The sequence below is a fragment of the Aythya marila genome, assembly GCF_965140915.1.
Source record: "Aythya marila genome assembly, chromosome: 4".
Taxonomy (NCBI): Eukaryota; Metazoa; Chordata; class Aves; order Anseriformes; family Anatidae; genus Aythya; species Aythya marila.
Genome location: NC_139045.1, coordinates 34597499 through 34856519, shown reverse-complemented (window position 1 = coordinate 34856519; position 259021 = coordinate 34597499). Strand labels below are relative to the sequence as shown.

The 259021-nt window shown below is 41.5% G+C and overlaps 4 protein-coding genes and 1 long non-coding RNA gene across 11 annotated transcripts; 3 read left to right on the top strand and 2 right to left on the bottom strand.

Annotated features, from left to right (window-relative positions):
- Positions 1-32537: 32537 nt before the first annotated feature.
- On the top strand, positions 32538-37407 carry LSM6 (LSM6 homolog, U6 small nuclear RNA and mRNA degradation associated). 2 transcript variants are annotated; one of them, XM_082760077.1, is made up of 4 exons: positions 32538-32632; positions 32797-32908; positions 35482-35595; positions 37238-37407. In XM_082760077.1, the coding sequence occupies exons 2-4, from the start codon at positions 32815-32817 to the stop codon at positions 37270-37272; spliced, it is 243 nt and encodes an 80-aa protein (XP_082616203.1). In that variant the 5' UTR covers positions 32538-32632; positions 32797-32814; the 3' UTR covers positions 37273-37407. The 2 variants fall into 2 exon arrangements, with proteins under 2 accessions (XP_082616203.1, XP_082616204.1); XM_082760078.1 differs by having other exon boundaries at positions 32631-32674.
- A 6354-nt stretch (positions 37408-43761) lies between these two features.
- Positions 43762-59305, bottom strand: LOC309877315. The gene is made up of 3 exons (XR_014317345.1): positions 59214-59305; positions 56832-56938; positions 43762-43934 (listed from the first exon to the last, which is right to left on the bottom strand). It is a non-coding gene; the product is annotated as an uncharacterized lncRNA (long non-coding RNA).
- On the top strand, positions 46245-55438 carry REELD1 (reeler domain containing 1; the record flags this gene model as incomplete). Its single annotated transcript, XM_082758609.1, has 7 exons — positions 46245-46464; positions 47577-47799; positions 49689-49858; positions 49972-50037; positions 50671-50860; positions 52520-52583; positions 54673-55438. The coding sequence occupies 7 exons, from the start codon at positions 46245-46247 to the stop codon at positions 55261-55263; spliced, it is 1524 nt and encodes a 507-aa protein (XP_082614735.1). The 3' UTR covers positions 55264-55438.
- A 7336-nt stretch (positions 59306-66641) lies between the features above and the next one.
- On the bottom strand, positions 66642-209568 carry SLC10A7 (solute carrier family 10 member 7). Of its 6 annotated transcripts, none has more exons than XM_082758875.1 (12): positions 209316-209568; positions 206094-206176; positions 200878-201014; positions 196187-196262; positions 160688-160726; positions 115272-115307; positions 101784-101867; positions 91953-92118; positions 88957-89008; positions 87361-87434; positions 72202-72347; positions 66642-69830 (listed from the first exon to the last, which is right to left on the bottom strand). In XM_082758875.1, exons 1-12 carry the CDS (start codon positions 209413-209415, stop codon positions 69786-69788), a joined length of 1038 nt encoding a protein of 345 aa, XP_082615001.1. In that variant the 5' UTR covers positions 209416-209568; the 3' UTR covers positions 66642-69785. The 6 variants fall into 6 exon arrangements, 5 of the variants coding, with proteins under 5 accessions (XP_082615001.1, XP_082615002.1, XP_082615004.1 ...); XR_014317373.1 differs by lacking the exon at positions 66642-69830 and adding an exon at positions 83291-83511 and having other exon boundaries at positions 72301-72347; XM_082758876.1 differs by lacking the exon at positions 101784-101867.
- A 23060-nt stretch (positions 209569-232628) lies between these two features.
- Positions 232629-234376, top strand: POU4F2 (POU class 4 homeobox 2; the record flags this gene model as incomplete). The annotated part of the gene is made up of 2 exons (XM_082760294.1): positions 232629-232916; positions 233435-234376. 2 exons carry the CDS (start codon positions 232629-232631, stop codon positions 234374-234376), a joined length of 1230 nt encoding a protein of 409 aa, XP_082616420.1.
- Between the last annotated feature and the right edge of the window lie 24645 nt (positions 234377-259021).

Genomic DNA, 259021 nt, shown 5'->3' with positions numbered 1-259021 from the left:
TTATTGTAAGTAATGATCTGCTTAACAATGTAATGTTTGGTATCAGAAACAGTTCTATTATTCATTATTTCAGTACAGTAGCAGCTAGGAACCAAAAAGAAGGGTAAGCCCACCGTTTTAGGTGCTGGAGAAACAAAAACAAAACAAAACAAAAAAACCTACTTCCTGACCTATTAGATCATCTAGGATTTTGTTTTATTTTGTGATCTGGTTTCACAGATGATGACAACCCAGTGGCTTGACAAGTCTTAGCCAAACAGATACACCACAGGAGGAGATTTTATGTAATATCTGTAGTCCTTCCCCTGCTTTCCTAAACAGATGAACACCTGCTTAAAAACGTAACCCCCAAAGTGAGCTAGGCATTTGCAATTTCTCAGCTCCATAAACAAAATATTACTACAGAGTGATCATTGATATTATAATCTGGTCAGTCTCCACTTAGATTTGCTCTTACTTTTCTTATTAGAGAAAGAATCTTTAGAAATAAGTAACTTCCTAGATTACATCTTTTCTGTAATGGTCTTTAACCTGTGGTTTGCACAACTCAGGAAGAACCTAAGGAATCTGTAAAAGGGAATTAAAAGAAGCAAACTTACTTTAAGTAGGTTAAATTTCCCATACACCTGCACTGGAAATCGAAAAGGACTAAAATGCACTGATTTGTGAGATATAGCTTTACATACTTTTATCCACCGTGAATATTCCCCTTAGCAGTTTCTTCCACGTATTACTTGTCTTCTGTACAACACTCTATATTCTTCTTCCAGTTGGAAACTGAGTCTTCGCTTTAAAGTTTTCTTTAACACATAAAAGAATTATGCAGAAAGTTTCTGTAGAACCTGTCACAACTCTTCCTCTTGAATGCTAGGATGGCCAGGAATGCCTCCAATAAAAGACCATTAAAATATAAGAAACTCTCTGGCATAAAACCAATAGTCCCTCCAGTCTGGTATCGTGTCACTGATGGCAGAAGTGGGGGAGTTGTTCTGGCAACTGTTCCTATTTTCTCAGCAACTGAAGCTCTTCGGGAAGCAGTGGGCACCACCACTGGATGCTTTCCTCAGTGCTCCCCTCCAGTTCTTTATCTATGTATATGTGACACTGTGACCCTCAAATCCTATATCTTTTTTTTTTTTTTTTTTTTTTTAAACTTATACCATGAGCTGTTTTTGAAGCCTCAAACAGTTGTGGGTTTGTTTGTTTTCTCCTTTATTTTTTTTTTCTCTCAACTGTCTTTCTCCCTGCGAAGTTTCATGGGGGTTTGGCTAATGCCTGAACCAAAATGGAAAAGCCAGAGGAAATACCAACAACAAAAACAATAACAAAAGCTATTCTTTTTACCTTTCTTAATTTTTTGTTTGAAACTGACCTGTCATGTTTGATGGACTTTCATGTTCTCATTTGAGCAACCAAAAACTACAGACCAAAAACTACATTCAAAGGAAGGTTGGAAATTGATTGGAAGAAATGTGCCTGGGTGTGAAAAGCAAGTGAGTGAATGGCATGGGAAAACTTGGAAAAGGAGACCCAGTAGACAATCTTAGGATGAGAAACTTCAGGAGTTAAGTTTAACCAAAAAGAGTAGAAAAGGAGGCCAAGAACAGAAAAGCAGCAAGACTGGGACAGGGACAGCTTAAGAAAGTTGAGACAAGCAGAGGCTCAAGCCTGTTAAAGATGGGCAGGAGTACCTGCGTGCGCATTGGCATGCTGCTGATCATGGCCCTGAGCTGAACTTAAGTTTCCAGTGGTTTTCTGATTAATTTCAGCTTGCCTTTGCTGCATCCCACTGCAAAAAATAATAATCATATAGCTGAAGATTAGCGTAAGGTGTATATACCCAAAGACTGAGTTAATACTGTGTGTTGCAGCATCGGTACTGGCGCTTCCTAAATCCTGAAGGCTCAATTCCAGAACCTAATTGAACATGCTTTTAATATAGCTTTCCGCATGTTGCAGAAGTAGAGACTGAAGATGGGCTAAGGTTGTACTGAAGTGAGAGAGGCCAAGGAAAGGAACAGCTCTGGTATGGTTGCTGTCGAGCAATCTGCCATTTGAATAACTGCGCTGCACCTGCCCTTCACTCTTCCATTTTGGAGGGGAAGTAAAAATGTTAAGGAACTTAAAACAGCCTTTACATATTTCTCCAGTGGGTGTTTGCCAAAGTTGCAGCATGATTAGGGAACTTCAAGAAGGAGAGTGCAGGACCCTGTAATTACCCAAATGCTTTTTTTTAAAATATACACATATATTATTTTTTTTCCCCTACCTGTCCTAAGGCAACTGCTCACTTTCATTTACTTGTCTTTAATCGTGTGTTTAATATTTTTTAATAAAACTGCATTAGAGATATAAATTACCACCTTTTTTTTTTCTACCTTTGGCATGAAAAGTGAATATCTGTGTGGATATGACATCTTTACGAGATCTTAAGTAATCTGTTGGAGGGTTTTCTTTCCTCTTTTCTATTTTTTGTATCAGAAGTGAAGTGAATTGAAGTGAGAAACCTCCAGAGGTTAGTTACATAATTCTGAGGATTCACATACATGCATATCCTACACTTTGCAAGTTCTGTTATAAATACATTGCAAAGTTAATTCTAAAATATGTAATGTTTCAGCGAATTACACATTTTTTAAATATGTATAAATTTAAGGCAATACACATTAAAATGAGATGCCTCCTTGGTGAAGACTTGAAGGAAATAAAATAGCATCAATGGTCCCTTGACCTTTTTTCTTATTTAAAGATTAAATAGGAACTATATTGCTCTTCTGGAAGCCTCTCAACTTCTTTCCCAGTGGCACAAGAGGTCAGTACAATCACCAAGACCCTGACATCCTTTCCTCTGTAATGAAAAAAAAATCCTTAATAATATGTATAGTTAATAAAATCTAATTGCATAATTCAACTGTAATTTCAGTCATGGTTCTTGCCAGTATGTCAAAGATGTCTTTCATAATATATGCTTCATTCACATAAGCACCCCCGAATCTATTCAGTTTCTTCATGAGTAAGAGTATACATTTTTAAATATTCAGTAATTGTAGGTTCTTGTCTAAATCCAGCCAAATTTGGCACACAGTAATAAAGTGAAAGGTCATCTCTCAGTTGCTGCTTCTCTGAAGGTGACATTTCTTTGGTCAAGTTTCCTGACACTGTGTAATTCCTTCTGTTTATTTTACTGCTCCAGTACCTCATTAGCCATTGCAGAAATGGGTTTTCTTTGATTGTGGTTTGCACAGAGGACAGAACATATCGATATGCACTTACAGAGTGTTAAAATGCAGGCTATGTAAAAGCAAATGTTTAGGGACAATCTGTAAATGTAACTTAATGAACCAACAAACCATAACAGCTTCAAAGCATTGGAAGTATAAGAACAGAACCAATAGTGTGACACAGAACCATCTGTAAGTTACTTTCATTCTTCTGCAAGGAACACAGTTGGTTTTATTCCTTTGTACAAGAGGTACCAACCTCACCTCAACCATACCTAAGAGCCACTTGCACACTCCCTTGACAACCTCCTCTTGTTCTACACAAATAAAACGAGGCCAAAATCAAACTGTACCTGCCAGCTCTTGTGAAAACTGCCTGAATCTCCTGTGGATTCAGAAGGAGGAAAAGCAGGTAATTAGATTATGCTGGCTAGGGACAACTCAGCTATCATCTGAAAAAGCCCATGGCATGACTGCTGCTCTCCTCCTGCCTCACAAGCAGCCTCTTGGTCAAGGTTGTCAACTTGAGTTGAAAGACAGAAGGTCACTTTTTGCTACCACAGAGTTTTCTCCCTGACATCCAACCTTCTACCTGTTTCTTTTTTTTTTTTTTTCCTGGCATAACCCTCAGACAGAGCTACTCTTAATATCATGCATCCATTTCACCTAAATCTACAGTTTAGACTGGACATATCCTGTTTTTCTTCACTAGTGAGACTGAGTCCTCTTTTCCTTACAGTTTCCCTTTTTAGTTATTTTTAAAATTTTTATATCTGCCTTCTACTTTTTTTTTTTTTTTCTTTTTTTTCCTAGCCTGACCATGCAAGCGTCTCTTCAAAGGCCTCATTTTTCAACCTTTAGGTATTTTTGTTGCTGTCAGCTGAACTCTTTCCAGCACACTGAGGTAATTTTAAAACCTAGTGCCCACAACTGAACTAAGCCTTGCAAACGAGGCTTGCACTGGACTGTGTCAAATAGAATAATTGCCTCTCTTATTTCAGTATATAACTCATTATCAAATTTTGTACGATACTGGGCTGTTTTATTTAACAAGACAGTCTTTTGTTTTTAATTCATGGTTAGCCTATGGCATGTGTGTGCGGCCTATAAGACCCATAGTTCGCCTTTGCTTGAGAAAAAAAAAATTGAAGAGGTAGCAGTAATACTTTCCTGTGAAAAGTAATGAATCTTAAGGCGTTGGAAACGCGGGCCAGGATCACAATCTGCTTCAGCAGGGCCAAGAAATGAAGCTTGTCAGGGAACAGGCCGTTCGGGCAGGAAGCAGGCCAGAGCTGAAAGCTCATGGCAGGAGGAGAGGAGAGGAGTGAGCAGGCCTGAAGCAAGGCCTGGCAGCGCTGAGGTGGTCTGAAAGCCCCTTCGGCTTCGGGAGCAGCTGACAGGATCCCTGGATGAGAAGCCATGAGGTGGATTAATTCGAAGTCCCCAGTTCCAAGCCAACCTCATGCTCGACTTCTGCCAGGCGAAGTGGGCACGGGGCCGACCAGTGCCTGGCGGCCACCACATAGGCAGCCACCTGCAGGAAAAGCCCTCGTTTTAACACGGGTGGCTCTCCAGTTATAAAAAATACTCTTCTTTGCATTTAGCATACGTTTTCATTTAGTTTTATCCTACGCTTTTGGCCTCAATTACTGTTTGACATGTCTGAGAAAGAAACAAAACAATTGTATCTTTGGTTGTGTTCCTAAATTATTCCCTTCTCTTTCTACTTTCCTCAGCTGTTGCCCCCCTCTGAAGCTTCCCACATGTCTAACACTTCACCTCTACATTAATTTCACCTCCTAACAGCATGCAATGTCACAGACACAGTCTTCAGTGAAAACCACTGAAAAGGAAAGCAAAGTGGATGCAGCAGAAAATAAACAAATAAATAAATAAACACACTTTCCTGTAAAGCTTCTGTAAGACTAAAACTTTCCTTTACATTTCAAAATTGCGCAGGAGGTAGAATTGAAGAAAAACTGTCACCTTTACATACTCATCCAGTGGGGCAAAAAGACAAAAAAAACAGCAAACACCAAACCAACCCACACCACAATAAATGAAACACAGACCAATGAGTTTAAAAAAAATTAATAAAAATCTACTGTTTTCCTCAGAGAGAAACTCAAACCCCAAAGTTTTAAACCAGAAACTAATAACCTGACACTTTTTCTACTTTCAAGTCATATTAAAAAGAAAACAAGAAGTTTCCCTCATGCTCACCTTTTCCTTTCCAACAATGGGAAGACAAAAAAAAAAAATATCTGAACAAATGAAAAAGAAACAGAAGGTCAACAGCGGCTGGCAAATTAAAATAATAAAATAAGAGGGTACAAAATCATAGTATTTCTTGAGAGATTCATATTGACTTTCTGGGAAAGGATGGAAGTAGAAAATAATAAAGAAAAATTTGGCAGGAAAAGTGAACTATCAGGAGTCTTGTTATTTCACAAAATAGCTTCCATTGAAATGGAACTACTAAAGAAGGACTGGAGATTTGTCTTATCCTAGTCTGATTCTTACTTCCCAGGTCAAAGCTGAAGACTACTGTGCACCATTGCCTTTAAAAGCAAAGTGGGGCCTCTAAAATACAGTGTAATTAGGGGGCTCAGCTCTACCTATCTTGACTACCACAAAATGTCTGTCCTTTCAGACATACATCCCTGGGAAGTTCAAATGAGGCATGCCACCAAAGAGGCTCTTCTGTTGCCTTGTGTGGTTTCTAATAAGCAAAGGTTAATTGTTATCCTTTGTATTTCCCAAGGGACACTAAGGGAATGCAGAGTTCAGATGTCTGTAAACACAGAAGTGTTTGGAAAACCTGTGGCAAAGGTGGTCATTTAGCTCGCCTTACTCTTTGTGTCCTGTAGGTCTCAGCACTGTCCTTTTGACAACATTCCCTGAAGTATTCATAAAATTATTTCACAGGATGATGGAGTGTCACAAAGGCTAATTGACTTGTGTTGCTGCAATGATCCATGATTGTACACATACAGACAGCATTGTTACCAGTTAAGTGTACACATGCATCTGGAAGTGGAGGCAGGGATTTGAATTCATAACCTTTAGCTACCCAAATTCAGCTCTTTATCCAGAGAGTTAAAAGAGCAGCTGTAGTCACAGAAAAAAATACTGCTATTCATGGGCACGTTTACCCTATTGAAGAAAAAAGCAGCAGGGCATTTTCACTTTGGCCAGAGATATATTCCCAGGCAAACCTGCTTCTGGAAAAAATGCCACAGTTCCTTCATGGCTTTCTGGATATCTGTGCAGATACTGGAGCTGTTTTACTGAACAGCACCCACTGGAGTCAGACTTAGCTGTCTCAGTACTTTTGTTTTGGTGCCTCAGTTCCTGGTCTTCTCGGACATGCTGGTATTTTTCCCCATCCCTCGTCTGACTTGCCTACTACCCAGAAATATGTTTACAAGTATATTAAAACTATTTAAATTTAAGCATGAGGTGCACTAATCCAAGCGCCTTTAACAACAATTAATTAAAAAAGACAACATGTTCACAACTGTTGTAATGTATCAGGCCCTACTAACAATTAATTTCTAAGCTTTCTAGCTATGCTCCACTCTAAGGAGATCCTGTAGGATTTAAACCTGAATTTAGAAGGATTTTCAATGCTTATACTTTTTAATTTTGTAATGAGGGACATGAACAATATGTTTGCAAAAGCTTTCTGAAGTGTTGTATTAACCACATTCCCTGTTGAGGCAAGACAGCCTTACCTGCCACACCACCTGAATAAGAAAACCTGTAGCTAACAGAAGCAACGCTGGTTACCTTCAGTAATTTTTCCAGCAACCAGAAGAGCTATTTCCACAGGGCAAAAAATATACAAGAAGTATTTTGAGCATCCTTTAAAAGACTATTCAAAGCGTTTACTCTGCTTTTGGCACATCTATTCTATGGTTTTAGGGAAACTGGAACTGCCACAAAAACACCTTACAGGACTAAATGACCGGTGTGCAAGGAGCCAGATCCCTATCCAAGGAACAAACAAGAGGCAAGCTGTTTATCCACTCACTCACTTCAACTCATTTTCACCTCTGTGCACAGCCTAAGATCCACACTTGAAAACAAGGTGTCCCCATTTGTCTGCATGGAGGCACAGAGATGCCTGCTTGAAGTGATCTGAATGACCTCCATTGTGGTGACACCACACAAGGTAAAAGAAAATCCTATAGCCAGTTCAAGAGAGGTGGTGCCATTTCTTTCATACTTTCCTCAATATGGTAGTTAGAGATTTAATGGGAAAGAAAAGGATTTAATGTCTCTCTCTGGTGGGGAATACTGCATAGCCAAACCAGAGCACAGGTTATGACACTGTAACATGACACAGATGTCAGAAATGAAACATTGATCCATGTCTTACTAACACTGCTGATACAGTTCCAATAGTGCAAGACTGTAGTGCTGAATGGGAGAAAGATAAAGGCAGCAATCAGCAAAACACATACCCATCCCAAATAATCAGATATTTTCAATTTACAAAATGGATTGTATACTGATTTTTATATTTTGCAAGCATAGAACAGCTACCTCTTTTAAAAGCAGTCAAGGAATTTCTTCAGAATGCTACTCTTACTTTTCAATAAAAATGCCACAGTATGAAGACACATATCTTAGTTTTGCTTTCTGGTCATATAAGTGAAGAATAACAATGATAAAATTAAGTTGCACTTACAGCTTTTATTGTCTTCCATTTCCAAATAGCCCAAGGTATTTTACACACCAAAAGGGTCAGTGAGACCAGGAACTCAGCAGCTGTCAATGTGAAACTGCACAAAGCGATGCTAAGCTGATCACGACAGGAAGCTAGAATGCCATAGCCAAATGGTACCGAAGCTTATGAAGATAGAAATTAATTAGCTAAAAAGGCCTAGGAACGGGTAGGACTGCTACTCTTACAAAGAACCTGATCTGCCACCTCTATCAGCACAATCCACTTGACAGCTAAGACACCAGATATTTGTTAAGTCCTTCTATTCTCTGTTGAGTGTCTATATATTGTGATGATTTACCATTCAAATACAACCCTTTTTCAGCTTAAAGAAGTCCAGGTTAGTCACAGGACCTAGGTGGTACCAGCTCACAGAACTATTGCTTTCATTCCTTTTTCTTCCAAAAAAAAAAAGGCAGAAGGTTCTACTTGCACCTAGCACTGACTGCTGTGTTCAGTACTGGATGGGTTATTTTGCTGAGGTACTTTGTGAATGCAATACCTATCCCCCTTGCACAGCGTTCTTGATGTTCACAAGCAATAGCACTAATGCATTGGATAGCCCTACACTGAGAAGTGTAGCTAAATACCAGGAAAAAATGTGACAAAAGAAGTTAGAAATGGGGAGAACTAATGGTGGAGAAGAAATTGCAAAAAGAAAAAAAAATCAATTTTAATAATAGTTTGACAATTACAATTAAATAATCCAAAGCTCAGGCCGGGCATTTTTGTTACACACTGCATGAATGATGTTTGTACTTTGGAACCTTTAAAATATTTAAGCAGAGAAGAAATGAAATGAACTGCAACCAGTTAAGGTCATCCATTTAGGATAAAATTGATGAAATATTAAAATGAAAGAAATAAATTTTCAAACAGAGATACTGAGGCTTCACAGAGATGTATTATTCAAAGCAGAGGAACATGCGTGACCTCTAGGCCATTACATAATGGGGAAAGGATACAAAAGTTCAAACGAGCAGCAACTGTAGGCGGCAAAGGCAAAGAGGGAAGATGGATTAACAATTCCTGCTGCCAGGACTTCACTTCCAGGGTACTGTGGCTGGACCCCAGTATTTAAGCATTACATTCTCAGAGCCAGCTATTGGACTCAGCTATTACGTTGGGCTTAAAAACCCTACAGAAATCATGTATTTTTAACCACAAGACTGATTTTGTGTCTAGCTGAGTTTGTTTGTGCTCAGAGGCTGGCATTAACAGCAGAGGTGGTCCCAGGCTGCTGAGTTTCAGTGCATGGGCTTCTTCTGAACTGTGACTTTGCCCTCATGTACCTTTTCTAGAAGGGCCTGAAGTCAGGATGCCACAGGCTGGCCAAGGTACAACACATCAGACTTCTTTCCATGGTCAGCTTTGCTGGCTGACAGCCAACCTTCTCCTCATTCATCTCTGCCCTATCAGGGCTTGAAGATACCCAGTTTATACTTCGGGCATCTTCAGAGGAAATGGTCTTAAACTCTGGCCATAAATTCTTTTTTAAAAATTGCTAAAGCCAGAGCCAGTATTTATTATATAGGGTTTATTATAAAATGGGGTTCTGCAAAGTTCTCGACTGTTTTGTATCTGAGGTACTTGGATAAATCTCTCCCAAATGAAGACATAGCTTCCTGAAACAAGAAGTGTCTTTAAATCCCAGTGAAGTCTGTGGGAGAGTACAGATTTTGTTCGTTTGAAAAATTAATTTCCAACTTGCAGAGGGCTCTTGCCTCCAAGCTCAGTGTTCCAGTGCAACTCCACTGCTCTCCTGTTGGCAAAGGCTATTCAAAATTCATACAGCCAGTAATGCTCTGCCTAAAATAAGGTTCTGAACTGTGCGTCAGGGGCCAGACATCAAAAAGTTAGGTGACACGATGCCAAAGCTTTTTCTTGGATGTAGATTAGCCTCCCTAGAGGATCTATACAGAAGCATCTAAAATATTAGGAAAATAAGTGTCCCTGACAGCCATTCATGATCTGAAGTTCTCTAATGTATTTGATCGTCTTCCCATTTTTACTCAGCCGCAATTACTCCATGTGGAAAATAAATCTTTGCATTTGCAGAGCAAGCATTTATTTCTAAATCTCTAAGCTCCTTCCAAAATAAAGTATAAACATTATTAGCTTGATTTTATAGCTGTTCTAAGTGGAAAGATAGGGACAGTTTTAAAATTAGGTAGTATCAAGGATGTAGGCATAAACTGTGATACTACTTCTCTGTTTGCAGTCTTCTCTACTGACTCGTGGCAAGATGTCTACTTACCTTGCTGGAATTTGGGGATAATGGGGTGGGTCTGCCCTTTTGGGAATGGTATGAACACAGACCTCGTAAGGCCTACTGCAGAGATTTTCAGTGGAAGAACTAAGACATTGGTTCTGGGCCTGGCCCTGTACCTCAGAAGCATTTTGGAAGAGAATGGCCATCAATTAGATCCCAGAGGTCTTTCAATTTTCAAAGTTTTTTTTTTAAGACAATTTTTTTTGGGAAAAGGGATCAACAGTTTTTTTTTTAAGACAATTTTTTTTTGGGAAAAGGGATCAACAGAGCTCAAAACGTCAATAACAAAAGCTGCCTTTTTGCCACTGATTAGCTTGCAGAAATTAAGAGATACCTAGTTGCAATTAATAAATTATTACCCTTGCACTTTATGGATGCCTTAGTTTTTGAGTTATAATGCATAATTTTCAGGAATACAAGGAAATAGGAAGTGCTTAGGGAAAAAAAAAAAGTACAATAGCAATCTTAGGCTCATAATCTTAAAAAGTATTTCCTTTAATAATGTGAATGTTTCCAATCACATTTTAATTGTCAATATATTTTTCCCCAGAAGCTGAAAATATAGCAATATTTTCCTTATAATTTTCCTTATAATTATCAAAGGGGATCATATGAAAAGCATAAAAGAACTGTTCTCTGTAATGAACTAAAAAGAAAGACTGAATTTCTACTCTGATGGATGAGAAAACTGTTGTTCTAGTTCCAAAATAATATTTTCCCCTTTGAGTCAAAATGAACTTTTTGTTGACATAACTAGACACCACATCGATCAAAGGTCCATGCCACCAACTACCTTTCCTCCAGCAGAAGCCAATAGCAAATGCCTAAGGAAGTGAATAAAAAGGGGCAAATGTACAGTGACACATCCTCACTTTAGTCCTGCAGCTTCTAGTGATCTATGATGCCGGGATTTTCTTGAAGCAGAGTTAGCACCTGCATATTTGAAAGTCCCCAGTAGGTTTCCCTTCATTAAGTCATTTAATTACATTTTCAATACATGTATATATAAATTGTGAGATTCACAAAATCTGTAGCCATGAGTACCACACTGGCCAATCTATCTTCCTCAAAAATCTAGCAAAAGTGATATATGTGGCATGGCTAAAGAAGAAGTAAGCTACTTTTTTTCAAATAATGGAGAAAAAAAAAAAAAAAAAAAAGGAAAAAAAAAACAAACAGAATCAGACCACTTGAAAAACTTGCATTGAAATTTTGCTGAAACAATCTGCTATGCCTTCAATGCAGACAAATTTTGTAGCCAACATCATTTTAAAAACTGAGATAAGTATACGTGTTGGGGGAAGGGATAATAGAGCTTTCTATTAATGGAAAGCAGTCTGGCTGCAGTCTGAACTGTGGTGTCTTCCCTCCCCATAATCATGGCATTAATTACTTCATAGGTCAAATTATGTTTCTGTTTGAAAGAGTTTGGCCGTCTACGTGAATCAGGGCATGCATATTTAGATCTACTGTATCCTCTAGCACGAGCTTTTATTCTTGTTTGATGCATATGGGCTAGTAATTTAGTTTTTCAGTGAAGACTGCTCTCTTTTCTCTCTCCTGCACAATGGCAGTCTGGTTCCATAATATATAGAAGAAGCACACATTAATTGAATCTGAGGGCAAGTACACTTCCTTCTTCAACCATATGGACAGGATTTTTCTTTAAAATAAAACGGCCAAAAAGGGACTGGAACAATGCCCAAAGGGGAGAATAAAGACAGACATTTAAAGGTGAGCTCACTAGATTTATAATAGCAGGGGACACTATCATCCTTTCCAGCCAGCTACCCAGTTAGCAGTAATGCTTATATCACAGGAAAGGCCCAGGAGATTCTTCTTTAGAAAATAATGGATATAGCTATTAATATACTGGGGAAGCTGCAGACATCCACTTCAGATATTGATAATAAATTACATTGTTCAGATACAAGATTACATAATCCAGACAGAAAAACATTTTTTGTGTATCAGTGTTATTTAGAAGAGTTGCTCTGAAAAGTTACAAGAAATTAGAGGGCTTCTCTCCCAAAAAGAATAGCCAAGAGCTTTGAACAAAAATAATGCTAATTAAGTATAAGAGCCTGAAGGAGATCAAAACTAAGGGCTCACAGGGAAGGTGTTGCTTCTTCTGTTAATCCAATCCCACAATCTGCAAAAACAGATTGTGAAATTATTTTGACCGTATCAGAAGACATAAGCAAATCAGAAAGAGGTAGCGAAAACATCATCACGTTGCAACACATAGCAAAGCTTCTTCATCAGTGAAAGACCTTTCACTGTAGGCATTAGTGTCAACTTCAAGAGGGCCAGTAGTGGCCCAGCAGTTTACACACTAGAAGACAAGTGTTTCAAGACAAGCAGTCTTGGTCTCAGAAACTTTTGGAGCTTTAGCTTACTCTCATGTGCAAATAGATGCAAGCATTTTGTTGTCCAAAACTTAAAATAGAAAGCAAAATGGAGAAACGGGAAATAAGCTTGAAAATCCCAAGACTGCTAACCCTAAATGCATTAAAAAAATACCATGAGCTTTTCTTAAGAATAACTGTACTTCAGAGCCCCGTGATACTGCAGTCATCTGGTTTGTCTGCTGGTGTTGAGACAAATGTCTTTAATATTATCAGATTTTCTCAATCACAAAGGTTAGACATTTATTTGTTTGTATAATGACAACAGATATCCTCATATTACACAGCTGATCTGAGAGTTATAGAAGCCCTTAAAAATCATGGCCATGCGATAAGGTTGTGGGTTGATATGAGTGAACTCCAGAGACTTTTCTGAACCCCCTATAAGCTCCTGTCTTCTTCTCATTTCTGGCTGAGCACATAGCACAAGAATTCCCACTGATGCCTGCAGAAGTTAAGTTATCTCTTTACCTGTGGTGTTTGGTTCTTTGCAGGATCAGGCCATAAGCAAGACTTACAAATTAATAAAATCAAAGTGATTTTTTTTTTTTAACTGTACCTTTTAAACCATATAAGAGTCTTTAACACCACCTTCTAAAAAAAAAAAGTCTGACTCTAAGAGGATAAGCATAATACAACAACTTTGAAAAATTCCCTTACTCTCTGGCACACAGATTCAAGTCTCAGAGTCACTGAACCCTTCACCTTTCTCAGATAGATAAGATGACTACTGCAATATTTAATACAAGATAAGCGACACAAGCATTTGACTGGATTTGGCCTCTTGGACAGCTTACAAATCCAAGAGCTTGTATAACCTGAACCTCTGCAAGGAAATGGCTATTTCTGCATTCTCCCATAGCTCCAAGAACTGGGGACTTCAGAACCATCAAAAAACATAAAACTGCTAGTCAACGATACTGCTGAAGGCACTTCCTTAGCTCTGTCCTCTAGTGCCAATGGCCAAGGCTCCCATCCACCCAGGTACAGACACCAGGCTGAGCTCCAGGTGTCTGTCTGCAAAGCCCCTGGCCAGAAGGAGCCACACATCAGAGATAAAGCTGTATGTACGTAACACCAGTGCCTCCACAAGGACAGACCAAGGTGCACCTGCCCAGCCTCTCGTCTCCCACAGCAGCCTAAGGCAGATGTCTATAGGAGAGCCGTAACAGAGCTGAGCGGTGCTCGCAGAGGGTGAATCAGACTTTCCCTGAGCCCGGGGTGGTTTCTGCGTGGTTAGTAACATCGTACTCACTGCTCCGAGTTCATGTAAACCTCGGTCATCCACCACATATGCGCCACGTAGCACCACAAAGCTTGTCTGCCTATTACATGATGAATTGCTGCTACTTTGGGGACCTGCCACGTTATGTTCCTTACACACGTGCCTGGAAATAACGAACCATCAGCCCTTACTTGCTGTCTTCAGGCCAGTCCTGATCTTACAACACAACCCTTCCCTGCCATCCCGTTCCCAGACCCAAATGCCTTACTGTACCCGGCTGGTGATCGCTCCTCAGGCCCTTGGGTGCCTCCTCTGGAAGGAGTCACCAGATGGCACTCGGGTCACTGGCACACACGGTGACTGACCGGCCTTGGGCACCTTGTCCCCTCACACACCTGGTACCAACCGGCCCCAACCAGTACCGACCGGCCTCAACCGGTACCAATCAGAACAAACCCGCGCCAGCTGCCCAGCTGCTGCAGGGCGTCAAGGGGCGCCACAAGATGTCCGCCCTGCTCCGCCACCCTCAGCGGCAGGTCGCGAAGCCGGCGCGTGTGTGAGGTACTGCTAAGGGCAGCGGGGAACGCAGCAGGGTATCGGGCTTGTGTGAAGAAATCGTTCTGAATTCCTCACTTGCATGACATCAGTTTCACCCATGACACTTCCTTTTCTAATGATCCCTAATGTGTAATTTACCCTCTCGTTTTTCATCTGCGGCTCAGCGTTGAGCTGATATTTTCACCAACGATGCATTGCTACTCCAAGATCCTGTTCTTAAGTGACAACAGACAGCTCAGAAAGAATAATTTTGCTGGTGAAGTCTAGACAGGTACCCTGGTGTTCCACGTACAGTGCTCCATTTGCTTGCAACATGGTGGTGCAGCAAATACCTTTCCCTAATGTCCAGATACAAAAGCACAAGTTTTTTTTCTTCATTTAGAAAACACAACCAGAGAGGAAACCCAGCCTGCCAAGAACATCACATGACTGTGCTCTCCAAACATTGTCCCGGTAGTATTTCAGGTAAACACGCAGTCTGAGTCACCAGAGAAGCATGGCAGGAGGAGACACGAAGCCGCAGACAGCCAGCAGGCCAGCCACAGGCCTAGCCACACTCAACCCAATTTCCACTTCTCCCTTAACTGGGTCCTTAGATTTTCATACAGCTTCTGTACAAGAGTTTCTCTTCAGTTTTAGAACACGGCAACCTCATCTTCACATGTGACCAAGCTTTTCATAGTGGCTGTAAAAGAAAGCAAGGTCTCATGCAAGGCACTTATGACTTGTCTGCCAGGCTATGGTACTTCTGATACACCAGCAGATTCTGACATTCAGATACTGTATCATCCAAACCTGCTCAGAAAAAAAAGTCATCAATTGGTAAAGATACAAATGTCTTACCTACACTTAAGGTAGTGCTAAATTTATACTGACATGAGTGGAAAAGTCCCAAGTGCAGACAATATTTTCTATAGGCAATAGAAAATAACGCACCAAGTTTCAAATAACTTGTGCAAAGCATTCCTATTTCTGAAGCAATAATTCCTTACAAACATTCCTATTTCAGAATACAAGAATACATACAGTAAGTCCTCACAAGAGTATTTCCATTTACTCATTTGTACTTCAGGGTGCACTTCAAATGCCTCTGGAAGTCCAGGACAAGGATTCTTGGTTTAATCTGTATTTCCTCAAAGTAGCAATGGAATTTACAAATGGCCTGTAAATTGAGGCAGTCTTGGGGATTTTTTCCCTTCTTCTGATGTGGCATCAGCATAAACAAAAATTCAAACTGCACAGCTGTAACTAACATGCTCATCTTAACCAAGCTTTAAACAACAAAGATCTGTGTCTTGTTTACATGATTTACTAAAGCTTCTGGAGAAGTCAGGACCACTTCAAACCACTTTGGCTAAGAAGTAAGGAAAAAAGTCATTACTAAAAAAAATGCAGGAAAAAATATTAGATGTAAATTAATACAGAATTTTGATGTATTCTTGACACTATATTTATTTGATAAAGAGAAAAAAAATAATTAGAAAATCTTGTATTCCCGCTATTGTTGCATTTGTCCGTACAATGCAATTAATTCCTGCTCTAGTAAGGTCCTACCACAGATACTACCGTCTGTACTAGGAAGTAACAGGAAGATATACACAGCTGTTTGTGACTGAGGCTATCTAATCAAGGACATATTTTTGGTACTGAAAACAAATACAGCAATATTTTAAGAATAGAAACTGTAGTACACTATAAATCATGCTTGGTTGTGAACTGGAATAAACTTCTGTTCAGGCATTTTTTTTCCTATATGGTTGTCAATGGAGGTTATTGTTCCCAGTTCTGACTGCAGCTGCATGAACTCTTCCACGTCTTATGGCAAGCTGACTCAAACGTTTTGTCCAAACCACTTCACACTACACAATTTACACAATTGAGCATTTACAAGATCTGTGATCAAACTAATTTATTGCTTTTGTTATATTAGTTTTGCTGCTGATCGGCGCAGACCCAAATCTGAAAAAACTTAAATTAAACCATGCAAATAGTCACAATTACTTCAGTCGGTCTACTGGCATATGTAAACACAAGTGCTTTAAGGTTCAGGAACCTGGCAAGCCTTCACCAGCTCTTTGCCTATGCATCCTGCAGGTATATATTGGCTACAAAATGGTCCTGCAGGGTAGGAGATGAAATTCACAGGCTGGACAACTGCTTGCAAGATAGATAAATATAATCAACTTGCCAGAGGTATTCCTCGTGTCATATTGCCGTACACAGAACGGTTTGACAACCCATGCCTTCAAAAACAACAATTAAAGATGGCTAAGATCAGTTTCCTCAATCTGACAGTATCAGGTGTATTATTTTCCTGACAGAGGCAATGAGTTGACCTACATTCTGATGCAAAGGTTATTTATGTGTAAATGCTACGTATTGCTAAAGTTACAGGAAGCTTTTAAAATTAAAATTAATGTTGCATAGTGATGGTTCCAAATGTGCATGTAATGAACAGGTTGCCCATAAGAGCTGCTGACGCTGATAGCAGTGACATTAAACTGCTGCTGTAGTGCAGGCTGACAAGGGGACAAGTACGCTGTAGCTACCAGCAAGTTACCTGCTCTCTTCTTGTAGCTTATGCACCAACTGGGTGTTACTGCTGAACATGTAAGTGCTGTGCTCTTTATATAAATCCATGAAAGAATACATGCATGTACATACTGCACACACGCATATATATGCACATACCTTCGTACATTAAACAAAAATTCTCTGGATGAGAATTCCTTGGCCTTCTAGAATTTGCAGCCCCCTCACTGACCTCTCCCAAAATGCACAGCTGAGTTCAGCTCTTGCCTTTATCAATTTTACCCAAGCAGAGCTTTCCTTTCAGTCTTGCTTGGGCTATTTTTTGAGCTGAGTATTTTCTTACTATGTTCAGCTAAAACAAAATTTCTTTGGAGAAAGGGAATGATGGCTATTTTAATATGATTGCAAGATGTGAGGAAATTAGTGCTCATTTCATTTCACAGTGCCTCGTAGTAGCTAAATATCTTGATGTAGACGTGCTACATTTTAATGTAGACATTAAGTAGACATGGTCTCTGCGCTAAGGCTGTAAAATGGAGATGGGAAAGATGACTTTAAGGAGATATCAAAAGTTCAGAGTGACATTTAGGTAAGCAGCTTCTGTGAATGTTGAATGTGTTTTTTTTTTTTAACCTTTGGAAATTATTGTTTTCATAAAATATGTGATCTTTTTTCCCACGTATTTACAACTCTTAATTATCATGTAAATATTTCTACCTGTGGCTTACTTATTGACAAATGAATATATTTAGTCCCAATACATTTAGTAATATGCTCTGAAGACAAAGGCAATGAGGGCACGGCAAAAACGTATGGGCAAACAGCCTTGGGCAGGATGAATGCTATCCTGGACAACAGAGTTAAAGTGGAGCCAGCTCAAGTAGTCGGGGGCACAAGAGAGACACCCTTGTGTAACTTAGCCCAGGTTTTCACCCTGAATGAACAGGGTTCAAACCTAATGGAAATCAGCGAACAGAAGCTTCAAAATGCTGATGCTAATCCAAATAAAAAAGACACCAACCCCAAAACAACAACAAATACAAAGCAAAAGCTGAAGTCAGTTCTCTAGCACAAACTGAATTTAAACCAGATTAATATATTAATAATATATTAGCACAGTAGCACATGTATATAATTTTATACATTAATAAACATAGATATATTGGGGTTGCATACTCAAAATGATTTTACTGATAGCAATGTGTGATCAAAAAAGTTTGGAGACTTCTCCTGCAAGGATCCAGGATCCATCCCTAAACGACCAAAGTGGGACCCCCATAATTTGAAAAATCTTCTATGAAAAAAAAAAAAAGAAAATGGTACATGTCTCTTGGAACTTCATGCAAACATCATTGAAATAAATGGTAACCTGATCCAAAAACTTCAAGTGGGCCTGGATCAGGACCCTGCAATTTAAGGCAGAAGAGCCAAGAGAAGGCATGAGGCATTCCTGAATCCTGTCCATACAGCCCTGCTGACTCTGCACTCCATAAAGAAATATTATGTAACTAAGGAAGGAAAAAGTGGTTGTATGTAATTCTACATAAGAGAGCAGTTTTATGGTGATCCCACAGGTAGATAATATAATCAAGTGTTAATATGGGGCAAGATAAACACTTGCTGGTTTCCACTAAAGGATACAGTTAGCAAAACCTAAGTTTAGCTGTCAGCTTTTCTAGTGTAACACAGCACAATCCTAAAAAGCAAAGCACTTGACATTGCTATTGTAAAATACCTCAATACAAAACACACAAGTTTTAACAAACAGCTGCATTCCCTCATCCTAAAAATGGATTCCACCTTATTCCTTAGCCACCTTATTCCTTAGCCAGTGAGATGTCCCCTCAGGAGCACAGCATTGCTGCTAACAAGAGGCATTTTGTGGTATGAGACAACAACCCTTTTCTGTCATAGATTTCTTTTATTATTGATGGGTATGCTTGGGTGGCATTGATCAGCACCAGTTCCTCACTGACCACAGTGCCTCGGCTGTAGCAGGAGGCGTGCTGATACCCGATGCCAGTCACGCTGTCCCTCCAGCAGTTCAAAGGCACGATCTTTCCTTGGATCTGAATGATTAAGAAGGGCGCCTGAAATATAGCTATCGCTGCCACTGCTCTCCGGAAGCGTTCCAATGTGATGCAACACTTTTATGCACCAGAAACAATTCCACCACTATAAAAAAAGGTAAGCTCATTTATTCCAACACCCAAAATCAATCATCGGCTAGCTGGAATAGATCATGTCTGAAAAGCCATTGCTTATCCTGCTCAGTTCCAATAGCAACCCTACTGTAGGTCTGTCTCTAACTGCACCAGTGAATGGGAGGGTCAAAGAAGAAAGCTTGGAGCATCAGCATCTATTTTCCTGCTGTTGGACCTCCCTCCACTTATTGAAACTTCTTTCAAGATGTCTCAGCTGGCTTTTTGAGATCCTTGCGGAGTTATTGCAGCCCTTCCCAAACGAAATTTTGCATTGTGCCAGATGCGAAAAGATGCCTGATGCTTCCAGAACATCTTTAATTGAATAAAACACATGATTATTAATAATATTTAATTATAGAGGATATCACTAAATTATATTAGCTCTGGAAGAATGCACTGATATAAAACCAGGGCTACCTTTTAGCACTGACACACGACTACTTCACTTTTGTTAATATGATCAATAGGACATTGAGGGATGTGTCTGCACTGGGCTGTTCTCTGGCACACTTGTGCTACGGTGGCTGCTGCTGTAATTCCCGTCCATACACAAGGGAGGGACTCAAATTACTTCAGGGGGTGCAGAGGGGCTTGTTCATTAGTCTGGCCTCGCAAAATCTTGCTCTACTGCAGACATATAACTGGCTACACCTATTGTAATGTAATTCAAAGGCTGCATAAATCAATGTTACAACAAGTATCACCCTTTAGATACCCACAAACGGTCTTAGCCCTTCGGAAAAGGCTTTTCCTGCAGCCTCAGGTCACCACGCCTGGTTAGCCCTCTGGTACAGCAGGCAGCCAGGACAGCTGGGTGGCTGCAAGGGCTCCCCAGCACTGCCAAGCTCTTGTAACCTTGGCTGCTGCTCAACAGCCGTGCTGGCCTCCACGCTGCTGGCAGAGGAGGCAATGCTCATGTACCTGCACCTCTCTGCTGCCTGGCCTCAAAGACTGCTGCTGTCCTCAGCACAGAGGCCTTGCCCCTGCCTCCACGCACTGCACCGTGACAGTGTATTTCCTTAGGGTAAGTTCCCACATGCCCTTTTTAGAAAAGGGGATAGCTGAGTCACAGCATGTTTAGGTGGCTTACCCAAGATCACGCAGCAGCAGCAAAGTGGTAATTCTTATGCAACTGCTGAGGAAAGCAGCATATTTCACTGAATCACACTGCTTCCCAACCATTAATAATGGTTCTTGGATCCAGCACGTTCAGATCTATGAGCTATTCTGTCCCTGACTGATGGCTAACGAAATCAACTGCTTTTATCCTCAAAAACCTGAAGAGAAATAGGGTATACTTCAAGCTTATTTTACGAGCGAGCCCACTGTGGAGCAGAAAGCAAGGTGGTGGGTCCCAGGAAACTTTTCATCGTCAGCTTAAATAGGTAATTTTCTGGAGGCACACACGTAATATTTAAAAATAGAAATTCTAAAGGAGCACAGACTGGCAAAAGCACACCACGAAGAAAAGCAGGAGGTCAACCTCGTACAGCTCCATTTGCAACCACCGGCCCCCACAATCCCCAAAAGCCTTTGAGCTTGCACATGATGTGGGGTAAGACTGCAGGGGCTTTTGAAAGCAGTCTGTCAGCAGGCAGGAGGACCCCAAAGCCCAGCATGCTCGGCATCCAGGTTGAGCTATTGCTTCTCCATCACCAGCACCCCATGCTGCAGTTCACTAAGGTGAACAAGGGGAAGGGAACAAAGCCTACTGTTGGTTATAAGGTTTTTATCTTAACATGCTTTTTTTTATTATTATGTTATAGTCTGGAGCATGTCAACAGGAGATAAAGAGGAGAGATGGCTGTGGAATTAAATTATCCGGAGTGCTGAGCAAGCCTATTTCAGTCCACTGTGGTTTAAATTTGCCACCTGACATGATAAGGTAGAAAAGGTTATGTTACTCTTCAGCTCAAAATGCACCTGTCTAGGAAGCCCTAACATCCCTCATTAAAAGGGGTAGTGCGTGACCTAGCACGGAGGTTAATACTAATATGTTCCCCTGGAGCCACGACTGTGGTCCCTCATTACCATTATCCTCTGGATGTTGTTCTAAATGCTGGCACCCTAATTGATAAACAGAATCAGCCGGTTTCAGACCTCAGGGACAAGTGGCTAGAATTTGAGATAGCTATTCTTTGACACGGGAAAGGAGAGCTTTTCTATTAAGTGTCTACAGAACTTTAGCCAATTTTCCCACGATGCCGGTAGTTCACAGACAGAGCTCCAGCTCTTGAAGGAAAGAGGTTATCTTTTCCCATTGTGAGCTGCTATTTCCAAGGAGCATCTGATGCGAGTCTGAAGTAACCATGCAATCTGAATTTGAAAGGGCCATTAACCAGGAAAAATTAACAGAATACACAGAAATGACTGAGCTCAGATGATCAGTTTTCCAGCTATGACCTTTAATTCTCCATAAAGAGGTGTTCTAAAAAGTCAAATATTCTCCCCAATCTGGTTATTTAAACAGAATGGTGAGTGATGCTGCATGTGTGGAAGGAATCCAAAACAGTTTGGGTGGAAGAGAAAAATATGCATATAATCAGCCTTATTTGAAGAAGAAAACTCAGTATTTAAGCACATTACACTATTCTGTGATTCTTATACTGTGAGACTAGTGTAAATATGCAAGAACACTAAACATACATATAAATAGAGATAAACTGTGAATGAAATCTATTGTTCTCAAAAATCTATCAGAATACTCAAATACATATACTCAACAAATATATATGTATATATATATGTAATTTTAGGGAGAGAATAAGCATTTAGGGAGAGAATAAGCATAGGGAGAGAATGTAAGCATTCAAGCGTGGTTGTAAAGAACTTGTAAGCCATATTAAATGACTTACAGGAGACTCAAACATCAAAAATGCAACTCAAATACAAGCTGTATGTTAGAGATGCATAGAGTTCAAACTTGTTATCTCATTTCAAACTGCCTTGACTAGGTACAGGGATGCTCACTGACCGCTTTCAATACAAGGTTTGCTCCCTGACGCTAAACATTTGCCTGAATCATGGCCAGAATGAACAGATGAGTTGAACTTCATGCCCCAAATAGCAATGAACCAGTACTTAAATTCATAGGCAAATAAAATTCATCCTTACAGGAAGTGTTCTTCCCCTACACTACCTAAATTTTATTAAATGCACAGAGATTTGTTACCCATGTGAGGGTACAGTACTCATTCTCTGAAAGCCATCATGTGCCTGCTGAGGAGGAAAAGGACATAACCTTCTGAGCTTTCTGAAAGAGGACACTAATGTCAACCAAGTTGGCAGACATAGGCTTAAGTCCAAAGCTTTTGAAAGCAGGAGTTTATGAGTCCCTAGTCCAACATGCATTTATTTAAACATTGCATTGGCATAGCACCTAATGATCCAAGTCATGGGCCATCACCCTCTTGCACTTGGCAATGTATAAGCACGCACAGAACAAAAGCACATTCCCCAGATAGTTTACAATTCAATTACAAACAGAGATCCAATCGAGGGATGCAGCGTGGAAAGCACAAGCGATGAGATTGGTTGATGTAATGCAGTTGCTTGAAAAATGCTGATGTGATGTAGTTCTCCTTCCATATTTCTACCTTCCAAGTGTCATTAAAAATAGCCAGAATCTCTTATTTTTTTTGCCTTACAGCACTTTCCCAGGTGACTCTATGCCACAGGGATGCCACACAATTACAAATGGGAAAACTACCAAGGATGAGAGGGGAAATGAGTCAGGAAGATGTGAGACGTAGTCTAGAAATATTTACAAAGCCTTACAAAAAAAAGGGGCTGTTGGAAATGACCCTTCTTGGGCAATAGGATTTTTTGTGGGGACAAACAGCAAGTGTGACGTAACAACTGGCAAGCTTTCCATATGAAACCAATTTTCAAAGAGCTTATGAATGTCTCTCTACTGAATTTCTTCCTCGATTTTTGTTTAAACTATCCCAAGTCCTACATATGGAGACAGAACAAGCTTAATCGGGGCAAATATAAGCCTTTTATCAATTCAATTATCCGTTTAAGGACTCACTCATTGAACTTATCCATAAAATGTTAGAGTTGCAGTGCTGCTCCTGTCTATCAGCTTGCGTCCCTGTATTCTTTGTACCCTTAGGGACGTTTTATCTTTTGAGAAATGTGACAGCCTGCCTTCTGAGACTGGCCTTGGCAGAGTCCATAGCCAATATATTGACAGATAGAAGATAGCATGGAAAAGTGAAGCAGTTCACAGCTTACTTGGGTGTGTCAAGCTGCTTTTGTCACCAGCCAAAGGATCTTTCATCTTTTAAAGCTATAATGGGATCTTTCAAATCATTAACTTTTAATTGCTTCTGTTAATTGCATCTGACCCTTCTTCAGTCCCCGGCGATCTGTGGATCCACAGCAGGATCACATCATACCCCCTTTCCCAATATTTTTACTTTTTGGAAAATAGAATTAATGTATCTCCAAACACACTCTTTGGAGTGTTTCTTCATGGTCAGAAGAGCAGGCTCAAAATCAGGAAAGTAATTTACTGATACGCACACTATTTCTGGTGTTTTCTGCTGAAATGTAAGGTGATTATTTCTAAATGCAAGCTCAATCCTGCAGTTTCTCTTCCCTACATTTTGAAGAGGGATGAAGACAGACAGCTGTTTCAAAGTAAATTAAAAAAAAAAGTCACGGCACCTCTAAGAATATACATGTTTGTAAAAATTACAGTCAGAATGATACAGGATTAGCTGTGGAATATTACAGGGATCTTCATGATCCCTGTCAGCCACCACTTCAGATTTTGCATGCCACAGATAGGCAGCTATGTTGATTTCAGTGCTTCCTTTTGGCAATACTACTATAGAGACTGGCCAACACTGTTTTCCTCCCTGTTTTGCCTCACCTGAATATTACTGTTTCAGTGCTCCATCATCCCAGCTACATGAGGGTTCGGGTTCCTGCTGAGAAGTGTTTTCTTTTAAAATTACAATTTCTGCAAAGGTAATGGAAAACAAATGAGTTACTTTTTGCGTTGCCAACATTCTTTTTACACTGTAGTATGCTTTTCAAGATCAAACTGTCAAAGTACCAAATGACACAACATTCAAAGTTGATTTTTTTGAATTTTAGTTTAAAGGAACAGCCTCTCTTGAGGATACGTATGCCCATATACTTTAATTTCCTGTCGTTAGCTGACATCACCAGTCAAATGCTAGCACAAGATACTCATTGGGGCTTGAGATTTCTTGCCATTTTACAGCCTTTTCAGCAGATACTCTTGTATACAAGGTTTAAGAACAGTGCAGCTTTGGACTTGCAGGATAAAATCTCCCAGGTAAGGGCTAGAAGCGTATTTAAGAGGGGACTTATGAAAAGGACGTTTAAAATCAGCCTTTAAAATCACTGGCAAATATTTCCTAGACAAAATATTAAATTTGCTGGCTTAATGTAGAACTGAAAGCCTAGGTTTTGGTACCGGGGTGCTGTCCTTTCTCAGTGAAATAATCGTGTGCCCATCTAATGGCACGCTATATGGCTGTCAATATCACTTTCAAGTTATTAGGTCCAATCAATGTTGAATAAAAGGAAAAAAAGGTGGTCAACAGGCAATCTAGCTTTCAGTTTAACACTCCCTTGAGGATTTTCATTATCCTTTCCTTTTCTGCTCTCAAGGTTAGCTCTAGCTAGCCTATTTCTAGCTTCAGCTTCCTGGAGATAATGCACATCCACAATAGCCTTGCTCCTCCAACGTCAGTGTGCCCTTCCACCTGAGTAAGCAGAGTCCCTTCTCTCTTCTATTATTTGTGACCTTTTCCTGGGTTAAAAGGTCGCTCCTGAAGCAGGCGGGTTTCACTCCTTATGGTGATTGCAGCGCGGAAAGCAGGCTTCTACCTTGTTAGAAGTGACATCACTGTACATTAAAGACATCATATCTCCTTTCACATTAAAATGCCTGTCAGTTCTGCTGCTCACAGGCTGTAAATCTGCCACAGTATCCTGGGCTTGGGAGTTTTCATTATGAAAATATGAAGATAAGCACTCTGCTCCACTGTCAGAGGGAAAGTAGTCTGGTAGTAATGAGGTTACTTGAAAAATAAATATACAATTTCTGAAACACAGATTATTTAATGTGGAACAATTTTAAAAAGGAATCTTTTCTATTTCAATTCCTTTAAAAAGTCAAGCTTAAAACCCGGTGTGAGAACAGGGTGAATATACAGTCCTGTAGAATTTATTAATACATAGACTGTGCACTTACTCATGCAGTAAATCATTAGATTTTCCCTTTGACTTTGGCCCTCTAGCCTTGAGTGAAATGACATACCAGACTCTAACCTGTTTTTCATCTTTATATCATACAACTACTGAAAGACTTGTATGTTCTGCAGGAAAGTGACAACGTTCAGTTGTTATATATACGACTTTAGAAAACGCATAGCAGAGAAATACCTCACAAGCAGCAAAGAAAAATATAAATAATTACCGATCAGTGCCAATTGCCAATTACTAAATTACTCTCAAGGCAAGATTAGCATATTAATACCGCACTATTAGGTAACAATTTTCATCCATCAATCTGAAAACACTAGGTATTTAATTCATGTTTTGCAGAAGGGAAACTGAGTCACAGAGCGGTGAAATGACCCGCCTTAATGTTTGAGAGCAGCTCAGCATCTAAAGCGAGAGCAGATCCCACAGACTAGCCTAACTCGGTGTGCTTATTTCAAGCTGGAAGTTTGTTGGTACCTCCCCAAATTGTTCACACAGAGCCTGTGATGATGATGATGATTATTAGTTAATGGATAAAATTATCACAGATGTTTCCTTATTATAAAAAAAACCTTCCTCCATCTTCTTAGAGAGTACCAATTCACTGCTATTGCCCATTTCCTTCTTCCTTAAATATTTGGAATTCCCTTCAATTGAGAAAACTTCAGCGTGGGAGCATAGCATATGTATTTTCAATCTCATCTTCCAGATCACATACTCGATTGTTGATACTCTGTTTGGGGAGCTGAAATGAATGGCTCAAGAGTTATTTATGGATGATGAAACTTTTCACCTCCAAGGCATTGATTTTAATGTCTGAACCCTACATACAGAGACAGAAATAAATATATTTAGACTGTGCTGTGTGCATTACGTGAAATCAATTGGTAGTGTCAGTTCCAAGTAGGCAGGAGTTCAGGTGAAAAACATGAAAAAATAGATAGATGATGATTTGCATGAGGAAGGTGAATGTGTGGCATAGGAAGAATTCAGTAGCCGAGGAGATGACATGCTCGGGCTGTGGTCTGAAGAGACCAGACCAGAGCATCCCACACACGTGGAGGAAACCAGAGCATATGTCAGCTCAGCAGAGCTGGAAGTGAAACGAAGCAAGAAACCTAAGAAAGGCAGTGCATGGTAAAAACATGGCTTGCTTCTTCACTTCCCAGTTTCTCCTGACTGCAGAGGAGATTTTCTTCCTCTTCTTTCTAGAATGAAGTCCTCTGTTCATGTAGACCAGAGCAAAGTAACGAGAGCTGCAGCTCCTTGATGAACCAAGTCATAAGGATTTATAACCTGTTTGAGAGCAATATTGCCAACACTTTCCTGGCCACAAAAGCCCACAAGGACTACTGAGCAGGCTTTTGAATCATCTCTCTTCTCCTCAGAAGAACCCTTCAAACCTTTTCAGCTGCACGGTCACAGGTCACGTCTATGCTGAGTGGTTTCTCAGCGTTCACCATCGTTTCCAACATCCACACAGGCCCGTGGCAGCAGTAAGGGTGCAATTTTTAATGACAGGTCTGGATAGCTGCGGACACTTCACGTTACTGCCGTCTACGTTTTCTAAGTAGTGTAGGGTGAGTGGCAAAACACGGGTGTTGTCTTTGCCCTAAAGCCCCCACAGTTCCTAGGGCTAATAGAGCTGCACTGATAGCACAGCTTTCCGTGAAAACTGAAAGCCAAAAAATGACCCACGAGCCAGCGTGTCGAGTTCCCTGCATCATCCCCCTCTCCTAGAGGTAATCATCAAAACTGTTATCGCAGATCCGAAGGACTTAGGTGACAGTGTTCAATACCGTTTTTATATAATTTTCCCAGCAATATCTTTTCCTCATCGAAATAGTCAAGAGTAAAATATATAGGAATATTTTCTTGCATGTGCACGAACACCAGGGAATCAGGTCTGAACACAGTGTTCGAGGTTAACGGCAGACCCTGGGGACTGGGTCACAGGCAGTTGCACCACATTGACAGCTCTATATTTACAGCTAGCATCCTTATTTTCACTAGGATATGCACAAAAGGATAATAAAGTTAAAAAGACAGGAGTTGCATAATGTACTCAGTGCAAAATTAGCTTTTGACTTAATATGAAAATTTATGCCTTTGTTTTATTCCGAACAAAACTGTTTATCTTGCATACAGAGTTTCTAGTCCACCCACCTGATTTTACCTTTTTTTATATATCTATATAAAGCTACAAAATCATCCTATACAATTTTGCTTCCTTATCCTCAGGAATAGCGATTTGGTAGTCAATGGTCAGGAGTTAAGGGTACTGGAAAATATCAGCCCACAAATGCCCTAGGATTGACCCAACATTGACATTAAATCACATTTTATTTCTAAAGAAATTGTGCTCTCCAGTTCTGCATCTAATAAAGGTACAGAAAGAACAGAGTGATTACACCGTAGTCTCCATTATTTTAAATACTTAATTGTTTAGTTTCCTGGATTAACAGCGGACTATGTAATTATTTTTAAAGTTACTGAAACTAGGAATACTTGATTTTTTCTATAAATATCTTTCCTATTTTTCCTCCACTTCAGAAATAACATACACTAATAAAAATAGCTTCTTCCATCTAATCAAGTTTCTGTTAATTAAGTGAATGTGGGAACTGAGCCACCGAGGATGCAAGTGATTCACCCAAGGTCACCCTGGAAGCCTCTGGCAGAGGCACGTGGGAACCCAGGCAGTCTGACCAACACAACACCATCAGTTTTTTGCCTCTTTCCAGTATCCTCACGAGAGTAACACGTACCAGCCCTGAACACTGACTCTGCAGCCTCCACTCCTGGCTTCCAGTCTGGCTAATATCCAGAAAGGCACTCCTCACACTGACAAACTGAATCACTGCATGCTTATTTTTGTTAACACTTGAGCAATATTTTTATTTGCAGTTCAGTAACGTCTAAGGAGCTTCTTCATACTGTACAAACATCAGAAACAAAAGGCTTACAACCCCAGAGCTTAAAGCCTTGATCTTTTGTTTGCATCATCATTTTCCAGTATTTTTTCTTGATATGTTCCAGGGCAAATGCTTCAAATTTCTCAGTTATCTATACTTTTATATATTTTATATATATATATATATATATATATATATATACATACACACACACACACACACATATATTTAGTACTGTGGTCTGCATCAGTAAAACTCAGTTTGCTACTATTACAACTGTTCCTTAAACTGTCCTAGCTGTCCCATCTAGTGAAGTAGCACTGCTGGGCTCAGGCTTAATGTTTTACATTTTCTGGAAGACTCCAATGTGTTGATGGAAAACAAACAAACAAAACAAAAACCCCAAAACACAAGTCACAAGTTATTTTAGGCTCAATCCACAAAAAAAAAAAAAAAAGGCTCTATGGCTCTTTCCAAGGAGAGATCAACACATTTTTTTCCCCATATATGAAATACCTGTGAAGGCTCACAGGTAAATGGAAAAAATGCATTGAGAGGCCAGAAGAAGTCAGGGGGTGGCAGCTCCCATCTGTTCCCCAAAAGAGAATTATTCTTCCCACAAGTCTACTCCTGTCCTAGAGCATCAGCTGAATCCTTAGGTGGAAAGGGTCAGAGGGACAGAAAGGCGGCTGAACGGTTCCCAATCCTCCTTTTTGAAACAAGGTGTGGGCTGTTTTCACCACACGATGAGTTAGAGCAGCCCTGTGTTTACTCCATATCCTCAGGTGGCCATCAGAAGCACTGCTGGGGAGCTGGGAACTAACCTTGCAGATGCTTTACACCAGCGGGTCAGTTAAAAGGAACCATTTGAGCTCACTCTGGGCTTAACCTTGACACCAGGATTTTAACCTGAAGTACGGAATTAGCATCAAACTGGCTATGGAAAAATTTACATTGAAATATCATCTGGCATTGATATTCCGTACTGAAGAAAATAAAGAACTTGTGTTTCTTTGATGTAAGTATTTTAGAAAGTTTAAACATAAAAGGCTGGGTCCAATTTGATTGTAATTTGGATATAATCTAGCTAAGTGTTTCAAAAAATTAAAAAAAAAAAAAATTGAGTCTTTACTTAATGTAACAGAAAGCACAGTTTTCACGTGATCTATTAAACTATACTTGAACCAAACAGAAAGCTGCAGACAAAAACATGTTACAAAAGGTAATCATGTCACTTAATCCATATCGGATGACATGAACATCCCAGGTTGGGGAACGCAAAGCAAGAACCTGAAGACAACAGAATTTTTTTATGCTCTTTGTCTGAAATCTGTGGCACAGAACCTATATATATGTATATATTTTATTAAGGTCCAATTTAAAAATGCATTAACTTTTTAATTGAGAACATGGCTGGGAATCAGCAGTTCTGATGATCTTAGCACAGCATTGGATATAATGTTGGATAACTAAGCCTTCATTTAAGGGAAAAAACCTTTAATCTTTCACTGCATAGGAGCAGATAGAGTGTCATTCAAATGCCAAAAGGCTTGAATTCTCCCATCAAAATGCATGCAAAGAGAATTTCAAACCTCTTAAGGCTCACAGGAAAGCTTATCCCTTGGGTGAACCAAGGAGAGCACTGCCAGGAACTCTGAGGGAGTTACATGAACTCTGAAAGCTTCTAGAGACCTTCCCTTTCTTTTCTACAGACCTGAAAGTCCTGGAGGAAGAGAGAAAGCCTTGGGCTGGGTTCTCACGTTGTTATCCTCGGCTCCCTGAAGACCTGCCACTTGGATTGAAAAAGCCTTTTTGCCGTGACACTGAGCAGCACGAGGCACCAATGTGCTCAGTTCTTCCTCAGGGATCCTCTGGGATTGCTTCGGAGAAAACACCTGCGGCGATTCCTTGATGCAAACAGCGTGGCACGGATCTGAACCTGAGCCCCCTCAAGACTGTTGGATCAGGCCAGTGGGCCTGGAAAAAGAAGTTTCCCTGGATTTGGTTCTCAGCCCCATATTTCCTTGCATATTTTTCTTTTTTATCTAAGTAGGTTCCAAAGTTGATTCTTAAAGTCTTGCGGTATGCCATGACTTTGGCCCGAATAGGTTTGTCCTCTGTGACAGAACTGTCAGGTGAGGATTGTTTCATACATCTTTTTTCATCCACTGATTGTAGCCAGGGATTATTTAGGCTGAATTCAAAGCCTTCCCACAGATATTCTTTTGTCATCTGGATTGTTGTTCTCCTGCATTTAACTTATGTAAATGGTGTTCCTTTCAGAAGAGCTAGAAGAATTGGATGACCCTTTTTAACACGTTCTGTGTTACACGGCCATCTCGCTCTACGGAAATGCTTTTATTTCAACTGGCTGGAAAGAAAAATCTCCCTAACTTTGAAGTGTTTTTTATTGCATTGAAAAGAGAGAACGAGAGACTGTCAAATCCCATTTCATTTTTTAAAGCTAACTGTAAAGTTTTAATTAGGTCCTCTGAACAAAGATTCCGAGATGCTTCATGTTTAAGAGTTAGCGATAGTATACGAGCTGCCGACTTCCATCATTAAGTTCAGTTGACAAAGGCCAATGCAACTTTTTCTTTGTAACTTTGTAACCATTTATGTTTGAGGTGAAGATGTTAATATGGAAATTTTGTGAGCTGGGAATGAGTACGAACTATCATTGTAATTTATGACCTTTCATCTAAGGCCAAATGTAAAGGCAATCACAACTGTTCTATATCTCAAGGCCAGCACATAGCAGATGTATGAAATTTGGAAGTGTTAGACATAAACTTTTATTACCAAATTATAAATAATTTCTACCACTTACAATGTTCACCTTTCAAGTTCATCTTGATTAAAACACAAGGGCAGCATCTCGCTGACTTCAATGAGTTGCACAGCTGGAAAAACTCTCTCAGTGCACTACGAAAGGATAAAGCAACACAGTATTTAGAAGAATCTACTCATAGCAACGCACACAAAGTTTTGCATTTAAATCCTTTTTCATCTAGATGACCGAAACAACAACAAAAAAAGAGAATCATTAAACAATGAGGTCTGAATTTTATTTTCATTCCTGAAGCTTTGAATTCTGTAAGCAATCTGCTGGATGTGGATTACTTAAAACCTTTGAAGACCACCTTCCTGAGGTCATTTGGATTTCATCACTCAGGAAATAAAGCATTCTTTAGGTTGTGCATTAACAGATGTAGATTCAGGAAGATTATGTAATCACAAGATAGGAATTTTCTTTCCAGGTCAAATCCCACCACACCAAAGTGCTCGTTAATGTATGTCTTATTGCATGAAGGTTAATTTACCCCTAAGAACAGCATGTGAGATTGTTTAGAGACCTATGGCAATGCTGGAAACATTAACAGAGATTTGGACTCATGACTTGGCCTCAAAGCATGGGAGCGGGGAGGATATGAAACCGTTGGCCATTTCGATTCGGGTGTCTCAGAATAGACACATCTGTAAACGCAGTAATGGTATTAAGAAGGGAATTAGGAGGATTTGGGTGGCATCAAACACCCCAAAAACAAACCTGGCACCCACCTGACACGGTGCCGCCTGCTCCCCGAGGTGCCCGTGCGTGAGGCCGCGACGGGCCTGGTGCTGAGGGGCGCCCACCAGCACGGCCATGGTGGGCCTGGCTGCCTGACCGTGGCTGGTCTGCAGCCCCAGGATGAAGGCCTCCTGGCCCGAGGTTTGGAGTTTTGGGCTGTTTTTCTTTTATTTTGGGCTGTGTTTGGGGGAGACATGGCTGAAATTGTGTTTAAAAAGAGAAGGCAACTCAGGAAGGGCGAACGCTTGGCCGTGCTCTGAAGAAAAAATTTTTCCCTGTTCTGAAGAGCACGTTTTCTGGAGCAAGTTTTCCCTCTATTACAAGAATTAAAAAGTTTTTTTAATCAATACTGGAAGAATAAAGAAAAAAAAGTCAGTCCAGATGCTTTCACAGAGGGTCAACTCCACCAGGAGTTTGGGTCACGCTACCAAACTCCTAAAAACCAAGGCGTTTTGTTTGCTTGTTTTTTTTTTTTTTTTTTTTTTTGTTTTTAATTTATTATTATTATTATTATTTTATCATTAACAAGTATTATTATTTGTAATCTTGTTGAAGAACAGAACTTGGCACAGTTCCTAGCCGTGGGGACCAGCCCCCGCGGGTTCCTGTCAGGGCGGGCCGGCTGCCGCCGTTGCCCGGGCGGCGCTGCGCGCGCGCGCTGCGCTTTGTCCCTACCGGCGCGCCGTAGCGGGGCCGCCCGCATTGGCCGCGAGCGGGCCGGGGCGCGCGCAGGAGGCGGCGGCGGGTGAGCAGCGGCGCCCAACGGTCCCGGGCTAACGGCCGCGGGGTAACGGCCGCCGTGACAGGGCCGGGCGGGAGGGCGGCCGGGCGGTAGGGAGGGAGGCTCCGCGGGGGGGTGCCGGGCCGCCCCCACAGGGGCTCAGCCGCTGCCCGCGCCTCTCCCCGCAGCCACGCTCGGAGCCCAGGATGAGCCTGCGGAAGCAAACCCCCAGCGACTTCCTGAAGCAGATCATCGGCCGGCCCGTGGTGGTGAAGCTGAACTCCGGCGTGGATTACCGAGGTGAGCGCGCGGCCCCCGCCCCGCAGCAAGCCCCGGTCAGCGCTGCTCGGAGAGATGCACGGCGAGACCCGGCCGCAGGGCGGGGACAGCAAGGGGAGGGAGGGAGGAGGGTAACGGCGGGTTTACTGATCAGAAATACCCATCTAAGTCATTACAACCCCTAGCCGCAGCGGTTGACTGCAGTCTCAAGACGAGCCTGAGTTTCTAAATCAAGTTTTTTAGAGGTGGGCTTGAATGACAGCTCCTGAAATGGTCAGGCCCTCATTGCGCTGACAGCACGCCTTTTGGAAGCCACCCCTTTCCTGTGCCTTCATGTTCCCCAACTCCTGGCACAGAGCTTGGTCCAGAAAAGCTTCAAACAGTAACCTGTGCTATCAGCAACTACATGGGGATGAAATAGGACGAGTTGTGTGCTTGGTTAAACAGCTCCTAAACTCCTGTTGGATCAAGACACACAGGGATACAGAAGAAAGCTCAGTGTGTTTTTTGCACCTCTGTGCCCAGTGTTTTTTAAACGCAGTCCAGCAGTTTTATTCCAGAACTCCTTGGCTTATCTGCAGACCTTCATGCACTCTATGTAGGATTATAGGGTGTTTTTTAAGCAGTAAATTAAACTTCTGTTAAGTTTAATTTACTGCTTAAAAACACCCTATAATCCTGGGATTATATAAGGGGAGTATGTTAAGTTCATACTCCCCTTAGGCTAAGACTATCAGCCTGCCAATTTTTTTTCCCCCAATAGCATCCAAACGTAACTAAAACTATCACGATCTCCTATCGAACACAAGCTAGGCACTTTATTCTAGAATGAATTAAACGTTACCATTGTGCCAGAGATACCTGTTACAGGTAGGTTCAATTCAGTGGGCAAAGCTTAGTGCTTCTGAGACAAGACTGGTTTGTCCTGTGACAGGAGCCTTTGCATTCTGACAGCTTCAAATTCTTGCTCACTGACAGGGCAAGCAGTGCCTTATTATCCCTTCCTGTTCCTCTTCAGTGTCTCTCAGCTGATGAAATTTGCAATCTGTCATTTCTGTAAATTCATTCTTGCAGGATTATGTAGTGGCAGCTCATTCAAGTTAATTAAAGCAAGTCATCACTTGCCTAAGAGTACGTGCAAGGTGTTTTTTGATACACTTCCTATGTTCCATAAGAACATTGGTACCTTTTACTCATTAAGATACATTTGTAACCTGCCCCCTTAGCTAGGCCTGGAACTCTGCTAGTTTAATGTGCCTATAGTCAGGCCTACAAGGAGCTAAAAAACACTGAGCAGTCAGGTTTTCCCCTTTGTGTGGAAACAGAGAAGAAAAACACATACAGGAAAATAACAATCCTCAAACCATTACAAGTTGGCAGAAAAACCTAAATTCCTAATTATTTAATGGAATATATTACAGTAACACTTCTGGAAAATGAAAACATGCCCCAGAGGAAGATTCTCAGTCTGGAGTTTTCTTTCTCTCCTCAATACAGCAATGTACCGTAATTCCTGAGTTTTAATACTAGGTAAATAAATGAGGTTCTTCTCAATTTTAGTAGTGGCAGTAGTTTTAGTGGTAGGGTCTGTGCTGCAATGAAGTTGGAAAAATGCACAGGCAAGACTGAGGTTAGAACAGCTTGTTAGAAGTTGTTTCATGTACACACAAAATCAGAGTGCATTTTCTGAGCAATTCTTCTGTTAATCCCCACGTTCAGTTTGTTACAGAAATGGTCTGTTCATTAGCTAAGTTTAATTTAGCTCTGGCTGTAGTGGTGAGTGCAGATCCCGAGGAGTGCTTATGAATAAAAATGCCATCGTACTGCCAGCACAGTGCAAGTACTGTGTCAACAAGGTGCAGCCTGAACGGGGGCTATGAGAAGTCAGAATACCAAAAACTTCTAAAGGCAGTGCATGTTATGCATATTTTGCAAATGCATATTTTCCTGATCAAGAGACCATCTAGTATAACAGGTATTTTTTTTAAGCTGTGCATTAATTAAGCAGTGTAATTTCATTTTTGTGGGAAGATATCAGTGTCATTTGGAAACTCCTTGCCTGTTGAAAGTGATTTAGAACTTTGCTCACACAAAAACAGACTGGCAGCCCATGTTATTCTGGGTCTGTAAGCATAAAAATCAATCTGAAAAATGTATACGGTGTCCTGTATTAAAAGGGTTATTTATCAGATACATCCTTGACAAGCTTTAATTAAACTGAACTTAATAGTCTTGTTCTTAGGCTACCCCGTTACACCTAATGTCACAAGTTCTTCTTGGGCATAAAACAAGCAAGAAGGGACAACTAAACTTTCAAGTGGAGGTTGTTGGTCTTCTGGAAGTTGTGCCTCAGTGACTCCTGCCCCCCATCCTTATATCAACTGATAAAGTTGCTGCTGGAGGACCTGGGGTTCCTTACTCACAGCTTCATTCTTTTAAGAATACTCTGATCCACTGACTCACCTGCAAGCTTGGGCTTTTAGTTTGTTGTAAAGAGTTTTGTTTTCTTCCCTGTACTGTTCGAATGCAATGCATTTTTATTTCTTTAAAAGTAAGTTTAAGCTGATTCACTGTTAAACTGTCACTACCTTCAGGTGTCCTGGCTTGCCTGGATGGGTATATGAACATAGCTCTGGAACAGACAGAAGAATACGTAAATGGACAATTAAAGAACAAGTATGGGGACGCCTTTATCCGAGGAAATAATGGTAACTCCTCCTCCCTGTGTTATTGCTCAGTAAAATAATGGTATTCTACTTCTGCATCTGAGATGTGACTGAGGTGTTAGTAGGTTCCCTTTAAGAATGTTCCTTTCATACTTCCTTGGAAAACTTAATGTTTACTTTTTATAGGGCACTTTTTCAGGGTCTGTGCTTTTCCTCATTCCCATGGCCCTTTTTGCCTCTGAACTCAGAGTTCTTTAGGAGAAGCGTGCTCTTTTCTATTCATTCACAGACCTCAAGTTCCTGTCACTTGACAGAATTACTTTTGCACCCGCTGCCTGCCAAGGTGACCTCTCCACAGGAAGTTCAGTGTTTTGCTAGGTAAACTGCCGGACACATGGATGATACGGACAGCACATGGGTACATGGAGACACAGAGAGCTCTGTGTCCCTGAGGTGTGAATGCCCCAGCCTGAACACACCTGGATGAGTGGTGTTCATTAGTACTGCAGGCTATTTTTATAGTAGAGGTTCTGTGATCAGTCAAGAAAAATCACTTGCCCTTCACTATTGAACCTTGAACTGTCCCAGTGCAGTACATGAATTTTAGTGTGCTGCAAGGACAGTTAGCATCCTTCCCCCTGCAAGAAACTTGCTTCTAATCATGGGCTGATGGTATCCCAGGCTCCTGGAATGATGCTGTGGTATCAGACAGTTAGGCTGTAGCAGCAGGACATGCCAGGGAGAAGAATATCTAAAAACAGAAAAGGTTCAAAAGCCAGATGTGAAGAGACGACTTGTAGAAAAGGTAAGTTAAGCAGCGTTTGCCTAAGTTACTAGAAAAGAAAGCACAAGCCAGGAAGGGGAATAGAAAGAAACAAGAACTGAATCTCGCATTACATAAATAGTCAAGGAGACTGTGGCACCAGCGTGAAAGATTCTGTTCTGTTTTGGGAGGAGAAACAATCCTTGAGCAAGGCCAAGTGCTTTTTTGCAAGGAATTTAGCTTATTATGATAGGAAGTACTGTGGCACTGCAGCTGGACAATCAATTATGGAAATAAGAATTTATAATAGAAGTTAGTAACAATTGGATAAGAGGGAGGAAAATGAAGTACAGGCTGGGCAGAGAGCTTAAGATATCCCAGGTTTAGGAGCATGATACAATTTCATGTTGTGGACATTCAAAATACAGTTTGCATAGTCCCACTCTCAGGTAAGAAACATTCCTAAGAAGTGCCTGGGAAACATTGCGTCAGACGGTGCTCTGGTGTCACCAGCCAAGTAGGCGAGAGATGCCTGCTGTCGCATGGGTAATTAGCTTTGCCAGAAGTGCCTGGGATTTCGGCTCTTGTTGAAAGACCGTAACACTCGTGTCTAACACCCTTAATTCTGCTGCGTAAAGATTTTATCATGCTCTCCTCAGTAATGCTGCAGGGTAGCTGGGTTTATTCTCATCTGCTGGAGTGTATGGTTTGGTTCTGGATATAATACTGAGCCAAGTTAGTACATAATGTATAAATTTAATAACATTTCTTGAAACTTGAATGTTTCAGACTTCGTTCATGCTGAAGGGGATTCATTACACTTAGTTTACAAGCCATGGAACTAAGATGTTTTAAATAAACAGTCTTCTGCACGGCATTTACTGGAGCCCTCTTATGTGTGCCATTTTCTCGTTTTCACAGTATTGTACATAAGCACACAGAAGAGAAGGATGTGAAGATGCCAGAAGGAGGCTAATTTGTACTTGTGAACCTTTCCAAAGGGATGAGAAGTATTTGATTTGCAGTTAATAACTCACAAGTGTTTAAATATTTTTTTTTAAATAAATGTAAATGAATCTAAGCTTCCTCAATGTTTTTGTTTCAAAATACTGCTTTGTTCCACAATACAGAAATAAGTAAAAATGAAGCATGTAACAGTACCACAAGACTAATTCAAAGCAACAGCTCATTTGGTTACACTAGCAGTCACAGAAATACTGATTGGAGGTAAGCAGGCGTAGAATCACAGCCATGCAGCCATGGCAAAATGATCATTTAACTGATGTTGGGAAGGAAAAAGAATCAGGTGACAGCGACCTGTCTTTTTTGGAAAAGATTCAGCTTTAAATGCCAAACTGTAGCAAGAGTCACTGGGTAAAAAGTTCAGCTGCTGACTGTTAAATTACCCAAAACATCTTGAATTGTGGATTGGAATCAAGGGATGCAACAGTGACAGTTGAACAATTAGGGGTGGGGAAAGAATTGAGTCAAATGGAAGAAAAACCCTAAGGGGGAGCACTGCACCCGCTGTGGAAGTCAGTCACCAGTGAAAAGCTCTCAGCTGGTAACCCAGCACAGCTAGCAGCCACTTCACCTCCCACTCCGTACTTCCCTCCCTCCCCGACTGCAGTAACCTTTGTTTTGGTTTTGCATCTCTTTCCAAACACAAAGGACTTCTTCAATAAAAAGCATTTTAAGCTATTATTTAAAGCTATTCCTCAAAACAGACAAGAAATCTAAAAGCTTTTGCTATCATATCACGCGTATCCTGTTCAGATAGCTTGCTCTTTTTCCTCACAACTTAGCACCATCCATACATTGTTTTCTTTATGTGCTAGCCAGAAATGTGAAAAAAATACATTGAGCTCATAGCATGGGGTATGCATAAGAGAAAGAGAAATATCTGTGCAGGCAATGAAGTCGGAACTGGTTTGTTTACATTCTGCAGCAACCCTCCCAGTTAATCAAAGACAAGCAAGTAAATCCAGCTCAGTTTTAGATGGATACTTGCATCGATTTATAAAACCTCTCTTCTCCTTTTACTTGCAGTCAGACAAGAAATAAATATGAAGGTTCAGGTGTTTCTTAGTCTGAGCATTACTGCACTTAACATCCAAATTTTTCAAAAACACTTTCTTGTTCCTCAGGACAAGGTTATAATTTAGGGTACTGTGCCTCATGGTGAGGTTATTTAGCCTTTTTTTTTTTTTTTTAATGAGTTTTCTGAAGCCCTCCTTTATTCTTTGAGTAGCTTACAGTGTCTCCAAGAATAAGAAAATACTTCTAGCTGTGGATGGACTAACACAAGACAATTGTGTTAGTGTAACATTGCCCCATTCTTTTCAAGTACCAGTAGCTCTAATGCGAGTAACATTTCAATTATCCAAGGCAGAAAATGTAGGTTGCTTTTCTAAAAAAGTCAGGGAATAATTCCAAATTATTTTGCAATTAATAGTTAACCTTTCTACATTAAAGACTTCAGAAGCCACTACAGAACACACAGAGACGCTACTTTATGAAATGCTTCAATAATTTATCTTTCTTTGACAAGGGCTTGAAAATGGTCCAGGATGTGAGTACAAATCACCAACGTGCTCTTCTGTAAGTGACTTCTAAAAAAGAAGAAGATGTGCTCCAAGTGGAGCACGCAGTTGCTCATTTGTTTTGTTATTTTTATACAGCTGGCAGGTTACTGTGCTCTTTCAGTCCCTGAGACTTTTTTTTTTACCTGCTCTACCTACCCAGCTGTAGCAACACATGTTGTATAGACTTTACATTATTCTCAAGTGCTTGCACCTCTAACTTGATCACTGCAGTTCTGTTCCTAAATGGCTGATTACAGAACAAATTTAAATTGTGATTGGCTACTTCAAAAGGCAGTGCATGGTCTAATCACAAATTAAACTCCAACTTTGGAAAATACTGTTTAAATACTGAGATTTTAATGTGGTTTAGATAATGAAGTCACAACTTGCTACATGAGATTGATAAAATTTGTGTTAAAAAAGAGCTGTTGCAATCCACATTCAAGTTTAAAAATAATTAAATGTTTAATTCCCACAATCACTGACCTTCATGTACATTTTTCAAGGTTTTCCTCTTAATTCAAGCTTCAGCCCCTATGTTGAATCAAGCGAACATTTAAGCCTTACTTCAATTATTCGTTCCAATGTTTGTTTTGAGCTGGATACAACGTTCATCGTGCTTTTATCTTACTTCTCTTTATTTTGCCTATCTTTTAGATTTTGTTTTGACTTATAGTGTTGTATGTGACAACATACCAGCTACAAGTAAATCAGACGCTGGGCAGTCAGCTCTCAGAGTAGCACATGGAATGCTATCCAAAATTTAAGGCAAGCTTTCTCATGATACATGTATATAAACGCCGTAGAATGATGCACTTCACAAACTCTTGGTGCTTAGAAATCACTCAGCCACGTTTATACGATCCTTACTCCACTGGGAGAAGATCCACCAACAACACGATGCATTTTGCATACTCTTACAACTAGAAGCGTATCTTCCTGCAGACAGGATCAGGCAGTAACACTTACATCCTTCATTTTACCTAACTTACTATGTCCTGAAGCTCTTTCCCTAGCAGCTAGGTGTCAAACTTAACCTGGAGCGACTTACACGTGCTTAGCCATAACAGCAGTCACTTCACTTAAAAGAATGCCTCCAAAATCAAATAATCAAGAACTAACCAACAAATTAATTGAGTTTCAAAGGACAGAGCTGTGTTTCCCTACCTTAGTAACTTCACACTGGATCACTTCATGAAACCAAGGCCACCCAAGCGCTTCCCCAGCCCCGCCCCCTCCCATGCTCTCAGGCAGACCCTGGGAAGAGCAGTAACTGCAGAACCAATCATGAAACCAAGTGGAAAAGCCCAACTACACCACAGCACCTTCAACAAAACCCTGCTCAGGAGCAGCAAGGCAGCAAGAGGAAGCATGCCTGGAGAAGGAGCTGGGTACTTACCAGCAGCAAGGAGCAGGCCAAGGTGCGAGGTGCAGTTCCCACTAGGGCCCCAGTGCCCTGCAGTGCCCTCTCTGCAGGGAGCAGGGGGAGCTGGGAGAGGTTTGCTTTAAAGGTGCACGCGCTGCTGACCACTCACTTTTCCGATCGCCACCTGGCTCCTTGCTGAAAGGAAATGTAATGTAAAAGCGCTCCGAATGGTATTGCTGTGAGCTCTGCACAGCTTTCTCACAACATTATGGGGACAAAACAGCCGCCCAGAATGCTTTTGGGCACCACTTGCCCATGAAGCCCTGAGGTTCATGCCCGGCTCCAAAACGGGTTACGCCACAGCGCTGCAGGTTTTGGCCGCATTGTTCATGGTAGCCAAAAGAATGTGTGGAAGTGTTTGCGAAGTGACGCCTTAGAGCATTTGACTGATGGAACCAGAGGGATGCCTGAGCTTTAATATGCCAACCCATGCCTGTGGCCGGCCCCAGCTCATTGTCATTTTTGAAAGCAAACAAACTGCAGAGCCAGTGGTTTAATGTCTGAGGTTCCTGTGCCAGAGAAAACGCACGGGCACGAGCTTTCCCTGGCCGGTGCTGATCCTGCCCATGAGGCTGCTTCGCACGCAGGGGCCAGTGCTGCAGTCAGGTTACCCTGAGCAGGTGTAGCAAGCCTCCTGGCTGTGGGATCGCCAGCGCCAAGCAGCACAACAGGAGCCCGCGGGCAGCTCCCCCTGCCTGTGCCACCTGCCTGGCCTTGCCCTTATCGAGCAGGGCAGCCAGGCGTTCTCATGAGAACAGCCTTCAAGAAGAGAGTTGTTTTCACAGGAAATCACATAACAGTTCAAATGGCCGAAAGGGAGAGCGTCTCTCCTCAGACAGGGTCAGATCTGCTCTGCACAGCATGACATGGGAAAAAAAATCCATCCAGGCTGTCTGATGCTACCTGAATGTGGGGTGCCCAGCACCTGAAGGGACGTGCAGTTTACTCACTATCTGTATTCCTCCTGTTCTGCCTTACTAAAGCAGTTTTCTTAGTAAGCTCTTTGTTGCCAGGCCTCTCTTACTGAAATCCAGCAAGAGCCCTGCACCATCCCTCCCCGCTAATCCCCACCCGCACCCCCACGCAGGCTCCAGCAGTTACCAAATAAAATAAAGTGGCAGGGGGTGGTTAAGCAGAATTTGTAAGAGAATGAGGCTCAGGAGGCCACAATGTATTTTGCATGTGTGTGTGTGTGTGAGTTCATTCTCACCGGTAACATTTGAATGCACTGCCGAACCAGAGAGTCTGACAGAGGAATAGCAAAACCAGACGATGGAATAGAAGCAGGAGGCCCTGCTGGCACTTCTGACCTTCCTCCTAACTAGACATAGAGAAGCATCCTGCTTTCCCTGATCTCCCCAAACACAGAGCCACAGACATGCACGGGTCAACCCTGAGATGGCAGTTTGCAGGCATTATTCTTCATTCTCCTTGTGGGACTTCTCACAATTTTTACCAACCTCCTTCCGCATTTAAATGTTGGCCACTGCTCCCAGTTTAAAGATGACACGAAGTACTTAAATAAGACAGTACTTGCAGCTTTGTGGGTTTAGTGATCAGTTCCTTGTGTGCCCAACTCAACTAGCTGTTGCCACCTTCTGTCTCGCTAATTGATCAATCTGCTCCTACTTCTCTAATCTCCCAAAACCGTTCAGAGGACTGAAGTGGCTGCTGGCTGAGTGGGAAGGACTGCTAAAACTTGTTATAACCCTGATTATCTTGCAGTATCAGAGCATTTCTCAACCTGTTAATGAAGCAACCAGCTTGCTCCAGTGTCAGCTCAGGGTTGCTTGCGTCCATGCCCGCATTACAGAGTGACCTTCGTGGTACTTCTCCACATCCGCTGCTCCATGCCTGCTGTCGCTGTTGCACTCTGCTGCTGTGGAGGTGTACAAGCAACCTGCAAGAAGGAGAATGTTTCTGCATCAAAGAGCCTGGACTGTTGCTGGGTTTACAATCTTTCTGTGCACTACGTTGCTGAAATTTCAAATTACACGGTCTACAGACTATTTTAATTATCAAGCTATTATGGAGCATGTACAATTTTCCCTAATTCTATTTTGAAGCCTCAACTGAGTATTTTTCTCTTCTAAGAATCTGTAACACAAATGTTGCTGAGAAATCAATGAAGAGGATGTAAGTTGTCTCACATCCCTTCTCTGTGCCAGCTTCCTACTAAGAAAGAAATTTATGACAGGAAAAAGCCAAAACTCTTGCTAGTGACAGCAGTGCCACATGATCTTTCCTAGTCTGTGTCTGGGCCCCATCACAAGAAGGACATACAGAGCCTGGCTGAGCAAAAATGACTCCAGTAGGTCACAGCTCTGGCCAGAAAAGGCTGAGGCAATGCTGTCCTGTTGGGTGATGCAACCAAAGGCTACGGGGAGGACTATATTTCTTAAGGAAACATATGCCTGTCACTTGGCATTAGAGCCTGCAGCTGGGGGCTGCTGGTAGGTGCTCATGTCATGGTAATGACTGTGACGGGATTTTTCCATCTCTATCAGGAGGTGGTGGTGACGTCTGGTTTGACTGCGGCTTTGAAGCCACTGAGTTCTCTGCTCGAGAGCAGACAGCAGGGCTGAACTCTGCGCCAGGCTGTATTTCAAACCAGCCCAGCACTTACAGCTGTGCCCGGGCTGTGCAGATCTCTCTGACCTGGCGCTGAGCAGAGCGGGTGTACCTGCACACAACACACTGCGTGCAGCCCAGCCCTAGCTCCAAAGTGTGCAGGGACAGCTCTGTGCTGTGTTACATCCTGTGCTGGTGCAGCTGGGTTGGTGCTGGTCTCATCAGTTTGAGGCTCTGCTGCTTTCCCCCATACCTTTGCACAGAGCTACAATGAACCCTCGGTGCCACTTGCTTCAGGACCTGCACACTCCCTGTGCTGCTGAAAGCCTCTTGAGGCCTGGAGCTCACTGGAGATGGCACAATGAAAATGTGTGCTCGAGGCAAGCAGCAGCTGCAGAAGGCCGTGTGGTGCTGTAACTCCACACGGTGACTTGGAGACACACTTACCTGCAGCGGTGGTGTTTGGTGGATTCAGTTGTTTTCCCTACACATGGGCAGAGGTCTGGAGCTGCTTCCTTATTACACTGGAATTACAAGAAAGGGATTGTTTAACTTGGGAGTAAGTTAGTAAGGAATAGCCAGAAGAGCCTGCCTTATTTCAAGAAAGCATTAGGCACTAACATAGCATTACTTAAATGCATGTTTTTTTTTTTTGTTTTTTTTTTTTTTTGTTTTTTTTTAATATATAAAGTATGGGCAATTACAAACAGAAATAGAAGCAATAAAAAAACCTATCCCTCCCCCCAACTACTACAGCTAAGACTTTCTGCTTTCACTGACAAAAAGAAGGAAAACTGTAAGCCTTACATCATATCCTGAAAATCTATAAAGGCTATAAAGCCTTTTTCACGTACAGATCTCAGATGAGAGGCCAGTACCACCAGTTCTGCACTTTCAAACCAGTCAAGCAGATGAAAGCTGGGCTCTCAGTGGTCACGTCTCCCCAGCACCGTACAGCAGCTTCACACTAAGGCACGTATCCACCACCTCCACTCAGCAGGGCAGGCTGTCGTGGTGTCTGCCGTGGCTGAAGCACCTGCAAGAACACATTTGTCAGCGGAGGAGGACTGCAGGTACCAAACCCTCTTCCATCACCCCTCCGTCAGTAAGCGCTACAGCCGTGTGCGTTGCCCTGCCGCAAGGCCAGGCCCCGGCCCTGTGGCATGGCGGGCACCTGATGCTGCCTCCTGAAGAGAAGATGGCCGCTGAGGTGGTCGGTGCCTTCATCCCTGTCTGCCTGAGGCCGCAACACTATGGCACTATGCTCAGCCCCTTCTAATGGGGGCTCTGGGGCGACGAGGATTGGGATTGAGATTTCCAAACAGGGCTGCCAGAACTGTCAGGGGGCTCCAGCAGCAGCTGCACCAGCCTGGTGATGGTGGCCACGAGTCCAGGCCAACACAGCAGCCTGAAGAGACCAGGAACAACCCAAAATTGAGCTGGGAAGTGAAGGGCCAGGACCAGCACCATGGCTGGGCGCTGGCACAGCTCAGGCAGGGCCCAGGGGTGACCAAGGACCAGGTCAAGGCAATGAGGGGACACTGGTACGGCCAAAGCCACTTTGCTGTCACCCACCGTGCCGCCTCCTGAAGTACAGCAAAGCCGATCACAGGCAGGGTGACGACAGGCAACAGCGATGCTTTTATGGCCGTGTCGATTTCGTACTGGCACGCAGACAGGCTGTTTATGCAAATCTGCGCACAGCACAGCCACAACAAAGCCCACTTTCAAGCTTTTTGGCTTGAGCAGGGTAATCCCTGGTCTCACCAGGGACCTGAGGACGAGGGGAGCGTACTTGGAGGAGCTGGCACCCTGCCCCACCCAGAGGGCTCCCAGGGTGTCCCACACACACCCCATGGCTTGCTGCTGCCCCCCTGCCCCCCTGCTATTTGCCTTTGTTTTCGCTGCAGAAGCTTGGAGATTTTTATTTTTTTTTAAAAAGGGGGGGGGTGGGAATGGGATACGAAGGGGAAAACTAATGTGATTAAGGCTGGATTTGGGCACTGCCGGCGCGTTCCCGTAAGCAGCGGGTGTCAGCAGTAACAGCTGCTGCACTCCCCATTAGAGGAGAAGGCGAAGAACTTCCCTGACGGGATGCGTCGCCAGCAGCCTGAGGGACGCGGCGGCAGCGAGCGGGGAGGTGCGTGTGTCCTGAGGTAAGTGCGCGGAGACGGCGTGGGTCTGGACCTGCACCCAAACCCAGACCCCAAACCAGGTGGCCAGGGCCCTGGAGGTGACGTCCCCGCTGCCTGCGAGCGTGTGGTGAAGGGTGCAGGAAGCAATGGGGGTGAGATGGGAAGGGGGAAAACGCAGCCTGGGAACCTCCCGAGGAGCAGAGCTGCTGCTCAGAGGTACTTGCATGAGCTGCTGAGAGAAATCTCACCCAGCAAGGGAGATTTACATGTATCTGGAGGGGAAGGTTTGCTATAAGAGCACAACAGCATCCTGCCTCTAGCACAGGGGCTGGGGTGTTTGGCAACAGCTCCCGTGAATCCCAGAATATCTTCTGGAACATATCTGATGGGAACGTGATGATGCTCGGCCGTAGGTTAAACTGCATCCATCTGCGCCCAGCTCCAGGCGGGGCACAAGCTGTTTCATGTGATGTTTTTTTAGAGTCAGCTGGTGAGTTTCAGAAGTGATGTAAATGGAGGTGCAGGATGGAACTTCTCAGTCTCTGATTCCTTTTGATGCATTTGCATCTGTTTGTTGATTGAGTGTAGTGAAATCTAAGCCAGGAAAAGCTGCGTGTTGAAAGGATGTTAGAAAGAGCTACATTAAAAGCAGGGCTACCTGCTTTATGCCACCTTACCACTCACAGTAAGTGTGGTGCTCTCACTCCTCATCTTCACTTTCAAAAGTGCAGTCTGAAAAATGGGAATAAAATACTCAGTCTGATCTGGAAATATGCTCTGTGCCTGCCACCGAATCTGAGTGACACTAAAAGCAAGGCATGCAAAATATTGAACTTCTAGAGTTCAGAAGAGGTAGACGGTGCTGAGCTGACTCCCGAGCATATCCTCACAGAGCCTTCTCCTCCCGCTAAATGTGACCCACAGTTCTGGAGCAAATCTCTCCCAGCTACTCGCTCCACAGACGCTTCACAAGAGATGCATCCTCTGGTGGGATCTCTCCCCTCCCAGCCCCAACAATTTACTTCAAAATGTGAAATTCTGTGGATCCCCAGAGAGGCTCCGTATGCTGCAGAGATCATTTATTCCTCTTCATTTAAAGGCTGTGGGAACGGCTGCTCAGCTAATTCAGAGGCAACGGACGTGTGTACAGACTGCAGCTGCCAGAGGGCCCTGCTCTGAGGTGAACCTGCCTGCTGTCCCCCCGATGCGGCATGGAGGACGGGAGGAAAGCCCACCTGGTGATTGCTGGCTGGCTGTGCACAACCCTCTGCCTGGCTTCCTACACGGCCGCCTTCTCGCATGGTGCCAGTCTTTCCGCCTGTGCTGACATGATGCCCAAGCACCTGAGAGCTCAGCTGCACAGCCCCAGGAACAACTACGTTACCATCCACACCAACGTGTCCTTCTACTTCCCGGGAGGCAAGGTTCCAGGTGAGAAACCACTGCTGATTTTATGTCTTAGCCAGACCTTTCCAGTCATGGGCAGAAAACATAAAGCGGTTATTAATTCTAGCTGGTGGCAGTTCACAGACTTTCAAATTATATCCATTTGTGACTCAAAACCCTGTGTACTGAGCTTTCTGCTCTGTGCTCCTGACTCAGAGGAGCAATTATTTAAGAAACTTCCATGCGTCTAAAAAACACACGCTAAGTAATCACAAGTGATGACATTAATCTTTGTGAGGGATGGGAAGAGAACTTCCACGTGGCACTGCTCCAGGTGCGCTGTGCTGGATGTCTCATCACTGAGAACCGAATGTATTTACAGAGAGATTCTGGTTGCAGCACTTTGCCTAAAGCTTCCTCAGGTGGCACCTGGCTCCAGATTTTCACTGTTTTGCAGACCAGGTGGTTGCCAGAGCGAGCTGGTAGGTTCAGGTGCTTCGGGTGGGATTTGTCTCAGCTGTGTTTCATCCACACAGGAACCCATCACACAGGCACGTGAGAGGCACCTCCAGAGGGCAAAACACCTTCTCTGCCTCTCATGCCTGCATGGGGACAGGAGGAACCATCCCCGGCAAGGGATGGGCTCTCTTCAGGCCATGAAGGGGGCAAGGGGACTGCCTTGACTCTCAGGGATGGTTGGGCAACGTGACCCACCCCGAGCACTGCTGCACCCAAGGAGGAGGCAGACAGAGCTGTGAGGTTGTGTCCTGCAGCCTGGCCACCTGCCTGTTCATTCCTGTCCAAAATAACACTCCTCTGAGGGCTGCAAACAACCTTCTGCACAGGCACAAAACCCAAACCTCACTCCTTAAAAATGGCTGCACGCTGCCTAGCGCAGCATGGTTAGCGTTATAATCAAGGGGGAAAAAGACTGAAGCAAATTGTCCGTGCAAGGTCACACGGCAAAGTTAAGGGTAAAGTCTGGCCCCCTGTAGCTAGCAAATCCAACATAGATTGTAAGGACAAATATTGTAGGATGCTGGTTTCTTTTTGATGGCTTTCTTTTGATTTCACAGTGTCAATGGAAATTCCATTTTAAAAGATCAATTTGAGCACTGGAACACAGCTCCCGTTGTGTCCCATGTCTTGTCTTGCAGTGACGGTGAGGAGCAGCCGGGATTTCATGGGCTTTTTGCTTCAAGCCCGCAAAGTGTCTAACGACGAAGTTGCTGGCACGTTTGTCTTCATTCCTCCTGGTTCCAAGCTGCTGACGTGTTTTGAAGATGGTGATACTGTCACCCACTCGGACAAGTCCCTGAAGAGAAACCTGTCCTTTGTATGGAAGGCACCAGACCAACCCATTGGAGACATCAAATTTTTGTAAGAACATGCTGGCTCCTAACCACAACCAGTGTCTGCGCAGTTTCAGGCTTTCTCATCTTTCAGTTTTCAAAGACTTGGCTGTATTTTTCCATCGCACTTGTCCAGCATGGTGGTTTAAAGTCTTTTGAACCCCATATAGCTAAATACTTATTGAGTGATGCAACAGTGCCCCAGCTGGTGTATAAATCTCCATTTGTATCTGCTGGGTAGTGCTGCTTTTTATTTACATGGCCACTATCTTCTCAGAATAAATGCCGTGGGAGATGACAGCCTAAGCACTAAGGAAATAGGAATATTAAGGCATAAGGAGGGAACTGTGATCACTCTGTCTGCCTTTCTAAGTAACACAGCCCATAGGACTTCCCTGCCTACAGGACAATGTCGTATATCATTGCTGTGTTGATGTTTTTTTTAACTTAGTGTGTTTTTTTTGTTTGTTTGTTTGTATGTTTGCTTTTTTAATGTTAAATGTAAACAGAATTATTCCCAGAAGGATTAGTTAGGGAGCAAAGCTTGGGGTCAAAAAACAGGGTCAAAATTTGGCATTGCTGTTCTGCACTGAAGTCCAAGTATTTTGGTTCTGATCTGGAATGAAGTTAAAATTTTTCTAACTGGCTGTCTTAGAGGGAGAACAGTGATTTTTCATTTTGGAATAACTTGTTACGTTTTGACTTCACAAAATTGCTCAGAAGCTGCAGGGCCAGCTTGCTGGCTGCTCCCCGAAACACAAGCTTCCTGGTGAGTGCCACAGCTTGAGCATCTTATCGTGATTCAACACAAATTCATTGAAACAAAAATATTTTTGCTCAGCATTTCCATTTTGCCCGCTGCTTCAGAAAATACTATTAAAAACATGGAAGGAAAAAAAAAAAAAAGCAGATTAAAAATAACCCAAATGCAGCAGTGCCTATCGCTAGCCACCCTCTGCAATTCTCCCTGCACCCTCTGTCTGTTGCCCCCCCAAGCTGACCACCCGCAGCCCCTCCCCACCAAGGCCAGGCTGTGCCCCCACACGCATGCCATGTCTCCAGCAGAAACCTCCTCCCCTGCTCTCGCCCCATCTCCTGTGTCTGCTCTCACTTCTGCTCTCAGATCCCCCTCAAAATTATTTATAAATCAGTAAAATTTGGGCAGATTTAAGGCAGACAGCAAGAGGCACATCCCGCAAGGGTGACCCCAGCCACACCGTAAATCTGTGTTTCGAAACTTGTGTCACGGCATCCGAGAAAACTCCTCGCTGCACTTCGAAACCTCTCAGAGGAATCAGTCAGCCTAGGAGGAGCAGGGCTGCCTCCCCCTCATCTAATTTGCAGAAGCAGCTGAGCAATCTGGGTTGAAATTCCCCAAAAAGATCCAGCTTGAATAAGGCTCTGGGGACGACTGGCTACGGGCTGGCCAAGCGCAGCTTTGGCACCTGACAAAAAGCAGAGCGAGAGGCAGGCGCAAATATTGAAGGGCTGAGAAGAGAGAGCGCCTGTGGCTTTCTCTACCTATTCTGCTGTTTGTACAAGTTACACTGACTTGTTTTAATTAGTAAATACCTCTGTTGTTTCCCTGCCTACGGAAGATTATATGTAGAGCTATTCAAACTTCTCCAAATGTGCTCCTACAGACACAGCTAATATAATGGCTTTTTTTTTTTTCTCTTCCCTTTCTGTTCCCACACATTTTTTGACTGATCTTAATTATGAGTGATCCTTCAACCAGTATCTTTCACTTGGGACGTGCTATCTTTTATTTGTAATATAAGATGTGCGATGGGCTAATCCTTTAAAATATTTGTGCGCTGCCTTTGGATTAAAGCACTCCTTGTGATTAGCTAAGCGTTCTGATCTTTTATTAATGGGACAGAGTGAGTAAATTCCTTCCTCATTATCTTTTAACAGCATCTCTGTAGTCCAGTCATACTTTGTTTACTGGGCAAGGATTGAGTCTGCTGTCGTGGCTCAACAAGGGCTGAACACCACGTCTGCTGGCACCAAGAAGGCCGGCCCCCTGACGTCTGCATCCTTGCAGGAACGCGCTGACCCACGTGTAGCTGGCACAGCAAGCAAAGGTACGTGGTTTGCTGCTGACAGCTTCAAGCAGAGTATTTTTATAGCTTATTTCTTGCAAGCGTTGAAGACAAGTGAGATAAACAAGCTACAGAGGGCCATTTAACTTTTTTAGCTGCCAGCGAGATCAGCGATGGCCATGAAGAAGTTCCTGAAGTGAGGGCACAAGTCGGCATCCAAGGTAACAGAGACGGTCCCACGAAAGGTAGCAACAAGACAGAGAGAGCTGCCAGCTCCTATGATTTAAGAGCTAAAATGCTACTGAAAATGCTAAACATACTTTGCCTAAAATCCCATCTCAAAGACAAGCAAGTGCAGTTAGCAATACTGCCTAAATAACATCTCTAAATGTGACTACTACCCTTCAGGCATGTAGTTATTTGTATTTATGCAGCCTCTGATCGGTAAAATACTCAAAGAATTTACGTATACTACAATGAGATGTGTTTCTCAGCCTTTTTGGCATGGCATCAAGACTGAGTTGTAATTATTTTACTTGAATGCCTTTTAGGCAGTGGGCTTTGTTGCTTTACTCTCCATCTGGGTTCCTACTTAAATTAAGAGACTTAAAATAAAAGTAACTGCTATGATCCTTACTAGTAAATGCTAGCACCAGGTGGGATTTGAAACAAACAAAGCAAAGAAAGTCGATTTCTGCTCCTCGTCTGCTTTGTGCTCTGTCTCCATGTCTTGCAAGGCTCCAGCTCTCCTGCTGCTGCCCCCAGCTCTCCCCAGCACAGCAGCCCAGCTCCTGCCAGCCCTGCCGGCCTCAGCCCGACACCAGCAGCGGGGCCAGGTTCTGGTGCACACCCAGATACATCGCCCGCTGCCAAGCCAACGCAGTCCCAGCCTTTGCTGGATGCACGCAGCGGGAGCAGAGGGAGCAGCAACTCCAGCGGCCCAGGGCTGGAGCCATCGCTCACCTTCCAGGAGCCGGGCATGGCCAGTGCCCTACAAAGCTTCCTCTTCCAGGACTACACCTCCAGCCAGAGCCCCTCTGACGGGTACTGCACGGACACCCCATAACCAGGCAGTGCGAGCAGCCGCTTCCCCAGCAGTCCTGGGGAAGGAAATCAATGCTGGTTTCACTGTGGGCGGATGAGGGGCCATGGAGCAAGGTGTCTGTGGCTGTGGAGGGGATGTGAGAAGGTGTTTGCTTGCTGAGCTTTCCAAAAATAATCTTTTGGAGATGGCACACGCCAGGCAGTAGCAGCGAGGTAACAGAGCAGTCAGGGAACAGCCCTTCTGCTGATTAGCCAGGCAGAGCTGCCTAGCCAGGTGACTGAAAAATGTGATAAAAGCTATTGATCACAATTGATTGCTGAAATATTCTTCTAAAAGTGTGCAAATGTTCAAAGAAATGGTGAACTTAGCAGAGCTATTTCTCCACCTGCAGGGAAAAGGAAGAAAGGATTTCAGGCAATTATGAAATTTTGCCTTGAGGGTGTCTACTCAGGTGTCTTAAAGGGCTTGGGCCACGTGACCTTTCATGCAAAGTTTTATACAGGGGGTGTAAATGAGTAAATGATGAGGCTAGGACTAAACGATCAGACATTATTAAAAATATAGAATCATAGAACCATAGAATATCCTGAGTTGGAAGGGACCCTTAAGGATCATCAAGTCCAACTCTTGACACCGCACAGGTCTACCCAAAAGTTCAGACCATGTGCCTAAGTGCACAGTCCAATCTCTTCTTAAATTCAGACAGGCTCGGTGCAGTGACCACTTCCCTGGGGAGCCTGTTCCAGTGTGCGACCACCCTCTCTGTGAAGAACCCCCTCCTGACGTCCAGCCTAAATTTCCCCTGCCTCAGCTTAACCCCGTTCCCGCGGGTCCTGTCACTAGTGTTAATGGAGAAAAGGTCTCCTGCCTCTCGACACCCCCTTACGAGGAAGTTGTAGACTGTGATGAGGTCTCCCCTCAGCCTCCTCTTCTCCAGGCTGAACAGGCCCAGTGACCTCAGCCGTTCCTCGTACGTCTTCCCCTCCAGGCCTTTCACCATCTTCGTAGCCCTCCTCTGGACACTCTCCAACAGTTTCATGTCCTTTTTATACTGTGGTGCCCAGAACTGCACACAGTACTCGAGGTGAGGCCGCACCAGCGCAGAGTAGAGCGGGACAATCACCTCCCTTGACCTACTAGCGATGCCGTGCTTGATGCACCCCAGGACACGGTTGGCCCTCCTGGCTGCCAGGGCACACTGCTGGCTCATATTCAATTTGCTGTCTACCACGACCCCCAGATCCCTCTCTTCTAGGCTGCTCTCCAGCGTCTCATCGCCCAGTCTGTACATGCAGCCAGGGTTTCCCCGTCCCAGGTGCAGGACCCGGCACTTGCTCTTATTGAACTTCACGCGGTTGGTGATCGCCCAGCTCTCCAACCTGTCCAGATCCCTCTGTAAGGCCTTTACGCCCTCATTTGAGTCCACAACTCCTCCAAGTTTGGTGTCATCAGCAAACTTGCTCAAAATACCCTCTATTTTGACAGGGTCTAAATATGACCCTGTATGGTGGGTGTTGGCTGTGTGCATCACGAGGTTGCTCCAACAAGTGGCACTCCTTACAAATTGTGCATACTGTAGGCCCCGGGGGTTCTTCTAACGTGATCTGAAGCAAGAGATACTGGGTATTAACTGTGTCTTTCCTGTTTCAATACTTTAGAGCACAAAGCACTGCCAGCACCACCAGACCGTACCCATGTTTGATGTGTAAAGAAGACAGGCAGGTAAGCACTGGGCATGGGGAGGATGCCTTCTGCCATGGCAGAAATTGTTGGAAGCTGGTGAAAGGTCTAAGAGAAGATGAGGATAAAACCTCTCTGCTCCTTCACAGGACCACGCAGGCTGCATAGGACTCCAGAGTGACTAAAACTACTTAGAGATTATTAAGTTTTATTTGTTAACCTTAACTTGGAAAGGTTTTTTATTTTATTTTATTTTTTTTTGTTTCGTTTTGAGCCTGATGGCTGGATTTCTGAGTCCTTCTGCAAAACCAATGTGAGATAACTTTTCCATATGTAACCATGACTCCAGGCTGCTGGATGTTACGGGGCTGGAAATGTGCATTTTATTCCGGTGGAAGGCTGAGATATTCCTTTCCAGAGGTGCCCGTTACATTCACTGGAGGTCAAAGATTTCATCCATTCTGGTAAAAGCTGAGGGTGCTTTCAGAGGGTGGTTCCGCAGCACTCTGCACACAACAAACCTATATTCTCCTCAGCCAAGTGAGTAGAGACACACATCTGGCAGTGCTATGGAGAGAAGTGAAGAAATGGCAGAAGATGGTAACCAATGGACAGGAAATTACTGTGCAATGTAAGACCGGACCAGCATAATGAAATAAAAATACTGAAAGGAGAGAAGCAGTACAAAGAGAAAGAAGAAAAATGGTGAGACAGGGCAAGGACATGCAAGGAAATTCCATTTCCTACAGCAAAGTCCCAAGTCCTGTGCTATATCCCTACCTCAGCTTCCATTATGAGGTCTCGCAAACCATACACACATGATATAACTTTGCCAGCCAGCTACCCTACAGCTTGCAGTTCAACCACTCAAATTCTTTTATTTACTACCTGTGCTTTACTAGCGCCTTCCTTTCTTCAGAAATTGTCTCTTCCACAAAGGATGCTCTGACGCCACCCCCGCCCCCCGTTGGTTCACAGCTTGCCAGGGTTCCTACCTCAGCTTTGTGCTCCTGTCACACGGCCTTCCCAGCAAGCTTTAGAAATCACTAGTGATGGGAGAGGGTGAGATTTTTCTCCGGTGTAATTAATGGATGTGTGAAAAAGCCTGCCAGGCTGGACAGGCTGGAGAGTAGCCAGCTACTAAGGGCCAGATCCAAATCTCAGTGGAGCCAAAGAAAAGACTCCAGCACATTTCACAGGTTTTGGATTGGGCCTCAGGTGCGCAGTGGGAACGGAAAAATTCTGTGGGGGCCTCCTAAATTGCGAGATCATTTCACAGTTAGTCTTGGATGATATTTGCAGCAAAGCCTGGACTGCAGAGCTGGCATGGGGTGGCTGTCATTTTGTGACTGATGAAATAAGGTGCCTGGCACCAAGCAGAGCCCCTAGAAACGCACCGGAGCAAGGAGCACTATAACACATGGTTAACCAGTGCTGAAGGGCAGCAGATTTCAAACTGGCTGTGCAGACTGAGAAACCAGGACAGGCCTTGGGGAGAGTTCACAGCTTTTATGGGCTGCCCCCAAAATGCTGATGCCAAGGGCCATCTCAAGCCTTCTCAAGGCCCCTCAGCTCCATGGCCTGATCCACAATCTCAGAAGGGCAATGCTGAATTACAGTGGGCCCACTGTGACCCCCAGCACAAAGCTTGGCTGGGAAGATCACATCTGTCCTTTGAACATGACCGTGGCATCACTGAAGGCAGGAATTTATTAAGTGATTTTTCTGTGGTAACAATGCCCGTGAAAAATACCACTACATCAACAATGGGACCTGCAGACCTTTACTTATGCAAAGCAGTGACCTTCCTCTCTGCCCGTGCCCTTCATCTCTGCCCATTCAACACGCTTACCTTGCCCCTGCAGGATCAGCTGCCCGTGCCTCACCTCCCGTGACTACATGTATTTGATACAGAAGGAGCAGTTCTGAATCTAGCTTGTTTGCTAAACACTACTACTGAGTAGTGTAGGGGATGAAACAAGAGTTTTTCCAAGGCCAGGGGATGCTTGAATCAGAAACAGAGTCAGAATCAGAATCAGAAACTACCACTGGAGTTGGTAGTGGATGAGAATCTAATTGTCCTCCTTTCTGTTCCCTCATTGGATATTTTGTCATGTTTTTGCTTTCAAAGGCAAGCACTGAGAACGGGGCCACCTTGAAAACCTCCCTGCAGGCAACAGCTTCGTGGTCTGCCCTACAGATGGGCCATCACCTGGGTGAAGCCACTGTGATGACAGCCTGGCTTGGCGAGGCAGACACTACCAGCAATTTGTCACTGGCTTCGAGGCAGATGGCAGAAAGCAAGCCACCACTGCCGCTGGAGGAGGCAGGCTCCGTGGGCGAGGAGGAGGAGGTCAGAGAGGAGGTGGGTGGGAATACGCTGCCGTGGGTGACCAGACCAGCTCCTGAATCTGCCGTTCCTGGGAAGGGAGAAGGCTCTCGCAGAGGGACCCGTCTCATAGCAGCACAGCTTGGCATCCTCCTGGTCTGCACAGCTGTCCTGGGCCTGGCTCTGGCAGCTGGCTTGCGCTGCCTCTACACCCAGTACTGCCACAAGCGGACGGAGGTGTCCTTCAGCGAGCCAGGCAGCGACGTCGTCACCGTCAGGGAGAACGGGGAGATGCTGCATTTCCGCAAGGTCCGGGAGAACAGCTTCGTGCTGGTCCAGGCTGAGTACAACTGGGTCAGCCCCTCCAGCAGCGGGAAAAGGAGAATAATCTAAATGTTTGCAGCACTCAGGGCAGAGCCACGTCCGTGAGCCAGCTGCCCGTAGAGGTGAAAATGGCCCAGGTGTGCAGAACACAGACTCTAGGAAGCAGTAGTGTTGTTTGTGTACATGCACACGTAGAGGTAAACAGAAGTGACGCAGCCAGTTCACACAGAGGTGTTAGTCAAAAATATCTAAGCTCCTGCTAAGAAAACAAACGTAGATAGACTGTTCTGTGTTACACTTACCACAATTAATATTGTATATCTACTCATTAACTGTCACTGCAGCCATTACACTTCCCCTGTTGCCTTAAGGGTGTAGCCAAGAATAGAAATTCTTCCTCTGCACTGTACTGTTGTCTCCTGTTTAATCTCAGCAAAGGTTTCAAGTGTTATATTTTCTCCTCCTTTCTAGGAACTAGAAACCCCTGATTTAGACAGCCATTCTCATTTAGAAGCTTACAGGTTTAGGTCTGTGCACTTGGTATGTCTCAGATGACAAAATATTTGCCACTAGATTTAAAGTTTCAATTTAAAAATAAAAAGCAATAACTCACTAGTGGAGAACATTGATCCAAAAGATGCTGAATTGATCTAAGGGAAGGAAACACAGGGTAGCCGACACCAGCTTTTGGGGGAGAAACATGCTGCCTCATCAGGTGCAAATGGAAGAAAACCTTTTCTATCCATTTGCACCTGATGAAGAAGCTTGTTTAAGTCTGAGAGCCATCATTTACTTTGTCTTTTATTTTGAGCCAGTTCAGTAACACTCTGTGCAGAAACACACACTGAGAAGTACCCTTTCCAGGTCACTTTGGAGGTCTCCAGCAAATGGTAAGTTATCTGCATCCTTCTCCGAGTTGGCAAACTTCCCTCCGACCGTGTGATTTTCTGCAGGAGGGCACTAAAACAGCCCTTGGAAAACATGAAGACCCTTGACAGGTTCCAAGAATTAAAGGTGATGAAGGCAAGGGCAAAGGTTTGTTTTACTGAAGCCTTAAAAGAGCAAAAAGTGTAATCCTGACAATAATCCTCCTGAGATGTAAACTTAAGAGCCGTTCAGAGAGCAGTGATCCCCTCTTCTGGTGTCCTTTGCTATGGCGCAGGGGCTAGGTGGTCCCCTGAGCTGTGTAATCCAGAACAGACTTAAACCTTGGTGCTGTGATTTATGTTACAGCCTGCAACACTCTCGCCCCACCAAGCTAAGCAGATACTGATGGGATCCTGATGGCTTTCACTTCCTTCCCCAGGATGGGGACACCAGACAACTCTGTCAGCAGGGCACTGTGGCCGTCTCCAGCTAGCTGGCCATCTTCATGCTTGATAATCAGTCAGTGCTCTGCTCTCAGTTACTCCCTTGCACTGCCACTGACTTCAGTGGAAACGTATGATCTCCTGTTCAGACCCCTCGGGGTAATGTAGCACATCTTTGGCTAACAGAGACTTCCATCTTGAGGAAGGGCTCATTTCTGACCATACTGCTGCACTGTGATTAGCGACATGAAGCCTTATAGCCCCTATGTGGCCAAACTTCTGTCAAGTAACAATAAAGTAAATGAGTAAGAAAATAAGTGTACTCACAAATGCAGCTTGCAGAGATGACCTGGGCAGTCTTAACCACCGCACTTTGATGAGAAGGGTGGCTGCACCGGGGCACTTCTACTGCAGAGTAGCCAAGGTTAGCCAAGCTGTAATTGAAAGTACATTTGTTTCAGGACTCCAAAGGGTGTTAGGTGAATGCTTTTATGTTCAGTAAGTCCAGTTTAAGCACTAGCTACTAGGAACTTTATAGTTTTTTAAGCACAAGTCTAGACACACACAATGAAGTTTGCCTGCTATGTCATGCTTTAGAAAGAAATCATGTTTCTCTATCCCGGTGTTGCTGAACTGTCTAGTGATTGAAGCAGACTGCATTTAATTCATTGTTAATGCAGCCAAAAAATTCCTAATTAACTGAGAAAATAGGCCAACAAACTCTTAAATATTTAAAGAACTATCACATATTATTTTAAGAAGTTTCTCATGAAGGCATAGTTGTTTATAAATAAATTACAAATACCTATGTCCTCTTCCTATTTCTCTCTAGGTTTAATGTTATCAGACTGGCACAGCTTGAAAACTGTACCCTTCTCCCCAGCACCTTCCCTATAATCCAGCACTGCTTCCTACCAGACTGATTGCAGGAAATGAAGGCCTCAGTCTGAAAGAGGGAGATGTTTGATTAGGATAGAAGCACTGAAGTGCTCCTCTTGCCTTCTGCCAAACTCTACCTTCTGTTAAATTTATGCAGCTCTAGTATTATTAGTAGTAAAAACAGTAATGGTGAGCTCTGAGGGACACATCTCCTTTGAATTAGTAATGAGTTCTGCTGCTTTGTGGACTTGGCTGAGACTGAAAGTGCTTGTGTTTTTTTCTTGACTTCTGAATGACGTTTCGCTTATTGTAGTTGCCGTGGCAAGAGGGATAGAGGTTTTATCTCTTCTTAATGCTGCTAAAAACATGAGCAATAACTTATTAAAAGGCCAATCATTCAAATGCCCCACATTCTTAAGCGACTCACCTTTTAGTGAAATTAACCTATGCTCATATTTGTAGCAAGTTTAAGTGAAAAAAAAAAAGTCAGAGGTAGGGAGAGAAAGACACAAACCGTTCTAATACTTATTAGAGTGAGAAGTGAAAGAATTTCCCTCTCCGGGTGTACGACTGTGTTGGTCACAAATGCAGTCAGTCTGTTGGCTTTATTTCAACAGTGGGGAGTCTCAGTTCCTCCACTGCAGGTCAGCCTGAAGTAGTCTGTGGCCCACGTGAGGCCGCCATCCCTCAGGCAAGTGACAGTGCTTTGTCTGAATTGCTGACAGAAGGTGGCAGAGGAGCTTCCATTCAGCTCTAATTCACACCCATCCTAAGCCTGTCTCCCCACCAATCAAACAGGCATCAAACACAGTTCACAGTTTTAGCAGTGAAAACTCTTATGGCTGAAATACTTTCTTGTTGTTATGATGCATAAGCTATCCTAATTAAAAAAAAAAAAAAAAAGGTTTAGAGAAATAACTACTGGACATGCCCAGTTATCACTCCCTTACTTGCATACTCATTTTCCCATCTTGTGTCACTGTAATTCCCACTTTCTCCCTGCTTCATTAAAAAAAAAAAGAAAAAGAAAAAAGAAAAAAAAGCAAGCACTGTCCCCAAATCATCAATCCTGTGTACTGAACACGTAACACCATCACTTACTGATTCTTATTGCTTTTTCATGGTATCAGCACCAGTTTGGATCAAGCCCTTCCGTGACTCTGTTCCCCTCTGCCCGGGAGATGATGTTGTCTCACACTATGCTGCATCTGCTCTATTAAAAGATTCCTGACCCAAGTGCAGTTAGCAGGGGATGGCAGCCCTCCAATACATTAGTGGCATTAAACGTAGTGCAGAGAGGTTACATTAAGCAGAGCGTTTGGCCCAAAGCTTGGTTAAGTCATCACAGACATTTCCTGCACTGGTTGAATTGTCACTCGTGAGAAAAAAGCCAAACATGCACTACTTTTGCAGCCCCAGAATGGGTGATGAGACTCACGCGAAGCCTTCCTTGTTGAGGTAAATGGGAGTTCTTCCACCAACCCTTTTTGAAGCCCGGTTCACGTCCCTGCCCCAAGTGTGAAACCTAATGCCCACCCCCGTGGGCCCAGCTGCAGCAGTCCTCAGGGATGTGCAAGCTCAGGCGAACCTCTCCGCAGAGCAGAGCTGGGAGAGGCCCTAGGTGTTATGGAGATCTGGCAGGATGGCTTGGCCAGCTCTTTTGGCAATAGTTTCTGCAACTACTGGAGACCATATAAACCAAGGGAGGCAAAGCAGCTAGGCCAGGAACCCAGAGACTAAAACATTCAGCACGTCTCCACAACACACTGAGCACGGGTTGAGGTCACACTAGCTGCTTGCTGAGGGGTGAGGTTTTGACTTCTCTCTCACCTCTGTGGGGTCACCTGTGCTTCAGCCAGCTCCTTGGTCTGTAGACGTATGCATTGTTTATTTGCTCAGATTACCTAACAATGAGAAATGCCTGTAAAAAGAGGGGACGCTTTAATGATTTCTTGCAGCATTCAACTGCAAAAAGACATTTGCTTACCAGCCAAAAAAACCCTGACAAAGTAGTGATTTGACCTACCCAGCTGGTGAACAGCCCCGTCATTCCTCCTGATAAGCCAGACTCTCTCCACTGCCTCTGCCATAGTCTCAATAGTCTGAAAGTCAACAAGCCTGAGCAGCTCTGCAGTGCTCCCTTCCTATCTTTTCCCTCCCCGTTCCCTGCCATTTCCTCCCAGGTACCACATCAGGCGCAGTAGGGCAGAGAAGTGCCTTCCCACCCAGCTCTCCTGCAGGATCTGGGGAGTCACAACCACCTTGGACCACGAGCTTATCTGGAACCTCTCCCCAGCCTCCCTCCCACCACTGAATCATTTCCCCCTTTCACGTCTCATTGCAGAAGTGCTCTTTTCTCATTAGTGTATGCGTGACTCTCTCAGTAAACCATTTTGTTATATGATGTATGAAGGATCATGTCTCAAACCACATTTTACTGTATATTTAAGTGCATGTTTTGCTGATTTACTGCTGTTCTAGAGAACATCTCCTTTTCTTAGCAGGGCAGGTCCGTAAAGGATGTATCAGCTCTGACTAATGATTATTAGTACATCCCAAGGTTATGTACTACAATCAAATAATGTGCAGAAGGGAAGAGAGGCTCCAGCTTACTAGGCTAAGGACAAAGATCACAGATAGTCTCTTTGAATCTTCAGATTGCAATATCCATTACAGATTGCCACCTTCTAATGTCAAAGCATAATTTGTTGTTCAGAAAATGTGTCCCTATTTCAAAGGCAAGTCAAAGATCAGACTTGCTGTATATCACTGCACGCTGATGTACATTAGGAAGTGGTGTCCAGGTACCAAGGACATTATGCTGTTGGTATAGAGGGAAACACAGAAGATATGACTTGCTGATCTTTATTATGCAAACACGTGGCTCAAAGTGGAAAAATATTTAACCCAGTCAAGTAAAATGTCACCAGTAATTCCCAAAGCTTAATGTAGCACAAACACTACATGTCAGACAAGTTAACTCCGATCTTCTATGCTGTTAATAGACATGGCAGGCAGACCAACCCTTTGTGCTGAAATTTGCCGGGAAGGGTTAAAGATACAACAACAAATAAGAGAAACTCTCCTGTGGGGAAAGCATAGCTTGTTCCTTTCATACACCCGGACAATGAAGTGGGCAGTATGGCACGCAGAAACTCTGGCATAACTCGCTAGCTCTTGGCCAAGCAAGCACCGAGTGTTTGGTTTCCAGCCTTACTGTAGATGCGACTGGCACTTGGACTACTGCAAGGTGTATGTGTACAGTGCACAAGAGAAGGCAAATATACTCACACACTGGTTTCTAGACTTTAAAAAAGGGTTTTATGAAAGCTTCTCACGCATATTGTTTCAAAAAAGAAAGAAATTAAAATAAGACTGTGATTGCCACCTTATGTATATTTCCTATTTATTTCTACAAGAGGTAAAAGTGACCTAGAAAAATGCTGGTGCAGGCTTTCATGCTCACTCCTGTGACAGTCTGCGCACCCCGCTAATGAGAACATTTTCCACTTCCAGCATCTAGCGCAGCGGGGCTCTGATCTGGGCTGTAACTCCTCACGCTACTGCAGTAAAAATAACAGAGTACCTGCTTGACTCTTGCTTCACTCGGACGTTTGATCTGTGTAAGCTCTTCTGCCGTTTGAAGCAAGCCAGTTACCGGGTGCACACACACAGGATTAGGGATGAACCTCAAAAAACACAGTCCCGCATGCCCTGAGCGACCTGTGAGGAGAGAAGCAGCGCGCTGGTGAAGGTGTGACGGTGAGGACGGGCCATAGCGAGGCGCTTGTTCCCGCCAGGGGGCAGCCTTGTCCCGCCGATGGCGGCGGCTCCCCCGGCCCGGCCCCGCCGCCCGCTGCCCCCGCCGCCGCCATCTTCTGGCCGCCGGCACCGAGCCCCTGGCGCCTCCCCGGGGCTCAGCGCTGCTAAAGCGGGCACAGGATGAATTTGAGGGCACAAATTCATTCCTAGAGACCGAGAGCCCAGGCTGAGCCCCCCGCCTCCGTCATGTCCTGACCCGCCGACACAAGAATAAGGCCCCCGACAACCCTCAGCCCAAGCCCGTCTCTTCGCTTCAGGTCGAAGTATGGGCTTGACTCTTGATTTTTTATAGCACCACTATCATTATTTTTAAGCTATAATATGCGCGAGAGATGAATAGCACACTTAGTGGATTTATTTGGCACGGCCTGTTAATTCTTTCTGAGCAAATTAATAATAATTCTCATCTGTCAGCGTGAATTTAATGCAGGCTAAAAAGTCATGGGAAGTTTTCTTCAGATGGAAGTCCATTCAAAACAGAACAAAAAAGATGACTGAGAAAAAAAGCTTAATAAAGACTTTTTTAAACGAAAACCACTCAAGGCTTGACTGTTAATCAAAAGAACATTACTTACCTTACTCAGCATCGCTGGAACCAGAAGCTGCCAAAAGGTTTTAAAAAGGCACCCTTTTGTCTTTCTTTACAGTCATAATTTATAAAAGAGTTCAGCTGAATTATTGGCTATAAATACTCTTTTCTCTCTGCTAATATATTGTGCTTCTGGGATTTTGTTCAGAGCAAACATTTTGTTACTAAGACAATAAACCCCTAAATTTGGGCTTCTGAAAAAATTTCAAATGCGTTCCCAAACAGCAGCTATGCAAACAACACTGCGATACCATCTTAACGAACTAAATTGTGAATATTTGCACTGATATTGAAAAATGCATTGAAATTTCTCGCAAAATTTAATTTTTAAATACAGAAAGCTGCTGCTTGCAGTACACTGGGGCATATTTATTTATAAGTCCAAGCTAAAAATTCAAATGGGATGAATTACCAGAGAGTTTGCTGCCAAAAATAATAGCTAGACAAGCACAACTTACTATAGACATGCAAAATTTTAAATTACAGAACATACAGGGTAGTGGTTTAATACACATACTGTTACACTGGGAGAGTGTTTTTTCTACATGCAATATGCACCTTACTTTAAAAAAAAAAAAAAAGTTACCTAAAAATCTGCCCAGGAATGGTACCAGTAAGATTTGAATGTTGCTGTTTTTAGAACAATGCCCTGTTAGATACTTTAAATGAGATTATTTGGGCACGTTTATATATGACTGTATAACAACACACAGCTCTTTATGCCCTTCGTAAGTGGAGAGGCTATGTGTTAGCGCCGTGCATCACAAATACACGCTGCCCGATCTGAACCATGATCAGGTCAAGACTCCACAGCCTGCAGCACTCATGTTCCGCTGACTCACAAACACCTCATGTATCACAGCTCCGCGATGGTTTTACATTGGGAAGGGCCAGAAGGAGAGGAGTTTGTAAACACAGGGTGGCACAAATACGAGCGTGCTGGGGAAGTACTGCTCCCACGTTGCTGTTAATGGGGCTGTGGGATTTGACTCCGGCTTGGAGAAAGAGCCGTGCTCGATGCTTGTAGGCAGCTGAGCTGAAAAGACACAGACTTCCCACGTTAACACTCCATGAGCTGCATCAGAGTTACTGTATTAGCTGGCTGAAATTGTCATACTCTTATTTTTAGTACACTATTATGCCTCTGGGATATATTTTATTTATCGAGGAATTGGACCTAAACAGAGATGTTATACCATTTTCCTAAAGGGCACTTCAGACAACTCTGCGAGTACTTGAAAGGCTGTACACGTGTTCTGGAGAAGGGCAGAGTGAATGCATCAGCCAATACTGTACATGCATCTGAGTACTGAGCCACTATTTGGAAATCACAGTTTATTTTTCAGACAATCTGAAACAGAAATATATAAAATATTTCACTGGAAATAAAAGGTTCTTTGTAATTGTTATAAATATTGAGTTCCTCCTGAAATTATTATAATTTAAAGCAACACCATGAAACAGAGCAGGCAACAGTTTGCTGAAGATCTTGGCAAAACATATCACACCAGAATTGATACATACATTTTACATGCTGCCATCAGCACCAACGCTGGGTGGAGGCTTTGGCTCTGGGGCATCAATGCAGACTCGAATCCCGCTCCGCAGTGCTACGTTGCATCGGACAGCTAAGAACGCAGAGGAGGGTTAGACTCTGCTCTTGGAAAAGCGTTATCTTGACTCTGGATTTTTTTCCTAGAGAATTCTTTGATCCCCGACTGAGATGCAGTTTTTCCAGAATCCCTTAGCTTTAGCAGCTATATATACAGCCTAGATTACCACCAAGGCTAAAGGAAACCATCAGCAAAGGTAGGACTGCCTGATGGAGCAGCAGTGACCGTGATAGATCCGACAGCCAGCTGCAGGCCCACATGCGTGGTGGCACCATGGCACAGGGGAGCAGCAAGTCCTGATGAAGAACATAGGAATAGGAATTTGTGTGTCTAAAGTTCTTCAGTGTCAGGTTGAAGATAGGGGAAAAAAAGACATTTTACTGCAGATGTCATCAAGCACTGCTGGTGAGAAACAGAACTACATGGGGAAGGCCCCAGGAAATGAGAGACAATTTTGGAACACCGGGTATGGGCTGTGCAGCAGACAAAGGACGCTGATTGGGAAGGACTGCAGTCACAATGCGAAGGAACGGACAGAGCAGAGACCTGTAAAAGCTTTTGTCAATAGAATTTCATACCCAATTATTGTCACGGGACTCTCAAATTTTATTTTCCACAATTCCTCTGGCAAAAGGCCAGTTCTCACATGACCTCCATAATTTTTTAAATCGTATCAATGAAATCATCTTTCCTTCAAGGCAGCCCATTTTCTTCCTGTTAAGAGTTGATTTCCTTAAGAATTTGGAAGCATTTCATAAGAAAACTGACCATAAATAGTAATTTTTCCTCTTACAGAGATGAACATCTGCATACTGACATCTGTAAGCCTTTGATTTCATTACAATTATACTCACTGGAGACCACCCATGGCTGATGCTGTCCAGAGAGGGTTTTTTCTTCTTCACTGGGTGAAAAATGGTTTTGCCAGGTGGCACCTCTGAACACAGGTAAAGAGCAGACAATATGCACCAGCACAGGATGCCTTGGAGACAGACGGCCTCTTCTGTGTGCTGCGGCTGCTAAGTACTGGCTGCCTCTCTGAGCAGGGATAACGAGTTCCTAATCTCTTGCTTGCTTCCAGTCTGGGCTAGCAACACAGAGCCAGAGCTGATTTGGACCTGCCAGATATGTTAACAGTTAAATAGGTTATTTTAATAGCCATGTTGTTCTCCTTGATTATATTGCTTTTCAGTAAGAGTTTGCACTGACTTTTTTTTTTCTTTCTTTTTTTTTTTTTTTCTCTTAGGTGGGCTGAGCCCAGCTTCAGGAGAAATACTGAAATCTAGGAACAGTACTTTACTTAGGAAATGCTGATGTTGGGATCAACTCAGTGGGGCTCTTTTCTGCACAATGATGACAAAGACCTTCAGTCTACCTGCCCTCCATGCCCAAAACAGCAGTCAGCAGGGTAGGTGGCAGGGAACAGAGTGTGATTCAAGAGCAGTTACTGCTCATTTCGTTGTCAGTCTTATAGGTCACTGGCTGGCAGAAATCTCTACAGAAATGCATCTAAAAATATTTTGAAAACTTGGCCTCCACTGATGAGAAAATTAAGTGGTGACTCATGCTCCCATCAGCTCCAGACTTGATTACTGCAATTTGATGGACTGAGAAGCCGATATTCCACTGAGACTGCAATTTGCTTAGGGGAGCAGCTGAGAGGCCTCATTGGCACCAATTGCTTCCAACACATCTCTCTTGTCCTTTTAATCACTAGCAAATTTAATTTCACTTCTCACTGAAGATCTCACTCTCCACCTTTCTGGCAAAAGAACAATTTAGAGGCTGATTTTGTGACCTCTGCTACAGCTCTACATGCCAGCATGAAGCAGACCTGCCTGTAGCAATGCGTCGCACCTCTATTTCCTGGTGTTTCCTTTTCTACTCCTGCAAATCTACACCCACTGGATAGTACGTGTCCCTACTACTCATGATTACTTACCATCAGGTAGGGTGTTCTCTGCTGAATGAGAATTGTAGAGTAACTGTACATAAAAATTTCAAAAAAATGAATTCAAAATGCCTCCTCAAAAGAGCTCACAGTCTAACGATTGCAAGTGATACGTGGTTCACAAAAGAAAACTGCAAAGAGGAGACAATCTCCCTCTTCAGACATTGTGCCAGTCAGATGCCGTACCTTTGGTCTGGGAGACTGGGGCTACCCGTGGAAATAGGGACAAAAGAGATTAGGTTTGTTACATGCTGGAAAGAGCAGGCCATCAAATATAAAATATAAAATACTCTTTATTTAACTCTCTTCATAGGCTACATTATCACAGAGCATTGTTAGGCAGGGCTTTTCAAACAGCTTCCCTTGGGAGCCTACTCCACAGCTTAACAGCCTTTTCATTGGAGATGTGCAAGTGAAACCAAGGACAGAATTTAGTCTCTTGTCTATTTAACGTGTTTGCAAAGGTCTCTGTGTGCTCTGGCACTTTATAATAATAGTAATATAAACACATTTGGATTATAACAGAATGGTGAAACCGTGATTTAGCCTCTTACTGTGTTGTAATTCCCAAATGCATCAACATCTATTTAAGTGCAAAATAGTCCACAGTTTACAAATACAATGCTGTGATCATCTGCTCTAAAGGTATAAGAATACGATTCAATACAAAAGACGATTCGGTGTCTGAAATTTCATTTTTAATGTCAGAATAACAGCAAAAAAAAAAAAAAGAGTCTCTTTCTCCATATGCAAACTGGCAAAAAATATATACCAGGGACTTGGTCCTTTCTAGTATTTCTACATATGTAACTGCTCATATTTTATGCACGTATGCACTTACACATAAATAAAAGTGCTTGCAGACAGACAATATTTCATCTTTCCTTCTAACCTCCTGCTGTCGAGATATTTTCACAGAAAACCATACACAAATAAAAGTTCCTCTTTCTCTGACTGCTAGTATAACTGAGGGGACTACTTCTGTAAAACCAAACTGCTAGATTACTCTCCTTTTGGTCCATGAACAAGCACAACTGCCCAGCTTCTGCTGAGACTGTGGCTCTTCTGTCATATAACCTATTCACACGAGCTAAAGGATATATAAGAAGAATTACAACCAGAAAATAAAGATCTTGCTTTTAAATATGTAAAAAATGATTTATCTTGGACCTATTACTGGGGTCATCATAAGCTTCTCAATTTACTGCACAAAAGGGAAAATTAAATGTTTGAATAACTCAACACAAGGTGCCAAGATTCCCTGTGAACTCTGAAGTGCTGTTTTATTGTCTTTTTTTTTTTTTTTTTTTTTTAGCTCTGATAATGTTAAACAGGATTACAGATATGTAAATTTAAGTATTAATGATCAAGAAAATCTGTATGTTTTATAAACAAAGTCCTCATTTGTCACCAGTTTTGCCTGGTTATGTTCTATACCAGATCTCTCTGTTAAATTTAAAGCTAAAAAAAAAAACAAAAAACAAAAAACCACGTTTCTAACTCTCTACTGAACAATTGTTGGAACTCAATGAATTAACTTCCATTTGATTATAATTTACAGTATTCTGAGAACTTTCTTTCCCCAAGTTTAGTTCATAAAATATTTCAGTACAGATCACAGATTTTTTTAAAGGACAAGCAAACAATTTAAAAGCTTACTCACAAAAACAAACAAACAAAAAACAAAACAAAAGGTAATAGAGGTAAAATGTTGACCTCAATAAGTAATTGTATCTTGTTTTCCTCTTTGCAAAATTAAATTCAAAATCATTCTGTTTATTAAGGACATACCAGCATAGCAAGTCAGAAAACAAACATCTTAATAGTCTTTAAACATAACAGAATTGATATGCATTAATAAAGTTTCATTAAGTATGGATTTAATACATGTATTTCAGTTTTGCTTCATATTCCCTTTAGATCAACACCTCCAACATTCATACACAACATTTACGTTGCCCCAAGCAAAAATGACTTTGTAAAGGCTTTAACAGAACTCCACCTTAAAACAGTCTGAAATATTCTTAAATGCAGAAAGTATGTAACAAAGAAAGGATGTTTTCAGTGGAATCTAAGCAAGTTGTTGGATGTACTGAAAGTATGAGATTCAGTACACAGAGGTAGCTCAGTAAGGGTAGCTGCAGTGTTCTGACTATTTAGTGCCAACACAACCACACTAAATTACTGTATGCTTGAACTTGTCCTGTATATTAAAAAAAAAAAAAAAAGTCACTCTTCCTGGGACTGTTGCTTTGCCATTCAAAACCAATGGAAAGAGACATTAATTTCAGTGGGATTAAGTCCTTACAACATTCTGGATGTTCAGGTTTATAGCAAACAAAAAGGAGCTGTCCTGAGTCTGGACTCTGCTGCAAGGAGAGTTTTTAAGCACAGACAAAGGAGTTTTTAAGAAAGGGCCCAGGAACATGCATGTTACTCTCTCCCTCTCTCGTTACCTCCCAGGTTAGCCGGTTGGTGGATCTGACTGCCATCTAGGGACATACTAATCCAAACTGTGAGCTCACTGCCTGCTGTCCTTTGCATTACTGGCTAGTGAGAAGAGAGCACAGCCCTAGAGGACACTGGGGGTGTCTCTCAGCCCTCCCACATACTCAGTGTACAGAGTTTGATTCCTCTCCAGGGAATGGCAAGAATTCAGCTTATTACCACATCACGTACCTTTGTTATGTGGTTGTTTTATCAGTGACGACAATTTTGAATAAGGTGACAGTGTTGGCTCCTGATAGTTTCTCATACAGATGGCAACAGAGCAGTCTTGCACTGACAGACCATCAGGTAAAGCACTGATGATTGGTACCAGACTGCTTTCCTGTTATTCACGGGAATACCAGACTAGAAAAAACACACTAGGTAAACCAAAGATGATTTGTTTTTCAGTAAGGCAAAAGGATATGAATTTCACATGCCTATTCTCATTAAAAAAAAAAAAAAAAAAAAAGACCTTTAGCTTGCATAAATGCCTATAGCCCTACCAGAGCTATAATAATTTACATCTGCTAAAGATCGGCTCAGTCGCATTTGCTGCAATGTTACCTGTGACACACATGATGTTTCTGCACTTACATTGATCTGTGTTTGACCAATTTCTTTCATTCCTTTTAATGTTTTAACCCACAATTGCCAGCACAGCTTTTGCAGATAGGAACCCTCAGAGTCTAGTGTAGAGTTCTCTTCTGAAATCTCAGTCTCTCAGGCAAAATGCAGTGCTGGCTAGGTGCTTAAAACATATGCCTGTGTTCCCATCTCTTCAACTCTCCCATTAGAAATAGTATTTTGTATATGTTTTATATAGTTTCACTAAAAAAGGTAACATTTGATTTTCTAAAAAGTTGTGACTGATTGTCAAATTAGCTAAGATAGTGTTCCTGTTACTGTAAGGATCTTTTTAATTGGCAACAGAAAATAATTGTCAACTCTTATCCTCACAAACTATTATTCATTACCAATGCAGCAATACAGAAAACATAGCTTGGCTTACTACAATAAAGACTTTGCTTCAATATTAACATCCTAAATTCTGTCACTGTAGATCTCTGTGCATTGCACCAGGGGAAGAAAAACAAAAACAACAACAACAAAAATAAAAAAAAGAAAAAAAGAAAGAAAAAAACAAAAATGTGTTCTTCAGGGGTAAATTATAAAAGATCTCCTAGCTGCAAACACAAATATTTCACTCATAACCCAAGCACCAGACCATTTCTTTGAAGAAGCTTATGAGGCATTTAAGATATACAATGGCACAATATCATACAATGGAATTGAAAGAATTTTCTTGAGATACCATTAACTTTGAAGGAATGTCTAGACAACTGTGTCAACAAATGCAAATAATTCATGCTTCTCAGCTTCTATCCAATAGATGGCCCCATGCTGAGTATACACAAACTCAGAAGAAAAAGGCATGTCACAGTCATATGACTAGGGAGTGTAACAGAATCACACAGGAATTCAAGTCAATCTTGAAAAAAAACCTTCAAGAAAGCTCTTCTCCAGGGTAAGCCAGCAGTGGGATAGGCTTCTGGTCATTTTGGCTAGTTTAAAACAGAAACTTACAGCTGGTGCACCCTGGCATCAAAGCAGGGGTAATGGAAGGAACAGCTGCTAGTCATGACCTCTTCATTTCACTCTGTTAGAAAAATAAAAACTAAAGGACTCCAAAATACTGTACAACTTCTTGCAGTAACCAACAAAGTGGCTTCTGGAAACAATGCTTTTGCCAAAAATGCATCTGTAAGGCACTTAACAGGTATCGTTTTAATATATATATATATATATATATAATATATGTATATATAAAAATAAAATATGCACTGAAGCAACATTCACAAATACCCAGTTGTCTCAATTGTCTGTGTGTACAGTATAGTACATATATACATTCACTGTGACACAGGCCATCTCCATCATTATACCTTCACAGGTACTTTGGGCTGCCTGGTTAACTTCAGTGCCTGTGAACAGGGAAAGAAAAAAAAACATCACTTTTTTTATATTAAAAGAAGATCAACAGTACATGACAAGCTTTTTATTGAGGGTTGACAAAATGCTCCATGTACTTCTGGGATGGTAAGTTATCAGCATGCAGCTAATAGGCCACTCTATTTTGATGTTCTTTTTATCTCTGATAGCCCATCACAACCTCCTCATATACAGACAGACATAACAGAGGAACCTTAAGGAATACGGCTACATTGGCAGTGAAGGAAGCTGGGGTGGGTCTCAGATGTCTTTTAGAAAGCAACTGTTGGGACCCCAGTCAAGAAACCACCTGTGGCATGGATACAAGAGCTTCTGAGCTACTCAGGGTAAAGACTGTGATGAGAACTTCTGCAAACACTTTTTTGGTCCTTGGCCTCTTTCCATGTGGTTCAAAGCCTGCTCACAGCATAGTCACTGTAACAGTGGTGGATGTCATGCACCTTGGGTGTTTACACCTTCCTTTCTGAGGGTATGTAAGAGTAAGCCAAGTCCAGAACTGATCTTATGCCAGGTGACTGATGCCTGAGGATCTTGTTTAAAATGTCTGTAGCTTTAGTCTGCTCTTACCAAACGTTTTTACAAGGAGAGGAGAAACCCCATGGAGAAACGTTGAAGCAATGGCAGGGTCAGCCAATTATGGTAGCTGAACTACTCAGTATGTGACAGAGGTTCAGCTCAAATAATAAGTGGTCGTGTTTCCAGTTTGGCAGGAAGCACCCTCTCTAACCTAGGAGGCAAGCGTGACAGGCTGAAATGGGGTTAGGCTTTCAGCTGCAAATTTATACAGATGTGTGCACTGTGCAGGATGCCTTCTTTTGGTGTGCTGTTCAACAAAAAATACTTGGTGTTACTTGTGGCCTGAGAGGGAAATTCATCAAATTTGGAACCTTTGCTTTCCGTGTCCTTTTGAGGGAAGTGCCCTGACAGACGCATTTGCTTGATGGGTAAGACACTTGTTTCTGGAGGATTGTTGGCTAAACAAGCAATTTTCAGTCTGAGAGATAAGTCTGATGGGTCTTCTTGTTGTAGATATTAACCTTTAATAGTGTACATTTCAAGCTTGTATGCACTGCTGAAAAAACACTCTAGCACAAATGTAAACCCTTTAAAAAATCTAAACCTTTAAAAATAAATAGGCTATATTCCCCTCAGAAACACCAGCTTTCAGAAACTCCAGCATTTAACTATTGTTGAATCTAGCCATTTGAGATTAGTCTTTTGGATATTATTCAGCGAGAGACTTTGGAGAGAGACATCATCCCACATTTTGTTTGGGGAAACAATATTTTAACTTTGTAGTTTGGCAGATTCTGTTGCCATATTTACGAACTAGAAATACCGTACTGCAGATGAACCTCTAAATATTTAAATTCAATTTCATACAACCAGATCACATGTACTATCATAATTAAGTAAGAATGTCACTGCAGTTGAGTACTGTGACTGGATAACCGTCTCCCCCTGCAAGAGAGATGCCAAAACGAAACCAAGGTGTTTATAGAAAATAAACATCAAGGGTGATGATGACATGTTTATTTTCAAAGCGGGAGACCATTATCCAGTCACAATATTCACTTCTATTATACTTATTGCAACTGTACCAACCCCAACCTCATTGATTTTTCTTATGAGAGTAATTAAAATAACATTTGTGAATAATACAGAAGACCAACTGATAAATCTGCTGCAACAGAACAACAATCCCCTGAAGTGGCTCTATGGTAGCATTACAGTCTGATTAACACAGAAGGTTTATTTGAAGCTTAATGAATAAGAAACTAGTGCTGGTGAACTGTAAATCTCTCCAGTACTGGGCTGACTTTTCTGATGCCCTGTTTAAAGGCTGTGCTAACTTGCAGCAACTGACAGCAGCCCTTGAAAGCCAGTACCACCCCTGAGGACCAGGGAGGTCTGGATGAACTCCAGCCACACTCCTGGTCTTGGCAGCAGGGAGCAGCTAGACAATGAAGCCAGCATTGCAGGGATTGTTCTGCCACTGGTAGCGTCAACTTTGGGCTATCATTCTTCAGGAACAGCATGCAATTTTCTTTAAACAACCAGTCTCCTGATTATGTCTGTAATTATTTAATTTTGATAATTAAGTAGTTATCATTACATGAAACTGATGGAATCTCAAAATTAAATATGATTCACAATTGTCCATTTTTGGATGCTAAGATAAGTATAGCTTAACAAGACCTGATTTCTGGACTCAGTTCTGGAAAACTGGGACCTTTCCCACTTTTCATAACTCAGGTAACCAAAATGGAGCCACATACAGTGAGTAATTTAAGGATTAGAATTCAAGTTAGCAAGGTGATTTTACTGAAGTGAAGCTCTTACCTTTTGCCTAGAAACCATCCAAGATTTTATCGTTGGTACCAAAAGACTGCCAAGAAGAATCTGAGCAGGATGATAGATGAGTAAGGGGACAGAAATTAAGGACAGGTGCTCATATCCCGCAAATACTATCTTCAGCATTGGAATCCCTGCAGGCAGAAAAGCAGGAGACAGATTCTCAATTCAGATTTCGAGTCAAGGACAAAAGCAAAGCATTTTGCAAAACAACCCAACCATCCAATACCCTCCAAGAAAACAGAACATGAAGGCACAGAGGTTGTATATATATTAAAAAAAAAAAAAAAAAAAAAAAAAAACTACCAAAAAAATCCTGTAAGAAAATGAACAGCAACAACAAAAAAAAATACATTGCAGAGAAAGCTCTATGCCAGAAAGGAAGCAGTAGGGGAATGCCATAAAGATCTTTTCTAATTTTGCTGATAGCTGCAAACTCCTGCTGAAGATATGCTATAAAATACATCAGTGCTACAACATGATTGCTCAGTTGCCAAGCATAGGTCTGTACTGTTTATTTATAACCTTATCTTGCTATGCTGTTTCATATTTTCATGATTGTCCGCCATCCAAGCAGCCCAACTCCTGCTTGTAACCTTTTCTTCAGTCCATTCACCTCTGGAGGAGGGTTGCGTTTTCCTGGCATACTCCCTGCCAGTTAAGTACCCAAATAACATCCCTAGACTGATTCATATAGTTAAGTTGGAGAGTCAAGTATTGTGCAGGTGAGTGTTCACGTGTTAGAGAGTAAAACTCTCTGCTCTACCTGTATGTTTCAGAAGAGTGACAGCTTGAGAGAAAAAAGGTTTAGTGAGCAATATGAAGAGGCCATATGCAGAATTGGAGAGCAGCTGGAGTAGAGAAGTTGCTAGGTGTTGGAAGAGGTAAATTTTAAGAGAGAGACATAGGCCATTTTTCTGAAGAGCTTGAATTTATGCTCAACAGTGCTACTTCTATTAGACATCTCCATGCGTAATCTTCCCACTTGATGAAGTGATATGTAAGGTTACGTTTGATTTAGTTCTTGCAGTAATGAAACTGATTAAGCTGACACTGAACACTTAATTGTTCAAAATAGTCTGTTTAAATCTTGCAGCTTTGTTACCTGCTCCACAAAGCATGGGCAATCCTCACAACCATCTCTTGTCTTGTTTGACCAGTTGCAGACAAGAGTCGCTGCTAGTCCTCAGGACCCCCCTGAGAACATACCTTACTTTTTCTCTGGTTTACATGTCAGTCTAGGAATCTTCCACCAGCATCAACCTTGCAGCGAACGAAACTAGACAAGAGTTTTCACAGAGTTTATCTGCGTCTTCTTTCTTGGCAGTGACAATAAACTGAGCACTGTGGCACATGACCTTCATTCCCCCATTAGTAGATGATTTAGATCAACCAAATTTGCCATTAAAAAACCAACCAACCAAACAAACAAACAAAACAAACAAACAAACAAAAACTTATCTATGTCTTGAATAAATTTCTGTTCTCAACAACCTTTCCCTTAATAAAGTGTCTCCCTTCCTTTGGGAGGAAAGCATATCTTATTTGCTGGATATTTATGCTGCCAGTACCTCTTTATTGCTCACACATAGCTAAACTTGCCAAAATCTTCACAGTTGCCACAGCACAATTTCTTTTAATTATTTTAATTAGCTTAATCACATTAAACCACTAACAACCTCATCCCCATATCAGTTGCCTGTTCTTATGTGGCTATTTCCAGCAAAAGACTAAATCAAAAAAATAAAGGCTTGCATACTTAATTCAATATTAATAAATAATTACCCTTAAAACAGTATCAGGGACATATCACCAACACAATAGGACTGCTTATTATTAACACTGATTTCTAGGGCTTAGGAATATACAGTATTTTGATAGGAATTAAATGGGAATTTGCATTCTATTATGGAGTATAATTTACTTCAAATACCCATCATATTGTTTTTGTAAACAGATAATGATTTTATTGTCTGTTTCCAGTCTCAACTTCACCCTAACATGTCTTTTCCTGTTTTCTAACCACAGAAAAATAAACTAGAGTCCCAACCTATGAACACGTTATATTTATGTTCATAAGACAGGACCTGGCATTTGTCATCCATAGATTTAAAAACACTTCAGTATGCTGAACAGGACTCCAACAAAGAATCTGGGAACTCTAAGATGACCAGCCTAAGATCACACAGAAAACTAATGGTGGAGACATGAACAGAATGGATCCAAAGCGACTGAGGCATTCTTTAAGTTACTGTACATTTTCTGAACTGAAAGAAAATAGGAGAAATTCTAGACTAAAAGGTAAATTCTCTAGAGGAAAGCTATTTCAGTAAACTAGGAAAAGAAAATTAAAGTTGTCAAATATAAATACAAAATACTATAATTAGTGTGACAATGTAATTAGATTGCAGGGTGGAAAGAGGTTCTTAATTCACAGCTTGTTTAAATACATGTCACAACAATAGGTTCTTGTAAGCCACTAATGTGCAATTAAAGTTCCTGCTATTTACTAGGAAAAACTAACTGGTGAAAAGAAGAAGTAATATTTTTTGCAGGTAAGCAGTAGTTTAAAGAAAAGCAAATTCTCTGTTCCCTTTTTATGTACGTTCTGGTTTTTGCAATTTCAACTTTGCCAGCATGCAACTCTCTCCAAAACTATTTCATGACAGAGATCCATAGACTACAGTCACAAATGCTTATGTCAGTCATAGTACCACAGAGCTAAACAAAACAGCATGGGATTTTATTTTTTTTTAAATATTATCTAAACTTTTTTTATTCCAACATATAGCAACTGCAAGCATCAGGATGATTGATGATGTTTTTCATGAGCATAAAGCTCACACCAATTCCTTTTTAGGAAAAATTTTTTTTCCTCTCTTAAAAATATTAGTAACTGGGTGTTTGTTTTTTTCTTGCTTGTTTTTAAATAAACCATTTGAAAACAACAACAACACAACCGGAAAAGAATGAAAACCAAATCCCAGCTGATGATTGGGGTGCTGCTGTTTGCTGTACCTTAGAATGCATTTTCAAGATGAGACTATGAACTATCATTGTAAGAAGCTATTGTAAGAAGAGTTTAAATCTTTTGGATAGATGGCAAGGAATAAAGTTGCTAAGCAAAATGGAGCTTGCTGTCTTTATTTTGGGCTGTCCATTCTTCTTTTCCTCATTTTTATAACATATTGTCCTCAGTATTAATGGAGTATGATAGCTATATCTTTAGTCTAAGGTAAGTAAAATTTTGCACGGGATCAAATCACTTGTTGTAGAAAACAAGCCACTGGCATAGCTATAATTCTTGTTTCCTCAAAGTACACAGCAGACGCTCCCTTCCCCCGTGGCCTTCCAGTAACACTAGGGCATTTACTTACAGAATGGAGCATTCACATGTGTAAGGAATGACACCTGTAAGGATCTGTCATTCTGTTTTCACAGAGCCATTAAATCATGCTTATCTGCATTTCAGGGAAGTTGGACTGACTTTCTTGGGTCTTCATCCTGACTGACACTGACGGAGGAATGCTGGAATTAACAAAGGTTGTATACAGGCTGGTGAGTTTTAAGACTGCCGTCATGGTCTGAAGTCTCACATCACAGACACCAATCCATGCTGCTCCAGTTTATGAAGTTACAGGCTTCCAGCATCTTGGTTCAACTCCTCTGCCAAAGACCCTCACTCACTATGTCTGACGAGAGGACAGAGAGCAGAAATGGGGTAAAGGCCCACTGCAACTAAGACAGGGAAGTAATTCCTGTGACATGGGAGTACTGTTCACTTTTCTCTTTGTCTCCATCCTCATCCAGCCTCTTCCCATCACGCAACAACTTCGCACACCTGAGGAACTGAAGCAAGGAGGAGTGAGAAGACTGCTCATACGGTCTGGGACAGGAAAGTCCTGGTTGCTTTCCATTGCTCTAGAGTATCCCAATCTGGTCTCAAGGCTGTAGTTTATCAGCCCTGGTCTAAGGCCACTGTTCCTGTAGTAGTCTACAAAACGGAAAGCTATTTATCCTTCCTCCAGCTCTGCACCCAGTATAACCTCCCACATGCTCCCCTTTCCTTTTTGCTACTTTCATATTTTGTAGTCACCTTCATGAAAGGCCCATGAAAATATTATGCTGCGCTTCTCTACATTTAGTTAACTGTAAAATAATTATAATAAAAATCCTAAAAGATTTGAAGGTATTTTTAAGAGAATTTAAATATAGGACTCTTTTCATCTAGCTATCATGGCAGTAATATAAATGAAGCAAATTAATTTTAATGCTCCAAGGTACTGATTCTGTGTCACTGTCACTGACAGGATCCAACCAGACTTTATGAGATGGCATTTGACTTTATGGAAGTGAGCACTATGCACGCATTTACAATTTTACAGGGACTTTAAGCTGTCATGCTGAAAAATGTTTATAAAACATTAATCAAAAAATGCCTCTTTAATACAATGCATTGTCTGAAAGATGTTAGAAGGCACATATTGTAAATGGATTCTTTTTCTGACTAAAGTAATTTCTACCAAAAGCCTTTCCCCACTGCTATACAAGTACACAGCGCGGAGAGATAAAGAGCACTTTCTCAGCACATTACTACCTGATCCAAACACTTGGGAAATCACTAATGTACAGCATGCCATATTTCCGTGTCACACATGACACATTTGTCTAAAATTACCCAACAGAGTTTGACATTGCAGCATATTCCATAGCAGAGCTTTCAACTGACATCTGCCAAGTAAGAACTTCAAGTAAGAGCTTTCTTCTTCTAACAAGCAAGTAAGAGTTTTCTTTTATCCTATACCCATGATGGAAGTGATAAAACAATAAGTACTGGAAATCAGTTGTTTTTTTTTCTATTTTAATATGTTTATTTTATGCTCACTGGATGTGTAAGCTCCCCTCAAAGCAGTGTTTCATCATTTGCTGTTTTCTACCACATTGCGATGGATTCAGAGAACTTAATAGAACATTTTTATTACCACTGAAACATAGGCCATTATCTCTCACACCCAAAGCAGAATTATTGCTAGATGCTCTACTTACATACTTCACTGTATAGGTTTTTCCCCTTAAATGTCTTTATAACAAACAATTTATCCTAAAACTTTATAGCTTAAATTACTGAAACATATTCCAAATCACAAAATGCTCCTGCATTTCTTCTCCGGAAAAGAGATTTAGGTACAAAACAAAGAGGTCATCACTAAGGCTATGAAATCACAAGGAATCAGAGCGTCAAACAACTGTTAGAGAGAGGCAGTGGAAATACTCAGAAGAAAATCCTTAACCTGTGCATTTTTCAGTTCTCTTTTCTCCTCATCTATACATTTCAGAATTCGCAACTGCCATAATCTTTAACTGCAATATACAAAATGAAGCAGGTGTATGAATGGTGGCTTCTCTGACACTCTCTGTGCTATGCTGTCTTTCTGAAGAATCCTCTCAGGAGTTGATGTGAAGGGAACATCAGTAGGCCAAAAAGCTTTTTTTTTTTTTTTTTTTTAACTGAGAAGCCTGCAAAGGGAGGCATATATTGCATTAAACCCCTCCTAAACTGCCAAAACAGGAGATTTCTGAGTTTCTCTCTGCAAAGACAGTGCCAAATGAGCACCTGAAATTTTACTGCTGAATTTCAGAATAGCATCACATGCAGTCCAGTGACTGCATGGTAGGAAAGGGTGGTGAGATCTGGAAAAATCCAGTACACAGGATGAGAGAAAGGTTGCTCATGCAGATAGCTGCCAGAATGGCAACATACTGCTAATCTCCAGTTCTCAAACTTTCTTAAAGATTTCCTTGCTTTTCTTCCAGGTAAATCAGATTGCAATGGTTAGTTTTGAGGAGGCAGAAGTTCATATACTGGGCCTCTCCTCAGTGAAGGCAACCCAGGGATAGAAGTTACTGCCCTTGTTAAGACTCTGCTATGACATACTGATATCATGATGCTTTTGACAAAATAACCAGATAAGGATTCTTTACCCTCACCTAAATATGCACTGAACTCAAGTTAAATGCTTTTCCCTCAGGACCAGTTTCTTTCAGTCTTGGGAACAGCTGAATGATATCTGACTACCAGTAACTTTACAAATATGTGCTCTCTGCTGAGTGCTTTCAGCTGAAGAAAGCATCTTCCAATGTAATATGAAATCATATTAAACTATTGCACGACACTAGGTGACTTACCTCTCTCAGAGGACTAGAAATATTGGAAAGATTGGAAAGGCTCTGTACTGAATTAGACTGATGTGATCACACGGTGTGGTCCATGCAATTACCCTACGAGTGCAAGAATTTCACTGAGACCCACACTATGTTGTAAGAGACTTAGCTGGTCTAATACTCAAATAAAGAAGGAGAAGAAAAGGAAATAAGGAATATATATATATATATATATATTTTGTCATAACTAAGAAAAACCAAAACCCTAGTATGGTTTGTATGCTTTTAGTAATTCCTGTTCTTCAGGTAACTGGCTCACTATACTCATCATAAATCAGCAATTTTAAGTGAAACCTAAGTAGTTACTAGAAAATGACACATTGTGATACTATCAAAATTTTAAGTAAATAAATGTAGAAGATGGAAGAGGAAGAAAGTACAGTTTGCCTATTTCTGGGTTTTCAATGCATGTGTTCAGATTGGAAGTGATGTTTAGTGAACAACACAGGCGATCTTACCAGCTGCTAGCAATGAAACATTTAACATCAACAACTGAAGACTAGTGCCTCAGACTCTAGAACACCTCCTCCACCTGCCTGACAACATGGTAGTAATAATTAGTTAAGAGGGAATACACGAATGAATTGAACCATCATGAGTCATATTTTACAGGCGACTTATCCTTAATTTGGGACCACAGTGCAGGCACAGCAGTGGTGTAAGCTGACCATAACACTTCACTGCTTTTTATTGCTTAAAGATCAATTCACTCTTCACACACATATTATATTCAAGGCATAGGGTAAAATCTTCCTTGTAATTCACTATTAATATCTAAGCTATGAAGTTTAAACAAATAGAATTTAAACACTTCCTTCCCTTCTCTACAATTCCTGTATTCAATACTTTTTGAAGGTTTAATATGTTAGATCCACTATTGAAAGGAATTCTGGACAACCAGATTGACAAATTTCCTAAAAACATAAGCTGAGATTTGATTAATTTGATTATTTCCTTGAACGTTACTGCCCCTTCCACACACAGCTGAGGCTAACATCTCTCTCAGCATTAGAGTCTTGATTATGTGGATTTATTTACATATATATATTTTTACAAGTATAATTTTATTTTATAGTCACACCTGTTATTTTTGTAAACACAAGAAGGAAAGGATTATATCCCAAACTGTTTCATATCTTCTAATTTTATTATTATTTTTTTTTAAGTCTTTTTCTCCTGAAGCTTTGACACAAAGGAAAACATGATACCACAAATTCATTATAAATGATAAAACAAAAAAAGATTCTTTTCACAAAGAAAAAAAAATGTTAGGAATGCTAGCATATTTTTCCTTCAATCATCTCTTTACCTAATTTCTGAGTCCAAGAAAAAGAGCTATGAGGCCAGAAAAGCTTAAATGTTGCAGTCATTTGGGAAGGCATTTTGAGAAAACAGCATACTACCCAGAAATACTAAGGGATACTATTTCCCATCCTAAAATTCCATGAACTGTAGGATTTCTAATTTTTGTTGCTGTTGTTGTTGTTTTTTTTTTTTTGTTTTGTTTTGTTTTGTTTTTACATCTTTGCACCCACTCTTTCAGAAGTGTCTGGAGTCAGCAGCTCAGACTGGCTGCCAGAAGGTGCACTGAGAGCAGCAAATGTAGATGCAACTCTCTCAGGGAGACTCAACATCATCTTCAATACTCAGGTTTAGCATGGGTGACACTTGTAGCCTCTGCCAGATTGAAGTAAAAAAAATTCTTGAGTCATGTCCAAACGTGGATCTTCCCGAGGGTAACCTGTCAGCTGTCTGCTGAGTATAATGTAGTTTCTTAAAGCAGATAAATTAACTTTAACTGTTTTTGGTGGGGAGGGAGGGTTGGGAGGGCTCTTGTGTCATTATCATTTTACAGATGGATATGTGTTTATTTTTTTTATTTTTTTTTTATTATAAAGAGGTACGAGCTTGCTGTCATTAAAAACCTGCAATCTGGTTTTTAGTGTCTGATCCAATTATGTGTACATCTGGGAAGACACACAACCAAATAAATAATTGGAGAGGTGCAACTCTGAAATGACAATTGTTATTCATCGATCTCTTTCTGTAAGTCGAGATTGAGAGATGTAAACTTCAAGTGAATGAGATCTCCTGGGTGAGATTCTTCAGTTCAAACACAGTAAACAACTGTTGTCCTCTGATGCACATTTTAGTACTGCTGGAGGCAAACTTTCTAAATATTAATAAAAAACCTACTACTGGCAGAGTATACAGATGAAAAGGAAGCCCTGGGAGCTGGTGCAGAATTTCTAGCCACATTCAAAGTCTAATCAAAGAAACATACGTTTCAGGTCAGAAAGGAAAAGAGATTCCCTAATTTCCTCCAGTATTTCCCTTCTGGAATCACAGAGAGGTCAAAATTGAGTAAATTGCAATATATTAGACATGCTATATTGCCAGTCTTGTGATAAAAAAACGGAGAATCAGGCACTCTGCGTCTGAGAGCCACTAGAACTCATTGGACTAAAACACTTCCCACTTTCGTGTTGGCCTGCTAGGGCATGTCCTTCCTGAAAGCACAGCCCCTTGGGATGCCCTGGTATGAAGCAGACGAGCACTGGGTACTTTCCCAGCCACATATGTCAGTAGCAAGGGGGAAATAAAAGACATGTTCTGATATCCCAGTGACCGCACCCTACTCAAAACTGTTAGTTTGACTTCTCATGGAGAATCTCCTTAAAGCAAGTGGTGGGATTAGTATTAGAGAAATGTTTGCACATGCAAAATGGCACGTCACCTCGCATGGATTAGGCAGTCTGTGCAAGCAGGAAACATATATACTATTCCCAATTATATAAATCTTTGCCTTGAAGATTATATTTCGTTTTGCTAGTATTCTGATCTGGCAGCCATACTGGAAATAACAGAACTCCCCAGGCTTCCTTTAGGGGTCTGCTAAGAAAAAAGACATACTGATTACATGATAATGACCTCTTTGATAATATCATTTGGTAAGAACTAAACATTGCTTCTACAAAACTAATGAGCTAGGAAAGACAATCCAGCTGCCCTCAAGTTAGGTTACAAAGAAAGATGTGGACAGGAGAGAAGTCTAGTGGATTTGGGTGCTTCTGCTCATCCCGCTCTCATCTCATGTAATACAAAATCCTCAGTTCTTATTTTCCAGAGACAAAGAGGTGGTGAACTACAGAGAAGAGGAAAAAGCCCAACCAATGACTTGCTGCTTCTTCCAAGCAACTGCCGCGTGAAAACTGAAGAGATGAGAAAAACTTCAGTTTGAACCAAAGAATCACGCTAAGAAAACTAGTGAAAAGTAGCCACTAAATCCCCTGGGATCTCAGAAGCAGGCATGGGATCAAGAGGGCCCTTCTGTTCCTAACCCTCTGGAAAAAGTGAGGGATGCGCAGCCCAGACGTGGTATCTACATGACACACACTCTTTCTACCACATTTCTCCCATTGGCTTCCCTTCTTCTCTGAAGGTCAGCACCCTACCAATTCCAGTCAGAGTAGCAGCGAGATCATTTTCACTTACATCACTCTAACAGCTGGGTAGGAAATGAGATTAAAAGTCTGGAACAGGTAAGAGTATCTGCAAATTCAAGCACTAATAACATGGGGAAGTATAACAGGATACCAGCAGTAATGCCTCTCGTTCAACATTCACAGGAAAATTTGGAAGTAGAAAAGACTATCACAAATCTTACTCTTGAAAACTTTTAGAGCGCAATTAACCGGGATTATTTTTTACATCTTTATGGAATTATTCACACATTCACAGATAACCACAGTTAGTCCCTTGGTGAATAACCACCTTAGAGGACAATTCTCTGCCAGGAGCAGAGAAAAACAACCACAGAGTTTGGCTTGAATATTCACTTAGGGCAATGCATCTGATTTTGCAACCTTACTTTCTATCACAGAATTATTAAGTGAGGCCTCCTTTTTAAAATCAAAGTGACCTACCTTTTATCTTAACACAAGTTAGGACACTTTGGCATTTTTCTGTCTAAAGAAAAAGGTGATTATCACCACAAAATAAGAGTCTGCTTTTGATTAGAGCAGCATTTCGCAGACTTTGGGTACAGGAACAACCAGATGAAGCTAATATTAAACAGCAGTGGCTTAGGTTGTGCAAATATAATTACTTACCTCTGAAAAACTTGCAAAGAGATCTGTAGAAAACATGAGCAAACTCTAGATAGCTGTGAGCAGATTAGCGCTATATGTGAGCACGATGCACTCTGTCACATTGTGCAGCTGGGGAACTTGAGGGAAGGCATGGGCTGATTAATCCATAGCCTAGATGATCTGCTCACACACAATTGAGCTGTCTGTGAATCCACTTGTGCATTACACAGTGCTTTTAAAAATTGTTCAAGGACAGACTATCAATTCTGCACTCACAGAGTAAGCAGCTGAGTATTTAAAAAAAAAAATGAATGAAATTAAAACAATACAAAGGGCTTTGTCTTTTATTTTGAAAATTATTCTTTCCTGGAAGTACTTTGTACCCTAGAAACTTTGATTACATTACCTTAAGAATTCCGTAATGAAAGAACAGCAACATTGTTAAATACAAATGAGGAAAAATGTACTATGCATCACAAAATACCCTGATTTCATTATAGGTGTTTGTTGTTGTTTTTTGTTTTTTTTTAAACTAATCTGCTGTTCATCATACCTACATTACAGACATTTGCACTTGTGAGAGCCAAATAAGTATCACTACTCCATTTTCTATTCATAAAATACATTTACTGAGTAAATTAAAAATATCACAAAGTAAATTAAAAATATTTTTTTGACTATCCTAAATTTTCATTTTAGAGTTGTAACTTCTGGCTAGTAATTCACACTGACAACTCTGCCAAAGATAAAATAATATTCCGTACTTGGCTGCAACTTTCGTGTAAGTCCAAGCAACAACTCTGCAGTATTGTTTAGATGAGCCACACTGATAGCTTTGCACTTCCTTGAGGCCTCTTCTCTTCTTACTGAATGAACTCCAGGGAATGGCATCATGTCGGGCTTTCCAGATGGATTATGTGAAGCCATAGCTCAATGTCATTTTCAATAGCAAGGCTCATAATTAAAGGTCAAATAGTCACTTCATCTGCAATCAATCAATAGAAGAAGTACTAATACTAAGTACTAATCAATCAATGGCAAATGCACTAATAAAAGCCATGCATCAAATGTCCGCATATGTGTGTGCTCACATGCACTATGCATATATGTGAGTAGGCGGAAGGAGAGAAAGAGAACAAAGTGTGGGTGAATATGCCAGAGGGCATTGTGAATGCTATATTTATCTTCACTACTTGTAAGTTTATATCCCGTTTCACTCATTACGTGAAATCCAAATAACATTATTTTTTCTGCATGTGTGATGTACTGTATTCAAAAACTGCCAAAGCATCCACCTCTATTCAGAAATACCGGCTTGTGCTCCTAACTAAGAAACACAAAGGCACCTACCCTGTGTAATTTGTCCTTACACAAACATGCCCTGCACTCTGATCTGTGAGACAAAAAGTGTGTCAACTGTTCTGTCTACAAAATAAAACCCAGCATATGGGAACAGCACTCATCTCCGTGCAAAGCAAGCACTTATTCATGGATTCAACACTGGAAGTGGCAGTTGGCCTCATGAGCATGCACTGCATGGGAATTAGTTGGTTTCATAATATGGTGTGGGAGAAAGTGACTTATAAAAGTCTTCTCATGCCTCTCCTATTACCACTTCTAAAGCTTTAAAGCTGTCAGCTCTTCTCCCACTTTTGTCGGTGCCATCGTAAATTCCCCAGGGAAGGGACCAGACGTACCTATCTGGAGCTTTACCTGCCAAGCTGAGAGAAATCAATTTCAAAGTGAAAGAACAAGTGTTGGGGGGTCATTTATATACTACCACTGGAATCTTGAAGACAAACAAAGCACAGCTCCACAATGGATATGAAACCAGACCCTGAGCTGTGTTTGTGCTTTCAGGCACTGAAACGACTGTGAGAGAGAAAAACTCTCTCTGCTACAAGAGAACAGAAGGTTTCTTGTTGAGTGGTTTATCGTAAACACCTCTGGACATGGAGAAATGTGACAGAACAACAAAAGAATAGGAGGTAAAATACATGTGTCTGTTCTTGTTTCTGCTAAGATCAGGGTGGACAAGACTACTAGAAATAGATTTAACTGTCATTCAGAAATGGCTGATCCTTAAGAACTAATCGTATCTACTCTGCTTTCAACTTCAGTGAAGAAATAAATGCTAGTTGCTCTGGTTAACAATTCCTGTTTACATCATCAGCTACAGGGGCATATCTCGTCTCACAATGGCTTTACAAAACCCGATCCTCTTTATTTACACAGAAATGTGTACTTACACAGCTCTGTCTTATCTAGACCTGGTACTAATACCAAACAGAGCAGAATATGCCTTTAATGAGACACAGGCTCTTCAAAGATGAAGGTAAAGCAATCTGTCCTGAAGCTCACAAATGAAACTATCTGTAGCCAAGAAACAGTCCTGTAATACTGTGTTCCACCATGAGTCTGTTTCATTTCAATTTGCACACTTATTCATATGAGACATCTGTATGAGATAAAAGTATATATGGCTGAGGAGAAGTTGTAGGAGTCCTTGAAGTCAAGGTAGTTGAAATAATTTTTTTTGTTGTTGCTGTGATAGGGCAAAGACAGCAGCAAAATATAAAGTATATCTGACTCCTCAGGCTGTGCTAATCAGAGCAGTAACCTGGAATTGGGAAAACGCAAGTCAAAAAGACAAGCAAACTACAAACCTGGAAATAATCTCTTTTAGATAAGAAAATAAAATACCAAAAGTAGAGTGTATTAGCAGATGAAATGTGCACTGACTGAGCTGTTCACATAGCATACGAGTCAAGATGGTCTACATGAGGATGCTTGGCAGAGCAAGTCAAAGATATGAAGAGTCCCTAATGGTTTTTCTGGGTGAAGGTGAGCAAGGCCCTTCAGGACTTAAATATTTTTAAAAAGGCTTTGTGGTTATTTTCTCAGTGCCATCACATGCTGCAGAAGTATTCACAGAGTGTATATAGAACTATTTTCACTGGGGAGGAAAGAAGCAAATTACACATTTGTGCTGTCAGATACAACCAACTTCTCTTCTGTAATATCATGGTTGTGTCCTAAGTTCCTATACATCTCCATATAGCAGCAAGTACAGTAGTGTGTTATGATTTAGGTGTGGAGTTGCTTTCTATAAATGCAAACATAACTGTCCTCCTGAATGCAAGCACATTTACTAGTTGAAGCTTCAGTTTCACTGAACAATCGGCTGGAAAGAACCTCAAATGTCATTTAATCTATCTACTGCTCCAAGGCAGGGTCAACTCCAGTTTATCTAATTCCTGACTGAAGCTTGTCTACAATGATAAGATATTTCACTACACTGATAGGCAACATATTCCACGGCTGAAGTGTTTTTTTTACAGTGAGGCTTCCCTGACTGCTTGAATCTTATTCATTGTAACAAAGCTCTTCCCTTTTCAAAGTCCACTGTAAAAGAGTCACTTCTCCTACTTTGCATCAACATTTTATGCATTTGAAGATCATTACTGTATTTCAGCTGTTGTCTCAACCCAGTTGTTTGAACCTTTCTCATGGGCCATATTTATGAGACTTAGGATCATTTATGGCACTCTCCTCTGCTCTCCTTCCAATTGGTCCACATCATTTTTGAACTGCGGAACCCAGAACACCATGCAATAGTGTCAAAAGTCAGGATGCTCTTAACCCATGCAACTTTTGCTACTTTTCCACAAACCACAGGACCTTGTGTGAAAGGAAATTAATTTGGTTTGATTTGATACGCATTTGACAAATCTCATTTCCCCATTTCCTCCTACACTGTTAAAATTATTTACTTGTTTCAGTAGTTTCCTATGAAATTAAGTTAAACTCACTGTCTATAATTCCTTGGCCCCTTCTCAATGGAAAAGAGGCATTATGTTTGCCTTTCCCTTGTATTCCTGGAACTCTTTCACCTCCCACAGCCTGCCAAGGGTGCTTCCAACCATTCTGCAGCACAGGCCTGGTTGAAGCAAAGAACCCTGGGATGAATTTTACCTTATCAAACTGACTTGAAAACATCTCACCTCTCTATCTTTGAACTAGTTCTTCCCCTGCTTCAGGCCGAGCTTTTAACTCCCTTATTGACACTAGCTGTGTTTAGGTCTTGAAAAGGCATACATCTAGTTGCATATGCTCTATCAAATGTTTTCATATTTCGAAAAACAGCACAAAAATATTCAAGTCATTTCACTGACTGAACATAATGAATGAAGCAGTATCAAGTGAGGCTAAGCAGGACTCAGAGACAGTATTTTGTGACTTTAGAACATCTTATCACTAAAAGATTTTAAATGACAAATATCTCAATAATATTTTGATAAATTAATTCTAGTAGTTAAAACACTGCCCCCCAAAATGTGCAGACTTAAACACAGACATTTCGCTCATGTTAAGTAAAAGACTGTATTATCTGTTTGTGATTACTGAATACACTACATGCTTTGTTTTCACTTCTGCATCCTAGTTTTGAGGTTTAAGGAATTTATTGTGAGACTGCGAAGATATACCTTAGAATATTTTTAGTAACAAAGCAGAAATTTTATCAATATCGGAATAGGCAACAGAACAACAATATAAGAACAGAAAGAAAAATCCAGCTTTCCATAAGGTCTTAATGATATTCCTGAAATCTGAGCTGAGAAGATTACGTTGCGTGTCCTGTAATAACCATTTATTTTATGTATGTAAAAATATTATCCTATGATTAATATCATACTGGTAGCATTACTTGCCACACTGAAATTAAAAACATTTAAGCAGAAAAGCCAGCAAACAACTACTTTTATTTCCTTTTCAACAAAACAGGCTATGAGTGTTACTGTTATTTTGCTCAAAAGCTTATCTTCTGACTTACCAAGGGTGAGGGATTTGTGTGTGGAACAGAAAATGATAGCCACTGTGTCTGCTGGTGTGAAACCAGAGTCATTCCTAGAAAAGAAAGAGTTTTAATAACCTCTAATAGCAAAAACCTTCTTAAAACATCATCAATCAAATATATTACTTTGAGGATCCATATGCAAGTTCACATCACTTTGATCAGTTCTAGTGACAGAAATAATTCTACCCACAAATGAACAGTAGTGTTTGATTTATTTTTTTTAAGCAGAATTGTTTCTCAGTTGTTGCAAGCTATATACTGAATATGCTCCTGTGTGAAAGAGAGGAATACAGTATGTAGGACAAATTTTATTCCAGCCAAGGCTATTTTTGCAAACATGCTATATCACAGCAGTGGCTGGCTTGCCTCTGTGAAGAAAAACAAACAAACAAACAAAAAAACCCCTATGATTTTCTTTCCTGGTATGTAACGGTTACAAGATGCTCAATTTAGACAGCAAACTGAGTCTACACTATAAACATTGCTTAGAACATGTCATTATCTTCTACTTCAGAGAAAAACTTCATCTAAAGGTTTACACATTGGAAGAAATGCCAGAAAAGGTGGAAAAATGACATGCAGAGGTCGATGACTGGTTAATGGATCACTCTTTGGTCCAAATTTGGAATGATTTTCTGAGATCCTAAATATTTATCATACTGTCTGAACTGGTTACTACTTACAGCACTTTAGATTTTACAGTTGGGGCGGATCTTTCCTCCAGATCAAGTATAGCCATTCAAAAGTTATATAAAATTGCCTTCCAAGGTCACAGTATGACCTTGTCACAGAGAAATTTCCTTGTGGCACTAAAAAAAGCATAAGTAGCTGTAAGACATGGCACCTTTCTTTATGATTCCCCCTTACAGATATTGTATAATTTATATAAAGCATATGTCTGGAGTCTGCTGTATTGTGACACTTCACGTTCAGCAGAGTGCTGCTGAGGAAAATACTCCAGGAAGCACAAATCAGAGGACAGTGCTGGATATTCTAACTAGCTCAAGTGATGCACTAAGCCTTCAGCTAACACCAGTCTCATAGTACTATTTTTTGAGAAGTGAACATACAACTGTTCTTCTTAGTTGATATTTAAAAAGAAAAAGAATACCTATACCAACGTTAGTTTGGGACAACTGTCTTTTAAGAGTCACCATATAAATGTAACAGATTTGACATATACAGAGAAGAGTGGATTGCCAGCCCAGCAAATGTATCTTGAGATGTAAAAAGTCAAACTGAGTTCTCTCTCTCATATGTCATCAGCATGTCTGCAGGGCAAATTATACCTTCAGTGACATCTGTGCAAATCCATTTTTTTTCAGTGGATGAGGTATAGCAGTGATTGATTGAGATTTAACAACTCTGTAATTAACACACAAGAAAGGACAGAATTCAGGTCCTGCTCTCTTAGTCTATGAAATGCTAACAGAAAACGCAGTAAGGACAATATGAAATATCAAAATGAGGTCACCCCTATTCAGGAACCTGTGCTTTCACATTTTTGTATCACACAAAACCAAAACATCACACAAAAATATTCAAGCACTCTGTTATAGGACACTCATTTACCTTGTAGAGAAGAGGAAGGTCAAAAACATGAAGCTCATCTGAACAGAAAATACTGAAAGAGAAACAAGGTAAAATTGGACTTACATCACAGAAGTGAAGGTCATTTAAATCTCTGCGAGTGCAGTGTATGCGCCTCTTGCACTCACACAACAGATCAGAAGGTAGGCTGGACCGAGTCAATTGAGAGAAATCCAGTGACAGACAGACAGCCTTTAAAGGCTGGTGGTTAGGACAATCATGTCTGCAAGAACAGTATGTATCATCACATCCCAGACAGAGCTGGTATTCTGGCTACACAAGTTCTTGGCTACACAATGAATTACAGAGAATTCACTGTTGCATGCTGCACATCTGTTTTCACTAGTTTTGCTTATGGGATCAACAACATAAAACCTCTTGGATGTGCTCTGGTTGCCAAGTGTTTAAATGCAGCCCCTTTCTATTTAACAGAAGAAAGTACAATGTGTAAGCGTGATTGCAATAAATATTCTCATGCAGTGGGTATATTACTCTCCTGATGAATGATCACTATTAACAGGAGATAATCATACACATTTAATTCCCTCGGAGACAAAGGCTAATTCCTGAACTGGGCAGCATACATCAGACAAAGCAGCTGTTCGTTCAAGCTCAGTCAACTTTGTAAGTGTGGATGGGTTTTGTGCATCCTGAGGGGAGATCTCCTCTCTGCCAGCTCACGTGATGCCCGCAGGGGTTCTGGGACACGCAGAGCCCTCACTCGATCTGCAGAGATGCGGGGAATGAGCTCAGGGAGCAGAGGCGGCTTCCCAGCTGTGCTGCGAGTAGCTGCTGGGGCTGCAGAGACCAGCTCCGTGCTGGAGGGCAGGAACTCCCCGCAGAGCTGGAGGAGAAGCCCTATGACCTGTACGGCCCTTTTCGGGGGGAGCGTGCTGGGGGGAAGGCTTTTTACTTTCAGCAGAATCTGGGGATGAGTCCTCTTCCTTCTCCTTGCAAAACTTGTGAATGCAATAAGGCTAATGTGTCCCTGAGGGTAGTGCAAGCCAAGACAATGCATTTGATTTTGACCCCAGTTTATAACTGGGCAACATGGCAGGGATATTAGCTATTACCAGTGACATTTTCCATTCTCTTACATAACGTTTCCTAGGATGTATAAATGTCACCTCAGCATGCACTTAATACTTCCTTCGTGAACTACGGAAGCAATCCATTGTTCCCAAATTACAATATTTCTGCAGCTAAGTCCATTAATTTAATATGCACAGAAAAAAAAATCCCTTAATACGTATACCTCTGTAAAGCAATATGCATGTGTTACTACCAATTATCCCTCGTGCATATTTTGCTGTGGCTAGCATATTAACATAAAAATTCCACGACAACATTCATCAGCAGAATAATAAATGCAGTTTCATCTCAAAATCTTTGTGCTAATTTCACATCCTGGTAATAACATAACACACGCATCCAGCCAACACATCCAATGTAGGTTCAAAAACTTTTTTCTAGAATATAGCATCCATACTTACCTCCACAACTTCCTTATCGTTCAGTTTTATAAATGTTTTAGCAAAAACAAATGCCTAATATGTTCCTAGCAGTTTCAAGGCTTACATTAATATTTGTACTAAGAAACTCCAATTATGCACACGGGAAATAAAAACGTATATATAATCATTTTAATGCACTGCACTACAAGTGGTGCACCTAATTACACATGGCACAAATGCAGAGCTGTCTCTGCAAAATGAAAGTAAAAGAAAGGCAATGAAAGCAACCACTCTACAGTTGTTCAAGGAAAAACATGCCTTTTTATCTCAAAGGCAACTTTTTTTCAATGTAGTGGTCATCACAGCAACAAAACTACTTTATTCTGTTTCTCTGCACTTCATGTCAGAGTTGGAGATTTCCATGTCCCTCTTTTTCTTTGACAACCCTACACTGATTTAAGCATATGTGGTCATTCTCAGGTGCCTGTGCAAACAAGTATTTCCTCCGTTTTGCAAAAGCTTGTTAGAATGGCTTCTTTCTTTGCTTTCAGAATAAAGCAGTTATGCAGTACCAGTTATAATTCCATGTAATATTTTACACACACATAGTGTTTCATGATAAAAAAAAAGCCACAACTAGAACATGTAATACGAATAAAAAGTGACCCACGAAGTGCAGGGGCAAATTTCCCACTGACTTCAGTGAAGGTTGGATTTATATAATATAAATGATTCTTATTAGGTAGAAACATGTGCACGTACACATACTTCAGGAAAGTGATGCACTGATTTTAGAAAACATAAGATATGATTTATACTGCAGTTACCTCTGCTTCAAGCAAACAAATCTCTGCAGTCTGAAGCAAGACAGGAAATACCTACAGGGAGAGAAGACAGTGCCTGTATACCACTGCCCTTCCCTGGGAGGTAGTGATCTGCAAGTGTATTTTTAACTGATGGCAAAGATACCAGCAGTCTATTCTCATGTGTGCATTATTTAAGGCTGAATGAATAGAGTGCTTCTAAAACAAACTCTGCACCAAATGTGTTCATCCACAGAAATGTATCAACACCTTCGAACTCCCAACTAGTTTCTAGGTTTGTAACATGGTCAGGAACTATTTAAAAGTTTTGACAATGCTTTTGAATAACAGCTTAAACCCAGATATTTCCTTTCTGCTTGGAATGTATCATTTGTGCAAATATGGCTGTTTAAAAAACAAGAAGACAAATCAGAACAGTCAGAAACACTTGGAAAGTAATGCCATGCCCCTTTACAAGGCAAGGTCCACTGAGTAGTCTCAGGAACCCCTACGTAGCAGGGTTCACCTTTCTCAAAATGCTTACTCAGTCTCCTAAAAGCATCCAGCCCCTAAGAAGTCTGGTAATCTATTTTGCTAGACACGTTAAAAGTACAAGCTCTAGCCCCATTTCAGCATTACTCCAGCCCCATCCTTTGCAATACCTATAGCTCATTGCGCCCATGAATCACTGATAAATGAGAAGTTTTACGACTGAACTTACTTATGAACACTATGACGATCAAGCTAAATTTGTCAAGGTCGATATTTGGATTGGCAAAAGTATCACAGAATGTGGTGTAGATGATCATCAGGAGCACACAGCTGCTGATAGCGCCAAATGGAGGCTTCTTCCTTTCAAGCCAGTCCCTGATGTATCTTCGGACAATCTGAAACACAGAAATCAACAGGTTGCCTCTTTTCAAAGATGCAGGGAGCCAAGTTGGGCATCACAAAGTGAATCTGACAGCGGAAAGACACAAAGAGAAGAGAGTAATTTGGATGACGGCCACAGTGGATTTCAAAGCTTCCCTGCCACACAACTCTTCTTCTGGGGAATTTAACATTTGTAGTGCAACTTCCACTGGGCGTCCATAATGAGAGTATATTTTCAAGTACATTCAAATCCATCCTTAATCATGCCAAATGTTCTTTGCTAGCTGTCACCGAGACATGCCCATTAAGCCTCCCCAAAGTTTATCTCCTCTGCTGATACTAATGGATGTATGTAATTATCACAGTCCCCTTTGCATCAACAGACAATTCCAAGTGCAACTTTGGGAATCTTAAAAATCTGACATCTTCAGGAATTTCATGACGGTAGATAATCGAAAGTGATCCATGGAACATTTTAATATTTAAATAGCTAGCGATGCACCAGAAGTTTTTAATTAAATTATAACTCAAGCTTGAAAAGCAAAAGTGCATGTGTTGTGGGAGTTTAAATAATTCAAACTCTGAATATCTAGAGTTTTTGTAAATCCAAAGACAAATGCCATTTGCACGCTTTCAGAATACAAGAATTAACACATGAAAACAAGCAAAACTACTCTACTTAGCCTAACTTTTGCAATTTCAGGAAATTGAATCTGAAGTTGTTTTTCAAGATTTTTTTTTTAGAAACAACTATAAATTTTAAAGGAAATTCAACTTTCAAATTATGCCAAACACAACAGGACTACGCATCAGCAGATACAATACATCTATTTCAGCCCTGCCTGGGGAGTCGCTTTCATTTTTTCTCTTCACTTTATATGGTTTGAAAAAACTTTTTAAAGCTTTTCTCATATAGCTGTGACTTCTGTTAATTTTTCAGCGATCCCATTATCTTGCCTAATTTCTCCTGAGACTTCCCGATACTCTCTGTTACCATACTCTTTCAGAAATAATAGCACAAGATCCTGAAACAACTCTACCAAGAAGGCTCTAAAGGTGTCTCATTACCTTCCCATAGCGGTACCATTAATAAGCAACACCCCTATCAGTTTAATAATACAGAGCGTTTTAGAGGTATTCAAGATTAATATCAAAACATCGTCACCAAAGCTACCACAGGACCTTTTCACACACTAACCGCCAAAGCCACAGGATTGACCTCAGAGCCGTCAGCTTTCCTCACTGCCTTCCCAGCTTGTTTGCAAATCTCTCAGCAGAGAAGTCCTGTAAGCAGCTATCCCGGTAACCACGGAAAATAGGCTTGGTAAGCCACATGGCAGGGCACCCACTAAAAACTTTGTGTGTGAGATTCACAAAAAGCTAAGCAGGCTGAAGCCCAGTGCTCACCTCACAGTACGTGTAAGCTTCCTGCTGATGAAGAGTAAGAGATTTACAGGAAAACACACAAAAAGCTCAGCACCTCAGTGAAAACACAACTTTAAAATTTCACACTTGCCAGATGTTAGAGAACACAACTCAGTGATACAGCCAAACTTCTGAAAGAGCACTGAGAGGAGTCCAGCAGGCAGCTCCCTACAGGCCAGCAGGTAGGGATACACCGCCACGCTGATGGAGGGGAGCCGGGACAGCTGCGTGCAGAAATTCAGTGTGCAGCGTGACAGAGATCAACCAGGAAGACCAGATGAGCCTATTCTGGACTTTGCAAGCAATAAGCACAGATTTTCACCTCTAAAGTGAGTGTTTTCTAAGGAAGCTAAAAATAATTCCTATTATAACTTAAATTAAGGTCAATTTGGGGAAAAAGACAAGCTAGGTGAGACCACACATTCATGGTCCTTTCACCGTGCTCATTAATGAGATGCTGAAAAACGAAAAGTTATGGTTAATTATGCCTCAGGTATAATTAACTGGAGGTATTTATTATGAGACCTATAACCTTGTGTCTGTACAAGGTATAAATGTAATGTGCGTGACAATATGAACTTCATGCACGTATTTAACGCAGACAGATGTATAAGAGAAAGGAAAAACATTTTAAAGCTGCAAGTTGTACTTCCTCAAAATCTTCAATCAGCTGACACCTTCTTTAGATAGCCACCTTCACTGAGTCTGCAACTATTGTGAATGAGCAAGCATAACTACCACTATGGGTTTCTTATTGCACTTTATATAAAACTACAACAACAACAACAAAAAAGACGTAATCAGATTCTGAAGAACTGAACTGTGGCTTTAGAAAATCATCAGATCAACCCAGTGTCATGCTACACATAGATTGTAAAAACACCGTTAAGTCCATCCTCTCTAACACTGTATCCAATACCTTTTGATTCTCTCACAGGTTCAAAAAAAATCTAGAATTTCAGAGGTGGATTCAGCCTATGATCATTGATTCTACGTAACCCAAATTCTTATATAATTTAAGAGGAGAAAAAAATAACCCTACAGGTATTTGTAAGAGCTCAACTAGATTTTTTAACAGGGAAGCTCATGTCAGCTGATTCATTTTGACTGAAAAACAATCTATTTGTTACTTATTCATGCCCTGCAGAGTTGTTTGAGGACAAGGATACTTTGAAAGCCTTTTAATTCTTAACCCTATAACTTTCCAGTGTTAAAATATAGGAGCTTAAACAAAACAAAACAAGCTTATTATTTCACTACACATCTTGGCAAATCCCAAAAATACAACACAGACAACACACACTAGTACAGAGTCAGCCAGGGAACCTGGCAGCTCTGTGGCGACAGCACACACTGACAACAAGTCTAATAGAGGTTGAAAAGCCACGAACAACACAGGTTGAAATGATTAAATAAAGAACCTGCTAGGTAAAGTTGGAGCCTGGACAGAAATGTTAAGCTTCATTTGTCTGCAAACAGAGAGAGCTACCACAATGATTTTTGCATGTTATGAGCTGTACTAAATACGCCAGACTCGAGCACTATGCTGGGGTGCTGCTTCTTAGTTGAAATGATAGATCCCACAATTTTGAAGTAAACACCACTACAAGGGGGGACAAGAAAAGGACAAGCACCAGAGACAGGCACTTGAGAAAATGTCTGAAGTGATATTCCTGTGAACAGATGAACTCACAGCCTGGAGCAGAAATGTGAAGGACTGACATCCAAAACAGATGCATCAGACTGGCACACTGATGAAAAAGAGCAAAAAGGACAGTACTCTTTAGATGCAATAAATCCATGGATCCTAGTGAAAGGGAATTCCTCACATAAGAAATGCAATTAAAAAAAAATGCATTGTTATGGGACGGGAGAAAGGGCAGAGATGTTGGAAAAATAATCACAGTGAAATATAAAAGCATGAAAGTTAGGTAGTAACTAAACAAAAATGTGTCCATCAGGCAACCACCTCCTGCTGCCTTGGTCCTGGTAACCTCCAAAGGTTCTTGAAAAGGCATTGGCTCAAATTCACTTTGAAGCACAATTCCAGGCTCAAAATTTCCTCTTGCACTGAATTTATTTTCCAGCAACAACGGAATGTAATAATACATGAATTAACAGTCATATGTCCATTTCAAATTAGCTCTTCTACCAGAGTGGTTACATCTAGAGTATTTTTCCTCTAGACTGCTCGGTATCCTGCCATACCTTCTTGTTCAACTACTCTTCCCAAGCAAATGGGCTAACTGCTCATCTGCTTAATTCATTTAAGGTGCCCTGTACAAACACGATCTGCTCTTCCAGGAAAGCAGGTAAATAAGATTCATCCATTAAAAAAATCTTACATGAAAATAGTAGGAGATACATTATAGAAAAACAATTCACTTATCTTATTATACCTTCACAAGCCACACTATATACCTAGAGAAATCCATCAGTAAAATACAGTTAGACTGTTTCCACCTGCCTGCTCACAGGCTGGACAGGCAAGATTTTTTTAAAAATGTAATAAGCAATGTAATTCATTAATGTTCATTATTAATTGAACTAAACAGAGCAAGGAGCTTTTTTCCCCCACCAACAAATATGCAATGGAGCCATCTCTGACATATGTAATAGAGTACATCTTTTAAAACCTACCTAGATCTTTAACTTTTTTTTTTTTTTTTTTTTTTTTTTTTGTAAACTCCTGAAATGACGAACTAGGGGAAATGGTTATGAAGCCACTTTTTCTGTTCCTACAAGAGTATATCTTGGTATTTGTATCATTATGCAAAGTAGTTTTTTTCTGAATTTATCTATTCTTGGGGTTTAATTTAGCCTTTAAGAGAATTTACAACATTTTTACTGCACTTTTGCTCCTCTTGATTTTTAGCTGTTGGTATGGACTTCAAAATACCTGGACAAAACACCTGGGCTTTAACAATTCAACAAAGAAATGCAAGCCACTTCTTCCTTGTGTTGAAATGCACAAGGAAACAAGCTGAACCAATGCTGGATTTATCACTATCCCTAAATGCCGCAGTTACCTTATTTACTTTGTATTTTGAGGTAAGATTACTAACTCACTCCTAACTATTACTTATAGCAACAGAACTTTGCAAAGCAACATTTTCTTTTGAAAAGCTATAAGCTTGGCTCAAAGGATACCTGTAAGAGTTCTATGACTTCTCAGCAACCCTTCTTACATAGTGACGGCGAACTAAGAAAAAAGTCTGCACGGAATACTGGGAACTACTGCAGTAAAGCTGGAAAACATGAAAGGGGGGAATATACTGAAAAATTAATAAAGAAAGTGAACAAAGAAGGCAGAGATTGTGAAAACCACTAGGAAGCATTAGATACTGGGATAGAAGGGAGATTATATGGGTTGTGAGAAGTAATATAGGTAAGTTGCAACTTCTCAGATTTATGTTATGTCATAGCCCTCCATGCCTCCAAGGTCCGTATTGCAGTTCAAATGCACAGACCCTTTTTCCAGAGCAGAGCCCATATCGGTGCAGCCAGACCCTGCCAGGACCATCTGTCTGGAGCAGTACCTGTGTCCAGGTGCGCATTCTCACCTACTCCTGTATGTTTTCATACAGGCCCAAGCTTTGTACCAGCTCACCCACCATTCTGTAGCTTCTAGGACATCAACAGATGTCAGATCTGCCCTTATTTTAGAGCATGCAATCTAATTTAGTTTTTCTTTTCTGAAGCTAGGAAAGAGAATCACAAAATTATTTTTGCAATCTGGAAAGTAAATATTTACATTATTTGTTTTCTTTCCTCAGCTTACCAAATTCCTCTAAAAGCTACTTCATTCCATTTTTCCCATCAATTTACTGCCAAGAGGTAACTCCTGACACGTATACACCTTCAAACCAAGCTTTATAAAGCCCATATGAGGCCATTTTGAAAATTAACTTTCACATTTTGGAGCAATTTACAACTGTTGCTTTAAAACATTAAGAACAGATGCAACATGGCAAGAAATGTGAAGTGAGTCTGTAACAGCAGTGCGTTACTTTCTTCATATTTCTGTAGGGATTAGGTTCTGTTCCCTCTTTGAGTCAAGTGTCAGTAGGGAATGCACTGTGGTACAAACGTTTATCTGCCACCTCAGTTTTCTGCAACAAGCTTCCAGAAGCACTCGTTTCCCAGGACGGCATTCTTCCTCCTCCTCTCCTCCCTGCAACTCCCCAGAGTCTGAAGAAAAAGCAGGGTTGTTTCTGTATAAGTTACAAGAACAAAAGCATTTGACACTGCTCCCTTTTTATGACAGTTTCTTTGAGTATTGTTTCCCCTCTCCACAATATACAAACATTATGTTTGGTGAATGGTTCCTCCTGCTCACTAGTAACTGCTACATGACCTTCCCTTTTGATTTCTTATTCTTTAAAAATAAATCCATTGCTAAGTCTTTTAGCTTCAATTTCACTGACAACTTGTATTGCAACGTAGAACTCTTTTTAAATTGCATTTATAAACACACCTCCAAAACGCTGAGAGGGTTCCTCTGGAACATTCTGGGCAATGACGCAGAAGGCACTTAAAATCCTTTACTTGTAGAACATCAAGATTTTTAGTGTGACTACGTTCAGCTAGGATTTCTGTTCAACTGACTTCATTTTATAGATTTGGGAAGAAGAACTACTAGAATCATAACATTAATTTTAGCTTTAGTTAAGGCCTGTTTAATATGAAGTGCCCACTTTACGCTGGCAGACAAATTACCAATGGGGCAACTAGAGAATGCATGAATGATAATGTACAGACAAGCTTTTTATTATTTATTCATAGAAAACAGTGGGTTTTGGTGTGCTGCTTTGAAAAATGTTCAAACTAGTAGAATATAATGAAAGCACAGTGAAAATTCTATTTCATTAACATTTAATCATAAATCGCTCTTTAATATAAAACATAAAATAAGTCTGTCATAAGCACTTAGGTGTAGAGAATGGAGAAAGTCTGCAAAACGGGGAAAGGAAATATTGCAGTGGCTTTCGCTGTTCCTGTTATCTGCCACTTCAGAAGACAAAAGTAAGCACAGAAACAACAGTCTTCAGCCAAATTCTCAGAGCTGGTCAGGAAGAAACCGTTTTGACATTTTATGAAACCACACATTTTGCTGCCTAAAAGTATTACCAACACCTAAAACCAAGGAAACAATTATTTTTCTGCAAAATGACAGCTCAGGACAGCAGCAATCTTCATCAGACTTTACAGAACTCTGCTGCCCAGAAAAAAAAAATCAGAACTTTAAGATACCAGAAGAAATTCAAAAATCTTATCCACGACGATCTATTAAGCATGTTTGTTGTGTAACAAGTATTCTCAAATTCCCCTTAGAGGTGTTCAAGAGTGGTGCACAGTAAGTTCTTACACACTACAGATGTTTAAGGATTATAGCACATTAGGTCTTTATAAAATACTATCGATTGTATCTTTCTTTGAGATCTCTTCTCAGCGGGATCTTATTTTTAACTCTGTAAAAACAAATGCAATATTGTGCTATCCATATCAACTTGCATAATATCATATTGCCTACTACCAAAACACATTTATAGACGCAGCAGATGCAGGCCACTGCAGACACCCCAAACATCTCTGACCAAGAACAGAGTAACCCTCCTCATTGAAGACAATGCCTCAGCAACCTGTGAGCCTTGGTGGCTTCCAGATAACACAGTGTCTTCCTTCTTTATCAGTTCTCTCTTTAACTATCAAATGGCAGTCACCACCTGAGCAGAGGCTGTACCTGCAGCCCTTTACACATTTAATTGTCAGCGGCTAGAAAAGCATGTTTGACTTCTGTCAACAGCAGTCTTGCCACATGCTAAAAAATTGTTAGAGACAGCAGAAAGCAAGCATCGATTACACTATTGTGACTTCTTTCTACCAGCCATCATTAAAAAAAATCTGACAAGTCAGCCAAGCAACCAAAACTCTAGATATGCTTTGCCATAAAGCAAATACCACCACAAAACAAATGTAAAAGCATCTCCTCATCTGCTTTGCTCATATCCTTGGGGGCTGCTCAAACAGGCAGCTTTGCAGCCTGCTCAGGAAATGAGCATTTAGGCAATACAGGTTTTCCCAGAGGCGAGATTTTTTAAAGGAAAATAACCCCCTTAGAAAATGCTCCCTTTAGCAGCCTCCTCTGTTTTACACTGATGTGGAGAGAGCTTAAAGCCTCTGTTGATCACAGCTGAGTTCGGAAAGGTGATGAGCAGTAACCCTCCTCCAAGCAGGCAGCTTCCAAGCTCAGTTTTTCCCAATCAAGCTCTTTGCTACTAGGGAACCTTAACGGGCATCCTCGTGCTGACTGTGCTGCTGAACAGCGTGGCTCTGCGTGGTAAGGAATTGAGGGCATGAAATGATAAATTAGAAGTAATTGCTGAAACTGTCATTCATGAATTGTGGGCCATTATCTCTTAATGCATCTGGAATCCCAGAGTGAGCAGCCTGTGATTCACAAAGCTTTGCTACGTTGCTACACCACGCGTTGTGCAACAGTCCAGGAGTGAGTGAGCAGTGGTCCACACATGAAATGCACAGCCTCCCACTTAATTCAAAGCAGATCCGTGCCACCTCTGGATCAAGAGTAATCTGACATATCCCCGCACCTCCTGATGTTAGTGCTTTACTTGCTTATTGTTTTTCCCTGAGTTACTGCACGTTACTTTTGGATATCTGCCTTCAAAAATGGCTTCTATTCCCATCTGGGCAGGTTGGTTTACCTTCGTACAGTTCTACATGATCAAGACAATCAATGCAAACTATCCTTGGCATTTCTGATCTGCAGCTACCCTTAGCATTTCCTCTCTTCCATATCCTCTAAATAGATATAATCAAGCAGAGTAACTTTCAAAACAAAGTCTTTATGTTTAGAGGAAAGTGAGCTATTTCTGTTCATCATTTATTTCCAGATGCTGCTTCGAACAATTGTAAAGGAGAATCATACTTCTGTTTCTTACTGAAATGTATTCAAAAAAAAGTATTCAAAATGCAACTGAGTTACATAAGCTCAAAAGATTCTCTATTTTCTTTCCTTTTAGTCTTTTTCAAAGCTCCTAAATCACATCTGTTCCCGGTTAAGTCTCATCACGTTTATGATTTTATATTTAAGATCATTCAGAGTATTTGTTTTGTATGCTTACTGCTCAGTTCTCCACTACAGATTCCAATGTTATTTACCTATATATTTTAACCATGCTTTGCATTTCAAAGCCTGGTTTGGGCTTACAAAATTAAGAAAGTTCCTGCTGACCCCAGACCAAAACTCTGGATTCCAGAGACAGCAACAGTACTCCTCTGGAACTACTGGCATATTCCTCTGATGTTCTCTCAATGCATTCTGAATGCCTGGGAACAATAAATACCGACAAGTATTAAAGATTTAGGCTCCAGGTGTTTTGGTATGCAAAACCAAAAAATATATAGTGGACACTTCTTATGATTTTTGGTCTTAATATAGCAACTTTCCACCATGAAGTGAAAGAAAAGACATAATATTAATATTTCTGAAAAAACATATACCACAGACAAGTGTTAGAGAAAACCTTATATTGTAATTAGTATATTTGCACTTGGTGAAATGTTTCAACCATACACCATGAAAAATAAGGCCTTGTGTTTCAATATGAATAATGCGTAAAAAATGAAATACTGAACAGCTGCTCATTCCATGAATACCCTCCATCCAGTGTTACAAATGATGGAGGAGTCATGTAGGAAAAAATAGTTTGCAATTGTACAATTACCACCCTTATCATAAAGGATATGCTAAATGGCTCAAGCAGCCTTGATTTTACTATTTCTTAACTTCTGGCTGTTTAGCTCTTATATATATATATTTAAGGTAGAGAATTTTTGATTCCTGTAATTAATAGCAGATACTACACAGGGAGAACTTCCCTCATCATCCAGGCAAAGGGCATGTGACAAAAGGACTATATAGTATTCTCAAAGCTCATTTGTATGGAGCTGGAATTTCTCACAGTCTGGGCTGCCATTTTTCCCGCTTTATGTTCACAAACTCCCTTCTCTATATGCAGTAGTGTATGTTTGTGGTAGTGAGGGACAGATGCTCAATCTCCACAAAGATCAATGTGGCTCCAGGGAGTACTGTAGCATCTTTTCTCTGATATTAGACTTCACTATCCTGAGGCTGTTTCCTATGTGGAGCACACAGTGTTGCCAGTCTGTCTTTAAGATCGCTTTCTTTATCTTATTTTTTTAAATAAGGATGTATATTCAAAAGACATACCTGTCCAATAATAAGGGGGACTACAACAGTCATAAACAGCTGCGAGAATATAGATGTAAAAGGCACAGAGGAGGATGATCCAAGCTACAAAATAAAAACATACCGTTAATATTCAACTTTTTCTTAGTATCTACAAGTACATAGATATTGCATGCTAACATGCCTTTATTTTATGCATAAAAACTTGGAAGTATGTGCACACGTTTAATTGTTAAGTCCCAATAAAGCATTTGGTATTCCACAATACAAAAGCAAAACAATCCCTGGTTGATTATTTTATAACCTCAAATGATAGTTCCATCAAATACTCATTTACTTGAATCCCTACTACACACATATGCAAAGTAAAGCATATAAGCATTTGTAGGATGATACTCTAAAAAAGACAGGGAGCGAACGTCTTCCTAACTAAGCAGTTAATTCAACTAACCGTACCATCTATACAAATATCAAGCAAGCAAAAAAAAAAAAAAAAAGTGTCATTATTTTCAGAATAAAAATAATAGAAAAGTTAATAGTGAAGATATTCAGTTTTTATTTCAATGACATTAAAATAAGAGAGATCTACTGAAGGCATATTACTATTCTCTCATTATGACAACTAGACAGTGACAGGCTTTGTTTTCAGACAGGTGATCTCTTAATTACTATTTTAAAGCTAGAACTGTGTGTGTTATATTTTTTAAGACGCAAGAAGGAAAGATGAACCAAACAACGTTAGTGGGATTTTTTTGCAACTTAGTTCAGGAAAATTTGGGAAAATACTATTTTTTAACATTCTGACTGGAATTATTCTATGCTAGATCATTGAAAAGTTTCATGTAATTTCATTTAATACATCTTTAACAGCAATAGAACATACATTAAGAAACATATACTAAGACAACTGAAACAGCACTGTCAGAGCTTCCTCAGACAACCTTGGTTCAGGAGGAGGGTAAATGATATTAAACTGAGGATTTCACAGATCCACATTATTCTGCATTTTGCACATCACCTTAACAATCCTCAAAATGAAAACAGAATTCAGAATCATTCCTAAATTATGTTGATTTCCTACAACATTCTCACACAGACATCAGTCTCATAAATTACGTTCTGACAGCACATTACACTTCTGACATGTGTCTTCCTTTCAAAGCCACCTGCAGGCATGATAGACAAGGTGATCACACAGTCTAGTCACTTCCTATAACTCTGCCTCGAAAAAATCAACATATGCCCATAAAAATGGGTTTGGCATAAAAACATTCTTCAGAAATTCAAAGACCAGGACAAAAAAAAACCAGAAGTTTCCCATGGTGAAGCACTTCATTTTATTCAGAAATGTAAAACTATAACCTGTATCTAAAGAAAGTCATCTGAGGAGTAAAGGGCAGTTAGATCACTGTTGCAGACTTTGTATGTACTGCCTGGGAGAACAGTGTACACACCAGTCGGGCTGTGTATGCATGCAAGCTGGACTCTTGGTGTACATGGGTGGCAACTGAATTGGGAAAAAATACAGCATTGAATTCCCTTTCAGCACCCTAGGAAATCATGCGACTTTGAGTGGGACCAGACAAAGTCTGTTCTCCTGTAAACATACTCCACCACTTTCTTTGATAAGACCTGTTCTGAATGTACTCTAGGTAGAGAGCCCTAGGCAGAACACCCAGGGTAGGACTGTTTCTTATGTGTTACTTTGACTGGCAGCACCAGGTGAGATTCAGCCTGGCCATTTAACAAACTAGAGCTCATCTGTTTCGTGCACAGCCCCACCATCCCCAGCTGAGGGATGAGGGTGCAGCAGATGGCTGGAGAGGAGCTGAAGATAATGTCACTGCTGAGGCTTTCAGTCTGCGAGCAGGGTGGCAAGTGAGAGCACCGAGATTACAAAGCCTAAATTCCCATGGTGGCAAGAGGGAGAAGTGCTTCCAGGGGAAGACTCGGATTACCCACACAAGTACCTGAAGTTAGACAGTACTGGTATCTCATTCGCAAGGGACATGGGGCTTGTCTGCATGATTCCTTGCAGAAAGCAGAGCATCAAAATGCCATCACAGCACTCATGTTTGAATTATTGTAAGGAGCTTTTGAAATTTTAAAAGGTTCATAGTTTTTCAAACTGTATTTGGACGCTTTTTTTCCTTCTGTATGCTGAGGAGTTAAAAGCATTACTTACTGTGTATTCAAAGAAGCTTTTTCAAGTGAAAGTGAAGATTTTTAAACTTTAAAATCTGCCTGAGTCACAGAGGAGAGAATCTAACCAAGCAGTCCACATTCCTTCATGGCTTCACGAAACTGTGACACTTTGACAGTGGCTCTTGTGCATTTTTATAAAAGCATTGATTGGAATTCTCTGTTTTAAAGTTTTATGCTTAGTGGCTGTTTAATCAGTTTCTAAGTCAAGAATGAAAAGCTGTTTAACAATGTAACACACTGCTGAAAAAGGCAACCGTTCAAACATCAATTGTCTTGCCAGATTTTTTAAATATTACTTCTAAAACAGCATCTTCAAGTTATCATGGATTTGTAGCACTGGGTATATATACAGATAGACATATTTTTACACAATTAGAAACTGAATTATACGTACTGTGGTTGGATGCTAAAGGAAACCACTCATATCACAGATTGATTTCCTTAAGATAAATTCTCTTGGCAAAAAAAGTCAAGTTTTGTTGCTTCTAACATGACTCCTCCCTCTTCTGGATGCTCCTACGATCACACTATTTTTGATCCCATTTCAGTTGTGTAGTTGAGAATTCCATTTTTCTGGAACAGAGTGGAGCTGGTTTCTTTCTGGGGTCCCAAAACTCTGCTACACAACAGACAGGCAAAGAGCAGCATGTTTGCTCAGCTCCATGTCCCCTTCCTGCACTGCTCTGGTGTTAGACTTCCCTGTCCCATCTACGGCACTGACATTATTTATTCCTCAGGCAGATTTCTGAATTCTGCTTCCCTTCTGTATATTGTGATAATAACTTCAGTGGGCTGTTTGTTTTTTGGTAAGAACATGAGACAACAAGCCTATAAAAACTCCTGCATCATCTTAATCTTAAATCTACTCCCAGAGAAAGACACAGGAGATAGATAAAAGCTGAAGAAAAAAATAAGGCAGGAACTTTTCAATCACCTAGAAGAAAAAGAATTTTTAACTCAGCCTCTGGACATCCAGAGGCTAACCATGAGGAATCGCACATGCACAGGGAGCTGCAGATAACGGATGCAGAACTTGACCAAGAACTGCCTCGGTGTTTGTAGTATGAGAACTCATCAGGCTCACAAATGTAAGTGTCCCATGGGATCTCAGGTACTGCCTGTGTTCCAGACTTACTTTGAACTTGGCTCTGCTGGTCCCATCCATTATAAGGATGAGCAGTGACCATTTAGGAACAGAGGAAACAAAGTTCAATGTAATGTTGATCAAACCTTTTTACACATTTACAAATTCAAATATTCTGTCTGAATGAATAATTATGACTTTACTCGGGTTTTAGTGGGATCAAGCTGAGGTCTGTACTGCATTTGCTGTCAAGAAACAAACAAAACACAAAACAAACAAAAACAAACAAACAAACAAACAAAAACCCTAGATCTTCCACTTTGCACTGAAATTAGCACTGTGTTAAAATATCTGTTTCTATTTGGCTGCCCTCCTTGTTATAACAACATCCATGACTAAATAGAAAACTTTCATCACAGGGAATAAACAAGCCCTGTTAAGAATGGCTGTAGGAACATCAACAGATTCAAGCTGATGATTTACAGCTGTATAGAGAAAATCTGCTTGCAATCTCGAATGGAAATAAGACATACCATTTTATCCAGTGATCAAAATTTTTCATGCCAGCATACTGTCATGCCAGCCCTTGTCTATGCTTATTTTAAAGAGAAGTTTAATATTGTAAAGTGATTGTCATGTTCTAATCTGGATAGCAGCATTTCAGTTAAAAGTCTATTAATGAGACTGACCTGTTTGAATAAAACTGTTTGAATATTATAAATAAATAAATAATTTAATTAATTAATTAATTAATTAATTCTGAGTATTCCTTCCTGTGGGAAGGAACAGGCACTTTTTACTTAACTATTCTGAGTGATTTCAGAAGGACAGCTCACATGAGCAGGGACTGGGCCTTCTGCAAGTATTTGCTGGATCTGGCTGTAATAAGAGAAAATTCCAGGGACACCTTTCCAAGCAACTCAGACAATTCTGTCCCCATGCAGTACTTCAAACCTCACCTGCAGCATTCTTGCTAATTCAGTCTCAGACTTTTCTTCTCAGCAGACTTTTCAGAAAATCAGATTATTTAGTAGGCTTATTTATGAGTTCATGGTAAAAACCTTGGCTTATCCTTAACTGATAGGATGTACTCAATTGGTTGTGGTAAAAACAAAACCAAACAAAAGCCTTGCTTGCTTAACACTGAGACAATTCCACTTCCAGGCCTGACTGCCTGCACAAGCCAGATGCCCCCTCCACTCACATCTTTCTGGCAGACTGGGCAGGTCTCACAGCGGGTGTTCCCATGTCTACAACTGCCACTGATTCAGAAGAAACCGACCTCCCACCAGTCATACCAAATCATAATCCAGTGTCACATGTGTTGCACACATTGAGTCCACTTCAGAGGCAGCTGTCCTCTGGGACCTTACTCCTCCAGTGCTCTCCTCTAATTAACATGTTTCCTCAGATTGTGTCTTTGTACTCTAAAACACTGTCAGCCAACTTCAGCCTCACCATTTGTTAAGAACAGACAAGGAAGTAAGGTAGGGGTGAAAACAGGACTGAACTGTCAGGGAGGATCACTGGCTGCTCTCTTATGTGAGATGTTAAATTTAAGCTTTTCCTTTCCACCTTTGGGACAGAGCACTTCGAGACCTATCTTTCTAATTTTTTTCTTCAATGCTGTCTTGTCACTGCTTCTGGTTACTTTCATCCAGTCCAGATTCAGCTGCCTCAGAGGCCTGCTTGGACCACCCTGCCCTTTACGCCCTGCTGTGAATGACACCCCTGTTACAGAAAAGAAGTGGAAAGTGATGTGCTTTTAGAAAAGATGTGGATGGGGTCCTCTTCAGTAATGAAGGACAGTGAACAAGAGCGACCAGCTAAACTAAACCCTCCCTTGCTTTGACTCCTGCCAGAACCCTTATCTTGACCCAGTCATTGCAGTATGCTGTGTTACAGCAGAAAAGTATACACATCACCCTAAGTGACCCAGGTACTTGGTCAGTTACTGCAGTGATCTTCCCACTCTGAGAAGTAGAAAGCAGCTGTGCTGCTGCATGGGGATGGTGCTGACAGGCACCTACAACTTCTACATTGCCTGGCTACAGGTTTCAGGCAGGAAATGGAGCTTGGATGTCTGACAACAAGCAAAAGAAGTTCCTTTGATCTCTTCAAGCATGCAAAAAATACGCTGGTAGGAAAGTATAAATCAGCCTTCTGACAAAAATTGAAAAACTAAAGACTGACCCTCCTTCCCTGTTCTGCAATGTAGATTTCTATGAAAAATGTCTGAAGATGTTTCAGTAAGAACATAGCAAGCCAAACTATTTACATTAACCAACTACCAAAGGGGAAGGAAAAAAAAAAAAAAAAAAAAAAAAAGCAGTAAGTCTTCATTTTATCTTCTTGGGAATACAAGCTTGTCTGGCCTTAGGTCTTTAATTTATTCTGATCATGGGAATTGCAGAAGGAGGTTGAAAGGGATGAAGTAGTCATTCCTGCCTAACATTTCACAACAGTCTACACTGCGCTGGCAGGTCACTAGGATGTTCCTCCTGCTCCACTGCTTACCCTTCACAAGCAGTGTTTAGATAGCTCTGTGAGGCAGAGGCGCTGTGGAAGGGATGCCAGCTCCCAGAGACTGATCAAGTCATTGGTACTGAAACTGTCTGCCTCTAACAGGTGCTGACAGCAGGAGAAGGAAGGAAAGGGGAGGAACGTCACTGAGAATGGAGCTTCTATACCATGAGAAGAAACAAGGTTTGGTATTCAAAAGCAAATAAGCTTCAATTTCCTAGCACTGGCAGAATTGGAGGTACCAAAAAGAATATAAATAAATTTTAAAATAAAGCTTTAAAGTCTGCCTATCCAAACCAACAAGTTGACTCTTCCCTCAGAGAAAGGGACTAAAGGTACGACACGGATCATGTCCAGTGCTTTGGCAACCCTGTATTTTAACAAACAGATCTTTTATTGCTATTCTTAAAAATTAAATGCAGAATTAGTTCTCTAGTTCTGCTAAGGAAAAGGATGTTCTGGTCTCATGGTATACATGTATTTCCATACCTCTATACACTTCTGTGGCCATGGGAATTCATTTGGTACAAACATAAAAAACCCTGTCTGCATATATCCTCCAGTTCTGTTTCCAAAAAAAAGTCAGTTTCATAGTCAGATGTGTAGTAAAAGAAAAGCTGACAAACTGACAACTTTTAAAATACTTTTTTTTTTTTCTTTGTAGGGCAAGGAGACTTTGCAGTATTTCTTGTTGAAGTGATCAGATTCCTAAGCCCATGCTGGGTTCCTCTATGACACATTAAATACCAAGACAACCCAAACATACTTGTCAATTTTAAAGCCTTTTATAGAGCTGTAAACATAACCACAGGTATTCTGAAACTATACCAGAGTCACAATTCTGCTTCACCACAGAACAGTGATCTTCAGGGCTCCTGTAATGAAAAGAGACCAAACGTACAACCCAAAGGCACCTAAGCGGGAGTTTGATGGTTAGTACCCTCAGAGAGCTGCGACTTTGGGACTAGCATCCAAAATTTCTGCTATGAACATGGGGTGACTAACTGGAAACAAATAGATTAGTAAATCACAGGATAATTAAGAACCTTGAATATTATGCATCCATGAAAAAGACAGCAGCGATGTAACAGAATTATTCAAAATTGCTTGTACAAGGCCTGGATAAGCCCTTGTGAAGAATTCTCTGCTACTGTGCACAATCCTTTTTACCTGAATGGAAGAAAGAATTACAACTAGAGCAGGTGCAGAAAACCTGAGAATGAGGGTTCTGTTTTATGAGCAAAGATTAGAAAAGCATGGTTCGTTCAGCCTAGCTGAATGAAGTCTGGGAAAGGGGATAAGATGTGCACTATGTCTGAGCCAGGAAGCTAAATCTCACAGAAATGGTGTTCAGGTGCATGTAACACTGGCAACAAGGACAAATGCACCAAAGACCTGTCACAGATACTTAACAAGGGGAAATCAGAAAGTATCTACAAGATAGAAAGTTATCTACAAGACAGCAAGTTTCTAGCATTGCAAGGATGGAGGGGAAAGCAAAAATGTTAACTTTTAAAATGAAATATGTTCCATTTTGAGATAAATTGCACAGCACGAAATAGCGGAGGACTGGCTGTTCTGGGACTGGTTCTTCCCAGTGTCCTGCTTCTGTGCATCCTGTCAAGAAGTACGTTCAGCGTCTGCTGCGTAGAAGCAGGATGTGTGCATAAAAGACTCCCCTAGCACTGTATAGATGTAAAATTCCAAGAGCAAAAACAAAGTAGATAAGTGTTTTCCACAGAAATATTACATATATTAGAGCTTTCTGCCTACACAAATATACGATAATTTGTACATGCATCAGGAAGAGAAGGACCCCCTATTATTCCCTGGCTGTTATTTGTATGCAATTTTATATAATAAAGCCATAAAACCTGCATTTGAAAATGTACTAAAATGCTATGCAAATATTTCACAATAGTCATTTCAAACTTCTTGTTAATTGTAATGGGTTTGGATCAGATCTGAGTATTTTGTCTTCTCAGTGATTAAAGAGAAAGTAAATGGTGAGGTAAATAACCAGGTAGAAATGATGATGCACTTTAAATCTTTCACATGAACGAGCTGATCTCTTAACAGCTAATGCACTGTGGTGCTTCTTCCCTTGCCCCCCCCTTCTCCTGTAATCAGTCTTTTGTCACATACTAGTGAAATCCATTATCAACTTCCTTATCAACTTCCAAGGCTTTCCAGCTCCTACAGTATTTGCATATTTAACGATTCATCTGACTAGTATCAACTTTCATTTACCAGATGTGTGGGAGGAAAAACAAGACATGGTGTGTAGAAATCCATTACTTTTTTTTGTTTATTTTAAGTAACGAGAGCTCCTTTTAATAAAAAGATTTATCTGGAATACATTAGCATGGGATTGGAGAAGACTTGGTGAAAAATTGAGAATTATTAACTTTTAAAACAATGTTTTAATTTAGGGATTTTGAATGTAGGGGGAAAATTTTTAAACTTCAATATTTCAATCAACACCTAGTTTCATTCATGTCTTTCTTCACCAGTCACCTTCCTTCTGTTTCCTCTGCAATACTTGCACAGAATTTCCTTCACTGACTACACCCAAATTTTTGTCACTTATGACATCACCACGACAATGCCACCATGAAAACATCTACTCTAAACACCAAAACTTTTAGAAGTTACCAGAAAAGAAAACATCGCTGAATAAATCAAGGAAAGGAGCAAGCTGATAAAGCCTTAGGAAGACTCCATTGTGACACAAACATCACTGTAACCCCCCTTGGTAAATAGCAAACATGGGAGCAGTGTGTGACACTTACAGGAAGGTTTTGCCAAGTGTATTCTTAAAAATACACAAGGATTTTGTTTCCACTTTTTAACATTCCGTGTTGACTGGTTTGCAGGCACACTTCTGAAGACTGTACATACAAATCTAAAACACTTTAACATTTGCTTTGATAGCTTTCAATAATGATGCGTAGCTTCATGCAATTTGACTTTTTCTTTGACAGCTAACTGACCGTGCTTCCAACAACTGCAGAGACCATTTCTGTCAAGGCACTGAACCTCAACAGTAATCAAGAACATGGCAGAGCTGTGATGCTGTGCCATAAGAACTGCAGCTTCACATTTGGCCACAACAAGTGTGCAGATGACTGATTTCTTGTATTTTGATAACAAATGCAATCACCAAAATCATAAGCCTCTGTGCCTTGGTATGACTGTGAGTCCATGTGCTCAACCAAATTTCAGGACAGAGAGGGAACCCTATTCCAGTGCAGCTGGAAAGCACAGAGCCATGCTCAGAAGAGAAAGGTCACTGCTTCCTCTTGCAGTGTAGCACAGTATCTACGCTCACTCTGATTCCAGGGCAAATCCAAGGGACGTGGACCTTGCTGAAGCATCGGGCTGCCCTCCATCCTGGGCAATACAAAAGCATATAAAAGCTCTAAATGAAAATAAAATTCCATTCATACTTACATGTACTTCTGCTTTTCAGTCACAGACATGCATGTGTGATACTATAGAACTGCTGCAGAGCACAGTACTCCTGAAGTTCTGTTTTTCGAATGAGACGTTATAAAAAGGCACTGACAACTTGAGGCTATCAGAGATCACAGCACTTATCTCTGCAGCGTGACAATACCTTTTGTTTAACTGTCTTTTAGCAATGTCAATATGCCCAAATGCAGCATACTTATGAATTCAAATCATAAATACTTGCAGGTGGATAGGAGTTAGCCTCTGCCTCAGCCACACATCAGTATGGACTGGAGCTTCTTTTATGTATATTTATGGAGAGTTTATGTGAAGTCAGTAGAACTAGGTTAAGAAATACAAGGTTCAGTAGTCAAAGCTGGAGTGTCAGATTTGGGTCAGTTCCTCTTACCTCCGCTCCCTCTGCTAGCTCACTGGATACTTGGTCACCTCCCTGAGTAACCACCTTGCTCAGCTCTCAAAATTTGCTCAGAAAAGGTGCTAGGACAGGCAGTTATTTAAACCACTGAAATGTAAAGGTTCTTTACAAAAACTTTCTTTTGAAAGATTACAAATAAAGGGGAAATGTTATTACAAAAATAAAGGGAAGTAATAGTACTGTTTCATGCCCAAGTGACTAAATTCCTCAGGAATTACTTAACTATATCAATAAATAATGATTACAAATAGGTTATTTCCAAAAGCAAAATTTCTTCTGTGCTACAATTTCTAGCATTTTTTTCTCTACAATATACTTTTGAGCAAACAAATCAAAACTTATTTCTCTGCCTTAAAAATCTTCACGATCAATTGGTTTCAGCTACGTACCTGACCTGACAAGAAGAAGACAGACAGCATCCTTCTCTGAATGCTTTGGTATACACACTCCTAATCACCATTAATGAAACATTGCAGAATGTTGCAAAGAAATGTGAACAGCATAAACCTATGTTAACTTGAAACTGATGTATCTTACAGTACTTTGTTTCAATGCTTCTCCTCACCATATATATGAACCCTAATCAATTATATATAGTTTATGGGACATTGCCCATTTATAACACCATTGCTGGGAATATATCATATTAACTGTTAATAATAAGAGTTAACATGAAGATGATGATATTGCAGATTAATGCATCTGGAAGCCAAGATTCAATAGCTTCTTATTAGGTAAAACGTTAATCAGAGGTATCCATGCTGAAGGCTGCTATTCTTTAAAGTCTAGCTAAGCGTTCTCACAAGGATACAGGCTGGTAATTACATGCACAATATTTAAGGTTTCATTAAATCAAAAACCTCTTAGAAACCTTTTTTTTGAGTAAGCTTTATAACCAAAAGTTTCATAACAGAAATACAGTTTTCAGAAATGTAACTGACAATCTTACATTTAACACCATTCATTTAAGATGACAAATTATTTGCATTAAATGCATTATTTATTATAAGCTTCAACATGTCTTTATCAATGTTGTTTAGACAACTTACATTTACATTACCAGGCAATTAGGAACTGGAAAGGCAGCACAGAACACTATATTCTCCAGTGCACATGGGACAAAATTTAAACCATAAGCACTACCACAGGTTAAGCTATATAACAACAACAAGCTAATGGACAACAATCTATTTTATTTCTGGCAGCACTAAGGATATTTTATGTGCTATATACAAGGAACCTTACAAATAGGATCACTAATTGAATATAGCATTCAGACTATATACTAGCATGACTCCGTGGAAGAACTAATGCCAGTGAGCACCAAATTCATGAATCAAAATTCACCGGAGGCATTGAGTTCACAGCTCCCTGAATGCTATTCAGAAGCCCAGCTCAGTTACTGTTGAGGTAAATGGTATCTTCAAACTTGAAATCCCACCCTGTATTAATTAAGCTCTAAAACTAAGTTGGCATGACTAAATTAATGAGTGATACAGAAAGCTAAACAGAAAATTACTAGTCATAGTTTCTCATTCCACTGTAATTATGCAGTACGATATGAAATGATAAAGCAACAGGTTTAAAGCAAGCCAACAGAAGCATGTGAGCTATGTCCTTGCTGCCACTGCATGTTGAGGAAGTCAGATGTAGCAAGGAAATTCAATGAAAAATTAGAGAGGTTCACAAGAAAAAAAGTGTTCAACAGTCCAAACCATACATTGCCAGGGTACAGGAAGACTACAGAAGAGCACATACATTTAGTTTGCTGTCCCAAATACCTGCCACTGGATAAACTGAACCTTCAGAGAGGGCCACATCTTGGCAAGATGTGTGGCTAGTCTGATCCGAATGACTGTTCTTCGTGTGTCAAGACCTCAACAAAGATATCAAGGAGCTTTAAATATTTACGTAACTCCAAGAGGAGTCCTCAAGTTTGGGGCTGTGTGACAAAGACTGCAGCTTTGGCAACTCCCCCCACCCCCAGACTAGTTTGTTTACTACTCTGATGAAAAAGTAATACGTGTTTATCTTCCTCAAAATGAACAGCTCGAAGTCATGTTACAAACAGCAGAACAATTAATGCACATTTTACACACTTCTTATACAAGCATCTCTAGGGCTTGTACGAAGAACAGAAGCTTATGCTATGCCTTCTGGTTCTTGCACACAAAAAGTTTTACCATCTCTACTGAGAAGTAATGGTGAAAATTGCAGTTTAGGGGACAGAATATTTTGTTTTCTGTCCATAAAGTCACTGAAAGAAAGATCCTTATCTTGCTTGAAAGGTATGCAGATCATTCTTTAACATTTCAAGTTCTACAAAAAACAGTCCTTTCTTAGGTTTGGCTGTATAGAGCACCATAACTCAGTGAGACATAGCAGGGGGAAAGTTGCCAGAGAGATAAAGTAAAAAGAGATGAAGTTTCAGTCGCTTAGAAACAAAGGCACAGGTCTCCAGATGAGTGCTTGCCTGGAAGATACATGTTCCATATGGGAGGTAAGAAGAGAGGAAAACAGTGAGACAGATCATCTGGAATCAATTTATTTGGTGAAAGAACAACAAAACATCCATTTTTCTTAGAATAATTGTCTTTCTCAACCTGCAGTAAGTCCATGGTCCCAAGAATATGAGGAAAGCTCTGCTGGTGTGTATTGATATAGATGATGTAGTCAAAGCAGGTCTTGTGTAAACAGAGCTGTGTCATATAAATTACAATCTGCTACAGTAAAATAAAAATACTCTAAAATAAAAATCTTCCCACACAGCTTTACTGAAACAGTAGCTGATGTTACAACTACTCTCACAGTACTATTTGTCCCAGTTTAGCAGTATACACTGCTATATGTGTATATAGTACATCTGCTGCTTGAACATCCCTACTACAAACAACCTGCTGCTTACAAATTGCTTCAGACTAACTCCACACTTGCTTCCCTTTCCAGGGTGCTGGCTTACACATCATATGATTAGTAACATAAATAAGTAAGACAAGTTACGCCTCTCCTGAAATCCTTGAAGTGCTTCAGCCTCCTTCCTTCCTCTTCATGAAGCCACAATCCCCAGTAACTTGCACCATACTTTGCCTGCAAATCCTTCACAAGCATCATGACTTGCTGACGCAGGACTTGCTGACGAGCCATCACCTGTCTGTTAACGTCCCTTCATTGTATATTCACTAATATCTACTAACATCCTGAAGATAAAACTAGGTCTTTGCCCTTCTACCCCAGACTGTGAGGATCCTGACTGAGCATAACAACTGAGAAAGTCCCGAACTAACAGGAATGAAGCAGCATCACCTTAGTGATAAACAGGGGCTCCAGTCATTTGTCTTTCTGCTTCCGACATCACTGACCATTACCACAGAAATACCCATGAGCTTAGTTGCCCAAGAGTGCAGCTTTGTTGATCTCAGCAGCACTCTCTCCAACTGGCCTGTCACCCATTCCAGACCATATAATCTTGTCCAACTCCTGCATGTGAGAGCTCTTCAAGAGATCACCTAACTGGGTGATCACCTTATGTGGCAAGCCTTTGCATTTGACCCAGCCCAGCAGCATAGGGTTTTGTGGTGCTGCAACAGCAACAGGTTTTGGTCTTCTTACAATAAAGTGCACTTACTGTTTGCTTTCATTGTGACACACTTTTATGTCCCTTCTGGAAGGCAGTTTATTTCAAATATCAACCAGAAAAATCTCCTGTTACTTAAGCATGGCTATACCACCCAAATCTCTGTCTTAAATATGCTGTTTAATAGATGCAGAATTACTCAGTAAAAAGACATCTTAAGATCAAAATACTTACAAAAAGCAGAAGCAGAAGTGGAGTTACAACAATGCCCTGGAAGAAATAAAAGAAATTGTCCATTAGTCAGGGAAGCAGAATACTCTTTTCTTCATTTTACCACGATGCATGGAAATACACAAACGCCATTCAACATCATGGAAATTAAGTGAAAAAAAGTTCAACTTCACTCTTCAGTGTACATTCCTTAGCACTTGTACGTCGATCATTTTATAAACTATACTCAGTACAAAGTTTTGTGTTTTGTTTTTTTTTTTTACCTCTAGCTTTTCCCATTTTGGGCCTAAGCCTTTCTAATCTGAAAGACGGAAATACAGATCAATTATTTTAAAAAACATATTAAAGCTCTCCCCTCACTGTGCTGTATCTTAACTCCACTAGGCTGCCCCTCCTTAGGGGGAGACTTGTGATTGAGTCCCGTGCTACCCAATCCCAAGTCTTCTTCTGAGCAAAAGCCACATCAACTGTGATGAATTAGGTGTCGTGACTGTGTAATGTAAACTGATACTCCCCAAGGAAATGAGCTGAGATCTCAAAACTCATTTCACTTGATTAGACTTCGTGTCTCACTGGTAGAAGGCAAGTCTTTCATCTAATTTAATCACACAGGACCACCTCAGCTTTCCACATCCCCCAGGCAGACGCAAGCAAAAGGATTTTTTGTCTTCACTGACAAGGAACAGGTTTAAAGCTGATGATTGGACAAAACAGAGGGTTTTAAGTTTCATGAGAGCAAATCTTTAAATGAATTGTTTGGGTTGGGAGTTAACATGACATGCATCAGTTTCATGGCTGCAAAGAGCAATTCCCCATCATCCTTCCATCTGACTTCAATATTTTATTGTTGCTCAACAAAATTATTTTATCATTTAATGTATGCTAATTCACAGAGCTTGCTCAGAATTTCTCTAAGACAAGACTGTTCTTCATCCAAACATTTCTCAAGAATAATTCCTTTGGCTATTCACAAACTTCATGGTATAAAGGATGACAGTACAAAATTTGCTTATGTTCATCTTAAAGGATGCTTATTTTCTATTTGGTTTTGTCTCCACACAAAAAAAAAAAACAATTAAACAAAAAGGCAGCTTTTCATTTAGCCTACAGAAACACACCTTTACTTAAATATTTTGGAAGCCAATATAAAGAAAAACCTTATATGACTAGTTTTGTATTTACTTTCTGGGTCCACAAGTCCCTAATCCAGACACTAGTGCCCACTATGCACACAGAGTTCCTCTTGTGCTCTTAAAACAAAATGCAACAAGTAAATGCCACAAGAAGGGTAGAGGAGACAACAGATAAGCTGTGCAACTTGAAGACTGCAGAATTTTGAAACATATTTTGAAATTAATAATATATGCTGTATCTGACTGCCCCACAGCCTAGCTATCCATAATCATTTATCTTTTTGCAAATGTCACAGCTGAGATGGATCATAAAAGACTAGAAATAGAAGAAGCAGTAAGAATTGCTTTAGGGAGTCGCTCACTGTTTACAGGGGAGCCTAGACCAAAATGCAGATACAGTTATAAAGAAATATAGGTGTTCAAATACGTCAGCTGTAAAGGATGAAACAAAAGCTGAGAAAGGGAGGAGGCACTAAGAGCTGAACTTGTGAACAGCAGCATCTACGGTGCTTGGAACACAGAGCTGACAGTAAGATCTGTATAAAGCAGATGCAGCAGTCACTCCATCAGAATGGGCAAACTCTGGAAAAACTACTAAGAATACCTGAGCCTCTTCTTCCCTTTTCCCCACTGACAATGACATTGCACAGCTCAAACAGTAGCAAGTGGCTGAGTACTGCCTAAGCACCCTGCAGTTTTGGGATAGCAGGAAACAATTGCAATAGGCTTTCAACTTCAGATTTTTCTGGGCATGAGCAACGTGGAACATGAATGGCGCAGGAGGCAATGCACCTACATCATCTCCTCTTTTGTTTTTACCTTTGCTTATGATGCATCTCCACTAAACCTGAAGGATCTCAGTGATTCAGCACCATTAGCCATTTCTTGCGTGCTTCGTGCCTCAGTGAATCCCACAGCACTTTTATACATTACAGAAAAATGCAAAAACAGAAACAGAAGAAAACAACCCTCTGCTTTATCTTGATGATGGATAAAGACAGCATCCTTCCTCTTTAGGATGGGATCTCCGACTTGTTATATATTTGCTATGGAAGCTTTGAGATACTAATGCAATGGGCAGCAACAGCTGCTAGTTCAAAGCACATTATTTCATAAAAGAAAACATTACCTCCGTGACAGTAACACTTCTTCCTAATTCTGTAAGTGGAGGGGAAGAGAATCCCTGCTTACATCATAAATAGAATCCTGACTGTGCTTGTTGAAAATCTAGTGTTCAAAAGGTCAATTCTAGCAATTCTTTAGAAAGTTTTGCAATTAAACCTGGAGGTCTTGATAATCAGAAGGAAGTTTCCCGTTGTCTCACCACAGAAAGGATTCACAAGGTTGAATTTGCCCATTTGCAACACACAGGCAATTCCCTGGGAAGCTAAACAATTACCCGACAGTACAGACAAGTTCATATTAAAAAATAGATACTGTTGCAGAATCAGATTAATTTGATGTTAATGTTTTATTTTGATAGGGAATTCTCGCTGGAAAAAACAAGGACTACATTAATACCAAGGATTTTTTTCAGTCTGTTGTGCTGTGCTGACTGTGATTGTTTACGGGGGCAAACAAGGCAAGATTTGTTAGGGGAGAGAATCTGCCATCAGGCTGCCTGATAGAGATGGAAAAGAACAGCCAAACCCTGTGTACATAAAGCCCATTTATGCGCTATATGAACACACTGTTGTGCTTTTATTTGCAAAAACCCTTTTCTTTAGGTTTCTATCCCAGGCTTGAAGGATTCACATGACTAAAGCATAGCTAACAAAAGGTATTATTACTTTTCCCTGCACACACCACCTCACTTCAACACATTACCTTTTCGTTAGAAATGTGCTCCTCAACACGCTCATAAGCACTACGTGACGCATCTCAATTCATACCCACCAAAGAATAACATACAGAGCACATTCAGTCTAAAACCAACTGACAGAAGTTACAGACAATGACTTCGGTTCCTAAGGTAAAAACAAAATGTAGTTCACTCGGGAGAAAAGGAGGAAGAGAATGGTTACTCTACGCTGTCCGGCTCATGCACTAGCAGGCTGTTAACCAGGCATGTTCTGCCCTCTGTGATGTGGCTACCTTCAAAGTAAAGACAGAAAAAGAAAAAGAAAAAAGAAAAAAAAAGAGACTATTTTTTTTTTAAGTCAATTGGAAACAAACACCATCAAAGAGGAAAAGTATCTAACTTTGACTGCTCTTCTCCCTGCCTGGCTTTCGAGGCAAGTGCTGTCAAACACCCAGTGTATGGAGATAAACAGATTGGAGATTAGCACTTCCAGCAGAAGCCGAGCAGCTGCCCTTGAGAATGCAAGGTCATCACACAGTTTTAGCATCTCCAAAGTTCGGGTGGAGTGTTAAGTTTTCTGACTGCTGCCCACAATGGAGTCAAAGTTGTAAAGTGACTGCCGTTTGCCATCAGCAGAAAAACTTTCAAGAAATCCATTTACACCTCTGATGTGAAAGACTGACTGAATATATTTCAATGATTTTAATGGAAAAGGAAGAAAACAAAATCTCAGCCTGACCTGAGACACTGATACAAAATAGGAGTCTGAACAGTCAAATTGGATACCTGCAAATACACTTCTTTTTACGGTATCAAGAAACACATCTTCACGTTAAACTATCTTAACAGAGTTTAAAGACGTGTGTGCGCATGCATATGCACATGCCCTGTAGCAGGAAGGAGGATACCTGGAGATGCATTTAATTGCTATTTGCCCTGTACAGATAAAATATGTTCAGAAGGTTTTTAGAGGTTTCATTCAGTACAGCACTGCTGTAGAGCAGATATTAGAAGGTGTTTTATTCTCCAAGATAATACATAGAATCAATACATGTAATTGGCTGCCAAATTGGACAGCAAAAGGAAGTAACATAATGGATTTGAATCTATAATGGCAAATCATTAAGAAAGAAATTATGCAAATAGTAAGAGCAAGGTGGGCACAGATCCAAAGGGACACATGGTAGAAGACAAGTAAGGATTATTGTAATGAGGCATGAAATACATGTGAACTTTCCTTCGTTTCCTTTACCCACAAATTTCCCATGCAATTTTTCTTCATTCTCACAGGTCATCAGTATGACACACATATGGCAATTACTAAGTGGGAAAAAAAAGTTTAACCAAAGCAGCCTCTGGTTTGTTAGAAGTAGGATTAGAAGGCAAAAAATATATATAATATCTAATACACGTATATTTTATATATATATATATATATATATATATATATATATATATTTGTAATCAAGGCACAGAAGAAATGCATAATTTCTGAAATCAATTACCTACTCATGTGCTTAAAGGTAATTTAGTGCAGGGCACAAAAGGAGCAAAAGCATAAGCCTCCTTAAGTTATAAACTGAATAAAGGTTACTAACAAGTTAACTGGATGGCTTTTCCATTACTACTGATAGGGTAATATGTGAGAAAACTGGCTATGAACTCTGGAGAAGGTATTCAGAAAACAATCTCCACGTGTGTACAACAGTACTGCATGTTCGCTGTCCCCCTCAAGAGTCAGCGCCACTTTTTGGAAAAGAAAGTGCAAGTCCCTCCCCACCTTACCTCCCAACAAAAACCAATCTAGGCAGTTTTTCTGCTTGCAGTGTGAGATGGACTTTACCTCAAAACACATATTATTTCTATTTCTTTTTATGTCATTTGTTTGCTTGCTTTTGTGCTTGGAAATGTTTGGTGGTGGTGGTTTTTTTTTTTTTTTTTTTTTTTTTTTTTTTTTTGTGTGTGTGTGTGTGCCACCCACTACATTTCTATTTTTATTTTTGACAAATTTGCAGACCACTTCATAATGTTTTTCATTTTAAATAGTAGCCTTGCCTCTAGTAAAGTACTTCTAGGTCGGAATTAGACATGTTTGTGAGCAATACAGGTAAACTAGTACCAAATTTCTGACAATACACAGAAGTTCTCAAAGTCTGGTACCATCACAACAGGAAAACAAGCAGGCGATCCCAAAGGCCCAAAAGCTTATAGAAGATGATAAAGAGATCGTAAAGACCACAACAGCACTTAGAGTCAACTCCATTTATTCAAGAGAAGGACAGCAAGAATTCCCCTACCTTCAACCCTCACAGCTCTACAATTCCACATGGTGACATGGCGCCTGCATAACATATTGCTTACTGGATAGGACATTACATTACACACCCTCTTCAATAGGCTGATTTAAAATACAGTCCCATGCTGACCTGTTCTGTAGTAATCTTTATTTTAGACATTACAAGATCGACTCTTACTTCTGAAACAGGGTTTTCACATACCTGGGTAACCAGCCAAAAGTCCCAGGAAAGAGTAGCCTTCCCCCTTCTTTCACCCACTCCCAATTCTCTGGAATGATGCATAGCCTCACGACACACACCACAGAACAAGTTTAAAACCTCCATGCTAAATATACTTCTTTGGTTTCAAACCAGAAAAGTAAAAAAACTAAAAGTTACATTGGGAAGGCCTGTGCAAGGCCTTATGAAAGCATCATTCTGTGTTTTATGGAGTCCTAACAGAAAAGGGTTGCATAGGCAACTGTAAATTTTGCACATCTTGATGTTTCGAGTATTAAACCTTTTTAATACGATTCCAAGTCTGTAACCGAAATACTTTGGAAAAAAATTCAGTGCATTAGTACATGGACTAACTGACTGCAGGTGCTTTCAAGACATCCCTTTTCTGGATTCTTTGAGCAGTTTTTAGTATTTGTATAAGCATGGCTATAAAGACGATGCTATTCATTTGTTCCTATTTAAAGGCAACACTGGAATTGACAAGTTTTTGTTGAATTAGATGCTGAACTAGATCTCAATTTCCACACTGATGCATACATTCTCCTCACCCCCAAACAAAGCTAACTGTCCCCATGAATGACGTGTTGGTTTTCACCTCTTCCAATTTCAGAGATAGCGTTAGAACTAGACTTTCCGTTGTGCTTGTGATTTCAGTCACTGCCTCACAATGCATCTTCGGTGTTCCTGTGTTGTTCCCCCATGGACATCACAGAAGCTCATGATTCCAAAATAACCACTTGTCTTTTGTTCTCCGATTTTATTATTTTCGAAATTATTAAAGTTGCAGAACACGGGCTTTTAAAAGTCTCCTATCTCACATCCCTTCCATGTCAGCTACTCCAAAGATGTTATTTGCCCTGAGAAGTCTTCTACAATTGTAGGTCTTCAAAGCGAAATAGTTAATTTAGCTCATTACTATACTGTTTTATATCAAATGACTGATTTGAATGCTGAGAAGAACAAAGGCTTTATAAATTGATACTTTTTAGAATGCTAGATGCACCCATTCTCCCCACAATATACAATACGAAAATGCAAAAGGACATTGAGAAGAACATAAAGTTAAACTCACACGTTTTGTTAAATTCACAGTCTACAGCATGAAGTCAATGAACTACAGTACCAAATTGAAAAGACAGCTTTGCATAACCCTAATTCAACTATAATTATAAATAAGTACAACAATAGCTGCAACTCATCGAATTAGGCCAATATTGGATTTTAATAACAAAACTGTAAAATTAGAAGTCCTGTGTCAAATGGCTTTTCCTTTATTGAAGGAGACAAAATAAACCTGATTTCACATCAACTATGAGATTATGCAGAGTACTTTATGAATTGTTCCAGATGTTGCACCACCTTTGTTATGTTGTGACAACCCAGTGTTCTCTACTACAGGAAGGGAAATTTGAAGAAGAAAAAAAAAAGAAAAAGATTAGATTAAAAAGCATGTTCGCATCAGATACTCGTAGAAACCAAATGAATTTTCACTATTTATTAGGAATTACTAAATACGAATGTTCCCTTTACACACACTTTACACAAGTATGAAATCAACACAGAATCAAAATGAATTAAAGAAGCCAGAATTCAGTACTTCCAATGCAACAGAACCTGGAAAGAAATACAGTGGTCTGAAATACTGGCATAACATTACTACCTCTGTTGTAAATTGAGTGCAAAGAAAAAAAATCAGAAGGAGAAATTATTTTTTCCAGTAGTTTTGAGGGGTCAGGCTCCAGTACAGGGTAGAGAGTTAAGTGAAGAGTATGAGTCTTTCAGAAAGGTAAAACTCCATATAAATATAGTTTGCCTGGCTTCCCAGCAGAGGGCATCTTCAACACATCAGAAATTTTCTTTTTACACAGCAGTAAAGTCAGTAAGGACCCTGAGTTTTCAAGTAACTACAAAAACTTCTTTGGGTTTTGAAAGTGAAGAAGAGCACTTGAAATGATGCACAAAATACAAAAAAAAAAAAAAAAAAAAAAAAAGTCTGATTCAGAGTCGTAAATAAGTGCTTCCATCAAGCATCCTGAAACCTGATAGCTTACATTAGCATGAGTGAAACTCAGTGACAGAGGAGTTGTCTGGCAGCATGTGGAACAGCTCCCGGGATGGGCAGGGAAATGCTGCTGGCTGAGGAAACTGCTGCTGGCTGCACTTCCCTTCAGCTGCAGCAACCTTTTGCTACTTTGTGTGACCAAAGGGATCATGGAGAGCCTTCGCACACCTGTCTGGGACAGGAGCGAGCCACGTTCCCTGCTCAAACCTGCAGCACCCTCCTGCAACTTTTTATTAGCTCTCTTTTGCACAATGCAAGAAGTTGGGTGTCTTGTTAACATCTTCAGTGCATGCAATGATACTGCCAAGCCAGTAGCTCCAGTTCTTTTCCATTTCCTCTTCTGTCACTCTGGCTGACCATCATTCCTGGCCCCAATGCTTTCTTCCTCTCCTTCACGTCCCATCCCGAGAATCTTTTACACTTCCTCACACGCGCAATACTTTTTCCAAATACCAGCTCATTAAACCACTGTCTGTTCCTATTCAGGATTATTTCTTGTGCAGTGTCAACAAAGAACAAGATCACTAATTCTGTATGTCAGCACAGGAACTCAATTTATACATTGCCATTAGGTGGGTCTTCCCTAGAGGAGGCATAAAAGGAAGAAATGGATTTCTCAACCATCCCCACCTGTGCATTTCTCAGATTGATCCCCTTCCCTTTGCAAAAATCATTTAGACACAATCCTGTAACTTCTTGCAGGCAGAAAGGTTCCCACAGCACCTAGCAAGGCCTCAGTGGGACTGAGGGGGAAAGCAGAGCAGCTCAGGGGATTAGGGTGCCTGCAGGTGTAAGCATGGCCCTTTCTCGATAACAGCTGCATACATGATAAGGATATAAGAAAGAGTTACATGCTTTGGAGCTTATGTCAAGCGCAGCATGTATGGTAGTGCAGTGCTAAGAATGCACTACAATTTCTCCTTGTTTTGAATGTAGGAAACAGAAATGCAGTAACATACACACTTTAGGAAAAAAAAAAAGTTATTTTTCCATTTAATTTTCAAGTATGTTTTCTTGAAAAAGAAAATTACAAGTGAACCTACCTACATTAATCAGCAAACCCTAATTTTAATTAATAGGAAGACGTTAGGTAGCAAAAGATGCCAGCCTCAGCACCCCTGCCATCACACCACCATTTGGTAGCAGGAAAGGATGGCACACTAGATGGTGCTGTGGGACCTTCCAGGGAAAAGAACTTCCTTCTAAAAGAGAAGTTGTAGTATTAAATTAGCCATATAGTTGATTCCATGTTTTGAAACACATTAAAGAGTATTGAGTCACAACTAAGAGAAACCAGAACCACAGAAATTAAACCAATGCACTAAACAAACATCATGTGTTGCCTGATCCTGCTTTTTGGAATAGTTAAGTGCCCCTCTTCCATGGCAATGGTTTCTTACCTCTTCTTCCCCAAACAAGAGAAAGCAGGTTTTCTTATGCTTTACACCAGCCTCCTTTTTTATTTCCAAAGGCTTATTCAACATGGAAAACAGAATTAGAAAAGTGATGTCCAAGGTCAGAGATCAGATACAGAAAAAGGTCCCTACCAGCCTTTTCTGATCTTTTTTATGAGCTGGACCTAATTCTGTCTAGAACTCAGTATTTTATTCTGTGAGGGTGTGTGTCTGTATGTGTATATATATAATTATATGTAATGTTTTAACACAGTAAGCTTTGAATTGACTAAACTTTAAATTAACTTTTCCTGCTGCGATTATCAGTTGTGTGAAAAAAAAAACAACACACACAGAAGCATAAGGAAAAATTACAGAAACCTGAAAGAAGAGCTATAACAAATACAGAAATAAGCAGTTATCAAAATTGATTGTATTTATTTCTTTGATAGCCTTCCTTGTAACTGAAAACTATTTAAATACAACAGTGTCTGCATGAACACACCATCCATATTTGAACCAAAGAACACTTCGTATGTTCAACACACATACTTTGTTTAAATAAACTCCTATCTCCCAATTTTTCTTAAAGCCAAGAACCTCAAACAGTACAAGAAGAAAGCCTTGTACAACTCTTCTATGACATACGGAAGAAAAACTTCATATAATGGGCAGGAATGTTGTCCCAGTAAAATCCTGTAAGCATTAATTCATTTAACAGTAGCAATAAAACACTTAATTGGGCTTGAAAAGGTCTTTTGGTGACTTACTATTCAGAAATACCACTTCAAAACCTATGAAGTGCTGGCATAATTACTCTCACTCACCCAAACCGTGGGTTTGGGCTGTGGTACCTGTGAAATAAGATACTGCCCATCCCTCAAATCAGACCAACAGCACTGTTAGTCTGTAAGTATCCATACAGACAAATTAGACAGCTTACATGTGTTTTGTCAGCAAAATTCCTCATCAGCAATGGTACTACCTACACTCTGTAAGGTGAGAAATACTCTCCAAATTCCCTTACGATAAATGATGCTCAGGATCCCTCAGGATTGCTGCTAAGACTGCTAGAAAGTTAAACTAATAGTAATTAGTTTGTGAGCGAGCTCACTCATATATTCTCTTTCTCTTCCTTAGTCTAAGTGCCCCAAATTGTTTTATTAAAATGTATGACAAAGCTCATTCGATCTGTTTCCCTTTCTTATTCCCGGATATGATTTCTGTTCAGAATTGAGCATTTCCAAAGCGTTAAGCCAAACCCAACCAAAATACACGCACACGTGTGTGTGCGTGCGCACGCGTACACACAACCCCCCAGACCCAGCCCCCAATATGGTAATCTATATTGCTTGTGTTCTCTGCTGCCTGCCTGGCCCCAAGTCATCAATAATGAATAGAAATGTACAGCTACAGCAGTAGCCTGTGTCATGGGCTTGTCAGGGATTTTTGAAAAGGAACAAAAACACAGGTTTGCCATTTCATTGTATCTTCTATGGCAAACACAAGACAGAGGAAACAAAGGGGTATTTTAAAAAGGGAAATATGATTAACCCTTTTTGTACTAATTGGTGGTTTCTCCTACCATACAGAATAAAAAATTATTTGCTTGTAATGCAACCAGTATTCTCTTAGGTCTGGGAATTCAACAATAATGTTGATTTTGAGCACAGGGAGGGGAGGTTGCTCCTATTTTAAGATAATGAATACATACCGAAGAGGAGTCAAATAGCATGGTTTACATAGAGGGAGGGAAAAAAACAGTTTAGTCTTCCAGGAAACCCAGCAAGTTCAGCCTCAAATAAAATTGTTTTTGAAGAAGAAACTTAATGCACGCAAACACATACCCACACAGCGTTATTAAAGATATGCAGATCCCAATAAATTAGTTAGACAATGTTAGAAAGGATGCGGTCATTTAATCTATCATTTCCTTTTAGTGTTCCCAAATACATTTCTACAGACATTGTGACTGTAGTCTTGCAGTAGTGATTATCTTGCATTTTCCAAACAGACCACACCAGCTGGTACACTACCAATCCACCCCCTGGGGAGGGTGGGTGGCAGATTACAAAATGTCCACAGGACATGCAAAAACTAAACTGATTGAAAACCCAATTGTAACCCTAAATCTTTCTTGCTTTCTGCCTCTGCATAAATTCCAGAGTAACTCGTGCACTGTGTTTTGATAACATCAACTTCTGTAGGAACTTCGGTAGTAGGTGGGTAAATATTCTCCACTTTGGAAGATGGGACTGAAGATGCAGCCTTCTTTTCAAAAAGCCTGGAACTAAATAATTCGTGTAAGAAATTAAATGATATAAGCATTTGCTTTCAAACGGGAATCAAAAGCAAGATGTCTCAACTCAAATTATGCTGCCACACCACCTTTTCCAGAAGCAAATAGTAAATGGTTTAAAAACAACTGAAGAAAATCTTCAGCAATCAGTAATACGATTTGAACAGCCTACTCTGTGTGTGCAGACCTAATGTTACCTTGTGATAACTGTTTTTACTGCTTAGAATGGATTATTACAGTATTCAGCTGAATTGTGCATAAATTGCTGAACATTCACTGGTTGAATATGTTAGCAATGACTGAATAAGGAAAAAGGAACATAAAGCACCTTTTTGTGGCAGACATTAAAATAACTGCCTCAAAAATCACAAATCACTACAGCACACAAAGGTTAAGAGTACCAAACTGCAGAACAGTGATTCCGTTTAGATTAACTAGGTGCAGGCAAAGATCTTTTAGTTACAAAAAAAAAAAAAATTCTCACTTTATTCTGCTTAAAGAGTTACTAAACTATTTTATAGCAGAGAAGTCGTTTCACAGTTCTGACTCCAAACATGCTTTAGCACGACTGCAGTGATTATTATCCATTTTGCCGATTCTATACAAGCAGTAAAAACTGCTTCTTTTCTCCTGGTGACAAGTTTTTGTGCTCTTGCAAGAGCTCAACCATCTCTCTAGCCTATTGTCCAAACACAGGGCTGAGAGCATGAAACTTTGGTATTGCCTTTTTTTTGCATTGTTTTGGATATCCCCACAGCATGGACATCTGCTTAATACACGTCTTAAAATGCCCAACATGCACATTTGGAACAAGAAAATGTAGCTTTTGTTCATCTGGAGTAGGGTGGGCCAAAGCCCACGCTCTTGTTATCAACAATGCCATATGGGTCTCAGAATATCTTGTAATTTTATTTTAGTTTAACCATCTACTTCAAAGATGTGCATTTTTTTAAAATGTTATTCCTTAGGTACGGATGAGGATCTCATTCATGACACACAAAAAAACCCACCATTTTTTCAATTACTTGCCATCTCTAAAGTCACAGATGACCCAATCGCATGAGGTCTTGCTTACAGCAGCCTGCCACTTAGCTGAGCACCCTAAATCGCTCATCTCACCGCCTTAAAAAAATGACAACCACTTTGAAGCATGCACGCAAATGGTGGAATCTACAGCTCTCTCTCATCAAAAGAGAGCTGTCTACACTGATTTTGTGCAAGCAGGTCCAACAAAAAACCACCTCCACAAGTCACGGGGTGCTCACCATTGCCATCTTCCTTGCAAGCAGAGAGAGGAGTGCTGCCTAGGAAGGCTCTTGGGTTACACTGCTCAAACTTGCCGTTAGAAGGAGCCTGCTTTTCCACCCTCTGATACAAACACCAGTTTTGGCTTAAATCATCTGCTCTGAAATGTGGATCCTTGATTTTGTAACATAACAGAGTATTTCTTGAGGGGGAAAATTGTTTCTGAAAACAAAACAGTCCTAGTCTAGCAGAGACTGCCTCGGCAGGAAAGGGTAATTCACATGAGCGGAACCAAACAGAGAGAAAATACTTCCTTTACGGCCCCCACAAGACAGCCTTTTTTGATTTGCACTCCCAAGGGCTCAAATGGCAAGACAGTATTAACTTGGAAGGTGTTTCCTACTTTAGAAGAGATAAAACAAGGAAATGTTTTACAAAATGGAAAGATGTTGTCCAAGATCTCTACCTTCCCCTTCTCAAGTTATCATCATACTTTTTAGCTCTGTTCTCCCTCCCCAAACTTTGCCCCAGCTCTTTACACAGCACCACCATCAGGCTGGAAGTTCACCGTACAGGATTAGATCACTGTGTACTTAAACCTCAAAAGGCCCCAGTCCTCCATATCCAGGATAATTCTCATTCTGCATGGAGAATACTTCCCTTTTAAAAGTGAAGTCCCTTATAATCGATCAGTTAAATGACAGGCATTCACAGAACCTCATTAGCCGGACAACACATATCCCTAATGCTCTTAATTTTTACGGAGGACTTCTAGGACTCTCTAATCAACAAGAGACTTGTTTGTGTCTACTGTCATCATTAACTTCTTCCATGAACTGCCTCACCTGGCAAACAGTACTGCTCTCCATAGAAGACAGGGAAGGAGTAAATCAGCCGCTATCTCCACCCTGAATGTGTGAGTTACTGAGAGAATTGCAAGATTTAAGCCATCCCAAGATTAATAAGTGACTTGATTTTCAAAGTAGTTCTCAGGTTCCTCAATTTATCTAACAGAAATTCAGGTACACAAGCTCATGTTAGTGTTATACACCATTGAGATCTACCAGCTGAAACTATTTCAAAAGAAAAAATAATGAAAAATAAAACACCATCATCCAGCTCAGTATCAGTTGTTAATAACTATTGCTTATCCATTATAAAGCAGCTTTAGTTCCCACCAGATGAAGGGTTAAACAACAGCCTCATCCTGGTGTTAAATACAAATCTTGGTACAGTATTTACATTGTCTACAGTATTCTGCAGACAATGCCTTACAAGTGAGAAATACAACAGCTCCTGTCTGAGTACACAACGTATATTTCAGAGAAGGGATCCTGACCCCCTGATTTAGTCACCATCAGTTTATTATCAGCCTTTTTTTGTTATAAATGTAATTTCAGCGTGAAAAAGACTCGATTTCCGATTTTTTTCCTGAAGTTTTGCTGCATGCTCACACAGGCGGCAGAGTCAAAAAGGAAACTGCATTGGCTATTTACAATTGCACATAACTGTTACATCTCTAAAGCAGTTACACCTGTACAGCAATGCAAATGCGTGTTCAAGGCAGGCTTGTAACATGACAGTGGCTAAATCAAGGCCCTGCTATTAGAAGGGCACAAGGCCATTGTCACCCTCATTTCCACACCTGACACAAGAGACCAGCCTCTCTCATATCAAGAGCAGAAACAACCACCCTGTAGGTTAAGGTAACATAACGTGGACTGGTTGTTCCCAGTATTGGTGCTGTAAATGAGCTGCCAGCTCTCAAATGTCTTTGGAAATTTTTAAGCACCCTGCTTTCCTGAGAAGGTGCATTAACCAAAGAGCTTCGGGATCTGTGAACAAGCAAGCACTCCCAGGGAGCTGCCTGCCAGATGCCTGCTAGAGCATTCCACAAAAAACATATATATATATATCAAAAATAACCTGGCAATTTTATAGCACATCTTATATAAGAGAGTTTTTAAAATGTAAATATTATTTTAAAATTAGCATTTCTGTTTTGCCTACAATCAAAAGCATCTAACATCACAAATCATGACAAGTAGGTGGCCTAACAACCTAGACAGACAGACAGAGGAAGTTCAGTCAGTCAGTAATAAAAAGCTTTGGCTGTCTGGCTTCAGGGAGAAGAAAATTGCTTGGATGATCACTTCAGTACTCTACTAGGTGATGCACTATTTTATTCTTTCTGATAGCTGCAGTTTAAAAGAGCTCAAAACAGGAAAATGTACATGTAAAGGCTGAGCAAAGATGTGGACTGAAGCTTTATTTTGTTTGGTTTCAAACTCACACTTTTCATAGAGCCATGGGAGCCAGAGACAGAAAAAAGGAAACTGTCCCTGAGCGCCTGACAGTAGCAGAAATGAAAACAGCTGCTTAAGTTATGAGCTACTTGTAGAGCAAGCGGGTTTAAGAGCAAAGGGCTCTGCTGTGTGGGGCAGCCTTTGCAACTATGGCAGGTGTCACTGCAGCGCACTTGCCAACAAAGCAAAACAAAACATGTTTATTAATTGCAACGCATGGCTGCAATTAAACTTATCATAATTCACTATAATATGTGAAAATGCAGTTTCATTCTAGTCACATGTAACTGGGTGGCAATTTTACATTGCTGCTTATTATGGATCCAAGCCTAAAGGTGTCAAACATTTACATCTAGTCCTGGATAAAGAAGGCATTCTGCACCTTGCAGAAAAAAAAATGTTGTTGGCTGTTTTGTTTTGTTTTGTTTTTCCCCCATTTTAAAAATGAAGCGGTATCAAGGCTGACACTTCATTCTCCATCCCTTCTCATTCTAGTTATATCTAGGCAGTTAGACTGCTAAACTCTTATGCTATTGATAAGTTTTAAATCCTTCAGTCTCTGTGACTGGCTTTTCTCTTCCCAGGCTCTCCCCTTTTTGCTCCTCTCTGTCCTTTCCCTCCTCCAAATCTTTTCCTAAATGACTAACAAAGTACAGTCTTCCAGAGTGTTTACTTCCAAGTGTACCTCACACCGGAGCCTATATCCAGCAGGACGCTGAAGCTCTCCCCATTTTTTCCCATAGATATGTTTGGAAGAACCCTCACTTAGTGATGAGATCAAGAAATGCCTTTTAACTTCATTACTAGTATCAATGTCGAAAAATCTCCAAATGTCAGCTTGTCTTCAGTCTCTGACAACTACCATCTCCTCGCTCAGACTCCGTGCTCTGATGACAATTGGCAAATAAATCTGATTTGGTCATTTATCCAGCAAGCACAGAGCATCAAGACGAACATTTCCAGACTTGACAAGTAATTGCTGTATTAAATACCGCACATGTACATTTCTCAGAAGTTGATGGCCCATCTGTAGAATACTTATTACTAGCAGCAATAACCATTCTGGCTAAGTGACTATTCTCTTCCAAGGGTAATAGCATCTGCTTACATAAAGGGATATTTTTGGCACATTCTCAAGGTCTTCTTTCTTCTGCCCTGCTGTCAGAACTCTCATCAGGTATGCATGGCACCTCCAGCACTCCTGCATACGCCAGGTAATTAGCCTTTCCACTAATCAGAGAACATCTTGCATAGCTGCAAACGTACAGTACGCTGCTTGTTCCTTAACCCTCAGGTTTCCTTCGCTCATTTCTTAAAGGATCGACTGAATGCTGGCTACCTTGAACTACTCATTCAATGCACACCGTTTAGAGCTTTCCGCATAAAATCATTTCTGAGCATTTTGCTGGGAGCTGAATTTAAAGACATGAATTATCAATGTTTCAGCTAAAATATAGCCCTGATCTTTCCTTTTTCTTCTAATAGTTATGAAAACAAAACCTCGCAAAGTGTTTCCTTGTGACCACCTTCGCATGCCTCTCTGCTTGAAAAATTGATTACCTTAGATAAAAACTAAGTGACGCCAATGGTTTATTAAGACAAGAAACTCACGTTTAAAGGGAAAAAGGCTGCAGTAAGTGTCTATGCTCTGACAAATGGCAAAAAACACAGCTGATTTAACAAATGAGTGCTCAATCAATGATGCACTGAGGCACATGACAAAGGGAAGTCAAAATCCATTACATTCAAGAACCTCCTTTAAATTCCACTTCAGTGCACTGACCCTGTTGCTCAATGCTAAAGACTTTACAAGGTTTTCGGAAACATTTAGAAGAGCTTTTGTTTTGGCATTCACTCAGCTGCACCTCACAATTAACACTGCCAGACTCCTTTCTAATCAATTATTCATTGCGATTACTAGCATATCTTTTGAGCATCTTAACTTCACATCAGAAGTGTGCGAGGGATGACACATGCATGTGTACTTTACAGAATAAAAGGCAGACTCTAAGCAGGTTTTAACGCTAAATGAGAACAAGGCTAAAAGAAACGAAATCAACACTTTTAGTCAAAGTTGAGCTTCAGGCGAGCTGCAGGCAGTGCACAGCATGAGAGAATTTGGCTCCAGAAAGTGCCCATGTGTTGACAGCTGAATAAGAGTTTGAAGGCTTAATGGTAAGATATGTTCCGTCACTGATAATGTTACACATTACTTACTCACTTAACTACTCGTCTTCTGCAGCCCTGACAGCTAATGACGCAAAATCCATTTGATAGTTTTACTATTAGCTATACAAACATGTTTATTGTGGTTACCATGCCTAATATTTCTACCAGCCAAACAAAAAGGAGGAAATAATTTGCAAGACACAACTACAATCCACAACAGTACTGAGAAATTAAGAATGTGGCACGATCTGAAAAGCTGTTCAAAATAAAGAAAAAATGTGAAATAATTTGAGTGTATTTTCACAAGTCTATTGGTATGTGTGCAGGATAAATTATTACCAATTTATGTTATGGTAGAACCTACTCTACTAAACACCGTGTGCTGGCAGGGGAAGGCTCTTTGCACCATTTAGCATTAAGGCATATAACTTAAACTTATAGGTTAGCAACCTGGGCTTTGCATTTAAGCTCCATCAGAAATCTAACTCAGGCACTGAAGTTAGATGGTATAAATGTGTCTCCTCAAGCACGCAGACAATCCCTGTTATGAAGTTTTCAGTCCTAGTTTGCATCCACCTGTTTTACCTGGGTCATAACCAGCCAGCTAGGACACTCGCTAGCAGTTAGGAGCACCTAGCTAGTGCAGCGTGCCATACAGAAGCACAGCTAGGTACAGGTGGCTAGGGTTTGTGTGTGTTCAGCTGCACTGCTGGTAGCATTATGCGATGTACGTGCACACATACATCTCCAGACAAATACAGCCTAATTGCCCAGCATTTGTGCATTTCCTAAGCATCACAGCATGAGCAAAGTATAAAGAAAAAAACAGAAGAGAAAGAATAAAATTACCAAAATTAATGAAAAAGAGCCACAGTCATTTAAGTCACTACAGTGCTACCAGAGCAGAACTGTGGTGCCCACTCTAAGCTTGTACTCTATAAAATCCCATTGCCTCCAAGTGCAAGCAAGTCTGTAGCTGCCTAGTAACACATCAGCAGAATGGCAGAGGTGCCCCATATCCCTCTGTTCTGCATACCCACAGCTGCTGCCCATCTGGGATGAGAAGAGCACCTCTACATTTACTTTCCACACACAGTGACAAGCAATTGTCTGACCAGAGCATCTATCAAAGGATGAATATTGTGTTCTGGTACCTGCTTTTACATTACAGAACCAAGAAATAAAATTTATTGGCAGCTGGAGTGAAAGCCTGGAAACAGCAGCCACAGATCCCAGCACTTAAAGTGCAGTGATACTTGTTGCAGCCACACCTCACTCCTTAGGTTTTCAAGGACCAAGCGGCTTAGATGAATAAGTACTGCTACTTAGTTCGTTAAAGGACAGAGGGAGCATACAGAAAGCTACTGATGTATATTTAAAATGATAACTGCCTTCCAGAACTAATATTCATTATCACACTAGCTGTAAATATTCACATAAAGTTTTAGTCTCAGTGTATCAAGAAGTATGCTTGAAATCTCGACAGCAAAAGAACTTACTGCCATCAGACCTGTATAACTGTTCCCAAGCCAACAATGAAGAAATTTAAATCATCCTTGGAAGAATCAGCACTTAACAGAATTATTTAACTGTTCAGTTCATTTCTGACCGTACTTCTGAAATAGGGGTAAACAATTAAAAGACAAATCCAGCCCTGGAATTATCACTCAGGGCTCCCACTGAAGAAACCATTTGTATAGAGCTATGGGCAAAGCAAACGAATATGCACACTTTGCTGTCGTGATGTTCCAGCTTTCCATCACCATAAATCCACCGATTCCAATGGATTTAGAATAAGGAAGAATTAATTTACATTAATTACAGTATTGCAATTAATATACAGTATTACAAAAGAATACATGGTATCTTAGAGGATATATGGTTGCTTAGAGGAAAAAGAAAACAAGACAAAAAAATCCTTACAAAAGCATTACCAATATTCTGTTTAGCATCAGAGGCCTGAACGCAAACTCAGGCCCTGCAATGTAAAGAGAAACTGTGAGCCCTTTTGGATTGTTTATTTCTGCTATAACACACAGGTCTGTTTCCATTATCAGTTTTACAAATTTTCATTGTCAAGTTGAACATCATCTGTAAAGCAGATCAAATGGTACCAACTAACCACACACCCACTCTGTTTATAACTTCGCATAGCCCTGTCCTCAGGGTGTATATGAACAATGTTTAAAAGAAAGCAATATGCCCAGCTGATCAGACCGGCAGCTGATCAGTATTTAATCACCAAATCCAATAAGGAAACAAATGAGGCAGAGCATGGGGGTGGAAAACAAAGGTAGATGGGAAATGTTAAATGAGCCACCGATTTATGGAAGATAAAAACACTCTCGGAAACAATTTACAAAACAATTTTCTTTTTACACATTTAATAAACATTCTGTCAGAGTAAACGAAATCTCAGAAGGTGGAAGTTTAAAAAAAATCAATTAAAATGAAGTCACGGGGAATGGTGGGGAATTGTTTCTGGCAGTTATTTGATATAGTATGGTTAATATTTCTAGTCAGGCAAATTAACAGTTCTGCTACTGTAGACTTGTGCTCACAATGCATGCCCTCTAAGGGTTTGTTCTTAAAGTTAAAGAAATATATGCATAAATATTTTTATATAGCTACATTTTAGATGTACAGTAGCAGTCATTTACTCTGCTAACTTTCATACTAAGCAATTCTAACACTGTTAAAAAAATGAAGAAAATGCATCCAAAAGAGTAACAAAATACACAAGTCATTCCATGGGTCCCATTTCACTCGAACCTTGAAAGCTCTTAGATAAAAACTTTTTTCTCTATCCATCTGTATCAATAGATAATCTTTTCTTAAATACTATTCTACTGTATAATTTGTATTGTGTCACGCTCATATTGATTGAAGAAAATTCAAGCAAGGCAGTGTCAGTTTCTATTTCTATAGGGAAACCACTGAGCTGAACAGCCAGGCACGTAAGGTCAAATCAGGATTCAACTTGCTGTGTTGCTACCTTAAAATTATAAAGCACAAAGGAAGAAAACAATGATAGGCTTTGCAGATGTGATATAAATACCAATAATTCAACTTTTTTCTTTTCATTATCTAATTTCTGTATCTCAGATAATAACTTTAATTAACGATTTTATTTTCCATACCCTTTTTATGTATTAAATTTAAATTTGCAAGCAGAAGATGTATTTTCTTTGTATACTTCAAACTTTTATTCCTCTTCTATGCTGTCAAATGTGGCCACAGAAATAAGTTCATGTTTGTTTAGTTTACCAGTTTATCTCCACATCCTGCTTAGAAGCTTCCTTGGCTTCAGTGGCTCATGGTTTCATCAGAGATTTACTTCATGTGCAGGAAGGAAGAGGACAAGCAGCAAATCTTTATCACTTTACAAACACATTTCACTTTACATAGATGGCAAAAGTATGGATAAGCAAATTGAACCCACCTCTCTTTGTTCAGAGGAGCACACAGGGAGTAAGTGCTTCACTTGCATAGCTCACCTTTATTTATGCCTGACCTATAGAAACTGAACAACTCGTTCGGGGCTGTCATGGCCCTCCACCTGCAGCTGCTGGAGCGTGGGATACAGAGTGCCTCTAGCCTGTGTGGACACCTGAGCCAGAGCCAAAAAATGGGACTTCAGACCTGCCCAGTGTGCAGAAAATAAGTATTACCCTGTGGTGTACTCTGGGCCCTCACAGCTGCAGCTCTACTGTGATATTCCGAAATCCTCTCAGCCCAGCTCTTAGCTGCACTGCATACATACCCATTCCCTATTCTTCTAGATCAGAATGCTGCAATAGTATCATAGAGCAGGGGCTGCGCGTGTTTCCTGAGCCTGTCACTGCCTACCAGTGACACTTTTCCCTTAACCTGCAAAAACTTTCAGAATTATATACAAATTCATTAGTTCATAACTCAGTCAACCAAAACTGCTGTATCACAAGTAGCAGCAGAAGAGTTCACTCACACACATGCAGGCTTTCAAGCTCTAACACAACATCATGAGAATTGAGCTGACAATACAATCATACAACAAAGGAAACATATCGATAAAAAGACTTGCACCTGAACTAAAGATTGTGCAAACTACAGAAAGTTTATGTTAGCATGAGGTATTTTTCATAAAAGCCATCCTCATTTTGCCCTCAAAAGATATTTATGCAAGTCCTGTGTAATGCATACATGCACTAAATAGTGAGCATACATTGAAAAGATAAGCAATAATTTTTAATAAGCACTATAGTTATTTATTTTTTCAGTGACTGCTTGATGAAAGAAAACTATTGTCTCAGCTTATTTATATTGTCCACGAAAGACTAAATGAGCATGAAACAGAGGCATCTCTCATATCAACAACAGAAGCATGTCAGAAGCAACGCAACTGAGAGAGGACCTGCCTACTGACATAACACCAAGTTTGAGCCGGTTAACTTTTTTCAAATAGAACAAAATAAATTAGTAGAGCACAATGCACGCTTGCTCACCTTTCATACCATATTAACAGGTGGCAGTTCTTTGATGCTTGTTGTGAAGTGAAATTCAAAGAGCATGGTTAGTTACTTTTTGTCACGTTTGTGTTTCCCTCTTCTACCAATAACTACATTAAAAAAAATGAAAACCCCACACATTTTTAACCTTATGAGATAAACTTGTCATACAATGCACGCAGCATTTCTGTAAGCTCATCTTACTCAGTTGGGCACCTCTGTTTTTTAAATAACAAATATCCTAACTTTTTAACAAAAGCTATCCCACTTTGACATCATGGAGATGAGGCCAGTAATTACCTTTTGGTAAGATGAGTCACTCCAAGTATTTCTCTTACAAAGTTGCCAAGTTGATAAAACACTTAAAGGAGAAGAACAGTAATCAACGAAAGAGTGAAAACAATAAAGAAAGTATAAAACTAGGTAAAACATGTATGCTATGCAGTCACTAACTTACACTTCGCTGGAATAGCAAGCAGTCAAAAGGCTGTGAGCAAAGATCCTCTGCCTGTCAAAAGGACTGCTGTTTGAAATGTACCCAGCCAGTTAGGTGATTTGACAACAGCAGCATGGCAACAGAACAAATGGATGGGAAAGCAGAGTTCAGTTACCTTGACTCCCATAGATGGCTACAACAGGAGATCAAAATGACTGTCCACCACAGTCATTAAAGACATTGGTTTTAAACCAGCACCTTACCTTTCTAGAAATGCACGCCTGTGACTTCGTTATCTTTCTTTCCCACCTCCAAGGAACTCCTGCCTCATTCCCTGCCTTGTTCTTCCAAAGACATCATTCAAAGTTTGTTGTCCCCATGGCCAAGTTCAACTTTGTTCCATCAGTAGTTTTGGGAAGTACCACTTATGAGTATTCACAAACTGACTGAAAGGTGCGTCCTTGCACCACTGCAAACCTAAGTTAATCCGAGTTATCTGTGCTGTAAGAAATATGACAGATACATTCCAGAAGCTCACAGGCATCTGTCTATGAAAGAAACTATCACCACAGGGCCAGTACTCAACCTGATTAACTTGGGCCAATATCACATCATAAAATCCTCAACACTTGTCACCAACCATCCAGAAGACTCATTTTTAAAAGGCCTCAGGAGCCAATTCTAGTTCCCTGAAACAGTGTAATGCACCAAAATGCTGCTGCAGTTGCCAATGCAGTAGCCATCAGGCCCTGCACCTTTCACTGTCATTACTGTCACCCACATCACACACATCTGCCAAGAGCACCTTCTGTGGCTGCTATGAGGTAATAAGGATTTAGACACATTTATGTCTACACTTTTTTTTCAGCAAAGCAAGAGAGCAATGATTAAAAATGCAAAACATCACCTGGAGATTAACCCAATTCTTTGTGATTTGTTATTAACAGTGAAGAAATTCCCAGTGAGTTTGCACAAAAATGGCAAACGGTGTCACATTGCCCATGTTCCAGTATGTGCCCACTTGATTTGCCAGTTTGATAAACTTCATTCTCTTTCCCACAAATACTGCCAAGTCTGATAGCCATTTTGTGTTTTGCTTGTTTTTAAATAAAAAAAAAAAAGAACCAAACTTGCTTTTATTATTATTTTTAAAGTTAGCTCATCTAAACCAAAATGGAAAAAAAAAGGGGGACCTATGATGGCTGGGTTTTTTGTTTGTTTGTTTTGTTTTTCTGCAATACAGTTCCAACAATCCATAAATAAACTTATTTCCATCAAAAATATCTATATATAGTTTCCACCCAGACTCACAATACAACCTAGCAGCCATGGAATCTCTCTCCATTGTTCTACTACCTACACATTAGGTGAACTTCAGAAATTAAGGAGATAATTAAATTATAAAGTGTAATTAATCTAAGTAAGTCGCTGAAGAATAATGGATCCAACAGAAAGCTCCCTTATAATCTGCAGATAGAACTATGAAAGAACATAGTGAGTACAAAAAATAGGCTGTAAGGTCAAAGAGGCACAAAAACACTTTTTTCACTGAAGTTACCTTCTGAGTAGCTCAGCAAAGACTCTAGAAATAAATACCTTATCAGTACACAAGCCTTGGTGAGGGTATCTGCAGCTACAGCCTTCAAGACTGCTTGGTCAGTCTGAATATTATTTGAGAAATGTCGTCTCTGTTGGCAATTAGATGCTTTCTGCTGATCCACTGCCTCGGTATCGCGCATCTGCTTCTTATACAGACAGCTACAACACCATAAGGGAGGACACTGTTCTCTTTCTGACTGAACACTTCCAGGCTGCAGAGGAAACAAAGCCTACCCATTCAGCATTTTCTAATGAATCAAGATGTACCGCTGGTGGCTGAGGGATGTAAAATGTCCAACAGCTAGGAGAATAGCCCCAAGCTCTTGCCAAATTATGCACTTCAGTGTTATAGATCTGCTAGCAAAATGTATCAGATTTTCCTCCAACATGATACTTATTCCTTTGGACAAAGAGAACAGATAAAAATAAGTTGTTCAACAAAATCTGTTACCCAACGGAATAAGGTATTCAACAGGGAAAGGTTTTCAGGCACAACAGAATACTGGAGAATCTCAGATGACCAGGAGAAGCTCACAGTAAATGCAAATGTATTCACTGACATAAGAAACATTGGAAGACTTAGAGAAATAAATTGCATTAATATAAACATAAAATCTTGTTCTATTAGAGAACCTTCCTGAAAAGTTAACCATCCAGGTAATGTGTATATACAAGGCAAAAAATACAAACTTGTATCATTTTCAAAAAATTTCCTGTGGATCAGGCATGATGAAAAAGTTCCTTATTTTACTGAAACAGTACGATCACCCATGTGCAACAACATACACAAAACACAGCTCTCTGTATGCTTTGTTTATCCCCCATCTTGGTATAACCTCAATCTCAAAATGAAGAAGAGTAGTAACTTGATAAAAAACAACAGGGAAAAAAAACAACACCCAGAACACAAATTACAGTACCAGTTGGTTCTCCTCCAGTCTACTTGGATTTACTTGGATTAAGGGAAAATTTTGCAGATGCATGTTTGTGCATTTGAGTTACCAACAGCAGTGTAATGCCATCCAAAAGCAGGATTTCACTTATCACATACTTGCAATTTGAAGGGAAAACCTGTAAAGAGTCCTCTAGTAGCCATCTGTCCTTCTTCTGCCAATACAGTGCAGACAATTATAGCAGGACTGCTTTCAACCTCTTGAACAAAGTACATTAAAAAGGTTTGATCAAATCCTCTTTATGCAATATATGTCACATTCAGTGAATACAAATTGATGACCCTGCCCTTTGCCCTGGCAAACTGTCTTTGTCTTCCACTATGAAATGGCTTATTTGAACACAGTATTTTTTTTTTTTTAAATGTTGCCTTAATTGCACATGGATAGAACACAGACAGGTAAATGTTAATTAAAAAAATGAATAGGGTTCTTTAAATGTTCCTGTCCACAATTTTAACACACTCTCTCTCTCACATCACAAATATTATCTTTATAATCAAGTGCCAGAAAGGAACGTTATACAAGTAGGTTAAAAAGAAATGACATAGCCTCAAATTATTTAATAGTCCAGTGAAAACATAAACGCTCCTTTTTTTTTTTTTTTTTTTACTCAAAGCACAAATAGATTATCTTTAAAAGGAATACAATAAACTCTTAAAAAAGTAAGAACTGTTTTTAATAATTTACAATTCACTAGGCTGCTGTGACTGAAACAGACTGAGCAGCATCGCTGCTTTTTGTTCAGCTCACTATGCAAATGGTTGCCAAACAGCCAGAGTTGCTTCTTTCACAGATTCTTCTACACAGTCAGTTAATCATTTTCCTATTTCATCTGTATCCAACCTCCACATACTAACAGAGAAGAAATAAAAGCATAAAAAGGAAGATATAAGTGCTTACCTACAAATTAACAAGGGACTTGGAGCACTGAGTTATTTGCATTATTTGTTTCACAGTAGTGTTAAATGGTTAGATGACCCGATGTGCAAAGAACTGTATGTATTCTATTTATCAGGCAGTCTCTTCCCTCAGAAGTATATAACCTGTCTTATGAAACACACGTTAAAAAATCCCAGAGGACAAAAAAGAAAGCCAAGAGACAGATAGATATATGAGGGGGTTTGTTTCTTTGTTTTGGTCTTTTCTTTTTTACTGGATTTCTAACAGAAATCCCTGAAGAGTCAAAGAAGTTACCAGTAACGGCAAGAAGTGAACAAGTGTGCCTATCTGTTCGCCTGCTCCAGAATGGGATGGATTCAGCAGATATTTATATAGGAAATTCAAGAACAAGGTATTGAGATCTAGCACAAGATAAGACTTCTCAAAGTGCGCACCCAGAGCATCCAAAGCATTTCAAACATGAAGCAAAGACCATGGATTAGGAAGAAGTGTTAAACACCTGTTATTTTTGTGCTGACTGCCATTGCTTGAGCACTAAAAAGCGAAGAGCTGGCATTTAATAAAGGCCTGGTTACTAGCAGGAGAAACAAAGAACACAGCGTTGACATGCATCTCACAGTTCATATTGACAATGACTAATACGAAAGACTGTTTATTCATCTTTCTGGGGGAATTAGAGGATCTGACCATAAATAAATGAAGACTGAAGATTCCCCCACTTTGCTTTACCAAGCAGCAGATAGGATCGGTAAGAGGTCCCCCACTAACAAATCGTGTGAGATGGGCATGACACCCATATCACAGATACTAAAAAATGCAACTGGAAGATTTAAAATAACTAAAAAGAGTAGTTTTAATAATATGAGCAGTGTTGTTTGCATTTATATACCCATTTTGTAATATTTTATATCTCAACTCTTAACATTACCATTTGAAAAATAAGTGGTTTAATGTAGCACTATCTTAAAAATATTTGCAGATGTTCCATTCAAGCAAAAAGGGGTTGAAAGCAGTATCGTTTCTCCAGCTGAGAACACATTCATCCTAGTTGGGGAAAGAAAGAATGCTCTGTACATGATTTGTCACGTGGTCAGGAAGGGAATCCTGCAGAGCCATGAAAATGACATTATCAGAAAGGCTGTGTAAGGATATGTGAACGAGCATATAGCACTTCCACTTTTCTAACCATGCTCAGACCTCAAGACCGGAATAAAATATGAAGCTGGCCTGGTTCTTTCCTCACTATGGCTCCGAGCTCTTCAACACTCGATAAGAGAAGCTTCAAAATTCACTAAAAAACAAACAAACAGAATCAACTACTGCTTCAAACCTTTCTGTTTTCTAGCAAAACATTAATTAAAGAAACCCTGCACCTCTGCACCAGAACAGCTTTTTCCATTGATTTTCACCAGGGCAGAAATTCTACCTTTTAAGTTTACACAACGCAGAGCTTCACTTTAGTCTCTAGTAGCAAAGCTGACTTAAATTGTAATCCTTAGCCTCTCTTCTTTTGGCCACAGTTAACCAGCTCCTGTTCTTCAGGCACACTCTGGAGACCATTTCTAAAAAGGATCACAGACATGATCCAAGTGGGGAAGATAAAAACCAAGGTTTTGTTTTTAAAGACAGTTCATTTCACTGTACTGGTTTAAAACATGGCCCAAGAAAGCAATGTATTGTCACCTCTTTTGCAGTGTGAGGAGGGTAAAGCAGGGTTGTCACCTCTTAAATGGGTTTTGTCACCACAGAAGTCAGTGAGGAATTGCACCTCAGATTCAAAAAATATATGTATGTATCATATATACTTATATATACCTACATCCCATTTTACCAGATCACACTTCTTTTTTGAAAGGGCTTAACCGAGTTGGTTCCAAAATATCCTGACACGTGCTGGATAGGAACATTTGACATTGTGAGCACCTGCAGCCCCTGCCTCCATCTACTAAAAGAAACCTTAGAAACAGGGTAACTTGAAATGAACCTATAAATACATTTAGGAAAAGCTAAGGAAAAGTTATCCCTTATTTGAAGTATGTAGTATAATCCCACATGACTGCAGCATCTGAAGCACCTTTGCTTGCTCTGCTGCTTTGATAAAGCAAGCAAGCAAGAAGCTTAGTGTGCATCAAAGTTGCCAGGCATCAGCAATGAACTGTGAACAGCTGGGATGTCATCACTGAAATATATAAAATTCCCTAATGCCCATCTTGAATCACTTTGGAACCCATTTTCCTGCTCCCATTTTTTTTTTCCAAACAATATTAGTTCTCAAGTCACAGCATTTCTTTTAAAAGGTCACTTTTAGATGTTCTGATACCTTTTGTAGTTCTATCCACCTAGACAACCTATCAAAAATAATGCATTTCTAATGATCCCAAAATCACGTTGAAGTGACTCTGGTGTGACTTACTGCAGAAACCCTACCCAAAGCATCCCACAACATACCCCTCAGCCAGCCATTTCAGTTACATCACTGTTCAGGGCTTTACAAAATGAAACCTGTACCAGTGAAGTCTTCTGACCCCACAGAAAGATCTCACTGTGGCAGCTACCATGCTGACCACCAGTCTCTGACCTAGCAGTCTACAATTACGCTGAGAAGCTTGAGAAAAAGAATATAACTGCAAGCTTGTTTCCTGAAAAGGCTACCATATATCTTTGCTATACTGAAGTAACTTTTAATCACTCTAGGATTACAGTGAAAGGCTTGACAGCTCCCTAGAGAGGACACAAGACTTCCAGAAGTTATTTCTAGTAGGTGCGTTTACTAACTTTATTTGTGACTTATCTGGAGATGCTTCGCTCTGTAATCCCCTGCCTCATTTTCACAGCTAACTTTGCCCATTCAGACACATTTTCAGTCCTCCCTGAAAGGAAAAGACACCCAGAACAAGTAACGCAAGAGTATAAACATCTAAAATAAATTTTCTTCCAAATACATTCTCATACACAGCAACTCTCCCAGTGGTTCTGCAGTCCTCATTGATATACATTTTTTTCTATTGTAATTATTATTTTGCCTGTGCATTAGGCATGAGCATTAAGAAACCTTCAGCTCATACCCCACAGTGCCAGCACAACCACAGTCCTCACTGTGCTACAGAGAGGCCTGACACCGAGCGGATGGTGTGGCAACTGTGAGAACTGGGCACACCACTACAGAAGGTGCAGCCAGCATTACAACAGCATTATTTGCCACTAGTTGTAGCGTGGCCTTTGAATTACAGAGAGGTGGAGGGGTTGGGGAGAAAAGGCTGGAAATTAAGATATGGGCTGGGACCTGAAACCACCACCTAATTTGCAGCACACGGAGAGACTTGGGGACCAGCCAGCTTTGACAGGGCAGCTTCTTTAAGCAAGAGAAGTCAAAAACACTGCCAAAAAATATGCCCACTGAGCCAAGGGGGCAGGAAAAGCTGCTGGGCATAGATCCAGGACTCCCACCAGCAGTGACAGAAAAACAAGGGGACTGAAGTCTGTGGTCTTCCACAGGCTGAAAGCCTTTAGTTATGAGAACAGAATTATGAAATAAATGTGAAGTACACAAATATATTTGTAAAATGCTAAGATCAAACTACAGCCCTTTGGTTTTGTAGGGCACTGAGATAAAGCAGCACATAAAGTTATTCCCATGGTCTGTTTACCCAAGCGTTGTCTTCAGCTGTAAATGTGTTCCAGAAGATCTCTTCCATCCAGCCTTTCACTTCTGCTCCCACAGCCTGGAATTCCATTTTCTCGCTTGTCCGATTTATCATGGCACAGTCAGAATGTAAACCAGAACAAAACACAAGAAACCACAACAAGCACAGAAGAGGCTATTTCAATAGCCAGACCAGGTGTGTCCTCCAGCCTAGCCCCACAGCTAGTTGCATTAGAACAGAAGACAGCCCGGCAAGCTGCGAGGGATGTGTGGAACAAATGGCCCCATGGCGTGCTAAGGCGCAGGGGAAATTCACATGTTCTCTTCTTTTGCTTCCCTGGATTTACAAGATGCTACAACTCCAATACCACTACAAAACTGTCAGCAGCAGGAACCAAAGCAATGAAAGGTTCCCCCCGGCCCCCTCTTGCCCCACCCCCAAAGAGTAAGTGAAAGTGAAGAAAAAAATCTTCTAAAGTGTCTCTTCCTCACAAGTGTTAAACTGATCCCTCAATTATTGATAGCTCACTTTCTCAAGTGACCGCGAAACTGGAAGCCGTCCAAATCTGTATTTATATTTAAAGATAACAACAGTCAATGAGAAGTATACTTACAGCCTTATTAAAAAAAAAAAAAAAAAAAAAGAGTGAGCAGGACTTATGTGAAGCATCTTCACAATCTGGGACAGGGAGTGCACTTGCTGTTTTCCACTATAATTAATCTAATTGAAAATTAGAAAGAGATTAAACCTACTCCTATTTAAAACTGGCAGCCTCACATTAAATTGTCATTTATACCAGTACGTTAAGAGCAAAATGAAGCTTTTGTAAATATTTTTGGTTAACATGGCAGTGACATACTCAGTGTGAAGTTGAGCTTTATCTTGTTATATGAAACAAATGTAACTTGTATAACATCGCTCTAAATATTATATTGCTATGAAAAAGAACATGGGAATGTGCAGATTAGAATTCAGAAATAAAAAACAGTGAAAAAATGATGCCTCCAGAAGTTAAATTAACCGAACAATAATTCTCTGTGGCTATACTTTAACAGTTTCACCAGTCAGCCTATCAGCTGTGAATGCTGGGGGGAGAAAGAAGAGATATTGCATAAAGTGAAAATAAAAGTCTTCTCTTGTGAAAGTCAATACATCATCTTAAGCTAGAAAAAATGGTCCCTAAACATCCGTAACTACAATCAGTAATTGTCATTAAAAGCTCTCATTATATAGAGTAAGCGTAATTAGAGCATCTCGCCCGCACAGGGTACAGCACACAGAGGATGCTAGAAGGATTCATAAATTAGTGCCAAATCAGTCTCATTCCCATCTACCATGTAATCTGCTGTAAAAGAGAAAAATTGTATTTACACGCATTAAGGCAAAGCCCACTGGCCTCTACAAAATTAGCCTAAACACGAAATGCAGTTATTTGAGGGACTCCCTATTTCATTATGTGTCTTAGAAATAAAGGGATAAAGTTTGCCATCAATAACACTGAACATATCTGCTGAACCCCGCAGATTCCAGGGCATTAATAATTTAAACTCTTATGGGAATTTTGTCATGGTGGAGATAGGACTTGTCTGCAAACGGAGCTCAGGGGATGTTCAATATGATCTATTCTTGTATACACACACAATTGCTACATTTATCATGATGCAGAGGAAAAGAATGGCTCTTTCTTAAGGACTTCAGAAATGTGTTTTTTTCTGTAATTTACACAATAAAACCTCTGAGTATTTCTAACAACAACAAAAAAAAATCAGCTTCTAAAAAGATACTGTCATAAGAATTACACTGAAAAGGTTTTTTCTCTCCCCATCTCTATCACTCAAGCATGTACACCGGTGTTCAATGCATTATAAAGCAGGATGAAAAGTCAGCAATCCAGCCAGCTGACGGTAGTGCTGTCTATGTAAGATGTTACTGTAAGCACAGATGGCGTATGGGATTATGGCCTAAACAAATACAACTGCATGTTTGACTCATATATTTATACTTTTAAATGCAAATCTCATAGCTCTGTATGTAAACCAGCCAGTTGTGTGCACAAGTACTAGACCTCGGTGAAAAATCTCCTTTTGCACTTGCCAATAGGAAGCACAGAAAGCAGATATCCTCTTGAGATCCTTGTGCTGTTTGTGTAACACAGACTGAATTCAGGCTTTTGTGCAGTAGCTAATCCAGGGCAGCTCCAGGTATGGACACATTCATGCTGGAACAGGAGTTCCTGTGTTCTAATTTACCAGAACCATTTTTCATACTTCTGTTCTAGGATAGAAGTACGCTCAGAGTTCAAAACAATTAGGTAAGAAAAACCTTCCTTTTTACAAGCAAGCCCTAATTCTTACAAGAGGTTTTGCAGGAAAACAAACAAACAACAACAACAACAACAACAACAAAAAATTCTGTCCACACACTTCTAATACACTCACAAATACCCTCAACTGTGCCAGACATACCCAATTCAATCTGTATTGCAGCTCCTGCATGGCACAAGGACTGATACTCTTATTGCAAAGCTGGGGCACTAGATATGCTAATGAAGTACTTAAAAATGCAGGAAGTACGTCACAATATTTCACTTGCTAAATCTCCATTAAAAAAAAAAAAAAAAAAAAAAGCATTTCAATCAATGAATTTTTAAGTGATAAGAAAAAGAACCTTAACAGCACAAGGCATGCCTCAGCATCTTAGTCCTTCTGCTGGCTAGGTTTTCACCATGATTTTAAAATAATCCCTGTAAAACCTGAAGAATAGTGTCCGAAGGCTTTACAAGATTACTGCCTGATTATCTATAAAAACCGAACTCCCTATGAATTCAGTTCAAGAACTTGATCATATAATTTCATAGAGCAATTATTTTTCTATTGGGATATTCGTAAGAGAATCAGTCTGGAAAATCTAATTCCAAAGTTTATCACCATAGCAGCTTCTACTTGAAGTCAGCACCCTGAAGAGCTATGTTCCTGTCTCAGATTAAGCGTGCCGTGTTAGTGTTGGCTCTCCACTGATCACTTGACCGAGGCCTCTGCGTTTCTGACGACAAGGAGGAGCCACAGGAGGGAGAACAACAGACAGGCAGAGGATGCGTGGCAGTCACGCTGAGGGAAGGCTGGGACGGCTGCGGTGTGTGTGCCCCTTCCTGGAACAGGAGCTGCCAGATAGGGGATGCCTCAGGGTAACCCCACGGCCTGACCCAGACCTTGCTGCTCGTCCTTCTGCGCCGAAGCCACCGCAATCCAAGCACTCCCCAGAGACCTGCCAACCCTGCTCCTCCAATATATCATTGTAGCTTAGACCTACCGTGCTCCAGGTCCCTCCTGTCCCCAAACCCTTTTCTGTCACAAACCTCTTTTAAACTGCTTGGACACATTGGTGCTCAACTGAACTCTGATGGCTGATGGATCTGCCTCTTGCTCACTCTCCAAAGAGGAAGAAACTCCTCCTTCCTCTGACAGGACTATTAGAAATCTATGCACCAGGTGTATACACCCTAACATTTACCTGTGAAACCTATGGGCAAAGACAGTGACTTCATCTTTATCACCCTAATTTAAGGTGCTTGAACTGCATTTGTAAAATGTTAAGGCAGTAGCGGGTTTATCCCCTATCAATGATGGCCTTTTCTGCCCCTAAAAGAAAGCATGGCAATTGTTTGGAAGAGGCTGTAGAGGGGTTTAAGGGCCTTTATAACAATTGCAACAGCTAACACTGAGCTTGAGATGTTCTCAATACAAGCTCAGCTGCCACGGGAGCTGGGCTGTTGTCTGAATTGCCAGAACAATTTTAATTCTGACAGTTAAAAGAGATCAGATTGAAAAAAAAATAAAATAAAAAAGAACCAACAAATGCTTTGCAAGCATTTATGATGCAATAATTATGTCACAGCTTGTGGTGGTAGGACTCTGATGATCTATTTTTCCAAATGGCTTTGGAGTGATGTATCCCATTTTGACAGACCTTTGTGAATGAGGGCAGCATCAGCCCCCCATTAACTGTTTGCTTTAGGGTAAGCAAATTGAGAAAGTAATGATGGAATTGTGTTTTAGTTTTCTGACTTGAATACATAAACCAATTGGTTATATTTTGGAACTGGAAGACAAAACAACTAGGACCTAAGGCACACAGGACAGTTTTGCTGGCAAGCCCACACTGCAATTAGGAAGGGACCAAAAAAAGAAAAAAAAAAAAAAAGCAGTAAAACCATACTTGCATTTTAATTGACTGAGTAAACTATGCAATACAGCCATACTCTAAGTATTAAGCTTCATCTACACGTTATTATTTTGCAAGCTACTTGTGTTACAGTGATGCTCTTAGCAATAGTAACAAATGCATTTTACACAGAATTTCTTTGTTGGGGACACCACAGTCTATAAAACGAATTATCAATACACTTTTATCTCTGCTTTAATTGGCCTGCAAACTAAGAATGAAAGATGGACGGAAGCTGGTCCTCAGACTTACTGACCAGAAAAATCTTACTGAAGCACTACATACGAATTAACACCAGAATAAAGTAAGCATCATTACTTTCATGACTACTTCATTATAGTGCATTATCTGGATTATGAAAGCACCCAGTTGTCTTTCTGGGGACTTCACAGGACTTGATATAATTTCGCCCTCACTATAGGGAACCCAATTCTGCAGCACAGCAAAAGATACAATGACTGCCTCTGAAGGAACAAAAGCGTGCATCTCTACACACCAGTTCACAGAAACTGTAGAGAAAACAGAGTTTAGTCCAGGTGCCTGTGGTTAGACTGAACAGGTAGTGAGAATGACTGAACATCTGGGACATATTCATTGCTCTTACGGAAAAAGCAGATAAATACAAGACATCTATAAACATTTATAGCCTTTTCAAACTTCAAATGATTGGTTTGCCAGCTGGATGCTGTCTACCTAGAAGGAAGCATTAGACAGACACTTGGATGCATTCCACCCTTTACAACCAAGTTTTCTCAGCCATAGGCAGGATATTTACAGACTTACAGAGCAGCTCTTCCAGTCCGAGCAGAACTGCTGCCAAAGCAACTATCACACCCTGCGAGCTGATGGACAAAACAATATTGTCTTAAAAAAAGCAGGAACTACCTACTAACAAAAATACTGCAAAAGTTGTCCATTTCTTGTAGTCATTCAAAGTGATGGAGACCTGCTCTATGCCCCTGTTATCGTCTCTCTCGATGGTCAGACGCTCCCCAGGCTGTTGCTGAGCTCCTACCTCTCTCTTCTCCTGTGATGGTCACAGGTGAGCAGAAAATGGACTGTCCCTTATGCTAAGCAAGGGCCTCAGCCCTGTACCTCTTTCGGAGTTCAAATCTCTCAATCCACTTCCAATTCTACTTACTGAGAATTAGATCTCCTACAGATTGATTACTAGCTCCAGGCACCTGATAAGTCATGACAAAATTAAATTCACAGGCTAGTACAGTTTATTAGCAGGTCACTGAGTTACTAGAAGAAAAAACCCTCACCCCTCTCCCAGTGCCATCCTACCACAACCCTAACAAGCTTTACACCAATAAGGCACCTGTATGGTGAGCAATACCATCCACACAAAGCCTGGGAGGTGCAGTAAAGAACGACCTGTAAATGAGCACCTTACACCACTTTCACAGAAGTGTTCTAAAGAATCAAGTGAAATTAAATTACCCAGTGTCTGCAGATTTGTACAGCAACACTACTAACGTTGTCTTCCCCTTCACTCACACAAATTGTCCTAACCCACAAATGTGTGCTTGCATTGTATGTTCCTGTAAAACACCTAATTGGCAAATAAACTAACATTGCAAATATACCTAGCTCCATTACATAACCCCTTTCCATGGGGAAGCTTATACAGCAAAGCAAATTCTGTTAGCTGCTCAACATGTACCTTTAAAGGAATTACAAGGGAAAAAAATCTTAAATGCACAAGGACCTTCTCCCTAACTGCTGCACTGTTTCACACAATAAGATTAATAATTTAACTATCTGCAACTTCATATGTGCAGGGCACTGCAAGCAGACCAGTGGCATTTTCACTTCAAATTTATATAGCCTTTAGTCAGTACACTTCATCTGCATTTCTAACACCTGCTTCAGTTGGCTGTGAAGTGCAATGTTATCTTTAAAATCTTCTTTCATCTTTGTACTGTCCATCTAACAAAAAATTATATGATGGGGGATAATTATTTGACTTTAAAAAGGATATGAAACTTTTCAGGTTTTTTGATCATTTCTTGAAAGACATGCTCATATATTTGACGTTCTATTTTATTAAAAGGTAGGATTAAAAAAAGGAAAACTGGCTTTCACATTATTCATGTTATCTAATCCTACGTAATATATTTCTCTTTTGAATAGTTAACGTTCACTTTCTAGACAGCACTAAAAATGTGGGATATTAACCACATCACAATTAAGCAGTGAGGCATGACCAGGTGTGCATTTTCAGGGCATTAGCACACGCCTTAAATGCCCGGGGAAGAAGAAGTTAGAGTGACTTTTCCACTCAGGTAGGCATCAACACCAGCACCTGTGGCACGTCACAGTGCAAAGTGATACATGAAGAGGATACAGAGGGGGTGAAATGACATGCAGCATTCATCTAGTGGGTTTATGTTGGGCGTAAAAGCTGTTCCCAGTCAAACACAGATGCATGGTCTCAGTCAAGATAAATACAAGCAGAAAACAGGTATTCAGTGGAAGAGTTCATTGCTGAGCTTTCAAGACATTGGTTGGGAAACGAAAGATAGTACACAGCACAGTTCATAAAAACAGAAACAAGATCCCATCTTCATATATTAACATACAAAAATTCCTATTTGACATGGGGTGGTCACCGCATTTGGATACAAGTGAAAAGAAACTATTGTTTTTATGGGAAGTAAAAAATGGCAAATTTTCACATGCTTAACACTGTCAGAGCTCACACACTTCTTTCAGTGCAAGCCTGTTTTATATGACTTACTCAAGTTTCAGACGATCAAGTCAGATGATCATCTAGCCTGTCCTTTCCCTTTGACCAAGATGGTACCTTCAGAAAATTTTATAGAAAAGGAATTTTGTGGAACAATCTTTTTAACAAATGAACAACTTACCATTACAGGAAAGTAAACAGAGGGTGGGTGGGTGGAGAATTAGAATAAAGTCTGAAGATGCTATGAGGTGGAAAGGAGCCAAATTTGCTCACGTCTCATCCCAGAAAGGTGATAAACTCTATGAGCAGACCTAAGTCTCAAGGGAGGTGAAGGAGCAATCTCCAGGACAGTACGTACCCTCCCCCTGCTTTTTTTTTTTTTTTTTTTTTTTTTTTTTTAAGTCAAAATGAAAAAATAATTCTACTGACAGAACATTGTTAAAAGAAGCCAGGTAATGACAGACCTTCAATAAAAATATTTCTCCCCCTCTTTCACAATAACTGTCATTCCCAAATCTGTACCATTAAGGATGAAAGCTGTAGGTTGCTTTGAATGTTTGAAAGAGCTTAAGTATAAATAATAATGAAAGAGGCCTCTCCACAACATGAGAACAGCCATTCAAAAAAATTCATGAACAACTGCTGTCTCATACTAAAGGGTCACAATGGTTTCCCCAAACTGCTTTTTTTAAAAGGTCGGTAATAAATAATAAACAAACACAAATTTCCAAAGGATGTTACAGCTTTATGATAACCATGCCTCCCTTGCTTAAAATTTTGTGAAAGCTTTTGACTTAGCCTCCAGCACTTCCAGAGGATGTCATGAAACAGGCATACTGCTTTCTAGGATTCAGCTGTTGCCAGCTGCTGAATACACATTTGGTGGATACAGAAGGAGAAAGAGCTCCATGCTCCATTACTGATTACTGCATCCATGTAGATGATTCTACAAAATAACACTATTTTAGAACAAAAACAGATGCAAGAAATAAGTCCTCCATGCAGTGTTATCAGTTCATGCTGGTGAAGTAGCAAAAGACAGGCATTTAAATACTCCTGTTCCAAATTAAGGGGGGATTCCTCTCTACCCATCCCTGCTGCCCCAATGCAGACACTCTTCTTGTGCAAGAGGCTAACAGCTGCAGGACAAAGGAAGGATCATTGCTCCTTTTCAATCAGAAGCCAAAATTTCTGGGGAGCACATTAACAGTAGAAACCAAAAAAAATTTCATTTCCTTTTGATGAATTTTTTAAAAAGGAGGAGGGAAATTATATATTTTGTGCATTTCCAAATCTTTCTGCAGGGAACATTTACCCTTCAATCAGGCCAAATGACTACATGCTTGTAGACAACCACAGCCCTGGAGGAATGAAGTTTTGCTTCTTCTAGTACTAAACGATGCTACATAAAGAGCCAAATAAAAAGCAAATTGTCCTTCAGACAGTCTCCTTTCTCAATTTCTCCTTCATGCACCAGCCTAAGGTAAAGAACCAATAAATTCAAACATCTGTTTCCCAGAGGTACAACCAATTACTTGCAAGAAGTTTAAATCTTATTTTGCAAATAAACTGTTTAAATTTTTGTGTAAATTTTCACCTTTTTAAACAAAGCATACAAATAGTTCTCCAAATATTTCTTGGAAACTTCACGGGGCAGCTTATCAATGAAATATATATATTTTTTAAACTAGCTTTGAATAGGTAATATGAATGACATCATCCCATGATAAAAACTTCAGTGACCTAAATAACATTGAACATCTTGATCTTAAATTTGTAACAGAACTACTGATATTTCTTCCTGCTCGTTTTATTTTCTTTCTCTTGGAGTAGAAAGACAGGAAATCCTAAAAAAAAAACAAAAGCCAAGAATGATCACAAACTAGTATCAGGACCTTTTCAACGTGATGACCGGCACAAAACTCCACCCCAGTGCAATCATTTTATCAAATCCTGGGCACTAAGGAAAAGCAAGCGGAACCAGAAAAAAAAAATCCCGACACATTCTTTTGACAAAAATGGTGCATTTTTACTCTGAAGAGGATAATGATGAATTCTACAAATTATGACAAAAGTAATCTTAGACAACAAACTGATTTTATGCTAGAACTGTGTATAGGCACAGACGTGATTTCCATACTAATCCAACAAATCGCCTGATTATATAACAATATTAAACACATACGTCTCCTCCTCCAGATGTTCCCCAAATGATAGTTACCAAAGATGCATATTCTCATGACTGTTATTCATTAGCATTCATTTAAAATGGAATCAAGCTTTTTATGTTTCCAGTATTCAATTTCCATTAACAAGAGAGAAAATTGCACCATAGTCAGTCCGAGGGCACTTTCATCTCTAGTTTCAATGCACTATGTGATCAGAAGAAATATGCCAGATCATAAAATTTAAGGTACTTTGAATGCTCGGTTTTAGCTCCTGAAACTTCACACCCTTTACTTTGCAATTCATAAATGACAACTGGACTGGAAGAATAAAGCAGCCTGAACTCTCCTGTTATCTTTCTGATTTACAACTAGCAGCCTGAGGTCTGCCTCTGAAATTTCTCCAGCAACTTCCACTTTTACTGCTTGTTTTACTAACTCAGGAAATGTTACTACACAAATATCCTCAGCTACTTCTTTCCCTGAGAGCCTGTTTATCTATAAAACTGGCAAAGATTTTTATTTTTTTTATTTTTTTTGTGGGGGGGAAGGGGAAATAACATGACAGGGAATCAACATGCTGTCTCAAAACCAGTCACTAAGTTCCACGCCAAGGTAGAGCACTAGATGGTGATAATGACCAAAAAAGTAGGTGCAAGAAAAAAATCCTGCCCACTGTTATTTATCGTGAAAAGGGAGAAAAAATGGAATGCACAAATCTGTTTATCTTTCAAAAGATGGTGGTTAATTACTTTTGGGCTGCAAAGAGAATGCAAAGAGAGATATTTAATTCTTGCTACCTTTAAATAACCCTTTTTTGGAAGAACTGGATGCTTGAGTCCCTTAAGACGAACAGAGATGAATTAATTAAATGTTCAGTACCAAAAGCTAATGGGAAAACTATGAAAGCGCTAAGACTAGCTACAGCCCACGCCATTTATAAACAGTTGATGGCTAATAGATTCATTTTTTCTTACTATGTAGATTTCAATGCATTTTCCTTTTAGCCATTGAAAAAAATAACAGGGACTAATCATTGGTCTTCTAGAAGATACTTTTTTTTTTTTTTTTTTTGAAGGCTTAATAGTACATTTTCTTTCCTCCTGGTTACTGTTACCTGCCCCTCCTCTCCAGGACTTTTCAAAGATAACCAAAGGCAGGGCTGTTGTTTTTGAACTGGTTCTCAGATAGTCTGTGCCAGCCAGCTGTGTAAATCCCTACTGACTTCATTGGTCTTTTCAAATAGACTGTCAAACACACCACACATCACCTAGACATTAATACTCAGATTTCCAGTTATTCCTCTACATTTCTCTCAGTCCCTTGGCAGTAGGATCTAATTTGCTTCTTCTTAACTTTCTGACCACCATATCTTTATATTTACTTTTTTATTTTAAAGGAGATCAGCACTGCTCATAGAAGATTTTTATTTATTTTTTTTGCTAAACAGTTTTGTGTCTGTTTCTGACGCCCATTCTGTCAGCCCTGCTTTTGGAGAGCGAGAGCGAGAGAGAGAGAGAGCGAGCGTATACTGGGACCAGTGCACTTGGCTAGCCATCCCTCACAATAGTCATGTGCATCCAGGGCCCTTAAGCCCACACTAACCAGTTAACAGGTCTCTATCACAGCAAGATTTGTTACTCTGCCTTGCTTGTATCAGAAGTAGTATATGCTAACTCAAGCTTAAGGATTAAACTAAACACGCTGTACACTGAAAAAACAAGTACACAATAAGAGTCAAGACCTACATGTTTTAAAATACTACTTGGTAGGCCTGGAAAGAGCTGATGATGTCCAAATTTACAGAGAGATTTCAGATCAAGCTAGCAGAAATCCAAATGAGGATGCTAAATAACAAGAGAAAGTTACAGTAAGACAACATAAGTGGCTCCCAAGACAATTTAAATTCCATGGAATCCAAACTCTCCCTGCCTGGTACAGAATACCTGGCCCAACAACTCACTGCTGCTGAGATCTGCCATCTCCTTCCACTCATGCAAAAACCCATCCTTCAAGGCTGAGGTGGCTTCCCAAGTGGCTGATTAACAGGGAGAACTTGCTTGGGATTTTTGAGAATTCAGACCAGCAGCTCCACTGCACCATTTCACAGAGGAAGAGGAGACAACTAGGAGACAACTTCCGAAAGGGCGGTGGCACAACATAACGCAGCTCCACTTCGCAATTAAACTCAACTGAACCTAGAATTCAGCACCTGTTGTGAACAGAGCTCCTTGGCAAGGTTTTCTTGTAAACAGCTAGCACACTAAGAAGGGAATCCCAGAAGACTGCTCTGCCTCCTTCTCATACTGCAAAGACACAAGTAAAAGGGAACAAAGGGTATACATTTACCTGATTTTAGAAAAATATTTACAATGTTCATGACAGAAATCATTAAGCCAGGTAAGATTATTTATCCCAGAAGTAACTAAGATGAAAAAATATTAAAAAACAAAACCAAAACTAAACCATTCAATGTCCATTAACGTAAAATAAAGTAAATAAATTCAGCCAATTGGTTATTTCCATATGGGTGGATTTCTTTAAATAGTAATGAAATCATTGCTAAAAAATCCATTGTTATTAAAATAAAAAAAGTTGGCTCAGCCTACCAAAATTAGATTTGTAACTTGCTGGTCATTCCCATAATTAAATCTGTGTCACAAATTTGCAAGAAAAATGGACACTATGACTAATGCATTTACTTGCTGCACTAGTGCTGTCAGGCTGTGTAAATCATTATGCCTGCTAAAACAGAGTAGATAAGAATTCCATACATTTTCATTAACCGACTAGGCTTTGTGTATGTGTGAGAAGCTAACTTCCATACTCCCTTCCAGATTTAGCTCTCATTTGGAAAACAATGTAAATAAAAACACTAACTTTGGTTCAATTAGCCAAATGACTGCTCCAAAAATGAAATATTTGAGTTTTTTGAACAATATGACCATTTTGAACCAGCTCTGTCTACTTCGAAAGATGTCAGATAAAAAAAGAAAGCCATACGTGCATACACATTTAATTTGGACAAAGGAGATTAATGAAATGAAGCACACCTGGAATGGGTTCCTTTCTTCAGGCTGACTTTTATGTATACTGGACAATGAACTTACGGTACTGCCGAGGTTTCAATACAGAAAGCAAAGCTAATTCACAACAGCATCATAAGAAGTCTCAACCAACATTCACTCATTCTTTCATTTTTGGGTGCCCTTAGCTCTATTTTTTCCACGAGTGAAGCCACATCAGAGCCCTCTGAATCCCCTCTTCTCTACTTGATTTCCTGGCACCACAGACCTTCAGATTTTGGTTACAGTTCTTTGTTTAAGATGAAGTTGATGGTTGGTCTTTTCATACACAATGTTCATAATCCCAAGGTGCCAAAGAATGAGAACATTCACTCAAATCACAAGCTGGATATTGTTATGAGTTTCTAACCCACTATCTCAAGTAGAAAGTAGATAAATGAGACACAGAAAGACGTAAAACAATAGATTTTCTAGTCTAGCACTGCAGAACATTTCATGAAGACATCGTCTTCAAGGTTTTCAGCCCTCTCCTTCTCCCATGCAGATGGCATATATCCCATTGAATTGAGTTTAGCTCTCAAACTGAGCATGCAGCTCCACTTCAGTGCAAGAACAGCCTCTGTGACAGGCTGTGCCTTGCTGAACTTAAAGCTAAAGAAGCTGAGACATCCTGGTAAACAAAGCGGAACGATCACTGGCACAACATGTTTTGCAACATTGCTCTGTGCTTTGGACTTTAACCAGCATTATTTTTCTGTGGCAGCACAAGTTCTAGAAGCAGAATATACATGCTTAGAATTGTGGTAACACATACAGTAGTAAGAATTTCAGCAAACTCATACTGAATATCCCAGTCCATCTTTAGGTGTAAATGTATCCTCGCTTGGAAGTGGAAGCAGCTACCTCAGTGCTTTTCAACTCAGCAGACCCTGCCATGCTTTTGCATGCTTTACAGAAGCACCCTTACTGATAACAAACCACCCAGTATTAGTAAAACGCTATCAGATTTTATTAAAACCCCATTAAGAGGAAAAACTGAAATCACTTATTAAGTTCCACAATTATTATAAACCAAACTGCTTAAGTGAGAGAAGGAGATAATGATATTAACTACCCAACTCAAAGCAATCCTCTGTGGTATGATTTTAAATATTCTCTTGGCTGAAATTTATGTAAATTGAATTCATCTATCGTTAGTTATTACCAGTCTAGCTATATAAAAACACTTTTCTGTAACAATTAGTTCTTTAAAATCCTGTGTTTTAATTAGACCTGGGACATTATTAAATTAAGTGTAAATATGTACAATCTCCTTCCATGCATTCTTTTGCCAGCATATTTACAGGAATATAGGTTTCAGAGGAGTTTAAGAGGAATTACTTTGCAGTTGTTTGGTAGTTTATTTTAAATCTCCTTACCAGTGAAAACACCTCTGAGTACTTAATCTAAGAATATTGAGCCCATCAAGACATATTTGGTGGCAGAACAGTTTGCACATCACAACGTGTTCTTTTACATCCAAATGAGCTCATCTCAGTACCACTAACATTAAGCTGAGACTTTTCCTGCAGACATTTTGTTCCACGCTTTATTTTCATTTAACTTGTTTAACTTCTCAGGGACCATTTACCAGGAAAAAAAAAAAAAAAAGAAGAAGAAGAAGAAGAAAGCATAGCACATCTTTCTGCCCTTTTCAATCAGTTTGCTTTACACTATCACACACAGGCCCTGGCCCCACTGGGCACAGCCTAAGAACAGACAGCAACGTACTGTCCTCCTGGCTTTGTCAGGGCTACATGCAAGTGCAGCAACCTGCTCATGTGATTCAGCTTGCAAGATTGGGAAAGGAAGGAAAAATGCAACCTTGTCAATAGTCAGATCCTCTCAAACTAGCTCTAGGACATGTATATGGCTATGGTCACAAAAATACTTTAATGCATATAAGCCTATGCACAGACAACATATCAGACACTAATAAGAAAAGTGCAAATACAATTTACATTCATTACGAAGCAAAAATATATGAAGTAGGATCTCCACCTATAGCCAGCTGAGCCTCTAAGCTAGACAGTGATACAAACTGATGGATTTCCAAAAATACTGCCTGAAACTTCTACCATTTTCTCAGTAATACGCCACTTATTTTCATATTTTACAGAAGTGCTTTGACTTCAAATGAGCTGATATATGTTTGATGCTCCTCAGGTTGTTTATGAAAAGCTTACAGAAGAAGTAATTGATCAGATCTAGTGAACATTCAGGACCACTCAGTTAAAGGCCATGTAGACTACAGCACTGTAAAAATTGTACGCAACTCTGGCAACTTGCTACAGTCCCTGTCCTACTACCTATCGCTCCTGCATTTTCAGTCACATTTCATCCTATCATTATCATAAATGGAGAAGTTTGTCACAGGAAAGCTTTAAGTAAATATATCTGTGATTTGTTTTCTGTCCTATATACGTATCATCCTACATAATCATGCTTTCAAATTAGGATACCATAGTAACTGTCTAAATGTTTGTATATATTTCTGACTTAATAGTGGCCACTTTCTTTAATTTTATTTTAAAAATCAGTAAATGGAGAAAAATAGCTGGTACTATGGCTTAATTTATTTAAATAAGGTCCACAACAATGCTACTCCAAGATTTTAAAAAACTATTTATCCAAAGCCAGTAAAATATAAAATATATGCACATTTTGAAATATATGTGTTATATATCAAGAAATACATGGATCTCTCCAGTGATCAATTCACAGAACAAAGATGAAAATCAGGAATATTGCATGAATCCACAAACTACCCCAGCTTCTTTAACTGACATTTCTTCAAAGAGTTACAAACAGGTAATAGAAATTAAAATATGTATATGTTGCTTTACTAGGATCCATCATTGCAGTCAGATGCTCTGGGGCCTAAATTCTTATTTGAAGTCAAAAGCCATTCTCCTAATGACAGCTGAACTGAAGCCTTTGGGTATTCCAGGAAACCTCCTGAACTGAAAGCTAGGGACAGCAGAGAAACCGGAGCTCGTGCCAAGCAACAAGACAAAATGCCAGGCACACACAAAGACTTGAAAGTCACATTAAAACTGGGATTCTGCAATCGGAGGCAGAAAGCACTTTCTTCCAGAGGACACAATAGGAGACAAAAAGGAACAAGTATTTGGGGACTGATACTTCGAAAACGTGAATGGCCATCCATGCCCACAGAACGGATTTCTATCCTCCTAATTTTAAACTATTCCCTAAAAACAAACAAACAAACAAACAAAAAAAAAAAAACAAAAAAACAAAAAAACCAACAACAACCAAACAAAAAAAAACTAACCACACAGCAGTACAGTGCACAACTTCACAATGCCAGGCACCTTACTCTCTTGGTGGTATATCTTTACACACCTAAACTTCCCAACTCCAGCTCTTCCTAATAAAAATACACATGAAGTGAGTTGTTTTGCACCTGCAGTTTTCGTTTTAATTTCCTAATCTGAACTGTGTTGTCATTCATTTATTTTATATGTCATCATTCTCTTTCTAGAGACACAAAATTGGAATCACAAATGCACACTTTTAAATGTGCACAGATTTTAGTAAATATGAGCAAATTCAATTATTAGCTGCTCAAGTAAATCAGTCACAGTAGCTTGCCTACATATAAAATAATTAGTATTTAATCCTTAATGTCTCCCTAACAATAAAATAAATCTATTCTTCTTTTCTTCATAAATATACCTATTTAGTGCTCTTAACAGCATGCCATCTGAATCTTGGCAGACCATCAGGCCCACAAATACTGTTTTAGCTTTTCACAGAAACAGCTGTATTTCCAGCGGGATTGATTGCTTTCCCATATCTAGCTATTTTAGTGTGCTCCTCAGAGACACGGAGTGGCTTCACTGACAGTGAAATATGCTAAACAAATGACATGTCACTGAGTAAATTAGCATCTACTCTCTGATCAGCTGGGTCATGTTTTCTTTTCAAAATCCACGGCCTCCTGATAGAAAATAATGAGTATTTGATGGGCCTTATTAGAAAAATCAATATATTGATGCCCATGTCTGAAACATCTGCATAATAATAGATTCTGTTAACCCATTAAAGAGAAAATTAAGATGTGTTTACACGTTATTAATTTACCATGATTAGAGGCAATTTATTCAGCACTTTTCTCAAGAGTTTAACAAAAAGAAACTGTAATATCTGTATTTAATGACACGGTGAAATAAATTGAAAGACAATTCAGATTTCTGCCACAGGAATAGCACAATTCCGTCAGCACGAAGGTGAAAAACACAAACACACCAATGGCATTGTTTTAAATAAGATTATTAAAGCGCTTATAAATACGGCATTACTCACCAAAAAACTTCCAAAAGCAGAATTAAATATAGCAGCTGCCTGAAGAGAGAAAAAGTAAATATCACCAATGGTAAAATAACTACAGCACAAGAATAAAACGTTATTCCCCCACCCAACAAGCTATTAGATTCTCCAAATGAACACATACACAGAGACCATTAGGCAGTTAGCCACTGCTTAAAATATTGCCAGTGGCCTGTAACTTATGAAGACTGATAGGTTCTGGTCTATGCATTCATAAATAATGTGCTGAAACAGACAAAAGCAGGAGAAGAAAATCCTTGCCGGTAAACTTATGAGGAATATCCACAAAAACTAGGAATATCACACAGAAGTTTAATCTCACTGATTTTGTTCTAATTTGCTCAGAATATTTTTGCACATTGACCTATTAAAAAAAAATAAATATATATGCATATATAAAATCTGATTTAACAAAAACACTACATTTTTGCAGACTTTCAACAATTTTTAAAATGGAATATTAATTTGGTAAACAAGCTAATTGATCATCACAATAAAGTATCATAATAAAGTATTTACAGAAGTTTCTGTAGTTTGAACAACAAATTCCAAACAGGAATAACAAAAACAAAACACAAACAAACAAAAACAACCACCACAAACATCCCACATTTCTAAGGCCAAAAAGTCTAATCATTACTTTTTACTCCACGGTCTTATTAAAAAGGAAAATAAACAATTTTGATAATGACTTTTGAAACCTTTGTGCTTACCTAAATATCCAGGAAATGTAAGGTAGTAGTATTAGTTCTTAACATTAACTCAATAAATTCCAGGAAGTTAAAACTTGAGTCTTGAAAAGCTTCCCCCAATTACCAAGAAAGAACAGAAACTCTTGTATGGCCGCCAGTCTGATGATGAAAAGCCACACAGCAAAGGTAAGAGGCAAGGGAGGAGGGAGACCTACCATTTACATGAAGATTTAGAGGAGAGTCAAATTAATCACCCTGGACACTTTCAGTCACAGATTAATAACAAGTGGATGCTATTGAGTTTAGCAAGTTTGAATAAAGTCCAAATTCAGGGTAGGAGCTGTAGCTGAACCTGCCTTCTGCTCCATAAGAGTATGCAATGAAAATGAATGGGTAATGAGATCCTTGGCTCTAGAGAGCTTAGCTTTCTTATTCAAGTTCATAATTAATTCAAAGCTTTGATAATTTCATTAGATTCCTCCTCTGCTGGCCCTATCAATAAAAGATGGCACTGGACTGCAGCTCCTCAGTGGCCCAAATACAAAAACAAATGCAGACTGGGAAACCTTCGCTGACTTGCTTACTAACAGGGACAATGGCATATGGCACTCCGTGTTGCGGAGGGAGCATCTCAATAGATACAGCTAAATAAAACATTATAGTTGACAGTTGTAAACTACAGTAACATATTTTAACACCTCTTCCTCATCAGCATTCCTTTTTTGAACATAAAAAAGAGGCACAAGTCCAAACAGCTTCTCTTGCCAGAGATCACAGCTGAAAGCAAGACTGAGTATTACTTAAAATGGTTCTTCAACAAGTGTGAATTAAACCAGGATTTTCACCTTGTATTTGAAGCTGTACAACTGATACTTTTATGTGATACTTACTTTTTATGTGGCAAAAGAGAGACACATTTCACCCACGCACACAACCCCACTGCACACGATCGTCTCCAGTTCAGGAGATGTCCTTGCGGGTACCTTTCGTTAATGTATCCCTCTTGCAGTTCCTACTATTGCTACGTTAAAAAAACAACCAAGGTTTACGGGGTCTCTTTGGTACTTGTTGGCCCCATGCCATGCTTTTACACGGACTGATTGCATTTGATCACTTTGAGCAGACAAAGATGCAGAAAGCTGCCTTTTGTAACATCCTGCTTCCGACTCCACGAAGGAGAATCAAGACTTTTGTTTTTAAACACACTCCAGGACCTCTTCTCTGCTGTATAAAACTTTGTAAATCAGCTGTTAGATCTGAAAGATACAAGCATCTGGGCTCCACTCCTGCAGCAGAAGGCTGGGAGGAAACACAAGGGTCCCCACCTCCCCACACAGACTTTGTGTGCAGAGCAACAGCCACGTTTCCACCTACTGCAAAGAATTGTACTCCTCGTCTCCTTCAAGAAAATTGGTCAAGTCCTTTCTATGGACAGGGATCAAAAAAAGTAGCCATTCCCTCCCTAACACGTTCAATTTACCTCCAGGTCTCAAAAGCACCCAGCCCTATCAGAAGCTAGCTCTGCTAAAGCGCATCTCCTGACACAAAAGAACCAACTCTGGCAGCCCCGAACCTTTTCTCCGGGCACTTCTACAATGCACAAAGAACAGAGCAGTAGCTGGCAAGAACCGATGCACTCAGCAAGACCCCGTGCATCTATCGTTAGCCACACTACTGGCCACTCCCGATCTGACAGTCATTTACAGACATGATTATTTTTTTTAAGCTTACCTTATGCTGGAATTCTACTGCCAGGAAAAATTCTGTACCCAGAAAGGTACCAAAGAGACAGCAGATGGTTCTGGTGGTATATATTTTGACCACAAACCAACTTCTTCACTTCCTCCCTTCCCGACTCACCAGAAGAATTTCTGCTTTATTCTTCTCAAGCATTTAACAAGTACTAAGGACACGTTATGCTTGAGGTATTTAGCCAGTCACATGCAAAAGTCATAATTCATGACTGGTCCAGGGGTACATTTGTTTGGAGTTTTTAACACCCTTTCTCCAAAGCATCAGGAATTGTCCATAGCAGAGGATTAAACACTCACTACAGTCAAAAGGAGGAAAAAAAAATCAGGAAGACTACAAATTATGCTATAAATTCACTCAGATGATTCACCTCAGGGAGTGAGGACTTACACATGCCAGCTACCATATTTGCAGTTTTCTTTATAAACCTTTTTTCCTGCAAAATAAACTTAGAAGTAATTTTTCTCACACCCACAAAAACGAGGTTTGTATTTGTGATTCTGGTTTAGTGTTAAGCAAACTGATAGTAAACTGAATCAACTGCTCCGGTTTGTAATTAAACATACCTAGTAGCATGACCCTGTAGAATTTAAACACTTTTGTGCTTCCAAGCTCCTTCCATCAAGAGGGATAGTATTGCCTACATACCTCACAGGGCATTGTCAAAATTAATTCATTGCTTAAAAAGCACTCTGAGATCCTCAGAGACACAGTACCAACAAACATTAGTGCTGACACACGATACAGATAGTCTCTTCATTTTCTGTTTGAAACATTTATTAGTCATTATTACTGTACAACTTTTTTTAGTGTTTGCTCCTTTTGTGCTATTACAGATATCAAACTATCTGCAGTCAACTTAATTGAAGCAGCACAACATGAAAACATTTAGATGTCCTTATAATACTCCAAGTTCAGATTTGCAGGTGTTTGCAAACCATACATTGCACTTACCATTAATGGGAGGGAAGAGTTCTCTCTAAAATAATGGTAAGATCCTTTCAAGAGGTAAATGCATTGCCATGTATCGAAGCGCAAGGTTAGGCTGCGTTCTAAAGCAGCAGTGGCAATAACCAGACCACTTACTCAAACTTACATCAACTCGCAGACAACAAAGACTGAAAGTCACTGTCAGTACTCTTAACAGGACTAGTACTGAAGAGTATGGACATCTCCACTTGAGTTTGAAATAGTAAGCCTTAGTGCCGCTAAACAACAAATTCACTTAATATTAAAGAGGTACAATTTCAGTCAACTCATTATGGCACTAAGCTTGAGGGAATTCTTTTGCTGCTCTGAACTACCAGGGAGGATCGGCTGGCCAGGAACACTTTCAAGTGAGAAGGAACTAGCCCACCTCTGAAGGAAACCTACTTGGCAGTATGTGGATGAAACTTTCTTCTTCCCATACCTGAGAATAGTGCAAACCTTCACCCCTTCATCTCCCACCTTATGCTGGAACATATATACAGAAAACACTGCTAAGATCTGTAACAGTGATAGCAACAAGATCCAAGACAGTCTTCACAGCTACAGAAGTTATTAAAAAAAAAAAAAAACAACATCAACAGACAAAAGAAAAAAGCAAAGCCATAGCCAAGGGGCTGAGCAGTCCCCCAGAGGTGGGTGTCCAAGCACCACGGCAAGTACATGCAGCATTCAAGCACATGTGATTCAGTGGCAAATCAAACAAGCATGCCAAGGTTTTGATAGAATTAAATATTGAATACATCCTAAACTCTGCTCCATTTTCTTTTCTTTTGGTATCAAACTACCCTGGAATACTTAGACTCACTATCTTTCCCTAATAATGCAGCAGAACTACACTAAAGGAGAGGAAAAGATATATTGGCAACATTTGGAATGCCTGGGTCCAAAAAAAAAAAAGGCATTTTATCATTTTTGTCAAGATTCAAATGAAATGGTTGTGCACAACTCAACTATAACTACAGTTTCTTTTTACTGCAGTGTCACAGGAAAACAATGCTGCCCGTAGCTTTACATGTGGGCCATATAAAAAAAAAAAAAGGCTTTTTCACCTTTATATATATATTTTAAAAACAAAAATAACTCATTTAAACATTCGAATCTTGAGTGTCATTTGGCAGCCTTTAGGGAAGTAACCTTCCCAGCTGTGCTGCTCTGAAGCTTACACAGCAACTGTATCCCCCAGGCACCCCAGAGAGGATGCAGAGCACGTGCCATGCACCAGGACCTGCGTGGCCATGAGCCATCCCCTCTTCATGGAAAGGGCCAAGGCTGCAGATACAAAGTAAGGAAACTAAAACGCCTCAAAGCATCTCAGTAGGAAGCAGTCTGGCCATTGTACAAAGCTGCTCTGTGTAGGCCTGCAATTACCTCCAGCTAAAACCTTATTTTCAGACATAGACTAGTGGTAAATACAGTTCAAGTACTAAACATAAGGCTAAATATCCATGTTAACATGCATGGCACAATGCAGAAGAGCAAAAAACCTAGAAGCGTAGAAAAGATTTGGAAAAGGAAAGATAAGAACTCCACCAGTTCTATTGCAGGATTACACAGAGAGCATGATGTAGTACAACAGATTATAGTGTCCATGTTACTAATGCAAAATTTAATAGATCCATGCCTCCTATTTGTCAGAGAAGAAAAAAAAAAAAAAGCTGAAGAAAGTAATGGAAATGGCTTGACCAAACAGGACAGAAAAGGAAATTTTATCTACCCAAAGAGATCAGTGTAGTTCGAGAAGGTGGAGGAAGAAGGCAGGACGTCAGAAGTAGCTTGAATGAGTCGGCAGAGTCCCTTTAAACAACTCCTTCCATCTCCTATTTAAAAATAAAATCTCATGTGAGTGTTACTGCAGCTCATGTCTTAACTGCTGTTTCCATTAATAAGATGTTACAGCTCTGTAGAAAGCTATTTGCCACAGCACTGTTACTGCAAACAGAATATAAATATACCTAATAAGGTTTAATCTGTGTTGCTGTTCATAACTATTCATCTGAGCTCAGACGGGAAAAAATATATATATATTCAAGTTCCTGGTTTTGAGCACTAAATTGAATCAGGTGTCCTCTTCTCTTAAGAAAATTAAGTTGCTTTTGTGCAAGAGTGTTTTAATGAGAACAGAGCTTGCCGACATTGATAAATGGGAATGACACCAGAGAGAGCATGTAAGCAGGACAATATGTGCATGTTACAGTCTTACAGGCTATTTTTCACTGACTATCCTGAATGACTTCGCTGTTTCTTAAGGGGCCTATTAATCTCAAATTTAGTTATTACACAACGTTTATTTGAACATATATTCTGTGGATGATGACAGTTAATAAAGGAAATCTTTTACAAGCTGTATTTTTACATATTGTTCCAACTGCAGCTCCCAGTCATTCTACTGTATTGATGGAATAACCTAGTTATGATGCAGCTTTAAAAAAGGCACATATATTCAGATTCTTTTCTAAGCATGTGGGGACTCTTAAATAACTGTTAAAATGCATATAAAATCCTGCTACAGCAAGGCAAAAATAAAAGAGCTAGTGTTAACTGCTCAGCAAAATCTCTGGCTGCACAGTTGCCCACTCAAAGGCAAGGCTCATGCCTTTTTAACCCTCCAGCATAACCTTTGAGAAACAAATAGAGCCTGGATTTGACCCTGGAGGTGTATATACACTCCACATTGAATTCAGCAGAAGCCATAGTATGCATCTTACACATGAGTTCGGCCCTAGGTGTTTACATACATGATAGGCAGTGGTATTTCATGGAGGAAAAAAAAAAAAAAAAAAAAAGAAAGAAAAAACCCAAAGACAGTGATGATAACTAAATTTTTCATCCACACAAATCTTATAAAAATATGAACCAACGTTTGAAAAGCATCCTAAAAGTACTGAATTACTTGCATTATTTTTTGGTGGTGGAGTGGAACTGCACACCCTTACCCTCTTACCCTTAATAATAATCTTACCCTCTTAAAAAAAACAAAACAAAACACAATCCTCCCACCCCCAAAACAACCAACCAAATAATAAAAATACAAAAAAAGCCCACCAAGATATGGAGGGTATTATATCTTTATCCGCTGCCATGTTCCCTGTGGTCCAACACATCTGTTCCCTGTGAAAAAGTTACCAGCTCATCCCCAACCTGCCTTTACCGCTGTGCTGACAATATGAAAACATTTCTGTATTTCAGTAACTTTCAGTAAGCATCAGTTTTAAGGAAACAATGCTGAAAGGGCTCTAGAAAATGAAAACAGAATAACCAACCCGATGTTTGCAATTTAGCAGGGGAATATCATCCAGAGAATGACGCCTCCAGAACACGTCATTGAGCCAAGGCTACGAGGCTGTGCACACAACAGATCTGCTCCGTGCTGGCAGAGGTTGCCATCACCTGAATAGGAGTTTGTGCTGCTTCAGCCAGGCTCAGTGCTCTGCCACAAGCAGCACACAGAAACGAGCTGGGGACTCTGCTGGCAGCAAATTATTGCCTGCTGCCTACTCGCAGCCAAGTTCTCTCTGTTGAAAACCAGCCTTTCACTCACCCATTTTTGTAGTTCCTCATAACCAGCACAGCCTGTTGGTAATAATATTTACAAATACAAAACCATCCATCAAAAGGTGTCAGAAAGCAGGTCTTTTAGACTCACTTGTGCAGTGTATTTGCTGCTCCACTGAAGGATTTCTCTGTTCACCGATAGTTTCAGCGATACTGAGAGAACCAAAGAAAACTGTCCTGCTCTTTGCTTACATCAACAAATGGTAACCTATTCTGTGAGCAACATGCACAACTCAAGGGAGTTCTGAAGGGTCAGCCTGCTATTTATTGTACTGAGGCTATAGGAGATGAAGACTAAAACCCAGGATAGTACTTACATTAAAGACAGAATAAAACCAGTGTGTTAACATTTATTAACAATTCAAACAGCAAACATTGAGCATTCAGACTTGCAGAACGTGTGTGTCAGTCTGCAAATTTCCATTGATACTTATCATCTATAGAGTAGTGACAGGAAATCCATGCTGAGCAAGGGTTGGAAACCAAGCACAATGAACGTGAAAGCCTTTAGAATCAGCACAAGAAAGGACACATGAACAAAGCCAGGAGGGCAGAACCTCTGTCATGAGAACATCCATCTCTTAAATGACAGGACCAAGATACGGTCTCCTCAGGTACAGACAAAATGCTTCATGAGACATGAAGTGCACACCACCTGCCCAGCACATGCTACCTGCAGTACAATGCTGAGCTGCTTTGTCCTGCAGTTTTGTTGCTTTATCCTCGATACCACAGACCCATCCGTATCAGATGCTTGCGTGGCTGCATAGCATGCAAAACCAGGATGCTATCTACATGACTTACCAGGAAAAAAGGCTTATCCAGGCTCTATCCAGAATCACAAACGTAGCCAACTCAGCCCTTTGACAACCTCATGTCTATGCCTTTGTGAGGTTAAGGAGAATGGAGGTTTCTTCTTTCTAGCAACTGTGACCCATTTCCTTTTGACAACTAGAAGGGCTGTCAGCAGAGATGGCCACCACAGCTCTCACTTCATCCTTGTGTCAGAGTCCTTTAGGACTCTGCCACACTCCAGAGGACACAGCCACACTCCAAGTCCTTCAGTACCCTAAAGCTGTAGCTTAACTTTGTAAGTCTGCTGCCCTCTCACCAGCTGCAGCACAAACCACAAAACCATACTATACTTATAAGACAGAGTGCCTTCCAGCAGCAGGCCCTACACCACGCACCCCACTGGGGAAGCAACCTGAACATCTACAGTGGATTTTTGAATACTGACATGAGTAAATAGAGGCAGGGTGTTTTTTTTCTCCTGTACTTTTAGAACTTTAAGTGCAAATACTAGATTTACTGTCCAGTGCCAGTGTAAACATTCAAACAAGAAGTGACTTAAAGCTGACAGCCTCATAACAACACACGCTTTCTCACACTGAATACACACATGCCTAACTATCTGCAAACTCCTTCTTCTAGCATCTGACTTCCTCCTCCACAAACTTCACGAAGGCCTGCTGTGACAGTCATATAGCCAAACCTGCTGTATGAAGTTTTGCCCAAATGGAAAGCCCATTTCCATAGTTCTCCTAGACATCAGGACACAAAATGTAACTTCTCCCTCCTACCCAAGTACTGTGAAGTACAAGCATTAGCAGCCATACATTTGACATCCAAATGTGAACCAGGCTGTGCTACACAATTAGAGGGTAAACAGGAAAGAACATAAGCAGTCACTGACACTTTGGTATGAAAGCTACACAAACTTTTTTCACATCTTGTATTTGTTAGTGACTTGAGGCTTACTACCTTAGCAGTGAAGACACTAGCTCTTGTACCAGCAAAAATGGACTGCTGAACAATGATTTAATAAAGGAGGCTCAGCTAAACAACTGTATATGAGTGACTCTGCCAACTTGATCCTCTCTTCTGGTCAAACATTTCATAACTGTAAGTGACTTTCTCTAAAAAAAAATAAAAAACATACTGTAGAAGGTATCCTCAAAAGGATACAGAGCAATAACAACCTCCCAAACATACTTTTATTTAAGTTCACATTTTCTGAGATCTTAAGCTGTGATAAAAACACTTAAAGGTCTTGTCCCCTGATTCTCCTGGAGACACATCATCCATAACATGATTAGAGGTCTAGTTAAACAATGCGTCCCACAACTCCAAAGAGTATTACTTCCCTGCTGAAGTGAAATGAAAGCACAAGGCCACTTTTTAAAAGGTGCCCTTTGCATTAACTGTAAGGCTGTGCCTGCACCAGCATCTTTCTATAAATATCCCACTGTCATATTGCTTTCTGGGCAGTTAGTAGCAGAACCAGACATTTCAACTGCAACACCATCCAAACCAGCCCAGAAAAACATTGTTATTAAAGTCCTCGTCACTACCGCCACTGGGAACAGCTTCACCATTACTCGTGCAATGCCAGGAGCCAGGAAATAAAGCATTAATCTAAAGGAGGTGCACTGTGTAACGTGGCCCACTGCACAGATCCATCTCTGGAGCTTATATCAGAATGTGTCACAGGTCCCAGTTACAAGATGCAGAGATTTTCATCTCATCAACAAATGTCTGCTCCTATCATGAAGAAATACAGCTACTTTATTTATTTAACCATAGCACAACATTTGGCTTTCCTGCAAACCAGTATTGTATGGTACAGGAAATTCCCCTCTCATGAGGCCAGTCAAAGCTCTGCATGCTACAGCATTGTGGCAGAAATGCAAAGCGATAGGAAAGAAAAGTAGTATACTATAAGGAAGAGACTAGCAATGTAGTCACTACCTGCATGTAAAAGAAACCTTTTTTACGTGTGCAACATTGTTTTCAGATACCCCTGTAATTTAAATTCACAATTCACGTAAGTTTAACTAGAAATAGTTATACACGTACACACACAGATGGGAAAAAAGAGGTGAAAAGTGCGTAACTGCACATCTTTAAGAGTTACTTATCTCAGAAATTTGTCCCAGAAGTTCAGCAGTGTATCAGTACTAACTGAAGCTCCAAATTCGCTTTCAGAGAAAAAAGCCAACTATAATATCAGTATTTACCACCACCATCCTTTGGAAGCACACCCAAACCACCTTTCGATTCTGATCAGTGAGATGGCCCCATTTTCCATGGGACCTGCTGTATCCTCTAACCCAAAGGACCAGGGGGGCAGCTGGCCTTCACTGAAGTTCAAGGATAAGCACTCAAGTCTCAGTCAGGTCTAGGTCATGGACCTGATCTCACAACTACCCGGCCAGCAGTAGCAGTACATCATGAACTACAAAAACACTAAATCTGTTCTTTGAACTTTTCATTCCTACATATATAATGTACGCTTTTTTTTTTTTATATATAACTTGTATACATATAAGTAAAAGATATGTAGTGACTCAGCTAAATTAAAGACATTTTTATAATTTCCTTGAAGTAATTTACTTTATTCTCTAATGGGACAGAATACTTTAAAAATGCTGCTTCTCTGAAGAAAAGCTGAAAACATCTGAGGGTTTCATGTACAGAATTCCATTCACATTCTGCAGAGAGCAGAGGCTCACCAAGAGCTGTGCCGGGTGCTAGTCTAAGAAATGCACAAGCTTGTTTTACTGCAAGAGGTCACAAACCTGCCAAGTGCATTAAACATGCTCTTAGTGGCTGCATTCACTGAGCTTCTACACTCTCCATTTACACCCAGAGCTGGCTGAAAACTGGAATATCCACCATCAGGGAGATTCCAGTATTCGAACATTTGCTTTAATCCCAAATTCTCTTCCCTAGAATCACAACTTCCCATACAGTATTTGAAGAAAAAAAAACAAACACCAAAACAACCATTTTATCTTGGTATTTTGCTGCTTCCTCCTGAATTGCTCAGGTACCCGGTAGAGGATGGCCTCTGCCCCTATTAGTCTCTGCACAAAGCTTTTCAGCTGCTCCACATCTCCCAGGGTGCAGCACTGTTACCAAATTCTTATGAGGCACTGAGAAGGTAAAGCCAGGCAGATCACTGATCAAGAGAAATGAAAGCATGAAGCACCTAAATTACAGTGAAAAACATGGAAGACGTCACCCTTGTTTGCAAAACTGCAAGATTGACCCAGGTTAATTTGACCTGAAACAAAATATTTACACACAGATTTTCCTGAGAGAAAGAGGAAACACTTCTAAACAGTCTCAATTGCACATACACAAGAGAAGGGAAAAAAAAAAGTAAGTCCCTAACTATTTCCTACTAAAACATGGTTTGTAGCCCAACTTCTGTATTTCTAAAGCAGTTACTAAATAATGAATTGCATGTACAATGTAAAAGAAAAACAAAAACACAATTATTGAAAAAAACTCTAAGTGGAAAACACTTACTCTATAATGTGTCTTTTTTACAGTTATAGTGTGTCTTTTTTCAAGTACTTTGTGCTTAAAACTATATTCTCACCTTACTGAGAAACCGTAGAGATGAGGCCAATACATTTTGAATTGCCCACAAGGAACTCCAAGGAGAATTCAATAAAAGAAATAATCAATAACTTTGTGTTCAGTGCAAAGGCTCCAGGAGGAGGCACAGGCACTGCTACTGTCTATTTTGTGACAGTTGCTCATCACAGGCACTGAATGAGGCAAAAGGCGTGGAAACAAAATTGTGTTCTGTCACACCATTTAAGCCCAAAACATAACATTAGCTACCCAGTCAGACCAAGTAAGTTTGCAGAAGCAACCCAGATTCAGAATGTTTTCCACCTTAGAGCACTTCAGTAATGTAAGATGCTCTATGATACATAAATGGACAGCGTTGTGCAGACAGTACAGCCAGGTCAGAAGTGGAAGAGCTGCTCACTGTTCTGTACTGCTGGAGGTCCTGGTTCCAAGACAGGCGTGCAACCTCACCAGCAATGCAAAGTGCCACCACATGCGAACACAAAACTGAGGAACAAAATTAGGATGCACAAACAAGTGTAAGCAGCAGAAAAAGTCACCTTGTACTCTACAAGCAATTCAAAATTACATCTTACACAAACACAAAAGACCAACTAAAGATAAGCACTTAACAACTTGGTATCTGGCTGATAATTGCTTTTCATAAATACAGCTCTCACTTTAAAAAGTTTCGTTTAGGTTACTGTTTCTTTGAGTTGTCTGTGATCAGCACATTTTGGGTGAAACAGACAAAAACGGATGTTAGAAATCATGTCTGGCTAGTATTTTGAGTCATGTTTTGCCACTAATAAAAGCCTGATAAAAGGTACAGAAAGCCTCTGCATACCAGTGATACCATCAAAGGGGAAAGCAAAAAGCTGTTTACAAAACATTTTTTTCTCTGCTACATACATTCATTCTAAACCTGAGCTGCTGCTTAGTCAAGTCTATTATAGAAAATGTCAGAAAAACATCACAATATAGTCACCAGCCAGTCGATTTAAAGTTCAATTTGCTCTAACACCACAACAAATACATTTCTATAATCTGTGTATCTCCTCCTCCTGTGGAAGTATCAACAAAATTCAGAGCGATATACTTCTCTATAATATATAAAAGAATCATATCAGTGCTATAAGCCATAGTGTAGCTATATAGTAGCAGAGCATGAAACAGTAATCAAAGTCCTGAAAAATACACCATTGTCAGCATTGTACACTGGTACCAGTGTGTTATAGCACCTCGGCTTAACATAAATCAACCTAAGTGCCTGCTTTGGTAAGCACTTCGCACTCAGTGTACATCAGCACTGGGGCACAGAGAAACAAATCAGAAAATGGGACTTGTAAATAACAATTCGATTAGTGGATTTATACTACCGGTTTCCTAATAAACTCTGTACCCACACCTAGAGAGAGCCCTACCGCAGCCTCCCTCCCGCCGTCTGCACAGGTCTGCTTTTCGCTGCCGAGCCCTTTGCCCTTCCAATTGCTGGGTGTGTAACTGCGCTGTCAGAGCCAAGCCACCCCTCGCAGTAGTGGGCAATGGGGCTGTGGGGTCACTCTATGGGCCCAGCCCTCAGGGGGCTCTAGCCAGGCCCCCACAGGTGCCTCTGCCCGGGCCTGAGCATCAGAGTGAGGAAACAGGTGGTGGGTGTGGGGCTGCCGCTGGATGGTGGGGCACAGCCATGGCTGCGTGCCCTGAGCCCTCTGAGGGCTTGGAAGCTCACCCGTGTCCCTGATGCTGCCAAGCCCCTTGGATACAGGGAAGGTGTAAATCCATTGTGCCGTGTGTTTCAGTGCTGTCCTGCCCCATGCCGTTGTACTTATGGCATGTGTGCTGCTTAGACGGAGCATGAGCTCGGGTACCTACTTTGCTGATTAGTTTTTCTTAATTTTTTCTTCATTTCTTCTTAATTAGAAGAAAAATAAACACATGCACCAGTAAAAGATACTACTTAGTTCACCTTCTAAGAGATGATCTCAAAGAATACAAGGAAAAAAGACTTAGGCTCTAATACAACTTCTAATTTTTGTTTAAAAATACACATGCCCTAATTCCCCATAACGACGGAAGACACAACAGAAATGTAATACAGTCTTATTAAAATCATGTTTTGCAGACTGTGCAGAGCCAGATTTACGTGATCACTTGTGATGCAGAATTTCCCTAACCTCATTAATTTTCATTTATCTAGCCCTCTCAAAGAAGGAGGTAATCAGAAGCAAATTTGTATTTTATTTTAATTGCCTCATTGTTATATTATCAGTGCAAAGAAGTCTAATAGATAGTAATTCATGTCACAATACTCTGTCAAAGAAAGACCATATGAAATGATGCTAACAATGTAATTTAAATATTTTAGAAAGCAGACACTATGGAAGTTCTGCCTGCTACTACTCCTCTACTCCACAACAGTAATAAAAACTACATGTCGCCAAAAAAACACACGTTGCTTTACAAGCAGCTCATTTCCAAAGCACAGCCGTCCACGCCTGTCAGCAGCCACAGCACCTTGTTAGCAGCAGCACCGCTCTGAACTGGGTAGAGGAGTGCTCAAAACCAGCCCCCTGCATTGAATTCATTCTCGGTCACAAGGGTCACGGACAAAACACCAGGATAAGCCAGGGGGCTGCATTTATTATCATACAGTCAAGGGTTTTTTTCTTACACAGCCACCAGCTTGTACACCTACTGTGATTTAGACTTTTAGGGTCTGCAATTTAAACCCTCTCCTTTGCCTCACAAACCAACTGCTATCACATTGGTGATGTAAGAGTGAACATCATCCAAGTCAATTGGAACACCCACTACAGGCTTTCTCCTTCAACATCACTAGATATACATGACTTTGGTTAGCTGTAAACCAGGAAAAGGAACGGGTGTATTTTTAATTACAAGAGATTAGAAGAAAAATGCCTTCCTAACAATCAGTTTTCTTAAGACCTGTTCTAATTAACTTCCTCCTTTCTCCAAGCTACTGGTCAAAACCTCCACAAACCAAAGTAAAGGTAAGTTGCACAAGACATGCTGGAAAATCAGAAATTCACCAGCAGGAGTTGTCTAGCAAGATTCTAAGCATGATCAAGTCCTCGAGTACCTTCTGCTGTTTGTGGTAAACATTTTGTGCTTACAGATGCATTGCCACCAACCACAACAGAAAGCTGTAGCGTTATTTACATTCCTCATTTTTCACTTGCTGTGAATGGAACATGTAAATGGAAATACATTTGTGAATGGAAATGCAGATTTTCCATTGATTTCATGGCCTGTACAGATCAGGCTTGTGTCTCAATGAAGTTGGTAGGAGATTTTTGTAGCTGGTTTTACACAGCCAAGGCCAGATGTTGCAATAGCTGAGATATAATAAAAGGAAACTGCGACCTAAGCTTCTAATAGAGGATGTACTCAGGCTATGATGGGGTATTTACAACAGTTAATACTCCTGAAATTACTGAATATAAAAGTTGCCGCATGGAGGAAAATGTATATATGTTGTCTAAAACATAATTCTTAAGTCAACACCCCTATAAAGACCGTATTTCCTTCCAGAAACAAACTATTGGATCCACACTGATGATGTATTTTAGTTTCCTTCACAATTTACACTTGTGTTCACTCACAGTTTTCTTCTTTCCATTTGCAAGACTCCCTCACCACGTTCTCGGTACACTCCCTGCTCTTCAATAACACTGTTCTATGGTTTTATTCTTACATACCCAAGAGGATGACATTAATGCAACAGACAGATGTTTTCTTCTGTATATAACTCTGCCAGCAGAACAAATACCACTCCCTAGCCCCCAGCTGCTCATCAACTGTTCTCACAGATTTGTAGGGGGCAGACTTTCATTCCTGTGCTTTTCCTTTCCAAAAGTTATTTCAAATTCATAAAGACTCTTCTGTAATGGAAGTGCTCAGAAGCAAGCAGTATTCATAATACAGTGTAACACCTTAAATATACATGCATTTAGTCAGCTTATATAAGGCATTTACACCTATCCCTCAGTCTACTCAAGCATCTTAATTGCTCTGAAGCCTGTTGTTTTTTTTCCTCAAGTCCAGCTTTGGACTTGAAAAAACAAAGAGGGAGATGGCAGTGCTTCTAATTCTCTCCTTTCCCTCGCATCTCTGAGAAGCACAATACCTGTTCTCTATCCTACCAAGATTTTAATGAGGTTCAAAATATTAATAAGATGATCAACTACACCTGCTGACAGCCATAGGGCTTGAAAGGCTAAATATACCTGCATCACTAGAAAACGTTGCCCTGCCATTTCTTGAGGCACTAGATTTTTATTTAGTTGGTTATTTTTAAACACTGCTTTGGGTGTAGAGCAATACTGATAATGTATGCAACTGAGCAGGAGGGGGGAGTCAAAAAAGCAGCAGTTGTGGCCATGCTGGAAGAGAGACAGGCAATACCTGTCCCAAAGGTAAAAATGTAAAAACTCAATGCACTTTCATTTAAGTCAGCTTTTTGGGGGTGGGGGAGGTTCTTGCTTGAGTAGCATGTTTTGAAAACAAACTGTTAAGACTGAAACAAGTAGTAAATTCAGTCTTTTAAATCACTCCAGGGATCATCTTCCCACTGATGACTCAAAAGTCTCTGTTAAACATATGTAACATGGGTAATCAATTGCAAACACATATTTAGTATGACTAGAAATTCACACCCTCCCACTCAAACACATACACAGTATTTACCACACATGAACATTACACTATGAAACAGTGAAATTGTAGCAGTCATAACACAGACAATAGGTCATGTCTGATAACTACAGTTTATTATTCTTAAGCTGTGAAAAATTGTTCCAACTCTACAATTCTACAATGACAGGCAATGTTTTCACTTAGCAAAACAGCCATTCCACTCATAACCTTGATATTTTCATTTGGAGAATAAAAAAAAAACACAGAAGGCTGCAACCGGATTTTTTTTTTCTCTCCCTCCAGGAGCCACCCACCCTAAAAGCATTACAAGAAATCAAAGACAACACTTACAATCTTAGTTGTTATTTTAGACTACATAACAGAAACGTGTTGAGCACTAAGAAATATTAATTAGCATTTCATTAGAAATATTGATATGGCAAAAAGCGGTGATGTGCAGACACCCTGCCTCTGGGAGTAGATTTGAATTCATCTTAGATTAGGAGGCAGTGCTCTAAACCCACTACCCTGACAAGTTAACTATCCTAGCTGACACAATCCTGGATAGGAATAACACCAGCACTGAGAATGGCACAGTAAACAAGAAGTCATGCTAACTTCTGCTGTTTACAAATGACAATTAGGGTCTGAAAGAGTTACACAAATTCGCTACTTTGACAGTATTGCAATTTATTTATTTATTGTGTCTTTAAATTAACAGCTACATATGTAACAGTACCAAAAAGAGCAAATAGCTATTACAGGCAAGACTGCACTGGCAAGAAAATTTAACCAACAAAAGGGTTAATTAGGGATACAAATTTTCTCAGACTGTTAATAATGGGAACAACACATAGTATGTGCCCATAAGTAATTCTCAGGTATCTTTGATCTTCGGCCCCAAGCGATTGCTGTTGCCTACCATACCCTGGCCTCTGGGACTCTCTCAGAACCAGACATCTGGCTACTTTGTTGTTTTAGACTAATCTCTTCCCAGGAGAGCTCAAGAAATGACACCAGGCAAGGAGGGTCCTGGCAAGGGAAAAAACATTACAGTATCAGCAGATTTTTGAGTGGACTAGAGTATCAAAATTGTCTTCGAATTTCTATAGGGATCCTGTGGCTTCTCTGCTCTCCAGCTCGGCTTTCACGCAGAACGCACATGATCCCGTTTTAAGGAGCTGCTAATCTCTTTGGGGAAGCTAATGAACGATAATCCAGGAGAGAATGTGTGGCAGGGCAAACAGACGTAGAAAAAAGCAAGGAATAGGTGGATTTTAAAAAGATTTTATTGAAAGGTCAACACACTGCATGATGAAATAACGTTTTCAAAGCCCTACAAAAATAACTCCAACATCCAAACACTCTTTTTGACTAATTCACTGTCACCGATTTTAACTGCCAGCAATGTTATCATTGAAGTATGACCCTCTGACAAGTGCAGCAGTATCAGCCTAGTGCCTGACTGGCTGCTCTGGACTTAGAAAAAGCACACTTCACAATGCACAGGGGTAAAACGGGCTGCTAACATGAAGCAAGGAAGGTTTAATGTTAAGGCTAGAAGCTTCCACTATTTCTACCACCTGAGGCTAGCTGGGTTTTGCCACAAACTCTAGTCTGTTAGATTCCCATCCTCCCCAAACCAGAGGTGTCATCAGATGTGACACTCTGGGCAGCTGGACAAGAATGGCTGTAGGCTTCGAGCTGAGCAGGCAGCCCTGAAGGAGAAGACCCTTCTCCTACACCGAAGGCTCTCTGTCCTGGGTGATCCCAGGCAAGAGAAGGAAACAAGACCTGGAAGAACTAAAAATCTTACACACCTTTCTCTGAGGGCAGTAAGCATGCCTGTAACACGAACATCATCCCAGATACATACTTCCGAGCGGCATCCTTTATAAAACCTAGGGGTGGCACATAGCAGCAGTAATAAGAGATCACTTCTTGACTCAAAACCACAACCCCACCTTTTTTGAACTTCCCTTGACAAAGGCAAATTAAAAAGGACACTAATGAAACGCAGATTCTAATCCTCTCCCAAGATATCATACAGGCCTGTATGATCTAACTTTGCCTCATTTCAAGGTACTTGCAAAGCATTCAAAACAGAGCTTTGCCGAAAATTCTGAATACTCTGCCACATTGCATCAGCCCCCAAAGTAAACAAATCCTTGCCAAAACCTTACGCAATTGTTACAGACAGAAGCAGTCTGAAATTATGTGCTAAACTTTCTAAGGGCCAGGCTGTTACAGAGTCCCCTACTTTTATCTTCGTATTTCTCACAACAGATACTCCGCTTCTTTCCATCTACAGCATTCCTCTGTGGGAAAAGCGTTGCTAAAAAGTTGCTTCAATGTATTTTAGCAGTTTCTTAATGCACTCTAGTATTTGGATCAAGAAGAAAAGAACTTGTGCTTCTAGTTACAATATGAGGACAGATTAAAAAAAAATAGTAATAAATAAAACCTTCTGCGCAGCTGAGTTATTCAAAAAGATACTTTTTCTTTCTTTTCTCTGAATATGACTGGAGTCATATTCATATGCTCCCAGTTCTCCAAATTGTCCCTGCTTCCTCGCACCAAGCAGGTACATTGTTCAAATGAACATGGATTAGTCCAAACCAATTTTACAATACCAGCAGCACCAGGACAACACAAACTGTTTTGTATGCTGTCTATAAAAATATTTGCTCAACAGATGTTTCTCTTAAAAGCTTTGCTATGTCAGCCTGTTACAGTTTAGTTGATGCCTTCTACGACTGCTGTAGCTTGCAAGTAGCTATGCAGCTTAATACAACAGAAAGAAGTCAGAAAAACTCATAAAATAATCCACACTACCACACTAAAAACTTACCCTGTATTTACCAGTACCTCATCTATTGCAGAACAATCCAAACTACAGTGTAATTAGAAAAGCATTTGAGGTAAACCAGGTCAAACGTACATGCTTAAAAAACAGCATGACTACATCAGTGAAGATTGCACCAATATAAGTAAGAAAAAAAAATGAAATAAGTACAATGTGGACTTTTAATTTGGGTATTTTCTGCTTTGTAAATAATTATAAACCTGCTATTTTCACTTGCCAGAGAACCCTTAATGGTGAGTCCTTCATACTTACCTTCCCTACTCCTCTTAAAACAACACCAAACAATATTCCACACACAAATATATAAGATCACTTCACAAAATATACAGAAGATAAATGCTTAGTCAATAAAGCAAGCAAGCCCCTTACTAATCCTATATATTAAAGGCAGAAAAATACAGAGGATATAGATATAGATTCTAAAATTATCTGAAAGTAAGCACATTTTTATAGGACCATCTTAGATACTACAGCTACAACTCCACATACAGTTAACAGACATATTTTCAAAGCTGTATGCCATCACCATAACTCCAACAGCAAATAAACCAATGTTTCAGCAAGTAAATACTCCTAGGTTTACTCTGAGTAGTAATTAAGGTGCTACAGGTATCCAGACAGTGGAAACTAAAGCTGTCTTCCACTATCTATTAGCAAATCACAGCTATTCAGTGAGGTTTTCTAACAATAAATAAAAACCCTCACAGCCGTTCTCCAAAAACTCAGCAGCTGGAAGAAGTGAGCACAGCAGCATGACAGGAATGCCAATATATCCATACAAAGGCAAATCAAATATGAAAGCAAACTCCAGAGAAAAAAAAACAAAGGTCTTCAAACAAAATTCACATTAACACGTCTCCTAATTTGGAAATGGAATGGAATACCTTCCATGCATCTGACATAACAGTGGAACAGAGAGAGGAAAAGCCATTTTGGACATCAGGAATGTCTTGAACAACATCTGGAACTTTTCCAAGAACCTGGTCAGTCTACACAAAAGCAGTTCATGAACAATGTTTTTAATGACAAGCATTGATCTCACTCGAGATCCATTAAGCCTGCCAAAGTATGAATGTCTATCTAGGGTTCCTGATTTCAACATGTACATGAAATGCTGTGGGTACAACTGTTACATCCTCTCTTTATTTCCTAATCTAAGACATTTAACAGTATTACTCTACAGTTCACGGCTGACTGCATGTACGTTATGCAGTTCTTCATTTGGATAGTTTCTGTATGTATGAGCAAGCCTTGGAGAAAACATCCATAAACAACTCTAATAAAATTCACCCAGGTTTTGGAGGCTGCCTTTACCTCTCCAGTGAAGGTTGGAGGGAAGAGGCTTCTGAATGGAGGTGGAAGAACTCCACATTTCTTCCACTCAAAGCTGTTTCTTATCTTGTAATTAAACAGCTCATCAGCTAATAAAATGTCTACATATGCCTCTAATACCTGCATAAGGGGATGGCAGAGGGTAAGCTTGGTGATATTTCCTGACAAAGAGACTTCCTGCAGAAAGATAAATATGGTTACTTGACCATAAAATCGACCTAATGAAATACACTTAACCCAGAAATAAAGCTCCACCTTCAGAAGCATACATGGCATGAAGAATACCGATACTTGTCTTTAATTTTCTACTTTAAATTTACAGGCAAAGTTTAATTTCTTTGAAACAAAGACATTTGCAAACTAGCAGTAACACAATGAGAATACAGTGGGCAAAAATGCAAAAACACACTTATTTATATATCTACCTAGTGTTTTACATCAACTGCACACTTTTGCTTAATGAGACGAGTTAAGACCAAATACTACTGCTGGAATCCACCTACTGTGAATCATACAGACCCCAGTTTTCATTTGTGAGTCTTACTCTGACTTACTCAGCCCATTGCTTTGATTTCAACAGACACATAACTGATTTACGCTCAGATGAAAGAGAAGAATCAGGCACAAGTTTCCAGGTAGCCTCAACAGCAGCACAGGTGTTCTGTTGCTGGTAGCAGCTGGCATGTGCTAATTGGCAGGAAAACAAAATTCAACTATTTCAAGTTTTGTAAAAACATCTAAGAAGAGAGATGGCTCAAAATAAAGTCTCAGCATATTACAATATGCTCCACAGGCAGAAATAACCTGACAAAATTAAATTTCCCATTGCCTTGCACTGCACAATTCAGGAGCTTGAAGTTTGAAAGACAGGAAATCTCCTTAAAATTTGCTTGTATGGCAAATCTGCATTAGGTGCGAAAAAATTATTACAGAGTATGAAAAGACTCTCTTGCCCCCTGCCACTTGCAAAACAAAACAACACAAGAGCTGATAAAGAAACTATGAATATTGTGTACTGAAAATGTTGCTAAATTAGCCATCCACCTCACCAGATACTTTATGATAAACTAGCATAGCAAGCAATTTGCTCGAGTAAAATACTCTTGAAAGTTAGAAGCACTGACTGCTACTAGGACTGAGCAGTCTGGGCAGCTGGGAAATAGCCTACTGCAGATTTCAGCGTGGCTGTGTATTAGTAAGGAAAGACAAGCAACATGCTGGAACTGGCTAGCTATTTGAAAGGGGAGAAAAATTAAAATCAGGGTGATCATTTAAAGATGTGACAAAATGCTTACAGGGGTGCAGTGACTAATATGCAAAAATACTGGGGCAAGGGGAGACTGACAGGGTGGTAAACATAACATCATTGATAAGATGACAAGAAAGAAATTTTGCATGGTTTAAAGAAAAAATGTGAATACATCTGAATCCTGTTTACAACTCAGGGTTCAGACTCACAAAATACTTGGGCTATAAAGCATCCTAACATTCTATAATTCATATTTCAGTAAAACAAGATAAACAGAACTAAGGCAGAGGCTATTATTTTGAATGTACCTTTGTCTAAAAAGAGAAAAATGTTACTGTCCTGGTTTCAGTTAGCACAGAATTAATTTTCTTCCTAGTAGCTGGTGGAATGCTGTGTTTTGGCTTAGAATGAGAAGAGTGCTGATAACACCCCGATGCTTTAATTGTTGCAGAGCAGTGCTTATACTAAGCCAAGGACATCTCAGCCTTTGCTCTGTCCTGCCAACGGGCAGGCTGGGGGGTGCAGTAAGAGCTGGGAGGGGACAGACCCAGGACAGGTGACCCAAACTAGCCAAAGGGGTATTCCATACCATCTGACGTCATGCTAAACAATATATAGGGGTGGCTAGCCGGGGGGAGGGGGCCGGACTGCTCGGGGTTAGGCTGGGCATCGGTCAGCGGGTGGTGAGCAATTGCATTGTGCATCACTTGTTTGTACATACTATTATTACTTTCGTATTATCACCATTGTATCATCATTATTATTATTATTATTATTATTATTTTCCTGTCTTATTAAACTGTCTTTATCTCAACTCACGGGCTTCACTTTCCATTTCTCTCCCCCGTCCCAGAGAGGGAGGGGGGAGGGTGAGCGAACGGCTGCGTGGTGTTTAGCTGCCAGCCGGGTTAAACCACGACAGTTACTCACAAACAGATTTAACGTCAATGTAATACAAAGGAAACTGAAAAGTAAAGTGCTGAGGAATCAACTAAAACAACGAAATGTGAGCACAATTTCGTTGTTTTAGGTAAGTATTTTGTTGTTATCTGCTGATGAAGATGACTACTGTGAGTTTTATCTGCTGGGAGTATCAGAAAGGTTTGAAAAAGCACAAGTAGCAATACAGACATTTGTTATTCAATCGGTCATGACAGCAGACCCCTTACAGAGCAGAGATGTCTTTGTGGCTTTATTTCATTTTCAGAAGGGATTTGCAGACAGCATTTTACAACACTGCATATTTTCTGGGTATGCCATACTTACAAATAACGTCTATTGTTCTGACTTTCTCAGATCATAAACTGCAGAGAATCAAGCCATGCAGAAGTTATCGACATGGGTGGTATGAATGGCAAAAATGTGCTAGCATTGATAGGTCACAGAAGTTTGTGTCTATGCTTAGAAATAGAAATACCTCACAACTATACAAAAGAGGCTGCACTGCTGGCCGTAGAGAAAATGTATAAGAGAGGCCATTGCCTAAATTATTAAAATACACACCTTAGAGAACATAACCCATATAGAAAGTCTCACTTGACACAGACAGTCTGTACCATTTGGATAATGAAAGTATAGCAAGTACTTTTAAGATAACACGTGATATCAACATTACAGAAAAATACGTTAGAGGATATGTTTTTGAAAATGGCATGTGATCACGCAATTTAAAAACAGAATCATAAAATATATCCATAGACATAAAAATTCCATTCCAATCTAACTTTAATGTTGTCATTTCTTGAATTCTGGGTAACCTGTCAATCCAGCTCATGCTTCTTCTTCTCACAGGACTTTTAAGAAATCGTGTATATTGAATATATGAAAAGTTTCCCTATAAGCACATTCATTTTGAAACAAAGTACTTTAAGTAAAATGAAACCTAATAGGCATTCCCTGTTAAAGCTTTCTCTAGTTCTAGGTATAAACTAATTCTCTAGAAATAAGGTTTTGTTTTCATATTTTCAAATAAATTAAAATATCACTTGCTAAAAATACATCTCCTTGTCATTTATAGCTGTAACTCAGGGAACAAATAATCCTTTTAACAAATTCGTCTTCTTAAAGTAGATTAAAGGATTTACGAAAACAGAACACAAACCTGAAATTTTATCTAGATGGGAAATGGCATAGAAATGGGACTAAACAGAAACTTCTGAATAAAATCACTACAGATGAAACCTTCTTGTAAATTCAGTAACCTCCGTGACAAAGTACAAATACAAAGGGTTTCATTTTTGAGTATGGTTGCTTAATATTCTACTTATAAAAGCAGCACAACCCTGGCAAATTTCAACCCTTCTGCAAGCAAACAAATTGAGCACTGTAAACTCTGTGAACAAGTGAGTGCTGTTATTGGCAGGGATATTTGCCAAACCATTCCCAAGACACAGTAACAGAGTTCAGACTCTGCACTACTGAGCAGATTTCTATTGCTCATTGCTATCACCAAAATGCATGCATGCACACATGTGAAGCCTAGAAACAATGTAAAAGTCTGCTGAATAAACTGACAAATGAATATCTATTTCTGCTGACAGGATGATGGTCTGGGTCACTGAAGACGTTGGTTCTACTCATGCTTTTCTGCCCTGTTTGTTTCACGGCAATATTTGTCTCTTTTTATGTGGACTATCAACAGATCAGGACAGGGATACCGTTATTACTGTATGCAAGTGTGCTTTGATTAATTCCATTGGGATCGGAACATTGTTCAGATTTACCACATTATATTTCTATTGAAGGAAAGAACTATGTTTATGAACTGTTATATATATGTTATATTGTTATTAACTAAGGAAGGTATTTGCCTTTATCTTGTAACAGAGACCAGGCTAGCTGAAAAGCTAGGAAATTTTCCAAAAGTCTTTGCAACATTATTTTAAAAAGTGTGTTGTTTTTTGTTGTTGTTGTTGTTTGTTTCATTTAAAAAGGTTGAAATAAAGCCACAAAGGATGGCAAATAATTACAATAATTCCCATCTTCAGTATTGGGATTAGAGGTTGTAAACTCCCCGTTGATGATGTGAAAACCTCAGTGAACGTTTCATGCCCTGGTATTATGTCTGAGAAAGAACTTTTCAGACTCCATTATGTCCGCCATGAACTTGATCTTTCACCTCTAGTGAAAATCCTCTTATAACTAGAATTCTAAAGTTAATGATGAGAGATTTCATTTGCTTTCCAAGCACAGATAAAACCTTTTTGAAATACACTCTCACTGCCGTGACCTTGGTCTATGACTTAAGAGTTCACCACATGTAATAATTTACTTCACCCCATGGGACTCATTGAGATTTCCTTTTAAAAGGTTTTGGATATGCAGTTAGAGCTGAAACACTCTCACAGTATGCATCAAAGCATACATCCTGTATACGCTACAGATGTTTTGCAACAATATCAACAAACTAAATGAACTTAGATCATTATAAAATATAAAAACAAAAAGGTCTAGCTAAGCAAAGCCATCCACATACTAGAAACTGAATGTTTGGGGAATTGTGCTGCAATAATGCACAATATCTGCTAGAACAGGGAGTTTCAAAATTTCATAGGAGTAGTAATATATGTAAATTGGCAAATTAATTCAGGAAATATACCGTTGCTCTGAACTTACCAACTCAAACACAGTAATATTCAGCTCAAGCACATGCTTTTTAGTTTATGAGCCACATAATTATCAGAATTGCTGCATTACAGCAGCAGTCTTTGGCTGCTGACTTTTCTTCGATAAAGCGTGCTATTTTCTTTATTTGCTCATGTATTTCTTATTATACATCCTTTTATTACTAAAAATACATGCATGAAATCAGAACTACTGTATACATCTCAATATAAGGCAAGTTTTTGCTCTCATGTATCTCTGAGAAAATTCCTTCAGAAATGTTATTTACCTTCAATTCCAGCCCTGGCCTGCAGCCCTAGTTAACAAGCAGTGTAAAGTGCACTTCCCCGAGCAGTAACATGCTGCCAGGCGTGAGCACAGCTCTGGCCGGCTCCCACGTAGCACCCTCCCTGCAGTGCCTTGCCGAGTGGCTGGCTGCCACCGGCTCCCTGGGGACACGTACATGGGCCTGAGACAGAGCAGCATGTGGAGGCAAACACCACGGGCCTTGAGAGGCTGGCCTGAGGGCAGCAAGGGGCACTGAGGGCACCAGAGAAGCAAATGGTTTGGAAATCCAGCTCATAGGGAGTGTGTGTGGGGGGATAAGACAAGGTACTGAATGCGTTGGCAAAGATTCTATTTAATGGTAAAACTTCCTCATCACACACAAATCATCGGGGGGTGTTGTGCTTTCAGGGCACCCCATAGTAAGCTGGACTCACTGATGATCCTTTGCTATTCCCTTGCCTCTCAAAATTTCTTATCTTCTACCATCTTCTGTACTCACACGGGTAGCCCCTATGAGGAGTTCAAGTCCCTACTACAGCTACTCTGAATGTTGTGGTTCCCCCCCCCCCATCCCTGTTAACCTAGAGGTATCAGCAGAACCGGTACATTTTAGACAGAAAAGGCAATACACACAAGGGAACACAGCAAAAACCCTTGCTGAACAGGAGAGTGCCTGGCTATGGGGACCTTAAAACTGAAAAACAGTTCCCAGGAGGCATGTGGCTTTTCTTCAACATCTCCAAAAACAGTTTAACAGCAGCTTGCTATTTTCAGAGTCATAGTAGGGCCAATATTTTCCAGAAATTGGAGCCTGAAGTAACTCTTTTGAATCAGAGAAAAATTGCTGCTCTACTGCTCTCCACAGTTTTGCCAAATGTTCTAACAAATAAAAACAGTCTAACAGAAAAATACAGACTGGAAACGCTTAAAACACCCTATCTTCTCATAAGAGTTCTGCAAGAGAAATAAATTTGGGCTAGTTTATTTTTATATAAATAAATGTAAAAAATTGTTTTCTTCACATAAATGAGGTTTTACAGTATTTAAGACAGTTTTACTTAAAATGTATTGAATATAATCATTTGACAATTAAAAAAAAAAAAACAAACTTCAGTGTGCCTTCATAATCATAAAGATAGGAAAGAATAAATTGATAAAATCAATTTAATTTATTTGAAAAAGAAGTGAATTTAAAGATAATAGTCATTTTAACTGAAAATCCTTCTTACTGCTGTACAGGAGTGATTTGTACAAGTCAGGAATTAACTTGGATATACAAAAAAGGAGCTGAAGAAAACAAACACCGAATTTGCAAACGCGATCACTTTCTTTCCTATATATTACTGTTAGCCACTATGCGAATGTATTCACACCAGCTAAAAATGTGCTTGAGTAGATACAAAAACCTTCCCAAGTGAAATACTCTTAAGTTTTGATTTTAACAAGCAAATGACAGATTCAAGGAAGGAGAAGCAATGTAATATTATCTTGTTGCAAGTCACTGTTCAGAACTTGCAAATTTCAAGAACCATGATTCTATCCTTGACTAAATCCACTACAGATATTCCTTAAGGGCAGTTTGTTATCTCAATAGACAAGTCTGATTTCAGTTTATCTGCAATGAGCTGCAAACAGTCTTACATAAAAGATATTTCTGAAATTTCAAAATGTTAGCAATGTTCTATATATTGTCACTTCAAATGATCTTTTTTAGAAAGAAATGCTGAATTAATAAGGTATTTGACAAGTAATGTCATTGCATATTAGCCTTTGCTAATCTTATAAACACATTCCTTCAGTTAGTCACAAAGCTTAGGCCACCAACCACCATGCTAAGCCATTTGCAGCAGCATCCCTTCATGCAAGAGAGTCCAGGCCCACATGGACAGGCAGGCACATTAACACAAGTCAGAGGAACTGACTTGTTCATTAAGGAAAATAAAACACTTAAACGAAAACAAAGCTGTAAAGTTTGTCTTCTCCTGAATCAGTAATTTAACACCAATCCTAACACACACAACAACTAAGCACTTCACTTACTGTTAAATGAAATATTAAATTAGCGTGTGCTTTGCAAGCCACCAAGTGAGGGACAGCAGAACCAGAACAAAGCATGTTCCAGGGATTCATGGCCAGCAAACCGCCCTGCTTTGCCAAAAGGTGACCATTGAAAATGACCCCTGTACTGTGAATGTTGTCATCCTGCGGGCATTCAATGGAATTATGACTCCACAAGACACTCCATTGCAAACAAATCTCCTGTAGTTTTTTTGAAGTTGTCACCTTTAGAGTAAGTATTGCCAGTCTCCACCACTCTGCTAAAGGTGGTCTTTTGTTTTAAAGGCTGTGGAAGGGAGAGTAACATAGCTCAGCAGTAAAGATCTGCAATTTCTTTCAAATAGCTATAAAGATTAAAAACCAAGCTGACTTTTAGCAGGGCAGTAGACCCCACTCTCCATAAATACTTTAGTAAGAACATTACTGACTTGTTCAAACAGTGCCTATCGTCTTACATTTGGTTTGTGACCTCAGTGGAACACATTTTTTTTCAAACACGCATAGGGATAGAAACAGGGCACTCACAGTATCTTGGTGAATAGAATAGTTCAGTTGGAAGGGGCCTTAATCATCATCTAGTCCATCTGCCTGATCTCTTTAGAGCTAAGGTGAGGAAGAGGGAAGAACAGAGATCTATTGGTTTTAAACCCAGTAGTACAGAGGCATAAAATACAATCCCAGAAATGCATAATAATGTGAAAAAATTCCAGGCTTCCAGGAGTGTAGGAGAAGGGCTTTTTCCACTGATCACCTTGTGAGCCACATGAAAAGACCCTGCGTTAGAAGTACTGGCAGCCAGGAATAAAATTGATTATTTTTTCGCAAGTCTATCACAAGGCTAATTCATCCACTGATACCTTACTGTAGCAAAAGAGCTCCTTGTTAAATGTGTCAGCAAAATATGAAACTGTGTACAAACAGATGCAAAGAATTTGAAGGTGACGTGTTCAGGTTTGGGGATCTCAGAAGTCCCACTATTAGGCTGAATTTGCTTCCACTGAATTAAGAGCAGTGCTGAATACCTTTGAAAATCCCGTCTGCTCTGAACTGTTGTAATAGTGGACCTGTATTAGAAAGATTCATGATAAATGAAAGCAGAGCAATGGGTGAGGGAAAAAAAGAAAATAAAATCCACAATCGTTTTAAGGTTACAGAAGACTTGAGATGATGAGGAATTCCAGAGATGTCTAATGGAGCTGTGTGACTGGGACGCATTATAGTGATGAAATTCATATTGTAAGTAATAATTTGGGCTACTCCTATGCATCGATGGATATAAAATGCACTCACTATTCAGGGAAGAAAAAACCCTAAGTGTCAATAAATAGTTCAATAAAAACCATCTGCTCAAAGCACAGTAATGATAAAAGAAAACTCTTAGGATACATAAAAAATTAGACTGTAATACTAGAATATAGTGGGTGAATTTAATAGCACAACAGTTCCCATGTAGATACAAGGCTTATGCTTACAGTTATTTCTTTATATTGCTACATGTGAAGTACAGACATTTTCCCTAAATTTGTCCTTTGACACCTACAGACATTTCCCAAAGACTTTACTGTAGCATCGGCAGAATTAGTTACATTCTCATCTAGAAGTACTTAGTCTACATGGGTAGACAAAATTTATTACTTAGGAAATAATAATAAAAAATTTTCATCATAGAATTTCCCTTTACAGTATTAAATTTTAAAAGATTAAGTCACTTCATTCTATTGTTTTTAAACAAAACCTAAAAATTATCTGCTACTCTTTTAAGTGCTATTTAGAAATCAAATTTTAGATAACGTTATTGCAAGTTTTGACTTATATTTAGAGAAGAAAAAACTATATTGTCAAAGACAACTAAAGACCAGGACACGTACAGTTCATTTGAAAATCTTAAAACAATTTTGTTTCATAATGTTCATGTGTTACCTCCCAAGGATAAACATTCTTGGTATGCTGGTGCACCGTATGACTCACAAACCATTAGAGTTTGTTCTTTTTTTTAATTCATTTCAGTTGTTTTTTTTTAAAGGTTAATGTACATATATACACAGTTCAAAGAACTTTGGATATTTTTAGAGAAATCAATCTTTTCTGGGACTTTGAAGCACTGTTAGGGGTTCACCTTTGTGTTTTTACTTAAAAAGAAAACAAAACAAAAAAACAATACTCATAAACAGAGGAATTTTCCAGTGTTTATTTCTCAGTAAGAACTTAAATGTTCTTTATTTTAAAATAGTTAAACTTCTTGCATGTTTTTATTTTTGCCAACAAATAGTTGGCAATTATAACAAAATGTTACTATTCTCCCCCAGTTCTTTTCCAGAAAGGCTGGCTGTGGTTCTTTAAAATTTATAGTAAGTTCTATTGTCTATATTTGCTTCATAAAAACAAATATAAAAATCACTCTTAGAACTTCCTTCTTACTTCATATCTCACTTTGGAAATATGTTTAGAACTTTCTTCATTATATTCTGTTGTACATTTCAAAATTTTGCCATACATATGTGACACTTAGTTTTACGAAAGCCGTAACATTTGGAAAGATGTTTACATAACATTTGGAAAGATGCTACCCATATGGAATGTGAAAAAAATTAAAACACCACTTTAAAAGATTTTGTATAAGCTACAGTTTAACCAAGCAAAAAAAAAAAAAAAAGTCAATAGCTTTGTTGTGTAGGAGATAACAAAATAGCCAAAGTATTCTTCAATAAAATAAACTGTCTGCCACGATTTATCTGTACAATTGCATCACAGCTCTTGCCTGTTATGTTATACTTTTCAAAAATATGCCATTAAGTTGCCATAAAAGTTATCACAATTTTTTTTCTCCTCCCAATCTGATAATAGACTTACAGATTTAATTTTCAACCTCTCTTTTCTTCATTACTTTGATTCTTAAAGAGAGCATGACATTAGCTGTCTGAATACTTTGTAGTAATATCTGGCATTTCTACAGCATTTCTGTCTGAGGATCTGCAAGCTCCGAGTAGGTTTGTCTTTACAGCACCTTGAAATGCTGACATTTATTTGTCACTCATGCAGAAATGGATAGTTAGAAGTAGACTTTTAAAGAAATGGGTTTTATAATTTCATTAAAAACTTTTTTTTTTTTTTTTATTTTAATTTTTTTAAAAGATGCTAAGCAGCTTTTGGTACCATCAAATACTTATGTCATTAAAATTCTGACTCTTCATGGCTTAACAGGAGCTAAAAACACAAGTGAGGCCTAATTTTTTTCATTCCAATTTTTTTTAACTAGCAAAGAGTGTCCACTTCACAAATCATGAGATTTCATAAACATTACTGATGGTAGAAATACTTAAGTAAATGAGAAAAGGTCACAAAATTAAAAATTAGATTTTGATTGTTCATGGTGATACCTCCTTATTTTTGCCAGTGTACAAAAATTCACAGAATGGTTTGGGTTGGAAGGGACCTTAAAGCCCACCCAGTTCCAATCCCCTGCCATGGGCAGGGACACCTCTCACCAGACCAGGTTGCCCAAAGCCCCATCCAGCCTGGCCTTGAGCACCTCCAGGGATGGGGCATCCACAGCTTCTCTGGGCAGCCTGCGCCAGGGCCTCACCACCCTCAGAATAAAGAATTTCATCCTAATACCTAACCTAAACCTACCCTCTTTTAGTTTAAAGCTATTACTCCTTGTCCTATTACCACACTACCTGACAAAGAGTCCCTCCTCCCCAGCACTCCTGTAGGCCCCCTTTAGGTACTGGAAGGCCACTACGAGATCTCCCCAGAGCCTTCTCTTCCCCAGGCTGAACACCCCCAGCTCTCCCAGCCTTTTCTCATAGGAGAGATGCTCCAACCTTGTGTCCCTCCTCTGGACCCACTCTAACAGGTCTATGTCCTTCTTATGCTGGGGGACCCACAGCTGAATGCAGTGCTCCAGGTGGGATCTCATGAGAAAGAGAACGTTTTTTTTGTTGTTCAAATAAGCTTGATATGCACAAAATTCTGTACCTGACATAGGTTTTATTGATGAAATAAGTCTATTTGCAACAAAAGCTAGGAATGGGCCATTTAAGAAAGCTGTTTGCAAAGTTAACGGAAATAGCCACATATAGGAAGAGATCACATGAGAAATGATGGAAAATTCGGAGCTAGAGGGAGAAATTGATACAAGAAACTAGAATGTAAAGAGTTCAAAGAACAATCCACACATCCAGAGATCAGGGAGGTGAGCTGAAGAAACCCAAGAGTAGGTCACTGAGTCAACAGGTAGCCCTACTGGACTCAAATTGGATTTCCACTCATCACAGCAAGAACACTTACTTCCACCCCATGAGAAGAAAGAGTAGCCATTAACAACCTTCCTCTCCTCCAAAAGCCAAGATTTTCAGTAAGCACAGAAGGCTTCCCCCTACCACTTACATTGCTCATTTGCCAACACCTCTCAAGACAGAATAGCAGCTCTCAACTCATCTGGACCACATAGGTAGATATTTGCAGAGACATTTTGATCTCCACTGTCTCTTCTTCCAGCTCCCACAGCTAAATTCCTTGTAATGCTCTATGTCAGGTATTTCCAAGATGTGGCACCTGCATCACTGGTGGTATGCAAGTTATTCTGAGGCACTGGAGACACTGTCTTGAACGGCTGAACACCTCTGCTGCTGCCACTGCTGCTATCACTGGTGATATGTAAGGAAATGAGATTTGAAAAGCCTGTCTTTAGTCACTTTTAACAACCAGTACTGAGTGTGAACTAGGCATTCCAGTATTTTCTTTGCAGCCACAATCTCCTGTTCTTCCACTTTAATGCCAACATTGAATTTCTCCTCCACTGACAGCAGAAAAAAAAGAGAACACACCTATAAACCTTGCTCCTGTTTTTCAGCCTATTTATCTGTTCTCTTTCCATTTCTCCCTTACACAGCTACAGAGATCTTTTTCCTCCTATAGTTCCTACGACCTGTGAAGGAAGCTCTTTCCAGTCCCCCAAGCCACCCCATCACTCACATATCAGAGCTAGCTGAAGATGTTCATTTCCATGCTCAAACACTAAAATGCTTGGAAGCCTCTATCACAGCATGCTTCTCCCCACCTTAATGCCACAGCTACAGCAAGCAAAGGTGCCAATACTGGTGAATTGTATAGTTGCTAATAAACACTGACAGTTAAATAAAAGATTTTTAGTTTACCTGGTTTTACCCAAAACCCCAGAACACTAACTTTTGAAACGGTAAACCGTTTAATGAGAATTCTTACTATAAGCTTTGCTGATCACATATTCCTTAGCCAGCAAAGGCAGAACATTTTATTTGCTGCCCTCTGGCATGTATCAACTAAAAAACCTATCCTTGTAAGATTAACAAAACTCTCAATTTTAGCATCTCACACCCAAATTTTCTAATTGGTATACAACAAAATCCAGTTGATAAGAAGCAGCTTCTAATGATGTAGACTCTTTCTAAGCACTTGACCAGATATTTAATCACCTTTTCCCAGAATGATGTGTTTTAAATAAGGCTTTTCAGCACCGATCTTCAAACAATCCACAAAGAAGTCACCAGTACCCATTACTGCTAACCCCAGAGACACAATACCCCACTCACTTTCACCGAAAAGGTTAATGACAGAGCTGAAAACAAAAACCATGTCTCAGCCCCACCTGAAAACTTGTCCCACCACACCACAGTGCCTAATATATCCACAGGAATTACCTAAGTCCAAACTGATATTCAACAGTCCCTACTACTTAAATAAAGAAAACCTAAAACCCTCTGTACACAGTCAGCCACCATAACCACCATATGATGTCTCTCAAGAAATCCAGAGGTCTCCACAGCACTTATTCAGGGTGTGCCTGCACTCTATAGCGGCAGGACACTTCTGAGACTAATTAGCTCTTGTAGTGCTTCCTCACTATATTGCTTCTGAGCAAGCTCATTTATCTTCATATTACATTATGCAGTGTAGATACACCCTCAGACAAATCAATTTCTCCAGGTAAGGGAAGCACACCTGATGAAGCAAAGGCAATTTAAGGGACATTGTTATGAACAACTGCTCTCACAGTACAATTGCTTATATTTCTAGTCAACTGCCACATTTAAATTCTTCTTCATGCATGAGAATTGGTTTAAATTAAAATGGGGAAAAAAAGCATTCCTCTGCTCATGTCATAAAGAGAAAGGTATCAGCAAAAGCTTAGGTGAAATGTGGCAAGGACAGATAAGAGGCTCTTCTCCCCTAGCACAAAGGATATGATTTGCTGCTCTTCAGAAGAAAAACTAATAATATGAATGACAGAGAAGCATTGTATTTCAAAAATCTGCTTGCACTGGAAACTTGCTCAATTTTAGCAATAAATTTGCCACACACTTTGCCTACAGCAAACACATTTAAAGGATGTTTCTCTTTAGCATACTTTCATAGAATATCCGAAGTTGGAAGGGACCCACAAGAATCAGAGTCCAACTCATGTCCTACCTTCCTAGAACCTGACTGAGAACTCACAGGTCCCAAGACCTAATTCTTGACTCACTTTGCCTCTGCTGTCAACAGTTACCTGTAAAAATCACTAACAAGGTACACATTTTTACGTTCCTCCAACACCAGTTCAGTGCAAAAGAATTAGAGGTTCAAGCTTACTTTGTCCATGACGTATACAATTACGACCTGAGCTTCACATGACAGAATGTCTGTTTTTCAGCTGGTATAAAAAACTGACACATACACTGCACCAAAAGAATATTACCATATAAAAGTAAACTCTAATCATCAAGAAATGAAAGCATCTCTCTCACTCCCGCACACAGATGCTTTATGATACTGTCTTCCACTAACCAATCACACCTTTTTTTTTTTTTTTTTTCCAGAGGATCTTTTCCTTGTTCTAAGGACAGGACAGACACTGCTAACAGAATGATCACTCATTCAGTAGCTCATTTCATCCTCACTGTTCACTATGTGGCATCTCGTTATAATTTACAGAACCTAGATCTAGAATCACAACTAGAAAACTTATTTCTCTTTTGCTCACTATTATGTACCTGAACGATTTCTTTACACTAATTAATCCACTTCACAGCACCTCCATCAGACAATTTTAAGATCCTTGTTCTCAGGTAGCAAAGTGAGACAGTGATGTGCATCAGGATTGCCCATAATTAGAGATGCTTGACTTGAGATGCTTTGGGTCTCTCTTCAGAGGATAGAGCAATTAAACAGCACTTTGTCAGTACAAAGTACAACTTCAATCTATTTCAGTGCTATCATGTGTTTTCAAAGCTGACACTAATCGGTCCCAGGAGTCTGAACTCAGAAAATGAGAAGTACACAACTAATGGCCATATTTTAAAAATGCAATTCACCCAACCTCATGCAGAAGCTCTATCACTGAATTAAGAATTGGCTCTAAGAGTCCAGAACAGCACCACAACAATCCTAGCTTTGAAACCAACCTCTTCTAGTGTTTTTCTCCCTTCCTCACCCAGCATGTTTCATCCAGCTTCTGCAGATACAAGGAAGCAGATCTAAAGGAAAGGACCTTATTAATTATCACGCTTGCTTTCATTTCCTAAACAGCGGATACCTGATATTCCTAAAAATTGCATTTTATAGAGAAAGAAACAGTCTGAAATGACACTAGCACTTGTCACTTCAAGACAGAAACATAATATGACCAAACTGAGTTTCCACAGACAACCTCGATTCCAGCATTTCCTTTCTGTTGAGAACTTTGTATTACATCACTGACAAAGAACCCCGAGCTCCCAGAAATTTCATTTCATGCAGTCTCAAAAAATGCTATAGGATTCAAATTCATTTTTGTGTCTCCGTCATCTCACTTGCTACATTTGCAGCTTCTAGCTTGGGGAACTCCTGCTACCAGGTCCCTTAATAATAGACACTCTTCAGACAAGCACTGCGAGGACATTTCTTCCCCCAGAAAGCTAGTGGTCTACAAGATAACCAGTACACAGCATACAAACATTATACAGTTAGGAATTACAAAGCAATTACAAGCAGAAAGATGCTTATACCATTTTTTTCCACACTTATGTTAAAAAAAAAAAAAATTAATTCCAGAACAAATGAAAACTCACCTCATTTCCACCAACAGCTTTGGTTAAAATTACTGCAGAAGACACAGGAGGTGGCATGCAGCCTACGGTCTGCAAGCTGAAAACAACAAAAAGAAACATTATGTTCCTCACAGGTGGAAATACTATGCAAGATAAAAATCTTAAAATACCACATAACTGAGCAAACACAATCATTTTATCCCCTGTGCAACACAATCAGTTTGCGTTGCAGTTACAGCCCTGTACCAGCTGGCATGATTTCTATGCTTTCTCTCACCAACACCACACTGAGGAGTCTTATCACCATTTACTAAAAAATGCTTCATCTCTCTGTGACTTAATTTCCCTATACACATCACTATATTTACCATTCACAAATATATATACATATACACATATATCTCAAAGATAGCTGCATCATATGTCCTAACGTAGTTAAGTTTGTAGTGTGCTGAGAGACAGGTATCAATTTGGAAAAAAAAAAGAATAAAAGGATGCAGATGTTTATGTTTAAAAAAAAAAAAAAAAAAAAAGCTTAGTGATAAAAACATTGACTGCTAAGAAGTGTAAGGACAAGAAGAGCCATGCCTACTATTTTAGGTTTCCACTACTTTATTTTTCATCAGCCATTACTACAAAAATATATATATCACAATTAAGCTTTTTTATTTTCTGAAAGAGGCCATCAAATGTTACATTTTTATATATGCTTTCACTTCATGGTAAAATCATTGACTTCCACTAATAGAAATGTCAATAACTTTATCCAAGATTTTAGAAGTCTAAAATATACCATCTGTCATTTCTTCCACTGTTTGTGCTGCAAAATTACCAACGTATATAGTAAATGTCGTTGCAAAGTGAGAAATTCGTGAGCTTTCTTTTGTTTTAAATACAGTCCACAAAAAAGTGGTTATTACAAAACTGATTTGTTTTATACATGTACTGAGAAAAAAACAAGAACATACCACAAAAGGTTACGATTAACTTAAGTAAAATAATCCTTCTGGGGGAGGAGGGAAGTACCACCTGTGCTGAGTTAGAAGGAACAGGAAGGCAGGAAATTAAATGATCTGTGAATTCCCCAAAACATGGAATCCACTTATGTTTTTAAAGCATTGGAGTTTGAGACAGTATTCTAGTTCAGAACACAATACTAGTGGTGACCTACTTTGTACTTGTAACTATGTTAGTCCATCCCCAGGAAATGCAGTGTCAAAAATCTGTAGCAAACAGAAGTACTAAATCCAAACAACAGGAAGCATATCACAGTGCAATTGATATACTGCAAAAATACAACCAGCTTAAGTAGAAGAAAAGGGTAAATGACAACAAAAGTATTCAGTCAGCTACAGACACTGTGGAAAAGGAAAAAGGCAACCAATGTAAGCATTATATAAATTCAATCTCACAAACTGCCAAGCACCAACCACCTTGGAAGTACATAGGACCTCCAGCTTACAGCGAAGTCTATAGAAGCAGGGAGTTGTCAGCGCTTGGCAGGATGAACTCACATTTAAAAAAAAAAAAAAAAAAAAAGAAACACAGGAAAAAGAAATGGTCTGGAAAGTTTAGTGTGTCCCTCCAAATACATACAAAAATATACAGCAGATGAACAAATGGTGACTCTGATATTCATCCCCTATATCAGCTGCAATACTATCATCCCTCTTCCTGTGTGGTCTCTTGGCAGTCAGCTCCTTGAACTTCTCACCTGCACTAATAAGGGTGGATTAAAGTTCAAGGTTATCCAGAAAGGTATGAAATGTGTGCAAGTGTATTCACGTCAGTTGGAAGGGATTTTCCACACTGTAAGAGGAGAAAGGTTTAATAACACAACCTTCTCAAATTTGTAATAATGTATTTGGAATTAAAAAATAAAAAGCATTATCAAACTACGGGACAAAATATCCGTTATAGGGAAATAGCAATCTAAAAAAATCCTGGTCCACTAAAAGGAAATACTTTTAATCATGTGTATCTAAACATTCATGTAAATAGCCTGAGCACCTTCTTTCTTACTTTATATTAGCTATATGCAACACTAGCAATATACAAACTAGTTCTTCTAACAGATTATTACAGACAAACAAAAAATTGAAATATTTCTCTCATTCAGGCAGTGTTATAAGCACTAATATCAGGGGTCTAAACCCTTAATGAAGTGCAATAAATAATACCTGTTCTACTGATATACTGCAGACAGCTGAGTACTAAGCTCCAAATTCACTTATTTCAGATATTAACTACCAGAGCTGTATCTTGTACTAGGCTTTGCATCTCATGCCTTACCAACGGTGCTGGAAATGCTATATGCTAGGAGTAGAAGAGGTGAGCCTGTGCAAACACTAATAAGCTGCATCATGTTCTTTTTCAAAGAGATCCTGTCATTGCAAAATCTAGTCAGTTAACAAAAAAACGAACTTCAAAGATGCTTGGTAATGTCAGTTCCTCCTCTATTTTATATATTTCAAAATAACTGCAAAACAAACCTCCTAATATCACCCCAGACACAGAGAAAAACAAAACAAAACTGTAGAAACAGAGATGAAAAACCGGTAACATCTGAATTTGCCTCTCAAATAGCACAGCAAAACAGACTGTTAGGAAGGATGAGAGAATCTACCACTCATTCTGAAGCAATGCAGGGAATTACCTGTGGGCTTGACTGTGCCCTTTAAGCATAACCTTGTCTAGAGAGTAGAGCAGAACTACAGTCCCCAGGTGTGCCACCCTGCCAATAAAGGAGGGTGTTGCTGAACACCCTCGGGAGCATATGCCTGTTTTCCCAGGCCTTTGTGAGGGTGATCAGCCAGCTCCCACTAAAACAGTGATAAACATACATGATGAGGAAGTAACTTTGCCAAACCCCATTTTTGTTTGGGTATTTCAGTATTTTTAGAGAATAAGAACTGCAGCTGTGGGGCATTAGGATGAATTCTGGATATACAGAGCAGGCAAGGTACAGGCAGTTCCTCACTTCCACTCTTCACTCCACTTTCATGTACTCATATGTATATGTGTGAGTACCTGCTTTAAAATGAGTTATCCTAGAATTTTAGCTAATTAGAACAGAGCTCAATAGCTTATCCACCACACAGCACATAAGGTACAGTTGCAGTGGATGCGTTCAATGCTACAAAATGGCAAGTGGTCTAAGCAGTGTCCCAAAAAGCAGTATTTATCAAGAAAGCTGTTTTTCAAAATAACCTTTCATTAAACTTCTCAATCTGACCATTCTTTAGAAGAAATCTCAACACAACAGATTTACTGTACTATAAGATAAGATGTGGCCAAAGCACAAATAGTACTCAAGGACCAGGTGCTTGCAAGGGAGCTTGAAACAAGTGTACTAGCTCGCTGCTAACACAAAACATGGTAACGTGAAAAATTAGGCTAGTTTATACTTCATGTGTAGCCAAGAGTCTTCTTCTTCCTTAATATAGCCATATTATTATATTACTTCATATTTAACGATACATATATATTGTAATTTTACATGGAGCTTCATTTGTGCATATAAAAGCTAACTTCCCTTAAATACTAAGCACAAAGGCAGCTTAAAAGGCATCAGGAAAGATGGGATGAGAACTGCTACAAAGAAGAAAAAGCACAAAACCTTCTCGTATTTTGCACTTCAGAAACCGGGGCTGCCACTATGGAAAATCCTTTCTCTATTCTAGCTGAGGAAAAACTTTGCAATGATTTAACCTTTACTATCAAACCCAAATTAATATTTTCTGCAACCTTGTCATTACCTTGATTTACTAAGCAAAACAGTAACTTTAAAGGAGTGTTTTTTTGTTTGTTTGTTTGTTTGTTTTTCTCTCTCTCACAGATTTTACCTTCTCAGTATCATTTGTACCACTTCAGGCTTGGTGTGAAGCCTGGAGAAGCCTCTCCAAAACAGAAGTCTCTTTTAGGCTCAGGCCTTGTAAAAATGTAAACATGAGGAGCTTTATCATTAAACTTTTAAAGACAGGGAACTCTCCCCAAGCACTAGGAAACAAGAGGGATTTTTGAAGTAGTTTTCTAAAATAATTGATTTTGTATTCACGCATTCCAGTGTAGCTGCATGGTCCTAGGTATTTACCTTTGATTCTCAAAAAACATTTTATTCTTTGGATTTTTCATAACATCTTGCACCACTGAACCATCAATACAACTTTGGAAGCACACACTCGCAGACTACACCACAGATTTAAATCATGTTTTCATGGTAGCATAGCTCCTGCTCATCTCAAATTTATTCCATCTTTTTTTCTTTCCCCCATTATTTAGCTAGGAGCAAATACTGAGCCCCAATCCATACACACCAAGAGATGCTCAGTACAGACTGTTTAGAAACAAAACAGAATACCAGTATGTGGCATGTTTAGTATTTATTCACAGACTTATAGTTTCCTTCAGAATGTTTTCTTCTTCCCCTCAGTCCTCCTTGAGACCCAGCAGAGCACTTGAGGTGCTTTTCAAAGAAGGTAACCTGTTGCAAGCTCTCTCCATATGAAACTAATTGACTAGATTCTCTAGAAATGACACCAGGTTCCTGAAAAGGTAATTCTGTGCATACTGTTTTCAACAACAAAGCACTGTAGCACAACAGCAAACAGCAAATTCTGCTCATAATCTCTCTTCAAACACCTACTGCAGGACAAGCAGCCCTTTAAGAAGACAGCTACAAATATTGTTCACTCCATTATGCTTACACATACCCTTTTAAAAGCCATTCATTTATAGGTGTGATTGATAATAGCTGAAGGAAGAGCCATATTGCTGTTGGGAAGAACGCAAGTGTAAAAATCTGGACAAAAAGGTGTAGTTTCACGTGCATCAAAGCACTTGTCAGCTCCTGCAAAAGAAAAAGAAGAGAGGAAGTTGCAATCATAACAGCTGAAGTAAGACCATATTCGTGCTTTTAAAACTAGGATTATCTTTATAATAGAATGACAGCGCATGTCAAAAAGGCACCTTTAGGGATCATCTGATCTCCTCTTTAATAACAAGTACAGCCAGACAACATAAAAGCTCTCTCTGCTCCTGGGTGTTTTTCCAAAAGAATTGTCCACCACTTCAATAATACCACAGCTCTTCTAACAACAGCTTTTCGGCAGGCAGCCTCAGCACTGTGCTTCAAAACCTGTGTTAACCGTGCTGACAGCCTGTTTACTTTATTGACTGCTGGTATCAAGAGGAAGGGAAACTTGTAGTTCTGGGTGATTTCAAGCTTCCCTAGTCTGAAGAGAACCACAGAGAATGTGATTCTCCTTTATACCAGGAAGGAAAAAGGGATCCTGACATTACAATTAAAATCTAACAATTATAAAAAGCAAAAAATCCAGTGGCAGATTTTGATTGTTCATTTTACCAACTGATAGGAAATTCATACAAAAATATTAGGCTCATGAAGAAGAACTAAGAAAGAATACCAAGGCTATGAAAACTTATCAACAGTTAAGCCACAAAATGCAGAGAAAAAAGGTGCAAAACACCTTAGAAACAGATTAGAAGACTGAGGAAATAAATAAAATGTTGCTGTTACACAGTGTCTTTCCTCAAAAGCAGTAAGAACTCTCCAGAGAGGAGATCAAGTATCCTTACACAACATGCTCTTCAGTTAGCTGTGTCTCTCTCTGTTTCTGTTTTCCAGGCACTACAAGAATCTTCTGCAGAGTTTTCAAGTATCAGAGAAAAGCCTTGTACATTTCAGCTCCCATATATCAAGAAAAAAAGGTCCTTCTCTTGTTTCTCAAAATAACTTGCACCCTCCAGTAAACAATGCAACATAAAAAGAACTGGTGACATTTTTATTCAAAATCTGCTAGGATTCTCCATGTATCTTAGGTCTGATACCACAAATGTACTAAATGTACACATATATATATATCGTAGAGTAATACAGCAGCAGATCTTCACATGCTACCTCCCAGCTACAAGACAGCTGAACTGTTATTCAGCAGTTTTATTTTTAAAACAATCAAATGTTGCATTTTTGATCCTCCAAACGCACATTGATGTAAGCACACATCTGGAAGTATTAGCAATTCAGCACAATGTCCTCCTTTATTTCTTGGAATAAAATTATCTTCCAAATTTGAGTTTGGGAAACAAAAAAAAAAAACTTCCACGAAAATCTACACATCTCTTCGTACCCCATTCTCACAAAGTTACATACAGCATGGACTTGAAATGTACATCTTGAACCAGTTTTAACAAGAAAGAACCACTCCTCTTGGTTCTTAGTTAACTGAATGAAACAACTACTTCATTTTCTAAATAAAGAAGGCTTTTGCACATACCACTATAACTCTGCATGAAAAAATAGGCCTTCTTCATACATGAGCTGTCATAGTACTGGCTGAGTTACAGAAAGCTTCATTGTAGCACTATTTCATCCTTTCTCAAACAGAAAGCAAAAATAAAGTGTCTAGTAGTAGAAACACTGTATGGGGGAAGAAAAGATACTTTGAAATACCTACATAAAAATGTATCACTTACATTTAAAAATGCAATTGAGAAAAAAAAAAAAACTAATCAGGTGACTTATTTCAGCAAAGCTGCTTTATTTTTCCTTTCCTGCCATGTCACCTCCGGCCCCAGATCTCCTAGTGGACCAAGCTCTGATGGCAATCCCAGTCTAGGCAATGTCACACACACAGAGGTGCAGACACTGGAGCCCACAGCATTGTACAAGATACTCTTTCTTTCAGTATTGCACCGTTGTTGCCTGCTTTCCCTTTTAATCTACTGTTTTTACAACAATTGGAAAATGCCTTGAAAACAGATGTTTTCAAGAAGCGCGCTACTTCCAAAAGCAAAATCCAAGCCAAAACTTTGGGAAAGGCTGGTAACAGGTTCCAGTGAGCAAGGAAGGCAATTACAACACAGCCAACCTAGCACATGAAGGAATGCTGTACTAGCAGAACAGGTATTTGCAGACCTAAATTACCAGTCCTTAGAATGTCTCTGGTGATCATGTTTTAAAAAGGTATTCCTTAGATTGTATCAGCATAGAACAAACACTGGAAAAAAAAAAAAAAACAGCCTTCATCCTCTTAAACAATCTACAAGGACTTATCCCAAAATGCCTCCATCACCGTGGCACTCAAAAAAGGAAAAATCTCAGAAATGGCTTTGAGAGCTGCCAGTTACAACTCAGGTTCTGCACACCAGGTAGAACAGGTTACCTCGTCTTTCCCACTAATTTAGACCCTTTAGAGAGTGTCTCCATGCTTCCCCTCTGGTCAATGCCTGGTGCCACCTAGTCACACTAAAATGGTTATAGGTGAGGTTTTCTGGGCAAAAACTTAAACAAAGCAAACGCTGTTTTCAGTGGCCTTCCAAATTCCTCATTGAAATGGATAACTCAAGTATGCAATTTATTTCTGGGGCCCTACAAGGAAAAAGCAAACTATCCAGGCACTGGAAGAGCTTTATGGTAAGGTGCAATCAAAGATTCTTGTCATTCCTGGATACAGCCTATTTCTGCAAAGGAAAGAGGACCTTAAAGAGGATCTCTTTAGATTTGAAACTGTAACAAGGCTGTGTGCAGACAGACTCCCCCTGAATGCTGGCAATTATTCTGTGTACTGCTTTCTGAAGGCACGGTAAGGAATTTATTTACACATGCACTTTCACAGCAGATAAAAACATAAGTGTAACCTAAAAAAGAGCATCAGCTAGTACTCATTTTTATCAGATTTATCAGGAGGCCTCAGCTAAAGCTTACACAACTTTTTATCGTTTCATAAAGCATAGCAAACTCTAGTTCACTCCAATCAAAGTACTGTCCATGGTAGAACACACAGAGGGTGAAGAACTAATCAAGACAAAAGCAGAAACATTCCATTGCAAAGATGGATTAACTGATTAATAGCAACTTTAGGTTGTGCCATAAAAAAATTAAAACATGCCCCCAAAGTATTTTAATAATATAATGACCTGGCCTCCTAACATTTGAAAATTGATTTCAACACCCATTTTAGAAAGTAATAGCACAAGGTACAATGAGTGAAATGTTTTTCTTCCTCTTTATCTTCTACCCCTGTGGCAGAAATTCAAAAAAGGCTTAGCTTCTTGATGGAATACAGATCTGGACATGCAGCACCACCCCTAACCGGTACTTCCAAAACAAATGGAGATATGCTACCTAGACAGAAACACCAGCTTCTGTAAAGGCTTCACTGATACCTCTGTATCTTAGAACTGCAGAATGAAAGAAAGCTATCAAAGTTCAAAGTGGGTCACCATGTATCACCAAGGGATGTGTCAGTTGTATCACCTTAACTGGAGAAAGTTAGAGGTGCAGTAGCATTCAGAATCTAACTAAGACTTTGACTGTGCTACTGATTCCTCCCTCCCTCACAGCTGCTTTCCAAATATAATACTTCAAGGATTCAAGCTACTGAAAGAGAAATAAGTTTTACGTGTTTTTCTCTGCATACAAAGATTCTTAACCCTGAAAGCAGAAAACACCACTGAAGTTTTGTGGTTTTGGGTCCTCCTCTCTGTGGGAGAAAGTGCCTCTCTACAGCCTGTTTACATTAGGATGTATTTCTGTTCCAGGCAAATAGATGATATGGTTCTTTCTGCTTCCATATAAGACCACAAAGCTCAAAAAAAGCTGCTACAGAATTGACTACAGTTATTTGCTTCACTTCTACTGCATCTAGGCAGAACTATCCAGGCACCAGTGCCAGCAGTGCCCACAGACACAGGGAGAGGGCTGCCATCAATTCACACACTGCCACCATTATTAATATTATCATTGTGACCATGATACAGGTACAGAAACGTTTGTTTAACATACGCTATTCATCCAGATCCCACTTTGCCCAGAAGCTCATGCAATGCTGGACAGTATCATGCTGCTTCCTTTAGTATCATGCAACATATGGACAGCATCACCCATGAGCACAGCCAACAGAGTAAAAGGAACCAAGAAACCAGAACAGCAGTGACATGCACTGTTTCCCTTCAGCTCTGGTTACTCCTCCTTTTTTTGGCACACAGCCATCATTTCCCTTTCTCCCTCCCTACTTGACAAACTAGGAGGTTTTCCCCTCATCTCTTTTTATTCACAGATTGCTCCTCTTTGAAAAATAAGCAACATCAAATTTGGAACAAGTCTCAGTGTCTGTGACATGCAGCAGCGCACAGGCACCTCAAGTCTACCTGCCCACAAACAAATGCCATAGGAAAGGATCACCAAGACCTCATACAAGTATATACTGGTCTCACATCTGCAGAGGAGAACCTCAGTGTTGACACAGGCTGTTGTCCTATTCCTATACAATGTGGTAACTTCCAGCCATTGATCTTGGCGTCGTGACTAGCCTCTCCAGTCTTACTTAGAGAACCAGCAGATGAGATGAAGGAGAGGAGCACAGAGAACTCACCTCTTCTCTTCATGTCCTACAGAGGCATGGAGACTCCCCAGAGCCCCTCTCTGACCAGGTCCCTGCAGAGCTCTACCCTAGGATTCACAGTTTTCTGCCTGGTAGCTAAACAGGGCAGTGGGGAAATGCAGGTGCGCAATGGTAGTAGGAGCCAGGTACCAGTGTGCTCCCGGGTCTCACCCTGATATGTGTTGGGATGCACCCCAGGTGTAGATCCAGTCTTTTGCACTCAACATTGTGCTCAACACTTAGTCAAAGCCCTACAGAATCAAGCAAAGTCTCTATGGATGGGTGAAATTCATTCACACTCTCCTTCTCAACACACTCACTAGCTTGATTCTTGATTTCAAGAATCTCTTGAAATCAAGGAGGGGTTATTATATAAATGTCTCATTTTGATCTTCTCTTGTCGGCCGTTCTCTGAGCATCAACAACAGCACAGTAATTAACTATTTCATTTATGTTCAAACCTGATCAAAAGCAACAAAACTTTTAAAGCAAAACAAGGATGAAGCAATGAGAAATTACAGTACCTCAGTTTTTAATGAGAGTCCACTGTTAAAGAATATAGCTGAAACAGCAATGTAAGTTATGGTAATTTCTGGTTTCAAGGGTCCTAAAAAATACAGAGAACAGAGTGAACTGTAGTCAAAGAGACAATTATATGCATATATTACATCAAAGTGAGAATCTGTAGACAAATATCTGCAGAAAACCAAATCATTCAAGTCTCCTTAATAAAAAGAGTGGGGTTTTAACCATTACGTTACAGAAAGTATGCTGCTCATTTCTAAATGAAAACAAATCAGTGAGTGACCAGTGAGGTATGGCGTCAGAAAGATTGGGCTCCCATGATTACAGGCCACCAATGGGTAAATTCTGCAAGAGTGAAAAAGGGGGAGTTTTCAGAGCTTGGCTCTGTCATCAGAGTACCCCCACAGCAACAAAAATTGAAACCACACACTGAAATGGAAGTGTGAGCTGCTCCCTCCATGAGGGTACCTACATCAATCCCATATCTACCTCTGATATCCCCCCTACAACACAATGCCTGTCTGGCTGCCTGCAGAAAGGAAACCTAGTTGTTCCTTGCAACGAGCTCCTTGAAGCAATGCAGTTCTGTGTTATTCCCCCACAACAGGGCTGTGGCGATAACACATTTCAGATACTGCTGCAGTGAGAGCAGCCAGGGCAGATGCCTGTACCTCCACGGGTTCCACAATATTAAAAGCTTATATTGGTATATATAGTCATATATTTATTTTAATCTCCTGAAAAAAAAAGAAGTAATTTTTGTACTCCTATAAAAGTGATGAATTATCTTAATACCCTTTGACTTTGAAAGACACAAAATGCAAGAAGTATACATGCATATTTTTACAGGCATTCAACCAGGTATTTCAACAAAAAGAAAATATTAACAGCCTACTTAGGGTCAAACTAATATCCTAACTCTGCAAGCGACAATAAATTGTCATGAGCAAAACTGCAGCAGCAAACAGGCAAGCCTTTACTCCACAGACCAGAAGAGAAGATCCTTTCTGCTCTCTCGAATGAATGACACATTGATGTGAGCAACATCAATGATCCTTAAATTAGAGGGATTTGATCGTACACTGAGTCTACTCAGGCTTGCACCTCAAGTTGTTTAAACCAAAAATCCTACTCTGAAATAACTTTGTTGATGACGCACTAGAAATGTGTGTGTTAAGTACAAAAAAAAAAAAAAAAAAAAAAAAAAAAAAAAAAAAGGCAAAACAAACTGCCTATATGAAGCACAACGTAAAAATAAGCCAGGAAATGCAAAAGTTAAAGTTGCAGCAAAGCATGTGGCTAGTTGCAAAATCAATTGCAAAAAAAAAAAAAAAGTTAACTGAAAAGCCAGAAAAAAAAAAACACATTAAAATCCTATATATTTTTCTGTATAACTGTTTATAAGTTCTACATATACAGACAACTATGTAACTTTTCTAGTCTTGTAGAAGATTAGAGCATGTACATATGGGCACACAGGCAGTTGGTTAGGTGGTCTGGCTAAAATAAAGGTTCTTCTAGGACACAATTTTTCTGTCACAGGTTTTTCACTGGACTGCCTGAACCCTGTCACACGGGAGAAAACTCTACCACTAGAGCACTCGCACGTTCATGCAGCCCAGGGAATTTCAATCAGGACAGATCCCCTTCATCTCATGTGCCAAAGACTGATCAGGAAAGCTCTTTTCATGAAAAACCAAAATAGGCACATTCACTGGCTAGGGAAACATGCCAAAAAGGGCTTGGTTTGCGCCCTGAAGGTGAGCCCAGCACAAATCTTTATTTGTGGCACAGCATTCCACTGGTATGGATGCTGGGCCCTCTGTGTCATTCAGCAGGGCTCTGCAGATTGCAGTGCATGGTTTTGTCCCCTGGAGGATGACAAACTTGGAGCTTTTTTCATATGCTGACTTTTTCCACCCCACCGCCTTTCACACACACATACCCTTTTTTTTTTCCTCCTCTGGTTTTAAAATGAGCACTGAGGTTCCATGATTTCAGAAAAGAGATACTGTTATTGGGAACATGTCTGACAATTTCTATCAATGTTTACAAGCTTTTTCAAGCTAGCTGTCCCAGGAACAACACCACGTTTATATACCACATGTGCTATCTCTTTACAGTAGAATTATTAAATTGAAGTCCTCCACAATAACATGCAGGAAATAAATTGTGGAAAAATAATCTCATATTCTAATTTACAGGGTCTCCCACATCGCTGCTAACAATCAGTGTGACAATCAAACAGACAGGGACAAACCACTTAATACTATAAATTCAAATTTGTCTTTAAGATCTGCTAAAGACACAGCGTGGATCCTGCAAGAAGCTCCACGTGAGCCCTATTCACCTATGCAAAACAGCACACGGATGTTAGGAAGGATCCTTGCAGAGCAGGAATTTGCCTGCCCTGAACTCCGTGAAGTACCGGAGCCTTAGCTCCCACAGCAAGTGTTTAGAGCCATTTTTAAAACTTTTTTTTTTTTTCCAGAACCTGAAGAAAAAAAAAAAAAAAAGAAGAAGAAAAAAAAAAAAAGTTAGCTCCTCAGTGAGGAGCTGTCTATCCTCAAACTTCAGCTGTAAAGAAAAAAAAAATAATCTCCACGTATAAAAGCACAGCTAGATTCTTCCTCCAGTCCTGTAACGTAGAGTTGCTAAACAAATTCTGCTGAAGTGTTCTGCCTTCCTTTTCTTAAGTCTTTGGAAAGCAATCGGAAAAAAAAAAAAAAAAAAAAAAAAAAAAAAGTATAAAATGTAACCTGTCTTTGAAGACTGTGAGCATCTGGAACTGAAGTTACAACGTAAACTAAGCGGCTGATACTGCCGCTGCGTGTACCTAAACACACGCTGTTTATCTTAAAGTAACGCTGGCAGTTTCCTCAGCTCCGGCTGCAACAAGCACAAAAGGCTTCGTTTCACCACAGACGACAAGCCTTCCTTCTGGCTCCCTCACCGCGGGCACTCCGCACCGTTTCGCACCGAAGCGCCTTCCGCGAGGGGGTAAAAGGGGGCGGAAAACCCATCCTCAGAGCACGAGCGTGTGAGCCCAAGCTGAAACCCCCCCGGCTCGGAGGCAGCCGAGGTTTCCATGAGCTCCGCGCTGCGGGAGGCAGGCCCGGCACACGCCGAGTTCCTCAAGTTCCCCCTCAGCCCCCGCGAGCCCGGCCGGGGCAACGGCCGCCGCGCGCCGGTTAACGGCCGCCGGTAACGGCCGCACTCACCCCCTTTGACGCCGACGGCGGGCTCCAGCCTGGCCGCGGCGATGACGAGCACTATGCCCGCGATGAACCAGTCCTTCCGCAGCCGCTCCAGCAGCCCCATGGCGCCGCTGCCGCCGCCGCCCGGCTGGGCAGGGCAAGGCAGGGCAGAGCCGAGCCGTGCCGGGCAGGGCCGGGCCGTGCCGTGCCGTGCCGGGCGGGGCGGGACGCAGGCTGCCTGCCCGCCCGCCCGCCGCCGCCACGAGCGGCCGGATCGGCTGACGGCGAGAAGTCGCTCCCACCGCCGCCATGCCTACCGCGCGGCTCCTAATACCGCCGCGCCGCCACGCAGAAGGCGGCGGCCGACACCGGCAGCGGCCGCCGCGGGGTGCGGCAGGCAGCGCCCGCAGGGGCTCGGAGCGCCGGGAGCGGAGCCGCCCGTGAGGCGCGGGGCCGGGCGGCGGCGGGCGGGAGCGGGCGGGTGCGCGCCGCTTCGGCACATTACGACGGGCGCGTGACGCCCGGCGCCTGACGCGCGGGAGGGCGGGCGGTTGCGGCCGTTGGGCGCCGTGTGGCAGCGGCGTCCCGTCAGGAGCCCAACGCCCCCTCAGCACCCCCAGGCGCCTCAGCCCTGCCTGGGGCTGCGCTCCGTCGCCTGGCTTCCGAAGTTGGGAAATTCCTCTCGCAGCACTCAGCGTGTTCGACGCTGGAATAAACCCACCTCCATTAAATCACGCTGTCGTGTAATTCCAGTGCTCGACCCACGCGTTCGATTTTCCCATTCCTCTCTTGTCCCAGCTTTCCTGACGGATTCACGAGCCTGCTCTCTGCCTGGCCGTGACCCCCTCGCTCTAAATCACCATAACAAGGAAATGATAAAGTATAAAACATTCAATCACCACAGCTGCTCGCATGGCCACAGGCAGCTTGTTCCAGGGCATTTTAAACACGCAACACTTCTGCTGTGCAATTTCTACACATTCAGGTAACTTCATACTTCAGTGTCTACAGCTGTGTTCAGGTTTCAAGGACTAGCCACACCACATGCTTTCTGCTACTAAGGACATAAGCATCGATAGCTCAGCTGTGATCTCAGCTGCTTCAGGAAGCACATACTGCTGTATGTCCCACGAGATTCACTTCTATTAACACGTATACATCATGGCTGCTTTTTATTTATTTATTTTTGAGCATGGAGGGAACATGCCTTCTTCCTCTCACAAGGGGACCCCAAACAGGCACTTTAAAACCATCAAATACTTCACTGCTTTGCTCCAGTTCACTGGAGCACACCTTAGCCCTCGCTCCCTGCTCAGGTACGAGTAACCAACTGCAAAACATTCCTGTACTTGCTTGTGCAGCTGCCACAGATCAGCTCGCAGAGGGCCTCACTCTGCACCAGCACAGCTAAAAGGTGCAAACACCTTTAGGGCAATTCAGAAAAGCATTGTTAATGGGGAAATGCAGAACACTGAATAATCTATTGAGGCCAAGAAGTTATGCCCCCAGAAGTTAGAAGCAGCTTCATTTTATACCAAGTAGAGTTGCTGCAACACCGCTTGCTGCAGAAGCTGTAGATTGATGCAAAGAAGGAGTGGGCATAGAAGGTGTTTGGTCTGGCAATGAAACTCCCTTCTGCAGCAAAGACAGCATCTCCCTGCATTTGCATCGCAGTTTTTATACAGTGCTAACCCTGCCTCTCACTCTTCACAGACAAATACTAACTGCTAATTTCTACCACTGCCCACTTGATTCAAGCTTCATTTGGGGACAAAACTGAGGATTGACACTTGTAGCTGTAGCTACTCAGAACCATGATATGACTACAGCAAGGAGTATGGCTGCTGAGAACTCTGGAAAATCATTGTTACCTCAGGATTCCCATCCCTGTTAAAGATATTCTTATACACTCCAATAAAATAATAGTATTCCTTTGTTCCAGATCTGAAAAAGTGAATTAATCTGTGAGGCATTCAAGTATCTTAGTGATGGGGGACCACTGTACATAGAAGTTTGTCTCTGAGTAGGGCTTCAATGATGTGCAGTAAATACATGCATGGAACACCAAAGTGGATATCAAAGAGCTGCACAGGGAGTTGGGGAAGGCTTCAGCCTAGAGTTCATTAGTTCAGCGCCAGCCAACCTAGCCAAGGTGTCAAATGACAGAGATCCTCTGGCAATAAGCTGGGATATCACTTAACCCAGGACTGTCATCCTGCACACAGAATCCAAGAGGAACAAGTTACATTTGTAGGAACACCTTAACATGCTTCACATCAAAAGCATTTATCAGCTTTTGAATGCTTGCCCCAAAACATTTCTATGCACAGGGCTACCACTGTATCTCAGATCTTTAGAGTCAGAGCACAGATCTCTGCCATCTGAGCTGCCAGCAGGAACCAGTGGTAGCTGTAAGCAGCGTGGGGCACTAGTGTGTGGGAGGTAGAGCACACACATCTCCTGAGAGTTGCAGATATTTGCTCACAGCAGATCCAACTGGAGAAAGTTCAAAACTTCAGGTTCTCTCCCCAGGCTCTGGAAGATTCTCATCTTCTTTCCCAAAGGGTTACTCCTTGTGCATCATCCCAGCCCACCTCTCCTCCTCTAATCTTCAGTGAGATAGCATATCCTTCTCTAGATTTAGAACAGTTAAGAGAAAAAGAATGCTACTGGTTTTCCAGCAGTCAGAAATCATAGAAAAATGTTAACTTTGTCTATACTTGCTAAAGAAAAAAAATGATTTAACACAGCTCCATTGCTTTCAGTGAATGCTTTGTCTGGAAGTTTTTCCAAGAGATCTGAACCTTGTAATAATCAACTTTTGCTCACTGAACTACAGAACACAGGCATTCACATAGCTGTCATTTTCTATAATCTTTAAGATCCTATGCAGATATTCCAAGCTGCATATCAAAAGACTTGTACAAAGGTATTTTAGATGTTTTTGTTTAGAAACTGTTCTTCATATATCATAAGAATATATAGATCTTAGATGAACGTGTTACTGCTTTTATAAGAGAGCTCCATAAGCCCTGCCCTACCCCACCAATGTGGAACAGGAAGGAAGAAAATACGAGGGATGTATTGTGTAATTCACAGGACTCTCATGGGTCCTAAGTCTGTTTGCAAGACAGCATCACTGTTTTTATAAGCAATTTGTCATCCACGTTGAAGCATTTGTTCGCTATCTGCCATCCAGAACCACATCCTGTAACATTTCACTTTCCTCGACAGGTTCCCATACAGATACCCTGCACTACCTATTTAACCACTGGGACTGCATCATGTCCCAGAGTCATCTGGCACCTGTGTAAGTGCATTCTCCATTACATCATACAAAACAGCATCAAGATATATTTAGCTGTGGCTTAGACACAGTATGAGAACAAGAATTTAGCATCTCTGATTTCACATGACCAAATTTTCGTTTTTGTACAATTTATTTCAAGAACAGAATGCAAACATACCTCAGGGCTTCCAGATGCTTTCCTGCCTCTGAAGGCCCTGTTGCTTCCTTCTGCATAATACAAAAGCATGGTGACAGGAGTAGCTATATGACAACAGACCTTCGCTGCTCACAAGTAGTCTGGTGAAATCAATGAGTCGGTGTGAGCAGCAACCAGTTGTCACATTTGCAAAGATACAGAAGTGGACTGTGTGTTTCTGGGCTTCACCTCACGAAGGATCAGCCTTATGTTGTTCGTAACCGATGCAGAGATGTTGGCTTCTGTTTGTGCCAGATGGAGCCTGTTCCTTCTGAGTCCTCAGCCTCTTAGCTGCATGACATACCTGGCTGTCTAATAACTACACAGTTAAGTTACTTCAGGGAATGTGCTGGGATTTTCAAGTCCTATAGTAGCAGGTGTCATCTGATTATGCATTTAGACAGAAGAGATTTCAGTATAAAGGAGAGGGGATCATGAGATAAAGGGAGCTTAAACGAGAGGAAGAGAGTAATAAATAATTTAGCTTGAAAAGAACAAAGATATTCAGAATGAACAAGATAAAGCGAGGTGTTAATTATAAATAGGAAAGTTGAGAAGAAAAAGTGGAACTATATGGGAGACAGTTTACAACACATTTATATTTCTCACAAGCACTTAGTGGAATAATCTCAGGTTTTCTCAGCAGCTGGAAGAAATGGCTGTACTGATCCCATTAGCTGGTTTTGCTCCTGGAAATGGAGTGCACGGCGCTTACTCTGTCCTGGTCTAGGTGCTCATGCTCTTATCTGTACAGGATCATTTATTTGCTGCTACTGGACATTATAAAATGCCCACGAGCACTTACAGATTGCCAGCTGCAGAACTTACCACCATTAGTGCAACGCAGTAGTAGGAATTATGTACAAGTTCAATTTAGTACAGCACTTAATGGGACTTAAACACACAAATAGGTATGCTTTTCTAAAGAAGCTATAAGATGGTAAAAGGTTTTCTGGATCTTTATTTTTATTTCTATAATGATTTGATCCCACCCCCTGAGACTTTAAATGCATAATGCTCTTTCTTTTTACACTAATAATAAAGGCTCCTCAGATATTTAGGTATCCAACAAATGAGCAATTATTAAGAGCCCAATGTGAAATTTTCATGCAGTAGTCTTCAGCATTAGGAAGAAAATTTGAGGGAACAAACAGGGACCCCTTTCCTAGAACCTAGTTGTTCCTAGGAATTCACAACGCACTAGCTTCATGCTCCTATGCTGACAATATTCTCTTGTCTAGACCTCCAGGACAGCTTATAGATGAGACAGGAGGCAAAAAAAAAAAAAACTTTGTATTTTGCACTTCTTCAGAGAAATGTTTCCACACTGGACAGTAAGACTATAATGCATTCAGATGTTAGGATTTTTTAAATGATTTAAAAATTATCATCACAGCATGATAAAATTGTTTGAAATAATTTTCAAACTTCCTGAACTGCAATTAAAAACTTCTTTAAAAACCATGAAAAGCTGTACATATTTAAACCTGAAAAATGAAAGTGAAAATGTAAAAATAGCTTTTCTGGATGATTTCACAGTAAACAGTGACATTTAACCTGCTAGATATTTCAGAGAGAACATACTAATGCTTTTATATCTTTTTCTTCTTACACTTTTCGCAGATGACTTTTTAGTGTTGCAACAGTCATACCAAAACCCCCTGAAATATGAGTAGTTTCAGTATCAACCCTTTGCTGTATTTGCAGAGGGAAGCAGCAGCCAAGGTTTGTTCCTGGGTGTGCACAGGTGTGCAGATGCCAGCTGGTTACTACAGTTTCAGAGTAATTAGCCACTCACAATGGGAAGAGCATACAAGTTGAAGAACAAGGAGAGAGATCATCCCCGCCTATGACACTTGTCACAAAGGTCAGGTTTGCAAGGAGCAACCACCAGAGAAACCAGAAATACATGAGCACATATAGGCTTGAGAAAGAGGCAGCTGCTAGAAGGGTTTGTCTTCAGGATGTTGAAAACTGGGTTTTAGGAGCTTAATGTGTATCTTTGATGAAGAAGGAATGGTGGGACTTGTCCATGAGGAAGGACAGCCCATGCTCCAAGCTTTATATTTACCTAGATGGACAGAGGACAGGGCCTGATTTCTTTTGTGCCCGTGCCTTTTGATTTTAACAGAACCAAAGAGTTTAAAGGTTCAGAGAAAGAGGTGCAATACAGATGTGCAATAGAAAGACAGAAGCATACACACGTCCTTTGTGCTTACCTTGGCACATTGACTTCTGTTGACTATTTCAAGCATCAAACCAGTTTCATAACAAAGCCTGACCATTCACTTCGCACCAGCCACCATGATTTCCCCCAGCAGGATGGAAACTAAAAACCTTGTTATACATATGAGGATACAGATCCACAAAGTGAAGTTTCACCTGCCCTCCCCCTAGTAAGCCAGGCCACTCCAGGTGCAGGGAAACACAGGAGCTTGCAGTCATCTAGCTTGATGATGCAGTCCTTTACCTGCAGGGAAGCAGATTCTACATTATTCACAAATCAATTTCTTTGATCACAGCCCTATCTGGCGTTTGCTTTAAAATGGACTAGAAAGTGCTCCCAGAGGAGCATCTGTGCATGTGCTGCATAGGCCAGTCCTCAGAGCACCTGCTCCCACCCATCCCTGCAGCACCAGGCTCCTCTGCAGTGTTGGAGTTGGGCTGCCTGCTTTCTTCCTAAAATGTTATTTGTACCAAGACAGAAATCTTGATCAGACCACAAGGCTTCACTGCACCAGCTCTAGCAGAACTCCAGGCAATATGCTAGCATAATTCCAGGCACGTTTGCACTGCAATCAAGGAGCTGCAGCGCATGTGCACACAATGCACCTCATTTTAATGGAGGCCTCCTTTGTGCCAACCACAGGGATTAATGCCATTGTAGATTCAGACTTCCATACAAACAGACACCACCAAGACAAAGTTATCAGGGTTCCCCCCTTTGCTCTACTCTGAACACAGTCAAAATCCAAACTCCTCCACCTCCTCCTGCAGACACCCTCACCAGCCCTGTCCTTGAGGCACCGGGGTGTATCAGGCCACATCTACCACTGGGGATCAGGTCCACTCTTCCTCTCCCCTCAAAGATTCAGAGTTAAGTGGAAAACTCATCTCAAGAGTGAAAGCAGACAACCAAAAACAAAAGTGGAGTCAGGTAGGAAGACAAGCTAATGGGAAGTACACTAACTAATGAGGAAAAATATAGCCAGGTAGGAAGAGATCCTTTGAAAACCATTAACAAATCAGCTTCTGTACAGTTACTTTATCTGTCAATAGAAGAAAAAATGAGGATGCTGACAAACCTTCATCCCACGATCTGTGGCATTAATAAATAACGAAGTGCTAAAAAACTGGGACACTTTGTGCCTATAACAATATCACACGAGGACGAGGGAATAAAGCTGAACAAAAAAGGACATAATTGTGTATTGCTGGTAAATAATGACATGAATGGAGAACAAAACCGCAGAAACAAATCCAGTCCCCCCACTACAAGCATCTAATAGAAAGAAAACAGGACTGCCTCTTGTTGTTGTTGTCAGTAATCAGATCCAGATCTGGAAGTCACTGTGATTAGTTTTGGATGCAGTCATTATTCCAGAAGCATCCAGCCCAAATTGACTAGATAAAGACAGAGAGGATGGAAGCTGAGGGAGGGCTTTTGGGGTATGTACCACCCCAACGTAAACAGCACAAGGAAAGACACAGCCTGAAGGGAAAGCTTTTTAAACCCCTAACCTTGAAATATTCCAACAACGTTAATCAGATTTCACAAAGGTTTTTAAGCAGCACACCCTACTGCCTGCCATCTACACAGCTTATGCCACAGAAGCCATCCAATGTTGGTTTTGCATTGCTCATTTGTTAAGTCACATCCAAGCTCCCTGATTTTGTTCCACAGAAGTGTCTCATATGCCAAAGCATTGTGCTGTTGAAAGCAAGGGAAGGGATTCATTTTTTGTGGGTTCAAGCAAGTCAGAAAGCACTCTACAGAAACTAGGAAAGCAGATAAACACAGGGAAGGATCATCTGGTAATGAAGGTTGGACTAAAAAACAGGAGTCTGAGGAGGCTGAATTAGGTAGGGCCTTATATTCCCTTTATAGGATGTGCATCAAGCAGAGCTCTGCCTCGAACCCTCCAGGAAACAGGAGAGTTATGATGGTGCCTTTTCCCTGAGAGCGTTTCTAAGCTTTCCTCACAGGAAGCTTTCCTCGTGGTGCATTCTGAAGTAGATCAAATGTAAAGGAAAATCCCAATTCAGAATTAATTGGCATACATTTTTCTTCAGAAGCTGGAGAGATTTTTGAATTTCTTCCCTCTAGATGAACTCACAACACTCCCACAATCCCACATCTGAGGTTGTACCTGTCTTTGTAAGCATGCAAGCACAAGGCCTGCAACAAAATGCGTCTGATTTTGCCACTCAACCTTGCTATTCAGATGCTTTCCAGTCTGCTGTCCATGGCCCGTGTTTGCTCCAGCTTCTCCTTGCAGCCTTAGCTTCCTTCAGCTTTGTTCTTGTTGCTGATGCAGTGTCACCGGACACGAGCCTTGTTTGGCATGAACCAGCTGCAGAGCCAGATGCTTGGTGGTGCCAGGAACCTGCCTGCTTAAGGAGTCCAGAACAACGTATCACTTGGAAGCACTTGGTACACTGAGCTCAGGATCATCACACCACATCCTTATCTTCTGGTATTTGATGACAGTGAAGGCATTTCTACCATGACAGACCACTGCCCCCTTAAGCCATGCTTCTTCTCTGAAGAGACAGCTTTCTTTTAAAGAATGGAAAAAAAAAACAAAAAAAAAAACATGCCAGCCAAACACCACATCCCCTGCCTAAGTACCACCACTACTTATCCAGACAGGTATTCACTTTTCATCTGCCATCCAGCAGCTATCTGTACAGGCACCAAGCTCCGTCTGAGTCACACAGTAATAATCACTGCTTATATACAAGATCCCTTGTGTACTGTATATTAATGTCTGGCTGGTAATTTAATGGCACCTCTAGGCATAAACAAAAGTTTATTAAAACAGTAAGTAAAATGTTCCCAAAGACTGGCCTGCATTTTTAATTTTCTATTCAGCATTCCAAAATCCAGAGCCAGCCTTTTTATGCAAAAAGATAGCTACAGAGTTAGCACCAAGTAGCAGCATTTTGTGCGAGTTAGATACAGCATGGCCTAGAGCAATAGGATGCTTCATTTATATTCCCGACCCTTTCTTTTCTGATCATCTTTAACAATGACAGCCAAACAAAAATTTGGATTACTAGGAAACGTGTACAACTCAAGAAAGCAGCAGCATATTGATTACTCCTCACAATCAAATTACGTGTCAGCTCTTCGCTGGGAAGCCACATGGCAGCTGAAGCCTCAAGTCCCAGCCAGCAGTTGGCAGTGCCCCAGTGCCCTCTGTAGTTTAGACCAGGCTGTGCTCTGAACATTGGGCACACAAGTGTGATGCTGTGCCCTCCCTGCAATCCTCTTTGTTCACACAAGACACTCATTCCACAGTGTTTTGAAGACCAGCAGCTTTCTTTTATGAGAACTCCTTGAGCATGATAAATGCACACACTATGGGCTTCAGCTGTTACACATACTGTGCATCGCAGTGGATGAGTAGGTGGATATTTTTCAACAATACCTAAGCAGAAAAGTGCACTGATTTTCACGTTTTGGGTTAATTAACAGAGACCTGGCAATCTGCAGTAGGCAATTAGTCCATGAAGGAAGTGCAGCACAGAGCCACCAGCAGCCAAGCAAGGAGCTCTGCTTGCCACAGGCTCCTGAGACCACAGCCACATGTCCTAGCAGCAGCAATGCTCCTCTGCTCAACTCATCACATTTTAGTGGCCTGCAGCACTTCCCAGCTCCCAGATAGTAACGTGCCCCATCCCCACTCTGAAGGAATGTGCTCGACTCTCACCCACACTCCTGGGTTTCCACAGCAAGGAAACCTGAGCATTCAGGCAGCCAGGTGTGCTCCCATGTCTGCTACCTACACGACCAGAGGAATAGGACTCCAGGAGCCCAGAGCAAATACAGATGTTGCCAGCTCTTTGCTTGGAGCCTGGAAGCATTTGTCATAACCTAGAGATTTGCCTGCTTACCAGAATCGAGTCATTCAGGCAGCTGAGAAGTCTCTTGCAAACAGCACCAACAAAGGAGAGACCACAGGTACTGCAGAGGGAAATCCACTAAAATAAATCCTTCAGTGCCTGTGTAAGGATAAAAATTGGTTTGTAAGAGATAAAAGCACTCGCAGCACATCAACTGCCTTTCTGTGGCATTCTTCAGTGCTGAACACAATTCAGGTTTTTATTGTTAAAACACATTTTCCTCATTCTTAGGAGACATCCTAATATAAACAGATTTGCTACTGCCCCATTAGCCTTAACCTGCAGAGCTTGGTGTCCTTATTTATAGCAACATGACTTTACCCTTAAAGAAAAACTGTTCTCTAAGCTCCGCTCTTGCAGCTTCCACGGTCTTGTCAAAGATTAGATATCAAAGCTTTGAATATGCAGCAGTAAGTGTGGGATTTTAAGTCTTGCACATGTATCTTGTTTATTTTGTCTATCAGAAATTGATGGCACTCTTCATGCAAGAGGAAGCAAAAGGCAGAAGGTAAGGTGCCAGGAGCAATACAGATATAGCTGTGGTATTTCACATTTCCAGCTAAAGACCTGGGTCAATACTTACCTATGATAAAAGGATTCCACAGGGTATTCAGGCATAATGGACTGTTCATGCATATGAGTTTGCAGGATCTGGCCCAGAACTTGAAATTGAGCAGACTAACACTGCTGTCGGACCCCTCAGACTTGCTGTGGTGGCAAGTCCCTAAAATCCTCACGGAGGTCAAGGGGTGTTCCACGAGGGAAGGGAATTTGCATTCAAACCATTCCCCGGCAGAGGACATCCATTGTAAGGCCTTCCTTTCTAGGTCTTACCCCCTATAGATGAGGATGGTTGCGTAGGACCTTCACCCTTTCAAGGAGGGTATTCCTCCCATTTTGATCTTCCTGTTGTGATTTAATCAATGGTTTAATGTTGCTCTGCCCCCACAAGGTCCAAGCTGCCCAACAGCCACGTGGTTTCAATGAACTGTGGATAAAATTCTGGTCAACGCTACACTTGCATACATTTTTTAAGGTGAAGAAGCAGATTCATTTAAATGCTCTGCTGAGTTAGAGACCTATGACCTTAAATCATATGCAACTTAAACCTAGCTAATAGCAGATACATATATGCACAATGACAGCAAGCCACTGACTCCTTCATTCCAGGAACAGGAAAGAAAAACGTTGGCCAGAGTCTGGAAGCTTTGCATATTCATACTTCTTACAGTTGTTAAATGTTTGAAAATTCAGGTAATGAGCATACAATACTCTGGCTGCCTTTGTATTGCTTGGGGGTTTGCTATTCTCGTAATCTCTCTACAGAAACCATTCTATCAAGTCAGTTTTTTTCCCCTCAAATTGAATTAGCACTTGTACATTGAAGTTTTCAACATCACCCATAAGATTTTTCAACTTGTCAAAAGAATCTGCGTGGTCTCTAACCATGAATAAAAATGATTTCAGATATCATCTTTATTTGAAGTTTTATTTCCTGGGATTAATTTAATTGATTGTGCTGGTGGCTTGTTAAGCAGCTGCTGAAATAAACAGACCATTTGTCTTTCTATGTAAACATATGGGTACCTGGTTTAATTACACTTCACAATAGTGCTGGAAGGGGAAAAAAAATAAAACAGAATAAAAGCCACCCTGTTTTCCAGAGAAAACACAGACCTGAAGTCATAAGGATTCTCCCATAGCAACAAACTTGGCTGCTCTTCTTCTAGGAGATTTTAATAAATCTTTTATCATATGGAAGAAAAATTATGAGGTTATATATATCTACTGGACTTTTTCCACATATAGCCACGTGCTTACCGAAGACATTCGCGTTTTTATCCTTTCCTGATATAACTAGGAATAGCCTCATAAATTTCCACTTCAATATAATTCTCATTTTATGCTTTGCAGACCTAATCGTGATCTGTGTCTATTACAATCACATTAACCTTGTTTTATAGCTGTGTAACAGATCAGGCCCTAACCTGGGAACTTGAGATAAAGCCAGAGGAGGGGCATTCCACTATTTTAACAGACATTTTTACTTCTCCCAGACAGTTCTGCTGAAGAAAATAGCATGGCCAACAGAAATAAAAGGATCAATAGTTCCAAATAATTCTTCCTGGACTCTTTTACTCTTTTGCAAGAATTATTTAGTTCCTTTAAAACCTATATATATATATATCCTGACTTCCCCAGCTATGCTCATCATACAAGCAGTAACTCGTGGACTTATGTGGGAGACGAGACAAGCAGAAGGAAGTGGAGACCCCAGCACTGGAGCTAAAGAAGGCAAAAAGTCACTTCTGTACTAGGAATCTGGAAAGCCATAGGGGTGTATAAGATCAGTTATCAATATCCTTTTTATGCCCAGATAAGCACCATTCCTAGCAATAAGCACGTACTGCACAAATGCAATATTAACAGCATGTAGCTGTGTCCAAACAGCAGGAAACCACATAAACAAGACTTGTTACATTACACACAGCCTCAGCTTTTCCCCTCCAACCAACTTCGCCAGCTATTACAAGCTTTTGATGAAATTAAATACACAAACACCGTCAAAGCACCTACAAGAATGGGACAAAGAAAATACTTCAGGACTATCATTTTGAGGCAGTCGGAAGGCCTTGGAAAGAGTGGAGAAGCATAGAAGTGTTTGGGTTGGAAGGGACCTTAAAGCCCACCCAGTTCCAGCCCCCTGCCATGGGCAGGGACACCTTCCCCCAGCCCAGGTTGTCCAAAGCCCCATCCAGCCTGGCCTTGAGCACCTCCAGGGATGGGCAGCCACAACTTCTCTGGGCAATAGCAGAGTAACCGGATAGCATGATGTGTAAACCAACTCCAGGAACCAGACCAGAAGAAAAGTGGCTGTGGTCCCCAGGCCAGCGAGCTGACAGGTGCTTCAGAGCCAGGAAGCTGGGCTCCAAAGTCATCTGCAAAGCCACTGCTGCATGGCTGACACTGCTGGTGGGAAAGGAGTAGGTCTCTAGCAACATGAACTAGCCTTGCAATTGCTTGCAAAGTGAAAAAAGGAGGAAAAAAAAAAAAAACAAAACAAAACATGAAAGAGAGGAGCCCTACACCTTTATTACACAGGAGATGTCTGGCCATGAACAAACAACACTAAGCTTGAACTCAATAAATACTCCCTTTGCCCCACTGTGTCCTCATCTACCACTGCTTTTAAAGCAGCAAACCTTGCCCCTGGGGCTGTACACCCCTGTATCTACCCAGACACGTTCAGGTGACCGAGCATCAGCCCTGCCTCTGCAGGGAGTTCAAGCTCTGGTCCTCAGGAAGACTGCAGAATAAGTCAGGATAGCCACAGATGCAACTCCTCCGCTGTTCTCAGTGAGATATTGAATTTAAAGACATACCAAAGATTTGCTTTTAAATGATACATGGATGAATATCCCACTTCAAGTAAATAGAACGATGTTAATTTGTCACTTAACTGCTAAAAAATAGAGGAAGGCAGTTAAGACGAGGCTGCAACCACATCACTGGCACCGCTTGCTGAAAGCGAGCATCCACCTAATGACAGACGTAAGCTACTCCGATTTTCTCGGATCAGTTTATAATTTGGGATGCTGTCTTGGGATATCCTATTTTTACCTTTAACGGAGGAACATAAAAATTCTAATCAGTTTCGAAGTCTCAGGAGTCCATGTGGAATTTGCATTTCTGCATAACGAAGGACTGGGTACAGAAGAATAAAGTGGGAACTATTTGGATTATACAGAGCCAGGTAGGATGCTGCCGTGGTCAGTTCCTCAGCAGGATTTGGCACAGTTGGCAAGATTTACCTTTCCCCCCTCCTCTGGAATGAAGCCAGCTGTAATTAGACATTATAATGAGCAAGATGCTTGAATTCACAGTAGAGCAGCAAACTTGTTTTTCCTCACCTTCAGTAATGTATTTCTGCCCTCCTTCTTCATCTTTCCTGTGCTGTTTTGTAGTTTGTGTCAAACAAGCTTCATTCTTCTCATTACAGACAAAAATCTTTGCTTGTTGAAGTGCTGAGAGAGCTAATTCTCGTTGTTCTCACTTGTTACAGAAAGCCTCCTGCCAAAGGAGCCATTTGGCTTAAAACACTGTAAACAAGCTCTCCTTCTCCCCCCCACAGCTTGCTTCAAGAAGTCTGTTTTCATAAACACTACATCTTGTCTGCTCAAAACAGCCGAGCTTGGAGTTGCTAATATCAAATACATTTGTAGAAGGCAGCAATAAAGAAGCACCTCGACAGACTAATGATGGCCTCCCACAGGCCTGGAGCTTAAAAGGCTCACAAAAGGCTCACCTCCCTGCCTTGCATATTAAAAGGTAACAGCCGAGTGGCACCATCGCCACGCACAGTTGTCAGGTGGAATACCTGCCCTGTTGGCCACCGAAAATTAAAAACAGGCATCACTGGCAATGAAAAGAGGTGTCACTGATGGGCTGACCGTGAGTCAGGCTGTGTTGCTGCAGACCCTGCCTGTGCCAGTGCCTCTGGGCAGCAAGGCATGAGCCAGGGACGTGCTGCAGATGGGCACGGGGCCCAGGCACACCCCGAGCTGTTTCCCTGGGAGGTTGCACGCTGCCAAGCCGAGCCCAGGAGGATGAGGGGTGACGCTGTGCCCCTCCTTGTATCAGCTGTAACTTGGCGTTTCGCTCTGCATCCTATTCTGTGGGGATCCCACACCACATGGCACACAGATAGAGACCACCACCCTCCCTTGCATAGCATATCCTTAAGATGTTGGACAACCACAATGAGGAAACACAACTTGGAAATTCGCTGGCCTGTGGTCTTGCTGCAAGTTAGCTGTGATCACCACCACTCAGCCCACACACGGAAAGTGGGGGCGAAGTGAAGATCACTCACTGAATTTGATTTATTATCACAGGCTCTGAAGGTAAGCAGAAAACCTTGGTAGAAAGAGGTGAGGAGTGAAGTGTTTGTTCTGTTTGGGTTAAGAGGCAAAAAAACCTCAGCAAGTTCTGACCTTGCTGAAATCCTGTTAACATTTCTGGGAGTAGCAGAGACCAACCCATCTCCGCAGAAGGACCTGTGTCTGAACACAGAGCTGCACATTCCCATCAATGGGGAGATGAATGCTGGCTTCTGGCATAAATAAGCCACTGGACAAACCTGACACCAACACCACTGGGCTCTTCCACAGGGTAGGAACGAACAAAGCTATCTGAAACAGGTGGAGTTCAGGCTTCATCCCAGAAATAAGGATTAACACTTAAAAATGGGAAAGAGTAAAGATAACCCTAAATAGCAGTCAGCTATAACACAACAACAGAAAGAGGGATGACGCTGAACCAAGCCATGTTTTAAACAGTCTTGTGCTTGGTACCTAAGACACTTTGGGTGATGTTTGCTTTCCTATATACAGTTTTGGAAAAAAAATTTACACCAGCATCTTTTAATAGGACCCAACTCTTCATAACTTTCTTTGGAGCTGGTTACATGGGCATGCCCTAGGTTTACCACCTGAGCCTTTTCCCTCCATCTTCCGGAGCTGTGTAGGCCAGTATTTATTCATCACTTTGCTTTATTAAGATGCATTTCAGGTTTTCACCCGTGTTGCATGTTTTGCAACTATGAAATATGGATCTAAGACCCCAAAGATATGAGAGAGTAAGGAGACTTTCAGACACGGGTGGTTTTTGGAAAAAGCACGCCCCAGATGCAGGAGCAGCACAGCACTGCTCTGTGACCTACAGCAGCTTCTAACACACCCAATTGTCTTAGGCTTAAATGTCACCACATTGGAACGAGTACAGAGCTCCTTTTTTACATTTTCATCGCGTCCTGCTAAAATCCCAGGTCTGACAGTGTATCTTGACGAAAGGGTCCACATGAAATACGTTGCTAATTATTTATACACCTCTTCAAAGGCTCGGCGCTTCTACTTGTACTTCTTACTACTCCTACCTACCCAGGCCCTACAGCTGTTTTTCAATCACTGAACCGAAACCCCTTAGAGTAACAAGTTTGTAATAGAGGTTCATAAACCTGGCAGTGATTAACAGCACGGGTTAATCAAATGAGTGTAGAACAGGCTTTCCCCCTTTTTCTTTAAGGAAAACTGGCCCCAAGTGTTTTTTCCCTTATTGCTGTGCAGAAATAAATTTGCAATTAACTCATACTTGCTGGTGTCACAGCAGGCTCTGCGGAGCCCAGCAGAAGCAGGCACCACTGCGCTCCACAGCCCCTGAACGAGCAGGAGCAATCCCTCTGCAGAGGTGACAACAGCACGTGGGCACCCAGGGACGCCTGGGGACTGGGCACTGCTCAGTAATTAACTACTGAGACCAAACTGAAGGGGAGGTATGCTGTTTGCTTCATCTCCTTGAGCCAGTTTCCTTTCCTTCCATTAACTGCTTCTGGAGTTTACCAACACCCCACAGCCCCTTCAGTCCGCTCCTCTCACCCCCATCCCCATCACTACATACAGTTTTTCCCTCCTGCATAAACTTGGGTGTTCCTATAGGTTGCCAGTATCGCTTTATTTTGGCAGTAGGTATGAAACTGGGTGCTTTAGCTAACCCCCCACACGCACAGAGACATCCTTACAGCAATAACTGCTGGTAACCTGGAGCAGCAGGCAGGACACATCACTTCCCTGCCCCTGGGTGAGCTTGCTGAGATGAGTTCTTTCATACAGGCAAGTATTAATGAAAAACAAATGGGAAAAAGAAAAAAAAAGCCAAACCCTATGGCACTATTTTCCACAATGCCAGAGGAACAAGTGTCTTCATCCTGAAGATGCAGGTGTTTACTTTCCCCCTCTAGCACTTTTTCTCTAAGATGCTATTTAGCTAGGTCTACAAGTTGCCCTCAGGAGGCACAGGCTTTCGGCTAGCATCCTGTGACGCTGTTACCTAAGATCCCACCACCCTCCACCTACTCCTGCTCTTGACAGATTAATTATAACAACATAACAGCAGAAAAATAAGCTTATTTGCACATAAATAAATATAAAACCGGAAGCAAGTTCTGAGTGGCACAGCTCCGGCAATCTGATGTAGATATAGACAATTCAGAACAAAGTTTCTTCTCCTTCAGCTATCTTCATACTAGCATATGTTTCAGAAACATGGTGTAAGAACAAATAAGACCAGACAAAGACTAAAATTATCTTTTCTGTCCTCTCTAAAGTTTTGGGGGTGTTTTATCCAAAAGATGGTAATCTTAACATGCAGATGTGTGCCAGCATAGCATTCAAGGTCTGATTTGTATGTGCATGAGCTAACAAACTAGGGAAATGCTAACAGATACAGGAATGTCTGCTGACATAATATGGAGAGGAACAATGATAATTTCAAAAAAGTAACTCTGTATGTGCTATGCTAGTAAGCCTCTATAGCCTTTGTGAGTTACTTTTTAAATGGGAAAAAAAAAAAAAAAGAAAAATCACAAGACTGCAAATTTAACTCTTCTTAATTTGAATAGCACTCGTACAGCCTAAGTCTATCCTCTAGACAGAGACTAAACTCTCATTTGACGCAGCAGCAGCTTTGCCACAAGGAAGAACACATGAGCGCAGCTTTCCTTTGGAGCTCCCATCGCTCTTGCTTTACCGTAGCACCTTAAGTGCACGAGTCCTTGAGTAAGGAGACAAACATCCCCTGCTCGTGCTGATACAGAGATCTAGTGTTTTCACCACTTCACGTATAATGCTGGATTTACGTGTAAAAAACTGTGATTCCAATAAAGTAACCAGAAGACAGGTGTCACACAGAATTAAGTAAGGAATGCAGAGTGTTTTAAAAAATATTTGTAACATCAGCCTGCATCTTTGAAATAAGGGGTGTCCCCAAGCTGCCCCTCAGAAGATGGCATCTCTTCCCTCAGAGGAAGGTTGGTCACCCATCTCCAGGCCAGGTTTAACTCCACAAGAACATTCAGAGTTCAGGGCATCCATGTGTGCATCCAAAGGAAGCATAGGTGCTTCCAATTCACCCAGTTACTTCTGACTTAAAAAGGAGTAAATAAACAAAATCTAGCTACCTAACTAAGTGTAATTAGCGTTTCCCCCCTCCCTCTTTGCCTGGCCAAGCTGTTTTGAATGCACACGCTGTTTTTGGTCAGGACAAAGCTAATGTAGCAGCCCCTGCTGTGACCTGATACCCTCCCACCATCTCTCATGGCAGTACAGCACACACACAAGATCTTTATCAAACTATTACCTAGAAAAGTATTATTTAGGTACAACAGTAAGCCTGCCATCCCCTCAGAGATCATGCAGTTTTATTATGCCATGCTGTAAATTAACTTTACCACCCACTCACCCCACAGAAGACACAGGTTTGGAGCAACCACCCCTCTTCCTTCCCTCACCTGCCAGCCTGGAGACCTCCTTCCTACCCACAAGCTTCTTTCCTGCCCACAGACATCTAAAGTAGGTGGGCTCTGCTCACTGATGAGCTTTACTTGCTTTGGTGTCCAGGTGTTTAACCCTTATTTGTCAGGTTACCTTTCTTTCCAGCCTTTTGAGCCACCTTTAAGCACTCTGAGCAATTCAGGAGCACAGAGTGAGCCACTTTATTTCTAGATGGAAGCACCTCCTGCCTTTAGCATATTCATAAGGCAAAGGCTGGTCTTACTTTTTAAAAGAAGTTACCTATTTCAATAAAATAGCATGCCCACCTATAAAGTCACAGTATGGCACACAACACACTACGGCATGCCACAAGACACCACACGGCACTGGGGACACAGCACAAAGCACCAAATAGCACCAGAACAAAGCCAGGTGCCACCAAGGCCATACCTCTGCCAAGGGACAGCTCCTGACACCCTGTCACCAAACTCTCATCCTCTCAGGCAGGGCAGGATGAGCCTGCTTCAGGCTCCGCTTGGAAAAAGATATAAATCACCCCCATTCCCTGCAAAACAGTGGGTAGGGGCAGCAAGCTATAGTTATCACCACATGCCCAGCCCCAACACACACAGCTCCTGCATGGCCAGAGGAGAAGGGGCTCGCTGGGTCCTAATTAAGCTGTTACACAGCTGCTAGCACTCACTGCAAACGAGTTTTAATGCTAGTAAAAGCTTTGTCGAATCCAACCCCCTTCATTCAAAGAGTTTAATATAAAATATTACAATGAAAATGTCATAATGACCCCAAAATAAAATAATAAACACCGTTTTGGCCTACTTTGGGCTACTATTTACTGTATTTGCTACATATATATGTATAAACACATGGTTGATTATGATGTTTGAAAGTTTTTAAAACACATCTTCTTGTTGTCTCTGGTCAAACATCAAAGCAGTTAAGCACAAGTTCGGTTCATCCTAATTCAGCAAAATATTTGAAGCTGGGTGTGTGTACAGGGGCTTGTCTGAAGTGCTTTGCTGGGTGCCCAGAGGCTGTTGGAAAAGTGGAAAGTGTTTCTTCCAAATGAAGGGACGAAAGCAGAAATGCAGAGAAATCTTCCAGTCCCACTCATAACGCAGGACAAGACCTTACCAAGACCAGAGACGCCATGGAAAGCACAGAACAGAGGACGACACGCACCAGATAGTGCAGCTGAAGGTTATACACCTCTCGTGTGGGACAGCAGATCTGTGGGATTTGTGATAATACATCTACAAGTGAAATGGATTAAAACAGTGTAATAATAATGAAGGGTAATCTAAGGCACCGTGTTATTGTCTCGATCAGCAAGAACAGAGTCCCGAGGACATCCACACTGTGATTTATAGGACTTTTTTTTTTTTTTTAATGATCTGTGAGATCCTAATGTTTTCTGTACAAGGAATGAGTGGGAAAGAGGTTGGGAACAGATGCCACCTGTGGGGCTATTTTAAGCTAGCTAGGTTCCCTGTGAGACTTACATTTGACATTCTTATCAGTTTTGTGTAGCCCATTACTTCCTTTTCCATTGTATGCCCCTTTATGTCTGTGAATTTCCCTCTTTACAAGCCCCAGGAGGCGTGAGGCCATCCGTGGTTTCCCTGCTGGACCAGGCCCATGCTGACCACCAACTGCAGCAGGACGGGGGACGAAACCACCACCAGGTGCCTGCCCAGACGTCCTGCAGCCCCCAGCCAGCCTTACCCTCGGCGAGACTCCTGAGGGGTGCGGGGAGGCAGCCCCGGCGGGCGGTGAGCAGCCTCCCCTGGGTGCTGCTTGGCAGCCTGCTGGGGACCAGGGCTCAGCCTTGTCTGAGACGCTGGGTGGCTGTGAGCAGCGAGGACAACCCATCCGTAATGATTTTTTCACTTATTACCGGTTTTGTTAGATCCCCTCACTTCTGCGTGAGGCTGCTGCTCGTGTAGCCAAATCAAACGCGCTTCGGTTTGCAGGCGGCTCCCAAATGTGCTCTTCGCTCTTCCCCAGCATCGCTCCACATCTCCGTGAGGAAAACTTTCCTCCCGTCCCAGGCAGGTCCGAGGCGAGGCCGGGTGCTGGGGATGGGGATGGAGAACGGGAGGGTCCGGGGGGGGCCGGGGCCGTGCAGGGAGCGCAGCGAGCGGGGCTGGAGGGCGGCGCGGCGGGGTGAATGATGCGGGGGGGTTGCGGGATTTCTTGCAAGTAATTAAGTTTCGATTTCTTGCATTTATTTTAGTGCCAGGAAGCGCGAGGCGCCACGGACGGCAGGGAAAAAAAAAAAAAAAAAGAAGGAAAAAGAAAAAAAAAAAAAAAAAAAGGTCTCCATTGATCGGAGCCGGGCTTTGGGTTTGCTTTCGTGGCTCCTCCGCTGGGCGCTGCTGGGGGCAGGGTGCGGGGTGCGGGGTGCGGGTGCGGGGTGCTGGGGGGGGTCGGCGCTCCCCGTCCAGGCGGGTGCCCGCGCTGGCAGCGGAGGTGGAGCGCGCCCGGAGCGCGGCCCCGCATCCCGACGGATGAAAAATTGATGGGGCGCATTAGGTTCGGTAAAATATGAATGCGCGGCGTTAAATTTTAATCGTAAATCAGAGCGCGGATACATGAGAGGCGACAGGGATTTCTCCCCTGGTGTCTGCGTGGGTCAGGCTGTGGGCGTGGACGTGCGTGCGTGCGTGTGTGTGTGGGGGGAAATCTCCTTTGATTTGGGACCGGGGGCTGCGCGCCGGCCCTGACCCCCTCCCCTCCCTCCGGCTCCCCTCTCGCCCCGGGGATGCGGCCGCGCATCTCGGCCGCGCTGAAATGACCCAGACCCCAAATCAATAAGCGAAGGAAGAGCCCGGAGAGGGAAGCGCAGCGCTCGCTGTGCGGCGGGGCTGCGGGCAGGGCGCAGCGAGGCCAGCGCGGGGCGGCAGCGGGGGCTGCGCGGCTCCTGCGCGGCTTTTGCGCGGGCCGGCGGGGAGCGCAGCGCCGAGCGGCCGCGGCCGAGGGGCGGCGATGCCCGGTTTGGGGAGGGGGTCCCGGGACAGGGAAAGTTTCCTCGGGCGTCCCCACCGCTGCCCCCCGCGCCCGGAGCCCGCTCCTGCCCCGTCCCGGGGAGCGCAGCGGCGAGGAGCGGCCGGCGCTGCGGAGCGGGCTTGTCAGCCGCGATTAAAGTCAAGATTAATTCATATTAACGATATGCGTCCTCCGCTCTCCCCCGTGCCAGCATGCATTAGGACAGCGGCTGCCCGTAATTACCCTGCAGGCGGGAGGGGCTGCAGCCGCGCCGCGGGGAGGTGCCGGCCCGCCCGATCCGGCCGCCGAAGTTGAGCCGCGGAGCGAGGCGCACGGAGCCCTCTCCCCGCTGGGCTGCCCGCCCCCGGACCTCCGCGCCTAGACGAGGCGTTTGCCTTCATTTTTTCCCCTTTTTTTCATTTTTTTTTTTTCTCTAATTTTTCCCCGGACGGGAATGATGCTCCCCTCGCCCGCCGGGCCACCGCAGAGCCCCCGGCGCGGCGCGGGGGGCAGCGGCCGGGGTCGGGGGGGCAGAGGCTGGGGCAGGGGGTGCGGAGGTTGGGGTCGGGGGGGGCAGAGGCCGGGGTCGGGCCCTGCAGCCCCCCCCGGCCGTCCCCGACCCTCGCACGGGGTCCGGCGGCGAGGCGGGCAAGCTCGGCCGCGGACTTTTGTCAGGCGTTGGAGGGGCTCGATAGTTTGGGCTAATTAGACAAGCCAAAAGGCTTTTGAAGATTAAGCAAATCGGACAACCCTTGTTAATTAGAACATAATTTAAAGTTTGAAATTATATCACTCACGAAGTAGCCTAATTAGTATGACGATATGTTAATAGCCTACTGAGACGCGAAGCGCGGAGGTTTGGCACGAACTCCTTAAAGGCTTGCAAGAAAATCCTCTTTCCTGCGTTGTCATTAATAAAAGATTTCTATAGACTTCAGCCTTTCAACGGTGACATACAATTTATAGTACACACAATGCATTAGCCCATAGTGCTGCTCAATTTTTTTACTATTATGAAAACTAATAAATTCGTCAAGCTGAATTAAGCATACAAATCAGATGAGGCATAACAGATTACATATTGAAGCGCTGTGTCTCCCGAGCCTAAATGAAATTTCAATCTAATAATTCCTTCCTGGCCCGGCCATAATTTGTTTAGAGATGTTGTTCTACTTCTTTCCAAGCGCTATTCGCACCATAATTAAATGATACTCAAGCTTTTAACTTTGATTTATTTCATTTCTCCGAGCTGGCGACAGTGAGAGCTGATACAATGCAATTTTTTTTTATTTCCCTTAAAATTACCAAGTCTGCTGTTTAGGTGAGAAATTAAACACCTAAGCACTTATTTTAACCTTCCTGGCGCAAAGCGAAAATTTACGGAAACGCACCCGGCCACCTTAACCAAACCCGACTTCCCCGCTTCCCTTCCCTTTCTCTCTCCCGATTTAATTTCCCCCCCTCTTTCGGCCGGGAAGTTGCCGGGACAGCGCTGCTCTTTGCGGGAGGACCCCCCCAGCCCCGGGGGAGCCCCGGGGGAGCCCCGACGGCCGCTCCGCGCCTCCCCCCGGCGGCTCCCGGCCCGCGGCCGCTGCGCGCTGCGCATCCCCGGTGCGAGCTCCGCAGGGAGCCCGGCCGGGCCCCTGCCCTCCTGCCTTTTATTTCACGCCTTTTATTTCCTAACGGAGGTCGGATTTGGGGGCGGCGGAGGCGGGGTGGGGGCGCTTTTTTCTTTTTCTTCTTTTTATTTTTTTAATTTTTTAATTTTTATTTTTTAACCCCCCCCCCCTCCTTTTCCTTCGCCCTCCCCTTTCCGGGAGGTGCGCGGCGCGGGGGGCACGCGTGGGCGTGGGCGCGGGGGGGCGGCGGAGGGGAGGGGGCCGGGGCCGAGGAGGAGGCAGGCGCGCAGGGCCCTCGGCGGGGAGCGGGGCTGCGGTGACAGCCGAGAGGGGAGGGGAGGGAGGGGAGCGAGTAAAACCCACCGGCGCGGCGCCGGGGAGGGCACTTGGCGAGCGGCGAGGGCCGGCGCCGGAGCGGAGGCGGCGGCGGCCGGCGGCGAGCGCCCGGGCGGGAGGCAGCCCCGCGCAAACCCCGCGCAAACCCCGCGCAGCCCCGGAGCAGCCCCGGAGCATCCCCCGCGCGTCCCCGGAGCCGCCTCTCCCGGCCGCCCTGCTGGGGACCGAGAGGGATTTTTTTTAAATTTTCCTTTTCTAAAAAAAAAATCTCGCTTTTTTTTCTTTTTCTTTTTTTTTTTTTCTTTTTTTTTTTTTTTTTTCCTTTCCGCGCGGGGGTGGGGGGGTGGGTGGTGCAGGCGGGGCTCCTGTGGCTTTTCCGCGGGGTCCGGGCCCCCGGGCCCCGCGCCCCTGCCCTCCTCGGCGGCGGCGAGCACGATGATGATGTCCCTGAGCAGCAAGCAGCCCTTCGGCCTCCCCCACGGCGGCGGCGGCGGCGGCGGCGGCCTCCACGAAGCCAAGTACTCGGCCCTGCACAGCGCCTCGCCCTGCCCCTCCGCCGCCGCCCCCGCCGCCAGCCCCCCCAGCAGCACCGGCACCGGCGGCTCCGCCGCTCGCGGCTCCGGCTCCGGCGGCGGCTCCGGCTCGGGCTCGGGCTCCGGCGGCGGCTCCGGCGGCTCCGGCGGCGCGGAGGCGATGCGGCGGGGCTGCCTGCCCACCCCTCCGGTAGGTGCCCGCCGCCCCGCTTTAAGGGGAGCCCCTCGGCGGCCCCCCGGAGCCGCCTGATGATTTTTTCATGGCCGCGCAGCAAATCACCCGGCGGCGCCGGGCCGCTCGCCCAACTTATGCATGCGCCGGGGCTCGGCGCCCCCATGAATTTTTATGACCTGGGGCCGCTGCGTGGGGCCGCCGGGGCGTGGGGCGGCCGGCGTGCGTGTGCATGCTCGTGTGTGCGGGTGCGTGTGCGTGTGCGTGTGTGTGTGTGTGTGCGCGTGTGCCCGCCCGTGTGCGCGCCCGTGGCAGCCCGCGCGCCTCGCCCGCTCCCCTCGCTCCCCGTGCCGCTCCTTCTCCCGCTCCCCCCCCTCCCATCCTCTCCCCCCCTCCCCGTCCTTTCCTTCCTCCCCCCCCCCCCCCCCCAGGATCTCTTTTTTAACATGCGGGGAAGGTTTTAGTGGCACGGCGGAGCGCGCGGGGAGGCGAATTCCCCGCTGAGCGGTATGTGCGCCTTCTATTTGCAATTGCAGAGCAATATATTCGGCGGTCTGGACGAGAGCCTGCTGGCCCGCGCCGAAGCCCTGGCAGCCGTGGACATCGTCTCCCCGAGCAAGAGCCACCACCACCACCCGCCGCACCACAGCCCCTTCAAGCCCGACGCCACGTACCACACCATGAACACCATCCCCTGCACCTCGGCCGCCTCCTCGTCCTCCGTGCCCATCTCCCACCCGTCCGCCCTGTCGGGCGCCCACCACCACCACCACCACCACCACCACCACCACCACCAGCCCCACCAGGCGCTGGAGGGGGAACTCTTGGAGCACCTGACGCCGGGGCTGGCGCTGGGGGCCATGGCCGGGCCCGACGGCGCCGTGGTCTCCACGCCGGGCCACGCTCCGCACATGGCCGGCATGAACCCCATGCACCCGGCGGCGCTGGGCATGGCCCACGGCCACGGGCTGCCGGCGCACATGGGCTGCGTGAGCGACGTGGACGCCGACCCCCGCGACCTGGAGGCCTTCGCCGAGCGCTTCAAGCAGCGCCGCATCAAGCTGGGGGTGACCCAGGCAGACGTGGGCTCGGCGCTGGCCAACCTGAAGATCCCGGGCGTGGGCTCGCTCAGCCAGAGCACCATCTGCCGCTTCGAGTCGCTCACCCTGTCCCACAACAACATGATCGCCCTCAAGCCCATCCTGCAGGCCTGGCTGGAGGAGGCCGAGAAGTCGCACCGCGAGAAGCTGGCCAAGCCCGAGCTCTTCAGCGGCGCCGAGAAGAAGCGCAAGCGGACCTCCATCGCCGCCCCGGAGAAGCGCTCGCTCGAGGCCTATTTCGCGCTGCAGCCCCGGCCCTCCTCCGAGAAGATCGCCGCCATCGCCGAGAAGCTGGACCTCAAGAAGAACGTGGTGCGAGTCTGGTTCTGCAACCAGCGCCAGAAGCAGAAGCGCATGAAGTACTCGGCCGGCATCTGACCCCGAGCCGCCGCCCCGCGCCCACCCCGCGCCGCCGGGCCCCGGGACGGGCAGCGCAGGGGGCGCGGGGCCGGGGGCCGCCCCGGCCGGCAGGTACCGCCGCGGTAGGGGGGGGGAGGGGGGTTTGGGGAGGGTTTGGGGAGGGTTTTGGGGGGATTTGGGGGGGTCCCGAGCCCGCCCGGGCCCCGCTCGGGGGCTCGGGACCCAGACTGCAATCCAGAGTTGAGGCTCGCGCCGCGAGGGACGCCTCTAAAGTATTTTGATTTAAATAATAATAATGATAAAAGAAAAAAAAAAAAAAACAAAAAAACAGATGGCAGGGTTTTCTGCATTTACACTGCGTATTATAAATATATATATATATTTTTACTGTGGTTACTACCCCCCCTCCCCGTCCTCCTCGGGAGCCGCAGCGCTCGGGGAAGGGCCGACCCCGCTGTGTTCACCGCTCCCCGAAAGCTGTTATTAGATTGCCGCCAAGCAGCCCCTTGTAAATTATTAATTTCTCTCTCTAGCAACTTCATTTCGTGCTCATTCGAATTAATTGCACCTCTTTAATCTAAGTCTTGGTAAAAGTAAAAAAAAAAAAAAAAAAAAAAAAAAAAAAGGATAGTGAGAATCAAACATTTTGTGTTGGTAGGATTTCTGAACGTGAGCTTCTCTCCTCGCCTCCCGACCCTCCCTTTCGGCCGGCTGTAAATTGCCCCGCAGCGCCCGGCCCGGCCCCAGCCGCTCCCCCCCTCCTCCCGCCCTCGTTTTCCGCCTTGCACAGAGATTTGGGGGCGCGGGGGGGACCCCGGCTCGCCCCCTGCTCGCCTCCCCCCGGAGCTGGGGCGCAGCGCCCCGGAGCCGCCCCGGCCCCGTTATTTCTCCACCAGCCCCGCGTTTCTCCGGGCCGCCGGCTTCTCGCCGCCTTCCACGGCCGTACCGGGCCGCCGAGGGTGACCCCCCTTTTTTTTTGGGAGGCGTCTCCGCGGGGGAGCCGTGTGCAGGGCAGGGCGAGGGGCTGCGGGGGGCTGCGGGGGCTGCGCGGTGCCGCTGCTCGGGGCGCGGGGGGGGCGCGGGCACTGCCCGCTCCCGGCCGCTGTAAATAGTGGGGGTGGGCGCGCACCTGGACCTCCTCGGACAGATTTCGCTGTATTGCTGTTCTAGCTGAGACTGCTGCCAGTCTTAAGTCCTGTACATGACCCGATTTCGTTGCTTTGGTTCGCTTCCCTTTTTTAAATTTTATTTATTTTTTATTGTTTAATTTATTTTTTTAATTTATTTCCTTTTTTTTTTTTTCCTATTTATTTATTTATTCGGGCGATAGGTTTATTTATTCTAGTCCTGTACCGCGTTATTTTTCAATGGTGTTGAATCGTCTTTCATTAAAAAAGAAAAAAAAAAAAAAAGATTTTAACGTTTTACTGGCACGGCGCGTTTGCTGCTTCTTTCTGCCCCCCCCTACCCCATCCTCTCCCCTTTTCCCATCGAAATCCTCTCCCGCAGCCTGCGGCCGGGGGCAGGGGGAGGACGAGCGCGGCGGGGACGCGCTCCCGACCCCCCCAGACCCCGCTGACCCCCCCCTTGACGCCCCCCGGCCAGCTCCGCGCCCCCTCCCCGCCCCGCCCCGGGGGGGACACACGGGGGACCCCCGGTCCCCTCCGGCCCCGCAGCCTGCGCGGCTCCTTCTGGCGTCGCGAACAAAAAAAATTACCTATAAATATTTCTAGATAAATAAAGCTGGGAAAAGGGGAAAAAAAAGAAGAAAAAAAAAAAAGTGTTTTCACCGTGCGGCGCTCACAAAAGCCGGGGAAACCCGACGCCGGGCGGGGAGGGGAGCGGAGATGCTCCGCAAAGCGCTCGTAAATATTCATCTTTCCGCCCTGCCACCAGCTCCAGCTGCAGCTTCAAAGCCGCCCGGGCACGGCGAGGTGCCCCCCCGGCCCCCCCGACCCCCTCCCGGCCCCTCCGAGCCCCCCCGGGCCCCGCAGCCCCCGGCTCCGGCCGTGGCGGTGGCGGCGCCTTCCCCTGCCCGCAGCCCCCGCCGGGCTGCTGGGGAAGGGAGCGGGGGTTTGGGGTCGAGGGGGTCCGAGGGGGGTCCGGGGAGGGTCAAGGGGGGGGGACAGGCGCTGTCCTGGCGCTGAGCCCCGCGGCGGAGCGGGCCGGGATCACGCAACTCCCGGGGTGTGCGGAGGGGCTGCGGGAGGAGGGGGCGGCGGGGCCGGGGCCGGGGGGGCTCCCGGGGGGCGGCATCGGCCGGGGGGGGGCCCGGGGGGACCCCCAGAGCCCAGAGCCGGCGGCGGGGACGGGCGTCGGGCGGGCAGCGAGCTCCGCCGCCTCGCTTCGCCCTGCTCGGCGAGCCGCTCACTTCGAGGCTATTAGGGGCGAATTAATAAATTACACAGCGAATTATTAAATCCAGATAATTACAAGGAATAAGTAAGTAATCATTAGTTATCTCAGCTAATTACTGCGGGTCAGAGCGAGCGAGAAGGCGAAATCCTCCTCGGGAATTGAAATTAACTTTGCACGGGGAGTCTCCGCTTGACATCCCCCGTCTGCAGGCGCACGGCGGCTCCCCTGCGAGCCGGGCTTCCCGCTCCACGCGGGGAGAATGGAAATAAAATTAAGTGGCGAGGAGGTAACAGGCAGAAAGCAGCCGCCTTTCGTTTGGGTTTCTATTTTTTTTTTTTAATTATTATTTATTACTATTTTTATTTTTTCCCCACCTTTCGCCGCCCGCAGCCCCCCGGCAGCGGGGAGGCAGCGGCGGGGCGGAGGCTGCCGGAGCCCCCCGGGCTCGGTGCGCTTTGTTTTGGGGACAATGAGCTGCCGGCCCCGCGGGGAGCCCCGGCCCCCTCCGCCGCTCCCCGGGAGCCCCCGGCCCCCGGTCCCCTGCCCCGGCCGGGCGCGGCCCCGAGCCGCCGGGCGCGCTCCGGGAGGGCAGAGCTGGCGGCGTCCTCCTCGCCTTCCTCCCTCGCAATTAGGTGGACGGTCTTCCCCCTCTTCCCTCGCCCCAGTCTGGGATGATAATTAAAATTTAATGAAGCCTGGGAGTAGCGGAGCTCTGCCTGGGGACGGCGGGATGGAATATTTTAACTGTACGTTTACACCAAGTGTCTGGCTTCAAAGACGTGACTGCTTTTAATCTCGAATTAGAAAACCACAGCCCTGAAATTAAATATTAGCCACCCCCGGCTCCCCGTCCTTCCCGGCGCGCTGTCACGGCCGTGTCTCCCTGCCCTGCCCCACGACACCCCCCCGCTCCCCAATTACCCTTTCGTTAATAATAGATGGCTTCGCGAGGGCGCGGTACTCCGGGCCTTGCCGATTTTTTTTTTTCTTTTTTCCCTCCCCCCCCCCTTTTTTTTTTTTTTTTTTGTATTTAATAGGGTTAATGCAATATTAATTGCTGGCGGCTGCTATAAGAGCGCGCCGCGTTTTTCCAGGGACAAATCGATGGAGCGGGGCAGCCGGCGCGCAGGGAGGAGGCGGAGGCGCAGCCCCGGGGCCGCGCAGGGTGAGTGGGGGCCGCCGCGCAAATCCTGCGCAAATCCCGCGCAGGGGAGGCGCTGGGGGGGGGTGGTGGTGCTTGTGCCCCCCAGGGAACGCGGGTGGTTGGGTGCAGGAACCGAGGAGGGGCCAGCCAGCAATTGTCCCCGCTGTTGGGGCAGGAGGATGCCCGGAGGAGGAGGAGGAGGAAGAGGAAGAGGAGGCCGGGGAGCGAGGGAAGGGAGGGGGAAAAATCCCCGAGAAAACTCCGCGTCGTCGCGGCCGGGACTCCCCCCCCCGGCGGGGAGGGGGCTGCTCGGGGAGCCCCCGGTGCCTCCTCGCCTCCCCCAGGGCTGGGCCCGCCCGCGGCACTTGTTGCCGGAGAGAGAAAGAAAAAAAAAAAAAAAAGAAAAACAAAACGAAAAAAAAAAGGAAAAAAAGAAGAAATAAACGGCAACACCAACATCCCGCTCCCCTGGCTCAAAATCCCAAAGAGAAACGGCAGGGGACGAAAAACGCGTCCCGGGCAGCTGAGCCCTGCCCCAGGAGGAGCCTTCGGCCGCCTCCTCCTCCTCCTCCTCCTCCTGCCGGGCTGCCGTCGGGCAGGGGCACGGGGCCGTTTCCGCGCAGTTTCCGCGCAGTTTGCGCGCTCCCCGCCCGGCGTCGCGCAGCGCAGCGCAGGGGCCGGCCTCGCCTCCCCGCTTATCCGGAGCCGGCTCATTTCCATAAAGTCCTTAAGGCAAATAACTGTTGGGGCTCTAATTTATATCTGATCGAAAATTAGCCGTCATTATGCGCTCCATTAGCAGCGTCTTTAATGTGCTTCTAAGCACCATTTGTCAAGCGGCTTGTTAATATCCTTCAAGTCTTTAAAGTTGAGAGCTCATTAAGGAGCGCGCTCCCTTATTGATGGCATTTAGATGAGTTTGGGGGAAGGAGCGGGCAGGGGCCGGGCCCCCCCGCACCCCCCCGCCCACCGAGGCCTCGGGGACCCCCCGGGGGTCGTGGCTCCCCTTTCGGGGTGCACCAACCCCCCCCCCATCGAGGGAGCGGTCTCGGGAGCATCCGCGGCTCTGCCCCAAATCCTCACCTCCTGCCCCCCCCCGGGCTGCTTGCGGGGAGCCCCCCGCGCCCCCCCGCCGCCTTCCCCCGGGCGAAAGCAACGAGGCGGTAATGAGAGCGCTAAGCAGGGCTGCGGGGGGGCGGCGCTGACAGCCGGGCCCCGCCGAGCCCCCCCCGGCGCTGCCCCCGGGGACACCCCTGGGAGCCTTTGTCCCCCCCGGGCCCGGGACTGGGGGCACCCAGGGGCACCCCCGCCTGTGCAGGTGACCCCTGATGGGTTTTGTTGCTCTGGGTGCGGTTTGGGGGGAGCTGCTGCCCTGCTGGCAGCTCGCCGGGGTGTAAATTTCGCTCCCTGCCTTGCTGTCCCAAAGCTGTCTCGCTTCGAGTGCTCGCATCCAAAGCCTAAACTTCTCGTGGCATATTTATGTGGCTGACATTTTCATTCACTCCCTTTATTTCTTCATGCAGTTTTGCCAGGCTCCGGTGGTGCCGGTGTGCTGGGGGGCCCTGCACGCACCCAGCGCCGCCCCACGCAGCCACGGGCCCGCTGCCAGAGCAGGGGCACAGCGTGGGTGAGAGTGGGCAGGAAAGGGGGAAAAATGCACCAGAGGTGAGTGGCAGCGTATTTAACCCGTGTCCCAATGGACTGGATGCTTTGGTTGATTTCTTCTTTTTTTAAAAAAGACTTTTTCCAGAGTTTTACATTTTTTTTCTGGGCCTTCCTGGCAATTCTGCGCTTCTCCCAGCCCACGGCGGGGAGGCCGAGCAGCGCTGGAGCCCAGGAGGGCGATTTCCCCTCGGATTCACGCCCTCTGCTTGGATTCTCGGGCGTGCAATAATGCACAAACTCTGACCCCTGCTTTTCTCGGGGATGGGGCATTAATAAAATCTCTTGCCTGGGGCAGGTACGTGTGTGATTTTCTGCCTTTTCCCTGGCGTGGGGCACACATGGGGCCTGTCCCTGCTGTCAGCTGCCTCGCTGCACAAGGGCTGTGGGGATGCAGTCACGTTTAAGCTCTTTCCCTCTCTGTTATGCTTATTTGAAATAGGCCAGAGGATTTAAAAACAGAGGTGGGGAGAGGCAGAGAGAGGCACAACCACGCAGGCAGGCAGGCACACACGGTGCGACCCCACCGGCCTTCCTGAGATGTGGCCGTGAGGGGAAATGTCCAACACCGGGGGAACCTCGTGTGCTCTGTTCTGCCCCGGGACAGCTCCTGGGACAGCTCCTGGTACGGCTGTCCTCACCCTGCCCCTTTTCCCTTAGGAGTGCTTTAAGGACCCTCACCAATAGCTCTAGAGGGTCTTTGGCTTTAGGAGAGCTCTGACCGATGTTAAGGTTTAACCAGGACAACTCAAAGGTTAAATTGCAAACAAAAAACTCACTGCAATTTACTCCATAAAAAGCAGCAAATACAGCACCAGGGCTACTTGGTTCGCATCCTTAGAAAAGACCCCTTAATTCACACACCTGCAAAGCCTGAACCTCTAGGAAGGAAGCAGGACCCCCAAACTCCCTCCCAACCCCCAGATTCCTCCCTCCCCAAGGCTGGTGGTGTCCCCAGATGCCAGCACTTTCCCGCCCCGTGGTGCCCGGGCTGCTCAGCTCAGCTTCGTGCCAGACCTCCCCGCGGGCGAGTCAAGCTGCAGGACAGGCAGGGACCTTTCAGCTGGGCCTGACAAAACTGTCTGAGGCTGAGTAAAGAAAACCAGAAGCCATTTAGCACATAACAGCACCCTGCACATCTGAAAGAGGAAAAACACCTGCAAGGACCAGAGAAAGGAGCAATATAACAATTATTGTGCTTCGGTTTCAGAACAGGCTTTCTAGGAAGAAGGCGCTGCTCCAGCTCTCCGCTCTCTCATCATTTAGAAATGACAAGCCTTTCCTCGACCCAGGGAAGTGCTGTGCTCAGGCTGAGGCCAACTATGATGGACCAACATCTCAGAGCATGTATATTTCTTTATTTCGAGGTACCTCAGAGCGCTTCTGGCTGGCATTACATTGCATCTCAATCTTATTTCTGGCGAGGCAGAATCACTCTCACACACTGTAAAACAACATTGCTCCTGCACACTCCAGGCAGTGGGCTGGAACCGAAGTGCATACGTGCAGCCGGTTCCTTTTTGTGCCCACAACCTCTGCGAGGCCAGCTGTCTGACACGGCCCCATGCATTAGGCATTGTGCTGCCCTGCTGACACCCCCAGGTCAGGAGCACTCCCCTCTTCTAAACCTGAAAATACTCCTGGAGTACAAAACCACCAGAAGAATATCAATTGCAATTACAACCCTAAACTAAATGCACAGGATTGCGGCCTTTTCAGCATTGCATTTCTGTGGCAAGTTTCTCCATTGTGCACCCACCATTCAGTCATGTTGGGACAATTTGTTAAATAATGTAGAGGCACTTCATCACGGCGCAACATTGGAGGTGATTTACAGTTTGGTCTTTTAGCAGCACACCTGTAAATTGCTATAAATAATGCTAACCCCTATTAAGGAGACACCAGGGTGCTTCCAGGCTGAGCAAATTAATGGGGAGGCAGTTGTGAACGATACTGGATAAAAGCATCACCAGTTCGTGGCTGATATTCAGAGCCGGTGGCGTGCCCCACAGCCAGACCTGCAGGCTGAGGTCTGTTCCCCAAGGGCAGAGCCTGGCAGGCAGTCAGCTGAGTGCTGGTACGCAGAGATCAGTGTCTCCCTGGGCATACCTTTGTTTGTCTCGAGGGCATAGCGTAACTTTTACTAATCAGCTAATTAATTTAATTAGAAATAGCTCAATGCAGATGATCTTCTCATCTATACTAAGTCTTCACTCAGCACGTGTACCGGGTTAACAGTGAAGGAAGGCTATGAAGCAGGTAGACCAAAACCCCGGGCTATTTCAATGTAGAACACGTGCTACTATCCCACAGCTTTCTGACACCTGAAAACCACTGGGCACACCAGCTGTGAAGTTGAAAATAAGCACAACTAAACAGAACTTGCCCACTTTCCATGTGCACAATGCCGATGGCTTACCTCCCTTCTCAGCAGTACCGAACAGTTTCATTTCTATCCAGCAATGCAAACAACAGCAATGCACAATCATTTTGGAGATGTGACTCATATTCAGCTAGTAAGAAGCATCAGACAGTCAGGGAAGCCTGGTTCCTCGTGAAGACGCTGCTGCAGATGCCAGTTTTTGGCATGTTTTGTGAGGGGTGGGGAAAGCTTCTGCAGAACCCCATGTTAATTAACATTGAGAAGACACAGGTGGACAATCAATGTCACCCTACTATCAATGTCACCCAATAAACCATGTCCCTAAGCACCATGTCCAACCTTTCCTTAAATACCCCCAGGGACGGTGACTCCACCACCTCCCTGGGCAACCCGTCCCAAATGCCTGACTGCTCTTTCTGAGAAGAAATGTCTCACAGTTTGGACGTGGAAGAGCGTGAGAAAAGAGGATCGAGTTCCTGAGGATCCAGTCATGACAAAACAGAAAATCACATGAAAAGCACTTCCCCCAGAAATAGGTGATTATTGCCCAGGGATGCAAAAGAACAGCTGAAGATGGCAGAACCACGTTAAACCATGAACTAAGCTTTCCTCATAGGTTCACCATGAACACTTGCATGTCAAAGGTGTTGCAAATAATTGACAGATAGAGATTCAAAGTACCTGAACACAGGCAAGTGTTCACACAGGTGCCCTGAGCTATACCTGGGATTCAGCTAAACCCACCCAGCTGTATTTTTGAGGTGTGAAAGCCTCCTCCTGGCTCACTGAGTTGATACCACCACAGACTCAGCAGGCTGCAGCAGTGCAGCTCGGCAGCCTGCCACAGGTTTCACATGCTCCTTCAGCTGACGAGGGCCACTATATATTTCCAGCATCTTTTTTCCTTTGAAAAAATAGTTAACTCCACTCTCAGTTACAGTCCTGCAGATATTTCACTCATGTCTGATATTAAGAAATGTACAACAGGGACTGCAGAAATGAATCACACCATCTGATGGTGAGATTAAACCCAGCAGCTTTCAAGGGGCAGTGTATTGTCTCACTGATGGAAACACCACAGCTCCCTACAGCAGGGTGAGGGATTTGGGAAAAGCAGAGGGAGTGACTAAGACAAGCATACTTTTTGCAAATATATTAGTTCAATTTTTTTTCTTCATTTACTTCTCCCACATCCTGGCTTTCATTTACTTTGCATAAACTACCAAGCTTCCCAGTACAGGTGGCCTCAGGAAGTGATTTTCCAGGCAGGTTCCACTATGCTGCGATTTTCTAGTCAGGAAGGAGGAGGAAAACAGCCTGGAGCAGGACTCAGAGTGAGTGACCGCAGCCAGCAGCAGCGGCTGAACCTCGCCTGCTCTGAGGCGCTTTGGTGTGCGCATGTGCAGGCCAGAGCCGGTGCACGGGGGTGAGGTGACAGATGGCTCCTTGCCCTAAAACCTTTCAGTCCAACAGGCTCCTAATGCACTTAAAGTACTCACTGTGATCCTGGGCACCTTTCCTCCCTGTGCTGGCCACCCCTGAGCTGGCTCGGCCTAGGCTGGTTTTGTGTGAGGGCTCCCAGCCCCGGCTGTGGAGCTGCCCTGCAGGCAAGGCCATGAGGCGCGCATGGGGCTCCTCCCCTTACACCACACAACAGCTGACACAACTCTGCCTGCCTTGCTTCTGTAGCGCTTTGGTGGCACGCTGTGTACGCAGCCACCGCTTAAAAACAAGCCTCTACCACCAAGGGAGCTGCGGCTGGCCCTGGAAGCCTCCAGTCTTCCAGGAGCAGCTACTTTGTACAGGCCTGCATGGGCGCCTGCTCTCCCCTGGCTCGGTGCACATCATCCACACTATTGCCCCTGGCAAGGGGACTCGCACCCCTCCCTGCCCCTCACGTGGCTCGAGGATATTAGTGCTGGGTTTCAGTGTGACGGGAAGAATTCAAAGCGCCATAAATCCTGACCTCCCTCTGATTAACTGTCCCCATCTCGAGCAGTTGTTTAGCCATTTCTGCCAAATGCTCTGCAAAACGCGAGTGCATTGGTGATGATATCGCTCTCCCACAACAGAGGCTGGGAGAGGCGAAGTAAAAGCAAAGGCTCTAATTCATCAAAATATTCTAATACCACAGAGCTCCTTTGAGAGCATCACGGCTCCACACAAGTGAAAGCTCATTGTAATTCAGAGCATAAAAGTTGAAGGGCCTGCTGTGGTAGAGCGAGGCCTGGAGACTGAAGCCAGGTAATCCTGAACTTCCCTTATCATAAATACTTTTTGTTTTAATTTGCGCTGTGAGCCTGGCATGAGCCTGGTTTGCCCAGAAAGCACACAGCAATGTCAGGGAGAGTGATTTCCCAGTACTCACGTGGAAAGGGAGAGCGTCCAATTTTCTGAGCCAACCGATGCTGAGGAGCCGGGAGGCAGACAACTCTTATGAAAGAAAACTGGAGAAAATAACTTTAAACACCATGCTTCAGGGAGGGCTCTTTGAGGATGCTTTTAGAAGCACCACTGTGGTCAAGTCCAGATTTGAGACACCTTGTTTGCAAACAGTGATCCTGTGGCCAGATGGAGCAATGTTTTCTGACACAGTTCAGGAAGATTGGGGAGCAACACTGTGAGAGAACGGGTCACAGTGTAGGGGGCAGGAACCTTCCTGAGGTGCTATATATCTCTGTATATGGATATGTGCTTCCCTAGTTGGAGACTACCCATGCCAGGTACGAAAGTTGGTGTTGGAAGCAGCTGACCCCCAGAGACAAGGTTTACCTCTGTTTGGGGTAGGAGATATCAGCTTGGAGCCAACTGGGAGCCAGGAGCTACTGCTGCTCTCAGATGCTCCTCCTGAGATGCACAAGCCCCCAGCCTCTGGGTCTTCCGTGTGCTACTGAAAATCTGTTCTTCACTCTTCTTCTGTCTACCCATACAGATAGGCAAATTACAGAGCTGACTGGGAGACTGGATAGCTTCTGGAACAACTTCAGACCTTTTTCTCGTCTCACTCTACAAAGAACCGAGTGGTTCTTCAGGGTCTGCACACTCTCAGCTCCCACAGACTGCAGGCAGGGCCCTTTCCAACCCTTCAGATCTCACCTGGATTAGCTGTGCTTGGAAGCTGCTCATCTCACGGTTGTCTGCCTTTCACTTGGTGGTAAAACAAACAGGTAACTTCATTGTTAACCTCAGTGAAACAAACCTACTAATTCAACACAGAGAGGGACCAGGGGTTTCAGTTACTAAGTTGCTTTCTCACCCATGGAGATTAATTTCTGCCAGCCAGCATTGCAGCAAACAAATATGAATCTGGCACTCACTTTGTCTGTCCTGCAGATGAGTTGGGACTCAACAGCAGGCTTTCAATCAAAGACACACTTTGACCTTTTTCTCTTTCGTCTCCTCTGCTAAATGATCTTGAGAGCTCATTTAACCAACAGCTATATTGGACTTTTATGCTTTAACATTTAAAAGTAAACCTTAAATGTTTAGAAGGAGAAGTTTATTTCCTAAGGTTAAATTCCTGGCAATGTGCTTTACCTTCATAGCTGCTGGGCTTCTTTATGCTCGGGATCACTCTTCAGCAATATGCCTGTGTCAAAAGAAGACTCAGACATGGAAATATTCATTAACATGTTTATTTGTTTACCTTCAAAGACATCACATTTTATTTACCTGTAGGCATATATGTAGAAAATACAAAGATATTATAGAGAAATGATGTCAAACAAGACACATTTTTTTTTTTAAAGTCTGCATTCTCTTCTTTGTAGTTGTTGTCTTCAGAAACATTTCTCGAACTCTCAAGACAAAATCCTTGATGTACACCATTTCTGAAGGCTGCTAAGTTCTGACCTCGTGTAATAGCCAAGTCTTACATACCTACTTATGACTTTACCCTATTTCTTGCATTTTTACATGTATATTATTGTTTCTTTCAGTTAGTCTGCTTTTTCCTAGCAGGAAACCAAAATGTGGCTTTAGTAATATCTACCATCAATCTTATTTATTCCATCTATTTCTAGGTAATTATATATAGTGTATTTCTTAGTCTACATTTGGATGGTCTATTTAGAGATGATTGGATCCCTTCCAGAATAGCAATGACCTTTCTGTGACTCAAACATTAATTTTCCAAATGGGTTCACAGGTAAATGGTGAAATACCTTATATATCATCATAATTAACAAGATATACCTTATTAATGATTAGAAAACATGCTTTTCATAATTATAAACAGAATCCTTTCTGAGGTACAACCTTACCCTCTGCTAGGAATTGTTAATCAATACCATCAGATACATCTAACAGCAAAACCTTCTAAAATCCTATTCCAAAAGCAGTCTTAATTGCGAGGTCTCACATACCACAGGCAGACGCATTACTCAGATTTTAAAGACATCAATATTACCACTTCAGAACTATTCAGAGTCTGATCTGCTATAATGTGTTTGACAAGTCTCTGTTTTGAAACAGACAACTGGCATTACGGTCTACATTGATTTACCTGCTTTCCTAACTTCATTAAAGCCAACTATTCCTATAATTTCTTAGCGCGCAGAAAAGCCTGCAACTTGGTTCTACCTCTCTCATGAGTATTCTTTTCTGATCATAATGTTTTGAAGGAAAGGGAATTAGAGGCTTTTTAGAAAAACGTGGAGGAACAGTAGCAATGATAATGAACCCGGCAGCGCAGAAAAAAGATTCTGTTCCATACGAGGAGCTCCTTAAAGAAATCATAGTCTCCCTCAAATAAAGAGAGGAAGAACCAAAGTTCCCTAATTGGAACTAATTGGAGCCCTGATCTCATGAAGATCTTAGGAACAGGATTATGTCTGGCAAGAGATCACCAAAGACAAGCGGTGCTGGAAGAGGCACTGGTAATTCAGTCCGTGGTGATCCTTCTGAAGCAGCGGTGAGTCACTAGCGCAGCCAAGCAGTAGTGAGAGCTGTGCTTTTAGCCGGAGAATGTGGGATGTTAGGATGAGGCCTGTCCGCTAGCCACGGAGCTCTGACTGTTTCTAACAGCTGAGAGGCTCAGTCCAGGAACCCATCCATATTATAATGTACAGAACTACTCTCTGTCTAACCACCTTGCCCCATTGATTGGAAGTGGAAAGCACAGCCATTGCTTTTCCACTAAAAAAAAGTCTGCAAGGAGCAGAACAATAGCTGCACGCTGCCAGCCAGACAGCTACTCGTCAGACAAGTAGTTACTGGGATGGGAGGCAGGTACATTTAGCTCAATAAACAACATTTTATCCAGGAGCTTCCTGACTGAAGAACATAGCTTGTATGTGCATCATTATAGGATGATAAAAATCCCCTTATTTTTATTAAAAGCTTTGTGACTAACAAGTATTGTTAGGAAGTATGGGAGAGCTAATGCTTTAGAGGAAGAATTCGTGACCATTTCCTCACCAGCATACAAAAGTTATCACTTAGCAATGAGTTCAGATTTGCAAAGAATACTGATGATCACGGATGCTATTTAATATAGATGCATAACAACTTTTGGGACGCATACATATAATGTTTGGTTGTTGTAAAAATGTACATAAGGTTCAAAACCCATAAGAATTTAGAAGCTTGCCCTTGAAAAAATGATAATCAACTTTTCTAGAATGTCAGCTTGGTATACAGTATTTTTATATGTTTTTTCCCCACTACGAATGATAAATTCACATACCCCATTCTTTTCAACAACTTTCTGATAAAAGAAATTACAAATATCTAAAATCAGCATCATGTTAAAGAAGCTCTGCTATGTTTTATCAGGACTAGAAGAGTTTGCAGATTAATGTGATTTTCAGGTGTTATTTCCAGTTTCTGTATTGTTTTTCTAGTACTTTTGGTCTTTCACATCAACAGCATTAAAATATGAGGGGTAAACTGTATACTGTTATTGTTTATATTTAATTCATGGTCCTGTTCCCCTTCCTTGTATTCATTAAATGTTTACCTTCTTTAACACTCAGTAAATTTGTATGCTTAAGTATGTGCATAATTTTGTGTAGGAACATTCGTATACAAGTTTTTATCCTTCTAGAAACATTATAAATTAAAATTGTTGTCATGAGCCTTGTGTTCAGAAAATAAAGACCTCTAAGTAAAAGAATAAAAGTATTGCTACAGGTATTCGTTTACATTGTAAGCACACAGCATCTTCATCAAAAATGATCTAATAAGAGCCAGTTAATGATGTATTTTTCACCATGCCTTAACAGGGAGAAATTCTATTGTCACATGTCAACCAGGTACTCAAATCGCAACCCTGAAGAAAACCAGTGAATTGAGTTATTACTATAGCAAAAGCTATTGCTTGCTCAAAGACTGTCATAAAAACTGATTACAGGTCTAATGGACCTTGCTTCAAACTCTGGCTCCGGAAACCTCCATTTAAAGACAGGAAAGATCAATTATTGGGATTCATAAAGCTTTGTTTATGTAGCTCAAAAGAAAGATTTTCTAATATATGAAATTAAAAAAGCTTGCGTGAATTTTCCTAAATAAAATCCAAAGGTTCCAAATCCTGCTTCGGCATATATTTTGTGAGTCAATAACCACCACCTTCTGTCCCTTAACTGTTCTTGGGGCCAGCAGTGACAGTGGCTGGGAAATGCCCCCTCAGAATGGTGAAGACCACAGGAGTCAGACTGCTGCGGGTGATGGGTGGAACGTACAGCCAGGAATGTCAGCACCTCAAAACAGGAGACAATTCTCCACACACCCTCTACAATCGGGGCTTCAGATTATTTATCAGAAAGAGTCCAAGCAGATTTTTACATTTCCAGATTGTGTGAATGAACACAGGCTTTACTAAAAGGGAAATTTCATTTTCCGTGTTGAAAAGGTGACATACAGGTATTCTGCTAGTTGCACTTTCACTATTAAATATACTCATTTCAGCTGTGCCTATAGATTGATGTTTCACTTGAGACAGTCAATGGCATTTCAAATGCTTTGGTTGTACAGATTTTCAGCAATTTCTTAAGTGTGCTCAACCAGATTTTAAAGAAACTTAGTTGTGTTTGGGTCTGACCTGCATTATAGACAAGATCAAAACTGCACCACTGTGGGCCACCCAGGCTGGATCTATTCTGTTCAGGTCATTGTTGAACCACAACTGTTAAGCACAGAAGCTAAAAATCACTGATAGTTCTAGATATAAGGCATCGAGCTTGTAGCTTTTTTCGCTTGTTTGTTTGTTTGTTTTTTTCCTGAATGGGACAATAATTAGGGATTTAAAGCAAATATTCCAGACATTTAGAAATTGATCTTCCAAGGTATTGAGCATCTTGGATTCATATTTACTTCAGCAAGCATAAAGGATGTTTGGTATCTTAATGGGAGGATCTCGACACTTTGAAACACAATAAGCATTAGTGGTACAAACAACAGACATCCTGTTCTGTATTATTCTTTTCCTTTTGTATTTATATCAATGACACTAGCTACTTTTCATAAAAAAGATGAGGCCACCCTTAGACAGACGAGAACTTAGAGCTCTCAGGTATTTATACTGCACCACTGTGTACCCACTTAAATGACAGAATTTCCACCAAAATCCTTACTTTGTTACGTGAGTCTTCAAGGATCTTCCAGTTTTTATAATAGACATCTATCAGCTTCTCTGTAAGCAAGCAGGTGTTCTCTGTAATGAAAAAAGGCAAATAACAAATACCAAATGTTGTAAGTTTATACTTGCTGATATCTACGTATTTTATGTTTGACTTCAGCATCTGGTTAATAGATTTGCTTTTGTCTCAAAGGCTTTTTTATTTAAATTAAAAGCAGTTACAGGATCAAAGGCAATTAAATTCCAAACACAGGAAAAAGAGTAAAAAATGTGAAGGAAGTGTGAATTTGTTCCTTTATGAACAAGAAAAATATTGTTACTTAGACAAAGTAAACCAGCTGATATACAATTACCTGTCAAAATCAGGTTAAATTTTGATACCAAATGACATTTTATGAAAATCATCATATTATTAGTAAAAAAGCGTACAGATTAAGAGCAAATACTGTACCAGGAATTACCTAGAATTTGTGTCTCTGGAAGAATCACTTGTTTCTTTATCAAGCTCTGTTATTACAAAAACAAACAAACAAGAAAGCGTGTTAGTGCTTTGGACTTAGAGCACTGTTGTAAGACAGTAAAAAGTCACAAGAGAAGGAAATCCTAGACAATAGATACAACTTTAGCTACCTAAGATACAACTCTGGATTACAGAACTGGCAGGGGCTTCTTAGTTCTCAAACAAGGTCTAGTTTTTCAGGATACGGCCAGGTGAGACCACTCTGATTTAATTCACTGAAGCAGCTGAGAGCCTCATGCAGTTTGGCAGTGCTGCCATGGGGTCTGAACTATGTTGTCCCATCCCAGCTTTACACCAGGATAGCATTAATGCTCTTCCCAGTGGAACCTCAACACTGAAGAAGTGGTGCAAGATCAGTGGGTGCCTCAAATCCAACACGTGACTATGTATGTATAGTACCAGATGTACTTGCAAGGAAATACACTTGAAAGTGTGTCTCTGACAACAACGTGTCTTCCATTCTTGGACATATACAAAACCCAGTGGAGATGTGCGTGACAGATAGGGAATTACAGCATAAATTGCTGTTCTCATGCACCTTTTGGCCTTTTGCCTTCACACTTGGACACCAAACTGTCACTGTCTGATTAACAGTTCTATGCTCCCAGCAAATATGAAGTGTATCAAGGGTAAGTAACAGAATACTGAGCCGTAGATGTTTTCTTGGCGGTTGTTTGGCCTGTGCTAATTGGGAACAATAAAAGCATCTCATATTCATAATGATAATACATGTAAACCACCACAGATCACACCATCTAGCATCCTTCTGTCTCATTGTGTTGGGTGAAATGCAGCGCTAAGCATTAATATGTATTAATAGTATGTAAATACAATTAATCATAATAGGATGTTCCTGACATATTATCACTGCTGTTGATAAAACATAATTAAAAATTGTCCAGTCACATTTTCAGCATAGAAAGAATTGGCATCTCTGTTGTTCTTACAGTTTACATGACTCTATGTAAGAAATTGTTATACTTCTAAAAATCTCATTATTTCATTATGCTCCTGTAGTAGAAGTTCAAGCAGAGCTGTTAGTCCTTTATACAACGTAATTAGTGAGAAGTCATAGAAAAGAATGAAAGCTGCAGTTACAAAGACCAAAGCTACAATGATCACTGGCTTCAGAGAGGACAAGAATTTTAGGTACCATTCTATCAAAAGGTTATAAAGGAAATGTAATGGATCCCAAGACTGCATGCCCATGAGATGAGAAAGCATTCAAATCCAAGGCATTTTTCAGAGACACGTGGACTTTATTAAACTAGAACTTCACTGAAAAGCTCCATAAGTTGATAAAGAAGCATGGCTTGGGGAGCTGAAAATTCTTAAAAAAAAAAAAAAAAAAAGCAATGTTTTTGAGTTGTTGACAAGAGAAGTGACAATGAGAGTAACATGCAGAAGGTGACCCAGAAACTGTTTTTTCCCTGTGTTTTCCAATAAAGTATGAGGTAAGATACAAAGAAAATGGCAGGTGATGGGTTTGGAGACGAAGGAGAGGTTCTTCATGCACTGCCATCTCACTCTTGGAACTCCTTGCTGCAGCGTGCTGAGGATGCCCTGAATGTCTGTGCACTCAAGAAGAGACAGGGCAAGCAAAAGCAAAAGGAGAAAAGTCCGTGTCCTCTCCCATTTTTCCCTTATAGCTAGCTTGCTAAGGTGACATAAAATATTATAATATAATGCATCAAAAGTCAGGAACATGTTTTAAATATATTTAGGTACATATGCAACCAACAACACATTTGCAGCTGTTGTTAATGTGAGTGAACTCTTACTGTTTTGTCCATGCAGGAGTAGTAATTTGTAGCAGTATTTTTATATCTGTTTTCCTTTTATACAGTGAACCTCATGTATTTGGGCTCACTGCTAGCCAATACTGTATTTTTGTCCTAAAATAAAGAGAGAAAAATTAAATCTCACTGCATTCTTTACATCCTATCCATGATATGACAGGGTGCGCTAGATTATCCTGCTGGTGATGAGCTACAATCTATTATTCTCATTTAAAAGCTACTTGCATTTTAAAGGTCATGCAGCTATTTTCAGTTGTATAGTCTGTTGTATGACGTAATGGGGGAGGAATAAAGATGCAGTAGCAAATAATATGACTCAACAACACAGGCACGTCCCACACTTGTAGATTTTCCTACTTTTTTCTGTTTTGATAAATTAAAATCGATGCAATGCTTTTTTAAAAAACAGATGGGGCCTACATGTTTAGCCATGTATCCTGACTAGGTTCACTTGGAATGGAGGCAGTTGTACTTGGAGGTTTTATGAATATAAAGATTAATGAATTTGTACAATTTGGGCATGCAGAGCATTTTTATCAGGCATATTCCATTTAGCATAAGCAGTAAACCATATATAAGGGTTGTGTCAAAGTTTACTGAATAGGACCCTTGGTAGCTAATGTAACATTTCTCCAACAAATCAAAGGTATTGTTCTATGCTCACATGAATATACAGTAGCCATTACCTTAAATTTAAAACTCAGTGTGAGCAGCAAACACACTGTGGGGATATGAAGGCCATATTGTATCAGTGGAGTCTGCAGAGATTTTCTTCATATGGCTTTGCCTGGTTGAAATATATGTTGCAGTTGAAAGCTAAAGGGATTACTTTTGAATAGTCATCACAAAGGTTGATTATATTCGTATATCATTTAGCTGGACCCTGCAGGCTATTATTCCATTAGCTGTGCTGGCCCTGCACTGTCAAAAAGTTGATCATATAATGTAAAAAGGTTACATGCCTCTGTTAAGGTATGTGGAGTAACTTGAAACAGTAATCTTTTAAGAGCACTACGGCTTTGTACTTGAAGGTAGCTTGCATTTAAAATAAATATGTGCCAAATGGAATGGAATACATACCATGAACCTGCCTCTGCTTCCTGCTTTTCTTATTTTGAGTAGGCCATATGCAATTTGAGCAAGCTAATTGTGCCAGGTAAGGTATTGACCACAGAGTATTTTTTTCAACCTCAGATCCAAATAACTGCACCCCAAAATAGCCGTGCCTTTAAGTGAAACGTTTACGGAAATTATGTTTCTGGTAAAAGAGATTTGTTGGTTATGTTTCCCTCGCACATACAAACACATGCACATTTTCTTTCACTGCTTAATAAAATGGATCTTCAGATGGTTCCATTATGTGGATGCCTTAATATTATTTTATGTTAAAACATGGACAGCACATTAGATTGAAAGCATCTTACTATTCCATGAGGCAGAGTAATCATGGACTATCCCTAGACAGCAAATGCTCCCATTGGGAAACAATGCAAACAACACAGGCTAATGAATCATGGTAGTTATTAATCACAGGCATTTGTAGGAGCCACACATAACAGATGAACTCTCTCGACGAGGAAGGTTAGAAGGTGGGACTGAGAAAAGGACAGATCATCCAGTTGCATTTTAGAGTAAGTTTAGGGATGGGTATTTGCTTCAATACAATTATGCCTACGCCTGCTTCAGTCTTTGTGAGCAGGCAGAGAGAAACAATTCAGTCAGCTCTGTTCACTTGGCTTTCAGATCCTTGTAGGACAATTTGGCAAAAATAAATAAAGGCACACATACAAGACCCTTAGGGCTTATGGCCTGGTTAGAAAAGAGACAGTGCTTCTGTTATCAGACAAAGTTGTTTAATTCAGATTGTAAAAGCCACAGTTGGTTCTCCTTCCTATATACCATATATATTATTCAGGGCAATGAATGAATCTTTATGAGTACAAATGGGAGCCTTAAATGAACTACAGGAAGTACATCGAACAGGTAGGTTTCTCTGAATAAAGTCTTTACAGATAGGTAGAGTTATGAATGAGAAGCAGAATTTATTTTATATGCTTGTAAAGAGTCCACTCAGACTATGGCACTGTAAGGAAAGAGTGGGGTTTTTATGATTTGGATAAGAAAACTAAATGGGAATATAAGTATTTCTCTGCTTAGCAAGTTTTGTCATTTACTTGTTCATATTCAACAGTCCTCACACAACTTAACCTTCCTTTCTTTCACAGTTTGGACACATCAGATGTTTGTACAATGATGGGACTCTCTTGATCTCACATTTTACAGTTCTATTCATTATGAAAATTCTACACCAGTCTGTGACAATACACTAGAGCAGCATCTTTTGCATAAGCCATATACCAACTCGAAATAACAGCTCTGTCATGTTTGAGTGTAGGTCAACAACAAAAAGGCCAAAATGTGACAGTGTCTTTTGCTTGTCTGGAAGTTAGGGATATGCCACAAAACTTCTACACCATTATTTTTTTTTTTTGGTGTGGAAAAATCGGATTTGAAAAACATTCACTAAGAAGGTTACTTCAAGAACTCTAAATAAAATAGCTACTAGTCTTTAGTTTATAGCTTTATCTTCATCAAATTTTACATGAAATTGAAACCATTAAAGTTTCAATAAGGCATCTCATCTCTGGCATATTCCAACCCAAGTTTAGAAGAAATTAAGGAAAGATAGTTTCAGATTTGGTATCTCTAATCTTTCTCAGTCTAAGGCAAAATTTTGGAAGCTGCCTGAATGTCTGCCCAGCTAGTTAATCAAGGTTTCCACAGTGCGAAGGAAAATTCCCAGAGGCCCAGGAAAGGCTTTCTTTTCTTTCACCCCCCACCCAGATGTAGAATAAAGATCACAGCTGGAACCTACATGCTCTCTCCTGAAAACAGGATAAGCCCCTGGGGAACTTCCTGAGACAGCCAAATTCTGAGCAAATGGGGGCTGCTCTGTCTCGGGGTAGGTACCAAACTGACCCTTGGCTACCCTGAGGAGCTGGTGAGGAGAGAACATACAAGCAGCATAAAAACACTTCCACTGCTTCCATCTCTGCTGTGAACTGTGAGCCACAACTGAAGATTGAGCCCAAAAGCTACTCAGAAATCCTTATGAAAAGAAATCCTTCTCTTGCTCACAGAACTGTTATTTCATATTCTTGAAGAACTTCTGCCAGCATTTTTGAAGATATTCCTACAGGCTTTTTACAAAAATGTGCATCTTAATGACATACGCGGAGACATTTTTAATACACATCTTTAGAGTTATGAATGGAATCTAATCTCACTGCAAAGGGCAATGAAGCAGTAAGTGGACTAATGTTTTAGACAATATAATAACCACAACAGAAGCATCATATTCCTGCTCAGTTTGTGTGCAGTGTTACCATCGCTACATTTATGTTTTTTGTTTGTTTGTTTTTAAGCAAGGTATAGCAGGTGCTCAGTAAATAAGCAAAATACGATGAACCACAGGTTTCAGACACAGCACTGATTCTGAGACCAAGTCATGTCCAGGTCAGAACACTGAAGAATTCCCTCAAATCACCCCAATTCTTGTCCTGTCTTGTGTGTGAACCTACTTTATGTACTTACTATGCAATGTTCTTGCATGGCTACACATAAAACCTTATGCCTTCTCCTCGACTCGTACAGACACACTGCATTAAGCCTGTTAAGTATTTGTTACAAAGGCCCAATTAAAAGCTAGAAGACAGGATCGCAGGACAGTTCATAACTATGCATTTTGTAAACACTATCTTCTACCCATTGAGCAAAATATGCCACTGAACAGAGGATCTCAGCATTTAAATCACTGGTAGTGTGTGATATTTATTTCTGAATATGCAGCTTGATGTGCCTTCAAAGCATCTGACTGTCAGAGAGTGCTTAGCACCCCTTTCTCTGAAATTCAGGTCCCCCAAAGGTGTCCCAAAGGGAGGGAAAGCTGGAAAGCAGATTACTTAAACACTTCCTCTTGCTTAATTATGTGCCATTAGCATACTGAGGATCAAATATAGTATCAGATTGCTCTGATTAGAAGTATCTGTGATTTTAGTTCTTTTTGCTTTTATCTCTGCGTTTTGACATGAGTGCTGTATGCAATTTTGTTGAGTTTCTTGTTTTGCAGATCTCATTCTTTATGTTCTGGCTTGGCTCTGCTGTTTTCTGGCCTCTAAAGACTTACCTACTCTTCCATAATTATATGTAAGAGCCCTTTTTCATGGCTGAGACTTCTTTATTTCAGCATCTCCAGTGACTACTCTGCCTGGTGGCTCACAAACTGTTTATTATCTGAGGCCTCTATGCAACTTTTTTTTTTTTTTTTCCTGAGAAACTGTCTTCCAAGAGCTTAGCCAAAGGTATCTTTGGGTACAGAAACTGAAGCCAGTGAAGCAGAGAAAATCCAACAGTGCATCTGCTACAAAAAAAGAGGATGCCAGGGAGATTTTTTTTCTCCTTATCTGACTTTAGCTTTACGTCCTCTAACACATCTTAGGCATGAGTGCACCCTCTCAGGCTAAGGAGATGTAGGGGAAACATCTGGAAGACGATGTTCTTTAAAAAAAAGATACAGAGTCCCTTACAGAAGTATCAATTTTCTTGTGAATGAGGTTTTCTAGGGAGAATAGCATTCTTTGCAGCAGCTCAAGTCTTCTAAGATTGATACAAAGTGCTCCTACTTCTCTCTTCCAAAATAAATAAATAAATAAATAAATAAATCCTTACTACCTTCATATAACCAGATCCCCTCTCTCTCTTCCCCCCCTCCCAGGTACAGGCAGATCAGAAATCATGCAGTATTTTAGAGCAGACCAACGAATCACTTATCTTTGAATTGCTTTTCTGAGAAAACTCTGTTATTGTGAAGATGCCCTCAGAATGGGCGGTTGGTGCAGTCGCCACTAGTTGTGGAGGCCTTGAGAGCTGCCCAGACAGATGAGCGTTGCTGGGAAGCTGAACAGGAGGCATGGACTCCCTCCCTTCTTTCTACTCCAGCCCAAAGACTACTTTGCCTCCTTGTCCAATTTTTGTGGAGGCATCCTTTGGGCTTTCTCCCATGCTGCCTATAAATATCCATCAAGCTACCTGATTACCTCCATGCTCTCTTTTGCAAAGGGCTCATATTATTTTGATAATATCCAAGCAACTGCTTACTCGGCTGCTGATCATCTCATTTTCTCCTACTGCTATTCGTTTCACAGTATTATGACTGCAGAATATCCAGCTCAAAGGAAGTCCAGCTACCAGCCAGGTCATGCAGTACCACTCTAATACCAACAGTCAATAATGGCAACAGCTGGAAGTTAAGGTCCAGGTCTGTGGAGGGTACTTGCATTCACACACGGCAACATGGGTATAACATTATGTGAAATACTTCCCACGCAGTGTCCCGTTGACACTTTGAAGGAAGTTTTTTCTATCAGCTTTCTTTGTTGATTTTACCAACAGGGTGAGATCAGGCCTAGTTCTCTTCATCAGGAATTGGGAACAATACTTCTGTTGGTCAGACCAACACTGAGTGTTGGGTTTCTCCCTCTTCATTTTTGGATTTATGGACTTGTTCTTCCAGATAACTTGGGACAACTTGAAAGGCCACTACTTCTCCCCTCTTTACAGATGTGTATAGAACTCCAGCTTTCAGACCAGTCATCTGGTTCTTTTGATGAGAAATAGATTCACATGAAAAAAAGATTACACTGAAAAATGGAAATGGTTTTTCTGCTTTATTAGCAGTCAGCATAAGACTTGTGAGCTGCTTTGGAAAGTTATAGAACTACAGAGATTTTTAAGAACATATGAGTAGAAGCTAGAATTTAAAAATAAATGCCCTGGCTAGTCTGGGCCTGATCCTCAAGTGACACAACCCATGCAGCTTCGCTGAAGCCATGGGTATGTCAGCTATGCCAAATTGTCTCAAAACAGGTCTTTAAAAAAAATATTTGACTTCAGTAATTTTAAATTCACTTTGAATTATGCCATACTCATCGCCTCATAACGTAAAAGATGTCACCCTGCCACTCCAGTCTTTGACTGAGTGACGAGGCTGGGATGAGAACCGATGAAGGATGCTGTCCTTCAGAGGCCCCATGCAGCTGCAGGAAGGAATGGGTTTCTAGGCCTGGCAGACGGAGAACAGAGATGGGCGATCTGGCTTCTTCTGGACCTTTGCCCCCAACACAAAGCAAAGGGAGAAAAGGAAGCAGTTACTTCCCTGTTGCTGCTGAAGGTTAGGCTGTTAAGGGAAAGGTTTCCCTCACAGCCCAGTCCATCACATAGGCATTGGTGGAAGTTGGGGCAGACACCATTTCTGTTACAGCTGCTGCCAGTTTGAAGTGCCTTCCTAGGATGTGGTAAATCATGCAAGGTCACCAGTTCAGAAATAAGGAAGGAATTTTTCCCATGGAACAAGTCTAAGAGTGGCTGATTTTTTTTTTTTTTTTTTAAACTGTGTAGTTGTTCTCACAATGAGGGAAATCTATTTCGAAGTTAACATAGATTTGTTATATCACGATTTCCCTAGCAAGTAAACAAAGTGAATAGGGGACTCCAGATGATTTCAGCTATCTGAATTTACTACTGTCCTAGGAAACCCCTTGATTGTGCCATAATCCCCTTCACGGGAGAGAGCAAGGGCTCTTTCAAATCAAAGCTGGATGAATTCCAAGCATTAGGTAGAAGACTGGGTAATGGTAATTTGATAATCCAACACTAGAGTGTACTCTGATTAACATCTGGTGCTTTGATAGGAGACCAGGTCTCCCCACTAAGACACAAACCTGCAGCTTTCCTCTTAAAATCCATGCTGGAATCAGCGCGTTCTGATCAAATCATGTTCCAACCTCATCACAAAGCTCACAAGGTGTGAAAGGTAAATTAGAATAAGACACACCTGCTTGGAGTTTGAAGAGTCTTCATGCAAAGCCTTCTTCCAGCAGAAGGAATATTTCACAGGCACAAATCTTGAAAACTGCCCCTCTTCCAACAGTGGAGCCCTAGTTTGATTCTGGTGTGCAAAAATATTTATCAGGCATAAAACTAGAAACTGTAACTTGGCTTCTTTGGGTTCTGCTTAGATTTTACCTGATAATATGAGCTAGCTGAGCAGATTATATAATATGAAAGAATAAAAACACTAGCCTTTCGCGGAGACTTTGTTTGAGCTGAGCAGTGTTTTGTGGTGAACTCCACAGCCTGTGCTAGCATAGAGGCAGGTCAGCG

Excerpts from the sequence above, each read along its gene's own strand:
- LSM6 (XM_082760077.1), top strand. The coding sequence starts at position 32,815 with ATGAGCCTGCGGAAGCAAACCCCCAGCGACTTCCTGAAGCAGATCATC. Across the intron at positions 32,909-35,481 it reads CTCCGGCGTGGATTACCGAG|GTGTCCTGGCTTGCCTGGAT; the intron begins GTGAGCGCGCGG and ends CACTACCTTCAG. Across the intron at positions 35,596-37,237 it reads CTTTATCCGAGGAAATAATG|TATTGTACATAAGCACACAG; the intron begins GTAACTCCTCCT and ends TCGTTTTCACAG.
- SLC10A7 (XM_082758875.1), bottom strand. The coding sequence starts at position 209,415 with ATGGGGCTGCTGGAGCGGCTGCGGAAGGACTGGTTCATCGCGGGCATA. Across the intron at positions 196,263-200,877 it reads AATGAATGGCTTTTAAAAGG|CTTGCAGACCGTAGGCTGCA; the intron begins GTATGTGTAAGC and ends TGTTGTTTTCAG. Across the intron at positions 69,831-72,201 it reads GGATGGTTTCTAGGCAAAAG|GCACTGAAGTTAACCAGGCA; the intron begins GTAAGAGCTTCA and ends CCCTGTTCACAG.